The sequence below is a fragment of the Micromesistius poutassou genome, assembly GCF_964030765.1.
Source record: "Micromesistius poutassou genome assembly, chromosome: 16".
In the NCBI taxonomy this organism is placed as follows: domain Eukaryota; kingdom Metazoa; phylum Chordata; class Actinopteri; order Gadiformes; family Gadidae; genus Micromesistius; species Micromesistius poutassou.
The window spans coordinates 14,977,422-15,209,676 of NC_140286.1; the positions used below are offsets into that span (position 1 = coordinate 14,977,422).

The following is a 232,255-nucleotide window of genomic DNA, read 5'->3' on the forward strand; positions in this document are numbered from 1 at the left end:
GTCAGCTAGTTCAGTGAAGATGATGGCTTAAGCACTTCCAAAAAAAAAAAAAAAAAAAAAAAAAAAAAATCATATTTCACCAATACAATTTTTTTTCAAAAATGTTCATCATAAGTGAGTCAAAGGTGGAGACAACAAAAATATATGGAGGAATATAATCTGTACAGCTCAAAATCAAATAAAAAACATATTAAAAAATAAAAACAAAACAGGACAGTGACATGGAATAACATGATTGTGATGTGATGTCACCTGCCCGGAGTTCATATGAAAACATTCTCAGTGGTCAGACCGTGGACACCATGGTAACGACAACAGGAGAACGCAACATCCCTCCTGTTCCTCCTTCACTGCTGTCATCTGTATCTCTGTTAAAAAAAGTTCTTCATGTTGATTAAAAAAATATAGAGCGAGAGGTGTTGGCGCGGCGGGGGGGAGGCGGACTTCTCTCTTCCCCCGGCCGCACAGAGGCCCCGCGGGGCAACGTCCCCCCTCGGTGCGGTCGTCGGGCAACCACCTGACGATCCTATAAAACTGGTCAACACAATAAGAGCGCGAGCTACAGTCTTTGCTGTGTGGGTTGGTTCACAGTGTGTGTGCGTGTGTGTGTGTGAGTGTGTGTCGTGTGTGTGTGAGTGTGTGTCGTGTGAGTGTGTGTGTGTGTGTGTGTGTGTGTGTGTGTGTGTGTGTGTGTGTGTGTGTGTGTGTGTGTGTGTGTGTGTGTGTGTGTGTGTGTGTGTGTGTGTGTGTGTGTGTGTGTGTGTGTCGTGTGTGTGTGCGTGTCGTGTGTCGTGTGTGTGTGTGAGAGAGAGCGCGGGGGACCGGGGGGAGCTAGCACCAGTCGGCGATATAGTCAAAGTCGTGGAACATGTTCTGCTCGTCGGCTCCGAGCGGCCGCGGCTCCCGGGGCGGGGTCAGGATGGGCGCCTCCGACGTGAACTCGTTGTCGAAGTTGCTGACGTCGCTGCTCCCCTGGATGGTGGGCACGAACGGGGGCTTCACCTTCTTGGCCAGCAGCCCGTTCCAGTCCAGGTTCTGACGGAGACAATCGGGATCACTTTCATTTCATCTTATCGTACACAAGTACACAGGAGTACATAGCAGCCACATGGCAGCAACAACACAGGATAAAGTAAATAAGATGAAGAAAAATAAAAAAGATCTAAAAATAAGTAAAAACAAGTAGCAGAAGTGGTAGTGGTACCAGCCACGATTTAAATAATCTGTTTTTGTAGTTCAATGATTCTTGCGCAAAAATCTGTATGAAAGACCCGGAAATCATCTGGTCATTCAACAGTTGTCCTTTAACAGATTGTATCTGATCAAAATGTCCTGCCTATGTAAAGCGTTATGTCACCATAGTGGCCGTCTGGTTGAAGGATGCGGTATGAATATCAGATGAAGATCAACACAGACGGGCTCACGGTCACAGACACACGTATTATCAAAAAGGAGGAATTCGGTCTTTGTGATCCTCTCATTTCTTACCTGTTCATGGCAAAAACATTTTCCTTCCCCAGGCTGGGAGACAACAGGTCCTGGTCCACTAGAACCAGGACTCATGAGGATGTGAGGCAACAGGTCCTGGTCCACTAGAACCAGGACTCATGAGGATGTGAGGCTACAGGTCCTGGTCCACTAGAACCAGGACTCATGAGGATGTGAGGCTACAGGTCCTGGTCCACTAGAACCAGGACTCATGAGGATGTGAGGCTACAGGTCCTGGTCCACTAGAACCAGGACTCATGAGGACGTGAGGCTACAGGTCCTGGTCCACTAGAACCAGGACTCATGAGGATGTGAGGCTACAGGTCCTGGTCCACTAGAACAAGGACTCATGAGGACGTGAGGCTACAGGTCCTGGTCCACTAGAACCAGGACTCATGAGGACGTGAGGCTACAGGTCCTGGTCCACTAGAACCAGGACTCATGAGGACGTGAGGCTACAGGTCCTGGTCCACTAGAACCAGGACTCATGAGGATGTGAGGCAACAGGAGCTTACCCTGAAGAACAGGTGCTTCTTCACCTCCTCGGCGTCCTTCTCTCCGGCGCCCAGCCGTCTCTCCGGGCTCCGTCTCAGCAGCTGTGGACCGGACACAGCAGAGCGTCAGACCCCTACAGCCTCACGGACCCAGCCCTCATTGTGCGTTCACGCCAAACGCGACGGGGCGACACGACTCCATACAAAGTCAACGTAGAGACGCGAATCGGGCGAAATTTGACGCTAGAAAAACCTGCGACAAGATTTGATTGACGGCGCGGCATGAAAGCCCTGTCACGGGCGAGTGCCTTCACGAGGATTTGCAGCGCGACAATTTCGCTGGAGTTGAAATATTCAAACTTTGCCGCGACATTCGTGTGATGACAGCCAATCAGCGTTCACTCCCTGGGTGACGTAACGTAACAGCCAATCAGCGTTCAAGAATCACTTCCCTAAAGGGAAGATAAGATGTACGTTATTTATTTAAAGATTTTTTTTTTTATGCTTTATGATAGAATGAGATAGATGGTAAAGAGATAGAGGGGAGGACATGCAGCAAAGAACCACGGGCAGGAATCAAACCCGGGTTGCTGCGATAAGGACTGAGCCGTAATTGTACACGCTCTACCCGGTGAGCCAAGATATGTGTTATTGATCCCAGAACGGAAGCATGGGCTGGTGGTCGGCCTTCATCTGGATCATTCATGTTTTACCCCCCGGGTTCCATAGTGTCATGACAACAAACCCAAGAAAAGCTATGGAAACTGTTACTTTTCAATGGAGTTTCGGATTAGAGTCGGGCGTGAAACGTTATTAAACGGAGAGCGTTTGTCAGAGGACCGGTTCTGTGTTGCTGTGAGCGAGGAGAACTCACCCTCCTCATGATGGAGATGGCCTCGGTGGAGAGGAACCGCGGGTAGCGCACCTCGTCGTTGACGATGCTGTCGAACACCTCCTCCTCATCGTCACCGGGGAACGGGGACTGGGAGGGAGAGACACACGGATTCAGAACACAGCCGCACAGAGCGGCAGAGACAAGGCTCCCGGGACGGTCCGCTAATGTGTGAACACGCTGCAAATGTGTGGTTTCCTCTAATGTGTGACAGACCCTCAGGGGAACGTGTGTGTGTGTGTTTGCACTGCGATGAACAATGAACCCAGAACCGTACAGCAGGTGGGGTCTCAAACCCCCAACCCATCAGGGAAGAGAGGCCCTGGCCGGTCATAGACAGGCCTTGGGTGGGCATTAGGCCTGTCCGCTCCAGACAGACGTTCTCCACTGGGTACGTGACTCAGAGAACAGCTCCTAAACCAGTCTGAAGAGGCGCAGTCCAATGGCTCACCTCCCCGACCAGCATCTCGAAGATGAGGACCCCCAGGCCCCACCAGTCCACGGCCCGCGTGTACGACGTCTCCGTCAGAACCTCGGGCGCCAGGAACTCGGGCGTGCCGCAGAACGTACTGGTGCGGTCCCGGAAACCCATCCCTGGAGGAGGGGGACACCGTGAGGGGCAGCTCAATGCAGTCACACTGAAGGGGATTCAGCCCCCACCCCAGCAGGTAGAATACGCCCCACGCACCGCTGGTTTCTCTTTCAGAGGAATGGCGTGCAACCCTTGAACCATGACATTGATTATGTTTATCTTCAACGGACCATTTTGTTGTCCAATAAAGGTCAAAGGAAATACTTCTTAGTGTAACATGTCATACTTTAATATTCCTTAATTCTTTATGTATTGTATGCAACAGGATGTGGGGCCCCTGGACAACACGGGCCTCACCTTCAGACCAGTACAGACAGCTTACCTTCTTTGCAAAGACCAAAGTCTGCAATCTTCACATAACCCTCCGTGTCCAGCAGCAGATTATCCAGCTTTAGATCTCTGAATGCACCGTAAAGATCAACAGACACGTTATTAAGAGAGGTATTAGTAAAGTCTTATCTTATCCCACAACCACAGAGGAAGAAAACCCCAGGGCCACAGGGCTACCAACAAGCCACGAGACTAGCTCCGGCTCTTTATAGTATTTTACGTTCTAAGCCCTAGTATTTTAGATTGGCTTCCAGCCAATCATAATCAAGGAACAGAAGTATCCGTTTTATAAAAGTAAATTCTCACCTGTACACAATCTTATGGTCATGTAAGAACTGTAATCCTAATACAACACATGCGGCGTAGAATCTGAAAAACAAAACATCAACAGATCAAAACCAAGACAAACGGAGCCAGAGAGGAGTCGGGCGTCCAGGAGGGAATCCACCAGACTGGGTCTTTAGGACGAGAACACAATCCTCCAGACTGAGAGAAAGCATCTTTTCACAGTTAAACAACATAAACCAATTGTTCCGTAACAGAGTGGAACCATTCTCAATCTGATCTAAAGAGAATGCACAGCAGTGATGAGATTGCATTTGCTCGAACACTGACTCTCAGCCAGCAGACACATGCAGACACTGCGTGGTCAGTGCTCAGCTCAACGGAACGACAACAGGTTGCTTTGACAGACAGACAAACAGTCACACTGCTGTCGCCATAACAACCAAACAGTGACGACAACCGACCAAACAAACTCATGCGTCTCAGGGCCTTTGTTTGTGGCGGTTGTTTGGCGGTTGTTTGGCGGTTGTTTGGCGGTGGGGTCGGCTTAGCTCAGGAGGTAGAGCGGGTTGGCTGGTAACCCGAAGGTTGCTAGTTCGATCCCCGGCTCCTCCTAGCTGAGTGTCGAGGTGTCCCTGAGCGAGACGCCCAACCCTAATTGTTCCTGACGAGCTGGCTGTCGCCCTGCGTGGTGGTTGACTCCGTCGTCGGTGTGTGAACGTGTGCATTAACCGGTGTAAGTCGCTTTGGATAAAAGCGTCTGCTAAATTCCCTAAATGTAAACGTCTAGTGCCGCCGTTTGTTTGTGTGTGGGGGGGGTCCGAGTCGTCTCGGAGACTCACATGGCGCGGGGCTCGGAGAAGACGTCGGCGTGGATGTGCATCATCAGGTCCCCCCCCGCGGCGTACTCCATGACGAAGCACACGTGCTCCTGGGTCTGGAAGCACGCAAACAGGTTGACCAGGAAGGGGTGGCGCACGCTGTTCACCGTCTCGAAGATACGCTTCTCACACATCAGGCTGGGGGCAGAGAGGCAGACGTCACACACAGGCGCTACACCCTGTGTGATGTAAGGGGTAACAGGATAATAATAATAATAACGATAATAACAATAAAGCTGTGACGGTTGTTGCAGACGCGTTTGGTTTATTTCACAATAATGACCAGAGAAAAAAATAAGTTTTTTATGCTTGCGCTTAAAATAGCCAGTTATGGCTGGAATAGTGTCCGTAGCAACGGTCTGTTGTTCATGGCAGGCCTGCCGTACAGAAATGACACTGCTTGACCAACCAGAAAATAGTATTTAACAAAGCTGTGTAATACAGACGTGTATATTTGGAGCTTCACAGAACAATCTGTGGAGTGTAACCCCCTTAAATGACACTTAGAAATTAATAAATAAATAAAATCAATCTAATTGCCATTTTCAGACGTCCAACACAAAGCACTTTGAGCCTTGCCTCACAGTGCATATGTATCGTTAGTAGTTGGTATTATCATCATCCTAATGCTCAGTACCTGTCCACCTCATCACGAGCCACGATGTCTCCCTTCTTCAGGGCTTTGATGGCGAACATCTCGCCGGTGCTCTTATACTCTGCCAGCAGCACCTGGCGGGAGAACAGACAGCTCAGAGAAGGCCGCTTTGATGCACCCGGTAGGAGACGCAGCCTCCACCCGTCCCCTCTACAGTCTCCATGTGTACCTTTCCAAAGTGACCTCGACCGAGCACCGCCACGCACTTGAAGTCCTTCAGGCTGAAGTGGAAATGCTCTTCTTCCCTGAATGCACAAGTGGTGGAAGATGCGCTGTTTACTCGATATGTGAAACTCTTACCCTGGTCATAAATCAATTGGTGTCTCTCTTTAAATAATCAGGCAACCCTTCTTTTTAACAGTATCAGTCTAAAACACGTTGCATAACAACAAAGATAAACAACACGCAACAGTCCAAAGATGTTCCTTCTTTATCTTTCTATTGAAGGTATTTTGAAGATTTGTTTTTCTTCGATATCCAACTGCATCCCCCAATTCATTAATAGATGAATTAATAGACTGGGTTCATAATCCCTTCAACCTACAGTTCTCTTCTCTAAGCATCTTTGGAACTTTGCATCTTTGTTTACACAAGTCTAATGGTAAAAGCTTTACATCTTTGTAGATGTAAAAAGCTTTACATATTTGTAAATGTAAAAAGCTTCACATCATTTTGAATGATTCGGCTTTGATAATGTTACAGCTTTACATCTTTGGAAACATGACCTCCGTAACGGTGAAGCTTCCCCGGTGAGGAGGGAGCCCTACCTGAGCTGGTTGTCCTGCTGCAGGGCGCTGAGCTCCAGGTCGGGCTGCTGTAGCTCAGCGTCCACCAGGTGGTCCAGCTCCGTCTTCACCGCCATGCTGTTCCTCTTGTTCAGGAAGTCAAACGACGCCAGGGCGTCCTGGACACATGGTGAGAGACTCAACTATCAGCCATAGTTTTAAGCCATGCAGAAAACTTTGTTCCTTAAAGAGGTTAGGGTTAGCTAGCAAAAACAATCAATCACACTAAGGGGTCAGACATCTTGCAGGAAGTGAGTGCAGTCTCTCCATCCTCATTCCACCGCCGTCGCCGTTGTTACCGTACCTGCACCTCCTCCTTGTCGGCCATCTTGTCCTGCGTCAGGGGTTCTCTGATGTCATCAGGCACAGGGTAGTGCTTGGGTACCGGGATTGGCTCCTTGTCAAAGTCGAGCTTGGTCACCAGTGGGTCACTGGGTGGGAACAGTACACACATATTATCCCCATTCATCATTAGGTAATCCATCCTACCAAGACTTGAGGCGGCTCAACTCTCCTGAGCCAGGCTGTGTGTAGCGTAAAATACTCAACAGCCAGCCAGCAGTCACGGCCCTCAGAAAAGGCCCTGAACTCCTCCCGGGTTCAGTTGGCCTCCCCCCCAGAGGGCCTCACTCCTCCTAAATCCCCATTCACTGTTCACAAACTACTCAGTCATTCAGCAATTTAGACACTTTGATCCAAGCGGCCGAATGTAGAATGTAGGATGTTATTCAAGCTAGGGTAGGCGATTCATTACAATGCATTTTTTTTGCATTTTTTTGCAGGCAAAAATAAAATGCCTTGACCGTTACTGGGGAGTGGCTTTGGAAGCGGGAGGCCTGAAGGGAGGGGAGGGATTGGTCCAGTTCAAATCTAGCGTACACTGGCTGGCCTCTGCAGATGTCCTTCTCTAGCTTCACTCCCATGCAGTGAATATGTACTGTACCCTGTGTGGGTCTGGGCGTGTGGCTTTACCCCTCTGACGACCTGTCGGAGGTGACATGAGCGTGACTGAGTAGTGACCAGTGGGTCTGGAGGTACCTGGAGGGTGTGGGGGAGCCCGGCTGACTGCTGGGCCCAGAGTCCACCGCCTGGGGGCTGAAGGAGTTGGTGCTGACCGTGGGGATGGCCCTCCTCACCAGCCGGCCCCACGTGGCGATGTTGATGTTCATCTGAGGGGCCCGCAGGAAGGTTTTCCCTGGGGGAGGGGGGAGGAGAGGAGGGTTATGACGGGCTCAAACCGTGGAGCTGGAGAACAGTAGGAACCAGGGAAATAGAGTTGTTTTTATTTGTAACCACGGAAAGAGAGACTCTACCGGGACAATAAGTATATATGACCACCAACGTCCACCAAACATTTTTCTTTATGAGGAGGATTCACAACAGTACAATTATAGAGGTCAGAGACACATAATCACCCCATTCTATTGTTTCTGAAAATGGGTGTTTGCGAATGCCAAAGAGAAATCCATCTGAGTAAAGTCTCAATTTGTTGCCAGCAATGAATTGCGTGGGCAATAATGAGGCCATATTTTGAAATACAATGTTTTGGAGAGAGTGCAGCAAATACAAAATTTTCAAGTTTATGAGGGTACACTATGTTCCTTTCTGTTCCTTTCTGTTCGATTTCTACCCATATAAAGCTGATGTAGTACAGTTTAAGATCCGGTAGCCCTAAACCACCTGCATTAGTAGGCTGAAAGAGAATGGAGGTCCGGATTTTGGGATGTTACCCTCACCAGATAAAGTCTGAGACAAGATTTTGTATCCTTTCCCAGTACTCAGGTGAGGTTGGTATTGGGAGCATGCCTGCTTAAAAATGAATTCTAGGAAGAATATTCATCTTAATGAGGGATATTCTTCCTGATAAAGTTAAATCACACCATCGGGCAAGGTCTTCCTTTATACAGTTATACAGCTGTTTGAAATTATTCTTTCCAGTTATGTCAAAAGAGGAGTAGATCCTCCACCAAACATGAAACCTTCCCTCTGAACGTTTCATTCCTTTCATTCAAATCTGATATTCTTGTGGCAGTAGACGTCATGAAACAGGACGTCGTAAAACAAACACAGGATGGTAAAACCCAGGATGAACATCAGGATATGAAGATGTCCTCATTTTCTAATACACAGTCTGAACACTAGAGGGGGATGGACTTCTCTCTCAGAACTCCTACATGAAAACTAACGTGATAAGGTAATAAGTTCAGGTCTTTCCTTCTCAAAAGTAGCCTTTTGTATTGGTACTGCTGAATGATCAGACTTCAGTTCCTGTGGGTAAAGTTTTACAAGACATCAAACCTCCCGGTGCCCATGAGGACAGCAGAAGGAGACCTGGTGAGGGGGGGGGCGGCTCACCTTGCTGCTTGGAGAAGATCTTCTTCTGTCTCTGGAGCCTGGGCCTTCGCTCGATGACGGGGTTGAAGAAGGTCACCTGAACAAGAGCAGGTTCATCAGCCATGAAGACCACAGAGCACACACTCAGAGGCACCACAGAGACACAGGTCATGGTTTTTACTATGCATTGATTTTGGTACCGTCTGTCAAATAGGCCAAGAAGCACAGACCTTCACTAGATTTATATTTTCACTGCACCTATAGATTTCGTTTTCAAAATGACGTTACAACCATGAAATATATCCACCCTCTCAAATTAACCCGTGGCATTTTGGAATCTGGTTCCTGGAAAACGGTCTTCACAGATCTCTGTTCTAAGCAGTAAGAGCTTTGCACTAGCGGCTTACATTCAGCCGTTCATCCACATTCACCCGTTCATCCACACACTCAGCCATTCATCCACACACTCAGCCATTCATCCACACACTCAGCCATTCATCCACACACATACACCTGTTCATACACATATTAACACACCGACGGACTCACAGCTAGCAAGGGATCCAACAGTCCTCCCTGGAGCAGTTAGGTTGGGGAGCTTGCTCAGGGACACGTTGACACCTAGCTAGGAGGAGCCAGGAATCGCACCAGCAACCTTTCGGTTGCCTGACAATCTACTTCACCTCCTGAGCTACTGCTGCCCAAGGTGATGTAAAGTGCTTTACCGTTCCAATACACCTTTTTGTGTGATGGCTTTCTGAGTATTACATCATTTAAATTTGTTTGAAATAAATGGGATGGCTTCAGGAAAAAGGTGAAAAAAAAAGGAAATTCTGATTAAACTGAGAACTGAGCCCCATGGAGTTCACAGCTGACGCTGGTGTGTGCCTGTTCTATTTCATTTTGAATTGTATCTTTTTTAATACCAAGTTACTCCTGTTACTCCTGAGAGACCTGTTTTCCATTTGCACTTCTGGCCGAGTCAAACCATGCCGCTGCGCCGATTTGCTGTTTCATCACCAGTTTCAGTGATGTGTTTTGCCGAGTGGCGCCCGAGACGGAGCGTCTCCGAGGGGGGGGAGCGTCTCCGAGGGGGGGGGCGCCGCACCCAGCAGAGGGCTGCTCTGCCTCCGCCCGGGCTGCTACTCGGAGCTATTCTCAGATTGTAAAACTACCATAACTCATAAGGACTCATGCAATGCAAGCCGAGTATGGCATGAGGTTTGGAGCAGCTTGGTTCGTTATTATTAGTTTGTATACTATAACTATAAAAGCTTAATTAAAAAGGGTAATGCAGGTTTGATAGAAGTGCAACGCAGTGATGTTAGTTATTTGGACTGGACACAATATTCCCTAGTTTGAGATCGCTGGTATCAATATTCTGCATGTTTTTTCCTAATGTCAAGGACATTGTGTGGCACTCGGGGGAAATATGTGTGAAGCATCGTCTGTAGTGTCAACACAACTTTGCTCTCATTGAGCCATTGAGATGAGGAAGCAAAAGGGAAATATTAAGCATCAAACTGAAGTCCTCATCGTCATATCATCACGTGTGTTCCGTCTCTCTGAAACAACCTAGATATATTAAATAGGTCTTCAAATAGTCAATCAGATTTAGCGGTAGGCTATAATATAAAACTAAATAGGCTACAGTAAGTGTGTGTGTTGTCGAGTCATTGACTCAAGACATCAGTTAAAGACACACCTTCAGGCAGCCCTGTTGTAAAGGAGATGCATATTCCAGCCGTGCTGGGCGTCCCACCAAGCCAGTCCAGTAGAGTATAATGGAAAAAGGCCACTGGCCAAAACAGGCTGCAGCACATTATGTAACAACATGGTGTGTCTAGTGTGCGACCTCAGGGAACAACATGTCCTCACACAGTGAGAGAGTGTGAGTGTGTACATGTACATGTGTGTGTACCTGTGTGTGTGTGTGTGTGTGTACACGTGTGTGTGTGTGTGTGTACACGTGTGTGTGTGTGTGTGTGCGTGTGTACACATGTGTGTGTGTGTGTGTGTGTGTGTGTGTGTGTGTGTGTGTACGTGTGTGTGTGTGTGTGTGTGTGTGTGTGTGTGTGTGTGTGTGTGTGTGTGTGTGTGTGTGTGTGTGTGTGTGTACCTCTGCAAACAGCATGCCCTGAGGCTCCAGGTAGAGACACATGCCGTGGCGCTGGTTGTCCAGGAAGTCCTCCAGACGCAGGAACTTGACGGCACACAGCGAGCGCCAGTCCCTCCAGTACACAGAGATCTCCAGCTCACGGGACTGGTGGGCACACACGGGTCAGGGTTTACCACCCAACACAGACGGGCCTTCACAACGGCTGCCTTTCAGGGGCCGTACTCCCCAAAAGTAGTCTATTACTTGATCAATCACAGTTGATATATCATGTTACTTAATTTTTTTTAAAGAAACATTTTTGAAGGTTTTATCCTTTTTATTGTCAAGTTATCGAGTAAGACAGGAAGGTATGGGAGAGAGAGGGGAATACATGCAGCAAAGGACCACAAGCAGGAATCGAACCCTGGTCGCTGCGGTAAGGACGGGGTATGGTATGCCCTCTGCCTGGGGAACCACCAGGGTGCCCCCATCATACTTCTTACATCCATAACAATGATCCACTCTCCTCAAAAAGGTATAAAATACAACCAGTGTGGGTGCGTTACCCTGCGTTAAGACACTGTTGGTTCCCTCTGGTCTCTACAGGGTACAAGCCCCCTACCTCGCCATGCCTTTCCGCAGAGAGGAGACTCTTCGAAGTGGAAGGTATTTAAACTCTGAGACAGTGCACCGCATCGATGCATCGTGCCAACCAATATATTTGCAGTGCCGTCCAAAATGACAACATTTTAAACTGTGGCTAATTGTGCACATTTTAAATGTGCCTTGCTCGACAACACAACGCCTGACCTTGCCACACGTGAGGTTTCTTCTCAAAGCAGAGACCTCCATTGGCTTTGCTTTGGTTTGGCCACAGGCTGTTTGCAAAGGAGCCCCGATCTTATTGGACAAAACCTCCAGCATGCTTATCATAGCTGGAGAAACCGTTTGACTGAATCAACAATGTGACTGCTTTGTAGCAGTCGCATGTCCACTGGGTGGGTCATTCAAAGGCTGTTTATGCAAGGTCACTGCTTTATTAGTGCACCCTGTTAAACCAGAGCTGAAGCATTAGTTGACCACATGCCCTAGCGTCCACTAGTGGTTTTGGTGGTCAGCTAGACTGCTTTCCTGTTAAACCCCTCACACACAGAAGCAGAAGGCGCGTGCTTGTTACCCGGTCCAGCTCCAACGTAAACTTCTGGTCCCAGGACTGGTTACTTCCGGGCCTCCAGCCGGTCTGGCCCACCACCGTGTTGTCCAACTTCAGCACCGCGCTGATCTCATCTGTGTGGAACACAACATGGTTATAAAGAAACAGGGGTGATGACTAGAGAGTGATACTTTTACAGATTTTTTAAATGAATAGGGTGATGGCTAGAGTGATACATTTACAGAGTTTATAAATTAATAGGGCTGATGGTTAGAGTGAAATATTTGATGAGGTGATTGGACAGAGCTTTAAAGATGTAGATGTATTGAGAGATGGATGGACAGAGATACATAAATAGATGGAGCGACAGACAGTCAGACAGAGTGTGTGGCGTACTGGAGAGGTCTTCGCTCTTGGTGAGGTTGCGTGCGCTGGCGCCCCGGTTGCGGTTGGCTCTGCTGATGAAGGAGGAGCGCGTCTCGCTGGGGCTCCAGCCCGGCAGCGCCACCGACGCGGCCTTGGAGCGGCCCGGCACGCTCTCCAGCAGGTCCTGGCAGCCCATCAGCCTGACGTCCAGCGTGCCTGGAGGGGGCGCCACACGGGTCATCACAGGCTCGGGGTCCCCCAAGGAAACGCTCAGCAATATCTTCCTTTGCTGGTTAACGTTTCAGGACACTATGTTAAAACAACCAGGGCCAAGACTAACATTCCCTACTGTGTCCCACCCCTAGTTGTGCCGCTTTGCCGCAGTATTGGCCTTTTGGTCTTTTGTCACATCCCATCCAGCTGTGTATGTTCATTTGAAAAGATAGACTTGCTTGAACATACAGGTACATTGTAAAATGATTTAATTAGATCATGAACCAACTTTTCACGCTCCTCCTCCTCCTCCTCCTATGTCAACGTTCTCTGACTAAAAATTATAACAAGCTGGTAATGAGGGAATGCACTCCAGTTACAATTATATTTGCTCTCTTCTGGTGATCCATCATCCAGAACAGTGTGTGTGTGCTCTTTGTTCGCAGGCTGTTATCTCGACAAGCACTCGTGCTGGCGTGCAATTCCTTTGAGACTTTGCAGTGTACAAAATTGGAACTTAAAAACTGGAACTTAAGTGTGTCGTGTTTCCAATGACCTCACACCAGCGCTGCATACAGCTACTCTGTAACCCCCAGCACTGCTTAAACCTTCAATTCCAACCCTTATATTAAAGACAGAACGAGACCTAAGAGGGAGTCTTCAACGTTGTCTCTCTACTGCCCAGTGCTGCCTGGTGCTCCGTGGCCAGTCCGGTCCCCACGCGCTTCCCAGTGAAGTCCTAGAGGTGAAGCGCCTTTTCAGATCCACCACAAGTGGATCGCTCACTCACTGACTTGGTCCACACAGCAGTCGTGATATTGTAGTTCAGTTCATGAATCCAATACAACATGTGTTCCAACCAGTTGAACCATTTCAGAATTCAAATCAGCTTACAAGGAGTTGGAAAGGAGCAAACTGGCACCATCATTTGTTTGGGGAGAACCAGGATACACAACCATTTATTTCTTACTGGCGTGGATGTGATCCAGGAAACATGACCTTCACCAACATTATAAATACTCGCCATGTTGAGTCCTGGTTGCAGTTAACCAACAGAAAATCCAAAACTCTTCTATACCAGTGGTTTCCAAACTGCAGGTCACATGCCGTAACTGGCAGATTTTGAAAAGAAAATGCTAAAGAATATATATGCATGCCTAGATGCCTCAGCGCAGCAAAATAGGATTCATATTGCTACTCCAAAACAATATAATCCTATGGATGCAAGAGAGCAAGCCGACAGAGACCCATGAAGCGGGCTGCATCTCTATATGATTTCTGCTTGTACCTATAGGACAAAGTCTCTATAGGATCTCTGGTCGTTCTCATAGGACCAAGTCTCTATAGGGATCTCTGCTTATTCTTATAGAACCAAGTCTCTATAGGATCTCTGCTTATTCTTATAGAACCAAGTCTCTATACGATCTGGGTTTTCTTGGATGCGATAATTCTAAAACACTACTTTGCATCCTTCTGACACCGCCCTGTGCTCTGGGCTTGAGGGGGAATAATGACAACAAATGTTACATGTCGGCTTTTTGACACGTTATGAGAATGCTTATCTCACTGAACACAGTATTTGATTTGAGTCTTTGGGCCAGAAGATGCTCCACAGATTGGCCCCGGCATTAAAGCATTTGGGAATTCTTTCAATACCGGCAATGGACAGCTAATGATGTAGAACTAGACCCCTCCCCGCAGCCACATGCTCCCCCGCAGCCCGGTACCTGTGAGGGCGGCGGGCTTGGCCACGGTGCTGTACTGGTTCTGGGTGGACAGCATGCTGGCCCTGGGGCTGAGGGCCGGGGACGACAGCAGCGCCAGCTCCTCCACGATGCTGCTGCTGCGAGGGTGGTTCTTGGGCAGCTCGCTGAGCCGCTGCTCCAGGGAGTAGCGCAGCAGGTCCAGCTTCTGGTTGGACTCGTTGAACCGCGCCTGGGCCTGAGGGGGGAGAGGGACATGAGGAGGGGAGGTGGATTGGGAGGAAAATGCAGGGTGGGAGGGGGAATGATATGTGGGAGACAGATAGAGAGGGAGCCATACAGAGAGATGAGAGGGAGAGAGAGGGAGGGAGATGGGTTTGTGCATCATTTAGACAGTCCATTTAATTTAATGGTACAAGCTGTAATGGTGGTCTCATTTTTTAATCCCATCAAATTCGGCTTAAGCCTACTGGCACTACGCTGTTCCCCATGAAGTAGAGACTCATTTGTTTTGTTTTTAGAAAAATCTCTTCCTTTGCGTTCTTAGTTGGCATCAAAACATCTCTGCTGTAGCCTAGAAAACCACAGTGCAGAATAGGATGGACACACACACACACACACAGTATTGGAATTTTACCAACTCTACGACCATCGATTGGTCGATGAAATATATACATTTAAAGCCTCATGTTATCTCTAGTTAATCTTTATACAATAATCTCATTGTCCACAGTTCACTGGACTCTACTTGCTAGCATCAATATCCCATTGGGGCTGTTTGGAGGAGGTCAAATGGGTTCAGATCCCCTCTTCAGCAGAGCTTCAATGTAGAGCGGGTCTCACCAGACGAGCCACGGAGCGCCTAAGGGTATTTTTTACATGTATGCATGTAGCCCTATTCTAGTAGTACCCCCAAATGCAATTATTAACCCTAAAAAAGCATAATATGGGATCTTTAATATAATGGGTCCCTATGGATAACCTGTGATGTGGGCCAAGATTCATGTCCCATAGGTTCATACTTCAAGCCTATCAGGCGTTCAACAGGAACGTTGATGGAGCATCGCAGATATGAACTAAATAACTCATGACCACCGTTTATAGAAGGACCAGGTACTGCCACACCACCAACTTATTTGGCCTAGACTAGCAGCCTTCCTTAAGTTGGGGAAGTTCAAAGTTGTGAAAACCAGAATGTTCTGACCACCTGTCTATTAATTAAACCACACGATTATTAGAACAGAAACTACATTCCTTGAATATAAATAGTATTCATAATTATGTTATTTCTTACACAATATGGCCTTTCCTGTCTGCATATGTCCCTCTTGCCCGTAAATAATGGATCAAGAAGCGTTTTTTTTTCCTTTTGAAAGAATACGAGCCATTGTCCGACCAATGAGAATTTGGTCGAGCATGTGCATATCGACCAACCAATCTACAGACCGACGAAAACCTGACACACACACACACACACACACACACACACACACACACACACACAACCTCCGAGTGCGCCCTCTTCTCGGTGACCTTCCCGGTTCCAAGGAGCTTCATGACGTTCTTGGCGCCCTCGGCGACAGCAGACTCTATCCTGGCGTGGTGACACAGCTCCTCCACCCGCAGGTCCAGAGGGCTGATGATGGGCTTGGCTGAGGAACAACCAATCAAACCCAGAGAGAGCGGGGTTAGAGGGAGTGAGCTGTGAGCTACTTGGGACCTGATCAGAGAGAGCAGAGTACCCAAGCAACAGTTGTGCTGTTTGCTTGTGAATGACCAATGATCAAACCCAGAAAGAAAGAAGGAGTGAGCTCTGAGCTGTAAGCAACTTAGGTCAACTGCAGGTCATAAGCAATGCATGTGCATGTTGCTGGTGAGCCACAGCCGGAAAAACAATCCAAGCCAGGAGAGAGGGAGTGAGCTTTTAGCAACGTTATGCTACTGTGGAGATGCCATAATTCACAAGCGACCGGTACGCATGTTGTGAATTATGCTGTCCCTTCTACAGGACCACCAATGAATACTAGAGAGAGAGAGCACCAGAGAGGGATTTGAGCTGCACACAAGTAAATGCAGGCAGAGTGGAGATATGTCTTAAAAACAACCCAGTAAGCTCACCCATCACGTCGTTGTTATCGAAGCTCAACTCGTTGGCCTGGCTGGCCTTGAGGATCTGCATGCGGATGAACTCGATCTTCATCTTGCTGTCCTGGAGCATCTGTTGGGCGGCCGCAAGCAACTTGCGATCCTGCCAAAGAAACACGAGGAAACGAAGAGACACTTTGACATTGCGTAGGCAGAAACATTTCACTCACATTGGTGGTATCCCATGGCAACGGTATCCGGCGGCCTATAATGTATCTAAGCTGTCAAAATAGCTTCACTGGATACAAGCAGGAATAAGAGTAAGTATTTGATAAACATGGGCCACTTCCACTTCTGTTTAACGTACAGCACATTACAGTAGCCCAGACGGGTGTATAGCATGACCTCCAATACAAAACACGGGGCCAGACACAAAGCGTTGCTGGGAGTCTGCCGTACAAACAGCCAAGGGCCATTCATTCATGCCCTTAACGGGAGCCAAGTAAGTCAATGACCACATGGAAACTCTTATTCACCACAAATACCCCTGGAATGTCATGGTGTGCTGCCCGGGGTCTGAGAGTAGCCACACACACACACACACACACACACACAGGAGTAAGCAAACTCCACCCAGAATTCTTCAGATGTTTCAGTCATGGCGGTGACGGCGGAGTCCACAGGAAAGACCTCCGTCTCGCAGGCATTTCCTCTATGACATCATGGGGACGCCGCTCTCAGGCCCCCCTCCCCCTTCCTCCCCACCGCCCGTCGGTCCTGCCTCCCCTCTCTACACTGCTCACAGCCTTACACTCCCCTCTGGCCACGAGGGGAGACCGACATGACTCATCCAAGCTGGTTTTACATGTTATGTTAGTATTTTTTACTACCACCATATAGCAGACACTTGTATCCACAGTGACCGGCAGGGAGTTGAATAGCAGACACACTAAGGCCCCGTCCACACAGAGCCGATATTTTTGGTGAAACCGCATAAGTCTGCGTTTGGGCCGACCGTCCAGACGGAGCCGGTGGATCCGGTGCCCGAAAACACACTTTTATGAAACCACCTCCGAGGGTGGATTTAGATAAAAACGGACCTCTGCGGTTTCGTGTTAGAATTCGTGTGGATGCCTGAAACGCAAACGATGACGTCATCGCCACCAGCTGCGGATGTTAGAGTTGCGTTGATTTTTTAATTAATTTATTTGATTTGTATTATTTTTGTAGCTTTAAATACAGCCCCTTGGTCAATTTAATTACTAACTGTACATTAAAAAGTATTTCTGCAATCTAAAAGTTTTAACAACTGCTTACTCCTCGACTGTAAGTTTATATACAGCGCGCATGGGAATGATGCGTGCAGGTTTGATGCGCTCCACTTTTTTTGTGGAGAACCAGAGCCACACGGTCGCCTTGAATATGTACTACAGCGTTTCTACAGCTCGATGCGTTTTCGCAACTAAGTCACAAGTCACCATGGAGCAGGTACAGTGTTAAGGTCTTCTGCTCCAGGATGCCTACTATGTATACTGTGGACAACATGGTTGGAACAGAGAAGCCTCCTGCCCTCTGACGTTGGTGATTGACCATTGCTGTGGTTCATGAATATAGTTAACGGTTCCCTTAAGCAATCGGAATTTGTCAAGTCCAATGAGGGTCTTAAGACTTGCAGGTCCCTCTTCCTCGGTTACTTTCCCGACGACGAGCTCTCTGAATGTGAGGAACACCAACAGATGTCCACTCAATGTTTCTTCCTGTTTAAATGCAACAACACAGAGCCACGTTGGATGACAAAGCGGGCTCTGATGCCGCCTGGTCTAATGTCCTCCAACACAACCCTACTACGACACACCGGTGTGATTTAACGCCGACGCCAAGGCCAGACCTCGTTGCTCGGTAGGGCCCTCCATAGCTGTTATTACTGCAGGTGACTTACAGGACACCTCAGGGCCAAAGTATAGCTGTGCTTGCTCTGTCATCAGAGGCACCAGACGACAGATTAGCATACAACTGTGTATGTGTCAGTACCTTCTACTTCCCGACAGTCAAACTGGGGGGAAATAAAAAGGAGAAATGTGGCCGTGAATAATCACAACATAGGCGATCACACACGACAGACAAGGGTAAACAACAGTTTGCACGTGGACAGTTGGGGCCGAGAGATAAAAAAGGAGAAAGTGGCTCTGTTGCTACTCTGACTATTGATATTCAGCAGACATTCATCTAGACTCAAGAATACTCAAGAGCCTTTTCAGCTGGAGTCAACCCCCGACTAACCACTCGACTATCCCCGCCCTGCTGCTGGGTCCTCTTGTCCCAGTAGCACTAGAAGGCCTAGTGCAGTAGTAGTACAGTAGTAGTACAGTAGTAGTGCAGTAGTATGACGTGCTCCATCTCCCAGGGCTACAGATCTATTTCTGAAGACCTCTGGTACAAGATGCCCCCGCTGTTGGTCACTTTGATGCGTGGACAAAGCCCTTGTTGTTGTGATTCTACTTTTAATTGGCTCTCCACGCTGCGTTAGTCAAGGCTGGAGACCCGGGCGATAAGACAGGGCTTTACTCCAGGGTAGGCCATACTAGCAAACAATTCTATTCATTTTCTGTGAAGGAGTAGCCATGAAACAAGCTTGAATCAGTGCACTTACTGCAGGAGCCAGGATGACCTCTTTTTTCATGATAGGGTTCAACTTTTCACCCTACTTTCCTGAACTTTCCATAAAGTCAATTGCGGTGACCGAGGATCCCCTCAGAGTCGACACCGCCGTGTCAGGGACCTCATTCCACATTCAGTTCCTGCACCCATCTAGCGTTCAGAACCGAGATGGGACAGAGACCGCCGCTAGGTGAATAAGGCCCACTGTGCACAGCAGGACTGCATAGCTGCCTTTACTCATATGTCAGATTATATACAAGTTCACCTTTGATTTAAATCTGTATTTAAGGTCCCCTGGACTCCGGTGGAATCGCGGCGTTACCTTGGAGGAGACGTTGGAGTACATCTGGATCATGTTCTCCGCCCCCTGTTTGACCTTCAGCTCGATGTCGTTCTGCTTCTTCAGGGCAGCGAGGCGACTACTGCTGGTGAACATCCTAGCCTCGCTGTTGGGCGTGTCTGGCGTCAGAGGGCATTCTGGGATAAAAAACACAACATATGACAGAACAGACGAATTAGAAAACAAGAGAAACTGTTTTACTCAGAATATATTTTCGTGTTTTAGGTTCATGGTCCAACGTTTTATGTTCAAGTTAGAAAAGTATAACAAATAGAACACACAAAAATGTAGCATTATATTTATGAAAATATAACAAATCACAGGACTGTGAACTTTCTACTTAATGTTGAAAACGAACAGCACCAAGAAGACAACACCGTGGTGGCCATTGATCATAGAATAGTAGAGCTTTGAGGACTTCAGATCCATGTTCTGTGTACCGTCAGACCATGATGACATGCAGATACAGAGGTAAATTGACACAGGTCTATGGATGCTGTAAATCCCGCCCGCAGCTCCTCAGAACAGCAGATATAAATCTATAAAGACTATAGATCAGAAGGAGAACACACAGGAGTCTTCTCTGACAGAGACAAGTGTAAACTTGCCGGCGTACAGCGATGACATTATTGACGTTCATGCAAACGAGGCTGATCTATTGTTGTTATGGCTGTTATCGATCAACACCCCCCCGCCCTCCTACACCCCACACTCTCTCTTCCCGAAAGGGTTTTCATTGGATCAATTGATGCAGGGCTCCACTCCATCCGTCTAATCTAATAGAGGCCACACACACACACACACACACACACACACACACACACACACACACACACACACACACACACACACACACACACACACACACACACACACACACACACACACACACACACACACACACACACACACAATCAATCTTGTAAGAGCTCAGCTGGACTACGGCTCTCTGAGGTGAGCTCATCGCCGTTTTCTTTTTTTCATGCCTGGACTCGAAAGATTCCCAGCAAACATCTCTTCCCCCTCGAGCTTACTGTAGGATCGCGGGTGCAAGCAGAGATTTCACACACAAACGGTGGGCTAAGGGAAAACCTGACTGACTTCTCCAGACCTGTAGTACAAGTTTTGTTTTTAACCGCCTTTGAGAGGCCTCTCTCTGATGAGGGATCCCACACAAACCAGAACGCTCTGGATTCAAACTTAGTATTCCCCACAGGTTCTGTCGGCAACGCATCGCATTATACAACCGCAACAGGTAAATGGACTGCATTTCTATAGCGCTTGTCTAACCAGTGGCGGTGTCAACCATGCAAGCCGACAGCCAGCTCGTTAAGAGCAGTTAGGGGTGAGGTGTCTTCCTCAGGGATACCTTGACACTGAGCTAGGAGGAGCCGGGGTTCGAACTAGCAACCTTCCGCTAACCAGCCAACCTGCTCTACCTCCTGAGCCACATGTAGCCAACAGAACCTGACCAACAGAACCAGCCAAAGGCTGTCTTACCATCGTTGTACTACAGCTGCTGGACTTTTCAGATTGGCTCCGTGGGAGGATATTGTACGATTCTCTTACAAGGTTGAACCTGCACAATATGTAGCTTTGTCTTTGCCCTACATCCCCCGGTTTCTGCTCAAACCCATTTGTAACATTTTCTCTCTCACTACGGCTCATCACCTTGCGGTGTTGGTTTCATCTCAAAGTAAAATCCATTGGGTCAAAACAAAAGCACATTTCGTGCAAAAGCCATGTCTGCTGCGCAAGTAACACACGCAGACGTTGAAAGTATATTAGCCCACATGTCCTGTTAATATTGATCCAGGTTTAAATAAATCAAAAGGGAATAGGAAAGAAATCAAATAAGGAACCTTCCAAGCAGTAGTTATTTGAAGATGGGGGACCGGCTCTCGGTCTAGAAACCACAAACACCACAGCCTGTGAAAGTGTGCCTCTGTGAATCATTCAGTCTCTGACGGAATCATTGCAACAGATCCTTAATGATATTTTACAATGACAGCAGGAGATAGAGGGAACAAATAAATAACAAGAGTGATTCAGGCCCAGTGATTCATCTAACCTAAGCCCCAATAAGAAGAGAAGGAGCATGAGACAAAGAGAGTCAGACAATCCAGGCTGTAGTTTCTGTTGATGGACACACACACACACACACACACACACACACACACACACACACACACACACACACACACACACACACACACACACACACACACACACACACACACACACACACACACACACACACACAACTAGAAAAACCCGCTAGGATGTTTGACTGTTGCGTGATGACTCACATGAAAGCCACCAGAGCTTCTGTAGGAGAAACCTTTTAAAGTGTCAGGTATACTCTCAACCTCACCCATGTCCAGTTGTAAGCATACTTCATTTAATTGCATATTTGCTCATTTGGCTGCAGTCAACCGTCCCTGACAGTCGGTCATTATCAGGAAAATAAGCCCAGACAGGGCAAACCGGAAGCCGACGCGATGCGGAGGTGTCTTGCTTCGCCCTGAAGGGGCTTATTTTCGATAATGAACGGCGACATTCTATACATTATCCCGCTTATTACACGGCTACTTGCTAAAACGAAAAAATAACTTCACACGGTGTGTCTTTCTAAAAATGTATTTGTTACCAGCATTCGTAGTGTTGATCAGCAGAGAAATAGTATGCCAAAGACGCTGACGTTGCTTAACAACCGAATACGCTGGGGTTGATAAGTTACCGGACTACTTGCGGAGTGATATGAATGATGTTCCTTGACAGCAGTCATTATATGCTTAGCAACGGTCATTATCGAAAAATAATTGACCACCGGAAGTGGGGAAGGCCCATGCAAGTGAACGGAGCGTTCCACAGCATTGAGAAGAGCCGTGTAATAAGTGTGAATAACAGGTGTGTTGAAGGCACATTGCACACACGTGTATGCACACAACCAGACAGCAAGCCAGCCAGGACTCACTCCCGGACTAGGTAGCAGGCGGTGGTGTGGTTGGTGGAGGTAATGGAGGAGTCATCCCCTCCACTCCTCTCAGAGCCCTTTGTATACATTAGCACCCATAGCGTGTCACTAGACTGAACAGCTCAAAGACAGCCAACAAAGGAACCCCCCCCCCCCCCCCCCCATTCTTTTTTTCAGCCAAAACTGAATCCAATGGAGGGTCGCTGGAAAGAAGGAAAAAACCTTTTGACAATGACCGCCATATAACAATGGCTGACCAAGGGAAAAGATTTGTTGTCATTACAAATCACTTGAACGTGTTTATGATGACCTCAGGAAAAGCAGGGCTGAACTTGGACAGAGAGCGGCGATGACTTTAGCGCCGGGGTCCCAAGCATCTGCTGTTGTAGATGAGGTCACAACAGAGGGAAGCGGGGAAACCTGATTGGTGAGTGCACACTTACAGGGCTTCCACCAACAGACACACCGTTTGAATGCAGCTCAGACCATGTGTGGCGTGGGGCGAGGAGGACTGACAATAAGCAGAACAGAACCCCCAGCCAGAATAAAAATAGACTTAAACACTGCATGTGGAGCTCAAGAAGAGCACCAAGATCCATCCAAACAATGAATATGTTGTCCTTTTGTGACTTTCATCCAAAGTGACTCAGTGCCTCCTCACAGGTGACTCACATGTTGTTACAGAGCAGGTAAGGGTTACATGTCTTGCTCAACCGTGAGTACAGGTAGAACGCAGACATGGGGGGGTTAAACCAGGAGCCATTTAAATAACTATCAGACCTATCTATCTAACCTATCCTAGAGCCAAGAACCTGTGTTTCTAGTATGAATGCTCCAGGTTTAAAACAGAAGTAATGTGTTGACTTTGGATAAGGTCTATCGCTGTAGTCTCCCAACCTCCAGTGCATTCTCCTGACAACCAGTCACTGAACAAAAGCCCTTTCTCCCTACAAGAGGTCACGTAGTCACGCTAAACATGGTTCTACTCAACACTGCTGTTGACCATAGATGAACATGACCTTCACAACAGGAACAACACAGACACACAAACATACAACCTTGTTGAAGATCTTTTTCAACCACTACAAAATCAGCACATTCTATCAGTGCGTGTGTGTGTTTGTAACCACCTGTGAAACGTGGAATGCAACTATGTCGGCTGCAAGGCGTGTCACTTTCAAAGATTGAAGGACCTGGTGTGTGTGTGCATGTATGTGTGTGTCTTCTGGTGGCAACACATGCTCATTAACTATTCTTCTGTCCTCGGTTCGACTGAAGTTATGACATGCCACCTAATGCGCACGTTGTATTGTATTTCCAAATATAAAAAAACAACTGTAATATCTGTGCGCTCTGGAAGAAACAACACACTCAAAATTAATAAAAGCACTACCTAGCGGTGGCCCGCTCCCACGGAAAGAGATTATCAGCAGCACAGTGTAAAGTGATTAAGCATTACCATAGCTTATCTGTCCCAAAGCTTATCTCACTATTAATAGTTTACCAATTACTAAATTGCAACCATGACCAAGTGTTTTCTATGCATAGTCACCGAGCAGCTCCTCTGGGTCTTTGACCACTATGTGGGCGTTGAGCTCCTGCAGCTCCTGGTGCAGCTCTTCCACCTTCTTGTTGGACTTCTTCAGCATGTTGTCCACGTAGGCCAGGCTCTTCTTGTCCGTGGTCACCTTGAAGCACGACAGGAGAAAAGTGTTAATGTGTAATGAGAATAGAGCGGAGCCTTGTAGTAGTGCAGGGTGATGCAATGCATGATCATGAACATTGTTATTTAACACAATAATCCTCCACCACGAGGTAAGAATATGGGCCTTATTCACTTAGGGGCTATCTTGGATCCATCTTGGTTCTAGACGCTAGCTTGGGGGTGGAAATTAATTTGTGATTCTGCATTTCCAAGTTCATGTACAATTTAAACATGGTGAAGTTTGGATGAACAATGGTATGCATTTCAAATTATAATGATTTCAACCTCACGTTGAGATCATTTAGGTAAGTATCTTTAAAAATGGTTACGTAACATAAGGAACCAATGACGACTAATGAGAATCTAAAGAGTCTACGTCTCGTTACATGGGTCCACTAGACTGAGTCTACGTCTCCTTACATGGGTCCACTAGACTGAGTCTACGTCTCGTTACATGGGTCCACTAGACTGAGTCTACGTCTCGTTACATGGGTCCACTAGACTGAGTCTACGTCTCCTTACATGGGTCCACTAGACTGAGTCTACGTCTCGTTACATGGGTCCACTAGACTGAGTCTACGTCTCGTTACATGGGTCCACTAGACTGAGTCTACGTCTCGTTGGGTACCTTGCGCAGGTTCTCTGCTCCCTCCTTGATCTTGAGCTCTTTGCGGATCTCCCGGCGGATCTGGTCCTTGATCTCGTCCAGTTTCTGCTGGACCATGGTGTCCGACAGATCCAGGTTCTGGCCCAGTCCCAGCTGTTCCGACACCAGATGGCCCCTGGCATCCCCCTGGACACCCAGGTGAAGAGGAGGAGAATGAGGAGGAGGAAGAAGAATGTCGGAGGAGGAGGGCAGAAGGGGAGGATGGCATGAATAAGGAGAGGAAAGAGAGAGGCAAGTAATTAAAAACAAACATGGCTCCTGCCGACGGCATTTTAAAAGGACCTCTTGAGTCTGAGTGGATTTCAGTATGAGAATCCACCTCAGTAAATACTGGGACTATTTTTTGTACAACTTTCTAGCACACTACACTCCGCTTCCCGTTGCCATGAGAGCGATCTCATGATAATCTTGTTGTACAATAATAAACTGTAATTTCCTTCTTTCTACTGCCCCGTTTCAAACATGAATTGTTACCAAGAGATTATTAGATTGAGCGAGTATTGCCCTGGTAACTTTATGGTTTTTAAAATTGTGTTTGGATGGTCTTTATCTTTTAGTCACCAAAATCTCAGACATACAGCCTCTTTGAAGCAAATTGAAATCAAATTCAAAACAAACACCAAGTTGTGACACAGAATCATTGTATGCTCCCACTATCTGGTCTGGCAAGAAGAAAATAAACGGAATGTTTGCTTTTCTAAAGCAATACACCTCAAATTTGAGTCATTTAAAGTATGGATTCTCCCAATTATTGTGTATTCATTTTCTGTATTGGTGCTGTATCATATCAGCCCTAGATCACACCAAATCAAGGTGCTCGATTTAAAGCAACGAGAGGGGTCTGTTGGCTTCCATATTATTGACTATGGGCAGTGCGAACACTTCCAAATAGGCATTTTATTTCTCAACTAATATTTCTCTAAATAACACCAAACCTCTGCAGTAGCATGACTAGAGTCCCAGCACATAAAACGAAGCATCAACAACTTAGTTAGCGTACCGGGAGTTTATTAAAAAAAACTGTTTTACAAGTCTGTGCCTTATCGGTAGGTCCATGTTTCCATACTCGCTCCCACGTAAATGGCTACCGAAAATAATATAAAAGAGGTGCCAACACTCTCTAGATATTGTCACAAACAGCCAAGTATCAAGAGATGTACCTCTAATATATTATTTACGGTAGCCATTTACTTGTGAGCGCGCAGTAAGTTTAGTCTTTTTTAATAAACTCCTGGTACGCTAACTAAGTTGTTGATGCTTTATTATTATTATTATTATTATTATTATGGCTTTATGTTTAGGGACTCTAGTCATGCTACTGCAGAGGTTTGGTGCTATTTTCAGCAATATTAGTAGTTAAAAAATGCAATTTGGAAGTGTTCGCACTGCCCCTAGCCAATAATATGGAAGCCAACAGACCCCTCTCGTTACTCCGGGCAAGCGCTAAACTCGATTATCAACGAAAAAAGTGTCTGGAGGGGTTATTTTATGTGTTTTCATGCCGAAAAAGACCCTGGGTTAAATTTTCACCGGAATTAGACTATCCTCAACAGTATGCCCTGTTGAGGATGCCATATTTATTGATTACTAAGGCAATGTCTACCAATTTCTCCATAATGATGGACTCATTGCAAAGACGATCTAGCTGTAGAAACGTAGTAGTACATATTCCAGGCCTATATGTGGCGCCGTTTCTGCTACAGAATGCTACCAAAAAAAGAAGAAGAGGAGGCGGAGCATGTGCATCAAGCCTGCGCACTGTATACAAACATACAGTCGAAGAAGAAGAAACCAAGAACCGAAACTGAAGAAGAACAGCAGTTGTTGTTCTTCGGCTTGTAGATTGAGATTAGATCAGTAATTAATTATATTTACCAAGGGGCTATATTTAAAGCTACAAAAATAACACAAATCTAATTAAACAAATTTGATGGAAATCTAACGTTGCCCACCTGATAGGGGGGGTGATTTGTGTATCTTGGGTTCTCATGAATCCTAAAACCCTGGGACCTGGTTTCAAAAGAGTGCGTTTGCAGACACCAAAAACTCTGTGTCCTTCTGGACGGTGCAAGACTTTTTACAGAAAAATCGTAGCCGTGTGGACAGGGCCTTAGACATTATTTTGGTCAGCCATAAAAGCAGGCGCTGGAACTACAATTTTATTTATTATTTCATTTAGCAAAGGGATTGATATTGAACTCCGATACAAGGATTCAGGGGCAGGTGGGGCTTTGGGCATCTTGCTAAAGAATGCCTCCAGGCAGGCTGTGGAACTAAGGGTTTAAACCAGGAACCTTTTCGCCCGGGACTCGACCATCCTAGCTACCACGCTATCCTGCCTCAACAACTACTCCTAGACAACCACCGAAATCCAACTTTGAGGTTTCCGCAATAATGAGTCAATAATTACCAATGAGGTCACCAAGTGCGGATCAGGTCGTTATACCAAAAGAGATCCAAAAACACTTCAAAGTGGAAGTGGATAGGTTTGATGAATGGAGGATCCTGGACTTCAACAAGCCTAGCCCTTATAACCTGTATCTGTGAATCGGAACTAACAAGGGCTTAGGAGGTTACATCACAAACAGGTCTGGGTTTAAAAGGTGACAGGTGAGGTGCTGCAGGCAGGATGTGAGATTAAACGCCGCCGGCCCAGACGGCAACAATGCTAATGAGGGCCGCAAAGAATTGATCAGCAAGTTGGTGTTCCAAGATCTGTACAATAAGTCAAGCTTTGACAAACTCAATACCGACCACCGGCAAATCAATGAAAATACTAGCCTTCAGTCACACGTAAATGTTACACCCCATACACACACATGTTGTGCGTGTATGCTCAGTCTTTTTGTATCTGTATATTGAAAATGTTCACCTGTTTTCCATGGATTTGAATATGTCAATGAATTTGACTTAAATCTAACAATTTGTTCCGTTTACTGTTTTAGAGATGGAATTAATTTTGCACACTGTCAAACACTTTTATATATACTAAAATAACATTTATAACAAAATGATGAATCGTACCAGTACTTAAAAGGAAGTCTCCATTTTACATAGACAATTCTCCCATTCAAATAACCCTATTCAAAACCTCTCCTCCCGTTGTCGCAGCAGTAGCCGGGTGCACGCTGTACTTTACACATTCACCCTTCACATTCCCACACACATTAACAGCTCCAGCACAGGGACCCTTTCACAAGGCTACGCTCCACCAGACGGCGCTCCTGATAAGAGCTACACTGAAACCACACAGCGCGTCCATGTAGAACCATGGCTCGGGTGGCTGTAGAAATCCTCATATTCTGAACCCATAACCTCCTTTAAAGAAGTCCAGATGGGAACTCTCCATCAATTCAGAAAAGTGGATGTGATGTACCTCGTTTGCTAAATCATCTCAAATCAATTATTTCAATTAATGCGAATGGCTTGCCTGGCAGGCAAAAGCCAAGACAAACACTGGTGCCAAACTGGAGCTCCATATTTTTAATTAATACACAGGTGACATAAGCCTCCAGAGGCCATAAAAAAAACATCCTGAGTCATTGATTTCTCTCCGTCTCCCACTCTCCTGCTTCTAATCAATCCAGCTTCAAGGGGCGACACGGCATCTTACCAGGACATCGTCCCCGTCTGACTGCTCCATCTCGGCCATGGTGTCGGCTGAGTGGACCAGCTCACGCATGCTCCACAGACAGACTAGGGTCCCTTATGTGCCATCTAACAACACAGGCTGCGGTCCTGTCGAGTCCTCCGAGTGTTCCTCCTGTTTACTGCTGCAGTGGTATCCTTAAAGCCAACCACTAGTCAAGGCCCCACTGCTGGCACACGCCCCAGCCAAAGAGACACAGACCAGAGCCATACATTCAAAGTCACTCTGTGTTACCCTGTGTATGTGTGTGTCTCTCTCTCTCTCTCACTCACACTGGCCCTTTCTTTCACACACACACACACACACACACACACACACACACACACACACACACACACACACACACACACACACACACACACACACACACTAAACTAAGCTAGACAGACAGTGAAAGCTAAACATGCGCGCACACACATACACACATAAACCGTCTGAGGGACAGCCAAATCCCTCTTAGCTGGTCGCTGTGTGAGGTCACAACAGCCTAGAATGGCACCTAATCTCACTCTGGGCAGCGAACTGCATGTAAATGAACCACTGTTTGAAATCATAATGCCACCAGGCCATGCAAAGGGCAGTTCTTGGGAAAGCAGCGGGTATATGGTGTGGCGGTTGAGAGACCAGGGACAGCTGCCTGGTATAAGAAGGAGAGGTGGGCTGGCCTACACTGAAATACAGTTCACGAACACCAACAGACATGTGTTGATAAACTCTTTGTTTGAAGCCAGGGGACCGTTGGTTTGATTTATTTAACCCGCAACATGCCTGGGTTTTACTCGAGATGTTGTTAAATATGCCAGAGCAGGTTATGGATGTGTGTATGCTTCTAACGCATTAAGGATGAGTGGCGGCCAACGCATGGCTTCTGTACACATTGCACAGATCATGATGACCATCTTTGTCCTCAAACCTGAACGGCAGACTAGGGGCAGGCCAGAGGACTAGCAAGTGGAAATAAACAACACTGTTCAGGTTTCCCACAGCACTTTAGAGCTAATGGCGTCTGCCTAAGAGCTAATGGCGACCGCCGAAAAATATAATAATAATAATAATAATAATAATAATAATAATAATAATAAATGTTATTTATTTTAATTGTAAAATTATACAAAAATGTATGTGTGTATAGAGTGTGTGTATATAGATCAGGCTGCAGGGCAACAGTCTGACAGCCTGCATGAAAATAAGCATAAATGGTCCACCGGTAAAATAGTGCACTCCCACAGTCTGATGGCAAACCCCACCGCCTTAACTAACAAATGTTCTGCGGGAAACCCTGCCGTTTCTTGATGTACTTCTGTTTAATGGAGCTAGCTTTAGGGACATGCTTCAGGTATAATTGTAATTTCTGCTGTCAAGATTGACTCCAGTCGTCATACAGAATACAGAGAATAGATGGCTTTAACTGTTTAAAGCACTGCCCATACACCCACAGACCCGTGCACTGTGGGGTGCTGAATCTGTTCAACGTTGCCTAGTACAAATAAAATAAAATCTAGTGATGTGACAACTGCGAAACAGAGCCAGAAACCATAAGGTGAGTGTCAGTGGGGCAATTGAACAGGTATGCTTGGTTCCTTGAGTTGCATTAACCCCACCTCTCTTCCTACCTACACTGCCTCACCGAGGAGGATACACCTCGTCTCATACACACATCTCCTGCCTCGGCAGGCTATACCTTCCACATGAGTCATGGGTAAGATGGAGGTCAGAGCTCCTAGAAGTAGGCTTCAAAGGGTATTTGCACGGCCGCCTTGTTTAACATGCTCTTAATGCGTGTGTGAGTGGGGAGGGGGAATTAGGGGGGAGGGGTAGTCAAGAAGGCCACCAGAAAAAAGGGACCTATTTTTCACAAGAAACAATGCAAGGAAATCCCCAATAGGCCAATCAGATAAGACGACTGCTGGTCGTCTTGCCTCTAGACGACTGCTGGTCTAATTTGAGATCAAACAAAGGGAGAGTTAGAATGACAGCGCAGAGCCGGGGAGTTGCCTAATAAGAAACATGGGCTTTTTCCATACAAGGTTGTTTCGTTTACACCTGTAACAATTTTGTTGCTGTGGTTACTATTGCTGATGGGTTGCAGGCGTTGCGCAATATCTTTTACCTCACAATCTATAGTACCTGGCCTACTCTTGATGAAAGGTGGAGACAGATTAGAGTGAAGCCTCTGCACAATGTCCAGTTGTTGTTGAAAACTTGCTCATGTAGCACTTACCTAAAGGTGTAAAACATTATTTTATTGTTCTGAACCTCCAAGTAGCTTTGGTTTAAACCGTCTGAGTGTAAATGTAACCTTTATAAGTGACAGGCAGTCTTAGGCATACACCTTATCTTAACTTGCTCTGTTTGTTCTTCTGTTCAGCCTGCAGCGACAACAGTCAGTAAGTTAACATGCACAGCTTAATCCGATTAAAGCCATAGTTCGACTATGCTTTGCAATTGGACAACTGCAATTGTCCAGTAATACATGCCGGTGAGAAAACCGATTCATTGGCCGAAGCGTGTCCCGGTATGATAGGTGGCGCTGTAACCATTTCAACTAGTGGTAATAGAGCCACCGGCTGACCTCTTTACGTCACCAGCAACAACAAAATCAGATGGCATTGGCATGTTTTAAGTAGACAGCTGTCAGTTCACTTCGGGTCCATATCATTTCTCAGATGCTCCATTGTTCCGACCTCTCGGTCGTACGCGGACTCCAGCCGTAGGAGCTGGCCCTGCCGGCGGAGGAGACCGCATACGACCGAGAGATCGGAACAATGGAGCGTCTGAGAAATTATATGGACCCGAAGTGAACTGACAGCTGTCTACTGGAAACATCGCTTTCTCCTCCATGTCACGTTTCATAATATTAGAGAATTCATAAAAGAAGATTCATAATATCAGAGAATACCCCCATCAGTTCGGCCGCGGCGCAATGAATGAATAAAGATCGTAGTTACTACTTAACAACCTCGTTGATGAGCAACATTTAGAAAAACATGTAGTTATAATTCAGCCTTGGGTGAAATCAAAGCGTAGTGTACTGAATGCATGTTGATGAAGCTACACTCCTTATAGGGGGTAACTACATTGGCACGACACCGGCTTCCTCCATCTTCTGCGCCACCTTTTTAAATAAATCGCCAACTCAAAGTGAGTTGACAGAACTCAAAGTGAGTTGACAGCTGTCTACTGAAAACATCTTTCTCCTGCCGGAGCAGCCCCTCCGCCCCCTGTCCGTATACGGCATTCCCCCAATTCCTTCTCCCCCATGGCCGAGATAACCCACACTACGAGTCTTTACCAGGCCCCCAGGAGTAGTGCCTACTTCCGCAATCCACCCGTGCTCAGTGGCCAAGCCTGGTATTGCGGTTTTTTAGCGGGCTGTGGACGGGTCCCTCAAATCATGGGGCCCGGAAGTAGATATCCCCGTTCACTCCAATACAAGTGGGGAACAGGATTGTGTCTCCGCAAATTTTCTCTGGATATCAATCAAAGGCTCATAATTACTAAGTTAAATAATAAGTTTTCTCTTTTCAAAACACCACCTCAAGCGTTTTATTACCCGGAGAAGGAGGGGTGGGCAGCTGAAAGGAGTCGTAGTGAAACAAATGTTTCGGCCGGGCCTCCAAGAGGGTTCAGCGCACGTATAGTATCACATATAGTGAATAATTGGGGGGGTTCGTAACTTATACTTCCATGGTCGGTAAACAATGCGACTCATACTCATACCTCTCGATGGTGCTACAATGCTTATGCTTATGATGCTACAATGCTAACAATACTAGAGAACGAGAATATTTCTACATCCGTAACGTCATGCACTAGGGCGTGGCTAGGCTCCCATGATGCGGAAGCAATTCTGTCCTTGATGTTGCCCTGCTCCACTGAGCAGTTTCCATAGGAATGAATGGGCGCCATGTTTCAATCCGGTGTCCATTCTTTATAGGTCCATGGTCTTTACTTGTTGTGGAAGTAACAGAGAGTCGGAGAACCTGACGCAGTCTTTAAGATTCATAATATCAGAGAATACCCCCGTCAGTCCAACCTCGGCGCAATGAATGAATGAAGATCGTTAACACATCGGAAGAAAAAAACATTTATTTTGACAGATGTGCCCGAAGTTACTACTTTACAACCTTGTTGATGACTAACATTTAGGAAAACATGTACGTTTAATTGGGTGAAATCGAAGCGTAGTGTCTGTGTGCTTCCACCTGCACTGAATGCATGCCATGCGCGCTCCCGCGGCCAGGGATACGCTTCTTATAGGGGTAACTACATTCACAGGCTTCCTCCATCTTCTTCGCCATCTTTTTAAATAAATCGCCGTTTCTCTTTTTTCGACGGCGACAACAACACGACTACCGTCTCCTTCTACTTCCGGCTCACGGCCCCAGGAAAAGATCTCGAGCATGCACAGAACGCAAACTCCGAAACGATGCTTTGTACATGCAGGTAGAGACCAGACTATGAACGACTTATCTAGGTGTTCTTATCCGATTTAGCTTGTCCGTTCATGTGCCGATTTTTGTGCAAAGTAGATTGGATAAAGGTGTTTACATGCATTTTACAAGTCCTGTTGAGGTCTTATTTGTTTAGTTACCCGATTATGACTCTCCATGTATACGTGCTGAGTGGCCTACAAAACTGACAACCCCAATACTGACAGAACCGATTGTCATAGGTGGGCTTAAACGCACTAAACAACAAAATAACGGTCTTGCAGAAACTGCAACGGTAAGGCCTTTCCTTAACATATTGCCAGCTCTCCAACAAATAATGTTGGTACAAACCTGAAACTTATGAAAGATCTACAGAGATATGAAACAAAACACCAGCCGCTGATCCCCAAGCATAAGCAGGTTAACTCTGCTCTTTAAGCCCTGAAAGCTCCAACAAACAAGCACTCAATTCAGACAATTGTCCACCACAGGGAGGCTAAGGCCACACTATATCCAGGCTCTATGCTTGAAGGCCAAGTCCTTGCCATTTCAACACAGGGCCTACTAGGCCATGCATGACAACCTGACACCCTGCCTTCTTACCCCCACAGCTGGTCCCATACTTCTGGACCACGCTTGCCCGCTTGGACCAGGAATAGAAACACTAGGGCCAAACTTGAGTCCCAGCCGGGACAAACGCAGGCTGTACCCAGGCTCCCACTGTAATCCAGGGTGGTTTTGAGATCAAGGCAGGAGCAGCTTTTGAGTGTGTTTTTCTGATGTTATGCATGTGTTTACAGGCACACGGAGGGCCAGGAGGTCGTTTTCTTAGAAGATCAAGCATAAGTGTAGTCACAATACCAATGTGGCTGACTAACAGCTATTCATGGCACACCAAAATCCTTTAATCAACTAGTTTAAGTGTGTTGTATTTATTCTTCGCAGTGTAGCAATTTGGGAGGTAAAGAAATTGGCTACATTCTTGATGCACTATAAAAGACCTCAATAAATCCCTAATTGGAACAGGGTTAATCATATGTTATTAAAAAGACTTAGACCAGGGTGACCAGCATCACTGACTAAAAGACCAGAATTGGTTTAATTGTATATGTAACATTAAAGAAGCGATGTGAATAGTCTACGGTTACAAAAAGTATTTCAAAACAACAATTATTGCTGGGTGTACGTGTTCATTTCAATACATGCGACGGTTCTGTGTAAATAACAATACAAAACAACGTGGTCTTCCTGGATGATGCGGAGGTAGAGAACCGATACTGAATCCCCGTGCAATGGATTGGTAACCAAGTTGCCGATGAACAACGCTGATACTTTGATAGATGTCAGAAAGTTGTATTTGAGCACTGACGTCATTACAGTGAAACCACACGATTGTCTGAGTCATGACGTTCAAAGAGAATAATTTAAAAAAAGCATTCTCGGATTATATATTAATTTACTGAGTCCCAGAATGTATTTTCCACCTTCTGTTTTGGGGTATACTTCTGTAAAACGTGTTGTTTGCTGGGAATACCTCTTAACCGATCAGTCCATAATATCTGACGAGTGAAAACGTGTACCTCAAAATAACTTTCTCCATCTCAAAATCAATAAGCTCTGTTTACAAAAGATTAAGTTGGAGAAACTCACTATACTGTTCAGATTCACCATAACGTTACCCATGAGAGAAATACGAACTCCAGGAGCAACATGGAGTCTCCTGTAGCGATGAAGTACGTCTATTTGACTTTCACTACAGAATAAAAGCCCGTTATAGCTGTATCATAAACACGCTTTGAGTCCACATGGTTTACGAAACACGTTTTGTACCAGATTACAATGTGCAAACTGGGATAATTGTCTCCCAGGCCTCGATCCATGGTTAATTCCCAGACAACCCTTTTAGGATAGAGTTAACCTGAAAAGTGTACAACAGTGACCTTCCTCCTGGCGATATGGCTTTGAACAAAACGATACGTTACAAAGTCACTCACTGGCTTGATAATGTACCTTTTTTAAAACAAGTTTGCGCACTTTTCGGAACAGTTGTCAACTTTTCCTACCTGCACGGAATCGGCGGCCATCTTGGTTTTCAACTTTGAATCAAGTCCTCCGGAGAGAGGGGAGGTGGTGCTCAACTTTCCCTCTCTTGTGACCAAAATAAGTTATTCTTTGACCAAACCATCGGTCATCTCTGCAAAACCGGAAATTCCATGTCGTCTTTACACTTCGTTTACGCTCTTACAGTGTCCAAACACTCCCCCCCACCCCCCAAGAGGAGCCTATTCATAAATACAGAGGAGGAATACGTCTGTCCCGGCAGTCCTGGTGGAGCGCGAGGCGGCGGTGAGTGGGACCGCCCGCCGGAGCCGCGCGCTCTGTGCACCCGCTCACTCTCGCGACTAGACTCTACTCACACATCCTCACGTCATCAGAAACTTCATAACCATATCTATTCTCACTGTCAACACGCCGACATTATCGTAGTGGTAGCATACTAACAAGGTACTATTAGGCTCTTTCTATTATACTGGGCTACTACTAGGCTATATATATATATATATATATATATATATACTGTGTGTGTGTGTGTGTGTGTGTGTGTGTGTGTGTGTGTGTGTGTGTGTGTGTGTGTGTGTGTATATATACTGTGTGTGTGTGTGTGTGTGTGTGTGTGTGTGTGTGTGTGTGTGTGTGTGTGTGTGTGTGTATATACTGTGTGTGTGTGTGTGTGTGTGTGTGTGTGTGTGTATATATATACTGTGTGTGTGTGTGTGTGTGTGTGTGTGTGTGTGTGTGTGTGTGTGTGTGTGTGTGTGTGTGTTCACTGTTTTACTTACAGTGTTGCTTACTAGTTTATGAATTTAATTCACATCTTGATTGAAATAAGAATACACAGATACTAATGTGACTTATACTACACCAAACAATGAATATTAAAACAAAACCCCATGGCCATTGAGTTATTATTCAACAGTACGCACCGTACTGTAGCGACCTAAACCACAGCGCCCATGCGCAGACGTTCATGTATCAGCATAAACGTCCTAGTTTTCCATTAAGGCCTATGCATGACATGCCACACCTAGGTGCGGGAGCTGGATGTACACACACCGCAGAGAGGGGACCGTAAGCAAGCGGAGCTCTCTGAGATTTGGCATATTTACATAAAAAGACAATCTCCAGGACCCATTTCTGATTCATACATTCATACATAACGCTTTTCCAGAACGAGAAAGATTGCCTTCAAGTACAAGCGTCTCTTCTGAACCCCGCTGTCCACCACGCAGAGGTGCCTCAGTTGCCATGGTGACGCCGTGGCGCGCCGTCTGTTAACAGGTGCGCCTGACAAGCAAGTGTTGCCAGATTGGGCAGGATTCCCCGCCCAATCTGGCAACACTGCTGACAAGCGGTTCCCAACGTCGTTTATTTATAACACTGGAAAGCATGCATTGTAACATTGTAACGATGGTTGATACAAACGGCTATTGCGCTCATGTCCGGTCCTGCCTCCATGCTACTTTGACCGTGGCGTTGTTCACGACCACTTGGTATTACCTGAGAGAGCCCCGGTTCTCCCGGAGTCCAGAGACGGTTCCCCGGTTCTCCTCCGAGGACAGAGGCTGATTTGAATTTGAGCTACTGAAGCCATGCGTAAAACACCATCATGGTGTGCAGCATCCATCCCCACTTTGCTCAGGAATAAAAGCCTACTCCGCGGCGCCGACCAAGAATACACCGAGAAATGAAGGCAGACTTTTGAAACACTATCCATCACAGTTGCCTTTTATATATTTTTTAAATGGTGTAAATTGTCGGCAAAACAATATCCCCAAGTCTTATTGTTAGATATTCATGGTAGGCCTACTGACCGATTTGAAACTACACAACACAAACATAACATAAAACTGATTAAAACAGAAATGTATCAACTTATTGCTTGGCACAAAATACATAAGATGGGTGGGGAACCTGTTTTGAAGAGTGCAATTTAAACCTTTCTGAATTTATATTGTATTCTTTATACATCCCCAGAATAAGATTTTCAACTCATTATCTCCCTCTGTAGGAAACGAGGACTAAAATAATGCAGCTCTCTTTCCCACACTACCCACTCCATTTCCTTCACTTCCCAAGAGGTCTCCACAATTAATGAAACACAAACAACCAGGTGGACTACACAAAACACTTGTGTTCACTGAATTGATGTATTTTTTTGGCAATCAAAACAATGACTTTTTTATTGACAAATCTGCAACAGAAATAACAGTTGGGAAAAGAGAAGGCACATTTCAGCCTAACTAGTAAACCCTTATATGATCATTTGTTCTTTTTCATATTTTGATTTCATTCATCAGTAGGTAAGATGATCCTCTGTACTATCCCTGGACAGATCCGATGTATCTCGGTCTCGTGAAATGGACTTTTGTGGATTACACCTCGGATTGGATTAGTTTTGTGGGACAATTATTGTCAAAGGGCTCTCAAAGGAGCACTGTGAATAGGTTCTAGTATTACGGCTGTCTTATTATAAGCTGTCAGCAAAGATTACACAGAGTGGATTTTTCCTTTTTGTGTGGAAGGCTTAGCCTCCCGGTAAACCAGAATACATCTATCGTCTGTTATCAAAAGCAACTGTTTTAATTCAGCCTTGACTGAATACGCTACCCTGATTGAATGAGGATAAATGTCCAACCAATGTATTTATTTATCATTCTAACTGGAGAATACAGAACATTTGTCTGTTGAAGGCCTAAGAACCAATAACAATTTTCAAAACAAGCCAACATGTTGTGTATATTTAGTGTTATAATAATCTTTCACAGCGCCCCATTAAGAGAGATTATGTTCGGAATTTAACTTGGAAGAAATCTACAATCTTTATCTAGCCGTAAATTGAGCAAAACCACCAACCAAAAACATACTACATAAAAGCAATATTACAGAGAAAGTGTTTTTTTTTCATGTTATGTATATAAATGTAAGAAAAAGGGCTACAATCTTAGCAGCAGAGTATAAGTATGTTTCTGGGCATCCATGTTTTACAATGACTAATCAAAAATAAATCTTAAAAACAAACATGGTCAAGGAAGAGCCACAAACCATGAATTGCATGGAGAGTTCATTTGTTTGCATGTGTTAGCACAATGTAAATAAGTTAATCATAAAAAAAAATTCACTGGAAATTAATCTATTGGAAATAATATGTACAACAGCAGTATTGTTCAACTAGTTGAATTACTTAATGTACTTAACCATTCAGTATCCATACAGAACCCCCCCCCCAGCAAGGATGCACATTTACAAGATTCATAAAACAAATACATTTATAAAACACAAAGATTTGTCCCAGGAAATAGTCTATAGTCACAGGACTTTGACTTTGAAAAAAAGCTGAGCTGTTCTTATTCAAGTCCAATGCAGTAGTGGTACATTTTTTCACGGTTTCTTTTCTTTAGTTGTGGTCTCTAAGCACCACAACATCTTTTCACCCAGGAGGGGAAAAGAAAGAATCCTGGTCTTGGTGTGAGAAAAAAAGACCATGATAGTTGTAGAAATTAAAAATACATCACAGCACAATCAGAACATCACACAGGCTCCAGTGTTTGGGCTGAAGGTGGGAGGAGAGAACCGAGGAGATCCGGGGACCAATCCATAGTGACGGTCCTAACAGCTGCCGGTCACGCCGCGTCCCAGTCGCGTGTGAGTAAAAGATTGACCAATGGCCTTCTTCCTCACATGAAAGAGGGGAGTTTCTTAGCAAGGAATATGATCGACAAATAGTGGCTGCCACGCTGGCCTCCGCCATCGGACCAGCTGGTGGGGTAGAGGTGTCATCAAGCACACAGCTACACAAATCCCTCCGACCAGAACCCGTGCACCACCTCCGCTGGATGGTTTGGTAGCACCTCCTTTGTTGTTGTTGTTTACAAGTATGACGATCACCCCCTCAAGATCAGTTCGTCTCCAGATAGGAGGGAATGGACGAGCGGGTCACCTAGTTCTTGGGGTAGATCTTCTCGTAGAAGAAGTTCTGGGCCAGCAGGTAGAGCTCGCCGTCCTTTTCGCGGACGGCGTGAGCGCGGACGAACTGGAACTGCTCCAGGGCGAACTCGTAGAACTCGTTCTCCATCTTCCAGATGGCCGACTGCTGCAGCTTGGCGGTGGACTCTCTGGTGGGCGGCTTCTTCTCCGTGGTCCTCCTCAGATGGGACTTCTTGCCTGCAGCCACAAAGGAAGAGAACGGGTTGAGAGATAACACGATGCCTTACTTTCAACGAGTACTATTCAACGAATAAACGGAACATCTAGTGATCTAGTGCTTCTTGAAAACATTACAGATGAAATTGAATCAAATCCAAGTTTAAAAATTGAGGTGACTCAGAAATAGGCCGACAAGATGTGTTTCTAAGAGAGCTACCACACATCAGAAATGCATTCATTTGGATTCCTTATAAAATCATCTATAGTAAATATGGCATTTATGCAGAGTAAATGCTTTTGTTCTTCTTAGCTGCTCTAAAGACAAAGCAAGGTCATTTGAGACACTTTATCAACTTTGATGGGCTTTTATAAAGTACTCTAGTTGCAGCCCTTGTGAAGTGACTAATTGGGTACTGGATATAACACAGTATGCCCGTTATCACCAGCTTTGTTGTCTTTATAATAGCCATTTATTCCTACTTCCTTGATGTATTGGTACTAAAAGCTCAGCTTGCATATATAAATTCTACCTCTCTTTAAAAAGGTTACCAGGAAGGGGTCTATTTGGTTAGAAGAAATGTGAAATGTAAAATATGACAAATAACGAGAACCTGAGCTTAGAAGATACCGGTTCAGCTCGTAAATATTGCAAATATAATATTTATGCAAATATAGTGTTGCTTAAAAAGGTCACTGGAATATTTCCCCAACAAAAAATATGAAGTCAAACAGATTGTTCTGGATGGCAGAGAACTGCAGTGGCACTGATGTCGACGCACACCGGGTTCAATCCCCATGTCCACAGCCGACCTGTAAGCATCCTTGTGCAGGATAGTCTCCTTACTCCCTACGGCCTGATGCGTATGTTATACGGTGCACATGTTAGAATGTGCGTATGTTATAAGATGCGTAGGTTATAAGATGCCTATGTTATGAGACGCATATGTTATAAGGTGCCTACGTTATACGGTCCGTATGGTGCGTATGTTATATTGTGCGTATATAGGATGCGTAGGTTATAAGATGCCTATGTTATAAGGTGTGTATGTTGTAAGGTCTGTATTTTATAAGGTCCGTATGTTATTAGATGCGTATGTTATAATGTGCATATATAGGATGCGTAGGTTATAAGATGCCTATGTTATGATACGCGTATGTTATAATGTGTGTATGTTATAAGATCTGCATGTTATAAGACGCGTATGTTTTAAGGTGCCTACGTTATAAGGTCTGTATGTTATAAGATGCGTATGTTATAAGATGCGTATGTTATAAGATGCGTATGTTATAAGATGCCTATGTTATAAGGTGCCTATGTTATAAGGTGTGTATGTTATAAGATGCGTATGTTATAAGATGCGTATGTTATAAGGTGCGTATGTTATAAGATGCATATGTTATAAGATGCGTACAGTATAACATTATAAGAAGCCCATGTTATAAGGTGCATATGTTATAAGATGCCTATGTTAAAAGTCACACTAGACACGGACGCTGTTGTGTTCCATGTCACACCTTCTGGACCTACACCCGCCTTGTTTGGTTCTGTGTTAAAAAGCTAAGCCAGCATAAGGACAGAGGGTGGCTCATGATCCCTGAACCAGCAGGGGCCGCGTTAGAAGGGGCAGAGCGGGTGGTGGTGGAGCAGGGCGGTGGTGGAGCAGGGCGGTGGTGGAGCAGGGCGCGGTACCTGTCTTGTAGAGCTCGGTGGCCCCCCTGAAGAAGCGAGGCAGCGCGGCCTCCAGCATCATGACAAAGTCCTCCAGCTCCTCAGTCACCCCCACCAGCATGTACTCGTTCACCAGGTTGTACTTGGCCTGCTCCAGGGCCCAGGGGCTGCCCACGTTCCTGAGAGGTCACAGGGAGGAGGGATGTAGTCTGTGAGTACTGCGGCTTGTTTGTCAGCAGTGTTGTGGTTTGGTGTTCTGCCTTAATGTCTGGATCATTATGATGAGATTGGGCATGTTGTTGTTGTTGTTGTTGTTGTGCTAAATGTTTTGGAGGGCCTTAGGTGTGAAGACCCGGGTAGGAAGACTGGAGGGGGACTGAAGTAGCTCAGGAGAGGATGGGACATATGAGAGGGAGAGAGAGAGAGAGAGAGAGAAGAAAGGCCCGGAGGAAGAGGAGGGGGGGGGGGGGGGGCTGGTGGTAGAACTGCAAGGAGCTGAGGGAAAGGGGAGGTGATGATTAAAGAAAGAAGAGGAAGGTGGCACATCAGGTGATAGAGAACGAGGGGGGAGAGAGAGAGGACAAGCAAGAGGGAGACACCAGAAGGAACTGTGGGGAAAAGAAAACCTGAGGATAAGGAGGAGGGAAAAAAAATATGAGTGCGGGTGGCAGGAAAAGTGTCATGCTCAGGAAATTAAATGTTATGGAAGTCAGAGATAAGCATGCGGAATTCACATAATGGCAGTTGAAAGAGTGAGATAGCGTTAAAATGGAAACTCACTGACTCATCTTCCAATAATCTCTCTAATCAACAGGCAATGTTGTTGAGACTGGAGGACTGGCATAACAATAACAATGTGTTTACTATGGTGGATGTGTATACATCACCCATGGTAACCAATAGGTTCCCCAAAACAAAGGAAACTGATATGACTGAAATGAGAAATTAGGAGACGAAAAAGAAGCTCTTGAAAGAAGAAAGTCTGGCAAGTGGAAGAGAGGGGAGGGATGAGAGACGGGAGAGAGGGGAGGGACAGGAGAGAGCCAGAGAGACAGGGAGACAGCAGAGACAAGGAGATAGGGAGACAGCAGAGACAGAGAGACAGCAGAGAGACAGAGAGAGCAGAGCCAGAGAGACAGCAGAGACAGCAGAGACAGGAGGGAGACAGAGAGACAGGAGGGAGACAGGGAGACAGGGAGACAGCAGAGACAGAGAGACAGCAGAGAGCCAGCAGAGACAGCAGAGACAGCAGAGACAGCAGAGAGCCAGCAGAGACAGCAGAGACAGCAGAGACAGCAGAGACAGCAGAGACAGCAGAGACAGCAGAGACAGCAGAGACAGCAGAGAGCCAGAGAGACAGGACGAAGCCAGAGAGACAGCAGAGACAGGGATAAAGCAAGAGGGAGACTGGGACAGCCCAGACAAACAGTAATCACCATTACGACAGGGAAGACATCAAGGCTAAGGCGCTATTGGAGAGCGTGCAAGACCTCCAGGAGATGACTGAGGAACAGGGACAGCTGATCCCTATTAAAGCCACCCTAGCGTGGCATGAAGCAGTCTGGGACCGCATGGCTTCACGGTCACCATCTGGCCCTCGCCCTGTCTCCACAAACTGGTTCACTTTACCATTAAATGAAGCCACTTACCGCAGACACTCACTGTTCAGACATATAGTGCTAATCACGCACTTGTGCAACGATTCTTATGCAGGATGCAGCACAAACGGGTTCCCACAGTGGGAACACGTCCCCATCACTGCAGAGCAGCGGCATATAGCCACATACAGTCATTAACAAACCCATAGGGTTACATATGGCGCTCATAGAACGAATATAGATATTGTGTACTGCAGATGCATAACAGCGGACAGCGGTGTGGGTGTGGAACACATACCAGCACTCAGAGTAATGGCCGCAGAAGAACGGGATCTGCAGCCACAGCTTCTCAGGGGCGCAGTCAGATCCCCCCGCAGACACACACTCGTCAAACGTCTGGAGCGCGCACACACACACACACACACACACACACACACACACACACACACACACACAGTGTAACTATACAATTTAGCAGCTGTTTTGTTGCATTATTGTAATACCACAGGACGTACAAGACGTATTTAACAAATTATCTCTATGCAAGAGTGATTGTAAATATTGTGAGTTAACACCACCACCACAAAGGACACGATGGAGGTTATTAAAGACCCAGAGAACCCAAAACCTCTTTTGGGGGGGGGGGCAATATGTATCATATGATCAACTATTTTAGTACTGCTGCTGAACTAAGACCCCAATTTAAAAAAAAAAAAGGGGTAAAATCCTATGTTGGTCCATTCTCCCTAAAACACTCAACGTTCTACTCTGCTGTGAACGCAGGTGCCCGTCACGACCAGACACCATCTGTGTTCGCAGCAGAGTAGAACGTTGAGTGTTTTAGGGAGAATGGACCAACATAGGATTTTACCCCCTCTTTTTTTTTTTTTGCGTGGCGCAGGCCACGCGGTGTGTGTAGCTCTGCCTGGGCAGCGGTTGACTGCAGTGTCCACGATGAAGGTTCAGCTTTGCGGACACATAGAGTATAACGTGACGGTGTGTGTGGACGGTGAAGCTCTGTCAGAGCAGCGGTTTATTTAATATCTGCGTCCAAGTGGTGGATTAGGCTTCCCCGACACACATAACTCAACAGTGCTGAATTTCATAAACAACATCGCTCATTTTACTAAAAGGTTATCCACGGGGATAAAGTCTTCCCTCTTTCCTAAAACTCTCAACCCAAAACACATTTTTTTTTAAACATCATAGTGTTGGTATTCCAGCTAAACCAGAGGGCTCACTGGCTCTTTAATGACTAAGAATGTCCCCAATGATAATAATAATAATAATAATAATAATAATAATAACCCATCTACCTTCTTGTCCCCTTGTTTCCTGCGCCTCAGTCCAGGTCTGTAGTCGTCCCCGAAGCGCAGGAAGTAGTAGTAGGACACCAGCCTCTCGATGGGGTCCCGGACCACGTTGATGTAGATGGGCTTCTTCTTCACACTAAACCTGTATACCACGGTCAAAATAAACTGCATTAGGGAGGAAGACAACAACTGACAACAAAGACTTATATATTGAGATGACTCCTAGGTTCTGGGTTTTAGAAAGAGAAAATCAAGCGGACATGCTTCTTGTTCAACAGTTTAATTATCATCTATGGCTGTATTATTTATCATTATGACATACATTATGTATCCAACATAAACACATTCACATTTGTGTTAGGAGATAAAATTGTGAAAGAAAACAAACCAGCTAAAAACGGGATCAACTGCTTTGTGCAACTTCTATACATGACCACAAGGTGGCGACAACATCAAAGCAGCAGCAACGAATGTTCTTGGTGTTTCCTTACTTGGTGAAGTCGAGGAAGGAGACGTGTCCATGGTAGAAGGCCGGCTTCATTTCCCGCCATTCTGTCACGTTCTTCACAAACCTCACCTGAATAAGAGACATCACGACCATGATCAACTGTCTGTTAAAAATCCAATATCCAAAACACACAGCAGTGCGGTTGGTTGGTTACAAATGTGTAATGAAAGCCGATTCAGAATTGCAGGTACAACTTTGTATGAATATGAATATCGATATGACTTCCAAGAAGGCCCCTCTGAAGACATCCAGAGTGTCCCTTATTTCCAGTCTCATACCTTTCTTTACTTTCCTCGAAACACTGCCTTTGAAACCATGCCGGCTAAACAACAATACACCAAGACTAAACGTCACCGTGTTGGTCTGTCTTCTTACTAAATATCACACTTTGTTGAGATTCACCCCATCAGACTAATGGATGTTAATGATGCTTTCTAAAGGTGGTGATGTGGGGTGGGCATAGACCTCTGAAGAATAAGTCCCACCTCCGAGGCTCCGGTTTCTTCGGTCAAATGTCTAAGGGAAATAAGATGGGGTTTTTGAATGATCGTACATAACAAACTCTGTAGGTGGCGAAGAAGTAAAAGCTGTGTCACAGTTTGAACTACACACTTTTTCCATCTTGTTTCCACTGAAGCTTTGGATTGTCGGTGCCGTTAAAGTAGTTAACTATTATGAAGAAGCATTATGCGAACGCGGATCTGCGCAGACTTCAGACGTCACGACTCTCCCAAGTGTGTAGTTCAAAACGTGACGCAGCTTTTACTTCTTCGCCACCTACGCAGTTTGTTATGTACGATCATTCAAAAACCCCCATGTTACTTCCCATAGACATTTGACCGAGGTTAACCGGGAGCCTCGGAGGCGGGACTTATTCTTCAGAGGCCTGTGCCATCACAGCCCCAGCCCCCCCCAGCCCACCCACCTGGTCCTGGATGGACATGACGGGGTTGTTCTTGGTGGTGTTGATGTGCAGCACGTGGTAGTGGTTCTTGCCGCACAGGTCGTACGCGATGTTGGTGAAGGAGGTGCTGGCCGTCTTGGGCACGCGGTTGTAGATGATGACCACGTCTTCTGCGTCCGGCAGCCCCGCCCCCACGGGCACGGGCCCCGCCCCCACGGGCCCCTCCCCCCGCTCACGCTGCCCGTCCTGCGTGTGGCGCTGCTCGATCTCCCGCACCTCGTGTCGGGCGATGGCTCGCTCTGCACAGAGAGAGAGAGAGAGAGAGAGAGAGGCGCGCGCACACACACACACACACACACACACACACACACACACACACACACACACACACACACACACACACACACACACACACACACACACACACACACACACACACACACACACACACACACACACACACACAGAGTGACAGAGTGACAGAGAGAGAGACACACACACACACAGAGAATGATTGTTAATTGTTGAACGAATGCATTGCAATGTTCAAATGATTTTCCGAGACATATTGTAGGTACGTGTGTAGGTGTAGGTTGAGCTAAAGCCTATTGAGAGCGATGGTGAATGAGACTCAGACAGAATGAGAATTACGGGGAGATAACAAAGAAACCATGGAAATAAAATATCCTTTTCATATTTCTAAATCCAATTTCTATAGTTTTGTCACTAACTGTTTTGACGACCCCCCAAAAAAGAAAACTTCAGATAACTGTGGATATTTTAAAAATTGAAACATATATTCCTATAAATAAATTCCTATATATTCCTGAACTGCCACACAATTATTTTCCCTTCGTGCTGGAAACACAATGAACATAACGGCTAATCACACCACACCTGGTGGCATGTCATGAGACCTTTAATGAACACACCGTAAGACACAGGGAGGGTCTAAGCATGCATTAGAACTAGGGGTGTGCATCTCTCCAATAAAAGACGATTCGATGCGTATCTCGATACATGGGGTACGATACAATTCAGGAACGATACATTTTTAAAATGGAACGATTCGATTCAGTTCGATTCAGAAGGATTTCGATTCGATTCGATGTGGCACGGCTCAATTCGAGAGGGTATGATGCAATGGATTTCTTGTTGAAAGTAGACAATCATTTCACAAAATGAATTAACTTGTAAATGTGGCATTTCCTTCAAAAAGATTTATCAAAGACTAGAGAAGAAGTGTATTTGTTAGGGGTGTGCATCTCTCCAATAAAAGACGATTCGATGCATATCTCGATACATGGGCTACGATACGATTCAGGAACGATACATTTTTAAAATGGAACGATTTGATTCAGTTCGATTCAGAAGATTTGCATCTTTTAAATCAAAATCGATTTTCCGATTCAAATCGGTTTTTGTGACACCCCTAATTAGAACCCAGTGATTCAGGTGTGAAGGAGGCGGTGGTCTCCCTGGTCTCCGCCCTGACGCTCCAGACCGCTGACACACTGCCAAAGTGCCTGAGTGACGGCGACCCCTGACCCCGGTTTTGCAAAAGCTAGCGTTTCAACGACCAATGGAGAGTACTCAAACCCGCGTGTGTCAAACTCCACACAACAGATGCCGGGGGTGGGCCTCCTGCCCTGGTGTCAGCCCCCCCGACAGACGTCCAGCCAATGTTGTCGTAAAGCCACCATAAAAAAACGACATTGGTTTATGCTTTGGCCTCAGAACACGGTGAAGCTCACTTTAGTGCAGTTGAAATGTCATGAATATCCCTGCTGCTGAACATAGATGATTCAATGAATCCAGGTTTATTATAGGAAGCATTTTCTGTATGCTTTTGAACAAATTAAGTCTCAAATGCTAATGAATGATTGAGTTTCGTAAGTATGATTGAGTTTGCCGTATTAATGATGCTGGAGTATCATGAATTACATATAGTATACTATAAACGATTGCCTTCTGTACAACAAGCACCGTTGCTTTGAGGTAAAACCAATCACAGATACAGTACTCTTAATAAACCAGTAAACAAATGGTTTGAGCAGAATGTGACCCCCTACCGGGGTGAAAGGTCAACGCTCAAGTGTATGAGCTGAGAGGTCATGTGTCGGTGTTCAGGGGTCAAGTGAGTAAAGAGTTGAGTGGAGGGTTATTCGATAGGTAGCAAGAGAGACGTCATGTGGACGCGTGGGTGTGGTGAGTCAACACAACAGGTGTGTCCGTCTCTAGCTCCTCTTAATACACACGTACACTACACAATACACAAAAAATTAAGCCATCACCCAATAACTTATAATATAGCACAACACCAGAAGCTTCGTTCTCCTTCTCTCCTTCCTCAAACTGCTGTTCCACAGTTCTTCTCAATCAGCCCTGAACACGGTTGGGATGGACTGCTGTTCAGGATGACGTCCGGGCCCCTTCCATAGAGAGAGAACCAAAGAGAGACAGATAGACAGACGACAGAGACAGAGAGGGACAGACGCAGAGACAGAGAGGGACAGACGCACAGAGAGACAGACACACAGGGACAGACGATAGAGACACAGAGGGCCAATCCCAAAGTCCAGACTTTTCTGCTCGTTCTCTCAAAATTAGTAAGGCCTTAGGGCTGTCCCAAAGTCGAATTTCAAAGGGCGTGAGGGTTTGAGTCCACACTTACCGAGCCCGACACAGAGAGACAGACGACAGAGAGGGACAGACACACAGAGAGACAGACACACAGAGAGACAGACGACACAGAGGGACAGACACACAGAGAAACAGACACACAGAGAGACAGACACACAGAGAGACAGACGACACAGAGAGACAGACACACAGAGAGACAGACGACACAGAGAGACACACACACAGAGAGACACACACACAGAGAGACACACACACAGAGAGACAGACGACACAGAGAGACAGACACACAGAGGAACAGACACACAGAGGAACAGACACACAGAGAGACAGACGACACAGAGAGACAGACACACAGAGGAACAGACACAGAGAGACAGACACACAGAGACAGAGAGGGACAGACACAGAGCGGGGGAGGAAGTGGCCCCTGGAGGCCCTAACACCCGTGGGAGATGCCTGGAGCTGGGGGGCCGGTGTCGGCTGGCCGGCCTGCAGACGGACGTCTGGGCTGCCGCTCTGACCAGGTAGCAGCTGGCAGCTGGTGTCGAGCGGCGATTAAGATATCATCTGTGATGTCCTGCAGCCCACTCTCCCAGCCGTGTTCACCCACACAAACAGCCACACACCAAACCACAAACACTCCAGTGCCACAGCTCCCTCCCCTCGCTCTAACCCCCCTGCAGCTGTTAATGTTCCACTGATCAAAGTGACCTGGTGACTGACATGGCCAGGGCGGGGACCCCCTGCTGGCAACTGATACCTCACTGTGCTCTAATGGCATGTCCAAGAGGAGGGATATGGAGTGCGCTGGTGGCGATAGTGGTGGGGGGGGGGGGGAAAAGAGAGAGAGAGAGAGAGAGAGAGAGAGAGAGAGAGAGAGAGAGAGAGAGAGAGAGAGAGAGAGAGAGAGAGAGAGAGAGAGAGAGAGAGAGAGAGAGAGAGAGAGAGAGAAAGAGGCGCGTTGAGACGAGAGGAAGGAAGAGGAGATTCTGACACTGATAATAATGTAAATCTGTATTCCCTGCGTGTGTGTGTGGGGGAGGGCCAGCCATCTGCACCCTCATGATCGCAGCCATCAGTGGGTCTGAGGAGACCTTGTGGTTAAAATGCGAAGAAGCTCTTCTCCATCGTCCTTCATCCACTGCTGAGCGGCCAGCGAGCACATCCTCTCTCTCTCTCTCTCCTCCCTCTGATTTGCATTCAGCCCGATGGTCTCTCTTACTCTATAAAAACGCCATGAAAACGATCTCCGTCCACACGATCGTTTTCATATCGTTTACGGAATGTTTTGCATCCACTTTCCACACTTTGATAAACAGTTGTTGTCATGCTTACGCGACTCCCGCCACGCCTCTCTGTTTAGACAACAGGCGCGCGCTCAGCTGATGGCTGATCGATAGATAACTGGTGTCTTTGCGTTTTTTTCCCCATCGCTTAAGCGCAGCAAGTACAGCGCTCGCCTTCGGTGTTGGAGTAACGAATATGTATTAAATAGTATGAAGAGTTGTAACTGGAGATAGGCCTACATGAGTAAATTGCACAGAGAAATCATCGTTTCCATTTCACCTGCCATGTTTGTTTAGATGGCGTCTCGGTCTCGAGCACAAGCTTGTGGCTGTTTCATGGCAACCGAACGTCATCGTATCTGAAAGCCTTCGTTCTACCCTGACCACACGACAACGCAAACTCTGAGTTTTCACATTTATCCCTCTGCGATCGTTTTTGAGCATCGTTTTCAGTGTCGGGATTCACCGTTCTAATGTGGACGGAAGGGCTAAACGGATGAATATTTACGCGTTTGTAGATTCACCCGGGTGAGTGTGGACAGGGCCTCCGAGTCCTGGTCCGGGTCCACACCCGGGTCTGTTCGTGGGGTCCTGGGCCACCGGGCCAGTCCCTCCCTGGGCAGGACGGGGGCAGAGCCCAGGGCCCGCTCCGGGCCCAATGAGGAACAATGAGCCGTGTTATGTGAAGGGCCCCCAGAGGACACTTGTTTAAAAAAGGAATCGCAGCCGGTGCCAAGTCCCCAACAAGGAGGGAGAGAAAGAGAAGGTGGTGGTGGGTGGAGTTATAATGGCGCTATTCAACGACATGGCTGAACACGGCTTGGCTCAAACCCGATGTATCATAGGGCACCACACACACACACACACACACACACACACACACACACACACACACACACACACACACACACACACACACACACACACACACACACACACACACACACACACACACACACACACACACACACACACTTTAATCCAGGCTGGCCCCTCTGAGGTCATTTAATTAGAGAACAAAAGCCTGAATTACTATGGCCACACAGCAAGGCCTCCCTTTCATTCATTCATTCATTCATTCATTTCCACCCACGGTCTCCCAACGACCACCAATCACCAAGCACCTCATCCCACCCCCCCCCCCACCGCAACGTCTAGCCCCTCTCCCCCCTGGCAGTTTCCATGCATTAAAAGCTAATTATGAAGCGTGAAGGCTAACACAGGTCCTGAACACGGGGACATCTACAAGCCTATTACTCTGAGTCTTTCAAAGTAAGAGCGTGAGGAGGGGTGAGATGGAGCTGGGGAGGAAGCGGGAGAGAGGAGCTGTAACAGCAGAAGAGACTTGATGCTTCCTGGGATATATTTACTGAAGCAATTTAGTGGCTGATTAGGCACCGACCGCTGCTTATAGCCGTCCATATTCACCTCAGTGCACACGGCCGGACGGCTGGGACAAGCCGCCGTGTGTTATGCGGTCTCGTCAGATCTGATGGGATAATAAAAGTTAGGAGGAGGGGGAGGGGCTGGGTGGGGGGGGGGGGGAGCCGGATGATCCCTCCCTCCATCACGCTTGTAAATCCATCTCTACAGGCGACTCAGCACTTCAGGAGCTCACACACACACACACACACACACACACACACACACACACACACACACACACACACACACACACACACACACACACACACACACACACACACACACACACACACACACACACACACACACACACACACACACACACACACACACACCTATTCCCTCCCTCTCTCCATCTCTCTCACCCCTTCCCCGGGCCCCCCAACCCTCCTCTCCCTCCCCAGCGAGGCCTGTGCCTAGAGGTGGCTAATGGAGATTGTCTATCAGCGGCGGGCCGGCCCCTGAGGTGCAGGGGCGCTTGGAGCGGCGAGGGGCCCCCGGCGGTGCCTCGCTCCACGCTGATGCCTGGAGGTGCGAGGCTCGGCCGGTTCCGCTCGGCTGGGGCCGGATTTCAGAAATCGATGAAGGGTGACAACAGGGGAGAGACGGAGGGGGGATGCTAGCCACCGTAGAGGCGCTGGTTTGGATATACTGACACAACACCTACACAGACACACACACTAACAACGACGCACAATCCTGCACACACACACACAAAAAGGTATACGAAGTCTCAAACACAGATGCTTATTGCACACAGACACATACATACACTTTATATATCAGAATCTCTAAATATGTTTCCGAGGGTTGGTTTTGCATCATGTCAGATATCTGGATCTTCATCACCACCCACAACCTTGGCATGAAGCCAATCATTGCATACAGTGCAACGCAGGCAAAATTACCCTCCTAATGCTTATCACGATGTACTGTGATTTTACAATTTGATCATCTTCTGCATCAACATTCCTCTCCAACTACTCTGCACGACTAACCTTGCTTTTGCCTCGACGTTTCTGCATTCGGCCTCAAAATATACATGGGCTATAATTGCAGATAGCCATCACACATCATATATCATGTATCACCTTGACGACCTGCTGCCAGACTGCAGTGAAATAGCCCCGTGTTGCACACCGCTCCTCTCCATCGCAGTCACGCTCTCGATCCATAATCGCTCTCATTTCAGCGCTTGATGGATGAGGGCTTTTAAGGCCTGCCATCAACTCGCAGTTAGAGTCTCTCCGACTCAACTTCTCCGATCTGGTTTCTGTGGCTTACGGGAGGAAACTTATATTTGCGTGGGGTTCTCTTTTTTTCTTCAATGTCCAGACACCCTGCGCTTGGAGGCCTATTTGTGCGGCAATGAGGAATTTGAAGGGCACGGCGAGAGGAATGCATTGTGCCGGCGCTCAATGGGTCCAGCGGAGGAGACTTCAAAAGGAGCCCGATAAACCAGAGCACTTTCTGTCGTTTGAGATGCTCTGCACCCTCCAAAGAGCTGAGTCTGTTTTCAGGCCGACAATAGACGCACACAAAAGGTGTGTTGGTGTACAGGCTCTCTCTCACACACACACACACACACACACACACCCACACCCACACACACACACACACACACACACTGGTGTGAGAGCTTTTTCCACAACTGCCTCTGGTCTCACATTCTCTTACACTAGTCCTCTTATTCAATCTACTGGAAGACATGACCACATCTCTTTCGGCCGAGACCAGATCAAATGCAAACTCTTCAAGTGATCTTCTTATAGAATGCTTGACGACACACAAGTGTTACATTGACGCTAGATGAAGGATCTCTTTCACTGGCTTGGCTGACACAGAAGACTGAAACACAAAGCAGTGCTGCGCTGGACCCAGCTGTTCATCATAATCAGAATTCAGAACAATAACGGCAACCTCTTAAGAGACCATTGCTTTGTGACACACATTACTGTGGAAATCGGCTCATCTCTTACCACAGTCCTGCTAAACCGGAAGAGGATGACCGTTGGAGCCAACGAGAAGGTGGGCGGTGAATCTTTGCCCCGACTCATGTCGGTAAGGAAAAGGCAACGACCACGCAGACAACAGCTGCCCCTCCTCCAGAGACGGCGAGCGCAGCCTGGTGGGTGTCAGCATAAACACTCACGCTACAAAAGGTCACCTTCCTTATGAAAAAAAAGAAGAAAAAAAAGAGCCTGCGTACCCACTGTTGTTGATTCCTCATGAGACAGACAAGCGCGCTTTGTCAGTGGTTCAGGGCAGGCTGGGGACGGTCTGCTGCGTGGACCAGACAAAACAAGGCCTTGTACGACAAGGCCGGCCCCAGACGGCTCTAAGTGGTTCCACGGCACGGTCTCTGGTGACCTTAATTATCTGGATGTCCTAAATGGTGTGTGTGTGTGTGTGTGTGTGTGTGTGTGTGTGTGTGTGTGTGTGTGTGTGTGTGTGTGTGTGTGTGTGTGTGTGTGTGTGTGTGTGTGTGATCCAACCCAACCCTATAATTAGAAAACTGGAAATGAGTGTGTTTTTTAATTAACAATGAATTCCATTCCAAACTGTTCAGCTTTAAATTAGAAACTGAGGAGGAAGACTGGTGGTCCTAATCCTGCCCGGCCTCCGCACCAGCAACAGGAGACTTGGATAGATGAATGGGCCATGCGGTCCAACACATCGTTTCCTGCCTGATATCTCCCCTGGCGATCGAGCGTGTGTACCGTGTCTGACAGGTCCGCCAATAGCGCTTGGAGCCGCGCTATTAGCTATTGGCTATTGGCTATTATGTATTATGTGCATGTATGTGCGCGTGCCGAGGAGGAACCCAAAACAACTCAAATCAAGGCCAAACAACAAACCCGGCCAGAGACAGGTTTGTTTATTGTGCCACAGATGGAAGAACTCCCATCATTTAGTCCTCTGGTCTAAAGGTTGGCCTGGGGGGGCCGTGTGGTTAATAATTGAGTGTCCGCTGGATTGTATTGGCCCCGGGGCCGTCACCGGCCTGGCCCGGGCGCTCAGTCATCAACAGTTAGTAAAAAATGGAAGAGGTTGAACTTTTAAAGGCCAATGTGTTAAGAAGGTAAGAGGCGGAAAAGGCCGGGCAGTAAACGAATAAAAGTAAAAGAAAATATATATAATTTTTATTATTATGTCATCTATGAATTGTGTTTGATTCACCTTAGAAAGAGCGCTTTACATCTACACAGGCCCTCCATCTACGTTAACCCAGAACGGAAAAACAGCCCTAGAGAATCACCCTGCCCAACGGGCACGTATCACCCTGCCCAACGGGCACGTATCACCCTGCCCAACGAGCACGTATCACCCTGCCCAACGGGCGTGTATCACCCTGCCCAACGAGTGTGTATCACCCTGCCCAACGAGTGTGTATCACCCTGCCCAACGGGCACGTATCACCCTGCCCAACGAGTGTGTATCACCCTGCCCAACGAGCACGTATCACCCTGCCCAACGAGCACGTATCACCCTGCCCAACGAGTGTGTATCACCCTGCCCAACGAGTGTGTATCACCCTGCCCAACGAGTGCGTATCACCCTGCCCAACGAGCACGTATCACCCTGCCCAACGAGCACGTATCACCCTGCCCAACGAGTGCGTATCACCCTGCCCAACGAGTGCGTATCACCCTGCCCAACGAGTGCGTATCACCCTGCCCAACGAGCACGTATCACCCTGCCCAACGAGTGCGTATCACCCTGCCCAACGGGCACGTATCACCCTGCCACACGAGTGTGTATCACCCGGCCCAACGAGTGCCTATCACCCGGCAACACAAGCACGTATCACCCGGCAACACAAGCACGTATCACCCGGCAAAAGACGCCACCATGTTTATTACACCCGACAGCTCGATTCAACATTTGACAAGAAAATTTAAATCTTGTTGGCCGGCCAAAGAATTGGCTCGCGGAAACCCTGCTGATTAAATGACAACGAGAATAAATGCGAGTGCCGCGGTCAGCTTGTTGGGATTCCATCGCATCGATCTGAAAAACAACAGTATTGGCATTTCATTTATGAACGCTTGTCTTAAAGTCTGCGTTATCTCCAGTTCCCATGGCGCCCTACTGGATTGAATTTCAACCGTGTGTGACTTTGTTTTTGAAGCACCATCGTAGTAGCATTTGATCTCTGGTATTAATAGTCTTGGTGTTCCAACGTGATCGGTGACCTCTGCCTGCCCATATCCTGGACGGCATCGCCAGATCTTTGCCAAAACAAAGCCCCCCCCCCCCCCACCCCTTCTAAATGTCAGATTGCTTCCATGGGAAAAAACGGGGTTGCGGCAGCCAGGGTTGTTTGTGTCACCATTACACCAAGTGGCCTTGGGTTCAAAGCAGAACAGAGGGGAACACGAGCGGCAGCCACACATGTCGACAGCGTCCCGAGATAACAGAGGCACAAACAAACAGTTTAGACGGTTCCGTGTGAGCCGTGCAGCTCTAAACCAACACCCCTGTCTGCTGTAGCCATGTTCTGCTCGGTGAGCGTCGCCTAATACAACAACAAACATCATTTACATGATAATGAAGAAACGGTGGCGAGAGCACAGCTTTAAGCTCGGATCTCCAGTTCCTTGCTCCCCCTCTCCTAATGCATTCATCTCTATCTCCCCCCCCCCCCCCCCACTCTATGATAATTAATAATGCATATATAGGAGCTCGGGGACAGCTCCACAGTCTATTAGGCCAAGCGCATGACAGCTATTCATAGGTTTAATGATGAGGAGGCGGGACAGGTTAGCACTGCAGAGATCCAAGCAGGGTTGTCTCCGACATTGTAACGGGCTACTGCACCGCACGTCTATGGTCACACAGGAGGGACCGGCAAGGACCGGTCTAACACGAAGCCCATGGCTTTGGTGAGATACCCCCTTTGGTCTAAGGATTCAGTCCCTCTCTCGCTCTCTTTGCATTACATTACATTAAGCCTCACTCTACCCCCTTCACAAATTGTCTGTTGATTCTAAGGTACTTCCTACAGTTGGTAGAACAATCGTCTGGTACGAGTTTGGTCAGAATTAAGAAACCAAAGAAGGAATGTAGAAAAAGACTGAGAACGATGAATCCTGATCATTAAACACCATCATTATATGGCTAGAATTACCTTTGCTAACTGATATTTATTATCACTTCTGTGTGTTGCTGTGTCTATAGGTAAACCCCTTATGACATTTATATTTCAGATTAGAGCTGCTTCAAATTACTTCCATAAAATGAAGTACTCTGTACTTCACTCTGACAATTGAGATACACAATACATTATTTATCAAATCGCTCATTTGAAGGGGAACACAAAGGAGCGTCCTTTAAAGTTGAATACTTAAGTCACGTACAACGGGCCAGCCCAGGCGGCAAACCTGTGTTTTGGAGAACCCACACACACACATCAAGAAAGCAATTATGGGGCTCTCCGACGTAATGTCCTGACAGTACCAGGCGGGGTTATATTTAAAGCCCGGTGAAGAGAGGGCGAGAGCGAGAGGGGCATACTGACAACAGCTCCTCACAGGTGAATGTGACCGAAATACAAATTCTAAAAGCCATACAGGCCTCATTACCTGCTACACGTATACAACTCAATTTCCCAAGTAATGTTTGTATTGGGTATTCCATACGAATCCTTTTTCCATTTTGATTTGGCTCACTTTGCTCCGCGGTTGTAAAATTCCATACATATTTGATAGAAAACCCAGTGAGTCTCCGCGCTCGGTTTTGAATTAATGCACTGAGGCTCCATCACTGCCCACTGAACACATCTCAGTTGCACGCACACACACATGCACGCACGCAAGCTTTGCCCAATTTCATCATCTGTTACTGTACGAAAACTGAATGAATATGACTGCAATGAAAGACAGGATTAAGGTTAAACCCTGAATGAAGCTATAGGGACCTGCAGCCAAAAGGCTTCTCCTGTCCATCATTCCTCCACCTATATATCCACACATTCCTTCCATCCATCTGCAGCCTGAAGGAATGACTCTCAGCTCGTCCGTCATAGGTCCCATATTGTGTTGGGACACAATGAAAACAAGAAGGGTGGCCTGACGTATGGACCAAGTGACCAACAAGGAGTACAGAAATCCATCAAGTTACCAACAGATCGCTGGGTACATGGCCGGAGGCAAAATAGGAAGAAACGTTTTGAAACGTTCAAATTAAAAATCGATTGGTTTATTCATTAGCTTCATTGGCAAATAATAATAAATAGCAGGACAGAAGTCGTTGCTGCTGGTGTGAAACGGCCTCTGTGTTCTCCAAGTTCAAGTTGTGTTCCTGTGAAAACTTAAACCAGGGAAAGTTCCCCCCTGGTTTACCTTTCCCTTCACGACGTATGACGGTGGATGGCACAGGGATTAGCCTCAATGTTTTCTGTCCAATGAAAATTGAATAATCCTCTATTTGTTTCCCTCTCGTACACCACTGCCTTTGTGCTCTGGAAGCAGGGAGGGTATTTATGTCCGGGGAGATTACAGTAGAAGAAAGGTCCCTCATCCAAATAAAATGAGGAACCTTTTTACAGCTGCTTCTTGATAAGGTGTTGGGACCGTATGATGACAGAGTTCATCGACCATCCACGTTCAAGTCCTCGTTCACTTCACTAAACTCTGCTGCTGGAGAAATGACACCTGCCCTCATACAGTATATTTTGAATCAACCTACAATGGGGTGGCACTCTGAGCCAGCCAGAAACATTTTAGTCAATGGCTCACAGCCAAGCGAAGGGAGAATGGAACAGATTTGATTTTAATGCTCCAATTTGAATATCTTGTTGAGTTATAAAGCAATTACAGCCAGCGTTGTCATATTGATTATGTCTCGTAAGGATTGATTCCCCTCGCCTCGCCATTTCTTTTAACCTGTGTTTTCCCCCACAACATCAACATTAAAGTTATTGAATATTGTGCAGTAGTTACAGCAACAGCCAAATAGTATTCTTCACGCAACTATGCACAGGCAAAAGGGGGGGCCTTCAGAAAGATGTCCCTGTGGTCCTTTGACCCCCGCTCCCAGCAGCTGTCCCACCAGGCCGCCTGTCCTCTGTGAGCGACAGGGGAAGTTTGGAAGAAAACATGGCGTTTGACAGGAAGTGACAGGGTGTGGAATGCTGGTGGGCTGCAGAAGTGGAATGGGGGTGAAGGTTGGGGGGGGGGGGGGGTTATCTTCCACTGTGGCTTCCAATTACACCAAGGGTGTCAAACGGTGTGTGATACCCTCTGATTACCTCGTCTTGTGTCGTATACTTGCGGCTGTGTACGCGCGTGCGACACTTGCTGCTCTGTGTCACTTTGCTCAGGAAATCTCTCGTTAGGCTTGTGAGCGGGAAAGGAGGAGAGGAGGGCACCACGTGGGCCAACCGGCCCTCCGCGTGGTCTTGGTACGACCCATGACCCCCCCCCCCTCCCCCCCAGAGAGAAGATTCCAGTCATTACACCCGTCTCCGTTTCAGTACTGCTGGGCTCCATTCCATTTGCTGCTCTGTTGGCATGCTTAAGTGTGGTTAGTGTCAGTCAGTCAGTCAGTGGGGCCCACCAGGCCAAAAGAGACCAGTGACTGGATGGCAGTCAGGGGGTGACTCCTATTCACACTCAAGAAAATCCTAAAACCTCAAACTGTGAAGAGTAAGCGAAAGCTCAGAGTGAACCCAAGAACTGTGACCAAAGATTCTGCAAAAATGCTGCGGGAGCATTTTAGGACAAAGAGAACGAGAAAGGTGCAAGAGAGGGAGGGCTAAACTAAAGGTAGGTACACTTTATCATGCCGAGAAGATGGGTGGCAGAGCAAGCAGTCGTAAGCTATAGTCCTAATAAGCTTTACAGAATGACTTTACGTAAACCATCCTCAACACAACCCTAAATACTACCCATAAAGACATAGACTCTTCATGGATTTACTTTCATTAAGGATTAACCAGAGACAAAATCACCATTTGTGACATTTGTTCTAATTCCAGTCACTGGACCTTTCCAACATCACAATATCAGATGGGTCCACTGTGAGGGAGCCCTGACGGAGTGCGAAAGATACGACGGCCAAAACCTCCAGGACACTCAGTGAAACCAAATCAATATTATATTGATATAACATCCCCGGTTCTACCTCGTCTCCCCTCCCCTTCCACCCCTCTTAAAGCAAGCCGTGCCCATCCTGGGTCTCAGGGGAGAGTCAGGGCTGCAGGGCTGCTAGTAGCAAGTGCCCAGCATGACAATTGAAGTCAAATTCACAACACAAGCTCAGGAAGCCGTGGTCCGCGGCAGTCAATGAATGCTAAGCTGTGCGCTCTTGTGTCGCCTGGGTGGGCCGGCAATGTGACCTGGTAGTCCCTCCCTACGCGGGAGAGCGATGATGTGCCATGGTTTGGTCCACACACAGGGACACAGAGCTGGACTGTTTTATGCTGCAATGAACCTGGCATGATAGCATGCATAGCATAGCAAACACCAAGAGATACATCCAGACAACTATTGTTCTGTGTGTTTTTAAGAGGTTCATTCCGTTCAAAAAGGGAGTATTTTTCATGCTTAAGATTGAGCCTATGATCCCCACTGAACTTGATCCTATCCTGAAGGAACTGAGAATGTTGTTTAGATTTCAGCTCTCAACCTAGGAACGTTCACATACAAGACCACCTCCTGAAGTAACGTGAGACTGGGTCCTAGGGGACGAGATGTTTGGCAGGTCATGGACGCCTCGGCTGAGACACTTCATCCCTCCCGAGAACGTGCCGGCCCCAACACCTGACTGAGAACAAGACCCTCAGCTCAGTATGTCTTCTCAGTGCAATTCTCATCTCATTATTCCATCTATCCAACCATCCACCTCAGCCCAGTCCACATACTCCACAGTGGATCGATGTAGTGTTGATGAGCAGCCAGTAACACCGTCACTCCTTTTAATAGCTTAAGGAGTCATTATAAAATGAGACTATTGCCTTCTAAATGGGTTCAAAATGGCCCTGGATGGATTCAGACACAGCCTTACTGGGGAGATTGTGTTCTGCAATGTGTCTGTCCGTCTGCTCCCCTCAAAGCGCCATCAGGCTGGGAAAGAAGGGTGTTTACTTTATCTATTGACAGGACAAAGCACTGCACCAGGACCTGGTGGGAGACGGAGGAGTCTGTAGAGCATGAGGGAGAGAGGAGCACTCCCAAGAGAGGTCCTCTCTGTCCAGAAACACTGAAATCACCTCAAAATAATCCCAAGAAATATCCCCGGGTCTCTAGATTTTAAATAATCCCAAATACAGCATGCTGGGAGTTAAAATATGCACTTCTTGAATCCCATATGGGATTCAAGAAGTGCATCTAGGGAAGAGTATGTATATATCTAGAGATAGAGATAGATGGATAATGGAATGGCACAACACTAGCAGCAGGAGTCACCTCTAGCACCCCAACACAACAGTGTTACAGTTGACGACGTCAAGCCGTTGTCGAAGCAGCAGCAGCTGAAGCAGACGGCAGCACCTGGTCACTTGATCAACTCGACGGCCGTCCATCACCAGCACCGGTCCAGTGGAAGCCCGAAACCTCGCTCACAGATATGTGGCCATGCAGCACATAATTCAAGGCTCCGGTGTACCGGTGTTGACCCCCCCCCCACGTCATCTATCAGAGAGCTTTTGCCCACTCAACAGAATCTAGGAGTGGCAGGCCGGCCGGGAGAGGGGCTGCTAGCTCCTGTTTCAGCATTGTGTGTGTGTGTGTGTGTGTGTGTGTGTGTGTGTGTGTGTGTGTGTGTGTGTGTGTGTGTGTGTGTGTGTGTGTGTGTGTGTGTGTGTGTGTGTGTGTGTACGAGAGGGCATAGATTTCACTCCCTGTAATATTTGATCCTGTATCCATCAGCAGACCAAATGGACAAGCCAGTGGTTAAAGCAGCAGTAACGCAGTCTTTCTATTAATACGAAAATTAAGACACTGTGCTTTTATATCAAAAAGCCAAAAGTCCTCTCTTTACGGTTTATTTACAGAATTTAACAATATTTTAGCCTGAATTTACTCTAGTGGGACCAATTACACCGGTGGGCCGCCACAGTCTAGACTATTATTAGAAACTACTGCTAGCCTTGTGAAACTGTTGACGGAGTGATGCACCAAACCAATCCAGCAAACCGACAGGTCCCAGCTGGTCTCTGGAGTCAAGATAATTCTTACTACCCAAAATATTGAACATCTGTGTGTTCATCCTTTTCAATGTGGAACCTTTGCAAACCCAATTCATTGATTAATGGATGGGTGGGAGATCAATTACAGAAGACATTAGAGCCCGAAAAGAGGTAGTGTTTAGTGAGCGTGGAGCATCAAGAGTGTGTGGTAATTAGATTTGCAAGAGAGCTCCGGACAACAAAGCCACCAGTCGGCTCAGGCGGACCAAGGTTGTAAACCCTGCTGGCACATGGACGGTCAGCGTTGCAGAATTGCATAGAGGAACTTGAGAGAGCCCACTACGGCCTGGGGGGATCCATAAACATCATTCATGAATCACTGACGGGTCAATTCCAGGTCATTTGAATTTCCCCATATTTCTTCATTTTACAAAAATCTCATGAACCCAATAAATCCTCATATACATATACATGTACAGTATACATATACATGTACAGTATACATACACATATATATATATATATATATATATATATATATACATACACACATATATATATATATATACATATATATACATATATACACACACATATATATATATATACATATATATACACACATATATATATATATACATATATATACACACATATATATATATATACATATATATACACACACATATATACACACACATATATATATATATATATATATATATATATATGTATATATATATATATATATATATGTGTGTATATATATGTATATATATATATATATATATATTTCAATGAAACAATATGATTACAAACTCACAAAAAATATGCAAATTAGTAAAAACATTAATTGTTCATGTCGACTAATGCATATACCCGACCATACGTACAGCAAAATAATCCGACTTTTTTCAAGGTTATCGGCGAGTAATTGACATGACAGGGAGAAAGCCTTCTCTTTTCATATACAGGGGTTTTTTCATGTTCAGGGACAGGGGGTCACAGCGCCAGCCCCCCAGACCAATACACAACACCGATGCTGCTGGTATGAAACCAGTCTCCCAGTTGATCGTGATTTAACCCATTCCGATGTACAACTAATATCCCAAACAGGGGCAATCTGTTGGACATGCATACGGACATGCAGAACGTGTTGTGATCGCAGCTAAAGCAGATCGACCGGGGGGGGGGGCTCACCAAGCTTTCCACGGGACTCCTCCAGCTTCTGGATCTGGTTCTCCAGGAAGAACATGGCCACTGCGAAGGCGAGGAGCGTCAGGAGCTGGAACTTGGGCGGCATCATGACTCTTAGCAACCCCATCAAATAATCCAGAGTGGATTGATTACTCCATGTCCGGAAAACCCCAGCGACGCAGTGCACCCTCCGCGGTTACAGAGCCAGGACTGAGCGGCTGTGCATGGCCTCAGCGCTCCGGCTATTCCTCCACTCTTATAATCTGAGATATTCTTCTTCCTCAGAGTGCACACTTTTAACGGGTTCGTTCACATTACATATGTGCAATTCCCTTACAGGTGTAGTGGATAAAACACAAACGAATTCTCTTTGTGTGTAATGTGTCCCTCCATGAGTGAGACTACCAGCCGATGTTGTGTGTGTGTCCGCCGCGCAGAGCTGTCCCGTCCAGTGTGCTCACCGCACGGTGGAGAACTGATTAATTACGCCCGGCCATTGGACCAGCAGCCGACTGACGTGGTCAGGCTCTTCATTCGTCCACAGCTACTGTAAGTATGCTGAGATCGGATTGGACGGTTTGAACCACATGGTCTCAGACCTGACAGCAGAGGGCGCTGTTTCTTCACTTTCACGAAAAAGTTCGCAATGTATTATGGGACGAGTAGTTCCTTCACTCGTTCAAAAAATATGTACAGTCTTCTACCTTTGCTTTTTTATTCCATTTCCAAGTTTATTTTAACTCTGAAACATAAAAAAATACGGATACGACAACCTTGACGAAAGATTAGCTTGGTTCCAGGATGAGGTTATTTATATAACGATTTCACGGAAAGTGAATGGAGAAAATGAATGGGAAATGTACTTCCACAACCAGGGCTGTTCAGAAAGGGGGCGGGCCCCGCGGCGCCGTCGGCACGGCGCTCTGACAAAGAAGAACATGGAAAGGCTCACTGAACGGAAGCCAGAAAAACGAATACATATAATAACTCAAGTATGACTTAGAAACCTTTTTTAATAAACATTTTTAGTATTTTAGTTAATTATTACAATTGTTATTAAGCTTAAATAAGATCATTTAAATAGGAAATATCATGTAATGTTTTAAAACAAAGCGGCAGGCACGAATCAGCCTCCCCGTTTATATTATTTGGGTCCTGGACGTCGCTTCCTTGCATAGCGGTGTCCAAAATGTCGGGAGAAGTCTATCTCCTGTGGCTCCTTTCGCTCCTACAAACGGTAAGAATACAAATGAAGATCAGGATTAGGACAATTTCACGATTGTATAGTCTCATAATACAAGATAATTAATTGCACACAGTGACATGTCTTTTCATTCCGCAAGATTTGCATTCAAGTTACCCCGCATTTCCCGTGGAACCGGAATGACGTGGCCTATAATGTTTCACCCTAAAAAGAAAACATCGGATAACTTTATAACGCAAGTTGGCACAAAGCAGGGATTCGCCACGAATATCTTTCCCACATAGGTAGTTCTAGTGCTATGCGGTTGTATCGTATCTTCTCCATTAGTTTAAATCATGGAGCTCGTGCTCATCTGTGTGGTCACTGCGGTCTGGTGGACAGGTGAGGGTGAGGGGGGGGTTGTTGTGAGTTTGGCTTTAAGGTTTGTTGGGACAATGTTCCAGGGCAAGGCTAGTTGAAGCACTTTCCAAGTCAACCTGATATAATCTGCAGCAGCCACACAACACAATGCACTCAACCACATCTTTGAATGTGGAGGGATCGTTTACCCATCATTTCTGTTTCTGTTTCATCATTTCCGTTTAATCAGACATTTGTGCACTGAAAGAGGTTTTTTTTACATACCCACTTATAATGGCGATTGAACCAACTAGTTTTACTACTCTCTGCACTTTATATGACTATAAAATCCAACACCGTTGTCAAAGCTCTGGCAGCTCACCGCATACACCTCAGCCAAGTTAGCATCAAGGCAGGCACCAACTTACCCAAGAGTGCCTAATAGAACAGGGACACATATTGACCTCCACAACGACAACCTGTGCCAAGCTGCCTCGATCCAGAACAGGTGCTACAATCAAACAATAGCCACCATGACACCCGCACTGAACGTATCAACACTCGTGTCTTCTTCCCCCTCACCTTCCCCTTCGACTTCATCCTCTTCAGCTGTCGGCGTTCGGCGCTGACTTGACGTCAGAGGCCTGCCGGGAGCTGGGCTTCTCCAGCAACCTGCTGTGCAGCTCCTGTGACCTGCTGGGCGAGTTCAACCTCAGCCAGATCCAGCCCGTCTGCCGGCAGTGCTGCCAGCAGGAGGCCCAGCTGGAGGCGCGCAAGGTGAGACAAACCACCGGGGCCCTCTCTGATCTTTTATTTAGCGTTTCATTTTTAATCAGGAGATTAAAGGAGGTGATGACCACTGAGGGATTGATCTATGTGTGCAGGTGAAGACCTATCTTGGCGGTTTTACTTAATTTAACAAACACGGGAATGTTGGTAAACTCTCCCATACTGAGAGAGAATAGCGTTAAAGGAGAAATGAGGAGGCCCAACTTGGATGGCTTCTTTCATAATTAAAGAGAAAATAATAAATGTCCAATAGGGTTTACAAGGCTACACAAAGAGATTTATGAAACTTTAAGCTTGTTTATACTTCAAACATCATTGAATTTGCTGTCAATCACTGTCATTATGAAGGGCACTATGAAGTCACAATTTATGGGCTGTTCATCTAATGAAGTGTGTTGCGGTGAGACCTAATGCACCGCAGCCTGCAATCGATTAGCCATACCATGTGAACAGCTAATCGATTGCAGGCTGCGGTGTATTAGGGGGGTGTGGGAAAGGTTTGACTATTCGGGCTGAGTACCCTGCACACACTGCGGCATTGAAGGCCAATGCAGGGATTTGATTTGGTTGCAATCCTCACATTTTGTCTGCGTGCCCACAGCAATGACATTTTTGATTCAGGTTCTTAAGAAGAGGACTCTCTGGTCGTCTCCTTTGATGGCCCCCGTGGAGCAGGATCCTTTATCTTTTAGAAATCTGTGACAAATGAGGCCAACATTGGTGCACTGAGCATACATCTATCTCTCCAGTGAAACCAGACTCTGGTTCAGGGTAATAGAGGTAGACTGTGGACAAGGCTGGATTTCAGGTGGTTAATTTAAATAAAGTGGTCAATTGTGGCCAACACAGTCATATAAGGTTGTTTAGACACTGCAATTAAAAGGAAGTTATTATTAGAAGTGAGTAACCAGTCGCATTAAGGTTGTTTAGACACTGCAGTTTTTTTAAAAGGAAGTTACTAGTAGCAGTGAGTAACCGGTATTGTTAAGATTGTTTAGACATAACGGCGAGAGCACTGGGTAGTGGATGAGGAACGGTTTTCTTGTGAGCAGTAAAAGCTGCCTGCTGATGCAGCTTTTTCCCCACAGCACCTGGTAGTACCGAGACCACAGTCTGGCCAGAGACGTTCCTGTTAGATAAATTATCTTAATCCCAGCCCTTGGCCGAGCACCAACAGCACACAGACGTGTACAGAAGAATAGGATAAACGTTCTATAATTCATCCAGTGGCGCAGAGCTGCCTAGCCAACGAATCTTGTCTTTTTGCACACCGTTGTCTGTTCTACCTCCGGCCTCTTCCGGCCCTCTCTCTGGGTTTACATAACCTGATGGTGTGTGTGTGTGTGTGTGTGTGTGTGTGTGTGTGTGTGTGTGTGTGTGTGTGTGTGTGTGTGTGTGTGTGTGTGTGTGTGTGTGTGTGTGTGTGTGTGTGTGTGTGTGTGTGTGTGTGTGTGTGTGTGTGTGTGTGTGTGTGTGTGTGTGTGTGTGTGTGTGTTAGGTACAGTAAAGCCTAGATTCCTACCTACTGCCTTCTTTCAAAAAATATGAATTTGTCTGGAAGAATGCTGGGTCGGAAGAAAGAGAAGGTGTCATTTTTATCTTGATTAAACAAAATGCCCCAGAGCTTGTCGCGTAACCAAGCAACAGCACTGCAGAAAGTGAAGAGCACACCTCGTTTCACTTCTTGATTAAACCTTCTCACTATCTCTTTGTCTCGCTGTATCTGTCTCTCTTCCTATCTGTGTCTCTGCTTTTAACCCTTGAGTGTCTTGTTAAATATGTCCCTGTTGAAGACGATGTGCCCCTTCTGTCTCTGCACTCCGTTTTCAATACAAAAGACAGCAAATCGACCGTGTCAGAGACCGCACTCTCAAGACAACAGCGATTAACTTCCCGAGAGTTCTTTTCTCTTTTCACTCCTCTACAATTGATACGAATCTCCGCATCGTCGAGCACTGAAGGAGTCATCACACGGCCTACCTTATCATTGAGATTCAGGGGTGCAGACATGGCCAGGGAATACAGTTATATCCCTGCAGAGCGTGATCCATCACCATGGAAACTCGGATGCTACTGTGGTGAGAACACTTAGGGCAGACCAGTTTTTTACATTTTACATCTACTAATGTAGTGGGCTTGAGTAATCCAGGTGATGAACAGATGAGTTAATGCAGAGGGCAACATGCTGTGGGCACTGGCTGGTGCTGGCAATGCCCTGCATGCTGTCCCACAACGACACCGTTCCATCCTCTCTGATTTGAAGTCGCTGTGCAAAGTGCTGGATCTGTGATGGACCAACCTGTACCTTGTCAGAGTTGGTCCGTGCATCGCAACATCTACACAAAAGGCCTTCACCTCGCAGGGCTTCTGGCCAGCGGGCGATCAAGAGAGAGACACTCGGCCTGCTCCAGTGAAATATGTTTGGTGTGAGCCAGCCACCCCGACGAGTCAGCCCCCATCCCTCCTCCCAACCTAACGGCCGACGAAGCCGTGCGGCTCTGAGATACGGCCGGCCGGGTCGCTCCCGTCTCCTCGGCCGCGGTGCGCACCGCTGGGAGCGGGTCGATGACAAGCGAGCCTCGACCCACACCGACATCAGTCAGCCCCAGCTCCGTATGCACCGCCTCGCCATTTAATGACCCCCGAGGAAGAGGACACGTTTATGAATCACAGCGCCTGCCAGAATCAAATTACCCCCTCGCCCCCCCCCCCGCCCCCCCTTTAGGTTGCGGGCTGCCCTTCCCCCACCCCCTCCCATGTCTATAATAATGGAAGTCCTAGCAGGGAGAAGATGGGTTTTTCGTTTTGGTCACATGTCAGTTGAACTCTGATAATAGCCAAAATGGACGAACCGAGGTCTTGTTTTAGTTTTCCCGACACTCCTTAGATAGATGGTCTTGCTTCCAACCTCCATGTTCTGTTTTGAGGTGGGTGCAGCGGGTTTTCTATTGGATTTGTTCTGTTTTTAGGTCTGTTTAGGGTTCTTTTAATTAGGTGATGGGTTATTGAGTTGCATCTGTTTTAGGTGGGTTACGGGCCGCTTGGCTGGGTCAGGGTGTGTGAGTTAAGGGTTTAAAGCAATACAAAGCCTCCTAGAGTAGCAGTTGGAAACTCGCGTCCCAAAAAAAGTGAGCAATCAGGGTGCATGATAGCAGGGTTGTAACCTGAAGTTTTGACGAGAACCATCCCAGCCCTGACACATGTCCTTGCCGCCGCTAAGATAAGCCACACACCTTTTAAAGTGCTAAAAGTTGATCCATGTATTTCCATATTAGCTGGGACTGTTGGGGCTCTGCTCAGACTCTGTATTTTAAGATTTTAAGATTTGTTATGTTTAATTCTTAAGCCTAACCCTAACACAGGACAGGAAAGTGTGGAGGCGGACGTTGTGTTAATCCTCTCCCACCCATCTCTCCACAGCTCTACCCAGGGGCCATCCTGGAAGTCTGTGGATGAAAATTGGGGAGGTTCCCCCAAGTCCAAGGTGAGCTGTTGTCATCTTGTAGCCACGTTCAACTGTCAATAAACTATGTTTTGACCTCTGTGTCCCTCCCTTCGGGGAGAGAACTAGAAGGGCCTTGTCTTAATTCTTCACCATGCGTCTGTTGTGATTCATCGTACCTTGTCTTTCCCGGCAATAAATGCTTTGTAGTTGGGGTTAGCAAGACATGACAGCTAAATATTTCAAATGTGAGTTCTGAGGAGAAGAAATGTTTGTCTCCATTGGCAGCAGTGTTGCAAGCTAATGTTGTGCTACCCAATTCTGACTCTGACTCTTCGGTCTTCGGTGGGACCACCCGGGTATTGTCACTGGGCATTGTGACTTGAATCCATGCCATATGGCTTATTGTATTTTCTTCAGCTGTGGCTCCTGCCCCCCCCTCCCTGCAGACGCTGTGTACTCAGGGGAGCTAGCAGTTGTTGCTAATTACATGGGGGGGTGGGGCTGTAAGAGCCCTTGTTGTGTTTGATGTGTTGCTATGTCGTGTCACTACGCCTCTTAACCTCGGCAACATTTGTTTGTTCATCTCTGTCGATCTGTCTCCCCGACACACGCTCTCCAGCCTTCGTCCGGAGTGACAAGCCAAAGATGTTTCGAGGTCTTCAGATCAAGGTGAGATAATGTTGACCTGTATCTGAAATACAGGCACAACAAGGTTGTTTGGGAGAATCCCCTGCAATGTTTCCCTGAATCGTTCTCAATGGTGCGATTGTGGTTTGACTATTGACTATTACCTGTTTTTATTTATGAATAAGTAAAATAAATTAATATAATTATAACCAAAACAAAAATTGTTAACAAGAACAACATTAAAGCAACCAAAACTAGTCCTGTGTCTATAATTAAAGTACTGTGGCTAGGACATTAAACTCCCAGACAAAAGACAGTGGGTTTGATCCCCAATGTCACAGTATACCTGTAAGCATCCTTGTGCAAGACACCCCTGACTCCTCACTGCTCCTTGATGACGTGTATCTGAATTCACACTGGTCTATTCACACTGGATAAGAGCCTCCCCTGATCCCGGAAGTGATCCCATGCTCTGCTGTCCCCCCCCCCCCCCCCCCCCCGCCCTGCAGTACGTCAGAGGCTCCGACCCGGTGCTGAAGCTGCTGGACGAGGCTGGGAACATGGAGGAGGAGCTCAGCATCCTCAAGTGGAACACGGACAGCGTGGAGGAGTTCCTCAGCGAGAAGCTGGAGCGCATCTAGACCATCGCCGTGTCCGTTTACTGTTTCTCTTTCAATTCCCTTTTCATTAGTTTTGTAGCCTGGCGAATGAGTAACTGATTGACTAGACTGTCTTTTTGTACCGAGGTGAAATCAATTATACAAGCAAACAAACAAAGATGAATTTCTTCTTTTTGAGAGAGTTTAGGCCAAATTATATTTTCCAGAGGAGTCTTAAGTAGGACATCATCACTGAACAAAGGGACCTGGTGTGTAGATTTAATCATGTGCTGAATGTCCCAAACTAATCAATTATTCACGGCATTGCTCATCCTTTTTTATTTTCCTTTTTTACCTTTAACGTCCTTGTGCATATTTTCTTTGTTTTGTTCCATTGCTCGCCCCCTTCGTCACCATCAGGTGTGTGATTAGGGGCCCCTCCATGATTGGGCCTCAGTGGCCCTCCGGTAGGGGTGCTGTTGCCAAGAGACAGACTCTAGTGACGACCTCACAGTAAACCAGTGTGTCCTGGCGTGTGAGGTCTGATGTGTGTGTGTTCCCCCGGCGCGTGTCCCTCTCTGCAGAGACACTGAGGCTCTTCAATGCACTTTTTTATATTGTTTTTGAGTGATTGAGTCGTGTGGTTGCAATGGAACAATAAAAACAATCTTTCACCGATTTGCTTGTGATGTTTTGTGGGTGGGTGGGAGCTTTAAAGACTTATTCATTTTTGTTTTGACTTTAGAACCTGTGTCACACGCCTGGCCTCTAGTGGTCTAGCTCGGTATTGCATGTTTATGTATTTGAGAATCATCAAAGTCGCGAAAGCGGCGCTTAGTTGATTAAGCCTACGCAACTCTAGCTGAATGAAGCGAGCCTAAGCGAAACAAGCCCGCCTAGGCGCTTAGCTTGGTTGATGGAATACCCCTCAGGTCGTTTACACTGAATCCTTGTGTCATTTTAAATTGGAGCCAATGTCAGATGGAGATAGAATTTCACTCCCATCAGTCTTCCGTCCTTAGTTAAGGTGAATGCTATGTAAAAAAATAAATAAACCTTTGGCAAATTGTTTATTTAGGATTTACAAGTTAAAATATTAAAAAGAAAAACAAAAAAAAGGCCCTGAATTATTGCTAAATAATCAATTTAAGCTAGAAAAACATTCCTTATTTTGAAACAATTAATATTGTGTAGTGAAAGAGGAGTTATAGAAATGGGTGATGAAAGAAATGGGGTCCAGTAACAAAGGCTAACGGTGGCTAAACAGAACCAAACCTATAGTATAAAAACATGCATCATCTCTCAGCGAGTGGCCTTGTTTTACACATATTTATGCTGCTCCCTCCTCGGCTCTGGGTCGTCGTGTTGCACCTTGCTCTGTGGGTTGGGTCTGTAGGCCACGCCGGGGTAACTGCCAACGCAAAGGCACAGACACAGAGGGGAAACATGCTTTAGGAGGTTATAGTAGGTTAACAATGCAAACAAATACACTGTCTTAAACATGCAATACTTCAGTAATATTTGAACCAACAGATAAATACAATCTATCTGTTTCCATCTTAAAGTCACACCCTTCAGAAAGGATCAGCCTGTTGCATTCTGAAGAAGTATTATTTAAGTGCAGGATGGTCTAGGCCAGGCGTTAGCGTGTTTGACCCCCCAGCCGAGGGGTTCCGGGTTCACACCTAAAAGTCCACAGTCCACCTGCAGACCTCCTTGAGCAAGACACCCCTAACCCCTAACTGCTCCTAATGACATGTGTACACAGGTCACTGGATGTTGTTTTGTTTTGTCTTCCAGAAAGACGGAGGGCCTCACCTTGACTTGCTATCGTCCATGATCCCCTTGAAGGCCAGGCTCTTCAGGATCCCGGCCACCAGCAGCACACCGCTGGATATCCATGCCACGAACAGCCCCGGACCGAAGGTGTACCTGCGTGGGCAGAAGAGCAGCGCTAACAACAAGAACAGCCACAGGCTGAGTGGTTCCATTAGCTCTCTCTCTATAGCTTTATCTCAATATACATACAGATATATATATATATAGATATCTCTACATGTATTTATTTGTGACATAGGAAATATAAATAGATATATTAAATAGAAAAAAATATATAGACAGTACATGAATAGGCTATTCGTGTATTCATGCTATTCAATAGGCTATACGGTAGTGGGATAGTAGGAGTCAGACAGAGAAATAGTAGGAGTCAGAGCAGGAGGAAGAGACAAAAACAGTAAGAGGAAGTTATCGAGAGACAGGGTAAGAGAAACAGCGAGACATAGAGTGTTGAGCTCCAATAGACCCGTCGATGTACCTTGGTATTCCTCCCATGCCTCCTCCCATGCCTCCTCCCATGCCTCCTCCCATTCCACCCATCCCCCCCTGGTAGGCCCCTCCGTTGTAGGGGTTGTAGCTGGCCATCCTGAAGCTGGCCACAATCTGGTTGGCATAGATAGACGCCCCCGCAATGCCACACACACCTGAGGGGAGGGATGGAGAGAAGGAGGGAGGGAGAGAAGGCGGGAGAGAGAGAGACAGAGGTATGTATTGTGTCATGGTCGTTTTGTTGTTCACCACAAATGTTTACGATTCTAATATAAGTAAAAGAACAGAACAAAAATAAATGTAAACTCTTATTTGTCACATATTTGTAATTTATTTGACACTTATTTTGTGTAGAATATGTATACAGTGTGGCCAATAGAGGTCATGAGGGTTTCATGAGGTTTTGTCAAAATAATAGCGTGACGTCGTCCTACCAGCTATGATGAACATGACGCCGGCGGTGAGGCTCATCTTGGCCTTGGAGGAGTCGGCCATGCTGTTCATGGTGAGACACTTCAGGGAGAAGACGGAGATCAGCGCCGCGAGCACGCTCAGGACCACGCCCACGATCATGAGCGCCCGCACCGCCTGGAACATGCCTACAGGGGGACCCAGAGACACCGAGGGTTACAAGCAGTAATCCATGTTGTGGTTCAGGCTGTTGTGGGGTTCACGCCGTGACCCCACCTGGCGGTGTACCTGTGTCCCCAGAACGCACCACCGATAATTAGTGCAGTAAAAAAGGAAATGTATTCTCAATAACATGTCCAACATTTTGGGATTTTTATTGCATGTATTCTGTTGTTATTAATGACAATATTCCTGTCAATCCTCAAACATACTAATAATCAAATTAATCAGACAAGGCATGTAGGTATATGTATTTGCATTAACCCCGCGACCCGATTGGTGCTATACTGGGCATACTCACTCAAGATTTATGACCCACAATCAGTAACCACTGCTCTAGTGTACTCTAACAGGGTAGAGAAATATAGGGGTCATATTCTTAATAGGTTAACCCCTCCCTGCTCCTTAATGACCTGTCTCTGTACTGTCTAACCCCTCCCTGCTCCTTAATGACCTGTCTCTGTACTGTCCAACCCTCCCTGCTCCTTAATGACCTGTCTCTGTACGGTCTAACCCCTACCTGCTCCTTAATGACCTGTCTCTGTACGGTCTAACCCCTACCTGCTCCTTAATGACCTGTTTCTGAATGCAATGTAGGTTGCATTGATCAATGTCTCAATATATCATATGAATAACTCATCTCATAGTAAACATCAGATCAGGTAGCTGTCAATCAATAATGCAATAGTAACTATCTAAACCAGTGCCTTGGGCTTTTGAGGAATAATACAAATCCAATCAAAACACATTGTTTTCATCTCCTGGTTCTGCTTCTTGGCGGCCTGACATTTGTGCGTTGTTGGTTTCGTTTCTGATAAGCGTGTTGACTAAAGCGGAGGCTATAGAGACCCATGATGCATCAGGGCTTAAGTCAATACTGATACGAGCAGGCCAGAGACGCCCGACTGAAAGAACTCCTTGAATCATGACTGCGGAGACAGAAAATAAGGCCAACATCAGCTGATAGATATAGGACCTGATTATTATATTAATCAGGTCCTATTTATTATTTATTATTTATTATTTATTATTAAATGTATTATTACTAAATGCTTAAAAGCCATAGTAATTCTTTATCATCAAACTTTTTTTACCCCAATCATTTACTCTGAAACAATTAGGCTTATGACTGAGGAAATGTATAATTCTGTCAATCTGTAGTAAATAATTGGACATTTGTGAATTTAATTATGTACCGCTGGGAAATGTAAGACCTACGGAGAAGCTACAGGAGAATCCATTTCCTTATTCATGAAAGACCATGTGCCTTCGCCTCTGACTGAGGATAATCACGGTTTCCCTGCAATATAGTAAATCTAACAAAACTTTTCCACCCATCCATCCAAACCTACGTCAATTCCAAGCAAGTCGCAATGAACCAAAAGCAAAATATTTGTTTATCCCACTTAAATTAAATGTTGACCTTATCCCTGACAGCTCATTTAACAATTCACAGACCAGCCTTCACGTCAACCATAATTCACTTTAGTTACTAAAAGATAAAGGGCCTAACACCTAATTTTTTTACTGAACTCAACACCACCATCTCTACCTACACCACCACCAACCCCACCACCACCCCCACCACCAACACCACCGTCTCTACTACCAACACCACACCCACCCCCACCCCACCATCTCTACCTACACCACCACTACCACCACCACCCCTACCACCACCACCCCCACCATCTCTACCCCAACCACCACCATCACCACTCCCACCCCCACCATCTCCACCACCACCACCACCACCACCGTGACAACCACCACCACCCCTATTATCTCCACCAACCCCCAACTCTACCATCTCCACCCCCACCACCGCCCGACCCTTGTACCTGAGAAGCCCAGCAGGCCGTAGAGCGGCCGGCACTCGGTGAGGCCGGAGGAGGTGGTCTCGCAGTCCTGCCAGAGGCCCTTGTAGGTGTACACCGAGGTCACCACGTCGCCCTGCCGGTCCTTCACGCTCCAGTTGTTCATGGCGGTGGCGGCAATGAGTGCGGCCGCGCCGATCACGCCCAAGATGAAGCCGCCCGTCTGCAGCACTGTGGGCGCCATGCTCCTTCCTCTCCGTCCGCTTCCTCAGACCAAGGCGGTGGTTGTGGTCGGGGCCCCGGGGTGGAGAGCGCGGTGTGTGCTGGTGTTGTCGTGTGTGTGAGGAGAAGTTTAAACCCGACTCGGAGGTCAACGCTTACAGTGTGTGTGGGAGAGAGAGAGAGAGATGGAGGGCGAGAGAGTGGTTGAGGAGGTGTCGAGGTGCGCGGCAACTCAGAGAGGAAATGAAAGTTTGAGCGGGACACGGAGGGGTGACGCTGTCGCCCGTCTGCAGTGGCTAGTGGTCACCACCCACAGTTGGTCATGTGGTCACATGGTAAGCAGCGGGGGGGGCGGGGGGGGGGGGGGGGGGGGGGGGGGGCTGGCCAGCACAGGAGCATACATACACACACACACACTCACATACACACTCACATACACACACACACACACACACACACAGACTACACACATTCTCCCCCTGGGAACCTCTTAGGGCGGGTTGTGTCGATAGGTGTGGCTGCCATGGCGACGGGCGTATCTCGCACTTTTAAATGTAAATAATCGTTGTGTCCAATCACAGACTGCGTGACACAGCGCTGGGGGAAAGCATAGGGGAGCTGACAGCTCGGCCAACATATTAAAGCAATTACAGTACTTGGCTGTGACATTTTCCACTGTGGCAGGTAAAAAGACGGAAGTAGATTTTCTAGAAGTAGATTTTGGACTATAGTAAAATCTGTATACTGAAGGTATAGGTGTAGCGGTCATAATATACAAACTGAGATTGATCTGTCAGACAAGAGCTTCTATTTGGAATGACTGGGGAGCAGAGAGAAGGACTATTGACCAGGGTCTCTAGTGGCTAGAGCTCAGGCCTTAAGTATTGGAAGACAATCACTATTTTAGTAGAAAACCTATATTTTGGTAGCTTCTTGGTAGTTCCTCCCTTTTTTCGGAGGAAGCTCCCAAATCCTGCATTACATCAAAAAGAAAGAAACATATCTTTCTCCTTCAATAGGTTTTTACAGAGCTCATCCTTGTGACACTATGGTGGAAGCACATGCTGAGGTCACACACATATAAACATAGACGTAGGCAAGAAAAGCATTGAGCGATACTTCAACACCCCATGCTGACCTCAGTGTTCACAGTTTGATAGCATTAGGCAGGCCTGTTAGTTTCAGTACAAGCACTCATTACTCATTTACACACTGTGGAATCAAACCATGTCTGATTTCATTTCTATGATTCATGCGTAGCTTATCACTCAGTCAACAGTTTGGGAGGGGAAGTTTGTTTCTTATCATAGTTCTGCCTCTTTCTCTCTATGACAGAACGAATAGTGTTTGGAAATATATAACTAATAGAATCCAGAAATAATGGGTTCAAAAAATCATTGAGACTGATATGAGTAGCTCTCTTTATTGTTGGTGTAGTGTGGAGGCAGACTATATTTTTGGATTGCTAGTGGTATTCAAATGTTTTCCTTGTTTTGTTTCTTTTAATGAGAATTTGTAATCCGAGAATGATCAGCAGTTACTTTTCAGATTACTTGGACTTCAAATAATAAGAGGTGGTTTTGTCTTGGCGAGATGTGACCTGGAAATAGTAATCTCAGGAGTCTCAAGGGATTTTTCAATATTTTAATAAATTCACAATGCATGTTTTGGAGGGAGAGAAAAACGTGTCATTTTCACAGACTTTCATTAACTGATGTTTTCTTTCTCAAACCAAGATATTTGCATGTTGGTTATAAAGTGATACGATTTTGAGAACTTATTTGAAACTTGAAATGGCAACAAGGCAACAAGACCGACGGGAATCATCATCTTGTGCGATCCTGTATTCAAATGATCTATCATATTTTCAACTGTTCCTCTCACATATTTTCTCTAAAGCAACACCAAAGGTGAGAACCCCTATGGCACACATACAACATTAAATAGACTGCTAAGTGTGTTATTGCATTATAGTGTTTACCCTCGCGTGTATGCCGTTGGTTCATGTGTGCATAACGTCCCCTGGTGCACCGCGTCCCACGCCTGACCCCGCGGAGGTGTAGGGGTCCAGCTGCCCCTTCTTGGCGTGCAGTCCTCCGGGGAACAGGATGTAGGCGACCTGCGGCTGCAGCCCGGCGGCGGCGGACCACGCGCTGCCGCAGCCGCACGGCACCACGTACCCGGGACTATACCCGGGACTGCTGGGGGACAGGTGCGTGTTGCTGTGCTGCTGCCCCGGGCAACTCAAACTCCCCATCGCTGCGGTCTGGTGATATCCAAAAGTGTTCGCGTAGGGTAAGCACCCGAGCGGCAGAGTGTGTGGTGGCAGATCGGTGAGCCGCTGGACAGCTCCGGTGCTGAAGTGCGCTGAGATGGGGTCCAGGAAGGAGAAGGACGGGGTGGCGGGGGACAGGAGAGCCCGGGCTTTATCTGCGCTGAGGAAAGAAGTGTCCGCTGGAAATCCTTTCAAATGCTCCGCGGTGTCCCCCAGGAAAGGCAGAGGAAACACGAAGCGGTCCCTCCTCAGCAGGCTCTTGGGTTTCCTCCGGGGTCGGTACTTGTAGTCCGGGTGCTCCTGCAGGTGCTGGGCGCGCAGCCGCTTGGCCTCGTCGATGAACGGCCGCTTGGTGGGGTCGGAGAGCAGCTTCCACTCGGCGCCCAGCCGCTTGCTGATCTCCGAGTTGTGCATCTTGGGGTTCTCCATGGCCATCTTTCGCCTCTGGCCCCTGGACCACACCATGAACGCGTTCATGGGTCTCTTGATGTGACCTAGAGGTTTAGACATTTCCCAAAGTCGACAGAACATAAACCTAAAGAACTCTATTCGCCTCTCCAGAGGCTGGTCCCACACGTGCGACGTGGGAGTTTAAACAGCAACAGGATAGGTGGTGAATTTTAGATAAATATAAACTACTACAAATAATAATTTGACTTATGTTTTAAATTGCAGAGGCGCGGGATGACACAAAGTGACCAAGAAAACGAGACATGTCCTGCAGGCAAGGAATGTCACACAGGATCAAGTTAGAAGCGTGTTGTGGAGAGTGCAGATGGCATGACCGCCCGCAGCACCACAACACACCGCAGCACTGGGGCTGTCACGGCCCCCGGCCAATGGGGAGAGGGCCCCCTGTCCCTCCACTAAACAATGCATCAATACCTAACCAGGCACACACACGCACACACGCACATACACACACACACACACACACACACACACACACACACACACACACACACACACACACACACGCACGCACGCACGCACGCACGCACGCACGCACGCACGCACACACACACACACACACACGCACGCACGCACGCACGCACGCACGCACGCACGCACACACACACACACACACACACACACACACACACACACACACACACACACACACACACACACACACACACACACGTTTTAAAGGTTCTTTAGTCATCGAACCATATGTACGATAACAGATGATTGAAATAGTCGCAAGACAAGGAAACATTATGTGTCGGTATCATAAGTTTTTGAAGGGCTGTTTTAAAACTTTGCATAGTTTCTGCCGTGTACATTATTGACACTTATTACACAGGCCTTCTTATTATGTATAAGATTGTCTCGCCTAACCTATGAGTCCATCACTTCATATTTAGAAAATCAATACTAATCATAAGCATAATTCACTTGCCCTACATGACTGCATCGATTGCTACAGGTTTCATAATCACTTTCCCTTATCTGATCAAATGTATTCCTATTCCCCCTTACCTGTTATTGAAATGACATTGTTAGAAATACTCAACTGGGGAGTAAAAGAAAAGCTGCAAACTTAAGGCTCACACAATTCATCAGCACAATTCAGTTGAAAAAAACAGGATTTATTTGACGGAAATATACCAGTTATCAGAAAGAAAGTTTGTGACTATTTTATTAGGCTATTTATTTCTCCGTGTTCTTCCAGTAGGCCTATGCTGTTCTGGATACATTTATACCAAGGCTTAATATTACATAGAAGATCATTTTGGAGACCAATTTGGTGTTTTATATCGATAATACCACATCTTGACGGTAAAATCGGTCGAAACAACCATCCTTTTAAAAGTGTAGTGTGACTCACTGAAGCTGTGGGTCGTGCGGCACGTGTTGACAGTGAACAGCAGACTGTATGCTTATACAGTGTGAGCAGCAGCCTGTCAGAAGCATGACGTCGTCCAAGACTTTGGGGCCAGCGGCAACTAATTGGAGCGGGATGGGGCCGCGGAGATAGAGGTGAGTCTAGATACCAGGCCACCACAGGCCGCAGGTGAGGAGGAGCGGGAGGAGGGCTTTATATCTCCTCACTCACATAATCCACTGCACCGCGCGCCTCTTCAAAGGCACAAATAAATGGACATCGAAGATCCAGCGGCGCGCTCCACATCAGCGGCGTGAAGACGATAAAGACGTTTTTTCTTTTAGGAAAGCGGTGGCCCATTTGCCGTGCAGGGAGCTGCCAGGTGATTGGCAGGCGGGTGATCTCTCTCCTCGTTGCTGTGCTGTTATCAGCGCGCCGTAGTGTAGCCTATATGCCTGCACACACAGAGGGTGGACGCACCGCCACGCAGAGACATTGATTACCTTCCACAGAGAAACAGAAGATCTGCCCACAGCTTCTGACGCTGGAGGAAGAGTTGGCCTCGCAAGCTAAATAAATAATGTTGTTGGTTTTTCCGCGTGAAATCAGTGTGCTGCAGAGTCTTTGAGGGCAAAGTGATCTTGGATTGTTTGTCACAGAGCGACTATCAGCACACACTCTGTATATCCAGTATACTAGACTGTGTAGTTGAGTGTGTAACTAAAGTGTGTACTGAAGTGTGTATAACTAAACACCGTTGTTATAAACAGTGTTTGGTATGAGTTATCATAACTCCTCTGAAGAAAAGGAAAGAACGATGGAAGGTAGAGAAGAAAAAAGAATTGGTGAAAAAATAAATAAAAAGGGCCAGCAGTGCAAACTGTCTGTAATCCGGTTATCCCTCCTGGGGTACGGAGATAGCGACCCTCCCCCGGGACTCTATCTCCTCTTCTTATGTCTAAAGTGTCCTCCACGCACTCTGGAGGATTAGGGAGTCAGCCAGGAGAAAGGAGGGACAGGTAGAGGGAGACCTGCAGGAGAGGAGGAGGGGAGGGAAGGAGAAAGGTGGCCCGGGGGCAGCATTCTCTGTCGTCTGTTCAGTCATCTGAGATCTGGATCTCCCACAAGCCTCCCAGACACACACACACACACACACACACACACACACACACACACACACACACACACACACACACACACACACACACACACACACACACACACACACACACACACACACACTCACACACACACACACACACACACACACACACACACACACACACACACACACACACACACACACACACACACACAGTGAGTGTTTGCGTCACTAATTATATTTCTAATTTTAGTAGCCTTTTATAGAAATGTTCTTCGGCCTTTAAAAGCGGCCTTAATTTGCAATGATTTCTTTGATAAACAAAATGTATTCTTAAAAGGAACCGTCGGAATGGATTTATTTTGGCGGTCGCAGAGCGAACGACTTTGTTGTGCGCCACAAAAGTACGTCGTCCGTATTAAAGAAGAATAAATGTAATATCTGGGTCAGGTGTAAATCTACGTTTTGATTGAAAGAATATCGTCTAACAGCGGTATTAATGTGACATAATTATGTTGTTAACCAAAATGTTTTTATAAAAGGAACTGTTTGAATGCATTCGGCGAACATAGATTTCACAAAAACAGGGCCTAGCGCGCCCCAAGGATGAATAGGCCTACATGTGATCACAGGGTCACTCAAAATTGTAATTGGATACAACATCGTCAATTACATAAAATACACTGAACAGATCAGATGACGACACAACCCAAAGACATGGATTCAGCTCGCAACATATGCAACCTGGGGTCAGGGATGGACAACCCACCAATAGAAGTTGGATTAACTAACAAACTAATCATCATATACATTCACTGACGGAAGAGTACGAAAATAAAACTCATGTTTATTGCTAGAAATGTTATAAAAAAAACATTTTAATGCTGAAACCATTTTAGAATAGGATTACGAATGCCATCCATTTATTTTGGCAAGACAGAACCTTGACATACGTGAGGTTTTGTACGACATAATCAATCGACCTGTCGTTTAGGTTGGAGGACAGGGTGTAATATAATCAATCTGTATTGGATACCACTTTGATTCAGCATGATAATTAGTGTCTACTTGATAACGCTCAGCATATAATGGTGAAATGGTTATCTTGTCAAAATAAAGTAAGTATATAGTATTACTGTACTTGCATACTGACTTGATCCCAAGGTGAAGGAGGGGTCAGAGGAAAAGGGGGGGAAAAAATGAATTATTGACACGCAAAGACCAGAGCCCATGACTGCTTACAGACAGAGATAAGGCCGTGATGCATGGATGTATATTATAGGAGCACTTCTAAGGAAATCGAATGCCCTCATGTTTTCACTGGCCTGTTGTTATCTAAATCCACTGCACCCAGATTAGTTCACCTATATGTCCTGCTTTTAATCTGAGGTGCCTTATGGTCATCCGCTATGATGCACTTGGAGTGAGCAGTCTTTCCTTCAATGAGTCAAATTGACTTTTTGTGTTCGGTGCTACAAAGACACTCTCTCATTTAAATGTATATGTGTGTGTGTGTGTGTGTGTGTGTGTGTGTGTGTGTGTGTGTGTGTGTGTGTGTTTGTTATACAGGGTTGGAAGGAGGATTGTCACTTTAATTCTATTAAATACTAAAGTCCTATTATTGCAAACCACTGAATAGACAAGCAGTTCTTTGCATGTACACTAAAGTTCAGCAGAAAAGTTCCACAGCTTTCCATAAACACATTGAAACCCCTGTTAGTGCGAGATGTGTGGTGGGCATATTATAAAAAAATAAACTGGCTTGGGTTGGTGGCACATCTGAGCGGTCCATTAGGAAACATTTCAGGGGGAAAATCCCTAAGATTCTCTGGCTCTCTGAGGGGGATTTCACTAAATCTTGTGCTTATTTGCCCCATACTTAGGAAAAGTTAATCGCTTTTAATAGCTTTTCCCCTGACACATTGGTGATGAAATATGCTTTGGGTCTGCTACTATCCTGATGTGGTTGGGGGATAGAGAAGCAAATAGATAAAGAGAGGGTAAGAGAGGAGTAGGGGAGTGAGGAAGCGGAAGAGAGAGAGGAAGAGAGCGAGAGAGAGGGGGGGAGGGCTGAGATGTGTGAGAGATTGAGAGCTTAAGAGAGAGAGAGAGAGAGACAGAAGGACAAAGAGATGGAGAGAGAAGAAGCATAAGAGAGAGGGAGAGAGAGGCAGGAAGCTTGAGAGAGAGTAAGAGGGAAAGGAAGAGGTAGAGATGGAGAGGGATATGGATAGAGAGAGAGAGGGACAGGGAGAAAGAGACAGAGGGAGCGGGAGGAAGCATGAGAGGGAGAGAGCAGAGTAGAGAGAGGGAGAAATAGAGAAAGAGGGAGGAAGAATGAGAGAGAGAGAGAGAGAGAGAGAGAGAGAGAGAGAGAGAGAGACAGACAGGGAATGAGAGGAAGCAAGCATGAGAGTGAGGAAGCATGAGAGACAGACAGTGGGAGACAGATTAAATATATATGAGAGAGAGAGCAAAAGAGAGAGAGAGAGAGAGAGAGAGAGAGTGAGATAGAGAGAGAGAGAGAGAGAGAGAGACAGAGGGTGAGGGAGAGAGAGACAGAGGAAGGAGGATAGGGAGGAAACATGAGAGAGGGGAAGCGAGAGAGAGCCAGAGAGATCTTTCCACTGCTTTGCTGGTACACTCTGCCACGGCCCAAACTAGGTTAAATTAATACACGCCTTCACACTATCTGGGGATAAACCTGAGGGCTACTTTAGCATCAGGCGGCTTGCAGTACAACCATGTCAGCAGTCAACAAGACACATTTACAGCCAGGCATTAGTCAGAGTGGCGTTCATGCAGGAGATTTAAAATGTCCATGGCTAAATTAAAGTTGGGCTTGAAGAAGTGAGAGGTGCCAGCTAAGCAGGCCAGTACTTATTTTAAACGGCGGAGCATTTAAGAGGAGGTGATGATGGTGAGAGGCTATGGCACAGTATGGTGAGAGGGGGTTAGGTTGGGGGCGGAGGAAGTGTCTGTATGTTGTGGTTTGAGGGCTGCTGCATTTTAGTTTATTTTACACTGATAGGATATTGGATTAAAGCAAGCAGGTCGAAAGAGGAAAGGTGTGATCATGAAATTGACCCATGTATGACCCAAGGGGCCAATCTAAATGTACATGAGCTATTCTCAGCTTGGGATCAAGGATGATGAGTATATAAGGGATGGCTGTCATTTAAAATATATGCATTACATTTTCTACATTTTTTTAAATCCTGAAGCACCACAACAGTATGTTAGATAAAACAAAATCATTGTGGCCATTGATACCTCATTGCCATTTACTACAGTGACACTTGGTTCAAAAGAGTAGTTTTCACTCTGGACCGGTGCAAAACTGTGTGTAAGAGACATAGTTTGGAGGATGAGGTGATGGTTAAGTCTGCTTGTGTGATGTCAATGAGTTACCAGAGATGTGTGTCCCAAATCAGAATTAATACCTAACCCAACTCTCTCTCTCTCTTAGCCTCTCTCCTATCCCCTCTGTCTATCTGTATTATCACCTTCCGCTATCGTCCATGACAGAATGTGGCAAGAAAAGACCCTTTTAACAAACAGTAAAATAAATTAAACATAGGTTGGAATTATAGCAGTCCATAACAGCGCCCATCCCTCACTCCATACATGACCGAGTGTGTGTGTTGCCACCAAGGGGCTTAAGGTATAATGACAAACATTGTACCCCCTGTGGTGGGGGGATGCTCCGTGACAGGGGAGGCCGGGGGATTGCTATTCAACGGACAGATGCCTGGACCCGGGTTAAGTCCAGCTGTATGACTGGAGTTGACACCTGGAGGAGGAGGAGAATGGGGAGGAGGATGAAGAGGAGGGGAGAATAGGGGAAGGAGGAGAAGAGGTGGTTAAGATGGAGTAGGAGGAGGGGAAGAAGAGGAGGAGAGGGGGTTTGGGGAAGGGGAGGTGAAGAGAAGAGGAGGAGGTGAGAAGAGGAGGAGAAGGAGAAGAGGAAAATGAGAGGGAGAAGGAGAAGGAGTTGGAGAAAGTGGTGGAGGATGAGAAGTGGAAGCGGAGGAGAAGGAAGAGGAGGAGAAGGGGAGGAGGGGCTGGGGCCACAGTATTCGATAAGCCCCTACTGGGTAAGGACAGACAAGCATGAAATTGAGCATCTTTTTTTTTTTAAAGCTTCCACATTTTCTCCCCCCTTTGAGCTGCTGCAGTGAGATTATGTTGGCAATGAGTGTAGGCAGGTGGCCTCGGAAAAGGATCATTGTGTTCATTTATAAGTAACGTTAACGTAACGTAAGTTTAAAAAATGCTTTAGGCTACTGAAAGAAGCTCTCTGTGCACAGACCTATGACCTCACTAACAGAGTATTATTATCACTTCTTCTCCATCATTCATTACAGGTATTATTAGGCCTATTATGTTGATATATAATAGGTGGACTCACAGACACAGACTCACTATGTTAAGTGCTTTTGGTACATGGAAAAGCACTATATAAATGCAATTAATTATTACTATTGTAAAAAATGTTGATTGTTGTTGAGAATAGGAGAAGCAATTTAATTCAAACTTTAACCCAAAATATAAAGGCATGCAACAACAACCACCCCCTATAACTAGATAGCTATAGCTGTATCTACCCAGCTTCTCCCAATAAGGGTCAAGAGCCTGGTCTCCATGGCTGGTTTATGACTTATATGTTCTGGAACCATCTTGATGAAACCGTCATTGTCCCTCCATGGGAGCTGACGTTTTGATGATTAGTCTGCTAACATATTTAGAAATAAATCTACACCCTAGTCTACTGGTGGAAAGCACAGGACATGACAACATGGTGTTGGGCTGGAGAGGGGTGATGGCAATGTTTGAGAACCTTGATTATGTTATGGACCGGATGTAGACCACAAGATGGCAGTAGATGTTTGGCTGTTCCACCACATGGTTGTAACACTATATTCGTATTTAAGTAGATGGAAAGTGATGACTTTGATCCAAGCCGAATTTACAATCAATTGATCTTCACAAAGGATTACACATATACAGGTGAAAATTGGTGACACAAAAAGACTGGGCTCGTCCGGGATTTGAACCCGGGACCTCTCGCACCCAAAGCGAGAATCATACCCCTAGACCAACGAGCCACATACAAATGTGAAAGATTACAGGTATATGAACGAATAAATCGTTTATATAACGTTGTGAAAACCAGCGAATGTCAAATATATCGAATGTTCCCGATGCACGACTTTCCTAGTATCGTACCTCAGTGAGGCATATTTGTTGAAAATAAGCTAGTATACATTTTAACAGATTGTTGTCTTTACTTATTGACTGGTCAATGATTTTATTCTGCTAAAAAGTAAAACATTGAATGAATTCGTGTAATCTGTGGAAAATCAGAACCCGTCCGGTTCATCGCGCGATGCATTGTGGTCCAGACTGAGGAGCTGCTCACCGGAATGTGAAGAATCCGAGGTGTCCGCCAGGCTTCGCTTTATCACTGCGACTATTTCTCCACAGAAATATACAAAGTATTGGACTACCTGTAAGGTAACACTACGCATATATCGGAGTATTGTTCACTTTTTAACTTAATCCATCGGTTATTTTTGACTTAAACTCACCGCCTCGCCGTGGTTGAGTCAACATCCTGTGCTACAAGTCGCAGGTAGCTAGTCGTTATAGCTAGTTAGTGTTGAAAACCTCTTTAAATCAGATATTATACCGCCATATATTTGGGGTATTTGAGAATAAATTAATCTGACTGATGTTTGCATTAAACCTCAACGCTATGGTTGTGTTATTGTTGCATGGAATCGAAGATAATGAAGCACTTTCTCTCCTAGCCTGTGTGTTGTGGCTAACTTACTGCTGGTAGCAAGTTTCAATTATCAGACCGACCTAACGAGGTCGGTCTGATCGAAACTTGCTACCAGCGTTAGATATGTGGTACCAGAGTATGAGGATCACTGGGCTGGACGAAGCCCAGTGATAATCTCTCTGATATCTCCTATAAACGACAACATATAATATTGGTTAACGTCCACACCTCAGGCTGCTGTCGGTCATCAAACACAAGTCAACATCTGTGTTCCTATAACACGTCAAGACCACACACGACTACTGACATGTCCTGCAAATGATTCACTTCTACAAATTGGATTATACTCTAAGAAATACCACGGACAGACGGACCCATCAGTGACTAAAGCTATACGCGGCTACATACAAGTACATTCAACTACACATGGATACATCTAATCTGTCATCTAAACTTGTTATTTTTTTTGTCCACGTTGTGATTAAGAGGATGTTTATGGGCCGCCCGTCGTACCAATTGAAGGAGTGAAACCACTTTTTGTGGTGAAACACAGCTCGGCAACCATTCACAGCACAACCCTGACTTCCTGTCTCTCTCTCACACACACACACACACACACACACACACACACACACACACACACACACACACACACACACACACACACACACACACAGGCTTCCACCCCCCCCCCCCCCCACACACACACAGGCTTCCATCCCCACACAGAGAGACTCCATTTCACAAAGACAGCTTTCAACGACAGTTTGCTTGGATGCTTCTGTAACAGTTGGGTGATTTTTCGTGCTTGATTTGGTGTGTTTTGAACATCTTTTCCATGGCAGATCCAACGAATGCCGATATGTCTCAGGCGGATAAAATGAAGGTGAGTTGCAGTGAGCGGCTAAGTCAATATATTCATCTAGCAACTGACAAGCTTATGCAGTGCAGCAGTAACTGCTTGATCATGGTCAGATCAGTCTCTTCCTTCTAACGCAATGACTCTATGAGAAACACTCAGCTTCTGTCGCTGTAGTCTTGAATTGTTTTTAATAACAACTCTTATGGCTATTTGTGTGATTGCTCGGAGAACAGTTTTGCAATGGAATGTAAATGTAAGTCGATCCTCAGAAAGCAAGGTTTCCCACATGCCCTTATGGGCGGGTCTGTAGAAAGCGTGAGAACACATGGTTTTCTCATACACATACGTAATGTTATATGTTAATCCCCTCCTATTGAAGCTTAACATTCGAATGTTTGAACGGTCAGCTGCCTTGCCTGTCTGTAGTCTCTATCCCACTCTCTCTCTCTCTCTCTCTCTCTCTCTCTCTCTCTCCATAAAGAGCCGCAAACATTGGAATGCTGGGCTAAAGAGTGCTTCTTGCAAATACGCACAAGATGTTGCCGCTCAAATGTTCTTCCTCACTGTGGACTCACTTCGTAAAACAGATGTTCCTGTGTTCTCCACGGGATTCTAATAACAGCCTGTCACATTGTTAGTCATAAAGAAAAATGTGGTTCTTCATCTTCAAGCATACGCACTTAATCCTACACTGGACTCATGCTGAGTCAAAGAGTAGTTTCCCTTTGGTTTATTGAAAAAAAGGAAATCTTTTGTGTTTATTTTTCCCCAAATACAATTAATTTGACAGCTGTATATCTTGCCTGTTCTTGTGTATCCACAGCAAGGGCAGTTCACCAATCCAGAGACACCGGGATACGTGGGCTTTGCCAACCTACCCAATCAGGTTCACAGAAAATCGGTGAAGAAGGGCTTTGAGTTCACCCTCATGGTGGTCGGTGAGTACATGGTTGCTACCTTATCAGACTCTGCAACACTTTCTGTATGGGGTATTTTCGTCTGCACTAGATGAGACCAGTGTGGAAAGGAAAACAGTTGTGGCCTGACAGGAAGTGCTAACATTTGTGGAATGCATTTTTTTGTGTGTCGCCGACTCTCTGCATTGGCAGACTCACATTTTGCTGCAGAACAGGAAATTATGAGTTTATCTCTTTGCCCATTAATCTGCATTTTCGGAATACTTCAATGTAAATAAGATCCCATCTTTAACATGGACACAACCAATATTCTACATCAAAACCATCATGGCTTGTTTTTGTGGTGGACAGTGATCTATTTCGGTCTCTTGTGAATTAATGGTGGATATACTGTATATAGTACATTATGTTTAACTACATGTTGTAACTGCTTAAGCTAATATTGAGGTCTCTTATAATGTTTGACCCTCATTATTCATCCAGTTGGTGTCAGAAGCCAAGTATATTTTAAACATTAGCCCATCCTCCGTGAGCTTCTCTCACCAGGGGAGGCAGACAGAGAGGCCCTTTTGTACACCGCCTATCTAGTCTTCCTCAAATACACTGTAGAGGAATTCAGCTTCAGGCCAATGGGGGCTGATTCACATTGGACACAGCCGGCCTCTTTATTGATAGGCAGCACATTACAATGCATTAGCAGGGCTTGTTAAATTGGCAGAGATATAAATCGGTTTGCAATGGAAGCAATGCTAATGTAATGCTTCCATCCAGCTAGAAATCAAGCCCATCAGAAAATCATTGTCTAGCACTTTAAAGCAATCAAATGGTTCTAATTTAAACACTAAATGGTAAACATTTGTGATGAACGTAGGATTATAAATGTAAAAAGACTCATAAGCATTCCTCCTCTAGTTGGTGTTGATCAGCCTGGCAAACCCTGAGTTATTAGAAATGTTTAGTACAAAGACATGAAAATTGTGGTGGCAAAGAATGTCTCTCTGTTCTTTCTTCACCTTCAAAGGGGACAGTAGTGATCTAAAGCAGTGTAATAGGGGTGCTCTCATAGGCCAGGTCCATATCAAAGCGGTGTGGGGTTGATATCGGACCGATTGGTCCCTCATTACCCCATCTAATGGATGATCTCTTCTGTGTTCTTCAGGGGAGTCTGGCCTGGGGAAGTCCACTCTGATCAACAGCCTGTTCCTCACGGACCTCTACCCTGAGAGAATCATCCCTGGGGCTGCAGGTAGGTCCACAAAACCCCATTCAACTGTTATGAATCCCTTGTGGGGGGCAGAGGGGTCTGGTGGCTAGGGTGTTCAACTCCCAGCTGAAAGGTGCTAAATTTGTCTCCCAACCCCAGCTTGACCCCTTGAGAAAATATTCATAACGCCATAACATGGGGAGGCGGCAGTAGCTCAGGAGGTAGAGTGGATTGACGTTTTGAAGGTTGCAAGTTCGATCCCCGGCTCCTCCGCTGAGTATTGAGGTGTCACTGAGCGAGACGCCTCACCCTGACTGCTCCTGTTGCCTTGCGTGGATAACTCCGCTGTCAATGTGTGAATGAATGGTTGTAAGTCGCTTTGGATAAAAGCGTCAACAAAATCCCCTCAATTTAAATTAAATCCCTCTATTGGGTAGGGGAGACGTAGCTGCTAAATGACTAAATAGTAGATGGCATTGTGTTCTGTGGACGTGTTACGAACATAGAGCCAATCACGTGTCTCTGACTTCCTCTTCCTCCACTTCCTCCTCCATCAGAGAAGATCGAGCGCACCGTTCAGATCGAGGCCTCCACCGTGGAGATCGAGGAGCGGGGGGTGAAGCTCCGCCTCACTGTGGTCGACACCCCCGGATACGGGGACGCCATCAACAGCCAGGACTGGTACTGTGGACGCACTCTGTCACACGTTATGAACCCCCTTTATAACACTTTAAGAGAAATATCATCCATTTAATGGTTGTCATTTCTGTCATTGTAAGTATACGCAACAATGATTGCATACAAATGTGGCCTCTGCCCTTTTCTCCCCCTGTAGCTTCAGCACCATCATAAGCTACATCGACGACCAGTTTGAGCGCTACCTGCATGACGAGAGCGGCCTGAACCGCAGGCACATCGTGGACAACAGAGTCCACTGTTGTTTCTACTTCATCTCCCCGCTGGGCCACGGGTGGGTTCTCCATTCACTCCTGTATCAGTTAACCTACAGTCAAACAACACAGACCAGCGGGATGCTTCCTAACTGGTTGGATTGTAGCCTCCGTCACTTTCAGTTTCACTATTATGGGACCAATAACTAATTTTATTTGAAAAATGTTGGGGTCTAGGTAAAACAAATTCAAGACTTATCTAGTGTTAGGTTTAGGGTGTAGAGATAGTTGAGCACTGTCTGAATACTGCTGCTACGCGACATAATATTCAGTTGTTCTTTAACGTGGTCATGCAGAACATATTGAATGCATGCTTTGCTTGCTCGCAGCCTCACCTGTAAGTTGATTTTGATAAAAGCGTCTGCTGTAAAACTAAATGCAAGTGGAACCCTTTTGGAGTTCCTCCTGTTTGTGTGTAAAGATTGCTAAACATGTTTTCCCCTGCTGCTCCACACGTTAACCTCTCCTCCTCCCCCAGGCTGAAGCCCCTGGACGTCCAGTTCATGAAGGCGATCCACAACAAGGTCAACGTGGTACCAGTCATCGCTAAGGCGGACACGCTCACGCTGCGGGAGAGGGAGAGGCTCAAGCGCAGGGTAAACCAGTCTTAAAGGGGTCATTCCATCGTTTTTTCATTCATTTTGTGGTGGTGACTAGTAGCCATGAATGCCCTCAGTTTTGGTGAAAAGAATGCTCTGGTGCTCCTGTTTCATGCTGTTCTAGTGTGGTGGAGGAGGTGGGCTGGGAGGAACAACATGTAAAAAGTTAATCTTATAGGAAATCAGTGGGCCTCAGTGTCAAACTTTGCGGCTACAGTGGAAATGCAAACTATCTTAACACCTTTGAATTAGATGAAGTAATTATAGTTAGTAATTATATAAACAAGGTATATACAATTTTATATAAACATTACGGTTAATATTCCAAGACAATTGGTCAGTAGTAAAGTTATATCAAAAGAAGTAACAGCAGGTAACAACATAGCTTGTCTTTAGCACAAACCAGATGTGTGTCTGTTTTAGATTTAGTCATAATCTGTATGCAGTTAGTCTCACAAATCAGATGTTGGATGCATAATCTAAAGTCCAATAGCAGACTATCAAATCTGGGTGACTGGGGCACTTCACTTTCATCATGTTGAAGGAGGTTAAACCTTAAAGGTTTCCCATCATCACAGTGTAGACAGAAATAACAAAGTCCAGAATCAAAGTCCCCTCCTGAAAGCTTAATCCACTCCACGGATGAGTTCCTCTTGGGTAGAACCTCTCTGTAAGGAACCGTGTCAGTCTCTGATGAGCGGGCCGGCTTGGGCCGTCCCTCCCCAAGAGGTCCTGCTCTGTAGGACTGCTGGATCTGAGACTAACATGGGGTTTGCACACTGGTGTAGATTCTGGATGAGATCGACGAACACGGGATCAAGATCTACCACCTTCCTGACGCGGAGTCCGACGAGGACGAGGACTTCAAGGAGCAGACCAGGATCCTCAAGGTTAGCCCTGAGTAGACGTCTCAATCATCTGTGACACTTACAAACTGTATGCACAGTGACGTCAGTCTGACGAAGGTGAAGGACAGGAGATCTCATCCAGTTAAAAATGTTTACGGAAAAAAGTTTACGAACGGTTGAAAACGTTGTCGTCAAAAAAAGGACATTTAATGTATGACTATAATAGGTGATGTAGCATGGGAGGGAGGGCACACCCAGAAGTATGATTCATAGATCTGCCCACCAGTTGGTACAGTCCACCGGTAATGCTGGCTGGGTTGATCCATCCATCTGGACGGACCCCCCCACGTGTGAGTTCAATAGAGGGTGGATTTAGACCTGGCCAATGCTCACCACAGCTGCTGCTGAAACGGGGACCTTTTAACGTTTCCTCTTGGACCCACACGCTCCTCCCTCCAGGCCAGCATACCGTTCGCGGTGGTGGGGTCCAACCAGCAAATCGAGGCTAAGGGGAAGAAGGTGAGGGGTCGCCTGTACCCCTGGGGCGTGGTGGAGGTGGAGAACCCCGAGCACAACGACTTCCTCAAGCTGCGCACCATGCTCATGTGAGTGGTTGACGTGGAGACGCCCAGCTTAACGGCTGAAGCTGGGATTCGTTTAGCAAATGTGTGCGAGTGTTTTATCACCATCATCAGCTCAAGTCTCTCCCTAACGGAAGGCCCACAATGATGCCCGTTTTACTCCAATCAAACCACAGAGCTTGTTCCATTCTCTGACACTGATTGGCTGAACCGTTGCCTCTCCTCCTCCTCCACAGCACCCACATGCAGGACCTGCAGGAGGTGACCCAGGACCTGCACTACGAGAACTTCCGCTCGGAGCGCCTCAAGCGCGGTGGCAGGTTGTCATCACACGGTTATGTTCTGCCTCTCTCTCCTGCGTACGTACCCCTCTGTCTGCCTGCTTTTCTTCCATACCTCCCTTCCCTCTCAGACCACCCACATCATCAGGGGTCACTTAGATGTAGGCAGGAGATGTTGTGTTTGCAATGGCCAGTGTCCTTGCTTTTGATTGGTTAATTTGATCACAATCATGAAGTAAAGCCAGACCCATTCCTCCAACTCTCCAAACGGTGTTGTACTACAGGATGTCGCACAGTGTGATGGATTATAACGGAGTATCATTCTGTCCACTTCAGCGCTTTTGATCTGGAGTCGCATCGGGTTTGAATAGTAGTTAAATGGTAAACATCACATTATTTTCTCCCTTTAACTTAGGTTTGGTTTACTTTTCTTTATTCATTTGAATGGAGCTAGATGTGAATGTGAGACTCTGTTAAAGCCAGTCCAGGATACAGGAAATGGTTTTACTCACTTCCTGTTAGTTGGCTCGCCATCTTTCCAACGATGGCAGTCTTGGTTTGTCTATTCCTCCTGAGGGACCGTGACGGAGGTACAGTCTGATTCATTTATTCTGGGCGGCGGAGGGGGGTATCGCTGTTCACCCCTGACAGTACATCGTAGCTTCCCTTGTTTTAATCTCTTGCTTTTCAACCTGTTAGCTCCCTCTTCACACCCGCTCTCCCTCCTCTCGTAGAATAACACCACCCAAACCACATGGACGCCACTCTCTCTCTCTCTCTCTCTTGCTTTAAATGCTGCCGCTCTTCTCTCTGCCTAATGCTTCTAGAAACAAAGGCTCAGCTACTATGCCTGTCACACTCACGTGCACGACCCACACGCACACCAGACGTCCTCTGCATGGTGGAGGTTCTCACTGTTCCTGCTTTGAAGTTCCAATCGTTGAAATGCTTTGACACCGATGTCACAGATTTGAAATGAAAACACTCAAACTTGAATGGTTTAAAATTGGGTCTGTATTATTGGTAATCTAGGAATCTCAATTTGAATGAAAAACCAACACTTGATTGAATTTGACATTTCCCTAAAAATAATCATGACTCGTAAATCTTAGCCTAAATGTTAGCATGTGGCGCGGCACTAACTCGTGTGTGTGTGGTTTAGTAACAGGAAGGGCCCGGAGCCGGAGGAAACGGACAAGGACATGATCCTGCAGGAGAAGGAAGCTGAGGTGAGCTCCCTCCCCTACTCCTCTACGTGTCACTTCCTGTCTGTTTAAGGAGGCGATGGTAGTTTCCCTGTTTTATTTTTTGTTATTAGTGTGTCTTAAAAACGATTTTAGGCACTTTTAGAATGGTTCTTTCTTTCCCTGCGATCAGAAAGTCTGGGTTTTGTTTATATTCAAGATGACACTTGCATATAGCTGACCTATACATTAACTGAAGTCCTTGCAACCATGGATATGGATGGTTTGCCTTGTGTACAGCTGAGGAGGATGCAGGAGATGATAGCCAAAATGCAGCTCCAGATGCAGAAACAAGGAGATGGAGAGGGAGACGGCCATCATGTGTGAACCCCAAGGTGAGAGCGCATGCACTCTCACACAGAAGCACTAACACAGTGGGACACGTTTGTGCTTGGTCATTGAATAGAAGGAGATCTCAATGTTCAGTATTTTCACAGTAAAAGTCCTTGGATGACGTTGATGATAATGCAATGCTTTCAGTCCTATCCCAGGTCTGTGAGCCGGCCCATGGCCTTATGGGCTGAATACGACTGACTGCTTGGGAGACCTTGAGGTCCTTGACTGTACAAGTTGCCACTATGTTATTTTATTTCACTAGAACTTGGGATTTTTCTTTTATACCAAACGATATATATCTATTCACAGTATTATGTTTATGTCTTCTTATTATTGACCTTGCCAGTTTGCAGATGTCAGCCTTTTCCCAGTTGATCCAATGAAGTAATTTGAGCGGTTTAGTGGAAGCACCTTTTTTTTTTAACATTCAGGATACCGTTACTTTATTTTATTTTTTCTCATTGGAAATGTTATGTACGGTAGTCCTGCAGGCCATAAACCACTATCATATGATAGCTTAAGAATTTCCCCCCCCTTTTCTTTTGACAGAAGTCCACAACTGTGAAAAGAAGTTTCTTTTGTGTAAACTAGAGTTACAGCAAACAGTCCCCTTTCCATCATCGTCAAAGACAAAGCGTGTGTTGAAGTTGTTTCATGCTGATTAGTCTGTCTGCATTTGAAGGTGCTTAACAGGCTTCCCTTTAACGTTCATCCCGGCATGACGCCCCTGGGTCGCGTGTTTGTGTGTGAATGTGTGAGACTTTGAGTGAAGAGCTGTTTTCAGATCAGCCTATCAACTCTCATCTTCGACGTTTTACATCCCAGCCCCTAATCTTGATTATTAACACCAGGATTGCTGTTAATGTGTGGGGAAAGTGTCCGCCCAGTCCTGCTCTCCTTGTGACTTGAATACCCTGACCCTGGACCTTTCTGACGAGGGAGGCGTTGTGACTGTAAGGTGCCTCTGTATGGTGTGTGGACCCCCTCGGACGCGTCGTTGGTCCGCAGTATAAGGTCACGTGAGGTTCAGTGTTAATGAGTGGTGCATGCTACCAAACAGATTTAAACTGCCCAGCTGTTTTAATGTGATGCTTTTATGACTGAATAACGAGGTGTGAGGAGTTATGTGGAGCAGTTTATGAAGATTGTGTCATCGGGCCCATACTATACAAACCTTTTTTTGTTTTGTTCTATGTAGCTGGATATGTAGGGGCGATGACACACTGGCATTTAACTGAAGGAGGGTTTGAGGTCTACTTCTGTAGCAATATTGCTAGGCAATGTCTGATTTACAAACATAAAGACCATTGTTCATGTCCTATTTCAGTGACACGAAGAACTATGTTCAGAAGACGTGGAACGTTAAACTTTTGGATTTTCCAAATAGATTATAGATCTGTTTTTGATGGGTTTCTATGACTCCATAGAATAATATGGGTGATATGGATATTTGATCAGTGTAGCCAATATATCTTCCACCAGCTAAGGCTAGTGTTTATAAGAACATTCCACCTTACTGCCATTTTAGCCAAAATTTATTAAGTACAAAATATTGTTATTAATGCATATGTTGTAATAAATCATTTTAGCAAACTTGCAGTATACTCGTTATTTCTTCTTTGGTTATATTTTGTCAACCAACAGCAAAACTCATCCTTTTACGACGTACTTCACCCTACCTGTTGTATACAACTGCTTTTAATCGCAACTTAATGCCAAGCAGAGATTACAGGGTCATGTCCATATTGGTCCTGTGCGGCAGGGGATGGCTGGGTTTAGCTCCCCTCTACTGATGCCTTCTCCCTCTGACCTCTGGAACACCAGGAGGATTAGTGTAGGGTGGGGTCAAGCACCGTTAAGCCTCATTGAGTTGGACCCAAAAGACACCAACCAGTCATTAGGTGGTAACTGGTTGCTGTGGGATGATGTGCCTATCCATATCTGAATGGGAAGGAAATCCACTGCATGGAGGAACAATATGTAAAAAGGAATAAAACATGTTTATGGATCTTATCAATCCAAAAATATTTTTAAATTGACCTCTTGGTAAGCCTGCTACCATCTAGCAAGCTTTTGATCAAATGCTTTATCATGAATTAGTGAATGCCATTCTAAACATAGCATGTGTAATACAGCCATCATTCAGAACAGCAGTGGCTGCCTCTGGCTACCCCTTCCTCTCTAGGGTTCATCAGGCATCAAAATCGTTGAAATAAAATAAAAACAACCGTTTGACATTTTCCATAGACTTTATTATAGGACTTATTCTCAACCTTGCAGGTATACACAATGCTCTGAATGTCATGGCTTTGTCATCTTAAATACTCCATTCTTTAAAGAAAACTGTAAAAATATTTAATTAACTAATTTAAAGATCTTGTTGGGGGGGCGGGGGGGAGGAGAAAAACTATATTTTCTCTCTGGTCCTGGTTTGAAGGGAGGGGGGCGGGGGTTACATCCAGCTGGTCATTCACCGTGAAGACGGGGTGGTGTTACCATTTAAGGAAAACCTGGGAAAAGGAGAACAAAATGAATCAAAGGCCAAACTATGACAAAGAACTCCTGTTCAGAAGAGCACCCGGTCCTCCTTTATCTGTTACTAAACCAGGACTTTGTGTCATAGAAAACCCCCATTTCTATCCTATACTGGAAATACTACCACGACATGAACAAGAAGATACCAGTGATCACTGATGAGAGTACATAAACTGCCCTGTAGGCCAGCTAAAACAGGGTGTGTCACGAGGCACCCAGCCATTGTCAAAAGACTAGTAGTGGCCCTGGTGAAATTATTTCCCAGAAGCTCTCTCTCTCTCCCATCTCGACCTCTCTCTCTCAAAAACCTGGTTCCATGAAAAAAAATTCCCTCCTGAGCCTTCTCTCTCTCTCTCTCTCTCTCTCTCTCTCTCTCTCTCTCTCTCTCTCTCTCTCTCTCTCTCTCTCTCTCTCTCTCTCTCTCTCTCTCTCTCTCTCTCTCTCTCTCTCTCTCTCTCTCTCTCTCTCTCAGCCTCACCTGCACACCCTCTCCATCATGTGCGTGACGAGACGGTCCGAGATGCCGGGGCACGACTCCTCGGCCAGGTTGAAGGCGTTCTCCAGCTCCTCGATGGCGCCCACGCCCCCGCCGGCCGCCCGCCTCTTCTCCTTCAACTGGGCGACACGGAGCCGGACGCGTGGTGAGAGAGATGGGGCGTGTCAGGGTGCAGTAGTGCTCATGTCCCAGCTGAAAGGTACTGGGTTCGATCCCTGTGTCCGCTACACACTACCCGGTGGTGTCGCTGAGCGAGAGGCCCTGTCCCCTCCCTGTCGTGCTCATTAATAACGCTCCTGAGTTCAACGTGAATCACTTTGAAATGAGAACCTTTTGTGATCATTACCCCTAGGCCTTGATCTTATCTATTCATACCACTGGAGCAATTTACACCAAAATACATGGGGATCTGTAAACATTTTATAACATTTTAAATCACAAAAGAGAACGATTTTACAGTGCTTTTATCAATATCCACTTGTCTATAGATACACAGGATTGTGGAGCAGTTCCAGGTGAGGCATCTCGCTCAGGGAGGTCTACAGGTTTTCATTGAGGTTCGAACCCACAAGCTTTTTCTGGAAACACATTAAACGTTTATGGCCAAGAAGAGCCTAGTGGAGCATAGACGCAGTTTTAAAGGACTGTCAGAGTGGACCTACCTCTCTAAAGATGGGCGTGACCAGAGCAGACAGACACTGTGACTTGTGTTGCCGTTTCACCGAATCTGCTGACTGGACAGAAACACCAAACACATTATAAACAAAGGACTCATGGTGTGTACTTCTGTTCTCAGTGTGTGTGTGTGTGTGTGTGTGTGTGTGTGTGTGTGTGTGTGTGTGTGTGTGTGTGTGTGTGTGTGTGTGTGTGTGTGTGTGTGTGTGTGTGTGTGTGTGTGTGTGTGTGTGTGTGTGTGTGTGTGTGTGTGTGTGTGTGTGTGTGTGTGTGTGTGTGTGTGTGTGTGTGTGTGTGTGTGTGTGTGTGTGTGTGTGTGTGTGTGTGTGTGTGTGTGTGTGTGTGTGTGTGTGTGTGTGTGTGTGTGTGTGTTCCCCTTAGGGGGAACGTGCAAAGGTGTGACTACCATGTGACCACCAGGGCTTTGGTCCTATACACGATTGGTGTTGTGTGCTTGCATACCCATTTATTTTGTTTTGTTGAAATACAAATTGCGGGCTAATTTTTTTTCCCGTTTTGAGAAAACATGGCTAGGTAAGGCTGATGGGACATTAGTTTTATCTCAAGCTGCGTCATTCTGCCTTCCATTTGAATTCGCCCTGCAGAAGGGTCTGGAGAGGAGCAATACAATTCTTTCTGCTTCCGATACGCTTGTACGGGAGTCAATCACCAAGCTGGCTTTTCCCCCTGGGACGCTATTGGCTGTGCCAGGGGGACGACAGGGAAAAGACAACAGAGTCATTTGAACTAGGCCCGTTGAGCTTGTGCTCTTGTGCTGAAGAAAATGACAGCAGCCTCCCCAGACCAACGTGCAATCTACGATTGAGCTTGGTCTGGCAGTAGCCAGGCTAATAAGTTGCATGATGTTTTGTATTAGGCCTACGTTTAGTAGATCTCACAGAATGGCTGGAGTGTTTTTCGTTCGGGTTTTCACACTTATTATATTAGGTTTTATATCAAAGCCTATTGTTTCATATGATTGATTTGTTTAAGCGTGACAGACGTAAGACCCCCAATTATATCTGCAATCATGAATTAATTTTGACGTTCAATATTCTCTTGTTCTTCTTCTCATTAGCTCAGGGATGGACTTCTATTTCAGATCAGTCTTGTTTACACATTGGACATTGTCTCACGTATATTTCCCAGAGTGCCACACGATGACCTGCGCTACTACATGAACAAATAAATAACCACAATCAGGCGGTTGAGAACTCCACCCAGACGTAACCAACACATTTATATCCGCCATGATGTAATAAACTATTTGAGGGGCTCAATGGTTTGAGAGACAATTCATCCATTTGGTATAGGCCTACTTCATATGTGTAGGCTATATAATACATACAGACTGAACACACAGTTCTAATTCACATTAGTGCTTTTACTGATCTTCTCTCTGGCGAGGGTGGGTTTGGACGGCGGTCTGCTGCCCTCAGGCTGCGCTGTCGCCTATGTGGGCATTTCATCTGGCCTCTTTTTTTATCTCTGGAGGATGTGGGCTTGTCTCTTTATCTAGCACGGATAGGAGCTCCATGCCCTCTTTCCTGCCCTCATTTTTCACCTAGGGTGTAGCTCAGTCTGTGCCTGCACAGCTCAGGGTGTCTATGTGTGTGTACCTCTTGGTCTTTGTGTCTGTATGTGTCTGTGCGTGCGTGCGTGCGTGCGTGTCTACCTATTGTGTGTGTGTGTGTGTGTGTGTGTGTGTACCTCCTGGTCTGTGTGTGTGTAGCCCTTCTGCAGCTTGTTCATGGAGCTGGGTCTGACGGTGGGGAAGGTCCACATGGGGGACTGGTTGTCGTCTCCGTCGGCGTCCCTGAGAACCGACACGGAGGATGGAGACAGGTGAGAAACACTCCAACCATGGCCTAGTGCACCCAGACGGTAGTGTCCACACCTCCTCTCCTGAACATCACACCAACGTAAACACTTCTTTGTAATGGACTTGTGTCCTGCAGCCTGAAGGTGTTGACGATAGGTCAGGGCGTTGTAGTGGCCCTGCTCTTGCTTCGATGGATCACATCTTTTGTATGATCCTGTGTATAAGATCCTCATGTTTTTATTGCTTTTATGGGAACAGCAGCTTTTGAAACTATAAAAACAAGGGAAAACAGGTGAGGGATTTGTGTTTGTCTGCTTGTCTGCTTGTCTGCTTGTCTGCTTGCTTGTTGTTCCGTCTGTCTGTCTGTCGGCCTGTGTGTGTGTGTGTGTGATTTGTCTCACATGTCGGAGTCGTCCGAGCTGGACTCCTCCCCGTGGCCCTCTGACTTCCAGCGGCGGTAGCGGTCAATGAGCTCTGTCAGGTAGGGCGTCTTCTTGGTGTAGCGCGTGATGAACTTGTGCTTCAGGAGCTCCTTTGCTGTGGGCCTCTAGGGGGAGGGAGAGAGGGGGAGAGAGAGGAGAGAGGGAGAGAGAGGGAGGCACAAAGCTCATCATTCACTGTGAAACCCATCAGGAATGAGTGCTTCCAGCTTCAACCCATAATAGAAGTAATCTAAAGTTAATCCTTTCACAATTTATATTCTTTCTTCTCGGTTGTAATATTTGCCTAGTTGCTAAGCAAAACATTCAATCGCTCGTCCTTACTGTCTAAATGTTATTTGTGATGTTCCTATGTCAGGTAGTGAACAACAGTTTAAAATCCAATCCAGCCTTTCAGGACTGACACTTCTCTCAAGGGTCAGGGTCTGTGCGCTCATTCTTCTGACCGACTGTTAGGACTCAAAATGACTCCAAGTGATTGGTATGTAGAGGGAGATGCAGGCCACCATAACATCTTAGGCGCTTGCACACTGCCCCAACAACCATTGGGCCAGTGTGCCATCGCTGGTGGTGATGGGCTGTTGGGTTTCATGCCACACACGGGGACACACACACACACACACACACACACACACACACACACACACACACACACACACACACACACACACACACACACACACACACACACACACACACACACTCACACATGCACACACGCACACAAAGCTTCACTCACAAAGCGTGGGTCTTTGTTGAGGCAGGCCTCCACAAACTCCTTGAAGGGCTTGCTGTAGGGACCCTCCAGGGTGGGAGGGGTGTTCTTGGGGATGAGGAAGAGGACCCTCATGGGGTGAAGGTCAGAGTTGGGGGGCTCACCCTTGGCCAACTCAATAGCAGTGATGCCCAGCGACCAGATATCCGCCTTAGGGAAGAGGAACAGGGGTGATGTGAGGACATTCTGCAGACACTCTGAATATTCAATCAAACACAAATGTTAAATACGTCAGATTTAAGACTTGTGAATATGGTTGTGTGTCCATTTTTTTTATCTCAAAGTTCAGAAAAAAGGCCTTTCTCTATTCACAAATACCAAAACACAGGCTTGCAAGACGCCAGAAAACCCTTGATTTTGGAAGTCCTGGGCAGTTTAGTAAACTGTCATGCATTTACCTCGAGGCTTGTTCCTCTCCAATTAAAACACCTCCCTAATATTACTACTGACCCACAATGATCTTGAAACACACCAAAACATCCCAACTAAGAACGAGGAGTCGGCCCACAGCCCTGTGTGGTCTTGGCAACGGCCTCTGTGCGCACCTTGAAGTCATAGGCTGACTGTTTGATGACCTCTGGTGCCATCCAGAAGGGCGTGCCCACGAAGGTGTTCCTCTTGATCTGCGTGTCTGTCAGTTGGCCGGCTACCCCAAAGTCGGCCAGCTTTACGTCCCCCTGCTCCGACAGCAGCACGTTGGCGGCTGAGGTCGAGGGAGGCACAGAGAAGTTCTAATATTCGATCGGTTCACCATCTCAATGCCTCTGAGGCTGGAGTAGTTGTTTACATATACATTTACATTTAGGGCATTAAGCAGACGCTTTTATCCAAAGCAACTTACAATACAGTACATTTATCAGAAGAAGGTGAAACAATATATGGCTGGTACAGTCAGGATGTTCATAGAACCAATTGCCAAGCACAACAATTGTTAGCCCATTCCAACAAAGAAATCTAGGATAAGATGCTACATTAAGTACCAGGATGTACAACATACAATAAGTAGGAGGGGTGGGAGGGGGTGGCTATGCAGAGCCTAGGTGAACTCTGAACAGGTGAGTCCTGAACTTATACTCAATACTCACCTGTGTGGTTGGGCAATGACACCAGGGGCCGTATTCACAAAGCTTTTTATCTTACCGCTAGGAGTGCTCCTAACTCGCGCTAAAAGTTTTTATGTAGGAGTTTTTTCTTAAAAGTAATTCACAAAGCCGCTGAGACCTACTCATACTAAATAAATCACTAAGCGTGAACTAAGAGTGACGCCCCCTTACATCGATTCTCGTGCACGAGTTTAGAAGCAATCAGTACGGTGATTGATTGTTGAGTGCAGGCGGTCAAATGAAGTCCTATCAAATAGTTATGGACAGTGCAGTTAGCAGAATACATGCATGACGACACGTTTGTGCAGACCACGATAATGACGTTGTATGCACGTTATAGAGAGAAAGCAAACATTAAAAAATACGTAAATTGCATTATATTAAAAGCACCCTGCAAACTATTATCCAATGAGAATATTTCCAGCACTTAAACACTTAAAATATCACCCCATACCGCCGTTCAAGTCCTCCTATCATGATGAATGACAGCGAAGACAAAGACATGAAACGCAAGCGAAAGCCCAACTGGTCCCAGGACCAATTGCTACTGAGCTGATTATAAACTTAACTTAACTTAACTTAACTTAAAATATATCATCTTACAATAAATGATTAGATAGTAATCATAAGTAAGAGTAGTTATATTATTTTTTACTTTATTTTTTACTTTACAGTAAAACTTACACTTTTACTGTTTAAATAATGCTCAGTATTATTATTAAAGTGATTTATTATTATTATTAGAAATAAATAATGATGATTAAAGTGATTTATTTACTATTAACATATTAAATAAAAATTGATTCAAGTGATTTATTACTGACAATATCTGAAATAATTATGATTAAAGTATTACTATTAATACATGAGACAAATAATGATGGTTTAAGTGATTTATTTATATCAATATATTAAATAATTAAGGATGATTAAAGGTACATTTGTAACATTGCCCCTGTGTGTTTTAACTGTCACTGATGGTTGCGATATTCCTGAATTGTCGACATTGCAAAGTTGCATTTTCCCTGTTGCTAAATATTGAATATCAATATTCACAAATTTTCACTATTCACTAATTCAACCACAAGTTTGATACCTCACGATTTAGCCTATCTCTTTATCAATTTGCAGTCCTCCATTGTCTCCAAAACATTTAGTCTTGCTGCAACCATTTTCAGATTCTTTGTGAATAGTTACTGAGTACTTACTGAGTTAGGAGTTTGTGAATTGCTCTTAGTAAAATAAATGAGGAGTCCTAAATTTAAGACTGACACGCCCATTATTTTTAGGAGTTTCTCCTAAATTCACCACTTATGGGCTACTTTTAGCCGTAAGATTCTTTGTGAATATGGCCCCAGGACTCTAATGTGCAAATCGTGATGTTCTATTTTAATATGCTTTTACTAAGTTTACAATGGAAATTTAAGCTGCTGATTTAAAGTAAGTGCTTAGAACAACAACTTGACACTATTCTCCACCACTAAAGCCATACACATAGCATATAAGACCCAGTATTTTACCGTACATTATTATTATGTCTTTATTTTCAGTACCGGTAGAGCTTATCAAGACATTATAATATGGTCCGTACATGGGGACAATGTCTGTGATGCAAACAAGACAGAGACACCGGTGACTAAACACAGCCCGGTCAGATACAAGTACCAATCTCTAGTTAGCCTAGAGACCAATAGCAGTCATTCACGTTGACTCCTGTGATCTGGAATTTGCAGTGGACTGCTTACCTTTGATATCTCTGTGGATCTTGCGTTCGAAGTGCAAGTACTCCAGTCCTTTAAGGATTTCCCTGAGTATCGTAGCGATGTAAGTCTCTTCAAGAGGGCCCGGGCGGAGCTAGTAGACCACACAAGGAGGAAGAGATGAGAGAAATTAAGGCATGAGTATCTGTGAAATTACAAGATAATTGTTGACATAATTAAATGTTGTTTATTATAGTTTATTTGAGCATTAGAGGTGGACGAGTACAAGTGTCTTCTCACCAGATCTAAAGCTGAACCACCACCTAAATACTCCATGATAATCCACAGCTTGGTCCCCTGGGCAAAAACACACACAACATCAATGTACTGAAAGAGATTCAAGACTGTCCACAGTTACTATCGCCATTGTTGGTTGGCTGTTGTGTTTTGTGTGTACTGCAGCCGATACACACATACTCATGCATTGGTAAATTACTGTTTGCAGACAGGTAAGAACTTTTAAACATTGCTTTGTTTTGTGCTATGTTACCTGTCTGCCCGCCCCATTTGGCATCGATTGCACTCCAGACCTAACCCCAAAGGAGTGCCCCTTCTTTATGTTTTCATTCTTAGTGTTCCTCGGTTGTATTGTGTTGTATAACACGGGCCTGGGAAGCCCTTTGAGACTGTCACTGTGATTAAGAGCTACACAGGTAGAATGGGACTTGATTAAGGCTGCTCACCTTCAGGTAGGAGCCATAATACTTGGTGACAAAGGGGCTGTCACACTGGCTCAGCACCGTGATCTCCTGCTGGATGTCTTCTATTTCATCCTCTGCCTCCTCCAGGTCTATGATTTTGATGGCCACCACCTCTTTGGTGCGGTTCTTGATTCCCTTGTAGACCTCGCCGAAGGAGCCCTTGCCGATGCGCTCCTGCTTCGTGAAATACTCCTCAGGGTCCAACCGAGAATTCTGGTTACACAAATTAAAACGTTTCAATTATAATTATCCAAAAACGGTGTTTAAGCTGAAATGTATAATGATGATGACTTGATGGCCGAACAGTTTTTTATATTTGATAAATGTTTCTATGTTATATTCTTAGAAGTTATAGATGACCTGTTGCTAATCTTAATATTATAGTTTCCACTTTGTCCAATTATAGCCAGTATAGAAGCCTGTGCACTTGAACTTAGTGCTTTTAATGCGATACTCAAAAGGAACTGCATGTCTTCTAAACTGTAGTCGCTGTAAAAAATTATGAAGGGATCATAACAGAAGATACAAAGTTGTCATGTGTCGTTTTTGGGTGGCAGAGATGACATCTAGACATCTTAGCACCTTGTGTTACCATTGGTATCACCGTTTTCCTAGCATTCGTGAACATCAGCATGACGTGAACATCTTTAATACAGCGTTATTACGAATCATATGCAACATCGACGTTGGTTATTATGGTTTCCACGCTTCCCACCCATTCGTCCATGGACAGCCTGCTCAGACACCCAGGGGTTCGCCTCTGTGTCTGGGTGGTGGAAGGGAGGTGACACTAGTCTGGATCCCAGACTCCTCTTACCTGGTTCTGCATGTCTCGGAGGTGTGCCATCATCCCCCTGACAGGCTCCACAGGAAAGGGACAACCGCGACCCTTTCTGTGTCAACGTGCAGTTGTCAAAGTCTTATTCCTTCTCGTTGTTCTTGCACAATTCTTCTGGTTCTTAAGAAGCTAGGCGGCTAGCCAGCTAGCCCGCCTGGTGCTGGATCAACACCCAGTCTGCTGGCTCCGGCGGGGTTGTCACTCCGGGCAGCTGACTCAGTAGTCGGGCCACAAAGTGCTCTATATGTGTTCCGTATCCATGTATATGAATCGTGGCGATAAGAGGATTTAAAAAGCCCCTTTCGGATATAAATCTTAAATTATTTTAACCAGAGTCAACAGCCCAGTTCTTCAATTGAAGCTTCAAAAGACAAAAATAATGGCACGGACCGAGTGCGCATGCGCCGCCTAGTGAGGTCCTAGGTTTGTGGGAGTTGTATTTCTACCAGGATTACCATGGCGACGGAACAGGGCTCACCGCCCTAGGACTGTGTGTCATCTCCTCCAGGAATACCGGTATAAAAATATAGATATAGATATATAGACAGATTATCCAAAAAGGATAATATATATATTTTACGAACACAACAAATACTGCGGTAAATGTTTGTATTAAAGTAGGCATCTCAATATGGTTTATGCAATTAATGCAAAACCTTGAGAACATCTCTTCTTTGTTTTCTTGCTTTAGGTGTCTGGAAACACAGCGGGTTGACAGTCATGTGTTCAATATGCACTTCATTATAAGTCATTGAAGGTGATTATATCTATACACATATGATGAAAGCTACCCTTAATAATTAATATTAAGTGGTTACACACACACACACACACACACACACACACACACACACACACACACACACACACACACACACACACACACACACACACACACACACACACACACACACGGTATTTATCTTAAAGATAAGAATACATAACATTGGAAGCAACAATATGTACCCAATATTATTTAATTTAACTTTTGGGTTTCATTTGTGATGGACGATTAATAAGCACACTGTGTGCGTTTTAGTCAACTTGTGTCTATTTGACAAATACCGCTAGCTGGGGGGGATTGTAGGCACTTGTTTTCTCGAGTACCCTCCGCTCGCCGTTCTCTCCACCCAACCCGGTGGATCATCAGAGCACTTAAGCTCCGCTCTGGCCAACGCACCACGTCGAACAAAACGAGCGAATGATTACACACGTTCTCCCCGTAGCAGTGTTGCCAGATTGGGCCAGAAATCGAACCCAATCTGGCAACACTGCCCCGTAGCCGCCTGCTGCTGCCTCACTCGTCGTGGCTCTGTTTATCTCATGTGCCCTCCAGTCCCCGTCTGTTGTCAAGTGATCTTATCAACTGAATCTAGCAGACTTCCAAACGGTAAGTTTGACAGCACGGCGGGCCGAATGAAGCCGTCGTATACCGATGTGCCTGCACTAGCCAGCTAGCCTCCAGCGGTATCTCCAACGCAGGTCGCGTCCCGTGACGCTCTTCACGGCCGAGAATAGACACTGGAGTTGGCATCGTTTTAGCCTTTTAACAAAATTGTCTCTTTTCTGTGGTAGAATGACAACCAAATTTTCCATTTTGAAAGAGTCGGTATAACTGCATTCTCACGCTTTGACTTAAATCCAATAGCCTATATTGGGTTGTTATTTATGGGCTGCGGTTCCCTCAATAAACATACGGATGGTCTATTATTTTTTTTTCTAAAATACTCAACAAAACGAAATTAGGTTTAATAGTATCACTGTTATTCCTTTCAGACCACCGACATTTGTGAATTGCAATAAAGGGCGAATCCTACACTGTATCAAAAATTATGTAATGTAACGTAAAAATGACTCTCTTGACACAATATTGGCCCATGTTGAATTAGCTTCCTTTTCCTCGATGTCTGTAGACTGTATGAGTGGGCAAACCTATACCTCCCCCTCTGCGGAGGAGTCCGAGATGAACCGCATCCACTACGATCTGGAGTACACAGAGGGCATCAACCAGCGCATGAGAATCCCAGAGACCCTCAAGGTGGCCCCGGACGCTCACTCCGGGGGGCTGCCTGTCCAGCACCTCTTCCCCTTCCCCACCACGCTCATGCAAGTACCCGAGAGGATCATCATAGCGGGTAGGCATGGCGACTTGTATCTATTTATTTATGGCTATCTTGGTCTGTGTTGTGATGTGAATCATGGACTATATGACAATAATCAATACAACAAGAAGACAATGAATCATTGGGAGTGATGGAAAGGAATTGGTGAAGGAAAAACTGAACCACACCAATGAGTGAGTAAATTGTTTAGGTTCAGTGTAGTGAAGCTTAATAGTTTTGTTGGCTTACTGGTTACTTTGGCAATCAGCTCATCAGCTCTCAAAACTTTTCAAATAATTGTATGGATTTCATATTTAGCAAATCATCTAAAACTTGTTTAAAGGTAGATCATTATGCGACGTGCGGCAGGAGAGGATTTGTATGTGAAAATGTTTGTGTTGGATTAAAAGCCAATTTATTTTTTATCCCCCTCATCATCATCTTCATCTCTTCAACCCTTCAGGAGATGAGGACGACCCTCGGTTCTCTCGACCCCACGACCTGGACCTGATCCAAACCACTGGACCTCCCATGGACCTGCTGGACATGAAGGCCCCCCCACGGACCCTCACCCTCTCTGAGCAGCCCCTGGACTCCCTGGAGACGGAGCAGACCCCTTCGCCCCAGGCCCACGTCAGCCAGGGGGTAGGCCCGCACCGATCAGGATTTAGTCTCTTTGGTTGTATTTCATCTGTTCTTATTCATATGATGTGTCATTGCTTACAATTATATAATAAACAAAGGCTAATGGGTGGTTGTGTTATCAGAACGCATCACTGAGTATTGTTGGTTCGCGTGTGATTTATTTTATTCCACATCATTTAAACCCACAATTTTCTTTGAATCGACCAACTTCAGCTTCGGCCTAAACAATGTAGTAATCTGTCGTGGTTCTGAATTCTCAGGTGCGCTCTCATTCACGGTCTCGACGGGAACGAAGCGTAAGCGAGAACGTGGCAACTCGCCATATCAGCCACGCCGGCCGAGGGGACATGAGGTGGGTACTGCTGGCTAACCGGACAGTAGCACAGAAACCACGCGACATGAGTCGCTCAATCGATGGTTGAATCGACAGAAAGTGTTCTTTTGTCATTTGTGAAGCAATATTTGGTGGCTTTTCACAGTTTTTCTTTGAGCTGTAACTCATTTATGGATTTATCTGAAAATGGATCACTTCATTTTTAAGGTTTTAACATTAGACATTCCTGACATTACATTCAATCCTTCACTCACATCGTTCATGTCTTCTTCCTCTCCCCCCTTCCCTTCCTACCCCCATCAGTGTGACCCCGTCCCCCTCTTCTGCCCCCCCGCCGTTCCGGGCGTGCCCCCCTCTGTGTTCCCCGGAGGATGCCAACATCAGCCTGTACACAGCAGGGGGCGTGCTCTGCTACATCCAGTCCACCACGCGCCGGGCCTACCAGCAGATCCTGGACCTCCTGGAGGACGGGCCCCGCAGGTGACTCTCTCTTCTTTGGGAATGTGTAGTGGGCAGACTCCCGTCTGGGTTAGGGTCCATATTATTTGTCATTTTAAGGCAGTAGCTCAGGAGGTGGAGCGGGTCGACTGGTTACCGGAAAGTTGCTAGTTCGATCCCCGGCTCCACCCCGACACCTCGAGTGTCAAGGTGTCTCTGAGCAAGACGCCTAACCCTGACTGCTCCTGACGAGCTGACTGTCGCCCTGCGTGGTTGACTCCCCCGCCAGTGTCTGAATGTGTGCATGAATGGTTGTTGTCGCTTTGGATAAAGGCGTCAGCAAAATAGCAAAACTACAGCAAAACTATATGGTAGTCTTGTTATGTGCAGAACCAACACCCCACAGTTGTTGAACCTGGCCCTGACAGATTTTAGCAGTAGAAGCCTTCAGATTCTACTTAAGCAATAGATCACGACAGGCTGTGGAATGTTCTCATTATACCACAGTTAAGGGGTGACCCCCTTAACTGTGGTATAATGAGAACATTTCACTTTTATAAAACAGTTACGTATGTATGGCGAAATGAAAGTCGTAGACACTCTCAATTTTGAAAAAATGAGAAAGTCGGAAAAGCATTTTTTAAACAAATACAAAAATGTAGTCCCTCCTGCCTGCCTGCGAAGTGTGCGGCGGTTGCTATGCAACACACTGTAGCGTCCTTCAGAGAGAAGGCTAGAGACGGTAGCTTGGTTCGCCGGCAATTTAGCCTACTATCAAGCAGTTCACTCACCGTGTGCCTATTGCTTTACAACATTTCCACCCTCTCCATCAATCAACATATTTTTAGGCTTCAGTGAACTATGCTATTGCTTTTATATAAATTAACAACAGTTCAAGTTAGGCACAGAGTGATACGGAACTCCGTAAACTGAATGGGCATCATAGCTGTGTGTATACGCTCATTATACAACAGTTAGGAACCAATCAGATCGCTTGATTTAAGCCACCTGTTTTATAATAATATATAATCAAGTGATCTTTGTATGTTTATTTCTCGTGAAACTGTGTGCTGCATAACTGTGTGTTTTATTCTATCAATACATCTCATCTCATGCAGAAGCAAGTCAATGTAAAACACTTGGAATACAATCTGCTGTGCTTCCTTTGGATGGCTTAGAGGCTATGGAAGCCTGTATAAATCATTAAGAAACCTGTACCAGTCAACATCTGGACTGACTGAGGTTCTAAGCTTTAAAGGGGTCGGCAACCCTAAAGACACATTACACCAACATGCTCATACAATATACAATACATACTGTATTAAGCTGTGCTTGCATATATTATACCTGTTTCCATTCCTTCTGATGATATTAACTACAAATCCACAAGGTGGCAGCAAAGACAAATATGATATGATTGACTGATGCAGAATATTTAAAAGCCCCCTATTTCTAACAACGGGTTTGATTGTTATTAGCCATTACAAGCCATATGAAAATCTGCCATGCAACTTGTTGACATCACAAGCTGGACTGTCCACCTAGATGTATGAAGGATAGATCAGTGAACCATCCTACCCAGTGGAGTGTAGCAACTGGTGGGCTTATCTATCTATCACACGTGTAGGTGGACACTCCCACTTTTGATGTCACCAAGTCACACCGGGCCAGTCCAATTTGAAATGGCTTGTAAGGGCTAATCAGACTTAAACCTGATGGTAAAAGGGGCCCTTTAAAAATGGCTGGGGTTAATAGTTAGCATAATTGTCCCTAATAAACCACATTATCCACAGGACCCAGATGGAAATGACCCTTGATTTAGCAGCTGAGGAGTCCAGCTTGGTGGACGCGTCCTCCCTGCGACGTCAGGTAAACAACCGACACTACATTACCACTAGGAAGTAAATCAACTCAACAATAAGCCAGAACGTACAGAGGGATACGAGCAGTGTAAGAATGCCTCTCATAGGAGTGCTCATAGTATTTGATCTAGTATTTGATCTTTGATGTTCCATGTAGCTTTGAATAAATAATAAAAACGATTTTTATTTTTTATTTCAAAGGGAACACTTCTTATATTGGAGATCAAGGTGATACTGTGACACTAAAGCTAAATAAAGTGTTTTAATATTTTGTTGACTAAAATAAACGTCACATCCTACACCCACACATTTCATAAATGCAACAAACTATAGACTATTGGTTATTTTATATGTAGTATAACTATATAAAACTTTAGATGCTGTTTTATCTTCATTTTATGGGTCGAAGAGGTTTTGTGGCTCCAGATAGATTTATTTGGTGGGAGGGACCAGAAATGGCTCTTTTTGATAGTGAAGGTTGCCGATCCCTGATCTAATGAACTGTTATTTCAGATTGTGAAGCTGAACCGCCGTCTGCAGCTGCTGGAGGAGGAGAACAAGGAGCGCTCCAGGAGAGAGATGATTCTGTACTCTGCTACTGTAGCCTTCTGGCTAGTCAACACCTGGACCTGGTTCCGTCGCTAACAACGACCCACAACAGACAGCTGACAATTGACTTTCCCAAACGTCGGTGGTCGGATCAAATTCTTCTTTCCATTTTCTAGTTCTCTCCCTTGCATGGTCAAAAGGTGAACCAAAAAACAACAGCCATGTTAGTCCTCTCAATGGTTATGATCTACGAACACTGCCCATGGGTGATAGTTTACAAATGGGTGGGGGGACTTATAAAAGGAGAAGCAATAGATTGAGACAATTGGTTTGGGAAAGCAATGCTAGACTGACAGATGGAATCAGGTTATCTTGTTATGGGTTGTGGTTCAGTAGTTTGAATGAATGTTGTTTTGCTCTTAAGTGTCATAACATGACAAAATCTAGAGGGGCCATAATAATTTCCCTGAATAATCATTGCGTCTTACCCAAAATAATGTAAAACTGTGTGTATAATATTTATTTACAATATTTATGAGTATTGTTGCAACACTTGAGTTTTATAGTGTTTATGGAGCATTGTAGCAATTGCAAATGCACAGTAGTTTAGTTCAACATTTTGATACCATTTATTATCTTGAGTCAAATGATGAAGGATAATGGTCATGTATTTTAATTTATTTGGCAATAGTTTCTGGCAATGGATATTGATGACCAAAAAGAGTAAAGGCATGAACGTTGTTTTTTTTCCATTGTTACTACATTGTATGCTGGATCACTAGTTTGCTATAAATATGTGTACTTGATATATGTGTATATAAAGTAATTATGTGTATATAAAAATATATATTTCATTCTGGATGAATGATCAATGTGAACCATGGGCATTTAGTGAGAAATCCAAAACGGCTTTCACAACAAAATGCTACTGGCTAAATTAATATTGCGTCTGTGATGATGTACCTCTACTGTGATGTTAGACATTCATTCTTTGTCTTAATGCAAATATGTATTATTTCTTAATACTTCAGTGTAAATAATAAATGAAGGATGTTGATGATGTGTCTTTGATTGTACACCACTGGCCAATGCTGCCCCTACTGGTTCATCCGTGTTATATAGCCACGACACAAGTCCTATTGTTGAGGTAGCGCCACCAGCTAAAGGAAACTATTCCCATGTCATAACAATGGGGATCACAAAACTGGCCGATCTGATTCGCATCGCAGCACCTGGTGCGATCTCTTACAAAGATATAAGTGACTACGCAGGTAATACACTAACTGTGGTTTTCTTGTAAAGTAATCTATTGGTTGCTAATCCTGGTTAGCATACCTTTTGGCTTTCTCAAATAAACTTTAATATTGCTCACATACAAGTTGCACAAAAACAAGATCACACCATTAGTATTTTGTGTATCTATCGTGTTTTCTGTCATTCATCAGGGAAGGTGATTGCGCTGGATACCTCTATTATTATGAACCAGTTCCGGACCGCTGTGCCTACCAACTTTCTAAAGTGAGTATTGGATAAATTATCCATTTTGGATGCTCCTGGTTTTACTATATTAAATGGGCAGGTATCTGCTATACCTGATTTATTCTGTATCTTCAGTCCTATGACCGGTATCTTCTTCCGCACGCTCACCTTCCTGGAACATGACATCAAGCCCGTCTTCGTGTTTGACGGGAAGCCCCCTGGGGAGAAGCAGGCTGTTGTGAGTATTGACAGCGGTTTTTTATTCAAGATGTGCGTTTTAAAGATGTCTCTCTTGTCTGATTTAACAAGAATACGAATAAGAGTTTGCTTTAGAATATAAGTTCTAATCATAACTGAAGGGTGAAGAGTAATATGTAGCAATGACATCCTGAAGACAAACAGCCTACTGTGTCCCCTTACAGTTGGAAAGGAGAGCAGAGATCGCAGGATGGAGCTCCCCAAACCGTTCCGGTGCAGGTAGGCCCAAACCTAACATGCATTTTATTATTCTACTACTGTCCATTCACTACTCAACTTCACTTAACAACTTGTTTGCCCTTAGTTTTAAATAGTCCTGAACGTATCAGTGAGACGTTTTATTGCCTATTTTTTAGCATCATCACAGACCAAGGACTGTCTTCAACTCTTGAAGCTTCTAGCTGTACCAATCATTCAGGTATGCTATCAGCCACAAGATGTTAAATTGCTAATGATTTAACTTCAGGAAATCCCCAGAGGCAGGACAATATTTGGATGAATCTCATTATTAGCCACAGCATTTGACACGGTGAATCACCAGATTCTCCTTACCACTCTCGCCGAACTTGGCACTGAATCGGCCCTATCCTGGTTCACATCCTACCTGACGAATCGCACCAGGTAACATGGAATGGCTCCTTGTCCAAACCTTGCATGCTTGACACTGGTGTCCCCCAAGGCTCTGTACTGGGGCCCTTTCTGTTCTCCCTCTATACCAGATCTCTGGGCTCTTTAATTACATCACACGGTTTTTCATATCACTGCTATGCTGACGACACGCTATTCCTCTCTTTCCCCTCCTCTGACAAAGCCCTGATTGCAACACGCATATCTGAATGTCTGGCAGACATCAGCACTTGGATGACTGCCCATCACCTGAGGCTTAACCTCAACAAGACTGAGCTCCTCCTAATACCAGGGAAAGATTGCCCATACATGGACTTACTGGTCACTGTCGAGAACATTACTGTATCTCCTTCTCCAACTGCCATAAACCTTGGTGTGCTACTGGACAACCAGTTATGCTGCACCGCAAACATCACCTCGGTGGCCCGATCCTGCAGATTTGCACTTTACAACATTCGCAGGATATGGCCCTTCCTCACAAGGGAAGCAGCTCAGCTTCTAGTCCAAGCGCTGGTCATCTCCCGCCTTGACTACTGCAACTCTCTTCTGGCTGGACTCCCTGTCTCGGCGATTAAACCTTTGCAGCGTATCCAGAACACGGCAGCGTGCCTCGTGTTCAACCTACCTAAATTCTCCCATGTGACCCCCCCTCTTCCGCCACCTCCACTGGCTCCCTGTAGTAGCTCGCATCATATTACCCAGCTCGATCCCTCCGCTCAACTACCTCAGCTGGATGTCTGGTACCGCCATCGCTAAGAGCAAGCAAAGGTCGATCAGAAATAATAATACAACTCTTCTCTATTTTGGGACCACAGTGGTGGAAATAGCTCCCTGCCGATGTCAGGATCGCAGAGTCGCTCACCAGCTTCCGCAAAAGACTCAAAACTCACCTGTTCAGAGTTCACTTAGACTCTGCATTCAGTCCCCTTCAGCCATTCAGCCATTCAGTCCCCCCACCCACTATTGTCTGTTGTACGTCCTGGCACTTAAATTCACTTCTTATGACAAATGTACTTATTGTAAGTCGCTTTGGATAAAAGTGTCTGCTAAATGCCGTAAATGTAAATGTAAATTAGCCTTTCCCTTGGTGTGCTCCAGGCCCCAGGGGATGGGGAGGCTCTGTGTGCGCGCCTCGTGAGTGAAGGTACTGCGGACGCGGTGGCATCAGAAGACATGGACACCCTGCCCTTTGGAGGGGGCCTCCTCATTCGTCAACTGAACGCAAAGAAGGACAGGTTAGAGCTGTAGAGTGCTGTTTCTGGATTCTCAGATTCTTTAGTAAAATATTGATGAAAGTAGAAGCCATGTTTTTTTGATTGACTTCCAGTTTTCAAAGTGGTTTGTCAGAAATTAACGATGAAAAAGACAATGACTGAAATGTACAAGTTTTCTAAAGTTTAACAAAATCAAGATTGGTAATAGCTGGTCTATAAAATTCTAAAATTGACTTTTTTCCAGTGAGGTTATCGAATATTCCTTGCCCAAGATCCTTGAAAATCTGAAATTAAGCCAGGAGGAGGTAAGATGATGACTTTTAATAACATTAATTCACACATCGCTTCAACCTGACACATGGGTAATATACAGTATGTGTTGGGCAACATCTATTGGAATTAATTTCCCTTGTATTCCCCATGGCCTACCTCTCTACCAGTTTGTGGACCTGTGCATTCTACTGGGCTGTGACTATTGCGACAAGATAGTGGGTTTAGGCCCCAAAAGAGCCCTGAAGCTGATCCAGGAACATCACACCATAGAGCAAGTGGTTCTGCACATCAACAGAGAGGTGCTAGATAGCCTTATGTACCATTGACATCTTCCCCCTCTATATATATATATATATATATATATATATATATATATATATATATATATATATATATATAACCAACCAACCTTTTTCTTCATATTGCCACACTGCAGATACATCCTGTTCCACATTTCTGGCAGTACCAAGATGCCCGGAAGTTATTCCTGGAGGGGGCCCGCACCGTAGCCCAGGAGCTGGTGTGGACGGAGCCGGACGAGGAGGGCCTGGTGAAGCTCCTCTGCCACACAATGCATGTCAAGTGGGTAGGCTCATGTGTGTGTGCTTCAGTCTCATGTTATATAGATCTAGTATATATATATCTATATCAGTGGAGGCTTCTCCAGTGAGGAGAGCGAGGAAGGTCCTCCTTAACATTGTTGAGAATAAAAAGTGTAGATTGCCCAGACTACTGTAATGAATTAATGCCCTTAAATATGACTACTTTAATGCCTTTGTATATGTAATGTTTGTTTCCCTGGGTAAAGGGACATTAGCACCCCCTATCGCCTATTGAATATTACTTCGGGGAGGACGTTCCTCCCTCAGCCTCCATTGACTCCCATTCATTTCTCTGGAACTACTGGCGGCCGGTGGATAACATGGGGTTCAATGGGAGAGAGGAGGAAAGTCCTCCTCTGAGTGGGTGGGACTAGCTAATGGATCTGAATCGCGTCAATGTCTATTCACGAATAGACCTCTGAAGAATAAGTCCTGCCTCCGAGGCTCCCGGTTCCCTCGGTCAAATGTCTATGGGAAATAACGTGGGGTTTTTGAATGACCATACATAACAAACTCTGTAGCTGGCGAAGAAGTAAAAGCTGTGTCACGTTTTGAACTACACACTTTTTCCATCTAGTTTCCACTGGGGTTTTGGATTGTTTGTGCCGTTAAAGTAGTAAACGATTTTTAATGCTAACCGGGAGCTAGTTCCAATCTGCGCAGACTTCATACGTCATACTTGTTAGGGAGGAGGGAGTGCTCGCAACCAGTCACAACCTACCATGATGGTCATTTCACACGTGATTTCAGTGGTCTAGAAAACTTATTTGCTGGCGAGGTTCAGCCTCTTGCTATGTTGCTATGCAACCTTGACTGGGAGAGTCATGACGTCCTAAGTCTGTCCAGGTTAGCATAATGCTTTTCATAATAGTTAACTACTTTAACGGCACAGACAATCCAAAAACCCAGTGGAAACTAGATGGAAAAAGTGTGTAGTTCAAAACGTGACGCAGCTTTTACTTCTTCGCCACCTACAGAGTTTGTTATGTATGATCATTCAAAAACCCCATGTTATTTCCCATAGACATTTGACCGAGGGAACCGAGAGCCTCGGAGGCGGGACTTATTCTTCAGAGGTCTATAGGCTGGAGCCCTGGCTGCGCTATGAACCAATAAGCAGGAGCCTTGGCTGTGGAGCAGCCCGGAGGGAGGGTTTATCCCCTCAAGTCTCTAGGCTACGAGAACCAACAAACCCGCTCGTATGCCTCGTTTCCACCGGGCGGTGCACTACTGTTCGTTGCGGTACAATGCGGCTCTGTTCGCTTATATTGGCGTTTCCACCGAGCGGTGCGGTTTGGTTCGCTTATATTGGCGTTTCCACCGCCAAAAGTTTCGGTACTCCAACGTTGGGTTACGAAGCCGTCTGAAAGGGTGGCGAAAACGTGGAGTTACACTCGCCGTTATTCTGAAATCACTTCAAAAATATCCCGTTGGTATGACTAGGTCATCTTATTTGGCTTAACACCATGACCAACATTCTGAAACATCCATTAACATCCACATTTGCCTCAAACAATGTTAGGCTTACAGCCCATGTCAATAGTTGTGAAATGATGTTCTTGTTCTTTTAATTGTTTGTTACTCTGACTAATATTGTGGAAATGGATGTTAGTGAATAATTCAGAGCATGATGCATTTTAAATGGCATCACTTTTGGTCTTGTGTCTTCATTTTTCTTAAAACAATAGACCTGAAGAATAAGTCCCGCCTCCAAGGCTCCGGTTCCCTCAGTCAAATGTCTATGGAAAATAACGTGGGGTTTATGAATGATCGTACATAACAAACTCTGTAGGTGGCAAAGAAGTAAAAGCTGCATCACGTTTTGAAGTACACACATTTTCCATCTAGTTTCGACTGGCTTTTTGGATTGTCGGTGCCGTTAAAATAGCATTTATAATCATTTACTACTTTAACGGCACCGACAATTTAAATTGTAGTTGATCGTTCAAATGGATTCATTATTACAACTAAGTAGAAACTTTTAATAAGCATTTTGTGTGTGTGTGTGTGTGTGTGTGTGTGTGTGTGTGTGTGTGTGTGTGTGTGTGTGTGTGTGTGTGTGTGTGTGTGTGTGTGTGTGTGTGTGTGTGTGTGTGTGTGTGTGTGTGTGTGTGTGTGTGTGTGTGTGTGTGTGGCCTCAGAGAGCCCAGGATCCGCGGGAGAATGGTTAAATTCCGTGAGACGCGGGAGAAAAAGAGGAAAGAAAGGGAGGAGCAGAGGAAGAGTGGCCTCAACAGACAGACGCGCATGGAGGACTTCTTCAGAGTCACCAGGAAGAGGAAACAGGTGACGCCCATTGATTCATCATGGTCAACCAGGGCAGAGAGTACATGTTCATCACTAAACACGAATCTAAATAGATATAAGCCATTATTTATCATTCTTATTAAATTAACTTGATCTATACAAAAGTTTGTTATTATTAGTGGTGGCTTGGGACCTCCAGATGGTCAGAAACAGCCCTGCTAATAGAAACTTAAACTTGCCCAAACTTGAATAAATAAAAGGAAACTATTGAGTGTTTCTTTCTTCATCTCTTCTCCTAGCAGATGGACGGTGCCGAAGCTGTTCCCAGCAAAACAAGTAAAAAAACAAACAAAGCCTAGCAGAAAGCGTTCCACTGCGTCTCGGACCTGGGTTGGATGAGAAACCCAAAAGATCCTGCCATATTTTCTTTAAATCTACTGATACATTTTGTTTACCAGTCCTCCCACAAGAGACAGCACACTGGTCCTCTCAGCAGTGGTCTCCAGCGGTGCGTCCAGTGCGACAGGGAAGTCGCTCCAACACACGCCTGTCAATGAAGCACATAAAAGATGTTCTCGTGGTTCGCTAGACTCAAGGACCAACCAAGACCCAGTGAGAGGGAGGGCTATGAAAGAGACCAGTGTGTGATCCCTGCCATTGATGCCTCTGGAGACAGGGTATGTTTCATCACATAGAGATTCAGCGGACACCTGCTGGGTGACGGGAGCCAAGGCAGGGACCAAAGCCTTGAATGTTAAGTACGTCAGTGTGTCGAGTTGAGAGATGGAGATCTTGTGGTCCTCCCATCATAGAAAAATGTTGAATTATGTTTCCATTTTGAGTCGATGATCATGTGCAGTTATCATGCCGTCAAGATTTTTGCAAATAAAAAACTATTTATGTTGGACTTCTTATTTGTATTTTCTGTTTATATTTTATGATTAAGTATGCATCATTTGAATTGTTTGAATAGTTTGACATAAACTGTATATACAGTATATACTTAAGTTATCATGTATAAGACAGTAGATTAACCTTCTTACACTTGCAGCATTCCAATCCAATAGGTGGCGACTGTGTGTATGAAGTTATGTTTACCTCCTCTTTCTTACTCCGAAGAAGTCATTCATCAGTCAGCCATCAGTCTCCCCCAAACTAGACCTCTCGGCAAGGTGTCTGGCCGCCGCTGTCGCGGTACGTCTCCCCGGTAGACAGTCCCCCCGTCCCCTCACCCAGGTGACCTCACATTGATACCTCCAGCTGACCGTAGCAGTGAAGCAGTAGTAGTAGTGGGTCATGGCGACGAGTGCGAAACGAAAACAGGAGGACACACATCTGAAGATGCTCCGGGAGATGACCAGTCTTCCCCCGAATCGGAGATGCTTCGATTGCGACCAACGCGGCCCGACCTACGCCAACATGACCGTGGGATCGTTCGTCTGCACCACCTGCTCGGGGGTCTTGTAAGTGCGGTTGTCTCGTTGTGTTGCTGTTGTTAACGATGCAATGTGTGACTGTCTTGATGTTGAAGGCGTTAGTTGTGTAGGGTGGGACCCCCTTGCGGTACCGTTAGCCAGCCCGCTAGGACCAGAACCGAGTATCACTTGTCTTAACGTGGGACTATCCATCTTCAGGAGATGGTTTCGACCTGCATCGGTCGCATCATTGTTTGTGTTTAATTGACAGATGTGTTTTTTCCGCGTAGTCGATGGGAATCGGTGAGAATATAGGCTATTGTACAAGTTCATGTTGGTCCTCATTTTGGCTGCACACCATCATGTCAGCATTACAGTTTAAAATATATTTACTGCTTACTCAAATATGTGACTAGCATTTTAAAACATCACGTCGGAGGCAGAAGAGCCTCGGACGTCCGAAAACACCTTTAGTAGACAATAAAGACACGGGGCGGGTCTCTTTACTGGAGACAAGACATCTGCGTCGCTGTTAGTCTAGAAAAACACTTCTCGACCCCTAGAAACTCACGTTGGAAACAATTCTCAACTTTGATTAGGATATCTACCATATCTGTTATCTGGGTGGTCAAATGGAATCAATTTGGCATTTCAGACTCTAAATTGACACTATAGCATACTCAATTGACAGATTATCAAAACAAGCCTTATGCACCTTGTATAAACAAGTAGTAGGTAATGTAGATGCCAAAATACACTGAAGATCACCTTTCCCTAAAGAATAACACCTCTGTTTGCGTACCTTTTTCCCAATCCAAATGTAATGTTCTTGAAACGTTCTTGTTGCCAGTTGTCTAAACACGCACACACATACACATACAAACACAGGTGCACTATATACCACTGTTATGCTTTTGGCTAAATTGGTAATATACGCCCTGTACCACATTCCTTTTTAGGTTTTGTTGTTGTTTGTTGTTGCATCTTGCTCTCTGCTGCGAACCTCTCCCTTTTCTGCCTCCTCACACACAGGCGAGGGCTGAATCCCCCACACAGAGTAAAGTCCATCTCTATGACCACATTTACACAGCATGAGATCGAGTTCCTACAGAAACACACAAATGAGGTATGTGTTTCCTTATCGGTATCCACGCAGCACACACATTTAGAAACAGGCTCTGTGTTCCGCATTCATGTATCCTCTCAGATCCATTATGGGCTAGTACTAGTACTTTATTGGCAAATCACTGGGCTTCGCTCAGACAACTTTATTTGCATTCCTCTCCACCCTGCCCCCTACCCCGACACACACACACACACACACACACACACACACACACACACACACACACACACACACACACACACACACACACACACACACACACACACACACACAATTTACGCACGCCTTGTCACCCCCTCCCCCTCCCTTATGTCGAACCTCTCTCTCCCCCTACTCTCTCCGACTCCCTTAACATTCCTCTTCCCTACTCCCCCACCCCATCCCACCCACCTCCCCCGCCAGGTCTGTAAACACATCTGGTTGGGTCTCTATGACGACAGGACCTCAGTTGTTCCTGACTTCCGGGAACCGCAGAAAGTGAAAGAATTCCTTCAGGAGAAATATGAGAAGAAAAGATGGTAATCTGATTTCAATCTTGTTTTAGGACAGACGTTCTTGTTGTTACTTGTATTCGTGTTTAGTCAATGTCAAACATGTTAAGGCCCTGACACACCAACCAGATTATCGGTCGAGTCTGTTCGGTGTGTGCTGTGTGATCGGCTGTCGTCAAAGCCGTCGGTTATCTTTGCACATGTTGAATCGGCCATCACCAAATCGGTCCGGTCGTGCCTTTTCTCGCCAGACTGTCCGACAACCGATAATCTGGTTGGTGTGTCAGGGTCTTTTAGTAAAAGAAGACACAAAAAGCAGGATCTTTGCCAGGAACCAACTGTTAATTGACTGCTTAATTGTATTGGAAACAAAATATATAGATATAGCATGTATAAAACATGTTATAACGAAAACTAAATCAAAACATTAATGGAATTACAATGAAAATTTAGGTTCATGCAAAATGCTTTCACAGATTACACCAAATCAGTAGAGGGTTAGTTTTTTTAATTGCCCATCCATCCGTTTTAATGTTAACATGAGACGGTTCCTCCTTCCCTGGGGGTACAGGTATGTTCCCCCGGAGCAGGCCAGGGCTGTGTCCACCGTCCAGGCCCCGGTGTCGAGCTCCTCGGCCAGCAGCACTGGCAGCACCCCGGAGGTCCAGCCCCTCAAGACCCTGCAGCTCACCAAGACCCCACCGCGCCAGGTACCAGCTGGGTTTGTTCCCCCATGTTCGCCGCCTTCCTGTGTTTATCCTTGAGCAGGATTTCCAAGCAAGAGAGATAGGAAACAACCTCCTTAATGACCTGTATCTGAATTCACTGCAATCCACGCTCTAATAAAGCCTGTTCTAAATGATAGAATAGTAGTAAATGGTAAATCACAGGACGCAGCATCCGACTGCAATGCATTAAACCAGCCGCTCCCACCAACACCCTCTGTTCCTCTGTCTGCCCACCCCCCACCCCAGTCTCCTGGACTGGGTCGCACCAAGGTGCACCTCGGCGGGCAGGAGAAAAAGTTTGACCTGCTGTCTGCTCTTGGAGGGGATATCTTTGCCGCTCCGCCTGCGCAAGCCGCCGGCTCTGCCAACTTTGCCAACTTTGCACATTTTCCGACACAATCAGGTATTCCCTTTCACAGTCCACCCATCTATTGGTCACATGAGGATGCATCGCGGGGATGTGTATATTTATCCATAGATAGATGTACGTCTATCTGTTTACACTGCCGTCAACCAGTGCCTTTGCAGCCATGATCAGCGTTTTGTATCCCTTATCTGTCGGTGGCAGCTGCCCCCCATGGTCATTCAAATGCCAACTTTGCCAACTTCGAGGCTTTTGGAAACTCTGGAATCCCATCTCATCTGAGCACGTCACCTCCCTCCACCTCATTTTCGTCAGGTACCCCCACCCATCCATCCACCCCGCCCCCCCATTCTCCAATTATACTCAGCAAACTGTTCTTCCACTTAAGATTTCAATCACCATAAATTATTTATGATGATTACTTGTGTTAGATATGTGCAACAGTCTGCAAAATAAAAAATTGGTGTGTCTGCCAAAAGATTATTATAAAAAACATATTATACCCACACTCAAAATATCTCAGTATAGGTAAATTAATGGTCATGCTTTCGTTTTGTTTTTTTCTGCTGATGTTTTTCTTTTCTTTTAGCATACACATTTACTGCCTGTCTTCCTCGTCAATAATCGGAATGTTTAACCGTCTCTGTCTCTCCCTTCTTCCCTCCCTTCCTCCCTGGCCTTAGGGGGAGGAGTTCCCATCCCCTCCATCTCCAGTGCTGTCCCCTCCCAGTGCCAGATGGGCAGCTCCTCCGAGGACCGCTACGCTGCCCTGGCTGAGCTGGACAACCAACTCAGCTCCTCCGCTCCCACCGGCAGCAATGTGCAAGGGTGAGGAGGGAGGGAGGGGGATGGAGATAGAGACGAGAGCAGCTATGAGCTGTTATTTCCATTGAAACGGAAGTTTAGCCAGTGATGCACACTGAATGTTGTTACTCTGGCTGGGTTTTTAAAACAAAATATTTTGAGATAAGGTCATTCCCTGTTTATTGTCCGAATCTTTCTGGCAACAGAGTAAGAATAATCCTACTCCAAGTGAATAACCAACAAAGAATGTAGTCTAAACAATTAAAAGACGAGTGCATTTGTTTAGTTCATACAGTTTCTTCCAACCAAACAATGACTCTCAAAGGAAAGGTTTCAACATGCTTGATGAATGTGTTTGTAGGAATGTCTTTGGACCGGTTTTGGGAAGCTCGCCTGCACAGACTCAATCCGTTTTACCCAGCATGCAACATGGCTTTGGAGGTGAACAGAATTATTCTTATTATTGCTATGGACACTCATCCAAAATGCTGAAAACTCTGCAAGCCTTTTTCCTTTATCTTTCAATGCGTAACGTGTTCATGCTGTTGGGGTTCTTCCAGCGGTCCCTTCCACAAACCCCTTTGTTCCCTCAGCGGTCGCCCCAGAGATGGCCAACAATCCTTTCCAGAGCAACGGCAGACCGCCTCCTCCAGGTCTGTGTCTAACACTTTGTCTTTCATTTGGCATATTTGATTATAATTTGTCCAAAACATAAGAGAAACGGTAAGACAAATCTGTGTCTAAATCCTACACTGCAAACCCCTCCCCTGTGTGTGTGTCCCTGTGCGTTTGCCCCTGTCTGTGTCGGGTGTCCCCATATGTGTGCGTGCGCATTCTTGCGTGATTGAAAACCGACCCTTTCTGTATGGCCCGTGTGTGTTGTAGCCTCTTTCGCGACTGGCTCTATGAGCATGCCTGCTGGCTTTGGGAATGCCTCCTCCTACTGCCTCCCGACCAGTTTCAGCGGAAGCTTCCAGCAGCCCTTCCCTGGCCAGGCCCCCGCCCCCTACCCCCAGCCTGGGGCCTACCACCCACAACCCAATGGTTAGTGCCCCTGCCCTGCTCCTAACTACCCCAGTGTCCCCTTCCTCAGTGACCCTGCCCCCCCCCCCCAACCTGTGCACTACCTTTCCCTGGTGGTTTACATCCACATTTGTTTATGAATACATAAAAAATACTTTATTGTGCAATGAAATTGGAATGATTTTTTTTTTTTAATTCTTCTGCTTGCCACATTCACATGTGGCGCTACGTTCCGAGTTCAACTCTTGCGCAGTGAAATTATTATTCATTGGTAGTTACTGCATCATGTATTGGTTGGAATAGGAGCTAAACTTCAATTCTTCCTTTTGTTTTTTTACTTTTATTGTGCTTGTGGGTGTGGAGTGACACATTTGTGTCATTCAAACATAAGTATAAAACACAGTTGGACCACTATTCGACAACTGTTTAAAGGAGTTTTTCAGGTGATTTGTTTTGAATGTACAAACGCATAATAACATGAAGTGATTAGATTATTTGTGTTAATTGTGCAACCCTCCTGTCTCTCTCTCTCCCTGCCTCCCCACTCCAGGCCCTGTTTACCCCATGTACAGTCAGACCAAGCCCACCATGGCCCCCTTCGGCCAGACTGGGGCTGGCCATGGCCTGTCTAACAACCCCTTCATGGTGAGCATGCAGCTCTACTCTACATGTTCCCCAGAAGAAGAACTACATTATCTAGTGTGTGGGGGTGGGTGGGTTGGATGGTGGGCGGGACGAAGCCTCTAACAGGAATGTTGGTAACTGGATGAAAGGATCCGATTCAAAACACATCTGGCTAAAAAGAAATACACTTTGTTCTGCATCAAAATGAAATGTTTTTATTAGTACTGTGAAAAATAGTGTTTACTGTCTGTTGCTGAATTTTTCATTGCATTTACTACCCCCCCCCCCCCCCCAACCTCCTCCCTTCTCCCCCCCCCTCATGTTGTCTCCTGCAGGCCTCAGCTGGAGCCTTCTCTGCTGGAGGATCCTCCAGCAACCCCTTCCTGTAGCACACCTTCCAGTCCCCGCCACCAGGGGGCAGCATGCAGCACATACTCTCCCCCATACTGTCACGTACAGCTAGTGACAGTACATTTTCAAAAAGATTTTTTATTTAATTTCTTAAGAGCAAAAAAAAAACGTTTACATGAACACAATGAAGGAATTATAAAGGACTATTACTCAAGACTTAAGGGTGCGGTGGGTGAGGGAGGGTAATTATATACCCTATGGACTATATACAGAACTCTATACTCTTTATTTCTTTGTCTATGTGCGTAGGGACGTAGTGCATATCCTAATTTGTAATCGATATTATGTACATGTTATGTGTATGGAACAGCTTGGACTGAGTTAACCAAGGTGTGTTGAACTCCATGCCTTGCGGAGGTAGCCACTACAATGTATATTTTAAAATACTAAGGCTGTATACCTTAAGCTTTTTCTTTTCCTTGAAGAGGGTTCCTGCCAAATCTGCCATCACTCTGGACCTCAAAGTGTTTTGCCCCCCAGTGCGGAGACAAAAGGGTGAAGATGATGATGGTGAACAAGTGTCCTAGATTGTCCTTAAAAAAAAAGTGCCCTCATTTTATTTTAGAAGAACGTAGCTCTATACGACGTGCCTGGAAGGCCTATATATAATGCCTGCCGGCTCTATCTAACTGTAGAACTGTCCTATATATATATACAGCCTGTGGAGATTTAAAAAAGGGCAAATCTGAATTTGAAGATCATCCCTGGTTCAAGGGTCTGGAGTCTTGTTTCAGCACAAAAGCCCAGATCAGGTGAGACTTCTAGAGGCCAAGTAAAAGAGAAGGAACGTCTTTTGTGACATTACCTGCACGGAGTTATGAACACTAATCAAACTTCAACACGATTTCTTTACCCCCTGACGTGTGTGTGTGTGTGTGTGTGTGTGTGTGTGTGTGTGTGTGTGTGTGTGTGTGTGTGTGTGTGTGTGTGTGTGTGTCTGCGTGTGTGTGCGTGTGTGTGTGTGCGTGTGCGTGCGTGCGTGTGTGTGTGTGTGTTAGCGTGCAGCACTTTTCAGGAAGTTCACCAATAACATAACACTGAGGTGAGGGTAAGACTGTCTTGTTACGGTCTCAGGGTCGTTGGGGGTAACCTAGGTAACCTTTTGGTGAGAATAGGTCACCACGTGGAAATTGCTAAAGGCAAAAATAGAAAAGGACCATATACAAAATTTCCATAGTTATTTCTTGCCATCATGAATTGTTATAGATAATTGACCAAGCTGTTTCTCTGCTCTTCTCTGACACAAAAAACGTTTATTCCTTTTCTTCAACTTTCGAGACAATTAGCTTGAAAGCGAGGCGAGCGGAGAGGACTGAAGCTAGTGCCTGAGTCTCTGGGAATATGCCAGTGATGACTAACATTGGATTTGACAAAATGTTACTTGTTTTTACATGAATGGTTAAGTCGTTGTGTACATATATAAATATATGTATAAATAAATTAAAGATTTTTAACTACAGATTGTGCTATAGAGGATTTATTTTTGTTGGTGAACAGTTGTCATGTTATATTATGTCTAATAATAACTTTTATTTTATATTTACACAAAAATAATGTTTTCGGTCTAGAAAAGATTTTACAATACATCCACATACAAAATATAATGTGATTTAAGGGATGTAATTCAAAATGTTCTAAAATCCATACGTTGATATAATAAACGTACAGCTTTTGAGGTCAACAATTACATTATATATAAGTATATTACTAACATGTGAGATGCACCTGTTCACACACTGCTCAGTGGCACCTCTGGTGTTCCTGTGTGCGGCACTGCTGTTGGCATGACAACCACAACCTCGTTGAAATGGCCTCTCTTCTGAAAGAACCTTTATTTGAAATAAGTGCACAAGGCCCTGCGCCTAATAAGGATTTTTATCAATTAACCATCACTAAATCAGACGTAAGTTATTTATTGTCTTGTACAACTGAAAATGTTCGTTTGCGTGTGTTACAGTAAATGTTTCGCCATAGCAACACAGCCCATGTCGCAACCTTGTCTCCCGACAAGACGACACGGGGCTTGCGTCAAGCTCCTCAGTGCTTCAATGTGGGTTTGATTCCTCAGTTGTGTTCAAACGTTGACAAATCCCCTTCCAGGTAATATGGAGGTATTGGAAGATTTCCCTGAGAAACGCCTCCAGGAACGCAAAGCCCGGGGAGCAGAGAGAGTCCCACCAGGACTACCTGGAGGACACCCGCCTACAGAGTAAACCTGCTCCTCACCCCTCCGCATCACAGCACGCTCAGTATGGACTGATCGTCCACTGGTATTAACCAATCAAATGAGGGTTGTGGTGCAGATGTTAAAGTTGGGTGTAGAAATACAACAAAACCCCCCCAACAGAGCAAATCATTCATCATGCCTCATAATGAACAAAACAAATTTGAGATTTTGCCCGAGTGTATATCGTTGGTTTTAGCTGCTCGAGATAGTGTTATTATACACAGGTTAAAGTTTGAACCCGGTCTATGAGCAGATGAATGACAGTGATTTTCAAACTGTGGTCCGCGGACCACTGGTGGTCCGCGACGGTACTGCAGGTGGTCCGTGGTTTTTTATTCTTGATTATAAAAAGTGGTCCACACACACTCAAAGTTTGAAAACCCCTGGTGTAGTGATTTCAATGACATCACGAATAAAACGTGTTTTTCTAAAAAACTAGATGCTGCTCCAATTAACGTGTGGCTTCTACAGGAGCAAAAACGATTGATTCACAATATAACGGCGCGTGGTACGTATCATTTGGATGGTTACGACATTAAGGCTATTAATCAAAATCTCGATGGGGAAAATGAATGAGATTTTTACTTTATGCGCAGAACCACTAGGTAGCTAAATCTGATGGGTAGCAGAAATGGACAGAACACCGGCACCACACTTGCGCTCTATAGAGCTCTATGATCATAGATATATAGAACACTAGATGTCTTACGGCGGAGTTTAGAACGTCATCACAGGCGGCCATCTTGTCACAGGCAAGCTTTCTGGTGGTACCTGAGGTAAGGTCAGTGATCCACACACATCCACTTTCTCAAAAAACACGCGTCCTCCCCCCCCGTCAACAATCCAAATCACCTCCCCCCCCCACCCCCGTCAACAATCCCGATCTCCCCCCCCCCCCCCCCACAGTCAACAATTACACCTGCGGACCCTGCTATAAGGTATGCATTACAAGATTCTACAGAATCTCACGGCAGCGAAAACCCAAAAGTTGGCAGCCCTGCCTATTTTAGTTTATTAATTTTTTTTTAGAACATAACATAATTATTCATAAGTATGCAGTGTCATAACTACATCTCTGACGTTTATAACAAAGTTATGGGTGAGCGAGCTGACTGTGGCAAGATGGACGCCAGTGCAGACGTTCGACTCCATTGGCCGGCAGCGCTGAGACATCTAGTGTTCTATATATATCTATGTCTATGATGAAGACTAAAGGGTTCTATGCTGCCCTCGTGTGGTTAGCTGTGGTAGTGGCAGCAGTGGACCCCCGCATCCCAGGCTCACTGTGGGGCCAGTACATCCGTATCCATACAGTACATCTGTATCCATACAGTACATCAGTAGCCATGCAGTCCATACAGCATAGCAGTATCCATCAGTTGGCTTTTGATTTGTTCGCATGTTAGCATTATTAAAGCAAGCTGCTTCTTGACACAAGCCACTGTCGGCCTACCAAGGCTATTTATGCTCAAAGTCAATTCCCCTTATTTCAAATACACATTTTGTCATTATTGAGTTTTGGATATACATATATTTTTTACTGATAATAATTCAGATTTTTCCTTTCTGGGAAAAAATGTGGTTTTATGATAGTATTTGCATAATCATACAACAAACTCCCAGGTTAAAACAACAACCCCCCCCCAGGCCAGGTGGGCCTGGTGTTCGGCGAGGGGATCAAGGCCTACTCGCTGGCCTTGGGCCGAGGCTGCTATGACTACCTGGAGCGCCTGCCTGACACCCTGCTGCTCCACATACTGGCCCACCTGCAGCTGGAGGACGTGGGCACGCTGGGCCAGACCTCCCACCGCTTAAGGAAGGTCAGCCCTCACAACACCCCCACCCCCCCCATTGTTAAAGGAATGGCAAACTGGTGTTGTCTGTTGTGAGTGGTCGTGGGGGCAGGGAAGTGTAGCCGTGATATCGGTCCTATAACGATACTTTACTGTGTCCATGTGTTGCTGGCCATTGATCGATCTCCTCACTGCTCTTGCTTTTTGTTCATGTGGTTCCCAGCTGTGCAGCTCCGAGGCGTTCTGGGAGCAGGCGGTGCGGGGCCACTGGGAGACGGTCCCAGCAGAGGTGTGGTCCCTTGGGGCGGAGCTGGGCTGGCGCCGGGTCTTCTTCACCAGCAAGCTGCAGCTCCAGAAGCTGATCAGCCGCCAGCGCCAGCACCAGGCCGGGCCGCCGCTCAGAGAGGAAGAGGAGGAGAAGGAGGAGGAGGAGGAGGAGGAGGAGGAGGAGGGACTAATACCACAGGCCTCAGGAACCCCAGAGGCTTTCTGGGATTCTGCTGGCAGCAGTGGCACAAATCTCAGTTCTGGCACAGGAGATTCTTACACAGAGAGCTTCTCCGATAGTGACACCCTCTCTGACTCTCACTCCCCGCGGGAGTCCGGATCCGGCTCAAGTGTTGTTGACACCTGGCCTAAGGAGGGCGGCGTGGATATGAAGTGAGGAGGAGGAGGAGACGGAGACGGAGGAGGAGGAGGAGGAGGAGGAGGAGCAGGAGGAGGAGGAGCAGGAGCAGAAAACTTTAGAGGAGAGCCTATTACAGCAGATAACTTATTATTTTTACTGATGATTGTTATTTTCAGTTTTTTAAGAATGTGTATCACTCAGGACACAGGATTATTTTTAACATTAGTTATGCAATGCTAATTGCTTATGCGAATGCATATGAAGTGTCAATTTTATTGTATTCATTGTGTTGATTTGAATGTAATCTTCTCAGTTCAGTAGTTCAAGTTCTTCATTCTGCCATTCCATATGCTAGCCTGATACAAGAATGCAAGAGTGTTTATTTTCATTGTGTTATACACTGAAAGTGTAACTAACTAAGGTTGGTTACACTTTCAGTTTCATGTTGGACCCCAATGGCCAGTTCTGGTACCCTTACTCAAAAGGGAAATATTTAGTTACGATTCTTTTTGTGCCTATTAGACAGCATAGCTCAATAAAGCCAATTAGAGATACAATACATTTGAAATATCATTAATTGAAAATGGTTCAAATTATAAGCAACTTTTTTTATCATATTGAAAAAAAAAATGTGTATAGTTTCTAATAGATGCCACACTGCAGGGGATCTTAAAAAAGTAAAATGGGAAGGAGGGTTAAATTAAACTTAAATACACTTTATGAAAAGTGTGGGCCCGAAGGAGCAACAGAAGGCATGAACTCTTTCCCCTCTTTTTGACATTGATACATCTTGCTTCATTTTTTCATTGTGCATGCAAAAAAATAATTTTAAAGGCCATTACTCCAAATGTATTCGTTCAATTGTCCCTTTGGTGACCCTTTTTTTCCTCCATCTTATATTATAACTTAATACTTATATTCAACAGCATCAGGAGGCAAAAAGGAGACCAACATATTAAATGTGCATGTAGCGATTTCCAGTATTGAATAGTTGCAGAGGGATGAGGTGAGTGGGGCTCCATATGAGTTCCTCCACAGTCTGTTGCCTGGACACCAGGAGCCACCCGGGGCTGGGGCTGCCTTTCACGCTGTACCCTGTTGATCTGGGAGGAGGGCTGCTGCGCAGTACCCATCTCAGGGGATCAGAGGGCACCGTCGCACCGCCTTCTCCACAGCCTGCAGACCAGCCTCTCTCCCCTGCCATGCTAGCCCGGCTGTGCCCGCACATGGCCAGGGATCTGGCCACCATCGTCTACGCCCCGCGCTGCCACCCACTGTGGGTCGGCCTGCTGCGCTTCCTCTGCCAGGGAGGAGTCATGGGTGGGGGCACCCAGGGATCAGTGGACGTCCCCGTTGTTGAAACAGCCTCCACTCCCCTGCTGGCTCTACCTCAGCTTCGACTGCAGCGTGGAGCACCCACCCCCAGCAGGGAAGCTATTTACAGCTCCGATATCTCTGTATGTGAGGTGCCGGACACTGATTGAAATAGGCAAGAGGAGAGACGTGGAGATCCACGAGTAGAGTGTGGCAATAACACACCGTCAGGGTCAGGGGTTCGAATCCTACTGGGGGCCATCCCAATCCATGATATTAACCAGAGTTTAAAGAGAAACAAGAAACATGTGCATTTTAATTTACTTTGAGACCATGTAAGAAACTAGGGTGAATGGATCGGATTATTACCAACTTGTTGCATTTTTAAAGTGTCCTGTCTTGTGTTTTTGGCCTGCTGTCTTCTTCATATACTCTACATCCATGTTATTCACCATAGCTAGCCATGAAATTGATCTAGATTATTGTTGATGGTCCATCTCAAAATATTTACATCATACAATAAGGGTCACGTAAATATGAGATTTATTTAACAACTAACCAATTGTACCAGTTCTGCAGAGATAGCATCATATACAACATCGCTTGTTGAGGAAAAATGTTGGAAAAAGTTTTGTAACAAAAGGAATGTATTTGAACAACTCTTTACTGTGTGTTCACACCGCACTTTGCCCCATTTCGCCTATTCGCGCGAATAGGCGAATGTTGCCGCGCGACAAATCATAATCTGTCGCTGTGCATTTTTGTGTGCATTCGCGGGGCGAATTTTTTTTTTGCCTGACAACGGTCATTCATGCCAATTCATTCTCATCAACCATGGCCGAGATGTGTGTCTGTACCTGTTGTGGAAGAGGGAGAGCCCGTCGTTTATGGGTTAATAATATAATCCGGAGGCGCACACCTCTTTGTGCCGTGATATTATATATATCGTATATATTATATGATATAGATATTTATATATTATATGTAGATATAGAGCGGGAGTCGCAAACGGCAACAATCACTTTCTCCTCCAAACTGCGGTTCACTGAACGGTTGAACGCTGTGAATCGCGCTGTCAATCAAATCTTGTCGCGCGAATAGGCGAAAAAAGAATTCGCCCGATTCGCGTCTCCACGTTCACTTAACATTGAAACGTGTCGCGGGGCGAAGTGCGGTGTGAACACACCTTTACAATTTCCAATTCAAACCAGACAAATAACAGGGGACATTTTTCCCCCAAATTCTGTAAAAGTCATACTGCAGCCTATACCGTAAGTCGAAAACTCTTACAATTTTCAGGTATGGTTACCAATAACCCCCACTACCCATCAACCCAAATTTGTGGTACTGCACACAAAGGTGGCGCTATTGTAAAAAAAAATCATGATTTAGGCTTATTTCTCCTCGGCAGATTGACCTGGACTCAAAATTCTTTCATCATATTAATCTCTAGAATCAGATGCATCATTATGACCTTGCTCTTATGCCCTAAAAATGTTAACTTTTCCCACAATTTCATAGAAAAACCAAACATGATAAAAAGATTCACAGGCTACAAAAATAATCAAAATTATTAATTTCTTTAATTTAATTTTTAATTTTTAATGAATTATTTTAATTTTTTTAAATTTAGTTTCATTTGAGAAATATTGGCCAATAAAGTTGGAGCAGTTAGCCCTTTTTTCTTATATGACCATTTTGTTATTGTATAAAAAAAACATGGCATGTGGCATTAAGAGGAACTTCTTCGTTAAACATTTTTCCTTCATAATTAACTTTAAAATTAATTAGTTATATTTGTATTTCTTCCGTTATTGTTCCAGAATTTCAAATATGTTTCAGGTATATTCTTTTAAGAAAGCCCTTAATTCATTTGATAAATGTGTGCTTGGAGTTTTCTTGATGTTGTGTCCTGTGTAGACATTTACACAATGTGAATGAGGGTACAGTTCAGGTTTGTTAGTGGCTCAATGGGATAATCCCATGTACTGGTGATCCTTAGGTCCAGAGTTCAAATCCCGATTAGAGCATTATGAACAAGGTAGACATGACATTCGGCCATTGCTCTGCAGCCCACTCACCTGAAAGCTGAAGCACAGTATGGCATTAAGGGGAAGATCTTTCTTTCATAATTATATGTCATATTTATATATCTTCCATTAGTGTGTTCTTGACTTTTCATTTTGCTCGAACCCGCTAATCACCCCTTGCGGTTATATTTATTATTATTATTGTTATAATTGATGTATGTAGTATGAATATGTGTTTTATATGATCAGTAAATAAGGAATGCATGTTAAATGATAACATTATAGGTCTACCTAGGCATTAATTAAACAAAGCTGTCTTATATCAACAGTTTGTGACAGTAGGGAAGGGGACCTCCCGTAAGGCATACAGGATAAGGGTCCAGGGGATTAGCATAGACAGGCGCATGTTACGAAACCTCTTCTGTGTATCCCTTTGTCTTTGGTCTTGACGTTGATACAAGCGCAGCTGCACAGCAGGAATGAGTTGGGATTTAGTCCATCAAGGCCATACAAATTCAAACAATACTATTTACTTATTTTTGGAATATGCTCATCTTTGCTTTGTTTTTCCAAGCATGTGTCTTTATATATGAATGGAAATCATCACATGAAGGTAAACTGGAGAGTTGAGTGTTGTTGCATGGATTGAGGTTGAAGTTGTTCCAAATCTTGGAGCTATGGTTGAGTGTGTGTTTGGCCCGAGGGTAGCTCCTGCTCCTCCTCAGGCTGAGGGTTAGAGGCTTGATGTAGGCAGTAAGGGGATGGACTCACACTAAGCACAGACCAGATGGATGGATGGATGGCCTACTAACCTAGGCTCCAGTCCTCCCCAAGTCTGGATTATCCTTCAAAGGTGAAGGGAGCAGAGATAATAAGTCAACAGGCTCAGCCAAGATCAAATTTCTAAAACGAAGGCAAAGTAGGAGCTTGACTTGGTGATGCTTGGGCAACAGAGATATTTGAAAGCTTTGAAGCTCTTATCGTGTATGATGACATTCATTAGATGTACAAACACTATATGCAACAATGGCGTATGCACTGATATGTTGGACCTTTACACAAATATAAATACAAACATTTCTAAGAAATACAAACATTTCTAAACATTTCTAACACTTTAGAACAACGTTCAGTCATAAGTCATTTGCAAGCCTTTAGTTAATGATGAAGTTATCATGAACAAAACATAAACATACATTTGTAGATGATTAATAAGTGCTACATTAAAGGGTTGTGATTCTACCAGGTCTGATGTTGATCAGCCATTACAAGTAATGTAAAATCTGTTGATGTCACAAGTGGGAGTGTCCACCCAGGTATGTGATAGATGAATCAGCCTGCCAGCCAGTGGACTGTACCAACTGGTAGGCTGATCTATCAATGTATCCACACATCACTGGCTCGATTTGACCAGGGCTTGTAATGGCTTATCCACATCACACCTGGTGGTAATATAGGTTCCCTTTAAAATAGCACTGTTTTGCCTGGCCTGGCCAACAGCCCCTGGCCTGGTCAGAGGAGATACAACTATGATTATGATTATTGTAACATATCTGTGTTATGAAATAGCATCATCACACTAAAAATAGATACGAGAAATTGCTTTGGAATGCCATTGCAAAAGAAATGCACATAATCATTTTACATGGCAGTCTTGACGGGTTAGACATGCATTATAACACATTAATTCGGTAATGCATGCATATATTCTACCTTGAACAAAGCAGAACAGGATATAATATAATATAACAATAATATAATATAATATATAATAATATAATAATAATATAAACTAGTTGTTCATTTTACAAATCAGGATCTTTACTTGCACCGGCAAGGGGATTCCCTTGAACTCTGAGCTCCTAATTCCAGGTGACCCGGTAGAAGATGGAAGCACAAAGCCCTTCAATATCACCAAGTCAAGAGGTCTCTGTTCTTTAAACATTGTAACAATTTACAAACAATAGCCAAATGGCTTAATTATAACCGGGCATACTGGCAGAGTTTGCGAAAATTATAATCATAACATGGATCTACATGGATCATGACATGTACTGCAGGTTGACAAGATGGACAGACTGGGGACTTGAGGGCCAAAGGCAAGGGTTTAAAGGTAGCATTGCCAAGGATGTTGAAGGGTTGAAGTTGAAGTGTATTTGTCAGAGGGTCACAGATAATGTACCGTAAGCCAACCAATCATGCTGTAATAAAGACCCTGAATTTCTTACTGAAACTGAAATGATTGCAATAGTTTAGTTGAACGATTATGTGGCAGTGAATTAATCAAATCCCCTTTTGTCTTTCTATGTCTATAAAGTAATTATTATTAGTTAAATATTATTTTACTTTTGCTATTTTATCCCATTCCAGTCTCAATCCACATCTAAGCTTAATGATAGTTTGGGATTCTTTATCTAATATATATTTTTATTATTATCCCAATTATCCCTTCCTTTCATCTCAAGAACTAATATCAACTCCACTTTGAATCTTACTGTGCCTCGTCATAGTATGCTAGTGTTGGCATTCATTCTTCAATGTATCAGTCTTCGCTATAGGTCAGTGCTCAGGGTTCTTCTCTGCTGGCATCTCTTGATCATGGTCTTAGCTTAAGTGTTTAGCCAACATTACACAGCAGACCACTGCTCTCTGCTACTGAGAACACCCGTGCCCAAATATAGAGGGATGAAAGCTCCTTAAGACAGAGCCCGCTTACGATTCCCTTTCCGTGTACAGCATCCTTGAATAGACCACACAAAGAATCTTAAGACAAAATCCCTTGCTGGTATTTAATTCTAAATGAGTAATTACTGGGTGTGTCGGTGTGTATTAGGTTTCGCAGGTAAGTTGGCTCAAGCCTCTCACTCCACTGCCTGGCTTTGGAGCAGGTTGCATATCTCTCTCTCTCTGTCAGAAGAGCAGATCAGCTAGGACAGTGCACTGGCTGTGCAAGGGAGCTCATAGGAAGCCTGCGAAGAACCCAGTCACTTGGGGGGGGAAACAAAAAGAGCCGCCAAGATGTGTGACATGGGGGGATTGGATAACCTGGTGGCCAACACGGCCTACCTGAAAGCCCAAGGTGGAGATGACAAGGAGATGAAAAAGCGCAGACGCAGCTTGTCTCTGCCCAAGGCTGACCAATGTGTGGTGGTACGGACCGCCATTGAAAAGGACTTCACTCAACTGTGCGAGAAGCAGCCCATCGGCAAGAAGTTTTTCAGGCAGTACCTGTCGAGCAATCCCGAGTATACCAATGCCGCCAGCTTCTTCGATGACATGTATGACTGGGACCTGGCCGAGGGGGCGGCCAAAGACAAGGCCCGTCAGAACATCATCAAAAAGTACTGCAAGGCGGACTCCAAGAACTTCCTCTCCTTCCTGCCCCCAGAAGAACAAGCCAAATGCAAGGTGGTGACAGACAAGGACTTTGATGAGGTGATGAAAGGCAAAATCCAAGAAGCAGCAAGAGAGTTTCTGAAGGGCAAGCCTTTCACGGATTACCAGACCACTCCGTTCTTTGACAAATTCCTCCAATGGAAAGAGTACGAGAAGCAGCCCATCAGTGACAAATACTTCTACGAGTTCAGAACCCTGGGAAAAGGTGGATTCGGCGAGGTAAGGGTGCAAAGAATATTCTGAAAGGTAAAACGGTTTCAGATGAGAGGCCCATCCTGAACCACAATTCTATTAAAAGCAGTGATGTTCAGGCTACTTATGTTCTAAGGGGCATCAGGCCCCAAAAAGCCTGTATGTATTCATGTTTTAAAATGTAATGTCATGTTTAAGTTTGATATGTGTGGTAGAATACAGAACCATGGCCGACTCCTGAATGGAGATCTTTGCTCTTTCCAACCTAAATGATTCAACTTGCTGTGGCCTCCCTACAGGTGTGTGCCGTACAGGTGAAGAACACAGGCCAGATGTATGCCTGCAAGAAATTGTGCAAAAAACGTCTGAAGAAGAAAGGCGGTGAGAAGATGGCCCTTTTGGAGAAGCAGATCTTGGAGAAGGTTAACAGCCTGTTTCTAGTCAACTTGTCCTATGCCTACGACAGCAAGACTCACCTGTGCCTGGTAATGACATTGATGAATGGAGGAGATCTCAGGTACCACATTTACAACATTGGCTACGATGGCAATGGTGTGGACAAGGGCATCGAGATGAAGCGCATCATCCACTACACGGCGCAGATCACCACTGGCATCCTCCATCTGCACGAGATGAACATCGTGTATCGAGACATGAAGCCAGAGAACGTACTGCTTGACAGCTTTGGCCAGTGCCGACTCTCAGATCTGGGTCTAGCTGTGGAGCTCCGCGAAGGAAAGACCATCACGCAGATGGTAAGTCGATTACACAGCTCAGTTCACGCAAGCTGTTCATGCAAGAGAGGATGGAGATGTTGTAGTTGTTTGAGTTTGAACTTTTGCATGAGCAAAGACATCTGGATGGACCACGCCTTTAATATGAGCTGACGTGTTGTGGATCCTATGGTCAAAAGACAGCATCAACTAGGTCAGAAGTCAGGGCAAGATCATCTAAACTTTTGCCATATCTGAGCTTAAAGGTAATTTTCCCTGGTTCCGAGGTCATCCCCTTAGCAATAAGAATGAGTTCAGTAACACTAAAGATCTGTCCAATGAGATTCTTTGAATCCATTACATAATTCAAAAGATCATTGGAATAAAGCCAAGCCACTTGGAGGTCTCTTTGCAGAATGTGGAGACCCTTAGTGGTTTGAGATGACAGTTGGAAGAGTGTGAGTAGTGCATATGTTGTGTTTACAGGAGATAAGCTAGGACCCTAGTTAAAACCCTAGTTCCCCTGGTTGTCACTCTTTAGCTTGACCTTCAAACTCTGAGTCACATGTGAATCTTTCTGCTGAATTGAACTTCTAGTGAGATGCCAGTGAAGAGCTGAAACCAGGCGTTGTGCAGGTGTCCTTATACCAGCCGGGCTGTCTGTGAGATTACTCATTATAAATTCCCACAGAAATGATCATGATATTGAAGGAGAAATTAAATTATCTAGTTCGAAGAAAGGGACAGAAAAATCAATAACCAACGTGATTTCCCAACAAGAATTTCACATGTTGGCACACTTTCCAGTTATTCATGTCATACTGTTCAATACTCATACTCATCTATATAGCATTCATGTCCAACCTGCACCCTCCAACCCCCTCACAAATGAGTGTGTGAGTTTAGCATGGTGATTGGACTGGACTGTGTTGCTGTAGCAAAGAGTAAGATATCTTGCCTATGAAAGTCCAGTAAGCTCATTACCCCTCACTATGATGCTCCTCTGCTAGTCTGAATGACTTGGCTAACCCAAGGCTGGCTCTGACCCTCTAAACCTCTTAGCAGGACTTACTCCAGTCAGTCACTCCCGGATCAGGTTGACCGGGTAAAACCTACAATGGATAGACTTTCTACGGCTCTCTTGGCAGTGTGTTGTTAAACAAAAACAGCAGTGTGTAGTTAAACAAAAACAGCAGTGTGTAGTTAAACATAAACAAAAAAGGCACTGAGCTACTTGAGTGGGCACGCACATTTGTATGTTTCACTGCCAACTGTATCTTACGCGGGAGAGTGAGAGAGATAGAGAGAGAGAGAGAGAGAGAGAGAGAGAGAGAGAGAGAGAGTGAGAGAGAGAGAGAGAGAGAAGGAAAACTCATTAGCTATGCTAGTGGTTTGTAGCTTTTATTACTGGCTTTTTGACAGGGATAAATTGGAAGTGATGTCTGCTACATGTGGTAATGCCCGCTATTTATCAAAATCTTTAAATAAAGATCACATTCTTAATTACAGAAAGTGGATGGATGCATGTATCTGATTTCCCATATTGCCATTTTAATTCAACCTTTAGACCATAAACCAAGTTGTGTTAGTGTCATGTCACACACCTCTATTAGGTGAAACTACAAACTTCCAAAAAACATATAAAAAAGTATATGATGACTAAGATGCCCTGATAGTGATCTGCATGTACTGACCAATAGAGTGCCTCTGTTTTTCCTGGTACTGTAGTATAGTAAGGCCAGGGATGGGCTACCTTGTTGTAAGCAGCTAACGTACTCCGTCAGCCTGCATACACACATGACTCTTGACAGGTAGAAGGATTAGTATTAGGTATAATCCACTTGTCTTAGTTTGCTGGAGAGGTCAACCAGAGAGAGAGAGAGAGAGAGAGAGAGAGAGAGAGAGAGAGAGAGATCTCCCTGATTGTGGCCAGGGGTAATACCTACCCAGGTTTTATTACCCTGGTTTTACTGAGGCCTCAAAAATGTACAAAACACATCTTTGTATTGATGTGCCTGCAAGGCAAATACAAAGTGCATAGAGGGGAAGCCAGTCCTCTAGTCTATCTCCGTCTTTGTGTCCGTATGTTTCTGCTCAAATCAAGAATTGGTACGACCAATATCATAATGTGTTGTATGTAGAGATTGCAAGTTGCAATGGTCCTAACTGCACTACTCTCTCTCCTTCCTTACATTCATGACCTGAATCACCAATACATACACACCTGAGTCTCCTAACCCATCCTTCTATTGTCCTCCTCACTACATCTCCTTGTTCCCAGGCTGGAACTGGGGCATACATGGCCCCTGAGCTCCTGACCAAGACCCCCTACAGGACCTCTGTAGACTTTTGGGCCCTGGGCTGCAGTATCTACGAGATGGTGGCCGGCTACACGCCGTTCAAAGGCCCCGAGAGCAAAAAGGAGAAGGTGGAGAAAGAAGAGGTGCAGCGCCGCATTCAGAACGATGAGCCGCCATGGGAGCACAAGTGCTTTGACCCGGTCACCAAGGACATCATCCAGCAGCTCCTCAAGAAGAAGATGGAGGAGCGCTTAGGAATCAAGTAAGGCGATACTCCTAGTTCAAGGCTAGACAGAGCTCAAAGAGATAGAGGTCCAAACTTTTTGAGATGAAGCTCCAAGTGATTAAAGATAGACATATATACGGATAGTGCTCCAAAAGACTGTAGGTAAAGCTCCTAATGTGTAAATAGAGCTCAAAATGGCTGGAGATAGAGCTCCAAACGACTGTAGATAGAGCTCCAAAAGACTGCAAGATACAGCTATAGATACAGCCCAAAAGGGTTGTAGAGTCCTAACAGCGTTCTACAGTGATAGGATAGAGCTCCGTAGGGTTGTGGAGAGGTCTCCCAGCGTTTGTGTTGAATAGGGCTTTATATGACGCTCTAAGGGATTGAAAAGAGAGCTATGGTCCATCAATCATCAAGACTGATGGCATATAAATGAACAACATTTACACTACTTTAAAATTCAGCCTCAGACGTTACGTTTGCGTTCTAATGGGAACTGTTCTCCTCTCTCTTACCCAGGAATAACCTAGAGGACCCCAGGAAGCATGAATGGTTCAAGACGATCAACTTCCCCCGTCTGGAGGCCGGGCTGGTGGACCCCCCGTGGGTCCCCAAGCCCAACGTGGTCTACGCCAAGGACACCGGCGACATCGCCGAGTTCTCTGAGATCAAGGGCATTGAGTTTGACGCAAAGGATAACAAGTTCTTCAATGAGTTTGGCACAGGGGCGGTTTCCATCCCCTGGCAACAGGAAATGATTGAGACCGGACTGTTCGATGAGCTCAGTGACCCCAACAGGAAAGAGTCGTCGGCGGGTGCCGGTGGCGAGGCCAAGTCTGGCACCTGCATCATGCTGTGAGGAGCCGACAAGTACCTGATATCGTCCATCACAAATAACACTTGAAACTAGTTTTGATTTGTTAATTTGTCCGGTGACCCTTTGTCCATCAGATGGATTGCATGTACAAATAAAGAGAGGAGAAACAGCGCCACAGGGAAAGGTGTAGCAGCCTGTTCTAGTCGGTTGCACAGGGTTTAGAAATCTACGGCGCTTAATGGAAAGTTTACTGAGATTTACATTTAAAACGGAGATGGCTAGATGAGGTTATTGTTGGTGTGTGTGTGTGTGTGTGTGATGGATTTTGGAGCACGGAATCTGGGGAGGGGAATATTTAGGCTGTCCATTCCCATGAACATGAAAATAGTTTATTTTTTGTTTTTGTCATTATGCTGTGATTGGAAATGACTCAAACAAAACTGGAGTATAGTTCAGGCCCTTAACTGTGTTTGAGTTCATAGAGGAATGGGTTAGCTTGAACAAAGTATGCTATATATACTTTTTTTTTTGTCTCAGGGTAAATATTTGATCCGATTTGGGAACTTGCAAGTCTTGTCTTGAGTTTTAACAGTAACGTACGCTGTGATATATATACGTATATATAATATACATATTAATACATATTAATATATTAATTAATTAATACTTGTAAATATGATGACAAGATATCCCCATTAGAAATGTCAGATGTAAAAAATAAGAGATTTTATTGCATCCTGCATAATTTGAATAATTAAAGAAATCTAAAAAATATATATAAAAAATCTAGTCTATCTTTCAATTATTTTTCCAAAAAAATTGTATTTGTATGTAACTAATGTATATAGAACCAATAAATATTCATATGTGGGCATTTCTTTCTTGAATCAATGGTCAGAGTTATAGAAAGGAAAGGAGAGTTGTGGCCTATAGGTCCTCTGGAACCCAGCAGAAAGCGCTGTACAATAATCACACTTTAATCTTGTTAGCGAAGCTCACTAGAGCCAAGATGCCCTCCAGGCTCAGGTAAGTTGCAGTCCTGCTCTTAGTCGATAAGCTGATAACCCGCCTTATCCTTGGGGCTGGCCTTCTTAACACAACCACAAATACCCGACATGGGCCCTGACACATCTTGACGTAAATGTTCATATATGAGCCACAGCAGAGTCTAGCTGCTTGTCAAATGTTCCATTGGGCTTTTTCAGTTTTTTCAGAAAGAATTTTAACAATGCCAGTCGACTGTAAGTTATGTGAACATTGATTATACATGTACATTACAAACATTACAAATGTATTAGCAGTGTGAAGCAAACAATTGAGGGAAGGTGTGTATGTTTCCCCTTGTCTCTTCAATAAGCCATGTGTGAAGAGACAAGAGAGGTCAGAGTCCTACTCGGATACGCTAGGCCTCTCCGGCCTCGCTCTCCTTGTTTACAGGGTTGGGCGCTGCATCTCAAGGACAGCCGGGCAGCTTAGGTGTGGTTGAGCGAGTGACGGAAGTGGGTTCTTACTCTGGATAAACCCCTGGGAGATTATCTAAAACGGCGGCAGCAGTACTCAGCTAAAGACAGCTACTGATTCTGAGGCTCTCGCTCTCAGAAGCTACTCAAAGCTGGCCTCTAGAAAGGCCATCGGCAGGGGGAAGAAGGGCTGGTGTTAAAGACAGAGGCTTCGATCGGCCACGTCCACATCCAGCAATGACCTCACCAACTGATAGTAAACATGTCAAAGACAGAAACCTCAAGGGGAATTGTGGATGATTTTAAATGAGGTCAGAATTAAGAAATAAAGAGCCGTTTCTCAGAGATAGGAGAAACGTGGCTTAGGATGTTTATTCATAAACCCCAATTTTCATTTAGATTTCATTTAGGCTAGATTATTTATATGAGGTTTCTAGAATTTCAAAAGGAAAAGGGCTACATTTTTTGGTTTTCCACTACGCTTTTTCTAGATCCATTTACCGTGTCAAGCTGTGTTCAATTAACTCTGATTTAATTGCCCAATACTGGTGATGATAAACTACAAAAAGAAAAGTGAACCTAAGATAATTCACTGAGCCATGGACTCTAAGAGCATGGAGGTAATCACCAAAGGTACAGCCCAACATAAAATTATCACTCATAACCGCTTTTCTCCAAAATCAGTTTTATTCCATGAATTATTTTGCCAAGTCTTAAGGCCTCCTCAAGATGTTCCAACGCGTTCTTCTCAAACGTGGGTTCCTGTTAAGACTGTGTAAACATAGCTTTGAAGAAGATAATTTCTTGTAAATCTTTGCTTAAATTATTTCTTTACAGTGCACAGATATCTTTGTTGTGTGACAAAAAATACAGTGTGAAGTAAATATGGTAAATAGTGTATAGATATATACATTGAAGAGAAAAACACCGACTTGTTGAGTATTCAGAGCTGATGAAAGTGAAGAGAATGACCCAACCGGTGCTCTCTCGGACCCAGAAGGTTATACAGAACATTTAGGAATATACAGTACACGCTTACGCCGAACCACTGCGTTCATCCCCTCAGACCTCACTTTGTGTTGTGTAAACGTATGTGTATAATTGTGTGTGTATGTGTTTGTGCATGTGAGAGAGATATTTGTATGTGTGTATGTGTTTGTGCGTGTGTGTGTGTGCGTGTGAGACAGATATTTGTATGTGTCCCACAAAGTGTATGTGCGCCTGTATGTGTGTTTGTTAGGCAAAGTGTGTGTGGTGTGTGTGGTAAAGAGGGAGATGTGTAGACAGACAAGTACACATGCACACAGACAGACAGACAGCACAACACTGGTTGTGGTTCATCAGACCACACGATTAAGATCTACAATTGTCTAAATATTACAAAGGGTCAAAACATATTCTTATGTGAACAGGGGTGTCAGAATTGGCATTTTATATGTATGTATGTATACATCTATATATATAGATATCTATAAATATATATAGATGTATATGGATATAGTGGCTATATTTGATTATCAAGATAACTTCCAATGAAAACGGTCGTCGAATATGTGGAAAATTGTGTGAAGTTGGACAGTGAAACACTGAAAATGTAAATGTGACAAGAAATTTCGTAAATAATATTTTACAGAAAGATAAAAACCTTTTCAGGCAATCATTAGAAATTCTACCTATTTCTAAAGACTTTAAAATATTTCTTCCGGTTTCGCGATATGACAAAAGACATAATATTCAAAATATTCAGATTGTTGTGTTTTTTCCCCCTTTAGCAGAAACATGGAGACCCCGTGTCTTCCCTGCAATATCAAATCAGTACTACAAAACCGAACCAAAACTAGACAAAAAATAAGTACAACAATGAGGTAAACAAGGGACAGTGCAACGTGTATATGGATGGATTGGTCAGGGCAGGAACCAGAGAACCCCAAGTCCCTGTTCTCTTGGAATCTCGCAGAAAGGTGAGGATGATAAGGTCACCCCTGCTAGCCCCTCCCCTCAACCCCTCCCTCCCCTCCTAGCCCACCCAACCCCCAGAGAGAAGGTAAGGAGTAGGAAATGGTAACAAATCACACTTTCTACATCACAACTTACAATCTAGCCTAACCTGGGAGCCAAACTAACCAACTAATGTCACACAAGAAACATTACCCCCTTAAAGTTACCCGTTCTTCTCCCTCCTCTCTTGTGATGTATTCAAACCCCTCCTTCCTTCCTTTCTCCCTCCCTTCTTTCCTTCCTTTCCTCCAGTGAATCCCTAGCGATGTTGGAAGCTTTGGGCTCAGTTTGACCCCCTTCTCCCCTCACCCCTACCATCCCTCCCACCTTCCTCCCTTCCTCTCTTCCTCCCTTACTCGGACACCTTGACCCGGAAGGAGACGCGGCCCAGGAACTTGTCCCTGGCGTCAGTGTTGCGCATGTTGGAGCCCTCGACCCGGCACTCGATGCTCAGCTCGGTGTTGTAGTGCTCCTTGGTCAGCAGCAGCTTCACAGCCACCAACGGCTGGACGTAGCTCTCCTACGTCAGGGGCGGAGGGGAGCAGGGTCAGGGGCCAGGACTTTTTTGTTTCTCCATAGCGGTGGTTCCGGACCTTTTTGTTGGGCCTGTGACCAGTGTTGCCAGATCGGACCAGATTTCCCGCCCAATCTTGCAACCCTGTGGGCCTTAGACCAGTGTTGCCAGATGGGGCCAGATGGCAGGAAATCTGGCCCAATCTGGCAACCCTGGCTGTGACCCCGTTTTTATGCAATATAAACGTCTTACAATTTCTGGGTGCCTCAGCACAAAAATTCCCATGGTCATGACAGCCTGTGTTTCACTGTCCCAGTGAAGGGGCCACACTACAGGGCTAACACCGGTCGGCCCTGGCTACAGGCCATGAGGCCCTCCTAGTGTATGGGCCCTTTCCGATATCAAATAGTTCTTCATTATTGTTTTTAAGTTAATCTTTTTATGATTTGTTATACTATTCTATTTTCTAAATGAATCCATTTTGATTATATTGTCTGTTATTTATTTAGTTACATCTGCTCTCATTTTCTTGATATGTTTTGTTATTGTCTGTACACAGGGCCTCATTGTAAAACAGTCCATTCAAGCTCTCTGTTTAAATAGGTTATATATCATCAAATATCTATAGCTCATCAGTCATCACCCAAACACATATCAGACGCCCCAATTGGGGCCCAAATTTGGTTAATATGTATGTTACAGTATTGTTATATATCTGTTACATATATGTATCTATACATGTACTTACATGGGCCTTCTTCCCGTAGTAGGGGAAGTACATCTTATCGATGCGAGCCTCACGGGGGAAATACTTCATCTGGACCGGAGTGTCCGTCTGTGAACGTCGTGTAAAAACAAAACACGTGTAAGAGAAGTAGCCAATCAGGATGCACATGCTACCACTATGCGGTTGGATTATGAGCGTTCTATTAAGGTAAATGAGACCGCACACATGAGAACGACGACGACAACAACAACAAACAAAAAAAGGAGAGGATTATTACTAGGGTTTTCTTTGCAAGGTAAAGTGCGGTGGTTTTACGTTGCCTGGCGGTGCGATGTGTTAATATGAATAAGCAGTTTTTCGGTTAAAACCCATTTTTGACAATATGTTTGACGATATTGTCAAAGCCTTATGAAAGATGAAGTTCTCTACGCCATAAGTGTTTTGGATTGCATAAAAAACTATATTTTGAATGACAGAGACAATGATGCCTGCTGTCCTACTCCTTATCCAGGCCGACTCCTCTTACCCTACTGCCGTCAGTGACAGCATGCAGAAAGAAGTCACGAAACAAAAAGACAAAGACAGAAAGGAAATAATGAAAAAACAAGATTGACACAACAAAAAAAACAAAACAATTGACACTGCAATAGTCATTGGTATTTGTCCATCACATAAACAAACCAGTAACAGAAAACACATAACATAGATATAGATGGATGTTTGTGATTACGGGGATTATGTGATCACCTTGGCTGTGCAGTTGATGTACGGGTTTCCCAAAGGTTTCAGGCCAATGATCTAAGACACAAGATATAAAGAGCAGGGTGGGTTTACTGACAGCGTCACTGGCATTGTGAGTCGTGGACACCTGGGATGGGAACGATCAAGATCAAGAGTTTTATTGGTCACATACAGATACATGAGATGCAGTGAAATGAAAAGTCGCTTAGTAAAATAAAGTGACACAAATAGAATAACAATGAAAACAATTAGCCCTATATAGAATATCAAGTCGGTAACAGTTTTTAATTTAAAATGTGCAAAAAAACTATATATAGAGGTAGTCTGTACAGTAAATAGAATTAATTGGAGGGAAAGTGGAGGAATAAGGAGAGGAGTAAGGGAGATAAGGACAGACAGCAGACAAAATAAGAAAAGGTAGAAAAGTATGCTGGAGGGAATGCTTGCAAGGAGGGAAGGAAGGAAGGAAGGGAAACGGGAAGGAACAATGGCAAGAAGGAAACACAGAAGGTAGAAAGAATAGAACGACTGGAGGCTGCACAAAGGAAGAAAAGGAACAAAGGGAGGAAGTGAGGAAAGATGGAATAATGGCACGCAGGAAGGATAGAAGGAGACGGTAGGGAGGAGAGGTGGGAAGATAGGAAGGAAGGAAAAGAGAAGGTATGACGGTATGTAGAAGGTGGAAGAAAGTGAGGGAGGGCCGCAGTATGGAGGACGCCCAAAGGGAAGTGAGGAATGAAGGAAGGAAATAGAGAGAAGGAAGGAAAGACAGACAGAATGTATGGAGGAAGAAAGGAAGAAGGAACGGAAGAAAGGTGAGAAGGAAAGAAAGTAATGTAGGAAGGAATAAAATGATGAAGGACATACAGAATGGTAGATGATCCAAGGAAGGAAATGAGGAAGGCAAGAGAGGAGGAAAGATCTGGAGAAGGGTTTGGTGGGGGGGGGGGGGTTATACCCTGTTGAGCTTCAGCAGGATGCAGGGCTCCCCCTCGCTGTAGCCAAAGGTGGTGTCAGACAGGCCGGAGCAGCCGCTCAGGAAGCTCCTCTTGAACTGGCAGGCCTTCTTCTCCATGCTGCCGCCGTCCTGGTCGTAGAACTCCCCGGGGGCGCACAGCTCATTCTTCTCCTGCTCGGTGTCATTGTACCCTGGGGAGCACAGCGGTGGGGCAGGCCAGGGACAGAGGAGACAGAGTGATGAAGGGAAAGAGCGACAGAGAGACAGACCGAGAGACAGACGGAGAGAGAGAGAGAGAGTTTAACAGAAAGCCAGGAGGAGTTGAAGTAGTCAAAGTTTAAGATGATGGTTAACTACCAGGCAAGGATAGAAATACAAAAAAGGAAAGAGCTGGAAGCATAGGGGGGTATTTGTTTTATTACATTGGTAAATATATTTTTCTGCATTGATTTAACCAAAACAAGGATTTACTTTGCAAGAAGGTCTCCAGGTGTTGAACATAATGGCCGTACTGCTTGGGGTCCGATTTGTTGACATGGATGTCCAGTGAGTGGGGAATGATCACCAAACCTGGAGTAAAGATATGAACCATTGGGTTAACCACTCATCCTAAAGCCTGTATTAAAGATATTAACAAACCAAAAACTGCCCCTCTGTTTCAAAGAAATGAAATATTTAAGTATGTTAACGTTTTTACGACATATGCTATCAGCAGATCAGCAGAAGAAGTGGCAGAGTGCCGGATCAGATTCTCTGTTTGACAGCAAACATTCAGGCTTCTGCTAAACAAGCCCTACTCCTGATATTACACAGGGCGGGACTTCAGAAAACAGATCAATACATCCACGTGATGAGTCAGCACATATGATGGAAACCCCTCGTCAATTGTTGCACATGAATAATGGATTTCCAGGAGAGAAAAAGAGAGAGAGAGAGAGAGAGAGAGAGAGAGAGAGAGAGAGAGATGATGAGAGGCAGATCCTGCCATTTTAGTATACCATTCCCTCACTCAGTGGCTTGCACAAACACACCTGTGTGTGTGTGTGTGTATGTGCGTGCTTCTGTTTGTGTGTGTGTGTGTATGTGTGTGTTTGTGTGTGTGTATTCTTGTGGTTGCATCTGTGTGCGTTTGTGTGTGTGTGGATGAGCAGTGACCTGGGTGAGGCACGCGGTCTCTGTACGTGGGCACGTAGTCGTCCAGGGTCATCAGCATCACCCACATGGTCAGGGCAAACATGCCTGCCAGGAAGATGTAGAAGACCAGGTAGAAGAGCAGGATGAGACCTGGAGGAGAACGGGAGACACAACACATGGTGTGAGAGAGAGAGAGAGAGAGAGAGAGAGAGAGAGAGAGAGAGAGCGGAGAGAGAGAGAGAGAGGGGGGGGTGGGGGGGGGAATTTATAATTAATCATCCGATCAGTTCGGCCTCAATGTGATTCTCAACATTTTTTCTCCCTGTTCTCTTCAGCCCATCTGGTCGGCCAAACTGTCCAAGTGGAAGCAGTGTTTGAGCCTCTGGCATCCCTTTGACGAGGAACTGTCTCAGATTGAGATGCTGGTGACTGCCACTGAGCACATTCGGTGTGTCTATAAAGGCTGACAGATATATTGCTGATGCAGGAAACCTGGTGTTTTTTTTTAACCCCCATGATTTATGTTCCATCCAGTGGATTTATGGGTTTATCCATCAAATACACTGCACTGACAACGTATTGGCCACAAAATGGTTCATCTGATTCAGAATGGCAGCTTGTATCACCCAGGCCTTTTCACATGAAAGGGACAGCAGACCCCCTCAGTATTTCCTGCAGTGTACCCCCTCTTCCCCTCGTCCCTCCCTAACGGTATCCCACAATGCACCTGCCCAGTGCGTGTACGGGATGAGAAGGGAGGAGAGAGAGAGCGAGGAAGGAAGGAAGAGAGGGAATCCCATTTGACCTTGACAGCTAATGCTAATGTTGGCGGCCATGCAACTGCAATGGAGCATCCCACTGCAACCGCAGCACAGGGGCCGGCCTGCCCGCCTAGCCCATTATGAGAGCCCCATACAGACCCAGCCGGCCGTACAAGACGGATAGACTATGTGTTAGGAGCCTCTGCGGGGGAATAAGCAGTGAATCGTTACATAAATCCATAGATGTATCCGCCATGGGCACCGAGAAGCCGTGCCAACCGCGGCTGCTGGAGTTATGCAATCAAGAAAGACGAACCCATTGATCGTGCCCCCACGTTGGTTACGCGTCGGTTTCTGGTGATTTAACGCATTGGCGCTGTTGGGGAATCGGCGCTTGGTCTGATCGTCCATCGCTGCATTGCTCACAGGTGCACCACAATGCAGCCCACTATGGTGGGTCATCCATTAAGGAATTTGGCTTAAAATAATTAGCGATATGTTTTTTTCTGAATTAGAAATGTCCCCCGTGCAGATTTATTGTATAAAAAAACATTCAAACACAACGCAACTACAAATGCAACGACGTAAAAAAACAACAATATTTATTCATGATTTTTTGAAGAAAATTGAGGATTATTAACGACGGGTCGGTGCTGTAACCATCGAAACAGAGCCTTGAGTCTCATAGACGGTACCGAGCGGCCCCCTCCTCCCATCCCCGGGTGGGTCCCCGGGTCTTACCCCAGCTGCTCGCCGTGCGCCCCAGCAGCTCGCCGGTCCGCGGGTTGTAGATGGAGTCCTTCCAGCTGGACGTCTTCTCCTTGTCCGCGGCGACCACTGCGGCGGTGGTGAGGGCGACGGCGGCGGGTTTCTCTTCGTTGCTTGCCATGGTGGAAAGACTGATGGATAATGACTTCTTATTGTCTTGTTCTTAAAATATCCTTTCCTTAAAATAAAGAAAAGCGCAGCGGGCGATGTGGTGATGAGACGATGTGCCGATGAGTGGCTGGGTCTGTGGTGAGGACAGAGTGGGCGGTAGAGAATCAAGGAGCTGGGCTCTGGTGTGAGGAGGAGGAGGAAGAAGAAGAAGCAAAAAAGAGGAGTGGAAAAAAAGGGTGACGTATACAGCAGCGCCGCGTGGCAGCAGATGCGACCCGGGCAGATGAGAGTGTTATTACACCTTATAAATAAAGCTCGCTCAGTGTCGGCGCAATAACGGTGGTTATTAACGACAGAAAGGGAATCTAAATGTGTCCGCGGTGGTGTGTGTGGTGTGGAGGCTTGCACCCATTCGGGGTTTCATTTTGCCCTTAATTTCACACAAACTAAATCCATCCGTTCCAAACCCGATGCATTCACACGAGGCCTGTGTGTTTTTACAATTGAGCATGGATGCATCTCAGTCTATTGACAAACGGTCAAATGCAAAGCCGCGAACATGTTCCCGTCCATTAATTGATTCCCATGGAGGTGCACCCCTGAGCAGATCCACTTATCGCGAGTTGTGGTTTCTCGCGAGCACCGCTACACCTATGCAGCAGGACCCAGGATTTCTTCTCTTTTTTTCCTGCCCTCACCGCGTTGCCATGGCAATGCAGCATCACTAAAATAAGAATGTAAGCCAAGTGTAGCGAGCGAGCAAGAGCCTACCGTGAATACGTGGTGTCGGAGTGAGAGACCACACAAAACAAATATGCCCCAAAACGAATGGCAAAGGGCCACTTCACAGCCACTACTCACTAACAAAGACAATGCCATTGAAAGATGGCATTGTGGAGACGTTACATAACCCCCATTGGTCTAGAGGGAGGAGGAAGGGTGCAGCGATAGGTCTGATAGCAGTGCTAACATGATGTGGGGAAGATGGTTGCAAAGCAGGCCATGTCGGAACTCAATATTGCCCCTGCCACAAACACACACAAACACACTACACTGCGGGCACTGACGTTAAGGCTATTCTATTTTAAGACCATGGGTAAAATTAAACACAAGTAAGAGAGAGAGAGAGAGAGAGAGAGAGAGAGAGAGAGGGGGGGGGGGGGGGGGGGAGAGAGAAAGGGAGGAGATTCAAAGCAAGAACAAGCGAGAGAGAGAGACACAGCTAGAACAAGCAAGCGGGGAAGAGAACGAGAGAGAGAGAGACACGGCAAGAACAAGCGAGAGAGGGGGGAGGGAGAACGAGAGAGAGAGAGAGAGAGAGAGACACGGCAGGAACAAGCGAGAGAGGGGGGAGAGGTAGAGAAGAGAGCTTTGACAACCAAACCAAGTGCCTGTGTGTAGAGGGGGAGGGGGACTTTAAAAGGACTTGAGGCTGAAAATACTGTATCTCTCTTCTGCAACTGACTCTCACAAACACACACAGGCACAATTATCCCATTGTTTGTCCCAAAAACTAAAAACAGAAAATGAATACCCGGTTACTGTGCACTCAATTAGAGTGAGCACCGCCACGGCCACACAATGAGGGAGTACAGATCTCACTTGTGCTCAATCAATCCATTCATGGGTCCCCATGGCAACCATCGCAGTGGAAATCAATTACATCAATGGGAACATCCCCAAAACTGTCGCTCCCAGTGCCTGGCTCGGCCTTAACCCCGAGTTCCCAAGGAAACCAGAGAGGACTGCATTAACCAGTGGGCTTTGCGTGTGGAAAATAATCTTCTGTGCATCGACGTATTCTGTAGCAACAATCATCAGCAGCAGAATATGGATGGGTAGTTGTTTTTTTTATTTGTTTAAGTTTATTAATAACACAGTGACAAAGAATTTAGTACAGATAAATTACACAGACAAAACGTATTATTTTTCTCCAATCATTTGAGACAACAAATTAGCCATCGTTCAGAACAAACAATGGAATTACACTTCGACATTAGAACAACGTTAAATGCACTAGCCCTTTAGTCCAACAAGAATCAATTAAAAAGTTACTCCTAAGCAAAATCAAAAAATACATTTAACATCATACTTTCTAGTATGAATGCTCCTGTGACTCATGTAAGATTCACCCTGTAGGACTGCGTCAATGCTTTATAGTATTCAATGACCTCATGTAACACGCAACATTACCCTGAATTCAGACTGCACTCTCACTCTGTAAACTCTACAGTGTGCTCAGACACATGGACAAAACAGTGTCAACATCAGATAGCACATTGTCAGATAGCACACAATGTCACATTTCATTTAACAGAATGAAGATAATCAGGATGAAGATATTTAGATGAACCTTAGTGGGTTCTTCGGTCTCATCTTCTCAGGCCAGACAGGGCGACCCCAGAATGAGTCATGGACCTGGACTCCCAGACCATTCTGACACCAAGTGAACATTTTGGAGATTGGCAACAGAATAGAGTTTAACATGAAAACGACTAATATGATTGACATGCATCAGGGATGTTGTACAAACAATTCTGCAGAATTAGTTCATGCTAATCCAAGGATTTAAGATGACACATTATTACAGTATCAATTAACTTGATTAGATATTGTATTTCTCAGGAGGGGCTGCTTCAGCTGATTTCCAATTGCCAAAATAGTTTTACACCGATTTTAATAATACTGAGCAGCCTGTGAGTTTCTGTCCTCATACGAGTACACAGAGTACTTTTTGGAAACAGTATTCACCCCGTATATACAATCTGACCGTTTTTAGGGTATTGTGTGGTATGTTGATACTTGGCTCTTGCGGTACTACTTATGTATTTAACAGCAAGGAAAAAGCCATTTTGGAAACTAAAGAGATGAAATTGAATGCCAATGGCATCACCTAGTGGACTGTATGGAAATGACAACACAAAATAAACAAATTTACTATGACTATAGTAAATATAGTAAATTACTATTACTACAACAAATCTCTATTTGGTATAGTAATAGTAAAGTATAGGTATAGTAAAGTAAGCAGATTTTAAGTACAGGAAATTACAGAAAATACTGCTGTCAAGGGCTTCTGTATAATCTATCTATACTTTATGGAGGTACCCAATATGAAACACATGTAAATACAAAGCTATAAATGAAGGTATTCTAAGTTGATCTGATAGTATTTAAAACAACATATCGTGTATAATGTATTAAGACGGATGCACTAGTGTGAGATGCACTAGTGTGAGATGCACTAGTGTGAGATGCACTAGTGTGGACAGGACATGTGACATCATAGCAGCCCCAACACGGTCATTGAGATCAAGTCAAGTTTGTTGTTTGCACAATGTATAAAACAAAGAGTTCAGTTAGACATTTGGAAGGCCATATACAGTTACATTGCATATTTGTTTTTTCTCTTTCAAACACACACAGGCCAATTACAATTCTGAAGGAAACAACCTAGAAACTATGCAGTGGTTAGGTCTTTCAGAGTTCAGTTAACACCCGCACATTGTGTATCACAGAAAACGTGTTTTTAATGGACAATGGGGGTTTGAACCCAGAACTTATTGAGCTTAATGAGCTGGTTGTCAACCACCCCACCCCCCCCCCCCCCCCCCCCCGAACACATTAGAGGTTTAAGCAAGAAAATAAATCCAGTACTTGGATTGGTTGGATTACGCAATGACAACAATAATTCATACTATTCACAGTTACGTGCAGTACTCCTGCTAAAATTATTAAATGGTACGATACATAAAGAATTATGTGCAGTCCTGACAGACGTCTGCCATCGACTATATCGCTCAATATGTTGTTTTTTTGTCCTTTTTAAAAACAATATTTCATAGCTTTGCACATTTTCTTCAGTCATTTTCAAGGCAGTCTTAAAGGGAATATGTACAGGATTGTACAGGGATTAATTAACTGGAAAGAGGACATTCTTTGACTCTCTCTGCTGCTCAGACCTCCCTGGGCAGATTCCTCGGTAATCTAAGCTGATCTTTTCTGATCGTTAATTAGAATAACTGGGTCATTAAATGGATCGTCTTCACCACTCGACATCAATAGACTCTGTGGTCGCAAGTGTTGGGCCCAAATGAAAAAATCTTCCCACAAACCAATCATTGAAAAGAAGTGGGCATAATGGTCTCAGACGAGCGAGAGTGCGAGAAAGCGAGTGACGCTGGAAAACCACTCCCAGGCCTCTATGGAAATATTAGTTGCCACCAGAGACAAGCTAATTGATCAGAAATGGAGGGATAATCATGGAAACCTTTACTAAATCTTCCACAAATGTATGGTATGTCCATACCTGACGTGTGTGGTTGTCGGTGTGAATCGCTCCTAGAACGACTCTTTGAGTTTCAAGCTCCTATGCAGCGTGTATGAAGAGCGCTGCGGCGGTGCCCTGACGGTCAAGGCCTGCTGCTGTACCAGCCCATCGAGCGCTGCAGAGCCTTCTCCCAGCTCTGGAGGACGGCCTCGTACTCCTCACTCACCAGCCCCAGCTCGGTGCTGCTCTGGGCCGCCTGTCTGGGCACGAACATCTGGTCCGTGGTGTGGAGCCGCTTCAGCTCGTCCTGGTTCTTCCAGAATCCTGCTGGGACAGAGGACACCGTTAGAGAGGGGGGACTCTAATGCAGTCTGCCATCTGTGTGGGCAAAGCCAATATCCGAGTCATTGTGCAGGCGGCACTAATTTGTGTGCGTGGGTGTGCATGTGCGTGCGTGCGTGTGGGACTCATCTCTGTGAGTGCTACTCTGGTGGTGGATGGAATGCCGTGTGTGTACCCGCTATTTGGTGCGACCGCCCAGCTTTTCTATCTCACAGTTACTATTGTGGTGAAAGCCACCACTGTTCTGATGCTGTGACTGTTGAGTCACGTGATGGTTAGGCGAAAGGTTCAAGCAGAAAGGATCTGGGTTCCTACCCCAATGTCTGCACCCCAGCCCGCATTGAGCTCAGATGCCTCTTACTGTTCATTAATTACATGATGTAAGTCGCTTTTCCAATGAATCAAGTACAATTAAGTATTAACACATGTGTGTCTGAAGTTGACACATACCCACTCCCAGCCCTGCCACAAAGGCTGCCCCAAGGCAGGACATCTCGTGGTGGACGGGTCTGGCCAGCTTCCGGCCAATCAGATCAGTGGTCAGCTGCATGACAAAGTCATTAGTGCATACGCCTCCATCCACACTAAACACACACACACACACACACACACACACACACACACACGGAAAGAGAAGAAAGAGAAAATACAGAGCGTTAAGGAGTCATAATGTAGTGCATGTAACAGTATCAATGTATAATGTATCGTCTGTCTGCCTGTAACATCATCGCTCTGTGGATTTGTACGATGCACGTAATGTATTGACGATAAAACTGAAATTGCATTAGCAGAGGAAGTAGACATTCCTCACAGGGAAACAACTTAGTGTTTCCCCGTGGTGAGCTTGGATAACCGGCCGCCCGGCAGTCCGCTCCGAGAGGGGCTGCACACAAGCTTTGCTCCATACCCATGATTGGAAAAGCCTAATATCATGAAAAATAGGACTTTTAAAGCCTTTTTTTTTATTTGTGTTTCATTTTCTAGAGCTGCAGCGAGGTGAATGTGTGGCTGTGTTGGTCATGGAAACCACAGCCTCTTTGAAGGGCTTCTGAACCAAAGGTCCAGTGTACCGGATCTTAGTGATGGGAATGCAGATCTCGCTCAGCATGGTCTGGTAGAGCTGACGGACCCTGAAACACAACAAAGTAAATGGTGAATGGACTGCATTTATACAGCACTTTTCTAACCAGTGGCCACTCAAAGCGCTTTACAATATTACCTAACATTCACCCATTCATGCACACAGTCACACATCGACGGCAGAGTCAACCATGCAGGGTGACAGCCAGCTCGTCAGGAGCAGTTAGGGTGAGGTGCTCAGGGACACCTCAACACTCAGCAAGGAGGAGCCGGGGATGGAACTAGCAGCCAACCCGCTCTACCTCCTGAGACACATGCCGCCCCTAGTACCAACAACCTAAGACTGTAACAATCTAGGTACAACTTGTCACAGTCTAGGTACAGGCTACAACTCACATCCTTACACAAAGATCACAAGGTCACCTGAAGGCTATGGACTCCAGGATGGCTCGGACCAGGTGGCACTTGTTGGTGGATGGTTTGAGACCCATGAAGGAAGCACAGGCTTTGGGGTCGTTGAGTGGAGCCTGTAGCCATCAAGAGGATGCAAGTCGACTTTTTTATTGTTATTTTTAGATAAAAAAATATGTATACAAAAAAACTAAGTTTGAGTCAATCGCCTATAGATAAATTTAGCCTCCTCCATACATCAACATGTGCACACAACAGTGCATGCTAGGATTAGATTGTGTACATGATCGACAGAAAACAAACTTACACGGGTGACCACACAACACGGAGCAGAGAGGGAAGATACAACAAGACCATGTTAAAGAAACTAAAAGAAGAGACAACATGAAAAACTGACGAATACAAGGGGACTTATGGACAGCATAATTTCACAGTTAAATTGATGAAAAGGATAAATGACAGTTTCTGATTAATTACATTTGAACTGCGTAATATAGACATCAGTGTGATGTGGTTAGCTGAAACTGAAATCAACAAAAGCTGAAACGTCAAAAATATAAAACAACTTATACTAAATAGAACGGGATCTTTGCAACTGAAACTGAGAAAGAAACGAAGAAACGACGAAACTGCCTTAGCAAATATCACACACACACACACACCAACACACCTGTAAGCCGCTGAAGGACGGAACGAAGCACACCCCGTCAGAGTTGGCCACGCTGTAGGCCATGGCGCTGGTCTCCTGGACATCAGAGAACAGCTCTGGAAGCACAGCACCGAGCCTCTTAAATCTCCTTACCGTCACCTTAGGACTTTTACTAAGGTGACCTTACCGACCTAACCAAAAAAAGTTATGCGCGAAATGCACATTAACTTTTTATAATCTCATAAGGGGTGTGGCCTCTTATAGACCTTTTCACCCCAGATTGGAAAAACTTGTCCAAAGACCAGCTCTGTTTATCAACCTTAAGGCACATATTTCCATCTCCATCAAACCAAAAAGGAGGACTGGGAAACTGCCCGCCCCGTTACCAAACAGTTGGAGGTTACGCCCTGTTTCGGGTCCTTTCGAGGTGGCCAGGGATGCCAACATTCCTACGTTCCCCTGGGTCCCAGGAACGACACATCTGAGATTTGGACTTCTAGTGTTTCAGTAAGGCTGGAGTCGCTCAGAAGTGTTGCCCGTCAGACCCTAGTGGGTCAGAACCGAGTTGGTCAGAACCTAGTGAGTCAGAACCGAGTTGGTCAGACCCTAGTGGGTCAGAACCGAGTTGGTCAGAACCTAGTGGGTCAGAACCTAGCATTTGATGATGCTTTGTGCATTTGATGTTGTTTGTCTGCTGGTGGACGTAATGACGTGATGGGTGGTACTTGACGATTCTGCTCTCCGCAGAAGTTAACGGGAAGCATTGGCTTATCAACTGGACGCAAAATTGGTGTCAAATCGTGTTATTTGTACGCAGACTGACGAGATCGGGTAGGGTGGAACCCAGCACCTTTTGGCCAGGGAGATGAGCGAAAACCCTGGCAGCTCCTTCCCGTCCTGCCCGTGTCGTCAGTCACCACCAACACACCGGTGATGGTACTCACCCAGGCCCTGAGCCCATTTGATGGAAGTGCCCGTGTCGGCCGCGTTGCCCTCCGCCAAGAACACAACCTCCTCTCCCATCTTCCACCCCACCACCGGGTACAGCCCTACCACACACACACACACACACACACACACACACACACACACACACACACACACACACACACACACACACACACACACACACACACACACACACACACACACACACATTATTATATTATATATTATATATACATTTTATTTTCCATCTTCTCTGACGTTACCTGCTATCGATGTATGTGGTTTGCTGCCGGTGTTGATGTCGATGAAGGTGCCCGTTCCCATGGTGATGTTGACATCGCCCACATCAAAGCAACACTCGCCAAACATGGCCGCCTGCTGGTCAGCAATCTAACACAATTGAAATCCGTGATATAAAATATGAAGCATACAATTTATTACCCTGGCCTTAATTGTAAAAACAAGAATATACATGCAAATACATAGTTCTTCTTTCATTTGCAGTGTTTATTTAAAACTGAAAAAGTAATAAAAGTTCCAGTACCAAAAAGTATATTCTTCACTTTTGGTGGCCTTTGCAAAGCTGAGAGTTGATGAATAACAGGAGTAGGTCAGCAAACAGGATGGCTTATTATTAACAGGACGTGACAAACAGCAGCAATCTGGACCAGGGGTTTATCAATTCAGTATTTCTTTTTCTCACAAAAGGCTAAATATTTGAATGAATTCCAGACATAACATACACAGTCTGTCATTCAGCATATCTGAGGTATGTAAACATGAAAATATGGTTGAAAGACTCACCAGAGACATTATGGGTATGGAGACTCCGAATATGGAGGAGTGTGTGGAGCCAAAGCTATGGCTGTACGGAGAGAAGGGACACACACAATTTTATATGCTGATCGACTTTACTTTTTACCTTCAATCTTCAAAAATTGTGCCTAAAAATAGTATAGTGCCCACAAGAAGGGCTTTGCCGGTCTAGCTAGAAGCAATCTCTGTTCTTGTTTTCTAAAAGGTGATGCTTCAGTGGGACCTAGGCCATGCCACCTAGACTCCGCATAGCCACTCCCTCCCACTTATTGTATGTTATACGTCCTGGTACTTAATGTACACACTTACTGTATTTCGTACTTAGTTGTGTAGCATCTTATCATCTTAAGTGCTTAGCACTTTGTTCTATGAACATCCTTACTGCACAGACAGCGATATATTGTTCCACTTTCTTCTGACAAATGTACTTATTGTAAGTCACTTTTGATAAAAGCGTCTGCAAAATGCCCTAAATGTAAATGTTTGTCTGCACTATGTCGGCTAAATGTAAAAACAGGAAATACAAGTCTTGTCTCAAGACAGACAAGTGCTTTACAACAGTGCTGTAACAAACTATTGTTATAAGATATGCTTAGATACAAACTGCTGACTCACATTGTATCTTCCACTTTGGGGAGAATGGAAAATGGCAGTGATAACAAAGAGAAGAGTAGGCCACTCCAACACATCTACAAACACAGGAATTATAGTCACACACACAGTATAATAATATACTGTACATCCTGTTACTCTGTAAACACACACACACACACACACACACACACACACACACGTTTTTACACTGCCAAATATGCCCGTCTTATGCATGCCTTTTTCCCGGCATGGTGTGCGCGTTTACACTGCCCGAGGTAAATTGCCTGCTTGGGCTAGCACCCCCAATTTACCCTCCCTGACCCTACACACATTGGCAGTTTCATTCTGATGTAAATGCGACAGCTCCGCGGTTCCAGGGGCGAAACTTGGGTAGAGGTGTTGCTGCGTTGTCTAGACAGAGACAACGCAGCAATATCAACATGAGTCAAGTTCTAACTGGAGAGACGGTGAAATCTGTGAGCTGTTGATCATGTGAGAGAAGGTGATGCAGTCGCATTAAACGAAGACGTACTGTATCCAATAACAATTTCAACAATTAAAATATTACAATATTTACCACTGGAGCGGGATTAAAAAATGGAAGCGGAAGCGCTTCCACACTAGCAAGTCGTTCCAAACGCCGAACGCTACAAACGCTAAGCAGCACTCTAGCCAGCACTCTTGCCTCATCTCCATAGGACATGACTCGCAAGGAAGCGTTCTAGCAAGGCTGCAGCCTTCACATTGGGAAACAGCCCAAGACAGCACGCTCCGTGACGACGGGGGATTCTACCCCCTCGGATTTAGACAGGCAAGGCAGTGAAATTGCCGGGCGTGCCAAGCTGTGACTGAACCGGCTTGGCAAAAAAAAAAAGAATAAATAAAAAGGCCTTTTCACTAGACCTGGTAGGTGTCAAACATCCCAGTGGAGCTGGCATTAGAGTAGTCCGTGGCATGGACTTCACCTGAGGAGTCAGAAACAAAAGACATTGTAAAAACACAAGACACAGTGGCAAAATACAACCGACCGTCTACAAACACAAAACACAATGTCAAAACACAAGACACAAACATAGTGCAAAATCACAGGTACAGTATGAAAACAAAGACGCATAGAAAAGGAGCAGTTCAGTGAGCAAAAACATTTGAGCCTTACCTGCATACCCTTCAAAGACATGCACACACAGACACACACATAAAGTACCATGAAATCCAAACTACTATAAGCCATGCGATGGACAGCCAAAAAAATGGTTAGAGGTTTCATTTGGTAAGCATAGCACATGGTTCTACCAACTGACTTAAACACAACACAACACAACATAACACACAACATCTGCATGAAATGAGAAGAGCAAGGCCCTTCCTTCCTACCAACACTGAAATAATTGTAGATATATGAACAGCTTAGTGTGTATGCTTTGTGTTCTCAGACTCACTTGGTTTTGGATAAGAAAGTGTTGGGTAAGTACTGAGAGTAAACATGAATGTACCCTTGGTGAGCTTGAACAGAAGCCAGGTGTCAATGGTCCCGAAGCAGCAGGTGTCCTCGGCCACGGCCTGGCGGAGCTGGAAGCAGAAGGTCATGAGACACGCCACGAGACACGCCATGAGACACCTCACGCGTCGTGAGACACCTCACGCGTCATGAGACACCTCACACGTCGTGAGACACCTCACACGTCGTGAGACACCTCACACGTCGTGAGACACCTCACACGTCGTGAGACACCTCACACGTCATGAGACACCTCACACGTCGTGAGACACCTCCCCCTCAAAGTCATGTGCTTTCATTGAGTTATTGGAGAGCCTTGGTAAATGCTGTCAGTGTGTCTTTCCATGATCATGCTTCATTTATTCTATTCAATTTGAATTGAAAAAATCAAAAAAATAAGAGTGTCCAAAATTAATTATTTTTTGTTCATATATGATATAGATAATGTTGTATTACTATTAGTAGATTTAATAGTAGTAGCACTACTAACCTAATGATTCATAAGGCGGCTGACAGACGGCCACTATGTTGCGTATTGGGCTATCTCAAGGGACAGGGTGACCCACAGACTACTGGGTCACGTCTGTAACATATTTCAGCCATAATATTCTCCCATAGCCACAATACTGAGTATACATAACATAAGCCTTAAGACTGCTGCACAACCAGGCAACAGCTGATCATGAAAGGGGGCGGGCTTTTAAAGCCACAGAACACGCCCACCTCTACCTTCTTATTTAACTCGGACTCCGCCATTTTAGGCCAGAATCTCTTGGGCGGCATATCGATTAGATGTAAAGCTTAGAGACGCTCCACGCGTGTTATATACGATCCCTCTCCTTTTGTTTCATAGACGATAGACAATAGACCAATAACCTTAACCAAATAAAGTGAGTTAAAAGCGATCCTGTCTCGGCGGCCTTTCCTGGACGAAAATTCATAACACGTCTCACGATCCAAAACAGTTCCCAGTCCCAAGGCCGGTGTTGCAGACAGCAGACGCATGGCACAGACCTGTTTGTAGTGTGTAAGGGCCCAGAGCAGGCGGAAGGTGACATGTTGGGGGGAGAACACCACAAGGCTGGCGGCCAGGAAACGCTTCTGTCTGGACACCAAGTAGAGCAGCCTCATCGCTCCCTGGGCCACCTGCGGAGGAGACCGTTGGAAAACCGCCAGACGCTGCATTAACTAAATGACCGCCTCCACTACTTACCAACACGAGTCCTTCAGCACCAGATTTAGAGTGACATAAATTCAACCTATAATATCCCATATGCCATTTTGGGTCGACGTTTTAATCCAAAGCCTCTTACCATGAGTGCATACATACATACTTATGATGGGTGGCCCCAGTGGGAATTGAACCCATAACACTGGCAATGTTGATACTATAAATTCCTACTATAAATTGAAGGCCAATAAAGAAAATCATGAAACTTGTGCGCTCACCTTCATGGTGTAGGAGCCGTTCCAAGAACTCACACTTTCAGTGGCCCTGAGGTCCTGATAACTGATGAAGTTATGAAAAGGACGTCCAGTTGTTCTGGAGTAGTGAACGCAGACAAGTGGTTAGGAAAGACACAAGACATTGAGGAAAATACACAATAGTGTTGTCATAATGGCATGGAATTGTGGTGTAGTGAAGATATGTTCACATGATGCATAAGATAGAGAATTATGGTTTAACTACAAATGTAGTTGTGTAACGTGGTCATTGTTGACAGAATCATCATCAATGTAGGCCGATTTACACATACAGATAAGAAAGCTATCTGTTTACCTATCCCATGTCGTGAATGTCCCTCTTTGAGTGGTTATGCCCAGCGACGCGATCTGGCTCATCTGCACACCTGCGTCTGCGTGTGTGTGTGTGTGTGTGTGTGTGTGTGTGTGTGTGTGTGTGTGTGTGTGTGTGTGTGTGTGTGTGTGTGTGTGTGTGTGTGTGTGTGTGTGTGTCATATCCACACATAAGCAAAAACGAGAAAAACAAGCAAATTAGTTGGGTTGTATTGTGTTACATGTGGAACAAAGCGGCAGTGTTGCGCAAGTTCATACTTCACATGAACTAGTTCAAAGTTCATACAAAAGAAAATTCACGTTCATTCACCAATTCAGTTTTGAACTAGTTCATGTTCAGTTTTTTTAGAAACTGAAGAAAAACTGTATTCTGTGCTTATCTTTTAAATGAATCCTCTCCATTACCTACTGCCCATCACTACAATCTCAAATTGTTGTGGATATTATTTGTACACCTGTTTCATTCATCACAACTAAGGCAGTAACTCTATTTAATAATCATGTCATCTGGACCTAAGCATCAATTCAGAATGTCACAAAATCTGAACTAGTTCAAGTTCAAGTTCTTTAGTTAAAAATATGTTACGTTCAGTTCAAAGTTCATAGAAAAATTAACTTGTTCAATGAACTAGTTATTTTGAACTAGTTCATGCACACACACACACACACACACACACACACACACACACACACACACACACACACACACACACACACACACACAACACTGCAAAGCGGTACAAAGTCGATAGCCCAGTGTTACCTTGCACAGCCCCCTTGACGACCATTATAAATCCATTAAATAGTTCCTCTGGATCCAATTCCACCAAGCCTGGTTCTGGATACAACAGGACAACCTGGCAAACACAAGTCTCGGTTTATCTGCAAGGCGATTTAGTTGCATGGATAAATAGCATGGAAGAAGGGATTTAATATACTTTGCTGCTGCACGTCCCGCGGATCTTGGCTTCCTTGTCAAATACATTACACCTTATTGTGGTTGTTCCTACGTCCACGGATAAGATGAAACTTTCTTTTCTATATCCATTCCTTTGAGTAGGCATCTTCTCCAGCGACTACACTACACAAATCAACAAGTCCATGTGTGTTTACCCCCTGCATGCAGTTCAGACGTTGCGTTGGACTTAGGACCTTTCATCACTTCATGCATTATGCGGGTCTTCTGCTGGTCAAATGAGGTGACCCCGACCACGACGCTGTGGTCTGGAGTTTGTCTTCCGTGTTGAGAGTATTTGAGCGACCAGTCCACGCATAACATGTTGTTCCAGTTTGACCCGACTACGATATTTAGTATGGAAGCATTTTTAGGACAATTATCATATGGAAATGCGATTTTAAAAATGAGAATGTCACTAATGCACTAATAAGTTTAAGTGCTATGCGATCCTATTCACATTTTAATTTTCCCAATGAATTTGCCCCCGTAATAAAGTGGACATTGAAATGCAAAATATAAGGCGACTTTAATTTGGTTTTTAATCAATTGTTTTTTATTTGAATTATACGAACATTATTTTTTGAGGCATGAATAAAATGATAAAGCAATTTTCCAATAAGCAATCTACATTTTCAAACATAGACAAATATTTTCCTCTTTCAAGTCGAGGAAAATTATAGATAATGAACGTCAAGTTGCATTCGCATATTAAAAAGTTCCCCCGCAATAAATTGGAATTTACATTAAATGGAAATACAATAGAAATACTGTTTTGATATGTCATAAATGAATGGCATCATTTGTATTCGCTTCCATAGACCCTTCTCGGCTTCCGTAGGAGTGTCCGTAGGCAATACGCGTGCGCCTGATCTGTGGGGCCAATGCCATGTGTTGGTGTGCGAGCTCTCGGACTGGAGGACTACACGTGTTAAGTCAGCGACTGAATAACTGAAACACAATTACAATCGATAATCAATGGTTGTCACAATGATGGCATCATCAGAGGTATGATTCCATTCCTTCCATTACAGTGATCGTACGTCAATATGTGTGTTGCAGACACTTTATGAACACTTTCTTAGATATTTGGTAGCATAAATGCTATTGGGTAGCTATACAGTATACACGTGTACTAGCAAAATCGTGTTTTTCTCTCATCTGATCTTCCGCCTAAGATTATGTTCTGCGATGTTCAATATTGTTGTCAATAATTCACTACCTGTGATATTAGATCGTGGTCGGCGAAGAAGAGCAACCGAAGGCGGAAGAAGCTGGAGATACTGGTAAATCAGCCACTGTTAGTTTGCATATTGTGCGTCTGTATTTATTAGTGTTTATGAAAAGACAATGATTGTATTTTGCCACAGTCAACGGGAAAAGGAAAGCGGAGTCAGAAGCCACTGTTTGCCCTACAAAAAAAACTAAAACCTCAAATGAAGGTAGGCCTATGCAAAAACGAACTTACGACGTGTCTATTCAGAGTTCTGCAATATAACGTTCGGTTTTCATAAGCTGTGCCCCTCATTTCCCCCTTTTTTCTTCAATTTTCTTTATAGGTTTCTGTGTTTTTATTGGCAATTTGAACAAGACAAAGAAATATGAAGAAATAAAAAGCTCCCTTGTAAGTTACTTACTGACAGAAAGTCTGTTGGTCCAGGATATTAGACTACACACTGACCGGTGAGAGTTAAATTTTATTTGGTGTGGTGTGTGTCATTCAATTAAAATTCTGTTAACAATAACAATGTTATTTTGAATTCATACAGGACGTTTGCATATGTAGACCTGGCAACTGAGATAGACTTCACCAAAGCCTTGACTCTGAATGGTAAAAAGGTCCTTGATTTGCCCCTGAGGATTTCCAAAGCTAAAGTCAAAGTCAAAGAGGACAAGAAGAGGAAGAGAGTGAAATCTACTCCCGAGCAGAAAGCAGGTAAATTTGACAAATTAGCAAAACTTTCAGAATGAATGAGATGTTGTCGAGTTGACAAAATAGTTGAGGTGTTATGATTTTAATCAGTTGTCTCTGCAGATGGGACCAGAGACATGCTTATAAAGTAGCTTAAGTAAAAGTGTGTTTTTGCTGTGACTTTTTTTCTTTCACAGACAAGTTTGCCAAGTGGTTGTCGGTGACAAACCTTCCCCACAATGCAACGAAGGCTGAGCTTATGGGCATCTTTAAAACTGCAGTCGATGTAACGTTTCCTGGAGGAACCCCAGGCCCAACCAGAGGGTGAGCCATGAGTTGGAACCTCTATTTAGTAGTTTAGCAGATGCTTTAATCCAAAATAGGCCGTGAATTCAGATGCATAGTTAGCATCTTTCTCAACAGATGCATGCACTGTCCCTGGACCCCAGCCCTTCATCTCATAGTACCTAGCTAGTTGCCACTTTATTGTATTTTTTTGCTTTTGTTGCAATAGTCTTATTCTGTATTTTGGCCTACATCTAGTGCAAGAATCCCTACAGGACTGATATAATAGTTAGTTGTCTGGATTCATGGATTATATTCACTATGTTTTAAAACTGTGATTCGATTAACATTTTCGACAGCATCGCAGTTCTTCACTTTGAAACCAAGGCGCTTGCTGAAAAAGCCATGAAGAAGAAAAAAGGGAAGAAACTCAGAGAGAAAGTAATAAAGATCAACGCTTACAGATGTAAAAATAATGGCAGTGTCAATGACGAAAACACTCAAGGTAAGCGTTTAGCTATGGTACCTATTGTTGCCTGAATACTACAAAGACACTGATATTACTTGAACAATGCCATTAAAATAAATCTATGTATCTATTCACTTTAGCCATTGCACAGGAAAGTGCTCCCACTAACACATTGGTTATTAAAAACCTGCCTCGTCTGGAAAGTGAGACGAAGCTAAAGAAGATATTCAAGAATGCTGTTGGTATCAACATACCCAAGGACGGTAACAACGCAAGAGGGTAAGACCATGTATTACAGTAGAGCCTCAAGGGTTACTGAACCTTGCCGTGGTGTAACCCACCAGATATTCTGAGCCAATATCCAAAACGTTGGATAATCTTTTTGACATGTTCGTTGCTTGCCTGGGTGGACTGTGAGCTACTGCCGGGTTGTGACTCACAGTTTGCACTAGACCCTAATGTTTTGGGGTAAAAAATATTGACCTAACTGTTTCCCACAGATTTGCGTTTGTTGAATTTAAAACTGACAAGGAAGCCAAGGACGCCATGGAAATGGCACGAGGCGTGAAGATATTGAAAAAAGCAATCGACGTTGAATACAGCAGAACTAAATACCGGCGAGAGGCTAACGAAGGTGATTTTCTGTCATGTTATCAAAAGCAACCATTATTCACGAACTGCAGCGCAAGTAATCAAATGGATACAAACAATTGCATTCTATGTAAAAGGAACTTTACTTGTACACTATGACGTATATTTTTAAGTAACGTATTTATACATTAATCAAGGAACCTCATCACGTGATACTTTTCTACTTAATGTGGTGGTAGACCATGACATTATTTTGGAAGTACCTACTGACACCGTACAGAATACAGGCCACCATAATAGTTGTAATGGAAAAGGGGTGGGGGGGGGGTAGTCAGTTGGTTGCAACCTCAATGCCTCCTCAATTCTATACAGTGGACCTGTAATTCTGTGTGTGCCCAATACATTGGGTTTATTCAGTACATTTGCCGCAAACACTGTTTGCTAGTCTTCCTGGTGTCCACATTTAACACATTAACACATTTAACACACAGAAAAATCACGCAGAGATTGAATAGAAAAATGTATTGAATATGATTTATACATTAGACACCATCCAACAAAAATGGATGAGCATTATGATAAGGAAGTATCAACACGGACACAATAATCACACATGCTCTTTTCAACACGCTTCTCATGCATCTTCTTTTGTAGTTCTCTTGACAACCCTGATCGTAACTGGACTGGCTGAGAAAACCAGCGAGGAGACTCTTGCAACTATGTTCGAAGGATGCACGACTACCAGGATTATTCGAGACAAAAAAACTTCAAAATCTAAAGGGTATTTATCCTGCAACGCATTTGGTTTTCTGTTCTGTTCAATATTTGGACACTTGCGGTCTCTTGCGGTATACTGCGGTCTGCAGTATAATATATTTCCAAGTGAAATGACTAGCAAGGGACATTACATAAGAGGAAGGTGATTGGATAGAGCCATTATAGACTTCATATGGGGGGATGCCACTAAAGAATCACATGGTGGATGGATTAGATCACATTATTATTCAAATCTGATCTGGCTTTATTGTCAGGTACACTTTACACATAATGTAATAAGGTAGTAAGTTGTATATAAAAGCAATATTTCAGTAATTAATATATTGAAGGAATAAAAGGTATGATGTAAAATAACATTTGGTTGCATAACTAAATAATAACAAATAAATAGTAACATTTGGGTAACCAGATGTGAAAAACTCCACAAAAAAAAAAACCTAAACGGTTATTACCTTCCTCAGGTTCGGCTTTGTTGATTTTGCACAGAAAGAAGAGTGCCAGGCTGCCAAAGAGTCCATGGAGGACTGTGAGATAGATGGCAAGAAGGTGACACTGGCCTACGCCAAGCCCCAGATCACCCATTCTACACCCAAGCCTAAAGCACAGCCCAGTGTCCAGTCTGCAGAGCAGGCTAAAGACCAGCCTAAACAGAAGCCTGGATCACAACCTGAAACCCAGCTGGGAGGTGAAAAACCTGTCTCTAAAGATCAACCTGGTGGCAAAGCGAAGCCGTCAAAACGTAAAAGGAACAAGAATAAAGGTAATGTTGAGATGAACTTGATGTTGATTAACTTCAGCTTTTTTTCAGATTTATTTGACCTAACAAAGCTTTGAGTCTAAATTTTGTGATAAACCAAACCGTTAAGCTCACTTTAGTTAGAAGACTCGCTGTGTGTATGGCTGTTCTTTGATTTTCTCCACAACTGCTCACCCTATCGACCTCATACTCGCTCATGTCCTGGGGCCTCATGTACTAAGACTTGTGTGGATTTCTGACTAAAACTTTGCGGACGCCAAAATTTGGAAAGCTGTTGCGCACAAATAAATCCGGATGTATCAATCCTTGCGTAAGCACGATTTCACACAGATTCTCTTTGTACATCCCAATTAACGTGAAATTGTGCGCACGTGCACGAGCCCGTCTCTCCACCCAGTCTCCTCCCTCATTTAATATGCTAATTCGTATAAATAAACCTGCAGTAGTGCGCTCGTTAGGAGAAAGGAGAAAATGGAGAAAGGAAGAAAAAATAACTTTAGTGAATGCGAGGTGGAGGTGCTGATTTCGGAGGTAGAGGCCAGAAATAAGATCTTGTTTGGCTCTCTTTCATCCGGAATCAGCACCAAAAGCAAAAAAACTGGCGTGGGAAAATGTTGCCAAGTCGGTCAATGAGGTTGGGACCGAAAGCCGAACTCTGGCTGACATTAATAAAAAGTGGTCAGACATCAAGGTGGACGTAAAAAGAAAGGTGTCTGCCCACCGGAGAAGTGTGGGTCAGACGGGCAGCGGGGCGGAGTCGGGGAGCTCTCCCTATTTGAGCAAAGGGTGGCAGCTGTGATTTGGGATCGGCTCACTTTTTAAAAATCATAATTGTCGCGGTACACCCCTTCATTTCGAATGCGACCATCTTCTAACAAGGCCAACACTGCCATTGTCAACCTATCGATTATTGCCACATTTTGCGCATGCTTTTATATTCTCATTTATTTGGATGCATGCTGACGGTTGTTCCCATACACCCAAGGTGTCAATAATATGTACATAATTCGAAATCAACCGACTGGTTCATTGATAGATTGAATTTAAGTAACAATGGCTTGTTCTTACTCCACGCAACATCAAATAATAATACTGCAGTCAAGAATCTGACGACATATGCGTGAAGAGAGATCCATTAGCGATGTCATGCGTGGTCATGAAATATGTAACGTTTAATAAACAAGTCATCACTGAAAATAATATTGCTGGGGCTTCCTTTTAATTTCCTTTTAACTCCAATAGTAACAATATATTTTTATGGGTCTGTTTACGTTTAGCCTAATATCAACAACAGTGTCACATTATGCGTCTCGACAACAATAATGTATGATTGAAGTGCATTTAAGATCACACATCCCGACGTTCAAATCCACTTTGAACTAGCCTCATATTGCAATATTACTTCATCATGACTCGTGATCGAGTAGGCCTAATGTTGTTGCGCTGCATTGCCTCTATGTGCCGCCAACTGACAAAATGCAGCAGAAATGTGCGTAAGCCAGGCATTTAGTTTGCGTGGAGAACCGCACTTTCTCACGTCAAGTCAGTCTTTGTACATCTGAATGTTTGCGTGAGTAGTTGCTTACGCAGCTTTTTTGTGCGTAAGCAAGCTTTGTACATGAGGCCCCAAGGAAGACTAGTGTTGAGTGTGAGGTGGTTGAGATGAGTGTCTCGAGAAAGCCAGGATCCCAACAAGCCTGTTTTGAACTGGCACTGCCCAAGTAGACAAATACATTTGAATATCAGCCATTTTTACACCATCTTGCAATATTACACATTTTGGCTGATGCATATCATATAAAAAATACTTCTAGCCCTAATTTACAACTACTTTTGTCTTTATGCTGCAGCAAAAGATGCTGCAAAAGTCGGAGCAGGAGAGACGGCAGAGGAAGGAGCAAAGGAAGGAGCAGCTGAGGAAGGAGCAGATATGGCAGCAGAGGGAGGAGCAGGAGAGGCAACAGTGGATGGAGCAGGAGAGGCAACAGTGGATGGAGCAGGAGACGAAGGAGAGGCAGCAGTGGATGGAGCGACGGCAAAGGAGGCTGAAGTCAAATAATAATTTCTTCTCCAATATCTTCAATGTTGAAAGAATCTCGTTCACAATGTTTCATTCGACTTTCTTCGTGAGATTAAAATGTCAATATATTTTCTCTGGGGAAAAGATTTTCTATTGATTGTGTTCTCCTATTCCATCATTTTATTTCATATTAGTTATAATGTTATGATCCTGTTTGAAATGATTGAAATGCAAGAATCTGTTAATGTAGTGCTTCAGTGTGAATGTAGTGTGAATAACATCATTCTTTCAATTGTTTTAACGTCTCTACTACCAGTGGGCTATGTCATTGTGTATATTGTTGGACATAATTTGTGAGTTGAACTTTTCCAAAGTAAATGAACTGAAGTTTCTGTCAATATGCCTACCAGTTTTGCGTCTTTTTTTTTTTTTAATACGTCAAAAAGTACAAATCTTTGAATATATATTTTAGAACTAATCCCAGTTACATTTGGTATGATATGTGGAGTGTGCTGTACACCGTCTTCTCGTCAGTCTGGGCAACTTAATCAGGAATGCGCCAAAAGAAGGGGCGACATCGCGTAGCCTACCATTAAAGTGACAGTCCTGATCGCAGCGACCCGAATTCGATTTCTGCCCGTGGTCCTTTGCGCATGTCTTCCCCTCTCTCCCCCATTGTTTCCAGTCTTACTCAACGATAAAAGGATGAAACCTTAAAGAATAAATCCTAAAAGAAAAAAAAGGTGTCCCCCTAATGACCTCACATCCTGTTGTCCACTTCCTCGTCAGTGGTTGTGAATGGTGAGTGGTCGAAGCGCAGCGGTTCTCGCATGGTTTGCAAGCCGCGTGGAATATCCTCATACTGCACATCAATATTGGACCCGCGTTGTATCATGTTAACATATCTGACGGGCGCGGGAAACCATCATTCTTGCAATGCACTTTTTTGCATGTTTAGTGAAATAATAATTGGTAAGTTGAATAGCCCTGTTGGAGCGGCTCATGCATGTTGTGTTCTGCACACAGGTGAACTTGCCAGAGGTAAATATAAGCGGGTGAGCTCAAGGGACTCGATGGTTTAATGCATCCAGAAGACTTGCAGGCGTAGGACGGATTTGAGGTTTCGATCGTTGTGCAAACTGGCCGCACACGCTTTTCCTTTGCACGTTACATTTGCATTTTCATTTGAACTCTGACAAAGTTGATTTAAACGAAGCTATCGAATAAACTTGTTTAGTCAAGCAGTGATACCGAATATTCCAACCATAGCCTAAACGCATAGCCTTAACCCATTAATCAATTCAAGTTATTAAAGGTTCGTTTTAAAAAAGTAAATGACATTCAACGTTGAGCCAGTCTGAGGTGCATATCAGTTTAATGTAGGCTACGGGATGCAGCTTCACGATCCACAGAAACATTCTGGGGACTCGAACCCAGATCCTCAGTGAGTCTTATCCCCTGGTCCTCTGTTCTCCTGACCTATATCACAACACACAACCAATGATCTCCCTTTAATGATTAACCCTGTTTACAACATGGTCCGAATCCTATAATCAAATAACCAAATCCCATGTTATGATAGGCCTACTGGTACAATGCAGTGTGTAACAAGTAATAACTCTTCAATAATGGTCTTTTCTTTTATGGCTTCCTTTATAAGCGCCTCATACTGCATTCCCAAGCAACAAGTTATCATGCAGATGGCAACGGGGGTTCGGACTTTGGCTGCAGCCTGCTCAGCTGCACTCGGGGTTTATTACTTTGCTTACGCATTTGTTGACCACCGTTGAAAGGAAATCCAGCAGTAGCCTAATAATTTAAGCTGCAGAAAGCTGACCAGATCGTGCACACACTTTGTGATGTTCACACGATTGACATTTCATCAAATGTGTTAGTTAGTCTTCACTCTTCAGCAACTGATCTGATATTAAATACAAATGTAGGTAATTTGTAACAATTATATTTGTGCTCCCCAAGCGTTTATTGCTCTCAAATGTAGTTAAGTTGGCCAATCGACGCCTGGTCAAACACTTCCTTGTCCGATCAGGAGTGACTTTTGATTCTTCATGACTCGATCAATCAAAGATGCAATCATTCAACAGTGTGTTCTTGTTCTGTGTAGTCGTGTTGTCTCTGTTGGGATGGTGACGTCGGAGGTGAAGCTCATCAACCAGGGCAAGGAGGATGAGATGGTGACATTTTCTTTGAATCCTTTTAAAAAACAATATGTTATACACCTATTTAACATAGCCTGCACCTGAATTACACATTTGATCATTCCTCTTATTTTGGATTATCTCTAGCCTACTACAGACTGACCATTTCATTTACAACTTGTTACGTTTATACATTTGATCATTTATAAAACATGGTTCCAACATGAACATACACATAAGTAAGCAATTCATACTTAACTTATAGTTGTAAATAACAATAGGTAGCCACATATACACTGTGAATAACTGAGATAATGGTTTACAGGATGTTTTCTAAAGCTTATGATTTCAAAGCAAATGACAATGTGTTTAAAGTGTCTATGTAGGAGCACAGCTGTATAAACGATAACTTCGCTCTATGCCAATACATGATTCATGCTTCAGAGTTGCAGTGATTAAAGGCCTAATAACCCTGTAGCACTGTAACACTGTGGGGGCTGGGTTGACAGGAGATGTGGGGGTACCGGCCATGTGTGTGGAAGAGGGTCCTGGTGGGGCTCGGGGCGGGGGCTTCAGGGGGGCTGCTCCTGCTGCTGCTGTACTGGCTGCCTGAGTGGAGGGTGAGGGCCACCTGCACCGCCTCCCCCATCAGAGACGCCCGCACCCTGCTGCTGCGGACCACGGTGAGTCACAGCAGATCTCCCTAATCAATGTATGCCTCTGAGAGCCTTCAGCCACACGGGTATAAGGTAGAAAGTAGAACATGTTGTAAGAAGTAGAATCCTTGTAGAAAGTAGAACATGTTGTAGGGAGTAGAACATGTTGTAGGGAGTAGAACATGTAGGAAGTAGAATTAGATATACAAAGTTAAATAAGTTGCCGTTCTCCTTTGAGTGAGTGACTTTGTTGAGCTGAACAACAAAGTGTACAACTTACGTACTAATACAGTATAAAACCTTGCGTCTCGGATGCCGATAGCACTCTGCCAGTTGCTTTTGAGGAACCTGCTCATGTAACACATGAATGTTTGTCACTCCAACTAGTTAGGAGGATTTAAGTGTTCCCACCGTTAATTGTCAGTCGACTTGGATAAAATCGTAGGCTAGAAGTAAGATCTGATTTAAGACAAAAATACAATTCTAAATGCCCCTCAGTTGATGGATGGTTGATTCAGAACGATGTGATTTTAGCAGTTCTGTGTCATCACCACAGGATGAGTTCAGGCAGTGGTTCCGGGTCACAGTGCACGTGATGTTGGCCCCGGGGAAGAGGCCCTTTGACGCGGTGCCTCCGTGTGCCGGGGACGGGCTCTCTAACGGAGAAGGAGGGCCCGGCCTGTCCACTGAGCAGGGGGACCGCTGTGGGATGTTCCCCCACAACCAGCTTGTACCGGTACCTCCTCTAGTTCAAAACGGCTAGCCATTCCTGGTGCAATCCTGTTATGTTGAGGTCAAAATACTGTTATTATATAGAATAGATCTCATATAAACCTGTTAATTCATGACATTCTACAAAAGGCAGGAAAAAGCACTTGGAAGTATTTTATAAAGGGCAACATTAGCTGCATTTGAAGGTGTTTTAAGGTTAATATAATTTGTGTATGTACTTTTATAGTTCTTCATTTGTTCATTTCAGTGAAGAAACGGTCAACTGTCTCCAATACTATTTATACCTCCATCACAACAAATGTATTGACATTTTGATAATTCTTCAATAAAGACGTTGGATGCAGACATCCATTATGGCTTCTCTCTAAACGTCAGACAGTTCATCTCCGCTCTTCTCTGGTTCTGTTCAGGTCCACTTCTTCAGTCACCACAGTACTAAGTACTACTGGAGTGATGTCATACAGAACTTCGAAACGTACAAGTAAGCGTGCCGCTGAAAAACCTCAATATATACACTGAATGTACTTTGTTTATTCATGAATTGCACACAGTGGGATGGCTTGTCACTGGCTGTATTCATAATGGCTCAATAGTTGCTCTCATACATGCGACTGCCATGAAGATGAATTCATGTATTGAATGAATGAATACTAAATACTTTATGTGTGTGTGTGTGTGTGTGTGTGTGTGTGTGTGTGTGTGTGTGTGTGTGTGTGTGTGTGTGTGTGTGTTTTGTAGAGGTTTGGAGGATGTGAAAGTGAGCTGTGCTGGTATTCACTCTGAACTCAGCTCAGGTCTCAGTAAACACTTGCAGGCCCATAGGTATGGATGGATGTACATCTACACATTAGCATTGGAGCACACACACACACACACACACACACACACACACACACACACACACACACAGGGGACAATAAGAAGACTTCAATCTTCCCGCTCTTTTGTGATTTGCTTTCCAATTGACCCCCATCCCTTCATTCCATCTCAGCCTACTCAAACCCATAAACACACACACACTTGCACACATTCATCCACACCCTCCACCCACACACATACACATACTCTGGTGTCATGTATTTGTTTTTCTGTCCACTGTCATTGGGAAGACAACGTCAGCAACTATGCTAACACATGCTAATCCAAATATTGCTGCACATTCCAACATACACCACTCTATGAAAGTGATTATTTACATACTTATTGTTGAATAATTGGTTCTACTTAAAACTTAAATCATAAATCTTTATTTTTTACTTTTGACAGGAGGTTATTTTTTGAGGAGAATGAAATTGTGGTCAGAGTTCCGTCTATATTTGAACTTCTCATCAAAGAGGTGCGTTGAGAATTAAAGCTGTTATTAAAGCTCTACCCATAAAATAAATTCCAAAAAATAATCTCGCTCTCGCTCTCGCTCTCTCTCTCTCTCTCACTCTCGCTCTCGCTCTCGCTCTCTCGCTCTCGCTCTCTCGCTCTCGCTCTCGCTCTCTCTCTCTCTCTCTCTAGGTGTTGAATCCGTTTTACATCTTCCAGCTCTTCAGTGTGATTCTGTGGAGCATTGACGACTATTACTACTACGCCTCGGCCATTGTCTTCATGTCTGTGATATCCATAGCCACCTCACTGTACACTATCAAAAAGGTCAGTTTGCTAGTAACTCAATTTACATCAAAATCAAGTTTTTGTCCAGTTGGAATTATTATTTTTAGTGTTATTTTGGTATTGATTTATACTTTAAATAAATACTATTTAAAACGAGTGGTTCTCAACTGCTCTGGCCTACATTTTCCCATGGCCTTAATTTTCTGCAAATGTATTTCTCGAAACACACATTCATCGTGACCTTTTTAAACATAAATAAACAAATATTTACATCCCTGCATTCAAAGCACTTTACTCTAGCAATGAAAAGTAGAAATAAAAAAGTATTAGTAAAAATAGATTTTTTAATTAATTGATTAATACATTTTTTGATCGCACCCTCCGCGACCCACTTTTGGGTCGCAACCTGACAGTTGAGGAACACTGCTTTAAGGGGCCTACGCACCGCTCAGACTCAAACCAACGACCAACTGCCTTTATCCCACCAGCCTTTCTTCTGACCTGTTCGGCAGAAAAGTTGCATTGAAACACAACGCAAAGACTACCGCCAAATAATAACTTAAACAAAGGTACAGATATCCTCAGAACCATCACATCGATAGTACGGACAGACAGAATTATCACTACAGAGAATGTAAGAAAAACTTTTCAATACAGAAACCCAAAGAAAGCAGCAGGGCCAGTCGAATGCAGTGCTTTTCTTGTCCATTCTGGCCCCAGTCTGGCAACCAATTTTCCAGGCATCCATTGACACACATATTGTTCCTTCACTTTGGAAAACTTCCCATATCAATCCGATACCAAAAACCCCATGTCCAAAAGAACATAGTGACTTCAGGCCAATAGCTTTGACATATGAAGTCTGTTGAAAGAATTCTACTCCGCCACCTGGTCAACACTATGAAAGAGCAAGTTGATCCATACCAATTTGCTTACAAGCAGGGGCTGTGGAACAGAAGATGGTGTTACCACACTGGTCCATCTCATAGCAAAACACCTGGATAAACCTAAGACCGACGCTAGATTGCTCTTCCTAGACTTCTCATCAGCGTTTAACACAATACAAACAAGTCTTTTAGTGAACAAGATGATCCAGCAGAAAATAGACCCATTCGTAATCCATGGTATGGTATGCTTCATGGTATGCTTGGTATATGGTATGCTTCATTTCTTACCAACAGAATCCAGATAGTTAAGGTTAACAGAACCTTCTCATCTGCCACCATAACCAATGTAGAAGCTCAGTGTGAGCTTCTACAGCAGTGCTTTACACCGATGACTGTCGCACAGAAACACCTAACCAGTATATTATAAAGTACTCTGAAGACACAGTCGTACTGTCGTCCGAGTCTCCCCAAACGTTTCAGATAGCCAACACTTTGGCCAGTGTGTAGCAGCCTTTAGAGGGTACCTAAACCCTGTTTGAGCAGTATTACATTCCGCAGTTTAAAAATGTGTTTTGAGTAGTTGTAAATGTTTAGAAAAAAGGGACATATTGCCGGGTGCAAAGGCCGTAACCAAATACATTGAACAACATTTGATAACAGCCTTTGCGCCCCGGCAATGTGTTCATTTTTTCTAAATGGAGCAGGGTGTGCAGCCAATAGAAAACCACCACTCAAGACAAGCTTTAAGCCAAGTGGCTGACGTCTGGTGACTGACTGAGAATGTATTAAACACATGGCTTTCTTCTCTTTCCCAGCAATACGTCATGCTTCACAACATGGTGGCGGCCCACAGTGTCGTCCGTGTGTCCGTCTGCAGAGGGGATAAAGGTATGCTCTACATACACACTTCTCTGATAAGAAGCTTTTTAAAATAATTCAAGGTACAATATTTGCCAAAAGCAACATAATGATGAATATGAATGAATCATGTACAAATATTGAAGAATAGATCTAATAGATAAAACTGAAAGGCCAGTGGGTTGAAAGAGAGACTTAATTTTATTAAAATAATAGATTACAGCAGACTGTCCCAACCTTTTTCAGCTTAGCTGACCCCACTTTGACCTCACAGAGTTCCAGTGACCCCAGTCATTCACAACACAGACAACTCTGCTATAATAATAAATAAAAAAAACTATTTGGGGTGAAAAGAACAATGGAGTGAATGTGTTCATGTCTTCATCACCTCAAGAGTCCGGGCCCTTTTTGTGGTTTTCTTCCCAGACTTGGAGGAAGCCATGTCCACAGAGCTGGTCCCTGGTGATGTCATCGTCATCCCAGCCAATGGGATGATCATGCCCTGCGATGCTGTGCTAGTGTCAGGAACCAGCATAGTAAACGAGAGCATGCTGACAGGTCCGTATACCTATTATATCCTCCCTATCTAGTCTCTACCATTCTCTCTCTAGGTGTTGAATCCTTTCTACATCTTCCAGCTCTTCAGTGTGATTGTGAGCTGCTTTTGAGGACTAATACTGCTACTATTACTAGTAATAGTAGCAGTATTCCAACTATTACCACTATCTATTACATATAAAAAACATACATAAAAATATAATCAAATAATAACATAACAGTTAAAATTATACGTATGTATGTATGTATGTATTTTATATAAATAAAAAAGAAACTAACCGTTTTAAAGCAGTTATTATAACTTGTTATTCTCTGCCAGGAGAGAGTGTGCCTGTCACCAAGACGGCCCTGCCCAGCTCGGGGTCGGAGGGGGCCTCCACCTACAGCAGCGAGGAGCACAAGAGACACACCCTGTTCTGTGGCACCCAGGTCATCCAGAGCCGCTTCTACACCGGCCAGCTGGTCAAGGCTGTGGTAGTCACCACCGGTGAGGAACCCTGGCTGGCTGCACCCACGAGGGCCAGGAGTCATGTCACTCCCTCTTTCTTCAACCTACCATCCTATCTGCCTTTACTGTCCTGCCTATCTTAGATTTCCCGTCTGTAGATAACATGAGATATGGTTTCCACTGTCTCTGTAAGAAGTTATACTGTTCCGGTAAAAGTGTTCAGTGTTACAATCAGGAAGAGATTCTGCTGACATAATTGTTTGAATTGTTTGTTTTGGTAATGTATTTATGGTAGTCCTAGCCAAAGTCCTTTAGACTGAGGATTGTTAAGACTATCCAAAATATAGTCTTTAAAACAGAACAAAAACAATTTAAAAAAGGGTGTAAAAAATAATATAATAAAAACAGAGTACAACTGGGCGACGGCCAACAGGTACCAGCCATTCTATTTCTTTACTTTGTGGCTACAAAAGCACCTGGCTCTGAAAACTAAAAACATTAGTTATGTTGGCCCTCCCTCAGGCTTCAACACAGAGAAGGGCCAGCTGGTCCGCTCCATCCTGTACCCCAAGCCCACAGACTTCAAGCTGTACCGCGACGCCTACCTCTTCCTCCTATGCCTGGTGGGCGTGGCCGGAATCGGGTTCATCTACACCATCGTACTCAGCATCATAAACCAGGTAGTTAGAGCTATGTATAGCTTTGGCTATCAGAAATATATTGCTTTTGATATCCTGCTCTGTATCCCTTGAAGATGATCATTGCTTTATTTTTATCACTTTAACACTTTAATGTATCATAAAGTGTAGTGTATAGTGTGGTATTGGCCAGGGTGTTGGACGCACAAACCAAAAGGTTCAGGGTAGGCATGAGCCATGAGCAAGATGTCCAAACCCTTACCTGCTCACCCATGGATAAAAGCCTCCGCTGAATGAGAAACTAGAACCAAATTACAGTGTTAGGGATTGATCTTTGGGCCGTTGCGCTTCTTTTCACTATTCTCTTATTCTCTCCAGGTTCCCGCCAAAACCATCATCATCGAGTCCCTGGACATCATCACCATCACAGTGCCCCCCGCCCTGCCGGCGGCCATGACGGCGGGCGTGGTCTACGCCCAGCGCCGCCTGAAGCGCCTGGGCATCTTCTGCATCAGCCCCCAGAGGATCAACATGTGTGGACAGCTCAACCTGGTCTGCTTCGACAAGGTGAGGTTGTCATGGTTACGGCTGCACTGGTTCGGAGGTTCGAATTGGAAGTCAAGTCAAGTGGTTAAAAGTAAAGTCTATTTTATTTGTGTAGCCCTAAATCCCAGTGAAAATCTAAAATCTCCAATCTCTTCGCTTGGCCATACTGTACGACACATCCTCGAACCCGCAGCCTGCTAAAGGGTGAGGACCTCCCCAAACCAAGAGACCGAAGGGGGGCTCCTCCGTACAGGGGGCGAAGGGGTGCAATAGTTATCAAGTGAGGGAATTGTGTTAAATATTAGAGCAGACCATGGTCTGTATGAGGATCTTCATATATTATAAAATACTTATTTTGATGGTGTTCATATACAAATCCCACTTCTCTGTGGTGCACGTATGCCAAAATCCATCTGGCCAAATCAAAACACTGTGTTTTCCAATGGGTTGCAACACACCAACTGCTTTTCAGCAGTACATGAATGAGTCCCGACGCGGACCTCTGCCAACGCGGGGGCTGCAGACGGGTGGACTCAGCGGTAGATGTTTGAATAGTGACTGTAGCTGGCTGACTGCTATGGCTCCGTGTCTCTGCAGACGGGGACGCTGACGGAGGACGGCCTGGACCTGTGGGGCGTTCAGAGGGCAGAGCACGGCAGGTCAGAACTCAGACCAGACGTGTTTATAGACTAACACTCACTGCCCTGATCAGTGGTCCAGTGACCAGCGCTTCCACTGCTGTCAATAAACGAGTGAAAAACAAGTGAAAACAAGTGCACCTCTTTGTCTTTCATGGCTGGAGGCCATATCATCCCTCCCATGTCCTCCATCCATCTCCCTGTGCTCACAGAGATGTGTCTCCATGGCGATGATGTTTCTCTCGACCAGCTTCCTAAGAAAACCTTTCTTGTCGTTGACGTCGTTCCTTCCTCCATCACCCGGTGCAGGTTTTCCCCGGCTGAGTTTGACCCGTCGAAGGAGAGTCTGGTGCTCACTCCCTTCGTGGTGTGCATGGCGTCCTGCCACTCGCTGACCAACATCAACGGAGAGCTGTCCGGAGACCCCCTGGACCTCAAGATGTTCAACACCACCAGATGGGTGGGTCATGTGACGCTAGAACCGCCTTTCAGACATTGAATCATGATAAGATAAGATAAGATAATCTTTTATTAGTCCCACAGTGGGGACATTTGCAGTGTTACAGCAGCAAAGAGCAAAGACAATAGTGCAAATAAAGAAATAAAGAGGGAAGATGAGATGAGACCTCAGTCCGAATGTACAGACAGCAAGACAGGGAGACTGTCACGGCCCTACGTGGACACACATGGTCGTCCAACAGAAAACCACATATCATCCACTTTTTTATTTTGGATGTTACATTATTCATATTATTGTATTATTATTTTTTAAGCTGCTACATGTTCTATTCTCGTGAAGGTTTTATAACTCGTATCCTATCCTCAGTTTTACACTAGTGCCAACTCACATTTAGTTGGTTTTCAGTACAGTAGTTGGTCGAAATATTCGGCAGCAGAGAGAGACGGTAATATTTAACATCACTGCTACGTTGTAGATCGGTGTGCTATCACAATGTTATGACACAGATATCGTATAGAAATTCATAATGATTCACACCAAAGGTCTTTCCTCTGTTAGATTCTAGAGGAGCCGACAGAGGAGGAGACCGCGCTCCATAACCCCATCATGCCCACGGTGGTCCGGCCCCCCAAGCACGTGTTGTCTGAGGCCAAGCAGAACGTCACTCTCTCTGAGACCCTGGTACCAGGGGCTTGTCCCTCTCACTGACCCGCCTGCCCATTCTGGGCAGGGTGTTCAAGATAAACGTGTTTTCTATCTACATGAATGACAAATATCAATAAAAGACAACCAGTGAATATTCTTTTGAAAACAATATGATTCATTATTTAAATTTTCTACCCTTCGTTCCAGGAGCTGTCTGAACTTTCGGTGAGTTAAATCATTTTTTTCTACTTTTTATTTACCACTGAGTCACCATGTGACCGGTGCAAAGTGAGGGGCCCTGTGCTGTGATGGGCCCCGCCTTGAGGGGTCCACCCTGTGTCCCCAGCGCTACGAGGTGGGCATCGTGCATCAGTTTCCCTTCTCGTCGGCGCTGCAGAGGATGAGCGTGGTGGTGCGGCGGCTGGGCGAGAAACACATGGACTCCTACCTGAAGGGGGCGCCAGAGGTGGTGGCCAAGCTCTGCACAGAGGACTCAGGTGGGCTACCGACAGGGTCTGCCTACCAAGGCTCATCTAGAAACTGGACCTGAGGGTTCTAGGCTGGATACACTTCCCATTCTTCATCCATATCGCTGTTCATAAGTTACTATAGGCCACTACAGGTGGTGATATATTTTTATCGTATCAATGATGACAGTTGACATCATTGCGGCCACATATGGATGGATACAGATATCCCACAGTCATTTGTCACTTAGAGTCCCGATTAAACAGCCCTCTGTCTCTCTGCCTTTGAAGCAGATGATGTCTGGATCAAAGGTCTCTGAAATAAACACATTGTTTGACGTTGTTGTAGTTTGGTTGTTAATCTCTTGTGTTTCCCCCATGAGCAGTTCCGGAGAGCTTTGGGGAGACTCTGGAGGCCTACACCAGGCAGGGCTTCAGGGTCATCGCCCTGGCCCACCGCCAGCTGGAGCCCAAGCTCTCCTGGCACAGGGTGCAGAACCTCAACAGGTCAGCACAAACCAGCAGACCCCATGAATACCAACTAACCAACACATGAGTACCAACTAACTAACAAATGAATACCAACTAAATAACAAATGAATACCAACTAACTAACAAATGAGTACCAACTAACCAACTAATTAATACCAACTAACAAATGAATACCAACTAACTAACACATTTATACAAACTAACTAACAATTGAATACCAATTAACAAATGAATACCCACTAACTAACTAACAAATGAATGAATTCGGCAAACACAGCTTAAATCAATGCAAGAACCTTTCAACTGTCAATGTAAAGGTACTGGGTTTGAACCCCATAGATCCAATGTCTACCTGTGGGCCTCCCTGAGCAAGGTGCCCTAGCTGCTCCTTAATAACATGGATCTGAGTTCAAGTCCCTTTTGAAAGAGGAAGCTTTTTAAGTAAATAATTATACAAAATCAGGAGCATTAAAAATGTTTGAACCACATGAGTATGAAATAAGAAACCATGTATGTAAGCTGACGATACGATATGTGATACCGCGATACTGATAATATCGTGATTCAGCAATTCTGCAATAATTAATACCACCTTGAGGAGCAGGGAAATATATATATATTTTTTTTTATTAATTAAAATGCAAAATGTCAATATTTCCTGTCTAACTTTTCAGGAATAAAACATAAAAATGCTAAATAAATTCTTAAAAAATAAATAAATATATATAAAGGACTATATATATTTTTTATAAAAATATATGATATCTTTATTTGGCGCCAGTGTAACGATTCTCGTACCTCACGAAGAAGGGTGACGATATATTGCGGTATCGATATTTTGTCCCACCCCTATAAACCACTGCTTCCTGTGTCCTCCCAGGGACCAGATAGAGACCAACATGGACTTCCTGGGGCTGATCATCATGCAGAACAAGCTGAAGTCTGAGACTGCTGGAGTCCTGCAGGACTTACAGAGGGCTGATATCCGCACGTTGATGGTCACAGGTCAGCTGAACCTCATTTGTATTTAAAGGTTGTATCAGTGATGTTGGGTGTCACTTCTGTTGGTATTTGAAGCGAGATCCCAAACAAACAGAGCCAGCCCGCCCATCCCTTCCGTGTTTTGTGCATCCAGTAAAAACAATCCTGAACGCAGTGCAAAACCCCACAACACCCACCCCTTGTCGGTGATAGGTTGGAATACTATTTATTTTGGTTTTGAGTGGTTGGTATTACCATTTGTGTACGATCTCGGAGCACAGGCTGCCAACATAGACGCATTTTTTTGACGGCCTGCTTATGGGGCGGGCAGCTAGCGGATCGTGAGGGAAGATGAGATGAATGTGATCATTTATGTTTTGGCCTAGAATCACTGATACAACCTTTAAGAATTAAAACTAAATAGTGATTTGTATAGTTCACAGTGGTACAGCCGTTACTTTCAGTAATATCCTTCCTAACTCTATCACATGCTATGCTACAGTCACTGCCTTCTTCAATATTATATATATAGAGAGAGAGAGCGAGAGAGAGAGAGAGAGAGGCTTCAGAAGGGGTGTGCTCAGACAGTACAGTGCACCCTCTAGTTATATATATGTCAATATTTCAGATTTTTGCAGCAGACAAATCAAATCAAATCTATTAGAGAATAACACCTTGTTATAGCTTTAGTATCCAAAATGTAAAACTACATGAAAGCTATTGTTATGGCCGACTAATGTTTCAATCACTGAAGAGCCATTATTTTGTTAATACCCAATGTAATTACGAGGAGGCAGGAAAACTTGCACAAGGATTTATTAACCAAAAAAGGCAAAAAAAACAGGTGGTCCAAACTTAAATCTCCGATCGTCGTCCATTCATTACTGATAATTGGACACCTCGTCGGGCATTAACTCGTATACTTTGTGGTGTCACCTCTATACAGTTAATGGGACACTAATGCAGAACACCCACCTGTTGCTCTTGCTTTGTCTTGTTACTGTCTGCACCCGCGACCATGGATATGTATAAAGACCACGACTCCTAACCTGACCGGACCGACCAAGCGTGAGCGAGAGTAATGTGTTAACGCATGGTTAAGATGGTATGGTCCACTATAGGAGTGTCTGAAATGATTGGGAAACGTATTTCCAACCTTATATACCTTATAATATATATATTTTTTTTTTTTGAGGGGGACAAATCTACCTTTTCTAAATATTGGGCCCCAAATCTACACCCTTGTGATGTTGTGTGACTCTGTTCAGTGTTGAACTTTAAACACTCTCACTCTCTCGCACTCTCGCACTCTCTCGCTCTCTCGCTCTCTTGCTCGCTCTCTCTCGTGCTATCTCAGGCTCTGAGGAGGGCTCACAATGGGATCTCTCTGTCTGACTTTGAGCAAGAATGAACTAAACTCAAACTCATCCCCACTCTGTGGTTCAGGGGACAACATGCTGACGGCTATATCAGTGGCCCGGGACTGCGGGATGATCCGACCCCAGGACAGGGTCATCATCGCAGAGGCAACGCCCCCTAAGGACGTCCATCCAGCTAGCATCACGTGGTGCTACACAGAGAACCCAGACCCCGGCACTAGCAAGGACCACCAGCTAGGACCAAGCAAGAGCAAGGTGGAGCAACATGAACTAGTAGACTTTGCAGATCATCTTGGAATTGTCAGTACATACTTTGATGAACCATAGCTTATGAACACAGTTTGAGACCAAGAGATCACAGAGAGCAATTACAGATTTGTGTGTTTGACTCCCAGACGAAAGGTTCTGGCTTCGAACCCTGATCTGCAGCCTACTGTCAGGCATTCTTGAGCGAGATGCCCAACCATTACCTGCTGCTTAACAACATGGATCTAACATTCAATCGATACTATACCTTGGATAAAAGAATCTGCTTGATTACTAAATAACAAAGATCTAAGATGGTACCCTGTGCATCCAGAACGTGGCTCTAAGTCACTTTACAATCAGCCTTATTCCCCTAGCGGCCATCTTGGACCCATCTATGTTGTAAACACTAGGATGATGAACTGAATGCAGATTAATACCGCCTTCAAGACAACGTAAAAAAAACAACCTCTGACTGTCCAACTTGGCGTCAGTAACAACATCAAACATGGCTGCCTTCGTCGTTTAAGGTTGTATCAGCAATTCTAGGCAGAAACATAAATGATTTCCTCATGATCCGCTAGCTGCCCGCCTCATAAGCAGGCCGTCAAAAAAAACACGTCTCTGTAGGCAGCCTATGCTCCGAGATCGTACACAAAAACAAATGGTACCACCAACCACTCAAAATCAAAATAAATAGTATTCCAACCAATCACCAACAAGGGGTGGGTGTTGTGGTGTTTTGCGCTCGTGCATGCGAAGTGCACGAGGGTGAGGCAATATCAACGTGTATTTTCCAAGACAAGAATAAGTATCAGGAAGGCTATGGAAAGATGGAAAGAACCTAAAATAACAAAAATATTTTAAATCGGATGCCCAGGTCGCGCTATTTCTAAACACGGGAGAAGGGAGGGGTGAGCTGGCTCTGTTTGTTTGGGATCTCGCTTCAAATACCAACAGACGTGACGTCACCCAACATTGCTGATACAACCTTTAATGGGCATTAACTTTTTTTTTTTTTTGTACCCAAAAGAAGCATAGATTGCTGCTGTATTTTCTTTTTGGAATCAGCAATGAACTACAATATGCCAAACTTCGCTGTTTACTCAGAAATGTTTATTTCTGTGAAATGTTTATTTCAGAGTAAACTGACACAATGACATCGTAAGTCAGAATCTCTGAGTTGAATCTTCCGAGTTCCAAGTTGTCCTGAATGCGGTAAAGGCCTTCAGTTCTATCCCCCTGCTAGTGTTCAGAACCCAGATGGAGCCAAGATGGCCGCTAGGTGAATAAGGTGTTTTGATATGGTGTGGTGATGGAGCCAAGATGGCCGCTAGGTGAATAAGGTGTTTTGATATGGTGTGGTGATGGAGCCAAGATGGCCGCTAGGTGAATAAGGTGTTTTGATATGGTGTGGTGATGGAGCCAAGATGGCCGCTAGGTGAATAAGGTGTTTTGATATGGTGTGGTGATGGAGCCAAGATGGCCGCTAGGTGAATTAGGCCCGTGTTTTGATATGGTGTGGAGGGTTGCAGCTTCCTCCCATGAAGGTGACCATGGGCAGTGTTGTCTGCTGCTCCAGCTCCCTCCACAGGACTCCAGGCTGGAGGAGGGGCTGGCTGGCGGGCTGGCTGGCGGGCTGCTGGACGGAGGCGCCCAGGACTTCCACTTTGCCGTGAGCGGCAGAGCCTTCGCCATCATCACCGAACACTTCCCCGAGATAGTGCCAAAGGTGAGTGATAGTGCTCTGCGTTGATTCATTGGTTCATTGATTCAGTCATTCATGTCAGTCATTCAATATCATGTGTTAATTTATTTACCAATCAATGTGTGATTGCTATTATTATTAGCACATCAATGTATAATTGATTGATTGGTTGATCAATTAATTATTTAATTAATTCCCTAATTTATACTTACTCATTTATTTAGTAGTTTTTTACTTTTTATTTCAACTGAAGTGTACTTTGTGGTGTGTGCAACAGATCGCTAAAGAAACACCCATTTGTGTTTAAGTAGGGCGACTACATCTACTGCATCCCGGTGGTGATTATGTGTTGTAATGCATGGTTATGTCCACACGGGGGTGCTGTTCCAGCTTGTGCTGAGTGCTACAGTGTTCGCCCGCATGGCTCCCGACCAGAAGACTCACCTGGTGGAGGTCCTTCAGAGTGTGGAGTGAGTCCCTGTCTCTCTTTCCGATTGCCCTGTATTGATATCCATGCAGTAGTATTCTGTCATGTTAGAGTAATGTTTGGATGGAGATTTGTCACTGGAATAGGTTCACAAGAAAGTATTGTATGAAAGTATGTTCTCTGCTTCTTCAGCTACATCGTTGGAATGTGTGGCGATGGGGCTAATGACTGTGGGGTGAGTATGGATTACTTTGATTGGTAGCCAAATGCTCACAGATTCACCAGTTTATTGGCATGTTCACATCATTCCTAAAACATAAAAAAAATATTTTTGTTGTACATGGTCTATTTAAAAAATCTCTCTCTCTCTCTCTCTCTCTCTCTCTCTCTCTCTCTCTCTCTCTCTCTCTCTCGCTCTCGCTCTATCCCAGGCATTGAAGAGGGCTCACAGTGGGATCTCTCTGTCTGAGTTGGAGGCTTCAGTTGCCTCTCCCTTCACCTCCACCACCGCCAGCATCTCCTGCGTCCCAAACCTCATCAGGTGTCACAGCCCATCACAGCCCATCACAGCCCATCACAGCCCATCACAGCCCATCACAGCCCATCACAGCCCATCACACCCCATCACACCCCATCACAGCCCATCACACCCCATCACAGCCCATCACAGCCCATCACACCCCATCACAGCCCATCACACCCATCACACTCCATCACACCCCATCACACCCCATCACAGCCCATCACACCCCATCACACCCCATCACAGCCCATCACACCCATCACACTCCATCACACCCCATCACACCCCATCACAGCCCATCACACCCCATCACAGCCCATCACAGCCCATCACACCCCATCACAGCCCATCACACCCATCACACTCCATCACACCCCATCACACCCCATCACAGCCCATCACACCCCATCACACTCCATCACAGCCCATCACACCCCATCACAGCCCATCACAGCCCATCACACCCCATCACACTCCATCACAGCCCATCACACCCCATCACAGCCCATCACAGCCCATCACACCCCATCACACTCCATCACAGCCCATCACAGCCCATCACACTCCATCACAGCCCATCACAGCCCATCACAGCCCATCACACTGCATCACAGCCCATCACAGCCCATCACAGCCCATCACACAACGGCTCCTAGAAGAGGGAGGCCAATACAAAACGATGTGTTTATATTTAATGCATAAAGATATAGATATACATATGCATCATCAGTAGGGAAAACTAGCCTCACAAAGGTCTCAGCCCAGCTCACGTTGCCCTAATATATATATATATATATATATATATTTATGTATATTTATTAAAGTTGGAGAAATTACATAAAAATAATTGAAATGCGAAAATGCTCCCAACAGTGAATCTAAATTTGAAGAATATGGTTCCTCTTTATTTTTTAAATCTAATCCAGGATGAAAAAATTATAATGTAAAGTGACATCATTGTAGACATCACAACACTTCCTGGTCTAAATTTTTGGTATCTACCTTCTGATTGGTTCCCAGGGAGGGCCGTGCCGCTCTCATCACGTCCTTCTGTGTCTTCAAGTTCATGGCCCTGTACAGCATCATCCAGTACGTCAGTGTCACCCTGCTGTACTCAGTACGTACATCACAGTACCATGTAGTACTACACACACAGTATCATGTAGTACTACACACACAGCACCACGTAGTACTACACACAAAGTACCACGTAGTACTACACACACAGTACCACGTAGTACTACACACACAGTACCACGTAATACTACACATACAGTACCATGAAATACTACACACACAGTACCATGTAGTACTACACACACAGTACCATGTAATACTACACATACAGTACCATGAAATACTACACACACAGTACCACGTAACACTACACATACAGTACCATGTAATACTACACATACAGTACCATGTAGTACTACACACACAGCACCACGTAGTACTACACACAAAGTACCACGTAGTACTACACACACAGTACCATGAAATACTACACACAAAGTACCACGTAGTACTACACACACAGTACCATGAAATACTACACACACAGTACCACGTAACACTACACATACAGTACCATGTAATACTACACATACAGTACCATGTAGTACTATACACACAGTACCACGTAGTACTAAACACACAGCATCCTCCAGTACATCAGCGTCACCCTTCTGTATGGTACTGTACTACTACAGTACCATGTAGTACTACAGTATCACCCTGTTGTACTCCATACGTACTACACATACAGTCAGTGGCGCCAACTTCAGGTCAACATTGGGGGGGGTCTTAAATATTTAGTTCAAATGTATTCCACCAAAAATCACTTCTCCAAAGTCCTGCTTTCAGAATTTGAAGTTCAGAATAGTAGTTCATGATTTATTTATGTATTATTTATCTGTAATTTATTTGATTTATTCCCAATTTTGGTTTTGATGATGTATGATTTAACCGTTCCATCAATTGACAAATGCGTTTTACAAGTGGCGGGGCCACTATTTTCCATAAACATGCCCGAATAAATGGGAGTAGGCCTAGCTTAATTCGATTTCAGTCACTAATTTACAAATGTAGAAATCATGGAAGTAACTCGCCAGGCTCTCGTAGTTTACAAGAACTGATTTCACATTGCACACTCGCATCGTCCAGCGGGTTGGGCAAAGTGGGCGCAAACTGTTCCCACCTGCAGGCTTACGGAAAGAGTCAAACCATGCCAGTCTTTTTGGTGACTCTTTGATTGTATTGATGTTGTGGGCATTACAATGCATTGCCTCTTCTTGTATGTCCTTGACTCCCAACCTGCTCCCTGATTCGACCTGTCAATCATTTGGCACTCTTGCCATTGGTATCAGGTGGTGTCAGGAATGTTGACAGAGATGCTTTAGAACGATTGTGGGGGAGAGAGAGCGGGAGGGAGGTGGCAGGGGGTGATCGCGACGCAGCACAGTTTCTATCACCCAGGGCAGCATTCTAAGGCGCTTGCTTTATTTAACGGGACAGACAACGAAACCGTGCCATTCACTTCGTTTCAATATTGAGGGGTTTGTGCCCCCCCAGAGATGGCGCCAATGCATACAGTACCATGTAGTACTACAGTATTACCTTGTTATACTCTGTAAATAATACACATACAGTACCATGTAGTACTACTACAGTATTACCCTGTTATACTCTGTAAGTATACCATGTGCTTGGCTTCTATCTTGAGCGACCTACAGTGACTTCAGATGCCGTTAATGAGTAGCTAGGGGTTAGGGCGTCCTGTAGGCATCCTCAAGGATGCCACCACACTATCCTCCCCCTGAATAAATGCTCTTTGTGGTCTGCTGATCCTATTTGATTTATTTAGCACAGGTGTTGGATTTAAAACATATCTGTATCCATCTACTGTGCACTTGACCAGTGGTGGAGCAAGAGGGGGGGCCAGGGTGGCACTGGCCACCCCTGGAACCTGATTGGCCACCCTAGGTGCCACCTTAGTTGATTGACAGTTCACTGCATGTTTCGTTGAAAGTGCGATTTATGCTCTCGCACTCGCAGGCTCTCGGTCTCCCTGTTAACCCCCCCCCGTCAACAATCCCCCCCCACCCCCCCGTCAACAATTCAATATGGACCCCCCTATAAAGCCTTGGGCACCCTCTGGCCACCCCTTGTATAAAAGTCTAGCTCCGCCACTGCACTTGACTAGCCATAATATGGCTAATCATATTATATATATGAATAATACTATAACATATTAATAGAATCGCATTAATCAATAAATTGTTTTTTTAGAAACTTGCCTAGAATTTCGCTTCTCCAATATCGATGGTGTGCTGGGATCGTCTCCTCTGTGAATCTCTGAGGATTAAAGCATCAAATGCCAAACGACTAGATGTAAATGATTGATTTCTCCCTGGGAGGTAGCCGCATTAATCTCCCTCCCCGCGGCCGACATGGGGTTAATCAGCCTGGGAGTGAGAACCAAGCGAGAGGAGGGGGGGAAGGAACTTTGCAAAACAATAGCGTTTGTGTAACTCGTTCTTAAGCCTTCTTCCAAGAATGTGTACATCTTGTTTGAACCTTAAACAATTTAACACTTTATTGTGCAGATTTTTTTCAATGTCCTGATATTTAACATTACATTTTGTTGTATGTGCACTTCATCATCAAATTTTTTTTTCACATTGGATGTGAACAACATGTGTTTGAAATAAAACAAATCAGACTTTATTGAATCAACATCTTGCATACAATAAGCATACTAATTATGTACACATTGGATACTTTATTCAGTTTGTATAATTTCAATTAATTATGGATTTGTAATTTCCTTCAGATCCTGAGTAACCTGGGAGACTTCCAGTTCCTGTTCATCGACATCGCCATCATCCTCCTCATCGCATTCACCAGTGAGCCCAACACACACATCAGCCACAACACAATGCCTCTCTGCAGGGAGCCACTTCATTCACATTATGTCCGAACATCGAGAATGACGAGTTCTGGTGTCAAACTATACTTTAGGAATATCACAAATGTATTGACTGATGATTCCTTCCTCCTCTCCGAATGAGGAGAGGAAACCCTTCTCCAAGTTACAAGTGAGGCTGAGAACAATCAAAGCAATAACACAGACTACATCTACATTAACATTTAGAGAATTTAGCAGACGCTTTAGCCAAAGTGAATTACAATATGTACATTTGTCCGAAGAAGGTGAAACAACAATATATCGCTGTCGGTACAGTAAGGATGTTCATAGAACCAAGTGCAAAGCACTAACAATCGCTAGGTTAACCCATTCCCCATATACATCAAAGATAGCTAGGATAAGATGCTTCACAACTAAGTATTTTTTATTTTATAACATTTTTGGGGGTTTTGACTAAGTAACCAAAAGGCTGAACCAATGAAATGACAGTGGGCCCTTGGGTTCCCCTCCTCCTTCTCCTCCCCAGTGAGTCTGAACCCGGCCTGGAGGGAGCTGGTCTCCCAGCGCCCCCCCTCCGGGCTGATCTCGGCCCCGCTGCTCTTCTCGGTCCTCACCCAGATCCTCACCTGCCTGGCCTTCCAGGTTCTGGCCTTCCTGCTGGTCCGGCAGCAGGCCTGGTACCACATCTGGACCCCCCTCTCCGAGTGAGGATTATGTTATTATCACCTTTATCAACGTTATAAATACATTAGTAACACTGTTATTACCACTCTAAATAGCATTATTAACACTTTAGTAACACAGTTATTACCACTCTAAATTGCATTACGGTATTAACACATTAGTAATTAGTAATATAATTATTAATACATTAGTAATAATGTTATTACCACTGCTATTTGCATTATGAATGCATTAGTAACACTGTTATAAACACAGTTAACAGCATTTTAGTACATTACTATTGGTAATATCACTGTTATTAATAATTGTATCACCATTATTAAAAACATTAATAACATTGTTATAATTCATTTTTTATTATATATGTCTTATCTGTCTTATCTAACCCTAACCCTGACAAGAAATGTTTTTTTTGCCCCTATTGTTTCTTAATATTACCTTTTTAATAATTGTCTCATGTCTATCTTATGACTTTTCTTGCTTGTCTGTCTCAATCTATCTGTCTGTCTGTCTCTTTCCTTCCTTCCTTCCTTCCCGTCCCTCTCCTCGTCTCCTTCTCCTCCTCCTCCTCCAGTGCCTGTAACGTCTCAGCGGGCCCCGGGGGTCCGTCCCCCGGGGCCAACACCAGCATGGGGCCCCACGACCACAAGAACATCCGTAACTATGAGAACACCACGCTGTTCTACGTGTCCACCTTCCAGTACCTGGCGGTGGCCATCGTCTTCTCTAAGGGAAAGCCCTTCAGACTGCCCAGCTACAGGAACTGTGAGGCCAGGAAACTTATTTAGACATTTAACTCAACTTTATTCATACAGCACATTGTAGCGCATTTCATTCAACTCTCATTCAACTCTCAATCAACTCTCAACTTTATTTATTGCGCAATTCATTCAACTCAACTTTATTTATAGCGCAATTCATCAATTTGACTATTTAAAGGACATTTCCTTCAATTAAACATTATTTATATTGCAACTTCATTTATACGACACTTCAATTCAACAGATTCAAAGTTTCAAATAAACAAATGACTGAAATTAAAGAAAGAAAAGAGAATAACTGTAAGCCATGCACCCAGGTTCCACTTATGTTCTCTGTTATGTTTTATTTCACAAGGGCAATTCATGCTGGCCTGCATCAGCCTGTACATCTTCCTCTTCCTCATCTTGCTGCACCCTATGCCTGCCATTGACAACTTCCTGGAGGTACACCCACTTACTAACACAGGTTAAAAAAGGAAGTTATTGTGAGGTAATCGGGAGGTTTATTGTGATACGGTGAATGAAAGCTGCTTATAGAGTGAGGTAAGGAACAACGTTGTTCTGTTGGACCAGCCAGAGAATGGGACTCCATGTCCTTGTCTCATCTAGTTCACTATTCAGCAGACACTCCCCTTCAGATAGACAACATTGGATGCCTAGGATGCCTGCAGGTTAGGCTGTGAACATGGGGGATTGAACCCAGTATATTTGAACTAGGAGTCAAAACAAAGACCAGTGCGCCCCCCTGCCTGGGATAGTGCAGAATGCTGTGTTGCTCCTGTGAGCTGTGCCTGTGGGTCTGCTATTCCCAGTAAAGCTACCTGTGTGTGTGTGTGTGTGTGTGTTGTGGCAGCCCGGTTCACGAATGGTACTCACACACACACGGAATGCACCACACTCAGATTCCAGGGTGAGCCGAAGCTGGCGTTTATTCGGCTCAATGGGTACAAGGCAATGCAAAGCAAATACTAGAACAACGGTGGTCTCCGTGAGACTCTCTGATATCTATTGGCTCTTTGCTGGTCCTTCTTGTTCCCCCCGGTGTGCGTCCATGCTTGTCTTTTATGCCGACTCTTCCCCCCTCCGGCCAGGTGCGTTGGCATCCCGGTGATTGCGCCGGGTGCCGACGCACGCTCTGCTGCCGACTGGTGGGTGAAGGCGGTATACCCCGTCGACCACTACCCCCCGGTTCCCCCGGGTGGGGAGCGGGTTGTCACATCCCTTCCCCGTTAGTTGAGGCCTCCGGTCCCCGGGAACCCAGCCCAGGCAGGCATCCCGGCGTGACAAGGCGTCGGCGTTCGCGTGTTCTCGGCCAGGTCGGTGGTCCACCTTGAAACGGAAGTCCTGGAGGGCCAGGAACCACCGCGTCACCCTGGCGTTGGAGTCCTTGGCGCCGGCCATCCACTTCAGCGGGGCGTGATCGGTGACCAAGGTGAACTCCCGACCTAGGAGGTAGTACCTGAGTTTCGATAGCGACCTTTTGATGGCCAGGGCCTCTTTCTCCACGGTCGAGTAATTCCTCTCATTGGGCAGGAGCTTCCGGCTGATATACGTGACAGGGTGCTCCTCTCCAGCCCGGACCTGGGATAGGACTCCCCCCAGCCCCACCTCCGAGGCGTCGGTGTGCACTATGAGGGGAGAAGTAAAGTCTGGGGTTATGAGCACCGGTTCGGAGCACAAGGCTCCCCGGAGCGACTCGAAGGCCTTCTCGGCCGCCTCCGTCCACCGGATCCGGTCTGGCAATGTCTTTCGGGTCAGGTCGTTCATAGGACTGGCCAGGGTGGCGAAACCGGGTATAAACCGCTGATAGTACCCGACCAGCCCTAAGAACGACTTTACCTGTTTTTTGGAGGTCGGTCGGGGCCAGTCCCTGATGGCAGCCACCTTGCTCTCCTGGGGCCTGACGTTTCCCCGACCCACCTGATAGCCCAGGTAGGCCGTCTCCTCCAACCCGAGGCGGCATTTGGCCGGATTGGCGGTGAGCCCCGCCTTCCGTAGCTCGCCCAGTACGGCCCTCAGCTGTCGGATGTGGACATCCCAGCTGTCGCTGTGGATGATGATGTCATCTATGTAGGCGGCGGCGTAGGCCCGGTGCGGCCGCAGGATCTGGTCCATCATGCGTTGAAAGGTCGCCGGGGCTCCATGGACTCCGAAGGGGAGAACGGTGTACTGGAACAGGCCCTCCGGGGTCGCGAACGCCGTCTTCTCCCAGGCGGACTTGGTCAAGGGTACCTGCCAATATCCCTTGGTCAAGTCCAGGGTGGTGAGATACCGGGCCGGTCCCAGTCGCTCGATCAGTTCGTCCACCCTTGGCATGGGATAGGCGTCGAAGTCGGACACCTCGTTCAGCCGTCGGAAGTCATTACAGAACCTGTAACTCCCGTCAGGTTTGGGCACGAGGACGACTGGACTGGACCAGGCGCTGCGGGACTCCTCGATGACGTGCAGCCGCAGCATCCGGGCCACCTCCTCCTGGATCGCCGCCCGTCTGGCCTCCGGGACTCTGTAGGGCGGGACTCTCACCTTTATTCCGGGCGCCGTCCGGATGTCGTGCTGGATCACCGTGGTCCGACCCGGGAGCTCGGAGAAGACGTCCTGGTGTTGCAGGACCAGGTCGGCGAGGTCTTGCTTCTGGGCCGGGCTGAGGTCCTCTCCTACCGGGACCACCGGAACTCCTCGTCGGGCCACCAACCCCAGGGGTGCCGGATCGGGCGGATCCCCTCTCGGATCCCCCCCCCTTCCACTGCTTCAAAATGTTCACATGGTATAGTTGGGTAGGCTTACGCCTCCCTGGTTGACGCACTCGGTAATTTACCTCTCCAACTTTCTCGACCACCTCGTATGGCCCCTGCCATTTGGCCAAGAACTTGCACTCCGCCGTCGGGACCAGGACCAGCACCAGATCCCCAGGCCGGAAGACGCGCAGCTGGGCTCCCCGATTGTAGACCCTCGCCTGGGCCTGCTGGGCACGCCCGAGATGTTCCCGGACGATGGGCCAGACCTGGGCCATACGATCCCTCACCTGTTCGACGTGTTCCACCGCGGTGCGGTGGGGTGACGGTTGACTCTCCCAGGTCTCCTTGGTGAGATCCAGGATTCCCCGAGGCCTCCTCCCGTACAGGAGCTCGAACGGAGAGAAACCCGTAGAAGCCTGGGGCACCTCCCGCACCGCGAACAGTACATGGGGCAACAGCTGGTCCCAGTTCTTCCCATCTGCGTCCATGGCCTTTTTCAGCATCTGTTTTAAGGTTTTATTAAACCGTTCCACCAGGCCGTCCGTCTGGGGGTGGTACACCGACGTCCGGAGCTGTTTGACCTGGAGAAGTCTGAGCAGTTCTTTTAGGACCCGAGACATAAAACACGACCCCTGGTCCGTCAGTACTTCCCGTGCTATCCCCACCCGGCTAAACAGAAGCATGAGCTCCCTCGCTACCGCCTTAGCGGTGGCCGCGCGCAGGGGCAGGGCTTCAGGGTACCGGGTTGCATAGTCTACCAGCACCAGGATGTACCGGTGTCCCCTGCTGGTCTTGGGAAGGGGGCCCACAATGTCCAGAGCTATCCTGTCGAACGGAGTCTCTATGATGGGCATGGGAATAAGTGGGTTCCTAGCCGAGGAGCGAGGAGCTACCCGCTGACACTCCGGGCACGTTTGGCAGTAACGTTCTACGTCCCTCTTCACCCCCGGCCAGTAAAATCTCGCCAAGACCCGATCCCGGGTTTTGTCCATGCCCAGGTGTGCTCCCAGGAGGTGCGTGTGGGCCATATACAGCACCTTGCTGACATACGTCCGAGGGACCACTAATTGCTCGGTCACCGCCCAGTCCTTTTCCACCACCCGGTATAGCAGAGCCCCCCTGGTGCTAAAATGTGGGTGTGGCAGGCAACTAACCGAGTCCCGGGTCTGTCCGTCGTGTGCGAGGACATGGCTCCAGGCGTGTTTGAGGGCGTCGTCCTGCAGCTGGGCGCTCGCGAACTGGCCCGGCCGAGTGGTTCCTACCCCCCCCTCCGGTAGGAAGTCCGAAAACTCGGTGAGAGGAGAACTCTCTGCTTCCTCGGGTGGGTCGTCCAGGTCTGGCGCCGTCAGGGTATCCGAGGTGCCGGGTCTGAGCCGCTGTGATCCAGAAGCGTGCCCTCCCGAGCGGGCTGGAGATCCCGGTGGCGAGGGTCCGTCCCCTTCGGGCCCAGGGTCCTCTGCCGATGACTCCTCCTGGGTCGCTGGTATCCGGATGGCCCCATACGCCGGCCGCCCCTTCCTCCTCGCTCGGCGAGCAGGCTCTCCCCTTACCCGATTTTCCCGCTCCGGATCCCAGAGTCTGTGGAAAATCGGGCAATCCCTCCCGATAAGAAGGGGTACCGGCAGGTGGGGTACGATCCCCGCCCGGGCTGTGAACACCCCGTAGGGGGTCCGTATGACCACATGGCATGACCCATAGGTCCGGGTATCCCCGTGTACACAGGCCACCTCCATAGGTTCCCCACCCTTCCCCCCCGCTAGTTCGGGACGAAGGAGGGTCACCACACTCCCCGTGTCCAGGAGGGCCTGTGTGTCCTGGGTCATAACCCGTGCTGGGATGGTCGGGGACCCAGCTACCCCCTGTGCCCAACAGGTGGCCAACATACAGGGCCGGTACGTACCCTCGTCCGCATAGGCCGATGGCATCGACACGTCTCTGTCCCCGGGACAGTCTCGTGCCAAATGCCCCGGCTGACCGCAGGCGTAGCATCGTCTCCCTTCTTGACCCTCCCGGGACACGATCGGCGGCTCCGGTGGTGGTGTCCGCGACGCCGTCAGGGGTCCCCTCCGGTCTCGTCGGTTCTCGGTCGGCCGCAGGCTGATCCGGGGACTGGCGCTGAGATGCTGGGCTACCTGCCAGTTCTCCAATTGCCGGACCAAGTCGTCTACCGTCTCGGGATGGTGGTGGGCCAGGATCCTCCGGGCGTCGGCCGGCAGCTGGCGAACGGTGTGATCTATGAGTACCCGATCCACCGGGCTGGGTCCCTCACCCGTGGTCAGCCACCTCCTTACTAGCCGACCATGCTGGGCGATCTGGGTCCGCACTGCACCGTGGATGTCGAACCGCCAGTCGTGAAACCGTTGGGCGCGGGCCGCGAGGTTGTGCCCGTAGTAGGCCAGTATGGCCTGCTTGAGCGCTGGATACTGCTCGGCGTCCTCGGGTGGTAGATCCTGGCTCGCCTGTTGCGCGGGACCGGTGAGGAAGGGCGAGATGATGTGGGCCCACTGTTCCGCCGGCCAGTTCTCCCTCCGGGCGGTCCTCTCAAATACCTCCAGGTACGCCTCGACATCGTCGTTCGGTCCGAGCTTGGTGAGCCGGCTGGTCGGAGCGGCTGGTCGGAGCGGCTGTCAGCGCGACCGTCGGCGCGGCTGTCGGCGCGTCGCGGACGGCATGCTGCGTGAGCCGGATCACCGCTTCGCGGAGCAGAGCGAGACTTTCCGCCGTCTCCCGCTGTAACGCGGCAGCCTGTGCCTGGAGCTGTTGTTGTCTCTGAACAACAGAGGGAGCGGCGGTGCCGTCGGGGTTCTGCATGATGGATCGAGTGGGTACGTTACCGTGTGAGGTAGTGGTGTCGGGTTGCCCGCATTCTCCACCATATGTGGCAGCCCGGTTCACCAATGGTACTCACACACACACGGAATGCACCACACTCAGATTCCAGGGTGAGCCGAAGCTGGCGTTTATTCGGCTCAATGGGTACAAGGCAATGCAAAGCAAATACTAGAACAACGGTGGTCTCCGTGAGACTCTCTGATATCTATTGGCTCTTTGCTGGTCCTTCTTGTTCCCCCCATGCTTGTCTTTTATGCCGACTCTTCCCCCCTCCGGCCAGGTGCGTTGCATCCCGGTGATTGCGCCGGGTGCCGACGCACGCTCTGCTGCCGACTGGTGGGTGAAGGCGGTATACCCCGTCGACCACTACCCCCCGGTTCCCCCGGGTGGGGAGCGGGTTGTCACAGTGTGTGTGTGTGTTTGTATTAAATGTTACCATCAAAGCACATAGATTAATGTGTGCATACTGTATATACATGAAAGTACCATAAGCTATGAGGAAAATGTCTAATGTGTGTGTGTGTGTGTGTGTGTGTGTGTGTGTGTGTGTGTGTGTGTGTGTGTGTGTGTGTGTGTCCTCTGACTCTGGCTCTCTCTCTGGTCCTCAGATCGTGTGTGTTCCTCAGGACTGGCGCGTGACGCTGGCCATGATTATCGTAGCGAACGCAGCCGTGTCCTTCGTCCTGGAGGTAGGATTCAATCCCATATTCTCCACCCAAGTTCTTTATATAGTGCTATCTCTGGTCAACAATCAACAATTTAGGAAATAATTATGCTTTTATCATGAACCTATCTCTTTCAAACTTCCCTCCCTTTCTTTGCTGGTGTTGTGTTTCTTTGCTGGTGTTGTGTTTCTTTGCTGGTGTTGTGTTTCTTTGCTGGTGTTGTGTTTCTTTGCTGGTGTTGTGTTTCTTTGCTGGTGTTGTGATTGGTTGAAGACGCAAAATCCTCCATATACAATCAGCTGCATTGTCTTGCTTCCTTAAAAAAAAAAAAAAAAACACATCTGAAACCACGCCTAGACCTTAGTGCTGGACATCTTCCTGTGGAGGCTGGTGTTCAGCCGGGACGCACAGGAAATCAGTCAGGCCTCCCGCTCCCCCCCCACAGCGCCCCCACAGGTTGGGATGACTCACTACACTCTCTGACACTGCTGTCCGCTCTCTCTTTTTAGACATTGAGAGGCAACTTGTTGCCCACTTTGAATCTTGTTCTACAATACAGTTAATAGTAAATTGTTTGTTTCATTTCAAGTTTGAATCAGCTTGATTTCATAATGATAAATCGGTCATTTTCAGGTCAATCAGAATATGGTTCTGATTGACCTGATCAAGTTGTATATTTTATTTCAACATATGCCAATCAACCATTAGATTTAACATCACTTTCCTCGTTCATTAAAATATAAATAATCTTGGTTGGCAAATTGTATGTCTGATTGGCCTTGTACATACAGCAGCCATTTTCTGAAGTCCCTACATTTAGCAGATACAATTACTATTTCTTTGCTACCATTGATCACTTTTAAGAGCCGATCCATGACTAGAACATTCTTCCATTCTACTGTTTTCTGGAAAGGAAATTACTCTCTCGACCACATGCTATGCGTTCCTTGCTCGCCCACTTCCTCTCCCTGTCTCAACACTTTTTACAGTTGGCCAACGACCGCTGGACCTCTGCCTTCCTATCCTGGCTCTTCTGCCGCAGACACAGGCCTCCCAAGGCTTGCTACATGCAACTGACGCTGGAGCTGCGGGATGATCCAACATGGCCGCCGACACCTTCAGCCATCACCTTCGCTAACCCCTCCCACCCCGACCTCTCGGTCCCCATGTGACCCCATTCGCTGGGGACTCATGGATAACACCTGTCCATCATTTGAACCATGTGTCACCCCTTTTTGTAGATTTTGTCCAGTTTCAAACCAATGTTTACCCTCGCTGGCTAATTGACCAACCACAGACTTTAGCCTAGTGCCTTCACATCAAAAGCCAAGCAAATTTCCTACTCACGCGATCCTCAAACTTTGTTGCGTGAGTGCTTCAGCATCTACGAAATTTGCGCCAAAGTTCAAATATTCCAACCGCAGTGAACACGTGAATGAGGCAAATTTGCATTCTTCGCCCGAGTATAATTGTCATGAAGACGAAAAAGAATTCATGTCTCTTTGCATTGACTTTGTATGAATATGCTTGGCTTTTGGTGTGAACATTCCTTAATACAATACTTGAATGAAGAACATGAATGTGACTATGCAGAGGACTCTGTTTACTCTTTAATCTAGCTAGCAAGCAAGGCCACACCAACATCCAAACGGAGCCGTCCATGTGGTACAGAGGTCCAGTATGAGAACATGTGTCTGTGGGGGTGTGTGGTAGGTGTGTGTGTGTGTGTGTGTGTGTGTGTGTGTGTGTGAGAGTTAAATAGACTATTAATGTGAACAAATGTGTTGAACTAAAACTACTGACCCTTTGATTAGCTGTTTTTTCTGAATGACTTAGTAGTCTGCAGCAGGATAAGGTCCAAACACACTGGGCTGTGCAGAATGAATGCACACCCAGAATACATTTCATAATCATTTGCAACAAAATATGTTATTTTATGTAGCCTTTGGAACAAAGGCCTTGCTCTTAATCTGTGAATAACCTTAATGTCTAAGACTTGTGGAGAGTTACAGGTAGCATATCTCAGTGCTCCTTCCCCTCTCCATACAAGGAAGACACAATCTTTAACAATAATTCAGATAATAATCAATAGTATTTTTATAACACCTTGAGATTGTCCCTGACAATGAAACAGGCTGTATAAATAAACAATATTATAATAATGATTATTGTTATTGAAGGGCTCCTATTTTAAGACCTGGTGTGATTTTGATTTACCATTCCAATCCATTCAAAGAAAGAAAGAAAAACAAAGAAATCAAACCTCTAGTGACATCCCACGGGGGAGTGTCCACCCAGTACCATGAATAAATCAACCAACCAACCCGATCGGGGTCTACCAACCATCCCTGATCTGGACTGGACCAACTGGTAGGCTGATTGATCCATCACACTTTTGGTTAAATAGGAGCCTTTGAAAACCTAGGGTTGATGTTTACTTAGAACCTGACCCATGTTGTCGTGGTCTATTTTTCTATTTGACATGATTGTTAAAAAGAAAAAAAAAAAAAAGAAATAATTTCTATCTTTTCTTGAATATGCATTTTATATGAAGTGATGGAGAGCAGTCTGATTGTACTACTTCCCATGGAAGAATGTGTGTGTGATGTTGAGAGAGAGTGAGGTAAAGTGTGTGTGCATTTGTGAAAGAATGATCCATCTGGATAAGATGCAAATTTAGACAATAACACACAATACAGATTTTGTAGTTATATTCTTGAAAAAAAACCTCATTTTTAAATGTATTGACTTTTTTTAATACAATTTAATACAATTTACACTGTGGCTGAATGCTGTTTTAATTAAAGAAGCTGATTATCGCAAAGAACAGATTCATCTGTGTGTCAGATTTTCTAATCCGTGAGAAGGCATTCAGATCAGCTTCTCTTCCTACATGAGTTTTATGGAAGACACACAGACATGACGTCAGTGATTCCTCATCGCCATTTACCATCCATCAATGCTACACAAAAAAACGTGTGGCAAAAATGTGGTGATCACATCAACGCAAGTCTCCCATAGCACATGTCCCCATATAATAAATGTGTATATTAAGCCACCCTTGCCCACTCCATGGGGGGGCTGACCTTGGCCGCACTTGTTCAGCCACGTCTCCCTGATCAGTTATGGGCTCCGCGCTGGCTGGCATATGGGCGCTTAAAGCCACAAGAGTGGAGGAGAAAGAGGGGTATCATTTCATGTGGAGATCAGGGACTATAAGGCCCAGTGAATGGGTGGATTTAGAGGTGGGGGGCATGGGGGGGGGGGCTTTGAATTAGGGGGGGAAAGGGGGTCCGAACTCCTAAGCAGCACCAGTGAAAGGGATCTCCCACAAATCTGGGAAGAGGCTTGTTTGGGAAAATTCATGATGAGGAAGAGGAGGCGTCATGAATTGAATTCATGTGCTCATGTCTTCCTACTCTCTCTCCGCGGATCATCTTTTGGGTAAACACGCAGCAGTAGCAGCAGATCGTACACAAGACCCGGGCGTGTTTGCTATGTAGTCTGCAGGATAGTGTTGCCCCCTGGACAAAGCGATATGGGGGCTTGTGTGTGCTGTGCTGTATTGCTTTGGAGCAGCCGTGCAACAGATGGGCCGCTTCTGAGGGGGACGTGAAGAGGCCAAAGCACACAGCCTTTATTTCTCACAGTGAGCCGCGCAGCCACAAGGCCTTTTCTCAAGCTTGTGATCAGACTGCCTGCATTTCAAACATCGCTCCCCCAACTCACTCTCCCTCCCTGTTTTTTTTTTTCCTCATACTTCGATACGTTTTTGTTAGAGTGGTATTTTCAATATTTGTGTATGTGTACATGTTCTGTTTGCTTTGCCTTAGCTTATGACTAAGACCCTGCTAAGCCTTGAGGTCCTGCTCCCACACACAGGGAGACAGAGCAGGGTTTAAGTGTGAGATATTACAAGAACCGGCTCACTCCCAGCTGCTCTGTAACAAACAGGGGGGTGGGGGGGGGATGCACGGTCCGCAGCCTGACCTGTAGGCATCCCGGTCAAGAGGCCTACCTGCTGCTGAATCCCATCAAATCAAATCAAATCATTCACCTTCATTTACGTCTAAATTAGTCCCAATTACGCAATAACCCATAGTAAATATAGGCTACGTCCAGTGTGTACGTAACCTCTGAGCACACACACACACACGCACGCACACACACACACACACACACACACACACACACACACACACACACACACACACACACACACACACACACACACACACACACACAATGTACACAAATGTACACACACACACACACACACACACACACACACACACACACACACACACACACACAACCCTACACACACAAACACACAAGCTCCTCCACAGCACCTAAAAGTCACAAACCCCTCTACTACAGAGGTGAGCAACGCCGGGGGCCACTCATAGCGCCAGGGGCCACTGGTAATTGATAGTCTGAGCTGCAGGCCGACCTGATGCTCACTTGCGGTCTGCCTCATTCTGCACGCCACACAAAGGAGCCCATGTCTGCTGGAAGGCCTGCTGAGGTCTGTGAGCCGGCAGACGGACACAAAGCCAGCACTCCTCCGCCTCCTCCCGGCCTCCTCGTCCTTCTCCTGTCCCTTTAGCTCATCTCCATCCTCCATCCTCCAGCCCCTTCGTGGCATCCCTGTCCCTTCTTGTTCTTCTTCTGTCCGTCCGTCCCCCCGTCCCCCCCCCACCACCCCTTTATGGCGTCTCCCAGCCGCCTGAATGGGCTCTGTGGTTGGTCAATAAATCCAGTGATTCAGGGGGTGGACAGTTGCAGCCGTGTTAGCATTTGTTCACAGGCTTGTCGGAGGGACGGGCCCCGCCCCGCCGCTCTTTGTCCGCGGCGGTCCCTCGACAGGTTAGAAGTCAATGGAGGGCCTTGTGCGGAGGTGGCAGGGGCCGGGACGGGGCCGCCTCCCGCATGGAGGTTCACATAGGGGGGTGGGGGAGCAGGGGTGGGGGGGGGTGGGGGCGGGGGCACCGCCTCATATCACTGTGACACTTGTTAGTGTGGCTGCTACACAACTCCGCGGGCTTGTCTTCCTTCTTCTCCCACAGGGACCCCACACTCCTGTGTGGGGTCCCCCCCCCCGACCCTGCAAGACCCACATCCCTGCATTAAACAAATGGGCTGTTGGGGGGGGGGGGGGTGATGGTGTTGGTGGGCGGGTAAGACGATCTGCACTTAGAGGCCTAGAGTGAGCGCGCTGAATGGACGGTTGCAAGTGTATCTCACAATCTTATTTTACAGCGCAGACTCACAATAAGGTCAGGGCCTTGGTTTTCCTCGGTCTCCCCCGTCGTTTGTCCACAACGCTCTCAGATATGATATGTTTAATCCTGGGATCTGAGTGTAACGACGGTGCGGCCTGTGTGATTGGAGGCTGGTTGGGCCCTGGGCCCTGGCAGCCTGGGAGGACTATTGGGGAGGCTCTGGGTTCTGGGAGGGAGGCATGGGAACCGCCTGGGAGAGAGGAGAAAAGTGAGAGAGAGAGAGAGAGAGAGAGTCCTATAGATAGAGATACAAACACTGGTGTCTTTTGGGAGACAGAAAATGATGTGCAGGAGATAGAGAGAGAGAGAGAGAGAGAGAGAGAGAGAGAGAGAGAGAGTGAGAGAGAGACAGCTGAGGCCTAAGCAGTAACTGTCATGAGAAGATGAGAGTTGCCATGGCCACCCAGGAGCCACCCAGCAAGCATGTGCGAAGGCTTTCGGGGCCCCGGCTGGTGCATCGCATGCCCTGACCAGGGATTATGTGCATAAGTGATGAGCAGCTAAGCCGGCAGGTGAAGGAGGCAGGCCCCCCGGGACAAGGAGCAGCCATCCCTCAGGACACCACCCAGAAAAGAGCAGGGACCGGCTCCCAAGTGAGGCTGATCCTCCTGTGTGAAGGGAACTCAGCCAGAGCTCCTTGAGTGCTGAAAGGCCATCTCCTGGGCTGCTTTCACGCACTAGAGTGGCCAAAACGGAGGTCTGGTGAGTCATCTTGAGTGGCAATAATGGGCCATCTTCACATTCATAAATCCCAGGGCAAACACACTTGTGGATATGGACTGGAGATATATGGTGGGAGATAAGCTGCACACGCTGGGCCATCTCAAGGGGTCTTCTGGTGAGTGGGCTGGACAACAATATACAGGGGAGAAAAGAATCAAGTGCATTGTGTTTAGGATTTAATCCAAACTTAAATATATCTCATCAACTGAATAATATATTTATTTGGTGTATATTCATTGAACACATTCATTTTTATTCATGATTATCCACAGCCTTCACAAAGCTTTGGGTTTAAACTCCCCAAAATCAACAGGTCGTTGTGTCTCATAATATCCATGGCCTTAATGGAATGCGTTTGAACCTCGATGGCACAAAGAAACTACATTCCCATGGTGCACAGGGACAGACTTCACAGCTCACCCGCCTCACCCGCCTCACCCGCCTCCCCCACTACCTTTTCAGGACCAGGGTATCCCTGAGCATATTAACATGTAAATACACTTAGATACTTTGACAATACACCCAAATGCATATAATCTACATGTTAACGAGGCCTTTAAAGACTTTTGGCTGCTGAATGTGGTTTAGAAACACTTTCATGTCTGGGTTTTAAAAATTAAACGTGAGGCCTCTTTTAGAAATTCTTAAACCGTTTTTTTTTCCTTCTTCAACTTGATGAGGGATAAGGCGATGATGGCTGGGGTCCCTTTCAAAGGGACTCCAGTCAATAAGACTTCAGTCTCATTGCCTTTGCCAATGAGTGTAAGGTCTAAATGCAGACTCCTTAAGAAGGAAAGCAGCCTTAGGTAACAGATGGCAAGTTGTTATGCTCCTAGGAACTAAAAAGGGAAATACCAGTTGCTATGGTTGTGTCTCCTCTGCATGTAGCTCGGTGGTACAGAGCATCTCTCCCGCTCGCCTCCACTGACTCAGAATTAAGCTGACTTGAAACCCGCTCAGGTTGTTGTTGACAAACATGAGCCTGGATGAGTCCGCTAATCTCTCCCCCACCACCACCCCGGCCTTTGTCCATTCAGCCTCATTGCCGTATAACAGGCGTGGATAAAACGGAACAGAAAACAAACCTTTGTTTTTTCCCTCCCCTTTTCATCTCTGCTCCGATGCGGGTTTTAATCACACGCCCTCCACCCCTTCCTTTCTTCTTCTACATCTCGGCCTCCACTAAATTCAACCAATATTTTGGATTTGGCGCATCACCACGGCAACCAGTTATTTCCCATCCTCCTCATCCATCAACCCCTTCCCCGCCCCCGACACCACCGCTACCACCACCCCGTCCCTTCCATTGATACCCCTCCTCCACCCTCCGTCTTTTTTTTTGTCCAAAATAAAACAAAGCGTGTGAGTGAATGTGCTCTGAGGTAGGTAAATGTATTCAGTGACATCAGCCAGGACGATTCCATTCTGGCCCATTCCTGTACCACTTGTTTCCAGCCTTGTCTGGGGGCTGGACACTCTGTTGGGCCCATTGTCCCCTGTGTATTCCACACAGGCCCACAATTAATGGGGCCCTTGTCTAAGGCCTCTGGAGCAGAAACTGCTGTTGGGAAGGGGGACAAAGGGCGGGTGGGCCCAGGGGCTGGGAGTTGCTATGGAAGACCCTGGCCCATCCCCTCCCTTCCCTCTCCCTCTCCCTCCCTCAGAGAGAGTGAGAGGGTGGACGGAGCACTGAGCGACGGCCCTTGGAAGAGGAGTTTAAGTGATCCCCTCCGTCCTGCCCACACCTCCCCATCTGGCCCAGCAGACGTGTCCGCACCGCCTTCTCTGGGTTTGATAGGATGATCACTTGGTTGTTCTCCTGGCTGAAACACAGGTGTCATATGGGGCCGCTGGTGTGGTGATGCCACTGCTCACCTCCTGGAGAAGATCCAGGGAGCCAGCAGGAAGGACATCCCGCTGGGCCCAATGTTCCTTGCTGCGGTTTAGCTATGATAGTGTATTTGGGCCAGGGGGTCCCACTCAAAACTGAAAGTTTCAGGGTTTGATCCTCGACGTCTGAGGTAACCTTCTCCTTAATTAGCTGTATCTGAACTCACTTTAAGTGGCTTTGGAAAAAGAGGGTTTGAGGGTCAGATCTTTTCCCTCTTATTAAGGGATTTGTCCTGAGATCGAGGGAGATCTAACGGGACCTTAACGTCTCTCTCTTATGTCCACTAGGCATTGTATTGACCTTGACCCTGAGCTTCCCTTTGGTTCGACTGGTGCAGCACACTGCAGCCAGGGTTGCCAAATTGGTTGGGAAAATCTGGCCCAATCTGGCAACACTGTAGAAGACTGTCTGAGCTCTGGCTCTCATCCATTAATAGTTCAATAGTTGTTGTATACAGGGAATGGGTTAACCTAGTGATTTTTAGTGTGTGGCACTTGGTTCTATGAACATCCTTACTGTACCGACAACGATATATTGTTTCTCTTTCTTCTGACAAATGTACTTTATTGTAAGTCGCTTTGGATAAAGGCGTCTGCTAAAGGCCCTAAATGCAAAATATAAAATGTAACTAGAGGGCTGTGACAGAGCCACTCCGCTGACCTGACTTCTGGGGTCACTTCACTCCTGAGGCCCCTGAGCCTTACGGGTCTATGAAGGAGGATTGGTGTTGAGGCCGTTAATGAACCTGTAGCAGATGGATTCAGGAAGCCAGCTCAAATACCACAGAGGAGACAAAAAGGTGTCCGTTAAGCTTAAACAAATAAGGCCTGGCCTCATCTTGAAACTTTTATTTAATTCACTTTTACATTTTAAAGAGCATATCGTTTTGGCAAAAATTATGATTTGGAATCAAGTATATAGTAGTGATTGCAACCCATTCTCTTGATTTAAAAAAAATTAAGAAATGCACAAATATGATAAAAGTCAGAAGGACTGAAACACATATTTCTATTGCCCAACTGCAATAAAAGCAGTCCTAAAAATATATGAACTCAGAATTTCTTACTTATAAGACTGTATTCATATTTGCATCCTTGCTATTTAAAGCCAGACCCACAATAAATTATGTATTATATTACCAGCTGTGTCCTCTATGAGTTTAATGGTAATTCTGTTTCAAATTCTGTTTCTGATTATTTTCTGATATTTTAACTTTTAGTCAAGGCCTAACCAGGGACAGGGGTTGCAAATTAGTCTTGACTAGAAAACTGTCTTACTGTCTACTTTACATGAAACAGTGTATTTGTTCAATAAACTTCTAAATAAAATAAATAAATAACCCTGTATATTGTTGGCAGGTTGTTCTCGGGTCTCCGTGTGGCTGAAGTCCTGCCCGGAGTGTGTCAGGAGAATTGATACTACAGGGAGACATGGGAGGTCCGCTCAGACCTCATCGTGTTCAGGCGTTCAGTGAGGAAACACAAAAACACTAACTCTCTCACACACCGCATCAAGAGCACGCATTCCACCTGCCCAATGCATCATTTGCATAAAAAAGAAAACAGTTGTATATTTATTCACCCAACTTTTGAATAATCTCATGAGACGAATTAATTCTATTCGGATATATTTATTTGAAGCGCCATGCTTACAATTCGTCAGCGAGCAAATGAATGACCCTGGACATTAGCCAATGAGCGGCCGCCTCGCACGAGCCCTCCACTTCCCCAGCACCGCGCCGCGCGCTCATTGGCAGGAGGTGATGGAGGGTCGCTTTAAGACGCGCCTTTCAGAGGACTTTAACACGAGCCATTCGCGTGCAGACGGCCGCCCCATAAATAAGGACTGGGGTTTAAGCAGCACAGTGATATCTCGGGGTACGCAGGACGACAGCCCAAAACAGAACCGCTATTTCTAAACGTCAGCACACAGGCATATGGTGACAGGATATATGCATGCATGAACTTTTTTGGGCAACAGAAAATATTTTTGTTGTTCAAAGCGTGCGTACGACAACAACTGAAGATGCCCGCCAATACTCCGGAGAGTTCGTCGCCCTCCTCCGTCGCTGCGACTCCCTCGAGCGGCACCGCCACCCCCGGTAAACTTCTCCGGTCTTTCTCCGAGAGCAGAAAGGTGGGCCCGCGTTCATTAAATGGTTCCATTACACAATACAATGGTTTATGATCAGGCTTCTATATGCTGTTTCATTCAATGCCACACACTGAGCTTAAGTTTTTGTCATTTCTATGTCAAGTCCTCCAAACCCATTATGGAGAAGAGGAGACGCGCGCGCATCAACGAGAGCCTGGGCCACCTGAAGACGCTCATACTGGACGCGCTGAAGAAAGACGTAAGGAGGACGATCAGCCACCTTATTGGTCGATTGGCAGTATACCAGTATAAACCAGCGTCACTGCTTTTATAGTCGTGTATAGGCCTACAATTAAATGTAATGTGTAGCCTGTTATTCCTCGACTCTTAGAGCTCGAGGCACTCCAAGCTGGAGAAGGCGGACATCCTGGAGATGACCGTGAAGCACCTCCGAGGTCTGCAGCGCCTCCAGACCACAGGTGGGACGCTCACTGGGGAACACACCCGCCAATGGGATCTCAGAGTCAGAATCAGAATCAGAATGACTTTCATTACATCTTATTGAACAAGTACACACTAGTATAACTATTTGGCTTGGTTCCTCAACAGCCACATAGCAGCAACATTACAAGATATAAGATAGTAAAAAAAAAAAAGGTGTAAAAATAAGTAGTAGAAGTGCTAGAAATTACGGAAATATGTATTGTTTCAGACACACCTCTGAACTGTTTATACTATGCCTCCGTGGAATGTCGTGTTTTAAATGTATTAGTAAGTAGGCCTACTAGTGATTTAACAATCCGTGGTCTCCTCTGCAGCGGCCGTGACCGCGGACCCGTCCTCCCTGGGGAAGTACCGGGCAGGCTTCAACGAGTGCGTGGGGGAGGTCACGCGCTTCCTGTCCACCTGCGAGGGAGTGAGCGCGGAGGTGCGCACGCACCTCCTCGGCCACCTGGCCGCCTGCGTGTCGCAGATCAACGCCGCGAACGTCACCGCTCAGCGCGGCGGCCAGGGCGCCGTCTACCCGCCGCACCCCGCGTCAGCGCTCGGCCTCCTCGGACAGACTGTGGTGCAGCTACCAGGGACCACGTTACCACAGCCGATGAATGGGATTCCGTGTAATAGCGTGTCTGCGATGAACTTAAGTTGCGCCGATGCGGTGAAGCTGTGCGGTGGATTTCAGGTCGTGCCCGCGGCGGACGGCCAGTTCGCGTTTCTCATCTCCAACGCGGCCCTCGCGCCGCTGAGCGCGCCAAACTGCCGACCCGCGCATGCGGCGGCGATGTCACCTGTTGGGCCTCATCCTGGGACGGCGGACTCTGTGTGGAGGCCTTGGTGAAAGACTAACAGACGACTTTAATATTTTTGGAAGGACAATTACTAAGAGACCCTTTGTAAGTTTTGTAAATGATTTTGTAAATGATTTTTCAGATGTTTATACACATTATGTGTTCACACGTTCATGTTCTAAACCTTTGCATTGAGAGACAGCCATTCTTGTACCGTTTCCACAATAGCTCTTAAAAATTTTCTCCGATATTTTCACTGTTAAGAAAGAAAATAAAATAGCTTTTGAATAATTTGGTCAACTGTCCCCAACCACATTTGTGAATATCAACATAGACCTATCCATCATGAATTGTCGAATAGCTTAAGTGATGCTTTAACCTGTGAGTCGATTGCATCCATTAACATAGATGCATTCTCTCCCATCACATTCCTCTCAGCACTACCAGTAGTTTAACTGGTAGCACGGGGAACAATGTATTAAAGTTCTATAAGGGGAACCCTCCAAGCTCAGTGCAGCAACAAACGTGAGCATACTCTAGCAATAAAGCTAGGGCATTTATTTAGAAGTTTTTTTGGCATAATTGTGAAATTCCCTTTACATCCCGACAGCAATCAATCAAATCAAATGCTATGACAGAACATAGAAGGAATCAGGTTCTCCGGGGTGGTTGTAGCCCTGTGATAAGCCCTTCCCATTGGATGTCCACCTGTCTGTCTAGTTACCGACCCTGTGATTCCTGTGTGGATCCATTGGGCATAACAGGAGTCTTCAAAAGGGCAGGACTGTTGCTAAAGCTCTGCTAGAGTCAAATGTATAGTGGGAGGAGCTTTGGACGGAGGCCTGTAGATATAAGTGATGATTTTAAATCTAGCTCACGCTGGCTGGTTTCTCCAAAGTGGTCGACCCCCTAGCTTTAAGACAAAAGGTGGGTTGACCCACACAACCCTTCCCCACACTCACATGTACATGCATGCACATTCTGCATACATGCGTCCATTACACACACACACACACACACACACACACACACACACACACATACACTGCAGATACACACACACTGTACAAACATTTACATTTCATTTAGGACATTTAGCAGACGCTTCTATCCAAAGCAACTTACAATAAGTACATTTGTCATAAGAAGTGAAACAATATATCGCTGCTAGATGCTACACAATTAAGTACATGCTACACAATTAAGTACAATGAATGAATACAATGTGCATTAAGTGCGTTCATTAAGTGCCTGGACGTACAACAGTCAATAGTGGGCGGGGGTCTGAATGGCTATGCAAGTCTAGGTGAACTCTGAACAGGTGAGTTTTGAGTCTTTTGCGGAAGCTGGTGAGCGACTCTGCGATCCTGACATTGGCAGGGAGCTCGTTCCACCACTGTGGTCCCAAAACAGAGAAGAGTTGTGATTTTGCTGATCGACCTTTGCTTGCTCTTAGCGATGGCGGTACCAGACGTCCAGCTGAGGTAGTTGAGCGGAGGGATCGAGCTGGGCTGTGTGGTTTGACCAACGCTTGGAGGTAGGCAGGGGCAGTTCCATCGACTGCCTTGTATGCCAGTACCATCACCTTGAATCTGATGCGAGCTACTACAGGGAGCCAGTGGAGGTGGCGGAAGAGGGGGGTCACATGGGAGAATTTAGGTAGGTTGAACACGAGGCGCGCTGCCGCGTTCTGGATACACTGCAAATTTAGTTTTAATTGCCGAGACAGGGAGTCCAGCCAGGAGTGAGTTGCAGTAGTCAAGGCGGGAGATGACCAGTGCTTGGACTAGAAGCTGAGCTGCTTCCCTTGTGAGGAAGGGCCGTATCCCGCGAATGTTGTAAAGTGCAAATATGCAGGACAAACATGTACACATTACCACACACACACACACACACACACACACACACACACACATACACAGCAGCCTTTTTAACATAGGTTGATGGAATAGATTTGTAGACATTATAAACACCGGTTTTGATTTTAACTCCACCTTTAACAGTTGCATCAAAGGCAGCCGCAACAATAGATAATTAATAATGTAATCCTCCAAACTCCAGACCAATGGAAACATCTCCTTTGACAGGATTTGCTCCATTCAACTTTCCTCTCTCTCCCAGGAAGTGTGTGTTTCCCAAGGGAAGTGCGTGTTTGGTGTGACTGTCCCAGTGTGTGTGAGTCTATCCCAGCACATGTGTACGGTGTGTGTGACCAGGGTTGCCAGATTGGGTGGGAAAATCTGGCAACATTGCTTTGATGCCATCAAACCGTAGCACCCCACGAGCTTGTCACATTCCATCACTGTTGTGTGTAGGAAGTTGTTGTTGTTGTGTGTTGTGTGTTGTGGTTAAGTCGCTCAGCGGGGAGCCCCCCCCCCCCTCCCTCTGTTAAATATGATTTTAATTATCGCTAAGATAAATCACTTCCCTTTCAAGGAGCTGAAAAGGAGTCAATGGCTTCAATAGAACTTGTTTTCTCTTTTGTCTGAGTGAATCAATCAAGCAACACGTTGTTTTGGATGAATGAATGAATGTTCAGAGAGAATTGTGTGACGGAAAGACAAAAATCATTTTCAAGGCATGAATCTGTATAGCACTCTAGCTATCTATGCATGATAAGACATATCAAACGTCTCCCTTTGTGCGAAGGATCCAGTCCATTAAGTTTACATCCCTGTTTTGGTGCTAGAGAGAGAGAGGGAGAGAGAGAGACCAAGTCTAGCAGTGATAAGTGAGAGAGAGAGAGAGAGAGAGAGAGAGAGCGCGTGCGCGAGAGAGAGAGAGACCGAGTGATTAGTGAGTGAGTCTAGTGAGTCTAGCAGTGAGTCTAGCAGTGATAAGTGAGAGAGAGAGAGGGAGAGAGACACAGCGAGAGAGAGAGACAGAGAGAGACAGAGAGAGAGAGAGAGAGCGAGAGAGAGAGAGCGCGTGCGCGCGAGAGAGAGAGACCGAGTGATTAGTGAAAGAGAAACAGAGAGAGAAAGAGAGAGAGACATAGAGAGAGAGAGGCAGTTATAAGTGCTAAAAGACAAAGTAGAGCCTTTGAGAAGCTCCTCTTCAACAAAAAAACAAAAGCCGGCCCGATGTGCGATGTGACACTCTCCATCTCTATAAAAGACCTTCTCCTTGTTTATCCAGGAAGAGGTTTAATGGTTCAGGGGATGGAGGGGGGTTGCTCTGTCACTTTACCCACAGTCAAAAAAAGTAGTAAGGCTCATTGTTAAGCCCTAGGTCCCGGCATAAAGGCTTAAGGCAGAGCTCTGGAGCCCCCTGTCCTGGTCCTCTGCACGAGGCGCTGTGAAGAGCAGAACAGGTTGCAGCCATCCTCTGTTGTTTCCTACTGCTATTGCTGATGTTAGCGCGGCCAGGGGGACAACAATAGTGCATGTGAAGAGGCCTGAGATGGAGCCACCTCCACCGCTGAGGGTCATTCTGGAGGAAATATGTTCTGCCAAGTATCGTGTTAGTTAGTTAGTGAGTATCCCACCCCCATCCACCCCAATTTATTTTGTGTCCCATGCTTTCCTCATTCCTACAGCCAGCCTCCTGGCCCTCTCACCAACTCACATCCCCCATCCAAACCACAGTCATGTGCATTTGTTCCCATCATTACACCAGAGGAAATGGAAAACACGGAAATGGTAACTCCTTCTCCTGTGTGCCCTGTGATGGATGTCCCTTTACCCCACAAAGACGCTTGACACCTCAGGCACGACCACCGCTGAGGGGCCGCCCTCCCCTCTGACACACACCGGAAACCCTTCCTGCTGTCGCTGATGGGGGCCCCTCGGCTATTGTTTACTCACAGCCTGTTATGTTGTTGTTGTTTTGGAAAACAGTTGAGACAGGCACATTGTCAGATGGTGGCCAGAGCAAGAGAGAGAGAGAGAGAAAGAGAGGGGGGGAGAGCGAGTGAGAGAGAGAGCCTATTAATAAGTCAGAGAGGGGCGATGACAACGAACCACGTCTTTGCTCTCCACCCCCCTCTCAGTTTCCAATTCATCCTGTTTGATTTAAATGCTTGTTTTTGAAGAGGCAGACTAGATGCTCTCTCTATAGTGTAGTTTCCGGGGGGGGGGGGATTTTGTGGCAGCGAGACAGCAGGAAAACATTATAACAACTTAAATGTATCTCTGTTGACCTGCGTAGCGCGAGCACAGCACTACATCAGGGACTTTATGTGGGGAGCTTCGAAGGAGGTTCAGCGTGAGAGGGCTCTCATTCTGACCATATGCTCCCAACACCTTGTGTTGAAGAGGTCCATTAGAATTGAGCATCCATTATATTACAGGCTCTCTAGTTATCTGTGTAGTTCACAACAGCTAGTAGTGTTCAGTCTTCCTTTTCTTTTATCCAAACAACAGAATGCTACGTTACTCACCAAACCCCCTCTCCTCGCGGGAACGACAAGGATGACTACAATGAGGCCTTCTTCTCCTGCCTCTGAAGGCCTCTAGGAGACCATCTGGGAGGACAACAAAACCAGGATCACTATTTACGAGCGGAGGATCCCGGGGGGCCTGGGCCCCCCTAGATGCTGCTTTAGGCCCAATAATTGTAATATGATGATAAGGAGCTTATTGGCACTTGTTGTTCTGCATTGGCTGAAGAGACTGGACAAAACTCAGCCCCAGAGCAAGATTACCTCCATTTTGCCGATGCACTTAACACCGACATCAGGTCAACTGTTCTTAATTTGTCCAGCAGCACCAATTAAGGCCCTCCCCTGAGGGAGTGTGTGTGGGGGAGGGGGGGGGGGGTCTGAGTTTGTGTGTTGGGGGAATAAAAACAGAGCCCTTGTTTGCAAGCATTTTTCTCTGGTTTTGTTCGGGAGCAAAACACCCCTTTGTGTTGTGGAGGCGTGCGAACCCTGCATGGTGGAGCATGTGTCTGTCGGCTGAAAGAGATCTAATAGACACCTTTGAGAGAATAGGATCCTGTGTTAGCTGCCATCCACGACTCACTGGAGCTGCACAATCAGACAAAGAAACGTTCATGCAATATCAACGAATGCTGTTTAGACCTTATGGGCCTGTTTTGATTATTCCTATGATTACTTCCTGGATCGTTTTCCACAATATTGGTTTTGTACCACAGCCTGATTGTACTTCTCTCTCTGCACACTCTTTTGGAGAAAAATACAAACCTCAACTAACTATGGACAGAACGTCCTAAATGACCCATGACCTTTGTCCCTTTAACCCTGTCCGGCACCCCTCAACCTCTCCAATCTCACTGTCTCTCCTAAACTTTGTGGGAACCCAGGACTGATCACCCCCCCCTCCATCACCAACATCATCTCCACCACCTTTGTGTTCCTCTTTGCCATTGTCTGTGGCCGCCCCTAGATAATGCCCTGACTCCCCCACCCCCCTCACTGAACCAGAGGCCCTCTCCATCGTAGGAGTGCATGGGGGTGTCTGGGGAGGTACGGTTGCCGGTGCCATTACTATCCGCTAAGTGAGATGGAGTGATGGAATCCAAATGGGTAGAGGAGGGGGTGGGGGGAACCCTCCTCCCAGGGCACTGGTCCCAGGCTGCTGCCTGCTGCTCCCCGCCTGTTGCATGGCCCCATGCTGGGCCTATCAGAGGAGTGTGTGGCAGTGATGGATATGTGACAGATTGACACATGCTAAATGATGGAACAGAGAGGGCCAGGGTTAGGAAGCACGAAGCAATGAAGGGATAAAAAGAGAAAACGTTATTTGAGCCAGTTGACAGGAATGTTTGTTTCTGTGTTTTTATCGTCAGATAACCTACATTATTGAGGAATTGCTACCATCACAATTATTATGAACATATTGTGGCAATATGTTGGCAAAACTCATTATTGTCCCTGGATATTGAAGTGTGTTTGAAATCCATTTTTCTTTAATTCGATTTTCCAATACTGCATTATATATTTTTTAATATGAATAGAGTATAATATATATATATAATCCAATTCAATCCAAACATTTTCAATTTGACAGCATGTCTAAAAACACACATGCATTTTCTTATTCATGTTTTTCTGTTTCTGGGTCTAAAAGCCGGCCTGAGTAGAGATCCAGAATTAAGCGGCACAGTGCGTTCATGTGCTCATTAGCGTCCAGCACAGAGCCTGTATCTCACCACTCGAGGTGCTCCGGTCACCCCTTAGTCTCACTCAAGTGTGGATTAGCTCCCACACAACGCCACCCCCTCCAGCCTTTAGAAGGAACCCCACTACTACTTTTCTGTTGTTGTGTTGTCATTCAGCTCTGATCGGGGAGGGAGGTGGCTGACCTCTGACCCTTATAAACTGTTGGGTCAGAGGGCTCCATTCAGGTGTTGCCATCTGTGAGCTTCTCTGTGTCCGGCTTCCCCTCCTCACCCTGCAGCTCTGCCAGCCCTCTCTCTCCTCCCCATGGGTATTCAAGGGCACTGGGGTGTGAAGAGGAGTCCCCTTTGGTTGTCCCCGTTTGTCTCCATCCATGTTAAGGAGCCTCACTGAAAGAGACGTGTCCCCTTTTGTAACCCCCACCCACACCCCCCTATTTACTTTTTGTATTCTTGTATTCCATTCTATTTTATATTATCGCTGTCATCCCTCAATTTCATTCCCCCGTTTTATAAAAATATATGTGATTTAAAATAATTTATTCAAACTCAATTTAAGATGGATTGACTTTGCGACTAACCCCTTGATGACAACTTTATGAAATAATAATAATAATGAAACAAATTAAACAAGATGCATTCAACTTTTGCTGAGGGCCTCTTTCATATTCTGCGTAGAAAAATTAAATAGTCCTACTTTGTTGATATGCTCAATCTAGAGCTGAGAGTGGAGTGATGGCAGACATAACACTGAACACCAACAGAGAACCAGAGGCATCTAGTGGAAAGCAACCTCACTGCAGCCCACACTCCAGTAAATTATTAACCTTTACTGAGTGTTCTGGTCTATATCAACATAGCAGAATGAACCTTAAACCTTATGAAAAAAGGGGTCATCCACCCTTTCTTATCTGCCAACTGTGTCCAGAAACAGACTGATAATCTCCTGGCTGTCAGTTGTTGAGGTAAAGGTTCATTTGAAATATTGAATATGAGCACAGGGCCACAGGGTTTGGCAGGAGAATAGACCAAATCCACATGGAGCAGATACATTTTACTACATCACTCTAGTACCAATAATGAAAATGTGCAGAGAAAATGACTAGGGTCATTGTGTCTTATTGTGTCTTAGTGTCTTATTGTATATTGTATTTGTAGTGGCGATTTGTCCTCAATGAAATAATAACTGGGAAATAAAGGAATCAAACTAAGCAATGTAATCAAAATAGCCACTGAGGCATTAGGGGGACGAATCTTACACAGTGTGGGCAAAGAGTCAACTGTCCAGTCGGGATTTGGGGTTTCTGAAGGTTTATTTTCCGATGTTACAAGCAAACAAAACTAACAGTGGGAACTTGCCGCCTCATCTCCTTTGTCTCTCTAGTACAGCTGGTAAAAAAAACATGACCCTTCCCAGTCTTACTTATGCCCGCCTACCTCTATATATAGGTTAGACACCCGGTGCGCTACAGCTGCCCAATAATTTCAAATTAACTTTCATTTATAATACAAAAAAAGAAAATAAACATAAAATAATCATATTATTTTATATTAAGCAAACAAACTAAATAAATGTTTTATAATTAAATCTTACAACTGCATAGCTCCAACAGTATTGTTGTTGCATTGTTTATTCCCTGGCCACTGCTTCTGCACAACATCCTCATACACAGTTCCATCCTGTGCCTCGAACTGTACCTTCACCCTCAGGGGAGAACACCGGTCCACCTTGCAGTTGACGACAACGGTGCCGTTGATGGCGAGCAGAACGCAATTCTCTGGATCCGCCATCAGCCTGTTCTCGGGCAGGCGGCACACCAGACGCTCTTTGTCAATAGAGGCTAGAGTCCGGCCCCTCAGAGGCCCAGGGCCCCTGCAGCGCACCTTGTCCTGCTCCTCCATGTCCAGGCTGTGGTTGAGCATCCAGTCGTGCAGGTAGGACACATGGCAGTCGCACTGCCAGGGATTGCCATGCAGTCTGACCACGGGTTGGGAGTGGAGTGATGTGAAGAGGCCCGGGGCGAGGGTCTGGAGCCGGTTGTCTGACAGGTGCAGCTGTCGCAGCGTCGCCAGGTCTGCGAACAGCTTGGCCGGCAACTCAGTCAGGTTGTTCTTTTGCAGGTGGATCACCTTGACACTTTGGAGGTCGCTAAAGATCTCCTCCGGAAGCAAGTCGAGGTGGTTTTCAGAGAGGTCCAGGTTCTCCAGGGTTGTGAGGTTCTGGAATATGTCCACTGGTAGCTGGGAGAGCTGGTTGGTGGACAAGGTGAGGCAGGTCAGGGAGGTTAGGCTGTGGAAAGAAGAGCCGGAGAGCTCAATCAACTCGTTGCCCTTAAGCGACAGCTCCTTCAAGCTGGAGGGAAAGCTGCCGAACACGTCTGAGCTGAAGTTGGAGAGAAAGTTTCCTCTGAGGTTCAGCACCTCTAAGTTGGTGAGAACCGAGAAGACATCGCGAGGAAGCTCAGCTAAACTGTTGCCTTCTAGGTGAAGCTCCTTCAGTTGAGACACATTGTGGAACGTATCCACAGAGAGACGGCTAAGAAGATTGAAATTCAGTTTGAGGGTTCTGAGCTCAGTCAAAGCTTCCAGATCCTCCCGCTTTACTTCTTCAAGCCAATTGCGGGATAAGTCTAGGCAAATGAGATGCTGCAGGTTCCGGAAGAGAGACCCGGGCAGGATTGCTATGAGGTTGCCCTTCACCTCAAGAGTCTCCAGGTTCCTCAGCGAGCTGAATGTGTCCGGCAGCAGAGTTTTGAGCCTGTTGAAGTTGAGCTGCAGCTTGGTGAGGTTGCCCTGCTTGGAGAAAGTTCCCTGGAGCAGGTGTTCCAACCAGGGGTTCCCACTGAGGTCCAGCTCCTCTAACCGGGTCAGGTTATTGAAGGCCTTGGCGTGGATGTCCCGTATGGCGTTGTTCAGGAACACCAGCTTGGCCAGCTGGGGGCTTTCTTGAAAGGTGTTGGCGAAGAGGTACATGAGGGGTGTCGTCATGACGATGACCTCCTTGACCTCCCCTGAGAGGATCTTGGGTAGCGAAGACATCTGATGGTCGGAGCATAGCACCTGATTGGCCGAGAAGCACAGGCAGTTGAATGGACAGTGGCGTGGGAGTTCTGCGCCGGCTGTCCACGTGTGAGAGGAGAGCAGCATCAGACACAGTGTGATACCTATGTGTCTGCTCATCTTCACTGTAGAAACAACCAAATAAATAGGATGAGGGGCCAGTCTGGATGGATAAACACAAAGCCTGCAAATGTTACAAATAAACTATCATATTTTTTTTTAATAGTAAGCACTTTTTACAAAATAGATCATTAGGACAAAGTCTGGTTTGAATGTGACAAATGAATAATAATCATTTTAGAAAAATTAATGTGCCTAAACAATCTGTTGGGCTTGTTAAACTCTTTTAGTTGTTGGGGCAAGAAGGTCTGGGTTTGTTCACATGTTTACTGATTGATTCTTGTTGTTTGAGTGGATAAGGGGGAAGGGGAAGAGCTCCTGGTTTGGGAAACTAAAGTAAAGTCTTCAACAGCAGAAAGACGATGGTGTTCAGCACTAAGGAAAATAAACTTAAATCACTTCCATTTCTATCTGAGCCACCGACTGACTAGCGTATGACCTACTGATCACCCATGAAGAGGTACTGTGTATTTAAGCCTGATGAATTTTCAAACATGATCATCTTCTTCTTGTTACTGTGTTGTACAGCTGTTACTGTACACTTAATCTGGTAATAAATACAGTTTCAAAACCCTTCCAGATTTGATCTTTGAATATAAGGACACAAAAACAATTCTTGTTGATATATCTAAATAGAGTTAACGAAGCGAACCCTATGGTAGGCCTAACATTAACTTCTGTTTATCACAGTAACACAGTTGAAGTCTCACTAGTGAACATACCTGTGCTCCTGGGATCCAGACCACCAGCCTAGTGTGGGCATAGAGCTGAATGAGTCCCTGAACAACAAGCCTGCATTGGGAAAGAGGAGACCTCCGTGCTTTGGCCACGTCCTGCTGTGATATCAAAAGCCAACCCCCAGAAAATCCTTTGAAACCCCCCAAAATAAATAAATCACTTTTCATGCCAATAGTTATTGGGTTGTTGTATTTGAGCCGCTTTGACTTGTTAAAGTTGATAAGTGAGTTTAACCCACAGGAGGTTATTCAATTCCTAATGTCTTTTAAAGTGACATTTATGTTCATGGCCTTTCCAGCCAAGGCCTGTTTACATTCTGTCATAACTTCAGACAGCCTGACACAATGTTTACATATGACAGGAGTGGGCTCTATCACTCTATCTACCTATGTATCTATATGTCTGTCTGTCTATCTGACCAAACACTACAGTGATGTTTGGAAGAAAGATCTATTTAACACTCTTTTGAACAAATCTTGACTTGAGTACCCTTTAAGTTTTGTGCAAGTAATAGGGTTTGTGTATGTAGTAGGCACTGGTTAGTAGGTTACTTTTAGTATTTGTGTTACTAATATGGTTTGTGTTATTAATATGAAAGGATAGTAACAGGGTTAGTGTTAGTAATAGGGTTAGGGCTAGTGTTAGGGTTAATCTTAGTAACAGGGTTAGTGTTAGTAATAGCCTATTACTAACACTAACCCTGTTACTAAGATCAACCCTAACACTAGCCCTAACCCTATTAGGTTTAGGGCTAGTGTTAGGATTGATCTTAGTAACATGGTAAGTGTTAGTAATAGGGTTATGTTATGGCTAGTGTTAGGGTTGATCTTAGTAACAGGGTTAGTTTTACTAATAGGATTGGGTGAGTAATAGGGTTAACAACATTTGATGAGTTCAGTTCCCTGCCTCCAAAATCTAGATAACGCGATTGTGTATTCAGCTGTTTCTACTCACAGACTTTATTATTGCTCTGTAAGTAAAAGCCCTCGGAATAATCATTTGTGTGCACGGCTGTATAAGTTGTGCGTGTGCAAGTCATTTTTGCTTGGAATTTTTGGCAGTGATATTCCTTCATACAAAAGTCGAAAACAAGACACAAACAAGAGACCAACGGAACGACATGGTGAGATTTATTAAGTTATTCTCTGAGCTTGGCCTTACATATAAACAAATCCAGTCAGCATTTGGCTCTAGGCATGGTTTTCAAATAAGTGAAAGACACATTGAAAGGTGGCTCTGTGCTATAGGGTTATCTCGACGGAAATATACTAATTATGTAATTTTATGGAACTTACATATGCATACTATCAACACTTCAAACGAAGACCTGGGAAACAAAGACCAAGGGAGTCTCTCTGCGGGAGTCCCTCGAGGAATACCAAGGAAGCCACCCCTATTGTAGTGTGTCGTACTTCAATCATTGTAAGGATTTCCACTCGGAGAAGATGCCACCATAGATCCTCTGCTCGGCGCAGCAACCCATCCAATCTGTGCCACCCACCGCCCCCTACCTACACTGACCTCGAAGTGATGGGAGGACTCTGGAACTGCCAATCAGCTGTCAAGAAGGCAGACTCCATTTCGGCCTACGCATCCCTCATGACCCTCCACTTCCTGGCCCTTACAGAGATTTGGATCATTCCAGAGAACTCTGCTACTCCTGCTGCTCTTTCCACCGCCTACTCATTCTCACACACCCCAAGACCATCGGGGTGAGGAGGAGGGACTGGACTCCTCATCTCGCCAAAGTGGTCCTACCAGGTTCTTCCACTAGAACACTTGGCCAGATCTGCATTTGAACTCCACGCTGTCACTGTCACCCTTCCTATCAAGCTCACCCTTCTCCTCTTGTGGTGATCTACCGTCCTCCAGGTCCTCTTCGCGACATCTACGACGAGATGGATGCCCTTCTCAGCTGCTTTCCAGAAAATGGCACACCACTTGTTATCCTTGGCAACTTCAACATCCTGCCAGAGAAGTTGCTCTCACCTGAACTAACCAACTTTTTCGCTACCTTTGACTTAACATTCTCCCCTTCTCCTCCCACACACAGGGCTGGGAACCAACTTGACCTGAAATTCACAAGGTCCTGCGGTACCTTGGCTCTATCCACCGAGGAATCCTCAGACACTATCCTATCCTCCCTCTCCTCCTCCTCCTCCCTCTCCTCCTCCCTTCCACTCCAGACCTGCGCGATTCTCACCCCCCCTCCCTCCTTGGCTGTCCGAATCTCTGCGGACTTATAGAGCAGAGTTGCGGGCAGCTGAGAGGAAATGGAAGAGATCAGACTGTCCTAATGATTTATCTCACTATCTTCACCTTCTCTTAGATTTCACCTCCACTGTGACAACAGCCAAATTTGCTTTCTACTGGACCAAAATCAACTCCTCCGCTTCTAACACAAGGAAACTATTTTCCATGTTCTCTTCCCTCCTCACCCCTCCCTCCCCTCTGCCTCCTTCCTCCCTCACTGCTGATGACTTTGTTACCTACTTTACCCAGAAGGTGAAGGACATTAGCTCCTCTTTTAACCTTACCACCATCCTCCCTCCGCCCATCCCCACCTCTGTTTTACCCACTTCATCCCTCTCACCTCCGAAGAAGTCAACAGAATAGTTAAGTCTAACCATGCCACCTTGACCCTATCCCTTCCTCACTCCAGGCCGTCTCGAGCGACATCCTGCGATTTCTCACCACCCTTATCAACTTCTCCCTCACTTCAGGCATTGTTCCAGCATCTTTCAAGACTGCCAGAATAAAGCCTCTCCTCAAAAAACCAACCCTTGACACCACCGACATCCAGAACTACAGACCAGTATCTCTTCTTTCATTCCTCTCTAAAACACTGGAACGTGCCATCTCTAACCAACTGTCCTCCTATCTCTCACGTAACAACTTGCTTGACCCTCACCAGTCAGGCTTCAAGAAGGCACACTCCACTGAGACGGCTCTCCTCGCAGTGACGCAGTGATGGAGTCCCTCTCTATTCCTCTCTTTCCCCTCCTCTGATAAAGTCCTGATTGCAACACGCATATCTGAAGCACTATCAGCACTTGGACGACTGCCCATCATCTGAGGCTTAACCTCAACAAGACTGAGCTCCTCCTAATGCCAGGGAAAGATTGCCCACACATGGACTTACTGGTCACTGTCAAGAACATCACTCTATCTCCTTCTCCAACTGCCAGAAACCTTGGTGTGGTACTGGACAATCGGTTATGCTGCACCGCAAACATCACCGCGGTGGCCCGATCCTGCAGATTTGCTCTTTACAACAGCCGCAGGATCCAGCCCTTCCTCACAAGATGAGCAGCTCAGCTCCTAGTCCGGTGGTCATCTCCCGCCTCGACTACTGCAACTCGCTCCTGGCTGGACTCCCTGCCTCTGCGATTAAACCTTTGCAGTGTATCCAGAACGTGGCAAGCGTTGGTCAAACCACACACACCCCAGCTTGATCCCTCTGCTCAACTACCTCAGCTGGACGTCTGGTACCACCATCGCTAAGAGCAAGCAAAGGTCAATCAGCAAAATCACAACTCTTCTCTGTTTTGGGACCACAGTGGTGGAACGAGCTCCCTGCCGATGTCAGGATCGCAGAGTCGCTCACCAGCTTCCGCAAAAGACTCAAAACTCACCGGTTCAGAGTTCACCTAGACTTGCATAGCCATCCAGTCCCCCCGCCCGCCCACTATTGTCTGGTGTACGTCCTGGCACTTAATGTACGCACTTGATGAACGCACTTAATGTAAGTTGTATTTATTCATAGTACTTAATTGTGTAGCATCTGCACTAGCTAGCTATCACTGCTGTATACAGGGAATGGGTTGGCCTAGCGATTGTTAGTACTTGCACTTGATTCTAAGAACATCTTTACCGACAGCGATATATTGTTTCACTTCTTATGACAAATGTACTTATTGTAAGTCGCTTTGGATAAAAGCATCTGCTAAATGTAAATGTAAACATGATTATTTTAATACATTTATGCTACCTTAAATTAATTACATTAATGGTGCATGTTATGTTTGTTCCTATATAACAAACCAGACTCTGGTTTCAGGTACACTGCCAAACCTGGCAACATTTTAAGATGAGAGAAAATGAGAAAATGTAGTATTCAATTTAGTGTGTAGAGTGTTTATATTGTGCACAGATGTTTATGGAGATGCATTGAATATAACTTTAGTAAATAAAGCATGAAATATAACCAATGGCACAGACCTATGACTTTAGATTCAATAATCTCCTTCAATGTTCCTCCTTCCATTCAAATGGTTTTGTGACTTACACTTCCTCTTACCCAGAGAGCCAAACTAACCCAGAACACGACTCCACACACAGTCCCCCTCATCACAGATGGAAGCTCAGCACAGCCAGACTTGTCCCAACAAGCCAGGCCAAAGATGCCACACCTTCCCATGGTTTCCATGGAATTCCAGGAGTCAACGTTACTGCTCCAGGTCCATTCCCAAACCATGCTCCGCCGGCAAACCCTTCTCTCTATCCACTGCATGTCTTGATCAGTTGCATCCTCTGTTTCAATTTCCTCCCCTAAGAGCTGAACCAGGGACCCTGCCAGCTGCAGAAGGCCGTTGTGTTTAGAACTTTTCCCCCTTTGTTTAGTCTCTACTTATTGACCTTTCCAGGAGCTGGGATGGCCAACTCGGGGATGCAGCTGCTGGGCTTTGTGCTGGCCTTCGTGGGGTTCATCGGCTCTATCGCTGCCACCATCATGGTGGAGTGGAAGGCTTCTTCCTATGTGGGGGACAACATCATCACCGCCCAGGCCATGTACCAAGGACTGTGGAAGACCTGTGTGTCGCAGAGCACCGGGCAAATCCAATGCAAAGTGTTTGATTCACTTCTGCAAATACCAGGTACATTTACATTAAGCTTTAACTTATAGTCTCTGTATTTCAAAGCTACAGTAAAAATAATTTTAATCACCTATTGGTATGTTTTTAATTTTGGTATTTGTTTTGGTCACAACATAATGAATATATACATATATATATTTATTTATATATATATATAACCCATATATATATATATATTTATATATATATATATTTATACATGTATATATATATATATATATATATATATATATAGACTAACCTGAAAGGATATCTCTTTGACAAAGGCTCCCATATTATTTATACTAATATAAATGTGGATATCATTTCTATAATTCGATAGATTCAGTTTTTGTAGTTATTTTGGTAGTTTTTAGATGTTGTGAGGAATGTGTGGCTTGGCTGCCTCCGACAGGGATGGTGGCGTGTTGAGACGAGCCGGGGGGCGGTGTCTGTGGGGGTGAACCACCCCAGGCCTGAGTCATCAAGACCAAATAACACGTTGCATCTGCCTTTTAATCAACCTCATTGTTGCTGGTTTTTAGGAGGTGCTGTACGTAACCCAACACATTTAGAATATCTCTGTCTCATTCATTCTTGTGCTACTTGATTTACACATGCACCTATACATGCACTTACACACCTTACACATGCACTTACACACTGCACTCACACATGCCGTTGCCTGCCTAGTCAAGCACAGAGCAGGCTTTCTTTGTCTCTTGTGCTGTGCCTCTTGATAAAGTGGGTTCTTCTAATGGCTAAAGGCTTTTCTTACGCAAAACTAAACCCAAAAGGAATGAATGTGATCCAACCAAACCCAATCCATCCCTAGGGGCACACTAGTCTAGTGTTAAGGGTGTTGGGTTCAATCCCCAATGTCTTCCGTCCACCTACAGGCCTCGCTGAGCAAGATGTCTGACCCATACCTGCTCATCAAAGGGGCTGTAGGTACGATGTAGGTGTTGATATTTGAATGGAATTGGTTAGAAACGGCACAGGAATCCATCAACTATTGAGGGAAATACGCTGTGAGAATATCTGTTTTGAGCTGACTGCTACCGCTTGATGAGCAAATCTATGTTCTGGACTGCTCCCGCCTCATTCCTGACCAATCAGAGCCTCTCTTCCCTGACTGGTTCTGAGAATTCCTAATGCTTGTCAATCACACACAATTTACTTATTTCTATATATTTTTATTGTATCATTGCTGCTATGTGGCTGTTGAGGAACCACGCCTAAGAATTTTACTCTTGTGTAATTAAGTACAATAAGATAAACTCTGAATCTGAATCTAAATCTGAATCGCACACACTGAAGGTGTGAGAAATGCAACAATTCTCAATGGAAGTGTGTGTGTGTGTGTGTGTGTGTGTGTGTGTGTGTGTGTGTGTGTGTGTGTGTGTGTGTGTCTCCAGGCATGGTGCAGGGCGCACGCGGCCTGATGGTGACGTCCATCATGATGGGCTTCGTGTCCATCATGGTGGCGGTGGTGGGCATGCAGTGCACCACCTGCCTGGAGGGGCAGCCAGAGCAGAAGGACAAGGTGGCTCTGACTGGGGGCATCCTGTTCATCCTCTCAGGTGTGGACCCCCTGTCACTCAGATACGCTGCAGACACATGGACACAGACATGGACACAGAGCGCACATACGTCTCACAGACACACAAGCAGATACATGCACGCACACACACACACACACACACACACACACACACACACACACACACACACACACACACACACACACACACACTCACTACTCTCAAATCTCTTTAAGCTGTAATCATTTGCCTCTATTTGTATGTATCAATTTATCGTGGATGATCTTGAATACTTCTGTAAAACAGTGTGTGTGTCTTTGTAACAGGTCTGTGTGGTCTGGTAGCCACCATTTGGTACGGTCACCGAATAGCACAGGAATTCTACGACCCCTTCACCCCCACCAACGCCAAGTAAGAACCTGGCTGTAGCTCGCTTATCTAGAGGTCTAACCTATCCATAGTCTAGTGGTCCAGCTGATCCTTAGTCTAGTGGTCCAGCTGATCCATAGTCTAGTGGTCCAGCTGATCCTTAGTCTAGTGGTCCAGCTGATCCTAGTCTAGTGGTCCAGCTGATCCTAGTCTAGTGGTCCAGCTGATCCTAGTCTAGTGGTCCAGCTGATCCTTAGTCTAGTGGTCCAGCTGATCCTTAGTCTAGTGGTCCAGCTGATCCTTAGTCTAGTGGTCCAGCTGATCCTTAGTCTAGTGGTCCAGCTGATCCTAGTCTAGTGGTCCAGCTGATCCTAGTCTAGTGGTCCAGCTGATCCTTAGTCTAGTGGTCCAGCTGATCCTTAGTCTAGTGGTCCAGCTGATCCTAGTCTAGTGGTCCAGCTGATCCTAGTCTAGTGGTCCAGCTGATCCTTAGTCTAGTGGTCCAGCTGATCCTAGTCTAGTGGTCCAGCTGATCCTTAGTCTAGGGGTCCAGCTGATCCTTAGTCTAGTGGTCCAGCTGATCCTAGTCTAGTGGTCCAGCTGATCCTTAGTCTAGTGGTCCAGCTGATCCTTAGTCTAGTGGTCCAGCTGATCCTTAGTCTAGTGGTCCAGCTGATCCTTAGTCTAGTGGTCCAGCTGATCCTTAGTCTAGGGGTCCAGCTGATCCTTAGTCTAGTGGTCCAGCTGATCCTTAGTCTAGTGGTCCAGCTGATCCTTAGTCTAGTGGTCCAGCTGATCCTTAGTCTAGTGGTCCAGCTGATCCTTAGTCTAGTGGTCCAGCTGATCCTTAGTCTAGGGGTCCAGCTGATCCTTAGTCTAGTGGTCCAGCTGATCCTTAGTCTAGGGGTCCAGCTGATCCTTAGTCTAGTGGTCCAGCTGATCCTAGTCTAGTGGTCCAGCTGATCCTTAGTCTAGTGGTCCAGCTGATCCTTAGTCTAGTGGTCCAGCTGATCCTTAGTCTAGGGGTCCAGCTGATCCTTAGTTCAGTGGTCCGCCCTCCCACTGCTCTTCTGGCCATCAGTGCATCTATGTGTCAGAATGGCAGAGTAAAGTATTCAGACACTAGGGTGTATGTACCGTACCAAGCCTTATATTAGGCATATTAGGTTATATTTGATTGTGATACATGATATGTATGCACAACATTGTTTAGAAAGATTTGGAAAGATTCAGTACAATGTATTCTGATGGCATTAACACAGGGGTTTCTATGTAATTTGGTGGATAAAGGATATAGATGGAAGCAGTGATACAGCAATACACTCATCTTTTATTACGATATTAGAAATACTGTATTTCAAACTTGTGGACAGTGATTTGAGTTTGAGACATACAACATTACATACTACATAACATACTACATTACATAGTTGCTGCTATCCAAATAAACCATACTTGCTTCTGTAAATACATATACATTTTCTACGATAATTGCATTATAAGCAGCTTTGGAGAACAGACACAAAAAAAAGACTGAAGTGACGTAACGTGAGAATCATCTCACATGACAAACATAATGCTTTTAAAACAATAATATACAAAACCAGAACAACGTGATCACTTCAACAATACCTGCACACATTTAAAGCCATGCCATTGATTCCTTGCTCCAGGTTTGAGTTCGGGGCGGCCCTGTTCGTGGGATGGGCCTCCTCTAGTCTGCTCATCATCGGGGGGTCTTTCCTCTGCTGTAAGTGCGGCGGGAGTGACTCAGGGAGGGGCAAAGGGTACCCGTCTGCAGCCCACCCCAGCCAGCCAGCCAGAGACTACGTCTAGCGGGCCAGGACCCTGCTCCCCCTGGTCCTAGAGCCCTGGTGTCCTGTTATCACCTAGGCTTCATATGTTGATGCCTTTCTACAAGGCATTTCATTGTATGTTGGTTTTGTTTTTTTATTGTATTCTTGGTCACAACAATGCTCTGAGATATAATTTTTCAATTACAATTTTTTACTATCTAAAGATATTCAACGAGCGCAAGCAGAAAAGTTTAGCTTTGAGTTCATATTCCACAATATTTTTTCAGATGTAAATCGATAGAACAAGAGGCATTGTGTGTACCCTACCGGATTCTCATGGTTGTTTTTTTCTGTGCAGATTGTGAACTCATGTGAAATGTATAAATATTCCCCCCCTCAATTGTCTTCCTTCTTTTGAAATAAATATGGCTTCAAAAAACCTCTAACGCTTTAGATGCTGAAAATATATCTCCCTCTTGATAGTTAGTTAACAGACCAAAAAAACAGAACATTTCTCAATCAAAAAAATAATAAATCATAATTCAACGTAATTGGAGAAAACATGACTCTTCCTTCAAGAAATAGGTCCACCCCTTACACCCACTCGGCGGGAACACCAGTTGAAACGTTTAGAAAGAGAAACCTTTAGCCCTAGGCGAGGGAAAAGGAGCAGTCAGGGTGCGGCTTTCCAGGCTGTGTTGCCAGATTGGGCGGGAAATCTGGCCCAATCTGGCAACACTATCCAGGCTGCATACCTCACAGGCAACCTGTCCTGACCTGGCTGGTAGGACTGTCTGCAAGCGTCAAGACAATGAGTCAAACTCAGAACCAAACTTGCTACTTGCCCTCTTCTCCTGCGGAAATAAGCCTTCGTGCTTTATTGTGTCATCCCTAACTATTTATGTATTTTAATGTATGACACAGAGTGCTGTTCATATTTTATATAAAAAATGGTCAAATAAAATTAATCAATCTATCAATCGATCACCTCCCATTCCTGTTGCTATACCCATCAAACGCTCAGTTTGTTGTTCCGGCTGTTTATTTTGGGAGGCTTTAAGCCCAGGCCTAAAGCGCTGTTATCTAACATTAATTTAAGCTACAAGAGAAAAACAACAAATATTACTAAATAATATAAATTAATAAGGGTGAATTTTTTAAAGATAAAAACTAGACAATGCACAACCTTATTAGTGTAAATCATAGCGTAAATCTGACCATAAAGGCACATCATCACCACAAGAGGGCAGCAGACGCTAGGATTTTCCTGCTACCGTCAAGAAAGCTTCATGTGCGACGTAAAAAGGTAAACCATCTTTGGTCAACAGCTATTTGAGGCATTCAGGATGCCTTTGAAGTCTTTAAGCGTCTAAAATGGTCTTTAATGTTTGAGAAAACAATGTCAAGAATGAGGTTGACGGGAAGATTTCACGCCCCAACCTCATTTTGTGATGAAGTTAAGTTAGTTTCCTCTGAGCCTCTAAGGAGAACATAGAGGATTCAGAATTCAAATGTTTGATTATATTCAGCAACCAACCTCACTCCAGTTTCCATTTATAACTATGTTGCTGAACTTTGGTCAGCTTTGTTTTGTTTCCATGTTGACTCTCCCCCTGAATCATATGTCAATAGCTACTTCTTAATTGGCCATATATCTACAATGTATTTAGGATATTAAAGTTGGCTGCAAGCTCTTTATATGATCCATAGAGATTTAGTTATTTGCCACTGGTCTGGTTCCCCTCAGGTAAACATGGGTATGGAGACTGTAGACAAATGCAGTGTATTTATTGACTAAGAGGACTAGATCAAACAATGTAACAATAGGGCTAGTATTATTGAGTCAAAACATAAGGACAACCTTGTGTCTCTGCCTGGTCCTGCCTTCAAAATCCAAAGAGTTGTAAAGATATATATAAGATAAGATATATGAGCTCAAGTCGTCAGGAACACCCCCCTGAACCTCTCCACCCCACCAGCCTACACCACTATATTAGGCTATACCCTGTAGGCCTACTATATCATACACTGCAACCCATGTATTATTTGGCTAAATACTCAATTTCTAGAGCTTTTCAAATCGCACATTAAAATACCGGCCATGTTTCTACATTGTGTGAGGTAATTAATTGAATAACTCCCAGGCCCTGTAGTTAGCCATGTCTCCATTCTTTATCTGTACGGTAGCAACAAGCCTTCAGATCCCACCGTCCTGCTACTCCACTCAGAGTAACAGGGTATGCTGTCCCCTTTCACCCAAAAAGGATCCTATATATGGGTCAAATATTACAGGATGATATAATAAGGTTGGTTCGGCAGGGTAGGGGTTATTTTAAAAGCATTACTTTCATATTTGTTGAAATTCACTTTACATAAGAACGCAATCAATATATCAAATGCTTAAATTTGATTTAATAAAATTTTATGAATCCGGTATTTCTGGCTGTCGCAGGTCTGTAATAAGATCGTCCAATAATTGAATTTGGCCCCAAAAAAATATTGCTAAATATTGCTAAAGCTAGCGACCTAGTCATGAGTTTTGGGGGATTTCTTTGGTTGGATACTTTCAGAATCTAGCTTACTCTGACTGGTTTGTCCAAATGTACCTAGCGTTAACCCTTTAAGAAGGCCTTCCATTGCATAACTTAATATTGTTGTGGTTTGTTTTCATACAATTAACATTGATGAATATAGGATTTGGAACAACTGATTATCCTAGCCTATGTAGCCTAGGCTAGGCTAGTTCCTAAAGCAGGCTATATGTTTATGACATTTGATGTATTGAAAGTGCAGGAAACTTTACATTTAGCATGTTGGAAAGAGGTTGATTTGGAATGGTTGGAAACCACTCTCACCCATTGAATAAACACTCTTGCTGGGCTGGGGAGCACATTACACGTTGTGTAATCCCATGTTAGTCATATGCTCTGGTCATATGACGTAGTCCTGTCTTCATCATTCCACAACAGCGTTCAGTGAATACATAAAACAGATGTTATTCCTGACCTGCCACTTCGTATTGCTAGTTCTCTGTAACTCTAACCCTACTTTACCCTATCCTCCTATCCTCCCTATCCTCCTATCCTCCCTATCCTGACTCAAGACACCTATATCTCTGGGAGAGCCATGTCTTATATACTCATTGTATAAACACATTTAGATTTTGTTGATATTTGGATATTGCTGCTAGTGTATTTATCTCTGCATTGAGTGGTTGACATATTAGCCATCGTCCATAGTGACCTTGTGTCACGCTACTTATTTAATAAACACAAAGCATTTAACTAAACCAACCAAGTGCATGAAACAATAATGTTCTTTGTTCATGGAACAACTCTAATTATAATCATTATCATTATAATCATAATGAACGACAATGAGATCTATTTCCACATGGGTGTGTGCATGTGCGTGTGTAAGTGTGTGTGTTTGTTTGCGCGTGTGTGTTTGTGTGTATGTGCACTGGTGCATGTGTGTTGTGTGTGTGCTCTCTCTCATCCATAGCCTTGTGCATCATTTTTTTGTTTGGTTTTTTTTGACGCCGGCATTACCTATCTGTGTGTGAGAATAACACAGACCCTCATCTCCATGGGAACTACCAGCACCTTACTTACCTGCACACACACACACACACACACACACACACACACACACACACACACACACACTCACATACACACACACACACAGACACACACACATACACACACACACACACACACACACACACACACACACACACACACACACACACACACACACACACACACACACACTCACACACTCACACACACACACACACACAGCAGGGTGAGTGTTGTCTTTAGCAGCTCACAAGGATAAACACGCGAGTGTGTGTGGTCGGTTTGGAAGCAGTTTTAAATGTTGTCCGCTGAGAAAAACTATTTTTGTCCAATCGGATGAGGGCTGCGTTTCTTGAAGAGTGTCTGCTGTGTATATTCAAACGACATACAAGGCAATACTTAAACAAGTCAGGAAGGGGTATGCAAGGGTTGGAAGTACTTGGATGCTTTTAACGTTGGTAATAAGTAACGGTATTAGCTAAAAAGGGGAATCTTTTTGGGTAATTCAATATTGCCAGACTTTATACTTCGCTGCCCCATTTCCCATGACATGTATCTTAGCCTTAGTATTAGAGTATTAGTTTTGATTAAATGGTGCACACGTGATAGACCCTTTCATTTTTCATAACATGTTTTTCCATTGCTGACATTACTAGTGAAGTAGGCTGCTGCTGCGAGGCCAACCCAGACTGGATGTTCCACACAGAGGCTCAACCGACAGGTTTATGAGTAACTGTGGAATGCGTCTTTACAAATAGCAGGGCCTGACGACGAACCCAGGGTGTTGTGTATCGTTTATTTTAAATGAACTACTTTGTGACGTATACATACCTGAGATGATTTGGTTAACAATTAAACTATGGACCAAGCATCTAACGCACTTCGTTTACAGTTCTTTCAATTTCTTATTTAGCTATCTTTGTTATTCAGGGTAACATTTTTGAGGATAAAAGGGGGTGTTTGTATCTGTTTCAGTACAAGCACCTCCTTCTAATGGGCGGACTCTAGAACAGTCTGTAGGATGTTAGAGTGAAGGCAGCGGTTACGTGTTCAGTATTCATCTGATTCTCCTTCTTGTGTTCAGTATCTTTTGATAGACAACCTGGAGGTGTATGTGTGTGTGTCCCCTAAGGCGTTATATCACATTAATATTAATGGCTTGTGAAAAACCACAACCTCTATATCCTATTGAAATCAATGGAGTCTACAGCATGGTTTATACACATGCGTGCACATGTTGGTGTGGCGTGTGGCGTGCATGTCTCTACTCGCATGACTGTCAGGAGGAGACCATAGAAAAACAGTTCAAAATCCTCCTCCTCCATGGTCTAATCAAAGTGGTTTCTGTAATGGAGAGTGACTGGGATGGCAGTAGTTATTAAAAGCTGTCCATAGAGGCAGGGGCCTGGAGCCTGGTTTACTTTGTGGTTCAATGTCACAGATGCAGTAATAACAAAAACGACCACGCTGCATTAAACGTCACAGGCCACAAGATGTCTAAGTGTCTAACCATTTGTCCAACTTTAATACAATCTCTTGGTGAAAGTCTTCCATGTGGGAGACACATGCTTTGAATAACAACATGTAGGCCACAGTATATAATCCACTTCAAACTAAGGACTGTAAGGAGGAATCCAAAGTATTTTACAGAATTATCAACAATTGGCAAAGGCCAAGATAGAAGACAATATCTTCTAGCCACATCTATCTAAAGTCTTACTTACCCATGGCTATGTTATATAACTTGTAGTAAAATGTTTTGGAATAGTACTGTGTTATAGTACTGTAGCACATTTCTCTCAGAGCTTTCTAAATTTGTATTTAATTACTTTTTAAATACAAATAATACCTTAATTCATTTTTATTATTTGCTTTTAATTTTCTATAAAACACCTCTTCATTGCCTATTGCAAGTTTACCAGTGGAGGAATCTGATGAACAAGTTTAATC

At 45.4% G+C, this 232,255-nt stretch overlaps 17 protein-coding genes, 1 non-coding gene and 1 pseudogene across 26 annotated transcripts; 10 read left to right on the top strand and 9 right to left on the bottom strand.

The window, feature by feature from the left end:
- Positions 1-782: 782 nt before the first annotated feature.
- pkn2a (protein kinase N2a) lies at positions 783-35,103 on the bottom strand. The gene is made up of 23 exons (XM_084480912.1): positions 34,847-35,103; positions 24,663-24,827; positions 23,882-24,017; positions 19,335-19,489; positions 16,388-16,517; positions 15,776-15,921; positions 14,294-14,507; positions 12,384-12,569; positions 12,012-12,121; positions 10,856-10,999; positions 8,758-8,833; positions 7,441-7,597; positions 6,707-6,833; positions 6,385-6,521; positions 5,787-5,862; positions 5,600-5,691; positions 4,924-5,100; positions 4,103-4,165; positions 3,789-3,865; positions 3,326-3,468; positions 2,857-2,964; positions 2,004-2,084; positions 783-1,035 (listed from the first exon to the last, which is right to left on the bottom strand). The coding sequence occupies exons 1-23, from the start codon at positions 34,865-34,867 to the stop codon at positions 832-834; spliced, it is 2,925 nt and encodes a 974-aa protein (XP_084337038.1). The 5' UTR covers positions 34,868-35,103; the 3' UTR covers positions 783-831.
- A 1,912-nt stretch (positions 35,104-37,015) lies between these two features.
- On the bottom strand, positions 37,016-62,159 carry hs2st1a (heparan sulfate 2-O-sulfotransferase 1a). The gene is made up of 7 exons (XM_084480499.1): positions 61,666-62,159; positions 45,001-45,278; positions 44,059-44,144; positions 43,571-43,709; positions 42,553-42,650; positions 40,678-40,835; positions 37,016-39,005 (listed from the first exon to the last, which is right to left on the bottom strand). The coding sequence occupies exons 1-7, from the start codon at positions 61,787-61,789 to the stop codon at positions 38,782-38,784; spliced, it is 1,107 nt and encodes a 368-aa protein (XP_084336625.1). The 5' UTR covers positions 61,790-62,159; the 3' UTR covers positions 37,016-38,781.
- A 605-nt stretch (positions 62,160-62,764) lies between these two features.
- Positions 62,765-69,343, top strand: selenof (selenoprotein F). The gene is made up of 5 exons (XM_084480730.1): positions 62,765-62,899; positions 63,815-63,982; positions 67,415-67,478; positions 68,059-68,108; positions 68,576-69,343. Exons 1-5 carry the CDS (start codon positions 62,852-62,854, stop codon positions 68,705-68,707), a joined length of 462 nt encoding a protein of 153 aa, XP_084336856.1. The 5' UTR covers positions 62,765-62,851; the 3' UTR covers positions 68,708-69,343.
- A 642-nt stretch (positions 69,344-69,985) lies between these two features.
- On the bottom strand, positions 69,986-73,684 carry cldn18 (claudin 18; the record flags this gene model as incomplete). The annotated part of the gene is made up of 5 exons (XM_084480764.1): positions 69,986-70,076; positions 70,484-70,597; positions 70,983-71,148; positions 71,428-71,592; positions 73,465-73,684. The coding sequence occupies 5 exons, from the start codon at positions 73,682-73,684 to the stop codon at positions 69,986-69,988; spliced, it is 756 nt and encodes a 251-aa protein (XP_084336890.1).
- Positions 73,685-75,664: 1,980 nt separating this feature from the next.
- LOC311360362 (transcription factor Sox-14 pseudogene) lies at positions 75,665-76,447 on the bottom strand (annotated as a pseudogene). The gene has a single exon. The product of its transcript is annotated as a transcription factor Sox-14 pseudogene (transcript).
- A 7,456-nt stretch (positions 76,448-83,903) lies between these two features.
- AC3HAE_031632 (transfer RNA proline (anticodon UGG)) lies at positions 83,904-83,975 on the bottom strand. The gene has a single exon. It is a non-coding gene; the product is annotated as a tRNA-Pro (tRNA).
- A 288-nt stretch (positions 83,976-84,263) lies between these two features.
- Positions 84,264-94,070, top strand: septin2 (septin 2; the record flags this gene model as incomplete). Of its 3 annotated transcripts, none has more annotated exons than XM_084480396.1 (13): positions 84,264-84,384; positions 85,501-85,541; positions 86,341-86,455; positions 87,594-87,680; positions 88,196-88,319; positions 88,474-88,608; positions 89,067-89,184; positions 89,976-90,077; positions 90,495-90,640; positions 90,853-90,936; positions 92,060-92,126; positions 92,382-92,476; positions 92,622-94,070. In XM_084480396.1, the coding sequence occupies 11 exons, from the start codon at positions 85,518-85,520 to the stop codon at positions 92,466-92,468; spliced, it is 1,089 nt and encodes a 362-aa protein (XP_084336522.1). In that variant the 3' UTR covers positions 92,469-92,476; positions 92,622-94,070. The 3 variants fall into 3 exon arrangements, with proteins under 3 accessions (XP_084336522.1, XP_084336523.1, XP_084336521.1); XM_084480397.1 differs by having other exon boundaries at positions 84,294-84,379; XM_084480395.1 differs by lacking the exon at positions 84,264-84,384 and having other exon boundaries at positions 85,494-85,541.
- Positions 94,071-94,738: 668 nt separating this feature from the next.
- Positions 94,739-103,984, bottom strand: stk25b (serine/threonine kinase 25b). The gene is made up of 11 exons (XM_084480878.1): positions 103,602-103,984; positions 102,767-102,997; positions 102,324-102,380; positions 102,069-102,177; positions 99,766-99,923; positions 99,185-99,370; positions 98,407-98,552; positions 97,894-97,999; positions 96,171-96,242; positions 95,491-95,627; positions 94,739-94,987 (listed from the first exon to the last, which is right to left on the bottom strand). Exons 1-11 carry the CDS (start codon positions 103,632-103,634, stop codon positions 94,948-94,950), a joined length of 1,275 nt encoding a protein of 424 aa, XP_084337004.1. The 5' UTR covers positions 103,635-103,984; the 3' UTR covers positions 94,739-94,947.
- Positions 103,985-104,878: 894 nt separating this feature from the next.
- Positions 104,879-110,494, top strand: LOC311360771 (mitochondrial fission factor homolog A-like). Its single transcript, XM_084480862.1, has 7 exons — positions 104,879-105,012; positions 105,536-105,757; positions 106,188-106,369; positions 106,630-106,721; positions 107,007-107,183; positions 108,935-109,010; positions 109,517-110,494. The coding sequence occupies exons 1-7, from the start codon at positions 104,946-104,948 to the stop codon at positions 109,646-109,648; spliced, it is 948 nt and encodes a 315-aa protein (XP_084336988.1). The 5' UTR covers positions 104,879-104,945; the 3' UTR covers positions 109,649-110,494.
- A 195-nt stretch (positions 110,495-110,689) lies between these two features.
- Positions 110,690-117,098, top strand: LOC311360445 (putative flap endonuclease 1 homolog). Of its 2 annotated transcripts, none has more exons than XM_084480521.1 (11): positions 110,690-110,823; positions 110,998-111,070; positions 111,167-111,269; positions 111,454-111,508; positions 111,646-111,707; positions 113,015-113,151; positions 113,375-113,435; positions 113,571-113,702; positions 113,840-113,985; positions 116,147-116,291; positions 116,552-117,098. In XM_084480521.1, the coding sequence occupies exons 1-11, from the start codon at positions 110,742-110,744 to the stop codon at positions 116,609-116,611; spliced, it is 1,056 nt and encodes a 351-aa protein (XP_084336647.1). In that variant the 5' UTR covers positions 110,690-110,741; the 3' UTR covers positions 116,612-117,098. The 2 variants fall into 2 exon arrangements, with proteins under 2 accessions (XP_084336647.1, XP_084336648.1); XM_084480522.1 differs by having other exon boundaries at positions 116,555-117,098.
- A 325-nt stretch (positions 117,099-117,423) lies between these two features.
- Positions 117,424-124,697, top strand: agfg1b (ArfGAP with FG repeats 1b). Its single transcript, XM_084480671.1, has 12 exons — positions 117,424-117,715; positions 118,700-118,793; positions 119,196-119,311; positions 119,856-119,994; positions 120,259-120,415; positions 120,581-120,691; positions 121,060-121,204; positions 121,542-121,621; positions 121,741-121,833; positions 122,066-122,224; positions 122,754-122,848; positions 123,163-124,697. The coding sequence occupies exons 1-12, from the start codon at positions 117,549-117,551 to the stop codon at positions 123,214-123,216; spliced, it is 1,410 nt and encodes a 469-aa protein (XP_084336797.1). The 5' UTR covers positions 117,424-117,548; the 3' UTR covers positions 123,217-124,697.
- Positions 124,698-134,248: 9,551 nt separating this feature from the next.
- Positions 134,249-138,919, top strand: grk7a (G protein-coupled receptor kinase 7a; the record flags this gene model as incomplete). Its single annotated transcript, XM_084480800.1, has 4 exons — positions 134,249-134,845; positions 135,118-135,573; positions 137,813-138,093; positions 138,580-138,919. The coding sequence occupies 4 exons, from the start codon at positions 134,249-134,251 to the stop codon at positions 138,917-138,919; spliced, it is 1,674 nt and encodes a 557-aa protein (XP_084336926.1).
- A 3,546-nt stretch (positions 138,920-142,465) lies between these two features.
- On the bottom strand, positions 142,466-148,616 carry atp1b3a (ATPase Na+/K+ transporting subunit beta 3a). Its single transcript, XM_084480950.1, has 7 exons — positions 147,912-148,616; positions 146,431-146,559; positions 145,747-145,845; positions 145,276-145,466; positions 144,324-144,374; positions 143,598-143,684; positions 142,466-142,855 (listed from the first exon to the last, which is right to left on the bottom strand). The coding sequence occupies exons 1-7, from the start codon at positions 148,057-148,059 to the stop codon at positions 142,688-142,690; spliced, it is 873 nt and encodes a 290-aa protein (XP_084337076.1). The 5' UTR covers positions 148,060-148,616; the 3' UTR covers positions 142,466-142,687.
- Positions 148,617-151,648: 3,032 nt separating this feature from the next.
- On the bottom strand, positions 151,649-161,692 carry gk5 (glycerol kinase 5). Of its 2 annotated transcripts, none has more exons than XM_084481163.1 (16): positions 161,393-161,692; positions 161,218-161,311; positions 160,438-160,513; positions 160,107-160,200; positions 159,672-159,803; positions 158,653-158,728; positions 158,063-158,124; positions 157,181-157,254; positions 156,554-156,614; positions 156,013-156,139; positions 155,746-155,850; positions 154,823-154,917; positions 154,165-154,268; positions 153,732-153,791; positions 153,112-153,245; positions 151,649-152,646 (listed from the first exon to the last, which is right to left on the bottom strand). In XM_084481163.1, the coding sequence occupies exons 1-16, from the start codon at positions 161,516-161,518 to the stop codon at positions 152,462-152,464; spliced, it is 1,605 nt and encodes a 534-aa protein (XP_084337289.1). In that variant the 5' UTR covers positions 161,519-161,692; the 3' UTR covers positions 151,649-152,461. The 2 variants fall into 2 exon arrangements, with proteins under 2 accessions (XP_084337289.1, XP_084337290.1); XM_084481164.1 differs by having other exon boundaries at positions 151,649-152,643; positions 161,393-161,691.
- A 597-nt stretch (positions 161,693-162,289) lies between these two features.
- LOC311361390 (nucleolin-like) lies at positions 162,290-168,622 on the top strand. Its single transcript, XM_084481558.1, has 12 exons — positions 162,290-162,417; positions 162,644-162,695; positions 162,780-162,851; positions 162,969-163,092; positions 163,179-163,345; positions 163,519-163,645; positions 163,966-164,111; positions 164,216-164,354; positions 164,576-164,709; positions 165,321-165,447; positions 165,905-166,203; positions 168,051-168,622. The coding sequence occupies exons 1-12, from the start codon at positions 162,388-162,390 to the stop codon at positions 168,257-168,259; spliced, it is 1,626 nt and encodes a 541-aa protein (XP_084337684.1). The 5' UTR covers positions 162,290-162,387; the 3' UTR covers positions 168,260-168,622.
- Positions 168,623-169,034: 412 nt separating this feature from the next.
- Positions 169,035-199,688, top strand: LOC311361092 (polyamine-transporting ATPase 13A3-like). Of its 2 annotated transcripts, XM_084481277.1 has the most exons (33): positions 169,035-169,192; positions 170,343-170,412; positions 170,886-171,059; positions 171,589-171,768; positions 172,175-172,245; positions 172,503-172,586; positions 173,031-173,100; positions 173,271-173,405; positions 175,069-175,141; positions 175,538-175,669; positions 175,989-176,156; positions 176,640-176,797; positions 177,134-177,322; positions 177,899-177,960; positions 178,249-178,399; positions 178,958-179,080; positions 179,252-179,269; positions 179,391-179,541; positions 179,898-180,018; positions 180,884-181,008; positions 182,431-182,618; positions 184,192-184,341; positions 184,708-184,787; positions 184,937-184,979; positions 185,176-185,285; positions 186,288-186,384; positions 189,103-189,175; positions 189,725-189,902; positions 190,457-190,647; positions 190,999-191,087; positions 196,819-196,899; positions 197,233-197,331; positions 197,865-199,688. In XM_084481277.1, exons 2-33 carry the CDS (start codon positions 170,362-170,364, stop codon positions 198,045-198,047), a joined length of 3,798 nt encoding a protein of 1,265 aa, XP_084337403.1. In that variant the 5' UTR covers positions 169,035-169,192; positions 170,343-170,361; the 3' UTR covers positions 198,048-199,688. The 2 variants fall into 2 exon arrangements, with proteins under 2 accessions (XP_084337403.1, XP_084337404.1); XM_084481278.1 differs by lacking the exon at positions 197,233-197,331.
- A 7,111-nt stretch (positions 199,689-206,799) lies between these two features.
- LOC311360688 (transcription factor HES-1-B-like) lies at positions 206,800-208,207 on the top strand (the record flags this gene model as incomplete). The annotated part of the gene is made up of 4 exons (XM_084480801.1): positions 206,800-206,910; positions 207,032-207,127; positions 207,260-207,347; positions 207,687-208,207. The coding sequence occupies 4 exons, from the start codon at positions 206,800-206,802 to the stop codon at positions 208,205-208,207; spliced, it is 816 nt and encodes a 271-aa protein (XP_084336927.1).
- A 7,331-nt stretch (positions 208,208-215,538) lies between these two features.
- LOC311360924 (uncharacterized protein) lies at positions 215,539-218,237 on the bottom strand. Of its 3 annotated transcripts, none has more exons than XM_084481041.1 (2): positions 218,141-218,237; positions 215,539-217,423 (listed from the first exon to the last, which is right to left on the bottom strand). In XM_084481041.1, the coding sequence occupies exon 2, from the start codon at positions 217,416-217,418 to the stop codon at positions 215,829-215,831; it is 1,590 nt and encodes a 529-aa protein (XP_084337167.1). In that variant the 5' UTR covers positions 217,419-217,423; positions 218,141-218,237; the 3' UTR covers positions 215,539-215,828. The 3 variants fall into 3 exon arrangements, with proteins under 3 accessions (XP_084337167.1, XP_084337166.1, XP_084337168.1); XM_084481040.1 differs by having other exon boundaries at positions 215,539-217,461; positions 218,141-218,230; XM_084481042.1 differs by having other exon boundaries at positions 215,539-217,482; positions 218,141-218,155.
- A 4,573-nt stretch (positions 218,238-222,810) lies between these two features.
- On the top strand, positions 222,811-226,761 carry cldn1 (claudin 1; the record flags this gene model as incomplete). Its single annotated transcript, XM_084481610.1, has 4 exons — positions 222,811-223,033; positions 224,431-224,595; positions 224,883-224,967; positions 226,599-226,761. The coding sequence occupies 4 exons, from the start codon at positions 222,811-222,813 to the stop codon at positions 226,759-226,761; spliced, it is 636 nt and encodes a 211-aa protein (XP_084337736.1).
- Positions 226,762-232,255: the final 5,494 nt, after the last annotated feature.

What these genes read in the sequence shown, in the direction of transcription:
- LOC311361092 (XM_084481277.1), top strand. Translation starts at nt 170,362, where the DNA reads ATGGTGACGTCGGAGGTGAAGCTCATCAACCAGGGCAAGGAGGATGAG. An exon ending in AAACGAGAGCATGCTGACAG is followed by an intron (nt 175,670 to 175,988) that starts GTCCGTATACCT and finishes ATTCTCTGCCAG; the next exon opens with GAGAGAGTGTGCCTGTCACC. An exon ending in GAGGTCCTTCAGAGTGTGGA is followed by an intron (nt 184,788 to 184,936) that starts GTGAGTCCCTGT and finishes CTGCTTCTTCAG; the next exon opens with CTACATCGTTGGAATGTGTG.
- LOC311360445 (XM_084480521.1), top strand. Translation starts at nt 110,742, where the DNA reads ATGGGGATCACAAAACTGGCCGATCTGATTCGCATCGCAGCACCTGGT. An exon ending in CTGGGGAGAAGCAGGCTGTT is followed by an intron (nt 111,270 to 111,453) that starts GTGAGTATTGAC and finishes GTCCCCTTACAG; the next exon opens with TTGGAAAGGAGAGCAGAGAT. An exon ending in TGCCACACAATGCATGTCAA is followed by an intron (nt 113,986 to 116,146) that starts GTGGGTAGGCTC and finishes GTGTGGCCTCAG; the next exon opens with AGAGCCCAGGATCCGCGGGA.
- gk5 (XM_084481163.1), bottom strand. Translation starts at nt 161,518, where the DNA reads ATGCCTACTCAAAGGAATGGATATAGAAAAGAAAGTTTCATCTTATCC. An exon ending in GCGGGACGTGCAGCAGCAAA is followed by an intron (nt 161,312 to 161,392) that starts GTATATTAAATC and finishes TGTGTTTGCCAG; the next exon opens with GTTGTCCTGTTGTATCCAGA. An exon ending in ACATTCACGACATGGGATAG is followed by an intron (nt 160,201 to 160,437) that starts GTAAACAGATAG and finishes TCACTACTCCAG; the next exon opens with AACAACTGGACGTCCTTTTC.
- LOC311360771 (XM_084480862.1), top strand. Translation starts at nt 104,946, where the DNA reads ATGTGCCCTCCAGTCCCCGTCTGTTGTCAAGTGATCTTATCAACTGAA. An exon ending in GCCGGCCGAGGGGACATGAG is followed by an intron (nt 106,722 to 107,006) that starts GTGGGTACTGCT and finishes TACCCCCATCAG; the next exon opens with TGTGACCCCGTCCCCCTCTT. An exon ending in CTGGAGGACGGGCCCCGCAG is followed by an intron (nt 107,184 to 108,934) that starts GTGACTCTCTCT and finishes CATTATCCACAG; the next exon opens with GACCCAGATGGAAATGACCC.
- LOC311361390 (XM_084481558.1), top strand. Translation starts at nt 162,388, where the DNA reads ATGGTTGTCACAATGATGGCATCATCAGAG. An exon ending in ATTAGACTACACACTGACCG is followed by an intron (nt 163,093 to 163,178) that starts GTGAGAGTTAAA and finishes GAATTCATACAG; the next exon opens with GACGTTTGCATATGTAGACC. An exon ending in CCGGCGAGAGGCTAACGAAG is followed by an intron (nt 164,710 to 165,320) that starts GTGATTTTCTGT and finishes CTTCTTTTGTAG; the next exon opens with TTCTCTTGACAACCCTGATC.
- LOC311360924 (XM_084481040.1), bottom strand. Translation starts at nt 218,181, where the DNA reads ATGCCCACACTAGGCTGGTGGTCTGGATCCCAGGAGCACAG. An exon ending in TCTGGATCCCAGGAGCACAG is followed by an intron (nt 217,462 to 218,140) that starts GTATGTTCACTA and finishes TTATCCATCCAG; the next exon opens with ACTGGCCCCTCATCCTATTT.
- atp1b3a (XM_084480950.1), bottom strand. Translation starts at nt 148,059, where the DNA reads ATGGCAAGCAACGAAGAGAAACCCGCCGCCGTCGCCCTCACCACCGCC. An exon ending in GCGCACGGCGAGCAGCTGGG is followed by an intron (nt 146,560 to 147,911) that starts GTAAGACCCGGG and finishes GTTCTCCTCCAG; the next exon opens with GTCTCATCCTGCTCTTCTAC. An exon ending in CCTGGAGACCTTCTTGCAAA is followed by an intron (nt 145,467 to 145,746) that starts GTAAATCCTTGT and finishes TGTGCTCCCCAG; the next exon opens with GGTACAATGACACCGAGCAG.
- stk25b (XM_084480878.1), bottom strand. Translation starts at nt 103,634, where the DNA reads ATGATGGCACACCTCCGAGACATGCAGAACCAG. An exon ending in ATTATGGCTCCTACCTGAAG is followed by an intron (nt 102,381 to 102,766) that starts GTGAGCAGCCTT and finishes GTTTTTGCCCAG; the next exon opens with GGGACCAAGCTGTGGATTAT. An exon ending in ACACACACACAGACCAGGAG is followed by an intron (nt 96,243 to 97,893) that starts GTACACACACAC and finishes GTTTCTGTCCAG; the next exon opens with TCAGCAGATTCGGTGAAACG.
- agfg1b (XM_084480671.1), top strand. Translation starts at nt 117,549, where the DNA reads ATGGCGACGAGTGCGAAACGAAAACAGGAGGACACACATCTGAAGATG. An exon ending in AAATATGAGAAGAAAAGATG is followed by an intron (nt 119,312 to 119,855) that starts GTAATCTGATTT and finishes CTGGGGGTACAG; the next exon opens with GTATGTTCCCCCGGAGCAGG. An exon ending in CCAAGACCCCACCGCGCCAG is followed by an intron (nt 119,995 to 120,258) that starts GTACCAGCTGGG and finishes CCCCCACCCCAG; the next exon opens with TCTCCTGGACTGGGTCGCAC.
- pkn2a (XM_084480912.1), bottom strand. Translation starts at nt 34,867, where the DNA reads ATGGCCGCCGATTCCGTGCAG. An exon ending in CAAGCCCGCCGCCCTCACAG is followed by an intron (nt 12,570 to 14,293) that starts GTACCGGGCTGC and finishes CGCCCCCTCCAG; the next exon opens with GCACGCTGGACGTCAGGCTG. An exon ending in GGCTCCCCCACACCCTCCAG is followed by an intron (nt 6,834 to 7,440) that starts GTACCTCCAGAC and finishes GTTCCCACCCAG; the next exon opens with TGACCCACTGGTGACCAAGC.
- hs2st1a (XM_084480499.1), bottom strand. Translation starts at nt 61,789, where the DNA reads ATGGGGTTGCTAAGAGTCATGATGCCGCCCAAGTTCCAGCTCCTGACG. An exon ending in GGAAACAAGGGGACAAGAAG is followed by an intron (nt 42,651 to 43,570) that starts GTAGATGGGTTA and finishes TGCGCGCTCCAG; the next exon opens with ACGTTTGACGAGTGTGTGTC. An exon ending in CACCGAGCTCTACAAGACAG is followed by an intron (nt 39,006 to 40,677) that starts GTACCGCGCCCT and finishes TTGTGGCTGCAG; the next exon opens with GCAAGAAGTCCCATCTGAGG.